At 41.1% G+C, this 288,358-nt stretch overlaps 4 protein-coding genes and 1 long non-coding RNA gene across 6 annotated transcripts; 2 read left to right on the top strand and 3 right to left on the bottom strand.

The window, feature by feature from the left end:
• Nucleotides 1-1,648: 1,648 nt before the first annotated feature.
• ATP10D (ATPase phospholipid transporting 10D (putative)) lies at nt 1,649-9,536 on the bottom strand. The gene is made up of 5 exons (XM_082482733.1): nt 9,476-9,536; nt 6,728-6,808; nt 6,377-6,481; nt 4,873-5,060; nt 1,649-2,291 (listed from the first exon to the last, which is right to left on the bottom strand). The coding sequence occupies exons 1-5, from the start codon at nt 9,515-9,517 to the stop codon at nt 2,006-2,008; spliced, it is 702 nt and encodes a 233-aa protein (XP_082338859.1). The 5' UTR covers nt 9,518-9,536; the 3' UTR covers nt 1,649-2,005.
• Nucleotides 9,537-17,071: 7,535 nt separating this feature from the next.
• Nucleotides 17,072-19,932, bottom strand: LOC309671042. Its single transcript, XR_014269099.1, has 3 exons — nt 19,620-19,932; nt 18,050-18,156; nt 17,072-17,143 (listed from the first exon to the last, which is right to left on the bottom strand). It is a non-coding gene; the product is annotated as an uncharacterized lncRNA (long non-coding RNA).
• Nucleotides 19,933-67,956: 48,024 nt separating this feature from the next.
• On the top strand, nt 67,957-74,954 carry COMMD8 (COMM domain containing 8; the record flags this gene model as incomplete). Of its 2 annotated transcripts, XM_082482191.1 has the most annotated exons (5): nt 67,957-68,021; nt 69,550-69,705; nt 70,715-70,867; nt 72,572-72,727; nt 74,399-74,954. In XM_082482191.1, exons 1-5 carry the CDS (start codon nt 67,977-67,979, stop codon nt 74,417-74,419), a joined length of 531 nt encoding a protein of 176 aa, XP_082338317.1. In that variant the 5' UTR covers nt 67,957-67,976. The 2 variants fall into 2 exon arrangements, with proteins under 2 accessions (XP_082338317.1, XP_082338316.1); XM_082482190.1 differs by lacking the exon at nt 74,399-74,954 and having other exon boundaries at nt 72,572-72,760.
• Nucleotides 74,955-84,783: 9,829 nt separating this feature from the next.
• GABRB1 (gamma-aminobutyric acid type A receptor subunit beta1) lies at nt 84,784-229,269 on the bottom strand (the record flags this gene model as incomplete). Its single annotated transcript, XM_082482575.1, has 9 exons — nt 84,784-85,131; nt 93,979-94,229; nt 95,570-95,722; nt 95,829-95,966; nt 119,326-119,408; nt 152,263-152,483; nt 228,842-228,909; nt 229,005-229,096; nt 229,178-229,269. The coding sequence occupies 9 exons, from the start codon at nt 229,267-229,269 to the stop codon at nt 84,784-84,786; spliced, it is 1,446 nt and encodes a 481-aa protein (XP_082338701.1).
• A 19,016-nt stretch (nt 229,270-248,285) lies between these two features.
• GABRA4 (gamma-aminobutyric acid type A receptor subunit alpha4) lies at nt 248,286-286,940 on the top strand (the record flags this gene model as incomplete). The annotated part of the gene is made up of 9 exons (XM_082482343.1): nt 248,286-248,368; nt 248,511-248,629; nt 258,014-258,081; nt 260,537-260,757; nt 260,861-260,943; nt 262,734-262,877; nt 264,261-264,413; nt 267,742-268,001; nt 286,407-286,940. The coding sequence occupies 9 exons, from the start codon at nt 248,286-248,288 to the stop codon at nt 286,938-286,940; spliced, it is 1,665 nt and encodes a 554-aa protein (XP_082338469.1).
• Between the last annotated feature and the right edge of the window lie 1,418 nt (nt 286,941-288,358).

The raw sequence follows: 288,358 nt of genomic DNA, 5'->3' as shown, positions 1-288,358 counted from the left end.
CCCCCTGCAGCAAGAAGGATGCTACAGACAAACATCAGAAAATCCTAACTGCAAACCAACATGTTCAATGTGATCTCTTAGAATTTGAACGTCTGCCATCACTTCAAAGGTCCCCACTAACCTCGTGTTATAACCGATCAAAAATATTTTGTCATATGTTGAACCAAATAAAAAAAAATATTTGCAGAAATGGCTGTCATCACTGGCTCCTTCCACTGTTTTTCTTCTACAGGCTAAACAAAAGGATATTTTTCTCCTCACTAACACTAGGGAAGGAGTCAGCCCTAATTACATTCTACCTTTCAAAAAACAGAACCATTTTAAACTTTTGGTAACATGTGGTGACCTGCGTTTGAATGAACTTAGCATGCCCTCAGTATCTGCCCAGCATAGCAGCAGCTGTCTTGGACCTCACAGCGTTTGTTTAAATTCTTTCAGAGATCTTAAAAGATGTGGAATATGTAATGTTGATCATTGACAAGGAAAGCTCGTGGTTCAATTAAAAAGCAGAGCCCTTACCCTAAACATGGTGCCTAAAAATAAACACACAAATCTTGGCAAGTTGAAAGCAGAAACAGAACCAAAAAAGGGGGTCAATACTAGTAATTCATTAGCAGCTACAGTTTGAGGAAACTTTATTTCAACAGGTGCTAGTGGACACAAACCATTTCCTAAGTTCCTCCGTAAATCGACCATGTAACTTTTTGGGGAGGGAAATAAAAAGGAAGCAATATTTTGCCAGTCTGGAATCCAGAGGTAGCCACATGCGCCTCAGCCAGCTTTTGTGCAGTGCACAGAGCAGTGGGAAATGGCAAAGGCAGGACATCTACAAGACAGAGGAGCAACAGAGCTCAGATTTGGGACATGCAGTGGGCTATGCCTTCTTTTGAGCAGCCTTCAGAGATACTTAAGCTATTTATACTAAAGTCTGGAGGAACGTAAAAACACTGGAGACTGAAGAAGAGCTAGAAGGTGCTATTTATAAGAGAAGACCTGAAGACAGACCGGAGCCACCCATGGCCACTGGCAGACAATTCTGCAGTGCAGGCATGAGGTAGAGTTCAGAGAAAAGTCAGGCAGCCAACATCCGAGTTGAGTGAGAAGGAAAAGAAGTCCAGATGCTGGCGAATTACATGAAACAGCACATGGAGACAAAAGGGAGGGATGTAGCAGGAGGATGAACTATCATGGAGAACAAAAGGCTGCACTAGGATTTGCTCTTTTTGTGGAAGATGCGGGAGACATGTGACACATGTCTCATCTGGGCCACTCTTCTGACAGTTAGAGTTGTGTCTGACCAGCACTGTGCTGGCCCATGCAATAGCCTGGGGAACCAACGGGACCACAACGGTTAAAACACTGACTGTATACACGTACCGGAGGAGTCTTGCAACAAGCCACCCAGTAACACTATGTCCCAGCCCTTCTGCTTACTTCATACTTCAGCAAGTGGTGAATCCCAGGGAACGCTAGGATTTTAGGACAGCCGTGCAAGGGAGCAGGTTGGCTTACCTGAACTGGATCCTGCAAATCTGTATTCATGCAATGTCCTGTCCGTAACACCACGAGGTATTATGCAATGTTGCATACAATAAATAAGCAGTATGCAAAGTGTGAAAAAACATAAAAAACAACCCAGCCATTTATATCTTGAACATCCTAATAAATTATTGAAAAGCTTTATAAACAAAAAAGCTTTTAAGAAAAGCTGAAGCTGAAAAAACCAAAACCACAACGCAGCATAAATCAGCAGTTATTACTCTTGGGTTTTAAACAGTTAGCATTCCAACTTTGTAAAATACATTAAAGCATTTTCTTCACACAAAACAGAATTCAAACCTGCTTCGTGTGCTAGAGAAACAGCACTGCTGCCCTCTTCAGAAGCACACACAGAGACTTTGGCACATGAGTTATTACTGCCAAATGTGTCTGAATTAGTTTCCTTTGACGAATTCAGAAATACGGTCTTTTCAGAGTTTGAGCTATTTGTATTCCCAGACTCATCCTAAATGTCTGGTAAGAAAGAGGTGTCCTCTACTAACCCATCTCTTGAACAGGCCTGAAAAGGTGTTTTAGTTGTTGGCAAAATGCTTTCTTCCTCTGATACAGCGCCTGTGGCTGAGCTGGAAGACCCAGAAGTAGCCTGGAACTCCGCTCTACCGTTTACAATGCAGTCATCTTTCCATCTCTTAATTGCTTCCCTCTGCTCCTCGGGGGTCAGTCTGTCAAGGTGCTTGGCTCTCAACACCGGAGATGGAAACAATGTTCCTTGGAGAACTCTCAGCAAGTATCTACAAAATAAACACAGTTTCAAATAAGCTGTTTAGAAGCAGACTCAAAACTGTTTCCAGCAACACTAAAGGAAACCAAACACCATTCAAGTAACCCTGAGGCTGCAGCAGCCTCTGAAACAGTTTTTGCAGGTGCTGTTTTGTGAACATAAAATTTAAGGCTAGCAACTGCACCACACGTGTTTAAAAACTGGCATTTTCACAGACAGATACTGATCTCAGGTGCTTCCATTTTTCTGTCCTGGACACGGCTCTCCTACAGACTAGTTACTGCAGCAACGTGCACTTGCAACTTCAGGGAAAGGCTGGGGTCCCAGCTATGCTGAAAGTGGAGCTTTCTGCATATAGCGTCAGGCCCCAGATAAAAAGGCATCAAAATCAGTTCACAGTTTAGTTTCCCTGGCACTTCAGTGCAGATCTAAGGAGTTAAGAGCTATTGTGAAAAAAAAAAAAAAAAAAAAATCAGGCCTAGAAAAATTCATGCTTCCAACTGAGAAGCTGTTTATCACTGCTGTTTTGCACTGATAACACAGCACTAATATAGCCCTGGAGAGCCAGGAAGAGTAGGCAGAGCATCCGTCTAAAACTCTTAACTTTTGCAGGACCCAGAAAATTCACCAGAAGCAAGAATGAACATGAAAGCAAAGGCCAAAGAAACGAAGCATCACATGCAGTAAGAGGCATATGGAGTACAAGTGATGTTCCAGAATGAAACTCTAGGAATAATTAATATTAGAGCTGACTTAACTGGTAACTTAGGTTGAGCAAAGATTTTAATTGTAGCTTTTTTCATTGAATTTCAGACAACAGGGCATCCAATATCTGTCCCTCTGTAGGCAAACTGCTCCTTAAAAACTTCGGTGAAAGCCCCAATTTCACTCCCTGAGGCTAGAAGGTGCAGAGCACCCTTTAACTTCACAGTCCCTGCTGAGTGGTGGCTTTTCAGCACCTTACAAAGGATTACATCAGAAATAAGCACGGAAAAAAACCTATGTGTGGCAGCAGCAGTTCCATAATAGGCATTTCTACTTCAAATCAATGAAGTAGAAAAGCTTGAATTAACCACAACAGCTATAAATCTTCTCAGGCATTGGCACAGGGAGAGTGCAAATGACTCAAAGAATTTCACCGGTAAGTCTAAATAATTTGCATTTAATTCACCATGAAAAACACTCTCTTCTTCAAAATTGAACACCTGTACACTGGAAGCAGTCACCAAGCTGAAAGCTTTCTCCTACCCAGGCTCTCTACAGCCTTACCAAAAGGTCATAGATCAGTATTTATCTATTTATTTGTCGCGTAAGGGAGATTTACTGCATGGGAAAGAAAAGCATCTGCTGTCACCACCTGGAGCCCATGGATGGGGAGGGAAGAGCATACATGTTTCTTGCACATCATGGTTTGTCCTTCTGCTGAACCAAGGCTATCAGTCTTGACCTCTGGTGAGTGTGGCAAAACCCTGGCTGACATGCTTAAGACACAGACTGGAACGGGTTCAAAGGGGACTCAAATACTTGGTGGCTACTGCAGGCACCTACAGCCACAGCTCTGCCAGCTTTCCTGCCGGTGGCGCTGACAACTCATGCAGCCTGTACTGCAGCACTTGATCCAGAAAGTGTGCTCAAGACTGTGCTTAATGATATAAAATGATGTCAGGAGAGGAGGAAACAGCAGTTATTCTCCCCAACACTTCTCTCAGTGCAATGCATTTTCAAGTCCCACTCTTTCTGAAATGATATGAAAGAGAAAGAAAGAGACATAACACAGAAGAATAAATAAATTAGCACTGGAGGCACTTCGCTAGAAGGCTGCAGACTTGACCTCATGTCCAGCCAGTGAAAGGAAGATGGCTGTAGCTACTCAATAGAACTAGACCAAGAGTTCGATGAAGTCCCTTTAACTGGTTTTCACACCAATTTTTTTTCCCCGTGAGCTTCCTCGGGTGTCTCCCTGCTCAGTGTGCTGGTGTCTGGGACCTCTACCCAATACTCCTTTCCAGGGTGAATGAGTTACCGAACTTGGAGCTACGACTTCTTCAGTGAGGCAAAACACTTACATTAGGCATGGCAAAAACACAAATCAGGACCCCCTGTGAATCTAGTCAGTGTGTCTCCACTCCACAAAGAAGCCTGTACATACATTTTTCATTCTAAATATTCTTTTATACAGTCACGACATAAATTTCAAGCAGAAAATGGTTTCACAAACACAGACTAAGCATAGTACTTCTATGTATAGTACATGTTCAACTTTGACCACTAATTTAACTGATTTGTATATAAATTATAAACTCTGTGGTTACAAAGATTACTGTTTTCCCTCCACAAACAATATTTAATAGAATATAAATAACTGAATACAATATAAATCACAAAGTAATTTTTTTATGTACTGAAATTTACTGAAAACATGTCACTGAAGAGCTGTCCTCACATGGCTTTGTCTGGTAGAATTATGAAATTTTCTTTACACTGGGGGAGCGGGGAAGACATCTAGCCAGAGAGATTTATAGCATCACTGACTGAAAAGAAAACTAATTTTGTTAAAAACAACAATCTGCAATTATAAACCAGAAACACACCTGGGTAGCAGAGCAACACAAGTAGTCAGGAGGCAAACTAAGTAAAATACTGGATCTGTCATGTGCTTTTCCATGATCCAGTAAGGATTTGATGGTGGGTTGTGGGTTTTGCAGGTTGCCCCAAAAGCCAGAGCGAAGACAAAGTAAAACAGGATGCTGCCAACTATAACTATTGTATGTATCCAAGTCTGAAATTCAGAAAAGGAAAGAAATCAGATTTAAGCTGTGAACAGAAAGACCTGTAACACCTGTATGTGTATACGCATGCGTGCATGCATGAACATGCACACGCTCTTCCTCCAAGGACAGCTGCTTAATGTAACAGAGGATACATCTGTTCAGATAACATTCCTCATTTTATACAAAACATTCCAGGAAAAATGGAGCCCTCTTCCTACAGTTCATAGGTAACTCAGACATATAATTTTTTTTTATTCTACTAAATGCATAGCTTTTGATTCCTTTGTGAAAAACATTTTTTGTGCCATTTGTCTTAGATGACCACCTCATCCACTGGCAGCAGAGAAAGACTTCTCAAGCGAGACACCACCCTTGTATAGCTTGCTTGAGACACTGATTAATTGCTTTACATTGGAGTTTCGTGTAATTTCATACCTAAATGGCTATAATAGTTACTATGGAAACAACACTGTCATTGGTCTGACACCTTACTGACATTCAAAAATGCCAAATAAAATTCATTTAAGTAATGTTTTCCTATTCAGAGTGTGGATACACTCATACTACCCATATATTCTCAATAAAGACATTTTTATCACCACTGCCATGTTCCCAAAAGAAAAATGAAGAGTCTGAACCACAACTTGAAATTTCATCCATTATGAAACAATCCTAAAAAATATTTTTCAAATAAACGACAGAGAAAAAATAAACCCCATCAATCTGTGTCCTGCTGTAAATATAACTGTATTTTCTTTAAAATTATAAGCCAAGTATTACCCTTGTAAGGGCTGTAAATTTACCCAAGCTAATGCAGATGCTTTAGCTTGAGCAGACTTAACTAACAACTGGAATAGCTATTCTGCAGCATATTGGTTCTCTAGTTCTGGCACCAAAATATACCTCCGAATTGTTTCTCCTGGCCACAGAGCAGGTCATCAGTTCCAAGCATTCAAAATCAACAGTTCACATTGTTGTCTTTGAGATGCAAGCTTTAGGAACCGATGAAGGCTCAGTAGATCACTGGTTGTTTTTACCATTTGCAAAACTAAACTGGCATCCCCCAAACCACCATATCCTAACGAGGCAGGATCCTTTCACTATTTACAATTTTGTTAATTTTAGTCACATGAGTAATTCTATTGGCTCCAGTGACAGGTGCATTAGGAGAGCTCATATGGTCACATAAAAAAAATATTTAGGTTTTTCCCCTTTTATACTTATTCTGGTTTGCATATGAAGCTCCTTCTTCCATTTAATTTTACTGAAAGCTTTATGCACACGCTCCACTGGGAATATACTGTTTTGGAAACAAAGTACTCACCACAGACTTGCACTCAATGAGAAGATGAAACAGTATTATGAAGAGCGCTGCTGTATTTATAGGGTTTCCGAAAGAAAAAATGTCTATGTCTGAGCCAAAGTAAGTCTGTAAAGGAAGACAGTGGTCAGTGTAATATATTCTTTACTTATTGTCCTAATACACAAAGTGGCATGAATAGTTTCGATACCACACATAGTTGCATGCATGCAGTTCAGCTCAGTTCCAATGATGATCCTGTTAGTACACATTTATATATGAGGAAGTAAAATCAAACACTTAATTTTATTCTCTAATTTGCCTCGGTTTTTAGTATGCCAAAATGTATAAAAGTATTTCATATCCAGCACTTACAAAGTAAGGCACAAAAAAGCAAACGAGACTTTGGTAAAAAGCATCCAGCAAGGTTATCCAGAAAGTTGAAGGCAAGTAAGCCTGTAAAACAAAAAAAAGATAACGGCATTGAAACAAATTGCACAAATTGCTGCATCCTTAATTAGCATTAATTTGGATTTGGGCAAAGATTATCTGCAGAAGTAATTCCAGTTAGTTTCCCAATGAAGAGACATCTTTTGTGTTATGATAATAAGAATAAAGAGCTCACTCCACACACATAGGTAACTGTTAGTATTTAAATCAGCAGCCAGATCTGGGAACTCTGATCTTACAGCTGTTTCTGCCAGAACACAAGTACCAGGGCCTTACCTAACTGAGCACTAAGGAAGGCAGAGGGCTAGGGGACAGTGAATTACCCTAGCAGCTTACCATTACTGAATGCCAAGTCCTGCTTTCTTCTCCCTCCACCCCCTTCTTTTTGGTACATGTGCTTCTGCCTCTGAATTTGTGCTTGTTCACTGCTCTGTGCAGACCGGACTTCTCTGTGAGCTAACTTAACTCACTAGTATGTGAGAAATCAATTCACTTTGCTGGAATAACACGTTGCTGTTTTAGTGAGTTAAATCAGCTCCTGGAAGGATCTGAGGATCCAAGTCGCATAAAGAAGGCAGTTTAACTACATGGGTGAAAACAGGGAACAGGAAGAAAAGGGAGAAGAGGAGAAGGAATGAGCCTTCCTCACTCAGTTGCAGCAAACTGCCATGACAGCTCAACCGCTTGTGAAACGGTAGCTGCATGTGCCCTGGCTCAGATACATCCCATTCCTGCAGGCACTAAATTGAGACACACAGGTGAGCAGTCTAGTCACCCACAGGACTTCCTCTACAATTAGTGAAGTGAGATGGGTTTCTCCAGAAAGCTATTCAGCCCTGTCAAGAACTGAACTTCTCTCTGAAGATGGTAAGGGAAATTTATCTTTTTATTTGCCTGTCAGGGAAGTGCTTTAAATTACTGACAATGAATGCAAGTTACTGTCCGTTTTTATAGCTTGTACAGAGCTGTGCACTTGTGATGTCATGGTGCAATATTGTGACACTACACCTTTTAAAGCATTTCTCTTTCTTCTATACTGCACTTAATTTGAAGCAATTATTTCACTGTGCTTCCATACAAGACAGGAAATGATATACTACTGAACAACTCCAACCACAGAGCAAGGTAATGCTGTGCTGGACAAAAGAGAAAAACTATTGTGTAACGCAGTAATTCTAATTATGTTGCCTCAAAACCTTCATCTCAGCTCAGATCACCATACATATCCTGAAGATCAAAACAAGGGGTCAAATCTTGAGGCCTTAGAACATTTACTTAGTCAAAACTCTCTGTGACTGATGAAGCACAGCCACTCTACAGAGGTTTGGATTGGTACCAAAAGAGTACTTAGTTTTGCAAAAGTATCATAAACCAAGCAACATAAAATATTTAAGGGTATGTAAAAAGAAATGTAAAAGTCCACAAACAAACAAAACAAATTCCCTTTGCCCTGGTTTGAGGAAAAACCAGACCTAGACTTCCGCCAGGTTATACAGATGAGACTGCACAACTAGTACACAACATGTTGCAGCTCATTTTTTAATAGTATTTGAGAGAAGAGGAGGAGAAAGAGGAGAAGAGAAGAGATTTAAGTTGGAAGGGACCTACAATGATCATCTAGTCCAACTGTGACCACTTCCGGGCTGACCAAAAGCTAAAGCCTATAATTAAAGGCATTGTCCAAATGTCTCTTGAACACTGAGAGACTTGGGGCATCAACCACCTCCTAGGAAGCCTGTTCCAGTGTTTGGCCACCCTCTTGGTAAAGAAAGGCTTCCTTATGTCAAGTCTGTTATTGAAGGACTATGGTCATAAAGAAAATGGTGAGTTTTAAGTAACTCATATGCTCAATGTTTCCTCTCTCTGTACTAGTATATATTTGGTCTCTGCCTTCAATTTTTATAAAAATGTTTTTTTAATTAAATGTTAAATTAAAAAAAAAAAAGAGAAAACTAAAATTATGCTAGAATTTATGCTAAGGAAAGCAGAAGCCAGCAAAAGCATACTGATTTATATAATTTTGATTTAGAAACTATCCCCTGCTCCCTGCAGTTTTCTGTGCTAAATGTTTGGACAGAATTTACTTATCAAGCAGATATGATGTATAGTGTTTTCAGATGGGAGAAAAGTACCACCAGCAAATTCCAGAACATACCCATAAGGGGAAAAGAACCCCGAATGACAGAATTTTCCTGAGGATTATTTGAAAAAAATCTGCTCTGGTTCTTATCCATTCCTCATTACTTTGGGAGTTGAGACCCTTATACGACAGTGAAAAACCAGCATCTAGTGCTCTTATCTTAAACTAAGCCCAGATGCTCAAAAAAACCCCATTTTGAGGAAGCATGTTAACAGCTGAGGCAGCGAATGAGGTGAACATGCTGGTTAACAGTGTTTATCTAGTACATTGCTTCACCTGAAGTCCTTAATTTCTCTTATCATCCAAACAACTGACAAGATTGGGTGTATGGCTGAAAAGAGTCTACAAAAAACTTTTGAAAAAAAAAAGCTTTTATTTGTGCACATATTGCACAGGCATAGATGCTTTTCTAATAGAGAAAGGGGTTTTAAACTTCGTGTATGCCTGATGTGAACCATGAAGCAAAGGAAGACAGAAATGGCTCAAATGCTTACAATTTCTATATGCTTCAGGCCAAGCATTCTTTAACCTACCACAGATTTCTGGCTCATCATGTACAGCTGTGGGACCTGCATGAGTATCTCCGCAGACACATCTTTGTCCAAGACACCATAAATGATGGGTGGCACCGATGTAAAAAGGAGATTGAAAAGAATCAAGATCCAGTAGTCAGTCATTGATGTGCCTGAAAACCCACAGAAGAACTGGTACCAGAACAGGAGATTCACATAGGCCTGAAAAGTCAAAGATGACATGATAAAATGTTACCTGTAGACAAGTGACTTAAAAGTCAGCAGGAAAACAGGCGGATCTAGGGTCTGGTTACAGTAATCTGTGGAAAATAAGTATAAATGATGTGGAGTTCATGCCAAACCCACACTTTGAAATTATATTTGACTAGCACACAGCTTTATATTTCAAAACTGGACATGTCTTATTTAAATAGTCATGCTGCCACCACATTAGTAATGCCTGTTACCCATTGTTTAATCAATGGCTTTGAGTGGGAAATTCAGTCCAAGGAATAAGAGTCTCTGGTCTCTGCAGACATAAGTGGGAAACTGAATTGTCTGACATATGCTTTTTGTGTCTTTTTGAACCCATTCACAATAGCAACTAAAAAAGAATTTAAAGCCCCACTAAACCCTTCAGCACTCTCAAATACACACACTGTGATTTCCCTGGAATGGGACAGCTACATACCACATTCTTGTAGAAGAAGTAAAGCACCATGTTGGTAAGTCTAGTATAACACCAGTGACCATGGACAAGCAGCAGCTTCCTGAGGTGTCTAAACTGAGAGATTGCAAAGTCACTTGCCATCACAGCCTGCAACGCACATGAGGGAAAGGACATGTTATATCCAAACTGTTAAAGTTTCAGGCACTGCCAAGTCAGCAACTTACCTACTTTTGGAAATTCTTATGTAAGAGTTTTTTTATACATAGTGCTTATGGTCTTATCCTCACTCAGATCTGAGCCCCTCCATACCACATTTTACACTAACACACACAGCTCAGCCCAACACAACATAGGCAGGAACATGGCTGTCTTTACTATCACCACACGAACTGCCCAGAAATCACTGATGCTCAGGCTGTTTGTTTCCTGGCAGGACAGGAGTAACAGGGAGTTCGGTGACAGGCAGCAAGCTCTGTTGTTTGGAATTTGAACCCCTGCAGCATTCAGCTTCTGAGTGTTCCTGGAAGAGTGCTGAGGCCTGGCTTAGGCTGCAAAGTCTTGCCCGTGTACGGTAACGGACTATGGAGCCTCCAGGGTAAACTCTGAACCAATTTAAAATGGAATCTGATGTCATTTGCAGCCGTCTTTGTATACACTACCTGCATGCCTTCTTGGCCTGATATTCCCACACCAGTATCAGCCACCTGGATCATGCTGACATCATTGGCACCATCACCTACACAAAAAAGAAAAGAGGAAAAATCAAAACTAACCTCTCTTATTTGGAATGCAGCCTGGAGGCAGCTTTGCTGGCTATCACATTGCCACAAAGGTGGCAAGAAAAGACAAATATACAAGAACACCAGACACTTCAGAGAAAAACATTTTTATGGCCAACAGTGCAGCCTATGGAAAACCCTACGGAGAGCAGGATTAGTAAGCAGAAGGCCTGACCGAACTGAGCTATATTCTCCAAGTGGATATTAGCTGTTCCTTTTGTCAGAATGTAGTTGGTATGCTGGAACAGAAAATATGGGTGTTTTAAATCATAGCCAGTCATCTCCCCTCTCCCTCCCTATTTTGAGGGTCTGTGATGGAGAATGACAAGGAAAACCCCCTTACTTGCTCCTTTGGATCATCTTACTTAACACTGTGCATGACTGCTGCTGTTCTTGTTGCTTTAGATGACCATGAGTAAGTTTAAGGACTAAATCTGCTAGCTCAGAGGACCAACATCAACTTATGTCAGAGACAACTACGATTCAAAGGATTATCTTCCTTGTAAAGTAAATTTTGTGACAGACATTAACAAAAATACAGGAAAGAAGAAACTGGCTGCTGCTTCTTTTCCGAAGATAACCACAGGACTCACCTACAGCTAATGTCATTGCCTTTAGCTTATTTCGCACCAGTCTGACCAGGACACTCTTCTGCAGTGGTGTGGCTTGGCAGCAGACTACAGCCCGACATTTTTCTGTGAGTTCCAAGAAAATATTCTGTAGGCTGTCATGAAGGACATGCTCTAAAGTCCTTCCATCAATAACCAGGCCTGCACTGAACCCTGGAGCTTGGGCAGAGGGACTTGCAGAGACATTCCCAAATTTCTGACTGTTTTTTTTTTTTGCAGAAGTATTCTTCTGGATGCCTTCTAAAATTTTGCTCATCACCAAGGCACAGGCATCCTAATTAAAGACAAGAGAAAGGCAACTTATTAAATACTGTTCATGTTCTGGCTCCCTTCTCAACTTACAAAATACATACTGAGAAAAGATCAAATGCTGCCCTTGTGTAGCATTTCACTTGAATCCAGAAAGGCTCAGGCATGAGGTTGAACAACCCTTTAAAATCACAAAAGATGCAGTCTGTTGTTAATAAAAGGGCCTGTGATTTAACTTTGCTTAAGTAGATTGGCTTGAGTATTGTACTAGGAGAAGGGAAAAAACTGAAGGAAATCAAGAAACGTTCATAGACTAGCAGAGAAAACAACCATTAAGGATTCTGTAACATAAATACAGCTTTGATAGAAGACTTTTGCTCTCTACCTTTCTTTTTATCTGGCATGCAAAGCCAAAAGTGCATTCCAAATCAGATTATAGGTGAGCTGCAATGAATTACTGAAGAACCGGCCTTGTGGAATTTTTTACCTTGTCAGAATCAATGTAAAATGAAAAAAAAAAAAAAAAGACTCTTGATATCAATATACATAATGCATGCTATATAGAAGAAAATATTTATTCATCAATATGCTCATTATTTTACTTTGAAATGCAAGAGTATCAAATCCTGTCTACTTTTTATTTCAAAGCCCAGTTAGAGGGAAGATGAGCACTTATACAAAAGGGCTTGGTTCTCACTGTTAAGTAAGACACTCGTTCCCAAGTTGGAAAAAAGGAAGAAAAAGTGTTAGCAAAAATCAAACCCCAAGCTTTCCTCAAACACAACTGGACTGAAAATCCTTTCTTTTTCACTTTATTTTCCCCACAGTTACCACTTGCCACACAATTTCTAAAGTAACATATAAACAGAGAAAAAAAGAAAACCAGAAGGTCTTAGAAAAATTCCCCAGTCACAGAATCACAGAATGGTCATGGTTGGAAGGGACCTCTGGAGATCATCTAGTCCAGCCCCCCCGCCAGAGCAGGGTCACCTACAGCAGTTGCACAGGACAGCATCCAGGCGGGTTTTGAATGTCTCCAGAGTGGGACACTCCACCACCTCTCTGGGCAGCCTGTGCCAGTGCTCTGCCACCCTCAAAGGAAAGAAGTTCCTCCTTGTGTTAAGACGGAACTTCCTCTGTTCAAGTTTGTGCCCGTTACCTCTTCTCCTGTCACTGGGCACCACTGAAAAAAGACTGTTCCCATCCCCCTGGCACTCTCCCTGTAAGTATTTGTAAGCATTAATAAGATCCCCCCTCAATCTTCTTTACTCTAGACTAAAAAGACCCAAGTCCCTCAGCCTTTCCTCATAGGAGAGATGTTCCAATCCCCTAATCATCTTTGTAGCCCCTGTAACCCAGTCCTTTAGAGAAGTCTTAGATTTCATGTCTTTGCTCTGAGGAGAGACATTTTATATGTCGGCTTTACCAGTTATAGTTAGAAATTTCGCTCTTAAGAAACCCAAAATTGTTAAAAATCAAGATTTGAAAAACAGCTGGTTATAAGCATCCACAAGAGGACACAATGATCAAGTAGGATTAAACTTGCCATGCAAAACAGCAGCTTTTTTAACCACTCTTTACCACATGACTCAATTACTGGGTGGTAGGGAGAAGGTGGCTTTTTCTCTGATAAAATTGTTGGCAGATTAGTTTTCTTGAATAGTGTGCAATGTATTTTAATGAGACAATTCTTTGTACATTTATGCAAGACAAGCAGGGCTGAGTGAATATATTACACAAAGCAGCACAAAACTTAATTCAATAGAATTTGCATGACAATAATTCTTACATTGCTAATATGCTGTAAGTCACAGCCATTTGAAATCTCTAATAACATGTGAAGCATGTCAACTCTCTAACCTACCACAAAGAGAAATTAAGCAGTCTATTCAATTAAAATAATCTTTATTTAGGGACTGTATATAAAGAAAGATGTTACATACATTTAATTTATTTATGGATTTAATATTTTACCGACAAGGAGGCAAACTGTCAGTTTTCTAGTATTTTCATCTTCCAAGAAATTATGCTGTCTTTGGTCGGCTGGGAGAGCAGAGAACATCTTATTTTTCCATACTGCTCTGTGATATAGCCTGACTGAATTTTTCAGCAGAGAAAAATAAAAAACACTTGAAGAAAAGTGTAATTTCCACTCACCCTACTCTGTGATTTGAGAGTGAAGATTCTGTCATCTGGTTCCAGCAGTTTACAAGCATAGGCAATGTTAACAGCTGTCTCTCTCTTGTCACCTGTTAGCATCCATATTTTTATTCCGGCTTTCCGTAATGCCTGTATTGTGTCTGGAACACCCTCCTGCAGGCGATCTTCAATGCCAGTGGCACCTTAATTTAGACAAGTAGAAGGATTAGTGCTGCTGTATTTCAAAAACCCAGACCCTGCAAGCGTGACAGGACAAGATGGTCCTCTGTGTGTATCCACATCACAAAACAGTCACTCTACTGGGACATACTTGGGAATTCCTCCCTTCCACATCTTTCTGTCCCAGAGCCCATCACATGTGAGATGGTTGACACATACAGCTTCCGGGGCCTCTAACTCTTCACAAGACCCTTTTAAGCCAACTATTCTCATTCTCGTGGTTATTTCACCCCATAGTGGCTGTGGGACACAAACTCCCAGGCTTCTCATGACAAATACACTCCATTATTCCCACTCCCTCCTACCTCGGACTACCCCAAACCTTCTTTAATGTATCACCTCGATCCTTCCTATCTCAAGGCCCATTTCTCTTCCTGATTCTCAACTCTGCTCTAGGCTGAATTCTCTGTACTTCCCGTACCAAGCCCTCATCTTTTCCACACCAAAATCCCCTCTTCTGCTATCATATTTTGGAACAGTGCTGCAAAGACCTGCCATTCACCATCAGGTTTCTCAATTACTCATTGCTGCAGTACCTCCTGCCCCAGGTCCTTTCAATTCATAGCACTCAACTCTTTTTGCCCTTCCTCCTGCCCATACTGCCAACCTTGACATACTCCCCCTACAGGGAGGAAATACCTGCTCTAACATACACCCCTTAGTGGTTATAGAAAGACTTTCAACAAAAAAATAGAGACCTCTTTTCTGGTGTGCACAACACGCAGACCTGTGCTCCTAAAACCAGCTTACAAAATCTCTGCTAACAATGACGTAACACAACATCAGCATAAAGCAGAACCATCTCTGAAAAGCTGCAGTGCCAATGATTTACTACAGTACAGGACATTTTCATTTTTTTTACAATACAAATGGTATTAAATCATAACCAGGAGACATGGTTTGGTTTGCAGGATTCTCAGGCTAAGAGTTTCTCAGAAAGAAACTTCAGCCAGTTGCAGCTAGGTTCATTCTTAAAGACAAACAATACAAAAATTCAAAGCAAAGTTTTCCCTCCTAGCATGTTTCTAGTGTGGGATTCTAGCCAGCAATTTGTACATAAAGCACTGACTGTCATATGGGGATGGATAAGAGCCAAAAGGGCAGGCAATTTTCTGACGCTACAGCAATTTCTTCAGTAAGTAGCTGCCAATAGGGCACAGAGCTTACGGTCCCTGGTCGCCGGGAAGACAAAAACCTCCAGGCCCTTGCTCTGCACTCTGCCTGCATTTTCATGCAAAATAACAAAAAAGGCAGGAAGGAAGATGCTTGGTTCTGTTTGATGAAAGCTTCTTTGATAGACACTGACAGGCATCAAGGGAAGACAGAAAAATGTTGCTTCTACTTGGGCACTCTATAAACTTAACACTCCCCTTCTGAAATACTTGATCACTTCATAACTCAACAGAAGCCAGTTTCAATATATATACTGCTGAGATCAAGATCTGTGCTTAGTTAAGTACTGCACATTAGGGCTATTCTTTCCAGAAATAGATTTCCATTCAAATAAAGGCCTTAGGCTTTATATATAGCCATATGGATTTCATACCTGCCTACACAGTGGACTACAAACCACTGCTGTCCTCCACGATCCTGGCAATACTGAGATGATTTGAATTTCTGCTTGTTGTTCTTTGAGGATAAAGTCTTTGTTTCTCAGTCCTAAGAGGACAGTCAGAGTTACAGATGCAGCTACAGTAGGTAATGTTTATTAAGAAAGCAAAGGAAGGCTCAGAGAGGCAGAACGAGAAGCGCTGTAAGTAGTTCTACTCTGCAGATCACAACGTACACATGCCCCAGACAGGGGTAACTAAGCTAGCATAGGTACTGAAAGCAAGCACCTTGGCAGTATGAAGCCATTTACCCTTCTTATTCTCACTCCCATTTAATGTTAGGGCCAATGCATATTGTTTACTGTCCTACCAGAGACATGAGACAAAAAATTGCCTTGGCCTGCAGGACAGAAGGTCACCACAGCAACTAGACATCCCTCTGCTGACTCTAGTGCAAAAGGCTACCTGAATAGCACATCATCCCTTAAAACTACAGCAGCTGGCAGCACTGCTCTGGCTTCTCTCCAGAAACTGCTGCCAGTAATCCCAGAATTCCTTTTAGTAACAAGGTTTATGGCATTTGCCCTGAGCAGATGTGGCACAAAATGAGGGAAGTAACACCTTTCCATACAATGGATCTGTCTCTCTTCAGCTTCTAGCAGAAGCCATCTTTACCACCACAATCAGATCTTTGCACTTTGTTTTCCAAATGTTATTTGCTGGGCAGTTCTCTAGAGCTATTTCCCCAGACTGCCTGCAGTTTACCTTTTACAAATCTACACCAAATGTTTTTCATTTTGTTTTGGCCTCCCTGTTTCTGTACCACTACAGGAACGGTTCCTGCAGAAGCATGCCTGACTTCTTATCTCCATGTTATTACAGGAGGACCCAGCACTAGCATACCTGCTGTGCCACAAATGCAACAGTGACGGAAAACATGCCCAGAAGTGGGATCCTTATGAATGTTTGCCTAGGCAGGCCCGTGATCTGTTATTATCATTTCATGTACTTATTATGATGACTCTTAAAAACTCCAGTGAGTACAAAAAAGAAACCCAAGAAAAAAAATAAATCAGTAAAACTTTACCCCTTCCAAAACCAGAAGAGTACTAGTTGTCTTCAGTGTGTTTTACAGGTAGTGCAAACTTAACAGCATGATTTATGAAAATTCAGGAGTGACAATAAATTCTAGGTCTGTAGAAAGCTATGCGTTACACAAATTGAGGTTAGCACAGCTCTCTGCGGGTAAATTCCAATTATGAACGTCATAAGCAGTTTCTTGGGAGTTACCGCATTTTCTACCTACCGAGCAAAGTTAGTTCGGTCTCAAGCCTAATGGCAGATTCAAGCAGGAGCTCCTCCCTATTGTCAATACTGGTTTCCGCTAAAAAATGATGATTTAACCACTCTGCATATTCTGCATCACTCATCACCTACAGAGGGCGAGAAAACATATGGCATGTATCTGTACTGTGCTTTCAAAGGCGCCTCAAAAGTGTCCTCACAGTTACTTCTGCTGTCCACATACTGAAACTAGATGCACAGCCCCTGGCAGTGCATTACTTACATGTCCCAACAGGTCCACAGATTTAGTATGATGTTCACAGTGTTAGATTACTTTGCCAGGCTTCACAAGCCAGGTTACTCACCAGCACCCTGCAGGTTCCTCGAGCTGCCTGACAGATTTCCATCTAGACAGAAGGTAGGCAGGCCAATGAGCGTAGTATACTCCCCCTACTGCTCTTTAATTGCAGCATTGACACAGCCACAGAATCACTGCACAGCTGTGTAAAGCTTGATGACTGTACAGCTACACAGCCTGTACTTTCACTTTGCACAAGGCTTTGTAAAGAGGTTTCTTGCCTGTTTCAGTCCCTATGGAATTTTACTTCTGAGCAGCTTTGAATTTAAACTGGAATCTCAAAACATCATTTAAGTTTTGCATCCAGAGCTTGTAACACTGCAAACTGTTCGTTAAACCCAATAAAACAGGTCTGACCTCATTTGTTTTCTGTGTCTGGAATTCCAACCAGGGTGAGTTTCACACAAGGAGACCTGCTCAGGACTTTTGAAGAAAAATCAGGCTGACGACCCCTGTTTTAGAATTAGGCTATTTAAGCTGCTTGGCATCCTAAACTGTCAATGACTACGGCAATCTAACTGAAGTCAGGAATTGATTTGGGTCAACTTACAAATTCTGCCTGAAAGAACATAAGGATAAACAAAACATGGCAACAGAAGCATCCATTTAGAAGCAGTGATGTCTGCTCCATTGGCAATACCACTCAAGTTGGTCATAAACTGTAAACATTCTTAAAAACAGGTATTAAAAGGAGTACCCTCTTAGCAATACACAGAGTGCGCAGTCCTCTTCTGGCATAGTCATCCAAATGCTTCTGAGTTCTCTCTTTAATCTTTTGTTCCATTTCTGAATTGTTAGTACCTACTATCACACAAAAAACCAAAGAAAGCAAATTAAATATGCATTCTTAGGCTAAACTTAGTGGAAAATTTTGAAGGTCTAAATATACGTTTTAAAAATATTAAAATGTTAACAGGTTTTATTTTAATTATGAATGCATCTTCATGTTTTCACTATGTACTGTGGCTGTATCTATAGTGAGCATACAGTACACCAGTCTGCCCAAGCAGTGAGGGGTAACTCATCTGGTATTGATAGATCTTTGAATGCCACTAGTATATCAAAATGTTATTTCTGAAAGAAAATGATTTTTTGAAATGAACTGAACCACAGATACCCAAGAAGCTTTACTGCCACTCGTCTAGTGGGACAGAGATAAAAGGGCAGTCACCGAAAAGCTTTTTAAAAAATTAGTGTTAAGGGGCAGACTATTCTGACAGGCATGTCCTAACATGTCCTCACCTAACTTTGGACACGTAGAAGTTAGGTACCAAGTTTACCTTGAGAATCAAAGTAAGGAGAGGCACCTCCAGACATGAAAGTACCCCCCCTAGTAAGACAACAGATTTTGGAGGTCCTGTTTCTGCCCCATGGCCTACAGAGGCTTTTTGTCTAGACTTTAGATGGCTAATGTTGGGTGAGTTAAAATTCCCCCCTGTAAGTGGAATTCTTCCTCGCTGAGATCAGCCATCCATGGAACATACAAACCAAACTCCCTTTTGCAGAAAGCAAGCCTTTACAAATCATTCCTTTATATTACTCTCCAAACCGTTAAAGAAAACCCTTGGGACATCTTCTGAACTTAAATATACCTAGGTATTTATTTCTACCATACACAGATAATACTTTCTCTATACTGCCTTCAGTTAAAAAACAATGACTGTTTGCTACTGTGTATGAATAAATCAGTTAGTGCTTGAACAACATGATGTATCCCTCCTGTGGCAGATTCAAAAAATGTCTACCCCTGAACAACAGGCCCAGCAGAAGGCACCAAACAACTTTACAGATACTATTATTATTACACCTAGAAACACAGAAATAGTCAGTAGTCAAGGGAAAAAAACTCGAAAAGCACCAATAGGTGACATCTGCTACTGATACCTCTCTCCAACAGCTCAGAAACACGAACATAGGTAAAGGCTAGAAAGTATCGCATTCTAATAAACACCTCTCACTGTGTAGCAGAAGCCACCTATTCAAGCAGATGACCTTACTCTATAACTGGAAATAGTTCAGTTGGCTCCAAGAGGTCTGCTTAGACACCGCTAAATCCTTTGAATAACAGCTGCTTCTCTCTTCTCAGTTTCCATACCAGCACCCAGGACAGGTGTATCTAGGTGACAAGCAATACTACCTCTTTGGGTTTCCTACAAGGAACTATTCATGGATAATAGTTCTGCTGGGTTACTTATGAATCTGGCGATCTGTTCAACTCTACTGAAGAATGACAAAGGCGAGCAAAGAATGAGAAGTTCTATAGATACCTTCAGATGCAGTTCTCAACAAATCCATCATGACTGAGTCTGCACCTTTTGTGTACACCACCACTTTGTTGGAGACTGGATGCCGAACCACCACTGACATCCTTTTCCGCACTGAATCAAAAGGCAGGATATGCAAAAGCTGAAATGTTAAAGATCCCAGACCTGCGAAGTCCACAGTTACCTGATCTGGAGTCCTAGACTGTAAAATACATTTATAAGCCCTAGCAGCATGAACCAAGGCAGCTTCATCTGGACTCTCAGCTTCATAACATAGTTTAGGTAAGGAAGACAGTTCAATATATGACGCAGCACTGTTGTGTTCACAGCCAGCAGTTACATTCACCATATCTAGTTCTTGAGGCACTTCGGAACTTTCTGGGCTTTCAGTGCTGTGAGGCTCAGCAGCCTTTTGAGCAGCTCCATCCAAAGCAGGTGAAGCCAGTTTCATTCTGAAAATAGACAGTTTGCTCACAAAACTATTGGGGCTTTCAGATGGTGATTCTTTTACGCTTGGAAGTGGGGAGGAACTTAGTCTCCGGACTGACAATCTCTGGAACATCTGCCTGATTTCCTCAAGTGATTTAATAGGCATCCTACCCAGCGAAGAGACTCGCATCTGGAACAGAGAAAGCATTTACGTTAAATTCTTCGTATTTTGCTACATTAAAGAAAGACAGATTACCAACGATGTATGTTTCTTAATGAATATAGTATTTTAAAATTTACCAGGAGTTTGATTTCTTGCATTAAAGATAGCCAGTTCAACTAAACATACAACTACACAGCTTCTGTAAGAGCTTCATTATTCCTACCAAAAGAATTGTAAAAAATACTTCAGATCTGAAAATTGTACGCATTCCAAGTTTGATTCATGACTCCATGTAATACTTCTCTTTAGAACTGTTTCAGTAATAAGGTTAGTATGACATTATAACTTTTAAAAGCTGTGGCAAATGGAACTAAACACTTAAATTCTTGTTCTGAATTAGCAAGACACTTGTGAAGAATAAAACAACTCCATACCCCTCACAGTAACTAGCTACAAGTACTGTTAAAAATACAGTGCCTTATCAATACTTTTTTAACTTCTGAATTTAAAACAAAAGATGGTTCCCACCTCATCAATGTTACAAAATAATTGGCTTGTTGTTACTCAGAACAGTTAGGCAGCTAATATCTTACAAACAAGGAACAAGGCATGCAAGACTAAATTTCATTTCTCATTACTGGTGAAGAGTTAAGAATGACTCATCACCATGAAGTATGAGAACATACTTTGTCACTGAAAAGCATGAAGTAAGGACAGACTGGCTTCAATTCTACTGCAACTGCATGCAAATTGTACTCTATCTCCACTCAGCATCATGGAAATAAAGACTAGTAACATCCTTTCATCGCCTCTCCCTACGGTAACACTGAAACCTTCCATTGCCTTGAGCTCTTTCATGTCATTCCCTAATCGTGAACTCAGAAACCTCATGCCACTTGCCCCTCCCAACCTACCTACTAGTGACCTGGAGATCTTCTCCCTTGCTAACAAGTCATCCAGAAATATTCTCAAAAAAACAAGAATCTCACCTGTATATTTTTCTGCATCACCTTTAAGGGATGGGTGATTAGGAACTACGAACAGAGCTGTGCCATCCACACATGGGCCTGTAGGCTGCCTACTACGCTTTCTGGGAATGCCTGGGAGCACACTAAAATACCAGGCTTATTTATACATAGGAGGTATTTCATATACCACAGAATACCTTTCGGGAATGTCTCCAGCCATGGTTGTAGGTTCACTGCCTAGACAGACACCAAAATCTAGTCCTGCACATATTATAAACATTTTTTTCAAAAGACAAAGTCAACAAATAGAAAACACCAGGGGATCGGGGGAAGGAAGTCAAAGCTGAACTTGGAAATTATTCTGCAACACAGTCAAAATTGGTAAAAGATGGTTTTATGAAAATCCCACCCTGAAAAAAAAAAAAAGACTTGAAAAAGATAGTACTATCTTTAAAAAAAAGTTAGGTTCAGGTGGTCTCAGGAAGACTTAAACACACTCCAGACCATTAAACCAGGACAGTTTAGCAAATGCACTGTATATTCAAGGTGAGATCATTTTATGTCATCCTGCAAAGCATGTTGTCTTCAGATTATTACACATATGAAACTTGATCTTCCATACTTTTGCTGAAATTCTGTTTGAATAGTCAGGGAACAGGTAAGAGCATTCTCAGTTCCCATATTCTGCGAGTCTGCTGAGATTATTCTTAACTTTCAGCCAACAATAACTTATTTGTAAAGGTAACCTGAGTGCTAGGGTACCCTTAAAGGAAGCTATGCATCTATGTGGAAAAACATAACTAGCATATAGAAAAAAATCACAATTTAATCTCAGAATGTGTCCTGTAAAAGTTACAAACAGTATATACAGAGAACCAAATATACTGAAGCCAACTTTTTCTGTACTGGAAAAATGTTACCAGCATTATATACATATTAACTCATTGCACTCTGTGGGTTTACAGTTATTCCCTTCTTTCTAACAGGACAAACCAACAGAGAAGAAAAGGATCATTTTTAAAATGTCAGTTAATTGTTTTTTCCTTCTGTAATCAAACCAAAAGGAGCTCATTTATTTATGAATACGGTCAAATAGCCAAAAAGAAGGCCTTCCTACCTTCTGACGTGGCTGATTGGGGACTGAAACTACAACAGTATTACAGATTGCCAGAGCAAGAAAGAAGTCAGTGATGTACATTGTCTCCAAAGATGACTTGCTGCTAGCTTCTTCTGATTGTTGATAGGAATGAGAAGAAATTTGACTGAACTTCTCCAGCAGTTGCGTGTCTGGTACAACATCTGTTTCCTATTGATGAAATCAACAAAACTGTCCATTAGGATATAAGATTAATCTCAGTCTCTGGAGGCTAAATCACTTACAGATGAATGAAGTGCAGAAGCTTATACAACTTTCCTCCTGTCAGATGCTGAGTGGTTATACTAGGAGACAGAGGAACACTGGTGTCTTCACTGCCTTGTGCTAGCCCATTGAAAATGGCAAATTTCATGCCCAGACAGATAAACTTTAGAGCCTTAGTTCATAGACACTTCAACAGAGATTAATTACAATGAGTGCTATTTAGACACCTTCAGGTACAGAAGCAGAGTATTTACCTCTCATAACCTCCAATAAATATTGGTCACCTAGATATTTTCTATTAAAAAAAAACCAAAAGAAAATGCTAGAAATGTCTTAAAACAAAAAAAACAGTTATTAAGATGAAGCTGGTCATTTTAGCTGGAGTGATCATGGACTCACAGCAGCAAGAACCAAAGCACACACCTTTGTGACCCAATAAAGATCTGCAATGTCAGCTGCAAACAGGACACAGACTGTTTGGGAAGCTCTGGTTTTGACGGAAGAGAGAAAAGATTCCTTAAGTGACAAGCCCTCTGATCAAATGGGGGTAAAAAGACAACTCCTTCGTGAGTTACTTCATGAGAAGAGAAAGCTCTGGGGAGACCTTATTGCAGCCTTTCAGTATGTAAAGGAGGCCTACAGGAAAAATGGGCATAAACTTTTTAGCAGGGCCTCTTGTGATGGACAAAGGGTAATGGCTTTAAACTAAAAGAGGGAAGATTTAGACTAGATAGAAGGAAGAAATTTTTACACCAAGGGTGGTGAAACACTGGAACAGGTTGCCCAGAGAGGTGGTAGATGTCCCATCCCTGGAAATATTCAAGGTCAGGTTGGATGGGGCCCTAAGCAACCTGATCTAGTTGAAGATGTCCCTGCTCACTGCAGGGGAGGTTGGACTAGATGACCTTTAAAGGTCACTTCAAACACAAACTATTGTGTGACTCTGCTTCAGAAATTTAGCATCAAAGCCAAGAGCTTTTACTTACAATGGGGCTGCTGAAAGCAAAGTGTCCTGAGTGGGGAACATCACCTGCTCCGTCTTCCCTTCCTAATGCAGGGTAACTTCCAGACAACTGAATCAAAGACTTTCTCTTCAAAGGTTCATTCACAGCTCTGCAGTTGTGCCCCTGACATTTTGACATATGGGTCGAAGAGCCACACTGACAATCAGCTGAATCCTCATCCTCTGAATCCACCTCTTGATAGGATTCCAACCTCTTTGCTACAGAAAGGGAAACAAAATTATTGTTCCATGAGCAAAAAGAAACTTGTCTAAAACACTACCTGGAGGTTCAGGAAACAAAATTTTAAAGTAAAGCATTTAGTATATAGTTAAGAATAATCCACTATTTATGAAAAATAAAACCCATAACAAGCCATCACACTGACTTCCTGTTTGGGACACTGCACTTCAAGAGCAACACTCTACTGGACTGAACGCAGAAGAGGGAGCAAGAACGATCAGGGTTCTAGACAGCATGAGCCGCATCAAATCAGTAAAATGAGTTAGCCTCTAGAAGGGCACATTGATGGAAGCCAAATAGTAGTCTTCAAGTACATGAGGGGTATTTGCATAGACAAAGGAAATAGCCTGATTTCTACGCACACTGTGGACAATAGAAGACACAATGGTCCTATATTGTGGCAAGACAGATTGGCTAAGTATCAGAAAAACTCGTCAGAGAAGATCTGACATTCTAGAACAGAATGGCTGAGAAAGCAGTGAATTGAACATCACTGGAGGTCCAGAAGAAACAAACAAAAAAATATTCATAAAGAATTATAGCAACAACTCTGCCTTAAGTCAGAGAAAATGGGACCAGATTACCTCCTGATATGTTTTCTAGCCTAATTATTTTATGATGGATCAGAATTGTATGTCAGTGGTTTGACAAGTACAGCTTCTAGCAGGAACTCATTCTAACTGCGTTTATCATTTCTGTATCGGACATCCCCCCCTACACATAGGCATCTTCTGAGTACTTAACTGAAAAGCAGGTTTCAACAATAAAACTCTGTATCAACGCGTCTAACAGCTTTGCACCAAAGGTATAAATGCAGTTCTGTGCCCCACAAATCTAGCTAGGAAGATCAGTGGTGTAAAGAACCTCTGTAGCAAATGGCAACATGCCTACACTGTCATGTGCTTGTTAAGAACATACCCAAGTGTTTGCACTGGAACTCTGGGACAGTGTTTCACCACATGCAAGAGGTTGCAATCTCAACCCAGACAGCACTGGAGCCCTGCACACTATTTAGCTTTCAAGTTTTTACCTGCCACTGTGAAAATAGCATGCAATGAGCATACACTAGCAGTTCAATGTCTGCATCCACAGACAGCAAGGAAAACTGTTCTGAGAACTGTGCATTGCCAATTTATTTCATTAAAGTGTGAGTACAAACAATGGCATCCTAGGAAAAAAACAATGCTAACATACAGACATCTTCTGCAACACCACTAATTCCCTATTTTTTTCTTATTTGAAGTAGCAGCTACTGTACAGGAAAGAAGTGAAAAGTGGGGTATTATTCTGTTTTATGTGAACAGGAAATGTATCTACAGTTCAGAGTCCCCAGCTCCTGTGCTCAAAATGAGACAGAAATAAGTTTATTATGTCACTTGAGAGTCCTTTTCCTCCTCGCCAAAGCACAAGAGCTAGCTATGTTCAGGAAATGTGCTGCTGGATTTGCTAGCCTGTTAAATTCTCCTCGTTTCCTGTTGTCTTCTCTTTTGGAACATAAACGAAAGCCTCCTGTCGCTCACCCTGCCATTCTGATGAGTCCGAGGAAAGCAGGGAGAACAGAGCTTACGCCTCCCTTGGCAGGCTGTCTCCCTGATGTTAACATAAATGTAATAAAATCATTCTTTTTAAAAAAAAAAGATAGGTGCGAACATAACTGTGGCTCTCCACAACTACCAAATATAATATCCAACACGTGGTATTGATACATTTTACCAGAAAGCAGCAACAGTGACTGAATATGTGTTTGTAGAGGCAGGTTTGGACAACACATGCCCATTCTGCTATGCTTCCAGGCTGTTGAGAAGAAATAGATGCTTTGTCTGAATAACGTATGTGGCACGTCTTAAAACACCACACTGTTCTCCCACCATGGTTCAAGAGGCACACATTGCTTTAGACAGAACACTGCATGGGGGCACCTGTATGAAGGATTATACTGAATCACAGTCATTGCTGCTGTGCACTTCCCTTATGTGCATCCCTGGGCAATACAGATATAAACACAGAACTATATGTACAGACTAGATGGCTTGTATGCAAAAGACTGTACTGTCTTGCACTGCAACTCTTACCATATATAGCAGGAGCCTTGCAAATAGCAGCTCTATGCAACTGAACAAACGTAAAACAGGACCAACACACAGGACCTCCAACGTTTTTCAAACTGATGTTCAGGCCTCACATAATTTCTGTATTTGTTAGGAAGAAGCACATGCTTACCCTCCAGGTAAAAGACAGGGCACAGCAGAAAATAATTATGAACGTAATTAACACATTAATATTTTGGGAAGATAACTCTAAGTGAACTACTAGCAGAAGTACGTGGTAGACACACTTTCCCTGGCACAATGAGACCCAAATCAGCCACAGCTACATCATTCACGCTACTCTTTGGTTTATCTCTTCTGAAATACTTTTCCTTCCTTTAGGAAATACTCTGAAAATATATTCTAATTTTTATCGAAGTTGTTCATTCACCAAGTTTGAAACTTAAAAATCTTTCTTCTCACTTTGCTGTTGTCATCCTTCCCAGTATAATTATGCAAAGTCAAAGAAGCACCCGCACACCCACACCATAAAATCTTCAAAGTATGTGCAGAAATTACTGTAAAAGTTGTGTGTAACCATCTGTTCCTGGGACACAACAAAAAGAATGGCTGAACTGACTCATCGCTGTGGCCAGTAGGGTGTGCCTTTTGCTCACAGTTGTGAGCAATTCTATCTGGCAGCAAAACCACCAAAACCCCAAAGGGGGGTTTAATACAGAGCTGTGCTTCACATGTCCGCCTGTCAGCACCTCACCTTTGATCTCATATGGAATAGCTGCATTGCCCACCAGCAAAAGAGCAAATGTTTGCAGCCACTAGTACTTACATACAGTAACAGTAATAAAAATTTTATGGTTTTAATTAAGAAAATAGCTAATTGAATCAAAGACTTCATGTCACTCTGAATAATTTTCTCTTGTGTCTGGAGTTGTACCTTCTCCTGGTTCCCAGAAGGCTTCAAGTAGGCTATGATGAAATGTATACTGAAAGATGCTACACTATTTGACAATGAGGCAGCAACTATCCAGTAATGCTGCTTGTTGACTTTCTAACAATAGACAGGTATGTAAGGATACAACAGTCATTATTTTTGATGGAGGTGCTTTATCATTGCAGCCTTAACACACACAGGTGCACACATCTGCTTGAATTGTACCTTAACATTACTATTAAAGCTCAGACTTCAGCATGTATTTTATTTGGCTTACTGTACCCTCAAGGGCAACAGTATGTCGAATTGGAGCCTTAAGATATACTTAAGATATACTACATACTACATGCTATGGCAGTCAACACAATGTTTGAACCCCAAAATGCCAGGTTAGCTTTGGCACTCTAGTTGGAAAAAAAGAAACAAACCAAAAGCGGAAAAACTAGATGGGCAATTTTCCAGTGTTCTGGGTTCTGAATACTGCAAGGAGAGAAGTAAAGCACAGCAGGCATGACTACTTCCAGAGCGAGTAAAGAATGTTTTGTTTGTGGTATCAAATACATTTGAACTTAACTAGCTGCAAAGCAGCACCTTACATACAGTCTTTAAGTCTCTTAACACATCAGGTATGAAGGGATCCAAACAATGGGGAAAGATGCACGGCTGTTAGTAGGATCAGTCTGAGTTTACACCTTCCGTGAGTGTGTATTGTCACATAAACCTCATGAACTCCACCAGACCCCTATCAAAACTTTCAGCTTCTCTGGGAAGAGAAAAACAACCCATTGTGAACACAGGTTTAGTGTCTTACCATTTTCCTCATGGCAATACTCCTGTCCTGCAATGCTGCATCTCCGAAAAACCATCTTATTTTCAGTGAGGGTTCCAGTCTTGTCAGAGAAGATATACTGAATCTGGCCAAGGTCTTCAGCGATGTTCAGTGCGCGACACTGAATTGTTGAGTCTGTTTTCTCATGGTAAAAATCAATGTCATTCTGTATTAAATAAATTTGTCCCAATTTGACAATTTCAATTGAAACATAGAGAGAAATTGGGATCAAGACCTATCAAAAAACAACACGGAGATTAAATAAAACCAAACTCTTTGGCCAGTTACAAATATGAAGTAGCTCTACTGAAGCCAAAGAGTTACTTCAAGGATATAAATGAAATCAGAATATGACCCATGTTCAAAGCAGACCAAAGTTACCTGTAATAAAATGATCATCGTCCAGAACATATTGAACCCTGCTAATGTTGGAGGAATCGACTTCCCATCTGGCTCAGGGATATTAAAAAAAGGTATTTCTGAATACCTACGTAACCAAATTCCATGGCCTTGAAAACAAGAACAAGACAGAATGAGTCATTTGTATGTAAACTGCATCACAGTTCAGGGTCATAGTGTTAGCTGTCATACTCAGCAGTTCTTTCTAAGCTTTTAAACCACCATTTTCTATCTTGAGTTTTTCCTCAACAGGAACCCCATTAAAACTAATTAATAATCAATGCACACATGAATAAATACCTTACACACATTTATATCAACAGGACGTCTATACAACATATCTCAGAATTAACTAAACTACATTTGATAAACACTTTCCCCCTGCCCAGAAAAACCTCTGGCAATTAATTGTATTATCCTTGCTTGTCCAGGTTTTAGTCAACCTGTGAACACCAAGTCATCATTATTAAGTGCAGTCTGAAGAATAGAATCATAGAATCATAGAATTGCTGAGGTTGGAAGGGACCTTTAAGATCATCAAGTCCAACCGTTAACCTACCCTGACAAAAACCACTTCTAAACCATGTCCCTAAGTACCACATCTACCCTTTTTTTAAACACCTCCAGGGATGGTGAATCCACCACCTCCCTGGGCAGCCTATTCCAATGTTTAATAACCCTTTCAGTGAAAAAGTGTTTCCTAATATTCAATCTAAACCTCCCCTGATACAACTTAAACCCATTTCCTTTAGGCCTATCACTTGTCACCAGGGAGAAAAGGTCAGCCCCCACCTCTCTACAACCTCCTTTCAGGTACTTGTAGAGGGTAATAAGGTCCTCAGCCTCCTCTTCTCCAGGCTAAACAACCCCAGTTCCCTCAGTCGTTCCTCATAAGATTTGTCCTCCAGACCCCTCACCAGCTTTGTAGCCCTTCTCTGGACATGCTCCAACACCTCAATGTCCTTCTTGTAGGACAAAACTGAACGCAATACTCGAGGTGGGGCCTCACTAGTGTACAGGGGGATGATCACTTCCCTAGTCCTGCTTACCACACCATCCCTGATACAGGCCAGGATGCTTTTAGCACCTTTTTGATTTGTCATAAAAATTAGTCTGTTTAGATTTACTCAAGATCACTATTTAATCAAACCCTAGAATAGCAAGTCCTTACAACTCTAGTCACACCAGGCCCCTCTCCACAACGCCGTACATGCACCCCATGTTACCTCAAAAATCCTAAGAGAAAGTAGGAGTTTTGCAGAGCAATTAGTGAGAGAAAAGATAAATGAATCGGAGAAAAAGGTTCCAGACGTAAGAACTCACACCATAAACATACTTTTTGACCGCGCTCCAGACTAAACACGATAACATGAGCTAAAACCTGGCAGCATCCCCAACTGCTAGGGAATTGTGCATGGAAAAAGGCAGTTTCCGAGATGAGCCCCAAATAAATAAATCAGCCCCAAAATAAAACACTAAGCATTGCAGACTGAGGGAGGAAAATAGCAGGAGTCTGATGATTCTCACTTACCTATTGCACCTGTTAAACACATCAAAATTAGAAGAAGAACACACCAAACAATATCAGTGTTCACTTTTCTTTCCAATTTACTGCGCTTGTAATGAGGGCCGCTGTTATTCAGCATGGCTTTGGTTTCATGACCTGTAACCACAACACAGGTTGAAATTCTCTAGTAGCAGGTATCAGAACCACAACTGCTTATTTCTAAAGTTCGAGGAAACAGGATGTTTCTGTTAACTAATATTTGAACAGAGATTATAAATATGAGCAAACTAACTGCTCCTACAATGTATGAATTCTGTCCTAAAGAAAACTGAACAAGCTAACCCAAAATCTGTCATGTACACATTAACTTTTAGACTGTCAATAATGTTCCTTCCTATAGAAACAATCTCATTCTTCACGTTTCCTGTATTATTTCTAATATTTTCTACAAAATCCTGCACACGTACTGCTACTATTGGGCTGGATACATCAAACTGATCAGGTTTAAAAACCTCTGCCCTTTGATATAGAACACTGAAGAACAACACTAGCTTCAGTTTTGGACCAGAAAAAAATCCTAAGCAAGCCACGCATCTCCATGTCCCTTTCAAAACCTGGGTTTACCATCAAACTAACAGTTAAGGACAAGGACCTGTTCACACAAAGAGCTGGCCTCCCATGAATAATCAGACATATCAGTTCACATTGCTAAAAGAGAAACAAACTTAATCCAGCCATACATTCTTAACATTTCTAACTTGTCCTGGTTTAAGCGACACAGGATTAATTTCTCTGTCAGTAATTTTTCAGTAAGGTCTCTTCTAATGCTTGGGAAAACTGCATTTAATAGAAGACTCTAGTGTCTGAATTTGTGCAAATATTTACTTTATAGCCACCTATATTATGCAGGTTTCGAGGTCAGTTTTTGAGCTTGCCAGGTGCAGGGATGAGGAGGAGCGAGACCCAGGCATTTGACACAAGCTGGCCAACAGGGTTATTTCATACCATGAATGTCACATTCAATATAAATTAGAAAATTTGCTGTGAAGTTCTCTCTCTCCCTTGACGGTTGCCATCCTGAGAACTTCTTGCCCCAGTGCTGGACCCCTGAAGCCTTCCCTTCCTCCCAAAGCCGTAGTGCTTACAGTGTCCAGCATCTGCTGTCCACTGCTGGGAGTGCACAGCTTCCTACTGATAGAATTCGTTGAGTATAATCCTTGTATATTTTATACTGATATTGGGATCTATAGTGATTCTTTAGTATTGTTAACTATTTAGTATTATTCTATTAAATCTGTTTTTATTTCAACTCTCAGCTTTCCTTGTTTTTCTCGATTCGCTGCTTTACCAGATGGGGAGGGGATCATCGGGTGACAGAATAAATTGTTGTGGGTTCTTCAAACCATAACACTAGCTACAGCTGCATTCTGCTGAATTCAAGCTTTTACTCTCCTAATTTCCCTTTCTATGATACTGTTTCTTAGGGCACATAACTTGTGAAAGCCAGGGTGGTTCACTAACCTGCATATACCACTATGCCTACAACAGCTTCTGTGTTTCTTACTGTGCATCCTCGGAGCAGTAAGTTTTCCTTGCTGAGGCCCACTCGATCCTTGTTTGAATGCTCACTGGAAAAAAAGCACATTACTTCAGCTGTAGCACTCCAGCAATTACCAGTCAGGCTTTGGAAAACCATTAGGGAGTAGATTTCCTAAAGAAGCTACTAGTCACTGACTGCCATTCTGATATTTCCAATCAGACTTTTCAAAAGAACGGGGTAACATGCATGCAGATCACCTTTGAAAATACAGGCATGTAGGCACAGTATTAAAATTTTTTTGTGTTTACAAGCCTACCATTTGCCAGCTGGCATATGAGAAGTAAGCAACACTACAGAAAAGAGCTCAAGACAAACACTGGAAGTGAAAGCCTACAACTTCTACTTGGATTGCCAACATCAGAAAAAACTCGAACAAAATATAAAATCCCATTTTAAATATACTGTGGGCATTATTACTCCTGTGGCATACTTTCAGTGCAGTTAGGCCCACTGTTTGTGAAGGTGTTTCCTCAGACACTAGGATTTATACATTTTTTTTTTTTCATATTTCTAATATGTCAGTGCCCACAGGAAAGAATATAGACATTACATTATAACTCTTAAAAACTGAAAATCAGTCACCCCATGAAACAGTGTAAGAACCCGTAAGAAGAAAAGACACAGACAGGCACATTTGTCAAAAGGAGTTAGATCAAGTCACTGATAGTGACACAAAACAAATCAGAGTAGGAGAGGAAGCCAGTCCTTCCCATTTCCAATTCTGAGCAATGCAGCTTGTCCAATCAGGCCATGGTTCAGACCAAATACTGTAGATATCACGTGTTATTAAGAGCAGACTTGAAACAGCTATTTAGCATATGCAATACACAATTGCAAACCAGCCTGAACTAAGATGCTGAAAATATTCAATACACAATAAGAAGCACTAGTGAGCTTTCCCAGTTCACAATCTGCTGCTCAGAAAGCCCTTCTGGAAGTCTATCTGTTGAGCTGCACTCAGAAATGTAGAGGTGCAAACTGACTTCTATACATATTGTCATTATTTTTTAAAGCTCTCTGAAAATTAGTAAGAGCACCAAAGCAAATGGCAATAGTTTGAACAGCCACCAAGCCTACTTACACAAAGCCTCGGAAGTGACTGAGGTCGTTGTTAGGACTTTCACACTCTATTCTACTGGAAAATTTTTCTGGATCAATTTCAGAGACCTAAAGCCACAGAAAAAACAAACCCAGAGATCTCAGACAAAATGTGATGGAACTTAAAATCATCATGAATTCCTAAGTTCAAATATCACCATCTAACAACTTAGCCTCAAAACTGTAAGTTGCTGGTGGTGTTGATGATCTGCTACCCAGCGCAAATCAGACTTACACAGCATGGAAGGACTTCCTAGTAAATATCAAACCCTGGCAAATATCAATTGAATCGCTGATATTTTGAGAACACTGGAGAGGAGCAAATGGGTGGAAGAGTGAGAAAGAAGAAAAAAAACACAATAAGAACATCTGAAAAGCAGAGATTTCCCATAGTTTTTTTTTAAGAGGCACTGTCGTCTCTGCAAGCAGAATTTCTTCCAAACAGCCATTGTTTCCAATACCATCACCAGGATGCTATTGGTGCTAGTGCAAAGTAAGCAGGTAGAACTTTTAAATTATGTTTGAGCCTTACCAGTACCAAAGAAAAGGCTGTTATGAAAGACTAGAAGTACATGTTGCAAATAAAGAACAAGTGAGCTCTTCACTGAAGAGAAAAGCCAAGTGAAACAAATATACTTTATTAATAAAAGAATGAAACCTGAAAAGAAGTAAGATAAAAACCAAAAGGCCTTATCTTTGGAAATACCCGCAATTGCATTTGCAATTTAATTTCAATTAATGGCATATGAGTTTACCTCTAGTGTAACAGAAGCTAGCCTCTGGTATAACAGAGACATTTCCAAGCTGAGTACCTCCCACTAACTCTTTGGAAAATCATTTGTTCTGCTCTTTAGAAAAAAAGAATGACCGATTTAAAGTTTCAAACTCCAAGGATAAATCTGTAATTCACAGCTGTAATCGAATACATCTCCTACATAATTACAGGTCTCTCAGAAGGCTGCAACCCCATAATTGGTGACTTCACACTGTCAGAATAGCAACTGTGAGGTTAAACACACTCCTGTAAGTAGAATTTGGAACTCAGAAGACATACTATTAACATATACTTTGTTGGCTTGATTAAAACAAAAGTTTTTGCTATGTTTTCCTGTATTGATTTGTTGCACTGTATTAACTGAAGTCAATATGAACACAGTCTTAGACAGACCTTCAGTCTCTTTGTAAATTTAATTAACTATGAAAGACCCCTCTCTCCAATGACCTGTCTCATGTTTATTTGTATAGGAAGTACAACATTTCAGTAAAATGTTAGACAGTATAGTTGATTGACCCTTTTCAAGCTTTTCACATTGTACAATGATTACACAAAAGACAGCACAAAGAGAATAAGAACTAACCCCAAAAGGAAGTAAAATAGCCAAAGCAGTTTGATTCTTTTCTTCTACAGTCTGGAAACTGCCTCCAGATATGTATTTCTGGTACAAGCATCTTATTTTTGATGGACAACTAAACCATTTGACTTGGTCAAACAATTTGTAATAGCAGTGAAGGTGATAATAGGAACTTCTTTCAATATACCTTGAAATAGCAACCACAGAAACTCTGGGTGTAACCTATAGTGGGCGCCAAAGTTACATCTACACTCTGCCAGTATAAAACAGAGGTGAAAAAAAGCATGTCCAAAAGCACCTATCTCAATATGGGCACTCAGAACTTCCTGGACTATAAGTTTATGGTCTACATTTATTCATTACAATCCTAACTTTGACAAAGAAAATACTGAGAGTAGAAGATTTTGCACCTTATTTCTTGAGATGCTTTCCTGTGTTTCCTGGCACAAAAAGAGAAGATTTTCTACAGCAGAATTAAAATTGCTTGGATTTTGAATAAAGAAGGGGGACAATAAAGATGGGAACTGAGTAAGGCTGCTGGGAGTGACAGGCCCTGCATCAGACTCTCTCACTGGAATGGGGAGAGAAGCAGCTTCCCACGGCCATGCCTGCTTCTTTGTCCATGCTGTGTTTCTGACAAACTATATGGTTTGATAACATGGCATGGAATAGAGTGGGTGCATGGTCAAGGTGGAAGAGGAGAGCTGGCTAATCCTTTCATCAACTTGGCTTCTTAGGCTGCCTGGAAGAAAGGGACAGCACTTTCCTCTCCACTAGGTTTGAGAATGCTATGGCTAGGACTGGATGCAGTCATTGACCACGTATCATAAAATCATAGAAAATCATAGAATACCAGGTTGGAAAGGATGTCAAGGATCATCTGTTCCAACCTTTCTTGGCAAAAGCACAGTCTAGAAAAGACGGCCCAGCACCCTGTTCAGCTGAATCTTAAAAGCGTCCAGTGTTGGAGAAAATGTAGACTGAGAAGGAACTTACCAGTGCAGTCCTGGGGCCTCTCATAATGTAATAAGAAATATTCACCACTCACAGTGATTTAGTGCTAAAGGCATATTAGCTTCTCCACCCCAGTAAAGCTGTGCTTGGTTCAGCTACCCATATGAGGGGTGGAAGGAAAAGGAGATTAATCCCTTCTTAATGGGAAGCAACATTTGAGTATCTTGAAAACAGCAATGTCAGTTTGTTCACTAAATAGCTCATTATCTTCTGGAAGCCGGTCCTCAGCTGTTTTGTGTATTTCTCTATGAATGCCAAGATGGTTGGAGACACTGTTCTGTGCCTTGTTACCTGCTGTTACCTAAGAAGCCTTGAGTTACTTTCCCAATTTCTTTTTTTTTTTTTTTATAATGCTTAAATGACAACAGGAAAAAGATGCTACTCCTACTCTAAGTTGCCAAAAAAAAAATTTGACTACGAGAGTTTCAGCTCCTATTTCATGCTTTAATTTTGCCTTGCCTTCTCTTAAAGGAATCCCAAGTGCAAGAACAGGTGGCCCACTCATAACCTTTTTCATTGCGTTTCTACTTGCTCAGTCACAAAGAAGTAGGACATAACACACTTGCAAATAGGTCTTTTTAGTCATTTTCTTCAGGTGTTCTTTAATTTGATGTAGTTTATTCCTATTCTTCTGACCTTAAGACATGGAGAGGTCAGGCAGTCAGCCTCTTACACAGCACTGCAAGTCTTATTCAGCCTGATTTTAAGGACAAAGCCTCTGGCTGAAACTCAGCTGGTGGGGCACTAGAGGTCTGTGAAGCTGACCATGGCTCTACATTAAGAAACCATGCAGTCCTGACAAGAAGACTCTACAATGACTTTTTTTTTTTTTTTTTCGTATTTGAGGACAAATATGAATGGTCTTGAACGCTGAAAGAATTGTCATTCTTCCTAGCATTTTGGTGCAAGTTTTCCGGAAACGGAGAAAAGTCTCTTTCTTGAGTGAGACTGAAACAGACCTTGGTAGCAGGAGCTGGTATGAGATCAGGGCCACCTCAGTATGATGTAAACCTGTAGAACCTTTTGAATATTGCCTTTTGTAATGATATGTATGTACAGAAATATCAAACAGCCCTTTCTACCTTATTGTTTTCAGATGAAATCAAGAAAGAAAAAAAAAAAAGCAGCCTGCCACTCACTGTAAAGGGGCTAAGAAACAGCTTTGTTCATGGATATCACATCATGGCTTTGTTATTACAATATTTGCTAAGTAACAGGGGAGTCAATGCACAACAAGGTACTCCTCCTCACTGTCTCACCACTGCTGATAATTCAGAGGTAGTTCAGGTAATTTTATCTCCAGAGGACTAAACAGCCTGTTATTATGGACTGCACCAAGTCTCCCTGCTGTTGTTTTCAGCATGGTCTTTCAGCAGCAGAACTCAGTACCAGATATGTTGAAGATCGCAGAAATGCCAGGATTCTTTGTTCTTTTGATATCATCTTCTTTGTGCCAGCCTCCAGGATTTTCAGGATTTTGTCTGCTAGGTATAATACCACGTATTGTGCACAGGTAAAAAGACATTTGCAATATAAAAAAAAAAAAGTGAAATAGAAAAGATAGTATCTGCTCCTCTCTCTACGTCTTTATGCAGCACAGAATTCCCTTCTAAAAAATTGCAATTTCTCACCCATGACATGATATGCACCACAAATGACTTCTTGACATTTACCTGAAGAGTTATTTTTACTGGCTTGCATTACTTGAAATAGATGTCTCTTTCTCTGGGTTAAGTGAACACATAAAGATTTGCTCCAAAATAATTCAAGCAACAAATTAGAACTGTGTTGCCTAGTTATTACATTTTTGGACAGGGATTACTGAGCTATCAAGAATTAGGCAATTTAGAGGATGGGTTGTTTGGTTTCTTTTGTTAACCTTCTGTCATGTCAACTTTCTTACACCACTAGAAATGCACAATTATCACCTGCTCTGAATATCCTCTCACCACCTGCCTCTGCTTTAGATTGGTTTCACCATCAAGGCCTGCCGTTTCAACATAACAGATCCCATCCAGGTCACTAGAATATAACAGCACCATGTCAGCAGGAATGATTTCATTACGTGAAAGCCGGATGAAGTCCCCAACATTGACATTTTTCCAGCATTCATCTATGTATTTCTTCTCCTTCCTGAAACACAGATAAAAACAGTAATTTTTTTACAAACACAAACTGAAAGCTCAGAGAAACACCCTGTAAATAGAAAATTAGTCTAATAGTTAATTTATGCTTCCAAGTCATTAAAAAAACTTCTGATGACATAGTCTATTAGCTCAAGGTGGATATAATTACAAAGAACCAACTCTGGGGTCCAAGCCCTGTTTTTCTGGGAATTACATTCCAAGCAACCTCCCAGAATTATTTTAGCTCTATTTAAAGTTCAGCCCACTTGCTTCCTGCATTTTCATTATTCCAAGAAAGCACACAGTGTTTTCAGGATTTCTCTTTGGGTCACCGCTTTTTCTTGCAATTACGCAACCAAGAACAGCAAATCTTTCTTCCTTATGATAGGGCCTTTCAAAAATGTCTGTCTCCCAAGGTGATGAACATCTACCAGTACGCAGAGAATATTCAGCAACCACTTCACTGATGCTCTGAATATAAATACTTGTATTTACAGGGTTTTAAAATATCTTTTGCATTAATTTTGAATATAAGGTACCAAGACTCTATAATATTCAGGGAAGTCTACAAAAGCTCAGGCCCATCAGCATTGAGTTGAAATTGCTTACTAAGATGAAATATCCAGGCAAGATGTACGTAAGCTTGAACTGTTTTCAACTTTCCATTTACAGCTGCTGTTCTGTCCTCAACTGAGATGAAGAATCTTCCTTTTATGCAATCACAGCAGTTGATTGCAAACACAATCAGGTACCGAGTGGTGAACAGGATGCAAGGTAACAAGCAACAAGGAGTGCTTGATGAGCTAGCCGGAGGCATGCAGTAGTAGGCTACTGCAATACGGATGATGAAACACACCTACAGTTGCTGTTACCAACACTGAACAGGTCTGGATGCAGTACTTTTTTGTCCAAACTATTACTGCCCTCGGTGACTGCCTGGTTTACCTGCCTTGCACAGACTAACCCGTAGAGTTATGTTTTAAGAGAGGAGCATGTACTCTCCACAGTCTTCGTTTCTCAGCCATCCAGACTGGGGTATAGTCCGGGCTGTGCTAGCTAGGGCTGTCTTCCACATTGTGCTTCCTTCCCTGATCTCACTGTAAGCTGGCCAAGAAGCTCACTTGCACCGCGGAGTTGGAAAGCGTGCCTAGCTTCTACAGTGCAGACGTAAGCTAACAAGCTTCGCAACCTGGCCATTGTGTGTAGACTGGCACTTCTCTACTAGCTTTAATCAAAGTGCTATGTAAAATTCTTCTGAAAATAGTGAAATAGAAAGACATGTCTAATGACAAAGAAAATATCAGAAAAATATTCCCTGTATCAAGCTTCGCACCCATTGCTTTCAGAGCTGCATTATCTGAGAGTACCTTTTTGAAAATTCTTGTCAATGAACAGAAGGCACAAAGCCCACACAATTAATCAGTGTACTGATGACAATTTCTCCAGTGAAGATAAGGTGGAAGTGGTTATACTGCTTTCAAAGTGCAAACAAAGCAAAACCAGGAAACAACAAGAGCTGACATAAAATTAAACCAATATAAGCCACATTAATTTTCTTCTGAACATGATCATCACTAGTTTTCTACACAGATGGAAAACCAGCCCAATAGAAAGCATGTAAAACTTAAAGGTACAGCCATCTCTGTCACAACATGGATGGATTCAAGCTGCACTGCAGGAATTAACTTTTCATACCAGTACATTTCCTTGAAAATAAAAGAAGATGAAAAACAAAGCTGAAGGAAAAAAATCCATAGTAAATTAAGAAAAAACAACCTAAAATAGAGGTGAGCAGGAAAAGAGAAGATTTGCAGAAACAGGATGTGACTCTCAGTTACTGAAAGCATGACTTAAGCGTTGATAGCTGCAAAGGTGCTGACAAAGTAAATCTATTCAGGAGACTGAGTGAGCTGAAAACTAGTGATCTTTTTTCTTTTGTTTAGAACTACCTCTCAGGTACTGAAAACTACATCAGCATAACGTTTTGCATAGGCCAATTTACCCCGCTATGAAGGCCAAGTGAATCCAATGAGAGTACAAAAACCAATTGGAGCAGAATGCCCTAGTTACTCCACGACAGCACCCTTTTACCTCCCCCTCCAAAAAGGATGGAAAGGACCTGAGAACCCAGGAGGGTGGTGGGAGAAAATTACTTCCACGGCCAGCTTGTATCTAGAAGAGTTAGAGAAAGGATGGAAACAGAAAGGTAAGCAAGAGAAAATAAGCTCATAAACAAAGAAACTAATTATGTCATCACTAATGCAGCAAGATAAAAAGATCAGGTGAAAAGCTGTCAATTTCTGCAGCTGACTTCTACAGGATTTTTTCAAAGTGAACTGGAATTTGCAAAACCACAAAAATATTTGGAAATTAAAGATTTTGTGACAAAGCAACCTTTTGATTTATCCTTGAAGCAGTTATTTACTAGAGATTAAAAAAAAAAAAAAAAAAAAAGAGAAAAACGCTGGTACTCTCCCATCTCTATTTTTTCTAACTACCATGTATTTCACCAAAAACTACAAAAACCTATGTCTGTGCTGTCAGTGTCATGATTATTCCTCAGAAGATGGCAAATATTACTCTTTTAAATCTCTATCACTTTAATAAACATGACACAGAAAGTATATGATGCTTCCTTTACTTGAAAAAGTAAAGTAGCTGGAAAAGTCCCACTTCCCTGTTGACATGCTGGAGTCTCGGAAAGAAAAGCTAAAGGTAAGGAAGAATCTTGTAGAAAGGAATGTTCTTTCCAGATCTCAATTCCATAAAGAAAAACTGGATATGAAATTATATCTGGATTTCAAATATGTACAGTGATTTGCATAAACATGCATTTGTAAAGAACAGTAATTATAACACATCTACATGCAAGGCTTGCAATGAAACTGAAATATATTTGAGAAGAAAAAAAAAATCAGCCAAAGTTATCCATCCTGCTGCTGATGCAGCAGATGGATCACATGCATATTCTTTATCCATTTCAGCACCAAATCAGACAAAAAATTTAACCATCTTTAGTAGTGGGTCAGTAGGGGAATAAATGGATTTTCCCATCATAATCACCTCACCACAGTTCTACTGAAATGACACAAACTACATGATTTTAACAGATGCTCAGACATAAGTGCCTTATACTTTGGGATTCATGGTTATTTATAAAAGATACTATTACTTTAAAATGATAACTTGACTCAAAAAGCTCAAGAACTTGATAACTAAGTATTTAACATCATAGTATCAATTATAAACTAAATTAAAGTGCACACTAGCATATTTTATTGTTTATTGATATGTTTTATTACTCCACAAGGGAAAGATGAGACATAAAAAGAAATCCACCAAAACATTTTAAGCAACATTATCTTATCACATTTTCAAGACAGAAATAAGCTTTCCTGGAAAAATCAGCTTCAGGCTCTGTATATTTAATGCCAAATACAATAATTCTGATCTATGAAATGGATAAATTCCAGAACTCCAAGAAGTAGCAGGTTAAAAACTCTGAAACTCTAAAAAAAAAAAAAAAGCAAATAAGGTTGTGTGTGTCAGATATTTGTCAAAAAAACACAGAAACTAGCATCTAGTTGCTCAGATAGATTTATCAAGGCACTGCGACTGGCACGTTTTGTCATGGACAACAGAGCACACTGAAACTAGTTTCTGTTACAAACACTAAACTTTGGACAAATGCAAGCCTCACAAGAGTTCAAGACGCAAGGATCAGTAGTCTTGCTGAAAATGCTTCATGCAAATTATCTTCAGATACAAACAGGTGGCCTACCAGCTTTCAAGCATGACAACTATTGCTTAGTTATGTTGAGACAGCAAGAGCCATTATACTGGGCACTTGTCTAAGCAGCCATGCAGATATCAGCATCTAATGTGAAGTAAAATTATACAGACAGCATGTACAATGTATACAACTTCTCCAGATGAACAAAGGCACAGTAAGAAAATAACTGGAAACTGTATTTAATATTAACTATTTCTTCATCGTGTTTACAATTGATATGACTGTTCTTGATTAAATGCACACACTGGAAGAGTCATTACAATTTCTAAGGGATTCTTGTCAAACAAGTTAAGAAATTCTGAATCTTAATGCGAGATTAATGGAAGTTTAAGATAAATCAGCTCACACACAGTGAACAATCATTTTTGTACCAATAAAATTTAATTCTCCTGAACCATGCCTCCAAGCTTATTTTTAAAACCAGATTATACTATATAAAATAATTAATGATAAAGAAACTAAGGAGAAAAAAAAGTTACAAAAACTAAATACTTATAGGCACAAGAAGGAATTTTATACAGATGACTAATACGGCCACTGATTATTACACATTTTTGGTGACAGGGAAGGAATCAAGCCAGAAAAGATGATCAGAAATTAATGCTGCTTCATTGACATTGGTATGAGATTGCAAGTAACACAGAGTTTTCAGGAATATGGATACTGAATGCTTCAGCTTTCTGGCAATGAATTTTTTCAGGGTACATGACAATTTATAGCAGAAATAATCCAGCTTCTCCCTTAAGCCTTCTCTGCAGACATGAAAAAGAAAGAAAATGTTTATCTTCCCAAATCACCTAATTACTTGTTTCAAGCTCAATTTTTTCTAGGTTGAATAGAACATTTCTGGGAAAGCTGCTATACATATATTCCTGTTTGCAGAAGAAAAAGCTGTTTGTTTTTACTCTGATGACATAAGATGATAGCCCAGACTTTTTCTGTGGTTATGAGATAGCTCTTAAAATACCAATAGAGTATGGCAAATGCCAGAAAGCTGGAGATTCCACCTTCTGAGTAATATCACAATATATTTAATGATTATGGGGTACCAGAGTGCAAACCTGCTGCATGGGCTGATTAAGGTCATGTCTACAATAAAGAGTTGAGAGTTTGGCACAACCAGCTAGCACCTTAAGATTTTAGCAAAGTTTATTTTCACTGTATTGCCTTCACTAGGAAAAGGCGTGTCTTTAATGAAAAGAGGGAGCTTGAAATGTGGTTTGGCACTACAGCAACTATTATATGCTACTGCTCGGACCTTACTGAATTTGTTTAAGTGCCTAACTGCCTACCAGTCCTCTCCTACAGGTGCTATTTGTGATGGCTACTACAAGTCAGGAGAAGAGATGTTTTTCAAAACACTTGTTTCCCTGCATGACCATACAGCATGCAAGCAAAGATAGAAAGTATAGTGGACCCTTTTTCTTGTATTTTACAGGCTTTGAATGAGTCTCAGAATATCTTTTAATGACAGGTATAAAAGAAAAACAACGATGTGGGCAGCACTGATGTGCACTAAAAGAAGATTTTTGCCAGCTAATTCAGAATATGATCGGTTTGTGTTCCTGTCTTTTTATCATCCATACATAATAACCACCTGCCAGCAAACCCCTTACCACTAGCATGCTCCACTCCTGACCTGCACCTACAGTCTGTAACACTGCAGTCCTGCACTGTGGAACAGATGATAACATTTGTACCAAACTACGTGATGCACTCAAACAGAAAATGATTTCATTCTGTTTGGGGAAGTGTTATTACATTATGAGTAAATCCCAATACCATTAATGAGCTTTACCAATATAGTGATAAATTAGCAACCTTTGAATTTCCATTATACTTACAGCGATTTTAGAGGAATTAAAAATACACCTTTCAAAACAAATGTTAATGTACAACAACACTTAACTAGTCAAACTACCTTGCTTAATACAGTACAAACTCCTGCATGAACACTCTTGCCTCAACCAAAGAACATTTTTTTTCAGCAAAATTTACACTAATTTGATATGCATTTAGCAAAACTGGTGATCAGGACTCAACTAGACTAGTCCCTGAGCAACCTGACCCAATTAGACCTGTGTTGAGCAGGGGGCTGGACTAGATGACCTCCTGAGACCCCTTCCAACTTTAATTATTTTATGATTCTCTAAGTATCCAGAAAGTAAACCAAAAGATTTATCAGCAACTTTTTCACATATCCTCATAATCAAATAATAACAATAAACCAGGAAGACGGTTGTCTCTTACCTGCTATATACTTTGGTTAGTAAGTTGTTTATCTGTTTATCCATTTTGTACTTTGAGTAATCTTCCAGACCATCTTTCACTGCAATGATTGTCAGAACCGCTATTAGAGGTAGCATTGTAATTTCTTTTTGGAAGGCTTCCACCAGAGGAATCCAATTTAGGACAACTAGAAATAGGAAATACAAATTGGCAACTCTGAAACAAAGAGAAAACACAGGAGTTAGCTGTGCTAGCAGACAGTCCCACTCCGCTCCATGCTGTATAGACACTTAAGTTAGCAGTAATTTATCTTTTATTCACCTCAACTGCAATTTAAGAACTAAGTATCCACAACTCTGTTTTCACTCTCCAGTCAGCAGATTACATAGCTGCAGAGTTGCTTAATATGCATGAGCAGAAGATGCAGAAACCAAGAATTTTCCTGTATTTTCAAACCCATCCTCCAAGTTTGGACCTGTCTTCAAGCGAGGCTTTGGTGAACTTGCACTCTCTCAAATTTCAGGTCTTTTAAACTTAATTTTATCATTTCTTGGGGGATATGACATGTTTTTAAAAGGGAGCCATCCTACAACCTCCCTGCATAGCTTTACAAATCAGCAGTCCCCCAAGCAGAAGAAGGATGGAAAAAATTGGCAACAGAGAAAGGCATGAGGGAAGGGGAGAAACATTTGCAGGAAATGAGCTGAAAATCATACTACAGTTTGCTGTGTGGCAGTGCTCCAAGAATAAGGAATATTTCAATAATGTGAAGAACTGAATGAGTGGAAATTACATGAACTATGGAGAAAAGGATAAGCCCAATACTGATTATACTCAAGAGACTTTGGCCAAACAACACAGATCTTTTCAGAAATGATATGCAGGTTGGGAGGAATAATAATTTTCAAATACCCGAATATATAGTAACACACATATTTAAATAAAAGGATTCCACTTCAGAAGAATTATCACAATCAAAAGGAGTTTATTACCTGTGAAATTGTTCAAATAAATTCCGTGGTAAAAAATTCAATAAAGTATACTTAGTAGTCCGTATTTTATTGTTCATGTACAGTTTTGATACTTTTTCATACTCTTCCTTAAAATGTCCCAAACAGGGTATCACTATCCTGTGTTTGCCAATAGTTTTTGATGATTGATAGCATTTGGTACTTGAATTGCTGCTGCTGCTACCTTCTCCGCCCTCTGTAGATATCAGTCGCTGCCAACGGTATCTGGCCCAGCGGATGGGATCTGCCATTGCGCCTGAAATGCTTTATAATCCAAGGAGTGTCCTCTATCTAGAAACATGTTAAAATACAGCAAGTTAAGTAATAATTTTGTAGAGGTATTCCAACTAAAAAGTCACGGTTACAGTTTTGAATAAGCGTAGGAAAAAAAGTAATGTCTGTATTTTGATTAAAAAGAACCAGACAGTTATTAGGTTATGAGAGGTCAGGAACCTCTGCTTCAATGGTTGAATTTATCTCAACTTCATCCACCCTTTCATGAACCTAAAGTTTGATTAGTCTGTTTGAAACGCATGGTATTTTTGTAATAGCACCTCATGTAAGCGGCGCGCCCACCAGTTTCTTGTGCTGTAGTATGGTGAAAAAGCAGACTAGCTGCTAATTCTGCAGAGAACAGCATTTTGAAAGGAATCCTTATCTCAGACATTGCAGTCCTTGACAACAATTAACAACCTTTATTAAACTCTGGAATCAATAAAATAGCAATAGGCATCTGAATATAGCCTTAGACCCAAAGTGAGGAATTGCCAGTGAAAGGCACTAAGTACCTATCACGAACAAAAACCCTCTTCCCATTGAATTAGAAACAGGTTTGAGAATTTTTACCAGCTGATAGAGGATGAATAAACTTCATGACAATGCTTCTCTATTCACCTTAGCTAAGCTCTAGCAATCTACCCAGGAATTTGTTTTCCTAAAGAAAGCTGAAGTTCATAGGTATAGGTGATACTCAGTTTATCAAACCACCCAATGCAGTCAGAAAGGAATGTTTACACACACAAACCATGCTTTATTAGAAGCCTAAAGCTTCTGGTTTTTACAATGAATTTTTGCACAATTTACGAGTTAATATTTGCTACATTTCTGGTACCACTTCTACAGAAGAGCTCATCCTATATTTGTTTAAAACTGTAACTTGTGAGAGCCCCAAATCATCAATATAGCTACTTCTCACTGCAGACTACTTTCCTTCCATCTGGTGTCTTACTATCTGCATACATTATAGCAAAATTTTTTACTAAATCCTCTTCCTAAATTCCCACACAAAAGCTGCCTCTAAAACTTGCTGGGTCTTTCTAAATTAATTCTCTTTACTACAGACTACCTTTCAGGATCACACTAGTCCTGATTTTGGCTTCAGTCAACTCAGATGTCTATTTGTCTACTGATGTGGTATCTCACTTTCTGACATTGACAAATGCCACTCTGTGCTGCTCAGATTCCTCCAAACTGTTACTGTAAAAAGTAATTTTCCAAACTATTGATTTGACACCATCATATCTTCTCCTACATATCTTCCTTGACTTTTCCTTTCTTCTATTACAGTTGCAGAAATCTTGAAACATGGGCACAGTGTCTTCAGCAGGTCCTCTAGCAACAAGGTAGTGATAATATATCTACATCAACCCATTCTGTTCTTAAAAAGAAGAACTTTTGCAAACTTTCTAAAAAGCCTGGTCCACTGCGTCACTACCCTTTGGTTAGAAAGCTTTCCCCTAATGTCTAACTAGTCTCTTCCTCTTATTAAAAGATGGTATGTTTTTGTCCTATCATCATTAGATGTGGATAGTTATTGACTGTTAGAATCTTAAAATCTTGGAAGACTGTTACCACACACATGAAACTAATGTTTCTCTTTAGAAACCATGATTCGCATATGAAGGAAGGAAAGGAACAAGGCGAGAAAAACAAACCTCTATATAGCATCTCTCAGCATCCCCTGGCAGTTCCCACGTGAATTACTGTTCTCCAGAGGCCCTTCTGCAGTGCTTCCCCAGGCAATGTAAGGGACCAGTCTGAGAAAAAGGGACTTTCATTTTTTCTCAGTGCTAAACCTTGTGGTCCCAGTAACCATCAGACTACCAGAGGCAAGCAACTGCTGCACAGGAAAACAGCTTTGCCTGGGACTTCTCAGAGAAACAAGAAGGAGGTTCTGAAGATTTTCCAAAATCCTCTTATTTTCACAGAACGTAGCATCTTCCCATTCTTGCTCCCTCTAATCCTGCTGCCCAGGGCACAGTCCTCAGAGGGAATGCCCTCTGCATGCAAGCTACTATCCCATTTTAGTCGTAGTCTTTCCTCCAGAGATGAAAACTGTTACATCTAGAAGCAGCTACTTCACATCAATTAACTACTTTTAAGGTATGGCTACCATATAATCAGACATATGAATACTGATCCGTACACACATGAAAGAGATGCTTCAACTCATTTGCACTGAGTCTGAGAACAACTCTAAAGCTTGGAAGGTAGCCAGGTCTTCAAAAATGTTTAGGCACAAGAATGTGCTGCTAGTAGAGTCCATACTTTCTATGCAGAGCTCTTCAATACACCTGGAGCTCCTAAAAAACAAATTATCATCTATATCTACGTGAGTCAGGAATGCTAGTGGAGTCCATACTTGGCTATGCAGAGCTCTTCAATACACCTATAGCTCCTAAAAATCAAACGAACACTGACCCTTCTACATGAGTCAGGACTCAAGGAAAGACGAAAGTATTGAAAACTACAGCATTTAAAAGGCTGACTGGCTGAAAAGAGGTACTTTGTTCTTTTGCAGTCACAATTTTCAGCAGTTCAGCTCTTAAAAAAAACCCCAAATTTCAAGATTTTGAACAGCATTCTTAAGGCTTAGCCATTTTGAGGAAACAACACTCCTCCTTAACTGTCACTGCTGTGACAAATCAGTAATTTCACAAACAGATCTTATGCAATGAGAAGTCTTTTTAAAGAAATGCTTGCTTTAATTAACAACGTGCTGGATTATCGAGGAGAGTTTTAACATGATTTCTCCTCATCTGTCTCTTTCAAGCTTCCACCTTTAGCATGAATCATACAGGGCGAGTCAATTAACCATACTTCTGCTTGAAACAACAATTCTTTGCCCGAGTGTAGTAATCTGACATATCTCTACACACTGTTACAATGCGCAATATCCTCGTAGAAAACTTAACTAAGTAAACACCACAAAATTTTTCAAGATGCCATATGAGCCAGTTAATTGACAGCAAGTTAGATTTGTAGAGAAAATCATGTTTTTTTCGTAAGACCATCAAACAAACATCTGATACTGGTGACTTCTGTGACCAGAGGCAGCAGAAAAAGTAAAGTAACACTCTCAAAGCAAACTCCCAGGGATAATGGGAATGCAAAGGCTTTAAATGGCAGATCCGGATCACTCAGTGAAAATTATATAGGCAAAGTAACCTATAGAGCTAAATCAACTTTAAAAGTTTAAGAATTACATTATCAGTAACATGCAAATAAAGATGGGAAGACAGAGTTGAGAATCAGGAAAAAACAAAAGAGAAAACCTGACAAATTTCAAAACCTCCTAAGTTCTAACTCATTTTGGTTTTCATAATTTATTACCTTCTGTAGCATTTGATCACTGTGATCACTGTTTAAAAAAAAAAAAAAAAAGAGGGGGGGAGAAAGAGTACTGGACATTTTAACATGACAGAATTCCTCACCACTGGATCTGGAGCCAAAGGTTTAAACTGTACATGCAGCGTTGCTGAAGAGCAGTCACCCCTTACCGCATACGCATCCTCGACTTCTGACACAGCTCCAAAACCTCTGCCCCACCCTTCCTCATCCTCCTTCAGAGAAGTAAAGCTTAAAAACGAACAGGAAACCTCAGATTCAGTTGTGTGCACTGCGTATTTCTGCCAGTATCCCCAGCATTTTATTGTAACAACTTTTAAGAAAATTGAAGAAAATTGTATGGACAAGAAATAACTAACACAAAACCACTGCAACCACACCGCATTGGAAACACTGTATGAGAGGTAACAAGCCTAATTGTCTGATTCGCCTTTTGGCCATAGGAGATTGCATCTTGGGTAAAAAGTACCTGGATCTCATACTCTGCCACAACGCCCTCTGACTCACCTGGGATTTGACTGAGCTACTATTTGCAAATGATTTTTTTTTTTAAATCATTTGCATTTCCATTTTAAAATAGGATTTATGAGGTTTCAAACTTCAGAAATGACTCTGGCACTTTTTTTCCTCTTTTCAATATTTTTCTTTTTCTTCCTCATTAAATTAGAATCAGAAAGTAATGCGCACCTTTTTTTTTGGCTAGCTAGGAGGTCAAAAGGAGAATTAGCAACCTCATGTTAGATATTTTAAAGGATGAAGTTGCCAAAAATCAAATAAAAGCTGTTTTAAACAATTTTTCTAAGAAATCCCTTCTCTTGAAACATTATTCAACCCTCTTGTCATGTCATTTTTCATAGTAAACTCTAGAGTTCTCCAGTTAATGTGAATTCGAGGTAGTAATACAAAACAGCAGATGTTTCTTTAATCACTGGCAAAAGACCCACAAGATGAGTTAGTCTGAAGCAGTATTTTAAAGGTTTGTTTTTAAAAAATTAGTTTATGCTTTAAAAAACCCAAGAATAATGTTCATGTATTTTAAAACAGGAAGCCTAAATGATCATACTTTAAAGTCTTGAGGACAGCGTCACACAAGCTAGACTCCATTCTCATTTTCTCGCTATACGCTCAAGGGAACACTACTTGATCTTGCTAAATGGCAACAGCTGATAGAGAGATAATCAAGATATGTCTCACATGCAAAAAGGCAAGTTTTTGTAGCGAGGTCACTAAAGTCACACGATCATGATGAAACGTGGAAGGGAATTATCTCACACTGGACATATTACTTGCTTTCTCTCTACCTCAGTTCCCTCATATACTCTGATTCCTTCCTCTTTGTAAAACTCTGTCCTCTTCATAAACTCTGTCAGCTTCCAATTCTGTGAAGTATCACCTTCATATCCACATGCAAGCCTTCGCTCCTAGCTTTCCTGCAGGGGAAAGAACCTGAGCCTAAAAATTTCTTAGTTCTAGTTATATTATTCAGTAGCCTTTGGCAAATCACTTGGCAATCACTAACCTCTCCCATACCAGACTCTTTCTCAAGACTGTCTACAGATGTGTAGACAATTTAGCCAATGTTTATACTGCTCTGGAACTGCACCTTACTATTATGCTGTGGTCATTTGTTTGAATGTCATGTGAAGTGCCCTACCATTTACCCCGGCTTCTGTTGACCACTTCCTCCCTTCTGACATCCTTCTCTTTTGCTATGATTCCAAATAGCTAGTCCTCGTTCTCCTTTCAGAAAATTCTTTGTTAAATACACTTGGCAAATGACATATTCTCCTAGAAGGAGAGGCTGAAAGAGTTGGGGCTGTTCAGCCTGGAAAAGAGAAGGCTCCGGGGAGATCTTATTGGGGCCTTCCAGTACCTAAAGGGGGCCTACAGGAGAGCTGGAGAAGGACTTTTTACTAGGGCATGTAGTGATAGGACAAGGGGGAATGGCTTTAAACTGGAAGAGGGCAGGTTTAGATTAAACATTAGGAAGAAATTTTTCACTTTGAGGGTAGTAAGGCACCGGAACAGGTTGCCGAGGCCCCATCCCTGGAGGTGTTCAAGGCCAGGCTGGATGGGGCCTTGGGCAACCTGGTCTAGTGGGAGGTGTCCCTGCCTATGGCAGGGGGTTGGAACTCGATGATCTTCAAGGTCCTTTCCAACCTAAACCTTTCTATAATTCTATGATTCTGTATTTCACAGGAATGCTCCTCAGACCTTTGGCACATGCATGTGTATGGTGTGTGTTTCTACCCTGTTCCTGCTCAGACACAGTCTTTGGACATAATGTGCAGGAGGCCCTCTGTGTCATTTGGCCCTGTTTCCACTAGGAAGCAACCAATCAATTCTTGGCAAACATAACTGCAATCAATAAAATTGCATTATCCTACCCCAAAAAAGTCTACAGCACCTAAAAAAGAAGCAATTCAGACAATACATCTCTTCAGCAACACCATTTTTCTTAGCTCCCTACCTGACTATTTCAGGATGTTCTGCAGGTCTGAGGTTCTGGTGTGACCAGGGAAGAAAAAAAATGCTAACCCAGATGGAGGTCACACTACACAAAGCTATGCAAGAGTGGATCACCCATGATCCACACAAAGTCCCACTTAATCCTCTTAGTGTTACTTGCACGGGTTCACTAGCACCTATGTTGCTACACTACAACTGCAGTACACTATCAGAACTATACAAGCTAAATGTTAAAAATGCTTCCTAATCATCTTTGAAAACTCAGAAGCTATTAGACAACAGGGAAGGTTAAGGAAACCATGGCCTAAAGATTAATTTACACTCTGAAGAACAAATACTTCTTTCCTCCTAAGGTTTGCTATTTTCTCTGTAACATGCAATTTCACAAGTTTGTAATGTGTCTTTGCAAGCCAATATGAAATCTGCAGAGACACCCAAATATGCTGCATAGATGTGGATAAGAGACTTGTGATGCCAATTTGTGCAACAAACAGCCAAAAACCTGCAGGAATCAAAACTTAAATTCTGAGAAAAATATGTGGTTATTTGCAACCACACATTCTGAGTTATATTCATAAAGGGGATGCTAAGACCTCTTGGATTAAGAGTGGAAGGCAGATGTTACTATGAAAAGTGAAATGCTATGGCAATATTTTACCATGCACTCCTACCTACAAAGTCTGATTTAGCATGGGCAACACTGAAAACCTGCAAGCCTTGAAATGCCTTACCTTAGAAAGGAAATTTCTTAGTTGTGAGTACATTAAGCCAGCTATCGGCAGCTCTTCAGAACTAAAAAACAATCAGCAGGATGAATTAAAACACAGGAAGTGCCGAGGCCGTGACACAAGGTCAATGGCAAGGTAATTTAATAGTAAACCATACATGCAGGAGTGCTGATTAATGTGCTACAGCATGGGAGCAGTACATAAAAGCAGAAAACCTCCTCCACCTTGGGTAAAGTTATTTAGGATGCCAATCAGACTTGCAGCTACAGACAACTGAACCATACAATACCAAATTTCTGGTTTAAAACTCAGATGAATCATGCATTTCTGCTACAGGTAACCAGTTTCAAAATAAAACTGAAGACTGCTGGAGAACTATGATTTGCACAAACACTTTCCATCCTCTTCTCCATTCAACAGAAAAGTTCTGCTTTATGCCCTGTTTTCACATGCCACATTGTCTCTCAAAACTTTAAAACAATACCTTCCAGGCTAAGTCTTACTCTTTTATGACTGTCTTTTCTTACAAGTATATCTTTAGCTTATGGTCATGCAGCATTTAATCACTGCAAATGCTTTGATATGTGTGAAATTCACTTTAATTTCATAGTAAGACTTAAGGTGTGGGCCATGTAAAAAAAATTACACTGGTGTTCATATGATGCAAAAGGATGTGATTTTTTTTGCATTGAGTGTACGCTTCCTAAGTTACAGTAAACAGTTTTAAATGAAATTGATCCACATTGGCACTTTTGCTGGTTTTTAACTATGCTGACTTCTTTAAACGGCCAAAACTGTTGTGTAGACAAGGTCTAGGTTACTCACTGAAATTTATATTGAAAGTATCTGTTACAGCAAGAAACTGTACTTGAGTTCCCAAAATCCTAGGTTAGGTCTCTGAATAGTCCTATTCTTCTGGTTTTCTATGACACCTATATTATCAGCTCTTCAAGAGTTCCAGAAACTCCCAAGGCATCCAAGATAGGCTTTCAGGTTTAATGCTCTAGGGTTCTTCAAAGGATCTGGGAAAGGACGTTATACATATGCTTACAAAAAGAGCACAACTCCAAACCCAAAAAATCCTCCACAACTCTCTTTAAATTAATATACTAGATTTTATTTTATCTTAAAGACCTTCTGGTTTTAAACAGAATTCTCTGCCAACACTGGAAGCCAGAAATGTGGATGCTACATGTGTGGGCAAAACCTGAGCTACTTAGTACCTAGATAACAGCAGGTAAGCCACAAAAGTACAGATTTCCACGAAGGTCTTCAAGTACTGTGCAGACTTAGATGGATCATGTGAAGGCCTATAGCAGTGCAGCTTCACTGTTTTTTAGTCAAACAGACTAAAGCTACCTTAAGCATACTGCAATCATACCTACCAAAAAGCATATCTTAAATATGAACCATTTACATACAGCTTCCTGATTTTTAAGAAGCTGAAACAACAGCTACCACAGACATGAGATACCTGCATATTTCAAAGGGATGGTAATGCTACAGCTGACAGCACCTTAATTGTCAGTGCTGTTTTGCTGATCCAGTGTATTTGTGTTGCAGGTTCAGCAACAACTGCTGCGCGTAAGCACAGCTCCTATTTTCTACCAGTAAAGCATCTTCCTCGCATGCAGTCCAGCTACAAATGACAGTGCTGTTTTAGAATATAAGCTGTGCATTGCTTTTTTTCCTTGGCGTTTTAAGATTTTCAGTGGGAGAACCCTCAGGAGAGGCAGTTTTGAGGGTCAGACTCAGACTATGCAGGTATGTAGTTTTCGTTTCAGCCTCATGAAATCCTTTGTGGATTATCTTTTTACTTCTCCTCCAGCAGTGTTTATTATATGCAGGTCTAAAATTAGACTCAGATCTTGCAGACTTCACTTAATATTTCATGACAATGATTTCAACTATTAGCTGTCCAACACAGGAGCTGTGCATTGTCCCTATACCTGGAACACATAAATGTATTTTCATTTCATTAATATGACAGCAGAAATCATGCCAGTATTTATATCCAATTTCTGGCTTTATATGGACAAGACAGGGTTTTTAAAAGTCATTACAGAAACCACAATTAGGTGTGATACAGGTCATCATCAGCCACAACACACTTCAGAATTCAAGGCAGCAGTGAATATAATTTTCCAACACTATAGTGAATTTCTGACAAAACTGACTCCTCTATAACCTTGGAAATACAATCAGATATTCGTCATGGAGCAATAAAGCCTGTCTACTGCTTGGGGATATTTTGACAGGAATAACCTGTGAATCTGCTTTAACCACTAGAGAATTTCTGCAATACTACAGAACATGCCTCTTGAGAAGATATTTCAGGCCTGAAAGAGAAGTGTCCTACAGCAATGCAAGGCTCAACTACAAATATGCATCTTTATAAGTTTTATTATTAAAAATGAAGCCAAAAGACACAGGAGCATAGAAAGTAAGGCAGGGGGTTAAGAACGCTCAAATTCTGATCCTAGTAACCTCAAAACTATTTAAGACACTAAAGCAGCAGTGCCCTGAGTAGCTGAACTGATTTAAAAGCTAACACTGAAAGGAGTTGCTTTTGCTTCGCCTACCTCCTGCTCCTGGCTTTGTCCCCTCCTTCATAAACATCCTGGCACTTACTGAACCTGGTTTAACTCACTGATCTGCAAGACCTTTTACTAACTCAAAGATAATAACATTATTGGATTTCCTGATCCAGCTTACAGCTGTGAAAGTACTCATGTTGGCACTGGGAGGTGGGACAGGAATCTCAGAGTGTCTTTGAGTACTTGTGTACAGCACTCAGTCCTGATTTTTGTCTAGTTTTTATTAGAAATGTGTATCAGATCTGGCTATAATCCAGATAATCCACAGTAGCAGCAATTAATAAAAGAAAGTGATCATTGTCTGTCAGTCCTAGCTTTTGCTCCTGTAAATAGTATTTGCCCATGGAATAACTGTACAGATTCAGTCTAAAATGATGGCTTCAGACCAGCTTTCAGGGCATGCAAAGGAGTTAAGAGAATTAAATTTCACTCTGATCTTGGGGAAACCATTTAGTGCCTCTCTGCTGCAATCCATCACTTATGAAAACTGGGATAATGACAATTCTGTTATCTTTTGGTGATGATATGAAGATAACTATGTTTTTAAATAAGAGGCCTCTCAATACTATGCTCATCGGTGAGACATGAATACCCTGTAAGTATTATTTCAGTATGAAAATAATAGTGATGTCGATATTAAAAGTAGATTTTTCTTCAATACCTGTACTTCTGACAGAACAATAATTTCCTTTTAAGAACTGTGATTTTTCTTTCCCATTCTTGTGAACATCTTTTTTTTTCATGACTAAGACCAGTATTTATTAATGTGGCCTAATCCTGTAACCGATCGCGTGCACTACGCACCCCTCCGTACTTTCCTGAACCTTCAGGGATTTCCCTGGGACTTACATGCACCTAAGGCCACTTCCTTGCCATAAATCTGTAAAGTACCTAAAAGCTTACACCCTTTCCTTCTATCACCGCCATGAACTACTTAAAACAAAGCCTTTTGTTTCTGGAGTCAAGGTCTTGATTACCTTCTCTTTCTGGTCTGCTTCCAGAGCAGCTCGGTCGATGAGATTAACACAGGGAGGGGTGGCCTCATGGCCCAGGGGACGTTTGAAAACATAATATCACAAACCACCCTTTTCCACTGCCCACGACGGCCGCGCTACCACAGGAGCTTCAGCCGCCGCCGGGTTTTGGGGTGGGGGGGGGGTGGGGGGGCGGGGCGGTTCGGCTTCCTCAGCACTTGCCCGGAGCAGACCCCCGTCGCCTTCGAAATGTCGCCCGCGGTCAGGAGGAGGGGACCGCCCTCCACATCCCAGTCCGACGGGGGGCGGGGGGGGGGGGGGGGGGGGGGAGAAGAGTGAAAACGGACCGGTCGGGTGTGACGACTTCGCCTTTTCACGCCGAGAACTGACCGCCTCACCGTCCCTCCCCTCAGGCAGAGGGGCAGCACCTGCCCGGGAAAAACTTGCCCCGGCCGCCCCAGCCCCGTTTCCCCTGCCCCGGCTCGTTTGTCCCCACGGCCGTCGGTAGCTCCGCCACGCACGGCCTCCTCGCGAATTAAGAGCGGGTTCCTCCCACGACCGCTGACTTCCACCTTTCCTTCTCCTCAGGTCTCGGCCCAGGAGAGCGGCACCAGTGTCCTCCCGCCCCGCCAGCCGCGCACCCGGCCCCGCAGGCTGCCTGACTGACTGACTTACCGGTAGCACCCTGCACATCCCAGCGTAATGGCCGCAACCCCCCCCGGGCCGCTCTGGCTCCCTCCCGGCGGCCGCCCCGCCCCACCGGTGCTGCCCGGCCCCTCTGCCGCCCTGGCCCGCCTCCGCCCCCCTCTTTCACCGCCCTCCGCTCCTCGCTCTGCCCTTATCGCCCATTTCCTCTCGCCTCTTTCCCGCTCTGGGCTTTCTACTATGCACCAGTATGGGGGGGGGGGGGGCCTGCTGGGAAGTGGTTCCGAGGAGAAGGATCTGGGGGTCCTGATAGACAGTAAATTATCCATGGCCTAGCAATGTGCCCTTGTCGCCAAAAAGGCCAATGGAATCCTGGGCTGCATAGGGAAGAGTGTGGCCAGTAGGTCGAGGGAGGTCATTCTCCCCCTCTACTCTACACTGGTGAAGCCACAACTGGAATAGTGTCCAGTTCTGGGCTCCCCAGTTCAAGAGGGACAGGGAACTGCTGGAGCGAGTCCCGTGAAGGGCAACTAAGATGATTAAGGGCTTGGAGCATCTGCCTTATGAGGAAAGGCTGAGAGAGCTGGGACTCTTTAGCCTGGAGAAGAGAAGGCTGAGGGGAGACCTTATTATGGCGTACAAGTATCTAAAGGGTGGGTTGAAGGAGGATGAAGCCAGGCTCTTTTCAATGGTTCCCAGTGACAGGACGAGGGGCAATGGGCACAAGTTAGAACACAGGGAGTTCCGTTCAAATACACGGAAAAACTTCTTTACGGTTCAGGTGACAGAGCACTGGCACAGGCTGCCCAGGGAGGCTGTGGAGTCCCCTTCTCTGGAGATTTTCAAGCCCCACCTGGATGCAGTCCTGAGTAATGTGCTCTGGGCAATCCTGCTTTAGCAGGGGAGTTGGACTGGGTGATCTCTAGAGGTCCCTTCCAACTCTGAAAACTTCGTGATTCCATGATTCTGCCCCGGGGCGTCACTGAGGGAGGACCTCCCAGCCGGGCTGTGGTGGGGGGTAGGGAGGGTGTCTCGAAAAGCAGCCCCACTGCACACCCACAACCTCAGGTGAGGGGTTGCTCATTGCTGTGGAGGCCCAGGCCTTTGGTTGCCACTTGGGGATGCGAGGGGAGGTACGGCCAAGATAGCCCTTTCCCCCAATGGGGTCAAACCCAGCAGGATGGGCTGCGGGCAGGCAAAGGGCTGTGGTGTCCAGGCCACAGCGGTTGTGCACCCATTTTTCCTGCCGCCATGCTCAGGAGCAGAGTTTTCAAGGAGAAAAATTAACAGAGCTGCTTTTACGGTCTCTGTCGACCGCAGTGCTTGCCCATCCAAAGGTTAGTTATCGTTTAAAGGCTTCTTTTTTTTTTTTTTTCTTTTATTTCCCTTGAGGCCTCAGGAGGTGGAGGCCATGGCAGGAGCGCGGCTGCAACAGAACCCGACGCCCTTGACAGCTTGTCAGGGAAACTGGTGTTCTTGGTCTTTTGCCAGGGCAGCCTGGCGCTGAAGGCAGCTCGGCCTGTCTAAACATCGAGATTTCTAGCCATTGAGCTAATCAAGGTTAGCAAACGCTCTCGCGTGTTTTCTAGGAAGTAAGCCTCTGGCTATTGAGAAACTGCCCGAATTATGTTAAACAAATCACTGCCATCAGGAACCTTGGTGAGTTGTTTTGCCAATAGCCCTTGTTGAAGCGGCACACGTTTTGCTCTTACTGCCTTCCAGAGCACTCTTGTAGGCTGCCCCTTAAAACAACATCACACGGCCTTTTACACACAAGTGAGAAGGTTCCTCCTCCAAAACCATCTTCTGCTGAAAAAGGAAGAAAAAAAAACAGAAAAAAAGTTATTTTCAGGCCCCTTGGTCCCTACTGAAATGGACTGGAGTTACCAGTACTTGTCCAGTATCAACAATGAATTCCTAACAGAGCGCTGTGCTTAGCAGTGGTAGTTGGTTGTGCTCTCCTTCCCATGTGCGTGGCATCATTTTCCTCTGTTGTCCTGCATTTTGGCACATCCCGCATGCCTGGCCACAGACTGAAAACACTTTGGTTATGTTTCAGTGAACGGCAGCTGATGGTCTGTTCTTTGCAGTGCCCATATGGCTAGCAGGAATTTCAAAATGTATTGGCGTGTCAGATGATAGAATAAAAATACATCTATGTGAAGGAAGTCCATAACTGCTGCCAGAAACTATGCAGGTTTGTTCTTCTGGACAGAAAAAAAGATGGAGTTCTGTTTCCTTGGCAGGATCCACCACCTTTTCTGGCTCAGATGCTGTAGGTCAGAGGATGCTACTCTGAGGAGGGCAGAGTGAGCTGCTACAAGACACAATGTGGTAGTAGGCCTGCAGTTACTTTAATGTTCTTTAATTGGTTAACATATTAATTTATTGGAACTTTCAGGTTAGCATAGGTGTTTGAGAAAGAAGGGAACATCACAAAGCTTTTAACAAAATGGCCCTCTCTTCTGTAATCACATCAGAGCTGTAAATAATTAATATGCCGAGGCCCACATTTCCCATTCATATTTTTTCACGCATGTCAGTCCATTCTGTAAGCTTACGACTACAAAAGTCATCATTTTGTTTCCTTTGTTCCCCCACCAATAACGATTGCCTCAATTGGCCTGCACATCAGTGCACTGCAAATACCTGACCAAACCATCAATGGGCTAGCTGGGCTGCCAGAAGGAGCATATCTGCCTTAGTGCAGCACTCTGTGCAGTTTAATTAGATGTGTTAAAGCAGGGTGTGTGAGCTGTTCAGAGAGGTAGGTCTGATTGGGTGGGTGGGAGCCTTTACTGGGACCTGACTTGGCCATTACACGTACATGTTTTCATTTTTATCCTTTTGTACTACTGTCCAGTAGTACAAATGGTCTAGATCCCAAGCATGCAAAGCAACCATCCAGCATGTCTGAAGTGCAATTAAACTATCTTCTCCCAAGTATCCTATGGAAGAGTAACTACAAAGATAGTCACCAGAGATACTGCTCGATTAAGAAATCTCACTGATAGCTTTTCTGTGTGGAGATAATAACAGTGAATGTCATCCACACAGATATATCCCTTTTTTCCAGAGAGGTCTGCAGGTGTCTTTCATATTAACTCCTGAATAGCCACATGAAAAGGGAAAACTATGGGCACATGAGAGCCATTGATGACTCTGGCACAGTTGGAGAACTCTTTGGTCTTCTGTGTTCTTCAAATCCTCTGTTCCTGGCTGCAGTTAACTCTGCAAATACAAGCATGAACAGCTCATCCAGCTGTGCTCATATTGGCACTGGTTGGGGCATGTGAAAGAGAGGAACTTACATTAGGGAACTGTCAACTAAACATACTGGCAGACTGAAAACTTTCCCATGAAGACCTGGAAGGAAGAGGGAAATTTGTCATAGCATGCCATCAAACATTTCCTGGAGCACCTCAAGTTAATGAAATGCTAAGGACCTGGGTATGATTTCCCAGACATTCCAGTGCCAAATCCACATAAGTAGCAGTGCTGGTGGGGATTTGGGTTTGTAGTCATAGATGGTTATCGTTACTGCAGCGTGGATGCTCCTGGACCAGCTTAGCTAGTACAAGGTGCATTCATATCAGGTCAGTGGATGTACTGGAGAGATCTGTTGTGTATTTACAGTATAAATAGTGACATACTATGATATACACTCTGCTTTAAATATCTTTGAAGATGTGGTAGCATATTAATCACAATATATAGCCGGAAAGGAACTTGATTATCACCCAGTAATTTGATCACCTTTTTCCTGCTTAGCTCTGCAGTAAACCCAAATAATTCAACTGCAGCGGAGATTTCACCAAAAAAATGTAAATTTTAAATTACATTGAATTATTGTTTACGAGTTCATTTGCTAAATGATGTATTTAGAGTCCTAACCAATGTTATATGTGAAAACTCAGTATTTTGCCAGTGCTAATTTGCTGTCTGTTGTGGATATGCACTAAGGTAATCTATTACAACAAGATCCTCAGATATATTTGCTGACAGGACCCCAGTCTGCCTCGGTTTACAGGGTGATGAATGTACAGTGAATGAGACTACTGTTTGTCTGTTCTAGTCTGTATGTTGCTATAACCTTTATTTACCGTACACCGTTTAAATCTGTATGGGTTTATTGATTTCCTCATGAGGAGATTGTGTTCATCACTAGAGTGAGCATTTTATAAATATTCATTAATTTTCCTTCACAGCTCCCTGTGAGACAAGAAGGTATTGCTACTTTCAAGTTACAAATAAAAAATTGAAACAAAGGAGAATAAACGCCACAATGTGAAAGTGTTTGATGGTGATTCTGCGACTACATGCTCAGTTTGAAATATCTAAAATTTGGTTTTATATTTTTTATATTTTTACAGTGCAAGATATATTCTGTGTATATTATGTACGTTTTGCAAGTCTTGAGAGAGGTAGAGCAGGTATGTAAATATTTTCATGGGAGCTTTCCTGAAAGGCACCTTCTGGGTCACTGAATCTATTCCCTTGTTATTGCAAGCATGCCACGTAATCTGGTTTATAAACTGTCTGAGCTTTCTCTTACGAGTAATTAGGTGTTTTTTCTCATATTACTGTATTAGAAAATTGTTCCACAGTATAGTTGCTGTGAGGGTTAAGAATTATCTTCTAAACTCAGTCTCATACCCATATGCTCTTATACTAGCAGTGACCACTGTTTTAATGGTGTAAATAGTTCTTTTTTTTTCCTGATGTTTATCCATCGACCTTTGTTTTGCTAAAGTAAACCAGATAAGAATGAATTATATGGAACCAAATGAAGGCTAACTAAATTCTGAATGTAAGTGTCCAGCCAAAGGTGTAATGCTGTTTAACAAATCCATTCAGACCTTAGTTAATGTTGGATAAACTGCCGTGACTTAGCTTGTGTAGACAAGTTTTAAGGGAGTAACTGACTGTAGTATTCACTCATGCAATCCTCATGCTTTGCCTGTGGCTTATACCATTATGTTTAGGCAATTGCAGAATGCCAGGAATCAGGAAGCTTGCATTACATCCCAGTTCTGGAGGGCAGTTTATTAGCAGTCAGTAGCAGTTATTATTATTGACGTAGCATTTACTGATATACCACTCACTGTGGTTTGGCCATCAGGTATATTAGGAACTTTCATCCTGAAAGTCACTAAGATGACGGGATGTTTTGTTCTAGGGATTTTCATTCTGTGGCCCATTCTGCAGAGAGTAACTGTCAACTGGAATTTAACAAGAAATCTGAAAAAAGAGTCTTTAACTTTTAAGGGGCTCTGAATTACCAGACGAGCAGAAAATCATCTTAAATGAGATATCATCATCTTACTGCAGCTTCTAATGCAGCAGGAGATTACCTCTTATCTTGGCATTAGTACTTTCTACAATAGGGTAGCAGAATTGGTAATCTATAGGGAAATTCCAGCTTCTAACAATCCAGGTTCACTACCCTGCTGAACTAACACAGGCCCAGTGAATAAGAAAACACAAAACTATAACTTAAGAAAAGGAACACCATCTAATGCTGCTACTTCTTCTAGGCTGGTGGGAAAATGTGTATGGTTGGAAAGTAGTACTAGCTAACTGGAATTTCACATAGGCAGCTTTGATGCACTGGGATAAATTGCATTATCCCTTCTTTTTCTGTTTACTGTGGTGTGGCAATTTCCCATGGCTAATCTTCAGCCTTATCTTATCTACAGCTGTAAACTTGTTATTAGCTTGTTTACACTGCTACAGTTTTATTGTGCATTAGAATGCGTTTGATATGCACTTATGTACTTATGTGCCTTCCTTTCATTGTATATATAAGCAAGTTAAATAACTTGCTGATTTTATCTGGTCCACAAAATAGCCTTAATTCTGCATCTTCTTTTTATTAAAACACTCTATCAGCTAATAAAATTATCTGAGTCAGTGATATCAAATGAACTATTTAGTAAATGTTGCTTTTTTTCTCTCTCTGTTTGTAGAAATTTATTGTCTGGGTTGTCATTTTTCCTCAAGCTTTTTTTTTCTATTCACTTTTTTTTTTACCATTTTTCTAACACACAATTTCTACTGAACAGATGGTTCCAACTTGTTAAACAAAATTTGTCAGTATTTTAACAGTTACTTATGTCACAACTACTATATCCATTTCTTGAACAAATAAAAAGAATCCAGCAGATGGATATGAAGATGCCACTTGGACTTTTGATTCTCTCAGGTATTTTCCACAAGGGAAAACCCAAGGCTGTTTTTTCGAAGATGGTGAATTTAGTTTTAGGAAACCTAGTATCAGATCAAAAGTGTCCACAAGACACCATACTGATAAGAACTAATTTTTATGGTTCATGTGTATTTAAACACTTTTGAAGGTAAAACTGTGTCTCAGCAGACTTTATATATATGATCATTTCACCTAGATCCAGTGTAAACCAAGATGAAGATAACGTATAGACCAAGACAAAGCACAAGTATGGCTTTAGCTAACTTGGAAGAAATGTTAACACATGCGTGTTTCTGATCCACTTGGGTAGCCCAGGTCCAAGATTAATTAATGAAAAGGGATGGCCATAGTAAAGAAAAGAGAGATTTATTCTTTCACAGGTATTGTAGGTCAAGTTAATCTTAGAATAAAGTCTGGGGTTTACTTTTAACTAGTACTATATGTGACAAAATTAGAACAACTGTTCTTTGCTAGGATTTTATGTCATATAATGCATTGTAATTAACACCTGGAAAAAAAACATATCCTGTCTTTAAATGAACAATTTGTATTTTCTTCTTATTTTCCTCCTATAGGTAGAGAAACTATGTAAGAAAAACTAGGAAAGTCAGCATAATTGTAAATTTTCTATTTGAAATCACTCAGGATTTCTTCTGAATTATTCTCTAAACTGCAAAAGAAAAATTTCTTGCTACATTCCTTACAGTGTCTTGTGGAAGTGCAAAGAGAAATTATCTGAAGAGCTCTTCTTCAGAATTTGCTCCAGAGTAACTCTAAATAAAAGCAAATGTCATCTTCACTGAAAATTAGGAGTATTTCTACTGATGCAATAACATTAAACCACTGCAAATCTGGTAAGAGCAAAATACTAATCAAAGCTATTGTCACCTGTATAATGAGATTCATTATTTCACTATAGCAAACCATATTTATAAATACATGCATTTTCCTACCTTATAGAAGTTTTACAATTGTGCATGAGCCAGGGGGGTTTCAAACTTTTTCAGATGGCTGGTAATGCTTTTAAGTAAATTAGAACATTTTTTTTTGTACCTAGAGAGATTATACATAAGCAAGCTGGAATACAATGACTTTATTAGCATGACTCTCTTACTCATCACTGACTAAACTATGAGAAAATTGTTTGCCATTGCAAAGAAGTACACAGTGTGCCTCTCTTCTTCTTGTATCTTCATTAATTTGAGACACTCTCATGCTGAAGAAAAAGGGGAATTGCAGTAGTATGACTCAAAACCGAATCTGAGGAGTCATGGAGGTCATGGGTCATGGAGGTTATACAACTGCAGCAAGAGTGCGACAGCTAGCAAGGTTCGAAAAGTTGGTAACTATAAAGAAGTTGTCCAAGATTCTTACAACTGCAGTTCAAAATCTACTTTACAAATTGATACATGAATATTTAGTTAGCTTTGCAAGAAGATGTCACTTTCAAATTTTTTTTTTTCTGGCCTCGTTCTCCTTTGCAATGTATTTCTTTGTATACCCGATAAGCACTATATTCGCTGTGTTTGATACACTGCCGCTTGTATCCTAAGAAAAAAGAATTTCTATCATTCTGGACACACACCTGGCTTCCTGACATGGTCATACTTTTCCCAAAATACAGAAGAACTGCTTGCTCTTATCAGATATTATTTAAAGTTAATAAACATGATGGTGTAAAGCCTCAAACTTAATGGATTCCTACACCACCTGTAGGAACAGTCAGATATTACTTAATATTAATTCTGCAGGTGGGGAAGCTCAGATGCAAAAAGATGAAGTGGATAGGAAATAATATAGTGTCAGGGCTGGATTTTTTTCTTTATCCTAGTTCTGTTTGAAGTGTGGTAGTCACACAGTCTGTCTCAGAAAAGAAAAAATGGGACCAGATGTTAAATATCCTTCAAGGAAAGTTATGTGTGTAAAGTGTACTGGCTCCACTTTCCTGAGCTTGGATACAGGCATGGGTAGATGGGATTTGTTCTTTAATAGGAGTCTAGGAACATCTTCAGTGATGTCTATTCAATTGTTATTTCCCATGGAAAAGAGAAAGGCAAAAATAGGAGGTAGCTGTGAAAAGCTGCCCCTTATATATTATTTAGAGACCTGAAAGAAGTCCAGGCAGTCTGGCCAGCATGATGTGCTGTCAAACTGGACACAGACTGATAAGACTGAGAAATCTTGTAAATCCTAAGGCTGTATGCCCTGGGAGCAAGTTGGCTGTATATAACCTGGAAGGGATTTAGTGGTAAAAAAAGCTGTACTGGCAAAAGCACTCTTAACATGCATGTAGCTGTATCAACAAACTGTGCTTTTTCTGAGTCTGTTAAAATTACCTTCTCTTTAATACGCCCTTGGTTGAAACAACCTCTGTCAGCAGAACCAGAGTTTTGCCAGTATTTGACCAACAGCTGTTTTCATTACCTTAAATTATGTGATAAAAATGAAAACTATAGTGGCTTGTGTAGTAGCACTCAACTTGGGGTCATATAATAAATCTAGTCCATGAATTCCTTGTGTGGATGAGGGGAGATGTACCTAGTAGTGTGTTTATTATTTTAGGAATACTTTCTCCCCACTACTATTATGACGTGTTGGTGCAACTTGCTATGCAGCATATTCCAGTGTCTACTAATTGTTGTTTACTAATAAGGCTAAGAGTCGCCATAATCTACCCACAGGGCATTTTCTTCTATCTTTTATGATGTCCAAAGAATTTTGAAAAGCACCAACATACTTTTGCCATTCATATTATTTATCATAATATTAAAATCTTAAGGTTGGGCTTAGAGAAGGGGAGGAATATTTGGCTTGTGGTTTTACTGCATCTGCCCTAAAAGGGATTATTAATTTTCTGTTGTTGTCTTTTTGCATTCCAGCCATTACAATCATTAGACCTGCACATGGTGAGTAAAATTCTAGTCCTGATGCGTACCTGGTATTCAATTTGCCTAGAACACTTAAGCATGAAAAAAGGGAGGTAGAAGAATAGAAATGGTAACAATAGATTTTTCATTATAAAATAGTAGCGATAGATCAGACGAAAATAAAATCTCTGCACGTTCCCTGAGCACAGGATAAGAAATAATGGGCCCGAATTATAGGAAAGGAGAGTGAGGAGAATATTCGTAGAGACTCCAAAGACGACTCCTTCTCCTGTCAAAGAAGCTTATGCAAAGAAGTGTGTCTTGGGGACAGGAGAGGAAAGACAGAATAAGTCTGTGCCTGCCCAGCTGTAGACAGAAGATGGTGACCAGAAGATCCACCAGATGGATCACTGGAAGATGGTGGCTTGTGAGCATATGGTCCCAGTTACTGACTCCAGTTTGTCTTGAGTTATGAGCTGTTACCTTAGTGGGTGTATGTCTCAAGCCAACTACAGGCTCCTTGGCCTATACAGTAGGTCACTCTTCTGGTCTAAGCTATTCCCCTGCTTCTGTCCTGCTGGGTGTGATATCAGCTCCTGGCCCTTCCACTACCTCAGCCAGGCAGGTGTCAAGATGTATACAGTACAGATATTTAAAAAAAATGTGATATTAACTTGTTTGATTCAGAATAATATGTACAAGGTTTTTCCCATCTGGTACCTCAAAGTATGCTTGGAGAGTCTCCAGCAATAGCAGTTCCTCTCTGAAAATCTTGCAGTGTAGCAGAGCTGTTTTGAATGATCTCTTTAGTGTGTTCTTGTCTGTGAAAGACAGTACAGAGGTCGGTATATAAGTCGTGTATCTCTAAGGTGATGGTGAACTACGAGAATGTCCCTCACAGCCATTGCTAGATCTTCAGTACAGTCGGTTGGAAGGACAGAACTGCTACAGAAACTAAACAAGAGGATTTTGAAATTTCAGAGTGAGAAGTGAAATCAAGAACATTGTTACATCTCTTTACTGGAAAGAGGTAGGGAAGATAGAAACAAGTATACAGCTGTGGACATAGACTGTATCCACTATGTATGGCACATGGTACTCTTCATGTCTCATCGAGTGAATACACGAGTGTTGTATTTACAGAATGGCACAGGGGGCAAGAGAACCAAAACTTGTCATGGTTTTATCTGCTTAAATTTTACAAGTAAAATTATGTAAGAAACCAATTTCTCATTCAGGAGGAATTGTGATTATAGATGATGAAGAGCAAATAGCTGATAAAGTATGTTCTGCATGTCAGTGTCATGTTGTTCATCCAACCTCACTTACTATGAACTTCACTGGCTGGTCAGAGTGTAAAAATTAGAGATACATTATTTTCAATCTCCTTCAGCTGTAGCATATCACTGTAAGCATGTTTATGTGTAAGCTTCTACAAAAGCTTTCAAGATTCCTGGTTTAATAATTAAAGTGGTTCATTGATTGATATTCATGTGTCAAGCTGTAGTTTCAGAACCAATTTCTCCTGATCTAAGATCTGGGCTGCCAGAAGGAGTAGTTTTGTCTTCCCCCTTGGTTCCAACCACTGAGGTCTCTTCTGTCAGAAGGGGTGCTCTGTTCCAACCTGGCTGAAATCTAACTGGTGGAAAAAATATATCAGTGCAAAAATAACAATTAGTTTTCAGCCATTATCAGTTGCAGTTTCATGCACAGGCAGCCTAATGCTTGAGGGGGCATGAGGGGACAGGGAGAGGAAGCAGAGGTGGCAACAGGGCTAGGGGACCATTGGGAGCTCCCTTTTCCATGGCAACCTGCATTTAGCTCAGCATAATCTGAACTGCAACCTCGTGTTTCCTCTGCATTTCAAAAACCCATTTACTGCCCCCTCTGTGTTGGTAAAATACAGAGCTATCTATTTATTTATACTGACATACCAACTTAGTAGTTCCTTGTGGGACAGAGTTATACTGGTGCTCAGATGCTCTCCCCGGCTGGATATAGTTAGAGGAATGTAAAACACCTTTATGTTACTATAATATTAAAAATGTCTGATTATTAAATTATTTCCCAATGTTTTAATTATTGCCATTCTTCCAAAACCAAGGGCAACAAAAGGATTCATTTTTGAATAGGTTTAATTACTGCAGTTTAGCTTGTGGGTTATCTCTACATGCAAACAAAACCCTCTATAAGTCAGCAGCAATGTGTATAATATAATGCGAAGTTCACATTTTTCTCTTATAAAGCTGCTGCTTTTCTTGCTGTCCTGGAGTCTGTTGTCTGCCTACTTACTGTTCTACAAGTTTCCTTCCCCGTCTCTGCTTTTGTGGTTATTTGACAGCTTACCTTCAGAGGGGTGGGGTGGGTTATTGCTGCTGTGGTATATCAGCATGAAAAGCAGGTATTTTTAAGGCCTAAGACCTAATGGCAGATCCAAATAATGCAAGTCCAAACAAGCTCCAAACTGCCAAAGGCCAGTTTTGTACGCCCTGCCACTTTGTAGTTGTAGATGGGCTCCCAAACGTGGATTTAGCTAACCCGGGGGTGGTTTCCTTGCGCGGTCTGACTTAGCACCTCCTATGTCAGTGGGCTGAATCCAAAATATTATTTTAAACAACACATCTGTGAAAACTGAAACTCTTTATTCTTAGACCTGCAAAAAAATAAGCTGCTTTGAGAGCGTTCGCTGTGATTGTGTCAGGCAGAACGGTGGTTCCCGGTCCTCTTTCACGTGCTCCTGTCTTGCATGTGTTACTTCTTTGCTCTCTTGCATTTGGCACTTGTTTGATCCCTTTCAACTGAGTGGGACACTCACTACCTTTCTCCTTACTCCCTCTAATTTCTTTCTTTCCAAGTCTGGATCGCTTTTGTGTTTCTCTAGTGATGTCTCTGGGCCTGTTTTGTTTGGAGCAGAAGCTCCCCCTGCTGCTCTATTTTGTAGTGTGCAACATTGTACACTCGAAAGAAACTGGATAGGTTCCACTTACCTAACAAAGCACAGTCTAGGAGAATAAAGGAAATTATTATTGAAAATTGTATCAAATAATTTTTATTTGCAATTTCAGCTATTCCTGAATTTAACAGCAGTTTCAAGTAATTTCTCCATAATAAAATTGAATACATTTTCCAGAAGCCTTTATTAAAAATCCAGTCTCCTAGCAGTAGCAAACTTGGGTGGATGTGAAAGCTTATAGTCAGCAAAACATCAAATCGGTTCTTCCCCATCTGTTTCTTCTCCCAAACTCCCACGCGCCACACTGTTCCTACAGGGCCACATACCCATCTTTGGAGAAGCCGTGCTGCAAACTGACTTAACCAGCCTGGGCTTTTCCACAGACCTGATATCCACCAGTATGGACCTGTAGCTGCTTTCATATTCTTACGACCCAGTGTTATATTTACATATGCCTAATTGTTCGCCTGTGAATTAGCCCAGTGATTTCAGTGAAACAAGGTCTGCCTATGGGTATTTCAATTTCTGTGCAGGTTTTTTTTTTTTTTTTGTCTTGCTGTGACTTGAGTTCGTACTGTTTTTCTTGTACAAGTGATCGGGGCATTTTTGCTTCTTCACATTCAACTGAAGGTGCAGAAAGGTCAGGTTTTAAACATGTTCTGTAAACCTCCTCCACGGCCCAGTTAGCACTTTGGCAAAGCAGAAACAAGATGTGAGTTGTTCCTGGTAAATGCTGTATGGGAAGCATGGACTTCTGTAGTTAGTAATTCCCCTAACATCCTCAATTTCATTTAATATCAGAGACATGGCGCATTTTGTAAGCCTGGAGCATCCTTCCCTGCCACCAGTTGGAAGGTTAGCCTGTTAAGGGTGAAAAGCAAAGCTGCAAACTAGGCAGAATGTAAAAATAGTTTAAGTGTTTTTGCACATAAAAGCTCGTGAAACTTTGGGAGTTTCGGCTTCTTTCGCTGCCTGTCTGAAGGTCGCGCAGAGCAACAGTTTGCTCTTCATCCCCCCCCCCCACAGCAGCGGAACTGGGACTCGAACCCTCGACCTATCTCGGGAGAGGGCGGGTCTTTTCCCTTGCGCATGCGCACCGCCGCCGAAGGGGAGGGGGGAGGTGGCGTGCTCGCGTGCCGCCCGGGCGGTCACGTGCCCAGCGGGGGGGCGGAGCGGCGGGAGAGACCGGGAAATGCTGCGGCTGCTGGAGAAGCTCCCGCCCGGACGGGCACTCGAGGTGGGCTCCCCGCGGCACCGGGCGGGCGGCAGCGGGGTCCCGGCGCCTCTGAGGTAGGCGGAGCTGTGGCAGCAGCCCGCCCGCCCTCCCTCCTGCCTTCCTTCCTTCCCCGCCCGTATAGGGCGGCTGCCTTCCGTTAAGCTGAGGCCTCCGGGCCGCTGCTGCCGTGAAGCGAACCGGGGCTGGGGGCGCGGCGCGGCGGGAGCAGGCGGGCGCCTTCACCCCCCCCCCCCCCGGTGGTGTCCGGTGCCGGTCCTCCGGGCTGGGGAGGACGGTGCTCGCTGAGGGGAGGCCGAGGCGCCGCTCTCCGGTACGTGTGAGGAAGGTCGGGCCCGTCGTCCGCCGGGCCGCGGAGCGGTGCTGTTCCCCTCCGCTTCTCTCCCCTCCTCTCGGGACTGCTCGCCGCGCTGCCCTCCCGCCCCGGCCTCTCCGGGCCTCCCCAAAACGAAAGGGGAAAGTAGGGGTCCGCGCTGTGAGGCGGCCCTGAGGAGGGGGGCGGCCTACCCAGAGAGGCTCCAGCGCTTTGCAGTCAGTCGGTGAAGAGTCGGACTGGATGGATTTGCCTCGCTGTGGTGCTCAAAAGAAAAATTGCTACATGAGGGCAAGAAGCCAGGCGTATGGAAGAGCCTCAGTGCTAGAGGACAGTGGTTTGATAGACTGGAGGGATCCACAGGCTTGGAAATCAGCGCTTTGGGATGTGCTTTTGCATCCAGGCGATCCCAGTGTGGAGATGCCCTTTGGTGTGACAGCTGTGCCACTCGGCGGTACCTTATAGCTGTGCACAAAGCAGTTAGGTCCAAATGTAAGTCTAAGGTGAAGCTGGATCACCTCGTGACTTCTGTGGCCAAACCCTGTGAACTGACTTTTGGGGAGAGGTGAGGACAGTTCATATTCAGGGACTACTTCTCTATGAGAAGGGCTACAAAGCTGGTGAGGGGTCTGGAGGACAAATCTTATGAGGAATGACTGAGGGAACTGGGGTTGTTTAGCCTGGAGAAGAGGAGGCTGAGGGGAGACCTTATCACCCTCTACAACTACCTGGAAGGAGGTTGTAGAGAGGTGAGGTCTGACCTTTTCTACCTGGTGACAAGTGATAGGACGAGAGGAAATGGGTTCAAGTTATGTCAGGGGAGGTTTAGATTGAATGTTAGGAAACACTTTTTCACTGAAAGGGTTATTAAACATTGGAATAGGCTGCCCAAGGGAGGTGGTGGATTCACCATCCCTGGAGGTGTTTAAAAAAAAAAAAAAAAGGGTAGATGTGGTACTTAGGGACATGGTTTAGAAGTGGTTTTTGTCAGGGTAGGTTAATGGTTGGACTGGATGATCTTAAAGGTCCCTTCCAACCTCAGCAATTCTATGATTCTATCACTTTTCAGAATGGTGCATGGGTTGCCTTCAGAGGAGGCATTGAGACAGTACCCAGTGAAGATAGAGGTGATAACTGAATTGCCTGATCAGTATCATGTCTGATGTAGGTTAACAGTGATAGAATCATGTTCTTGAATTATGCATCACATTCTTTCAGTTCCTTCATAAAATAGTTGATGGCATATGTGGCCGTGCGTATCCTCGATACCAGGATTATGGCAGTATTTGGAGCTTGTCGGAGTGGATGGAGGTTTTAGAAGAAACAATGACGTATTTCAAAACTGCAGTTGGCAAAAACATATCTGATGAAGAGGTAAGGGCTCATCACCGATTGGGCTTGACTTTGAGAAATCATACTGGAGTGATTAATCTTGTAGTTTATTTAGTGCTAAAGTATTTTTATAGTGTAGCATTTGAATAGTAGCAGGCAGCCCAAATAGGTAGAAGGTTAGCAGCATTTAGAGATACATTGTGAAGACTTTTAAAAGAAAAAGTTAAATTGGACACTGATTTGTTATTTTTTAAATAGAATTGGATAATACTTGTTAAAATACTGTTTTGGTCATTTAAATATTTTAAGTATCACCAAGTTAAATCTGTTTTCCTTAAAATACATAACCTGTCATTACTGTTCATTAGCAATAAAAGCAATTCATGCTCTGTTTTTCTTTCATCATTACTACTGTATTGAAGTGTTTTAAAATATTGACTATATATAAATAAAAAAAAAATAGACTGTGAATGGAGGACCATGTGGGACAGGAACTATAATTCAGGCCATTCCAATATGTCTAAAATTTGCAAAAACTTGTTCTGTTGTCAGAAATCTTAATTCTCATCTTTTTGCGCATTGCTCGTATTTTGATTACCTGCTAGTAGCTGGATCAAAGAAAGATACTTGTGTAGCCATAGGAAAACTCATACACCAGTATGTCCTTTTTAGCTAAGCTAGTGTATTTTGTCTCCACTCTGATGTTCAGAAACTTTCAGAGCTAAACCTGTGGTGTTTGTGTGTGATTCTTTTATTTTGATTTTAGGGTGGCGTCTAGGAAGGTCAATAAAACCTCCATTCTCTGGTCTCTTTTAGTTTTAATTACAAGATATATTTTTTTAATAGCTTACTGTGGTAAATACTGACTCAAACTATCAAACGCAGAGCAGCTACTAAGAGCAGTATAAGAAAGATGAGACTGTGGAGTCTAGTATAACAGCTGTCTGGGTAGAAGCTTGGATATCTACAGGGCACAGCTATTACAGATGGTACATGTTATTTCTGTGGTTCAGAGTTTAAGCAATCACATTTTTTATTTTTATTTTTGTAGGCTGCTCAGCAGATAAATGAGTTAAATTCAGACTCTCGAGAAGCAATCACAAAATGTCTAAAAGGCAGAAAGGAAGAAATCAGGAATGCACTAGTGGAAAGAGTAAATGCAATCTCTTCTGCCCAGCTGCAGGATTTTGACTGGCAGTTAAAGGTGAGAGTGTTGCCTTAATGTTGTTTGAAAGAAGTGTTCCACAACACAGAAGTAACTATTGGTAGAATCCTGTAGGCCTGCTCATTCTGGAGCATGCTTCAATTTGTACAAGTATCAGAAAAGCACATTAATGATAACACATCAAAGACTTGTCAGAAATCTATATAAACCATAAAAGTAGTTGTCTTTTTTTCCTCCTCCTTTCTTTTAAAGCTGCAATACCTATCTCTTTCCTAAAAGAAGATTGAATGTTATTCAGGAACACCTGAAAGCTGTTATCATTTTGAGGCCTGAACAGACAGTATTTTTACTCAAAGGAAGAAGAAATATTTGCTTAATTTAAAGAGTTGTACTCTGATTCAGGATGTGTTTCTGTGACTTTTTTCAAATTCTTAGATTCCTTCCATAAACAATTATTTAATAATAAGTTTGAAATAATTTATCTTTAGACTTGTTTTGATAATAAACCAATGGTAACTGTTGCCTAAAGTTGGCTGGAGCTGTGGGCTTACAAAGACACAGCTGCTTTAAATTAAGCTCTGTCAGAGACTTAAAATATAAATGGTGTAAGTAATGTTGTTTAATTAGTCTATGGGAGCTGTTAAATAGTTTTCTGTTTCAATGAGTGTTAAATAATTTGTGCAGCAAACAGCTTTGGAAATCAAAGAGGAATGCCCACAATAGAAAAGATTTTTGCAAGAGCAGATATGGTATCATAATGTTCTTCAGATGAACTGTTACAGGAATTGATCTGTCACTAACTGCATTTACTGCTGACAAAAATATAAACTAGACTTACATGAGCTCTTGCTTTTTGCTTGTGGTTTCTTTTAACTTTTTATTCTGGAGGATTTTTTGAGTTTCTGTTTTGTGATACAGATTTCTGGTACGTGTCTGAAGTATTGTATTTGTTTGCTTTAAACCACTGTGGTTTTTTTTTTTTTCCCTTGAGCGGTTGTGATTTTTTTTTTTTTTTTTTTTTGCTTACCATAGTTGAATCATACCAAGGATACATGTATCCTCTGCTGTACCACATTCTGCTCTCTAAATAAATAAGATAGGTGTGTACAATACTGACCTACATTATTATCAACTGATCTTTGATTTTTATATATTTAAAAGCCTTATTTATACTAGACTGAGTATAATAGTATACAAAACAAAAAGCACAATTGGTATGTAATCCTCTTTATCAGTGATTGTCAAATAGGATATCTGACTAACAGTGTTTGATCAGCTGTAGAGTTGATAAATGCACAATGGTGTCCTCTTTCTCCCAACTGACCCCTTCTATGAGACCCTTGTTGATTACCAGATATTTGAATACTGTGACTTCAGAGTTCATATACTTCATTTTTAAAAAGCCATGATCAAATGTAACCTTTCTTTTCACCTAGAATATGAAAATGTGGAAGCCCAGTGACTTTAATGCATTGTTTTGACAAATGTATTGCTATGAAGAGGGGTTTTAGTATTTCAGTATATTGTTGGTGTTAACAAACAAAAATAAATCCCAACAGTAGTAGGCGGGGGGGACCAAACCCCAGAACTACAGAGATGACTTGTGAGAGGTTAGTTTTGTCATGTTGGTGTTTGTTCTGGTAGTACACGTTCAATATAAAGTGCAGATGTGATGTTGTGAAAGACTAAAAAGCTAATGGCTCCACCTTACATTTTGTTGTTGTTTTTTATCAATCTGCATAGCTTGCTCTGTCCAGTGATAAGATCTCCATGCTGCAAATGCCACTTCTCAATCTTGATTTGGATGTGAGAGAAAATGGTGAAATTAAACCAGTTTCTATAGAGATGAATAAGGAAGAGTTGCAGAACCTAATAAATGCGCTGGAAGCCGCCAATAAGGTAGCTTTTACTGATATCATCCTTTGTTCCTGACTTCTCATTTACTGAGTATATTTTAACTGAAATTGTTTGTTTTGTGTATCTTGCTGAAAATCCAAAGTAAATCATTTGTTGGCAAAATGACTATAGAGTTACAGAAAGCCTTACATGAGGCAGACTCTCTTGGATAGCTACAGGGGTGTACAGCACAGTGGGTAGCACACTTTAGTGTAGAATTTTTAAAAAATGTAATTAGAATCCTGATAAGCATAATAGTCTGTTCAGAGCACCATTAAAAAAATATTGTGAGAATAGGAGGAGAAGTGAATGAAATCACAAAGTGTCAGATGAGAGTTGACCTTGAAAGGTTGGAGAGAAGTCCAGTGTTCCCCCAGCTTCACAAAATGTCAGTGGCTGGGAATGCATACAGGAGAGTTGTTTGGTTCAAATTGAGTGCTTTAATTTCCATGGTGTAGTAAATTGGGAAGAAAGTTACAGCGATTACAGAAACCCAAGAAGAAAAAATTTCAAGTGAAACTTTGCTTGGACCGTCTCAGATTTGTTAATAGAAAAGGCTTAAGGGAAGTGAGGATTTTAAGAAAAATTGTTAGGGTAAGAAGCATCATCTGACTTGCACCCTGGTGATAACTGCAGACCCTCCTTGTTCAGTTACCTTTCAGGGTTGATTCTGGCTCTGTTCTAAAGAAAAGTGGTTCTTTTGATTTCTTTTTTGAAATCTGAAAATGTCTTCAAATACTTGTCTGTTGTCAGAGAATTCTGTCTCCCAGATATCTTGTGGGATGGATGTGAAAGTGTTGTATCAAGATGTTTTAGGTGTTAGCAGCTTCTAGTTGCTTCCTAACAGTTAACAAATAAGGGGTTTCTTTAGATGTTTAATGTTATGATGCTATAGCTGGAATCTGTATAGCTGGAATCTGTAGACCCAACATCTAGAAGAAATCTTTGTTACTATATAATAACTGAAAAGAACAGTTTTGCAGCTCATAACTTAGTATTTGACTCTGTAATAGTGCTATTAATATTTTGAATTGCAAAAGACACAAAGAGTGTGTCTATGAGGTGCTGTAATGAGGCTGGTGTGAGACCTCTGAATAACTATGCAGTTCCCAGTAGGATAAATGCATTAGTCCAGATACAGGTGATGTTCTTGTGAAATGAGAGAACAGCTTGCTTTCCCCTGGATTCTTTCCTCCAAAACTAAAAAATAGTAGCTTGTTATAAACTCTACACTATGCATATGAGGATTTTTCTGGGACAGACTTCAGTTTCTTTTGTTCTGCTTGAAGGTCTATGTGGAAGCTGTGGGATGGTGTCATCTCTTTCCTTAGTTTTATGTGCACACAAGGAGGAATTCACTTTAAAAATGGTCCCTCTGTTATCCTTTGTGTGGAAGGAATCTCACTGGACCTGGAAATTACAATTCTGCTTTTTGATTACTGGGCGCAGAGGAGTGGTTTGCATGCAGTACATGCTGAAGAAAATTAGTGGAAGCGATAGTTGTGTGAGGTCGTAAAAGAGAGCTGAGAGAGGAATGGTGTATCTTCCAGAGGGAAGACATGTTTATACAGTTGTGTGTTATACTGTAACAGAAAGCAAAACACTGTATTTCCTAGACTGCTTAGGTTTTGGTCTCATCCACCTTTAATCTCATTCATTCTCTTCTTTTTAAAGGTTGTCTTGCAACTGAAATGATGAAATTCAGATCATCGACAGTATCTGCTGGCGATGGCTCCCCAATTGACTTGGAGGAAAAAAAAAAAAAACCACAAGAAAAGAACAAAGTTCTCTGCAAGGCCAAAAGCTGTTGATGCTATAAAATACTGAAGTGAGAAGGCCGTTATGACTTGTGACCAAATAAACTACTAATCCTTTGATAAAAATAATAAAATCCTGTATCTGTTTGACCAAAAATGTAAAAATTCAATGTACAGTTGCTTTTAGTACTAAAGATTTATAGAACTATGGAACAGTATCACCTATGACGTGTGCCATATTTGTTTTGGTTAAACTTTGGCGGTGACTGCACAGGTGCCTAGTAAAACTAAGGCGTCTTACTTGCATAGTAAGTTATCCTTATCTAAGGTGCCATGATAATGAAGAACATGACAAGAGTACTTGTAGCATTAATGTATTTATACTTGTAAATAGTAAATAAACACTTGATTTTGTGTGTGAGTAATTGCAGTACATTTTTTCTTGACTTATCACTAAACTAAATCTTTTTAGATGCTGGGAAAAATCAGCTTTACAAACAAAAGCGGTATGGAATCGCAGAATAGGTGAGGTTGGAAGGGACCTCTGGAGGTCATCTTGTCCAGCTCCCCTGCTCAAGCAGGGTCATGTAGAGCAGGCTGCTCAGGACCATGTCCAGATGGCTTTTGAATATCTCCCAAGGATGGAGACACCACAACCTCTTTAGGCAACCCGTTCAGTGCCCAGAAGTTGAGGAAGAAATATTGGGGCTTTACTTGGAGTAAAGTTTGGGGTTTTAGCTTTGGTTTTGTATCTTGGTTGATGGCTTTTCACTTAACTATATTAATGTTTTCAAAAGGGGGTGCAGTGCTGGAGAGGAGCTGACCTACATAGACTGTGAAAAGAATAATCTCAGCCCAATTAATACAGCAGATAACTGGTAAATCCTAGTGTAAACCTTTCTGAAATCAGATTGGGTTTTGACTGTAGTATGAGAAAAGTTAGAAGCTGTAATACTACAGAAGAGTGCACCAGTAATCTTATAGTTTCTACTATTTGTTAAATCATTCTTTCATGTGTAAAGAGCAAGTCATTTGTAATGCCTACATAAATACTAATGTGTACTTCTCAACATGCATGTGTTTTACTCATGTTTTGTGTGTATAAAAAAGCAAAGTATTGATGACTTCTTCATAGTTGCAAAATCTGGGTCTTGAGTTTCTTCTATATTTTGTGCTGTAGGTTTTCATATAAGCAATAATAATTTATAATTACTCTAAGGATATGTGGTGTTGTTTCATCTTTACTATCATCCTGTATTTGTCTTGTCCTTTACTGCAGAACTGAACAAGAAAGGCTGAAGAATCATTTTTCAATGATTTTTTGCTTTAAAAAAAAAGAAGACAAGACAATTCTGGTATGTGACAGCAATATATGTGCAATGAGCTGCTTTTTCATGGGGGTTAAACTTTCTGTTGAAAGTCTGAGTATTTTTTATATAACCATCAAAATGATGTTTTTAACAGGGGACATAACACCACTGTGTGAATGGCTAGAGAGGGAGAGGAGCACCTGCTGATGAGCAGTTAAACCATAATTGTCATGGAACTGCATTTGAAACATGCCTTCTGACCTTACATCTGATGAACCATCCTCATAAGGCTCGTAGCAGCCTCCAGTAGATGGAAAAGAAAAGGACCCCACAGAATGGAGAAGAAAGCTTGCTGCTCTGTGCTTTGTAGCATCTGTCAGAAAGTGGTTTCGTTCTGCCTCTGCTCTGAGAATTAGGTACTTCTGGAGTAAGCAAGGTCTCCACTTGTGACAAAGAAGGCATTTGGGGAGGCTGGACCAGGCCAAATTGACGCAAAAAGCTAGAGATTCCACAAAACCTATTATACTGGTGTCAGCTCCAGCATCCACTTTGGTGAATGCAGGTAGACATGAAAAGGTAGCGAATAGGAAAAACGTATGCTTGATGGAAACATCTAAAACAAGCTCATGTGGTCTGGAACCTGTCTGTCACGTATGCCCAGCTGTGCTCTCCTCTGGGCTGAAGAACGGGAAGTTAGGTGAGGAAGCTGGCGCTACGTTTCCACACTGAGGTTTTCATACAGCGCAGAGCACTGCAGGGAGGTCACAGCCCCTGTCAGGAATGGTGTGCTGGGACCAGAGTGAAATACAAGAACTGCAGCGGTAACAGAAGCTGTGGAGGGGCTCTGATGTGGGGAGCGTTACTCACGAAGTCACTTGAGTCCATGGCTAAGGTGGAATCAGGGAAATTGTAGGAATTGGACCGAAGGTGTTGAAGTTTAAAGAGACTCCATTAACATTAAATTACTTTTGTCTTTGCCTATTTGCTTACTTTGCCCATATCTGTATTTTTCTGTGTTCTTCCAGGCCTGAGCTCTTTCCAATTAGCTGGTTATGGTAAGTAGAATGGCTTTGATGTTTGCGCAGCCCACCACGCTACCTTATAACTGTAGTTCCCAGGTGGTGCTCCCTCTTTTGTCCTGTTTCAGGGACATGCGTTTGTATTCTCCTAGTGTTTGCCCCTGCAGAGCAGCTCACTTCTGGGTCCCACGGTTGCGTAGGCAAAAAAAAAAAAAGGAAAACAACCATCATAAAATACACTGGTGAAACCTCTGTGGTTTTGCAGGTGCTATGTTATGTACACACCTCTTAAGCATGTAATTAAGACCAGAAACAAAATTTTGTACACTAGGCTCTTTGAACCAGAAGTCCTAACGGAAAAAGTACATATAATGGACACACTGTATGAAGTTTTAATTTCAACATGTAAAAAGCACCTACAGAAATTCACATTGCATAAACAGACTTGCAATTTGAATCAGAAAATGCAGCATATCTTGATACAAAATATAAAAGTGGATTATAAAAATCATGTTACTTGCCCTCCGTTGGCATTCATTACGCTTCTCTCCATTTCATAGAAATCTTCCCCTGATTTCAGAAAAAAACATGTTTTTATTGATCAACTGTTTCAGCTTTGATCTTGGCACACTAAAGTGAATCAGATTTGGATCTGACCAGCAAACTGTCAGTATGGAAGTGACTACTTCAATAAAACTGCTTTTGCAACAAAGCAATCGTGTATGTCAAGAAGCCGTGTTTTTAAAAGATCTGTATAAGTCTGTAGAACATTTCTGAGTTTTGGAGCAAGCCTTTCTCATAAGAAACATGCTGAAACACAATTATGCTTTTATCTGAAGGGTGGTTTTAAGAACCAGTAACACCTTGTCCTGAAGTATGCGCACTTTAATATCACTTTGAGTTATGAATTAATAATTATAATGAAGTTGTGGAAATAAAGGGTTTTTTATTCTTCTGGTACCAGAGAATGCTTTCATAAGTGCATGAAGATAGTCTATAAAGTTTTTTACTTCTTTAAATCCACCTTAATTACATGTGGCAGTATACTATGCTTCCCTCTGTAAATTTATAGTTTATACTTCAGGACCTCTCCAGAAAGACCAAAAAGTCCACTACCAAAGTGTAGAAAAGAAGGCAAATCTCACAAAGATTCATCCTTTGGACTTTTAAAAACCTGTGTGGTTCGCATCATCAGGCTGCTCTGTGGAGAGGTCATCGCAGAAGCAAAACCTCGTGCTTTAAGCTGGTTTGCGGAGGACATACTGCATGTTCAACTCTTCACATTGTCTATGGCTGGCAATTTTACTCCAAGATACCCTTCATATGTGCTGGCACCAGCGAGAGTCCTACACAGAGAAGGCTGTGGCTGTTTTATAGCATCAGATTAGTCAGCTAATGTAGCTAATACAATAATGAAAGGCACTGGAAAGTGTGCAGACTTTAACTGGAGACTACTGCAGGTGCACAGGTACTGCTTTGGTGGTGGACTGTCTGGGGGGAAGGATTCCTAGCATCATATAGATTGAATAACTTTTTTTTTTGATGGCCACAGTAAAAGAAGGAATTTTGTTTCTTGGGAATACAGAGGTTTCAGATCTCCCATATTTCTTTTAATATTGATGGATGATCTGATGAGAACTGCTATGAACTGCCTTTGTAAAACCAAATCCTGAATCCTTTACCTATGCCAAAGTGTCATTCAGCTCTTTCTTGAAATGATGATTTGCCACCTTTGTTTTGTAAAGCTACTGTTTTCTGCAGCACACAATATTCAAAGTTATTTGCCTCTGAAAAATCTAAAAAAATCAGGTAATATGTTGCCAGCTAGATCAAAACAGCAAATGATGTTTCAGAGATGGGAACAAGGAAACTGATATATTTACGGATGTAACCGAGGTTGCTGATGGCCTCACTGATATGTATAATCTGCCAAAGCTAACTATCTTTATGAACATTTTTGGTGATGTGATTGATATTTTATACTTTCCTCTAGGACTGCATATATACAGATAGGGAGTGATGAGTTAAAAGACATTCTTGATCAGAGACCGTCTCTCAAGAGATGACATGGTTCTGCTGCCATGTAATTATCTTAGCTCCTTATTGGTAATGATACTCAATGGATTTTGCCAAGAATAAAAGTGTAGAAGAATGACTACCATGCCATTTCTTAGACTGGCACCAGCAGAATACAAAAGGTGATGTTTTTATAATACTTGGAGATTCAAAATTACTTGTAAAGTAATAGAGAAACAAGCACGCCAAGGAGCAGACAACATAATTAGAGTTCACTCTGCACTCCAAGATGGTAAAGAGACCAAAATCGCCTGGTCTTCCTTCAAAAAATGCCAGATTTATCACTTGTCTCTGAATTCTTTCACCCTGTGCATATACATTCTGGTATCATCACATGCTGAAATTCAATATTCTTCTGTGATCTCCTGCCTTCTTTGGGCCGCAGGGTGGATGTCTGTGTGGTTAGAAGAAACGTACTTGTACAATCACAGATGTGTTTTGATGCTTTTCAACGCAGAAACCATTTAAAAACATTTTTGTATGCAACAGGGACAACATAGCCCTTTTTGATGAATACTCTCAAGGCAATGTTAGCAATGCATCCTCAGTATGTGGGAATTCATGGGAAGGGACAGAGGTTCATCGGTGATGGGAAACAGAAGCAGCCAGTGGAACATGGCCCCCAGCTCTGGGTGACTTTCCTCATGATTTATCTTAAGAAATCCTCCACTTGCAGTACAAGGGGGTGGAACATTTTCTATCAGGGTGAACAAGGTGAACCAGCAGGTAACTCTGAAACAGCAACTTCTGTTCAGTGGTAGCATAAAGCGCAGGAATGTTGTCATAAATATTCCCATGATATTGAAAATGTGTTGGTTTTTTTTTGTGGTGTTTTAAGACCTTTTCTACCACTATTGCTATTCCTCCTTAATTATTTTGAATTGTGTGGGAATATAAATGAAGTGGAAGGATTTTGATTTATCCTTTGTAGTGACTGCAGCTGACTCTTATACGCTGTTTCGGGCTGATCCCATCTCTCATGCGTGCCATTGCAATGACAAAGCTCTTCTAAACCAGTGGTTTTGCTCATCCAAGGAGGGTTCAGAGTTTGGCTACCTCGCTGGGTTGGTCTTAAAGAGATGAGCAAAATCACTGCAGTGATTTACTCTGCTCTCAGAGAAATACAGGCTCCAAACATGTTGCTGATTTAGCTGCCGACCGCTTCATTCGTAATTAGGTGGGACACTGCTGATGAGAAGTAAAATTAGAATGAGATTAAAGGATCATTATAAGTGTGAAATAATTTCAAGAGTATGAAAACCGATGAACCTTGTTTTCCCTGTGGATCTGGGTATTGAATTGCTCTCCTGTGTGGATTCTCTGATGACTAATAAGGTTCGGTTCACCAAGTCCCTTTCTCCCAGAGAAGAAGGATGCTTTAACAGGAGCTTTAGCCTCTGCTCAGCTACCTGCTTTGTTGATACTCGTAAGAATGTGTTATCTCACAGATCCTTACTGTTCTGTTACCTTTTGATTGAAATTGCCAGTGGATTCAAATATTACCGGGACGCTCTCAGATAAACACATGCTCAGGGACAGTAGAAGCTCCTATCTTTGGGAAACCTAGCTAAAAAGGACTCCCAGTGCAAGTTTCTTAAATAACCTATTCAAACTCACAAGTTGCGTGAAACAGTGGCACAAATTGTAAGGGGGTTTACCTGAAACCTAATTAGCAAGAGGAACTTATCTCTGCTGAGCTTGAAGTCTGGTTCCTATGGGCAGGCAAACTAACTACCAAAATGCAAGAGTGACGGAGCTTGGCATTACAGCGTTATTCACCTTTATCGCTTAAAGGCAGCCAAATGACTCCAACCTACTGGCGGGAAGAGGTTGTGTTGCTTTTGTGCTCACTAATTCCTTGGTCCAGATGGCAATGTACATGGGGAACCCATAAATAACCACGTATCCTCTGTGCCTCTAATAACCACTGCCTTTTCCTTGCTGCCAAGCTATTGCTCTCAAGTGAGAGATGTTTTCTTCTGCTTTTTTTCCCTGAAAGTTGTGGAAAGAGGGAAAACGTGATAGTTATGTTTATACACCCTGTTATCAAGTTTTGGTTTTAATCCTCTTTTAAGGCTTTGAAAGAGGTTTTAGTTTAAATCCAATGTGCCTTGCATGCTCGTATGCCAAATTCTGTTTTCTTTACTGGAGTTAGTGGTTAAATGTGCGGCTAGGAGCCCAGTGGGAGGCAGGAGATGCTGGCTCTGGGCTGAGATGCTGCCAAGCTGCAGTAAGCGGCTCTTGCCTCTGTATGTGGCGGGGTTATTAGCCCCCCCTGGAAAACGTCGTGCCAAGAGCTGGCAGCTGTTCCTTGCTCAAGATTGCGGCTTCCAGCTCTGGAAGCAGCCGGGCCGTGGTGCATGCTGTTCAAAACTGGCAGCAGGGCTGGGCTTTGTGGCGGTGGCATGTATACGGGGTTGGACCCTGCTATTTTGGAACACGCTGTTCTGAAGGAGTTTTGCATTTGCACTTCTCTTGGTTTGTTAATGGCCTTCCCTCTGCTCCGTATCCTTTTTTTTTTTTTTCTTTTTTTTTTTGCTTGGAACTGTACGATGTAACTGCTTTTAGCCTATGTGCCTAACATCTGTGCATGAACTAGCTGGATGATCCATAAACTAGAAAGTCTGTGTTTGCAGATGTTAGGAGTCTACAAGAAAAACTCCTGAAGACCAGTACAGCTGACCTTTGCACTTGTAATACAAGGCAAGGGATCCTTCTCTATTACCCGAAGTCTCATTTCAGTATCATGTTGGATGTTGGCTCTTCCTAAATATCCACCGTAGCTGTGAGGACGGGTTGTAACATCTCCGCACCCCTGGAACAGGTGGGTTAAATTACTGACCTGTGGTGAATATCTTTGGGAGATGAGGTAATGCAAAAACACGGGTCACTGATGGCTGTTTTTCACAGAGCATTTTACACTACAAATCTGCAGGGCATATTGCTGGTTTTGAATTTATTTCTGTGTATAACCACAAAGCTGGGAAGTTCACTGACTCATGGACTTATTCTCGCTGTTTGTAAAGTTTGGTGCCAGTTCACTGGACTCAAAACCGATTAATGGGGCATGTGTTTGGAATGGGCATCACATAGAGCGCTACTGCTGTCTCCCTCCTGGGCCTATTTTTTGCAGTTATGGAAAGTTCAGTTTGCTTAGTGTGCAAGGCTTCCATATGTTCTGTGTATTGTTTATTTTACGATACCAAAATATTATTAATTGCCACTAAAATCATAGAATCATAGAATCATAGAATGGTTTAGGTTGGAAAGGACCTTGAAGATCATCGAGTTCCAACCCCCCTGCCATAGGCAGGGACACCTCTCCCTAGACCAGGTTGCCCAAGGCCACGTCCAGCCTGGCCTTGAACACCTCCAGGGATGGGGCCTCAACAACCTCTCTGGGCAACCTGGGCCAGTGCCTCACCACCCTCAAAGTGAAAAACTTCTTCCTAATGTTCAATCTGAACCTTCTCTCTTCTAGTTTAAAGCCATTCCCCGCCGAGCCTGTATTTGTGCTTGGGATTGCCCCAACCCCGATGTAGGACCTTGCACTTGGCCTTGTTGAACTGCATGAGGTTGGCTTGGGCCCACCTCTCCAGCCTGTCCAGGTCCCTCTGGGTGGCATCCCTCCCCTCCAGTGTGTCTACCTCACCAAACAGCTTGGTATCATCGGCAAACTTGCTGAGGGTGCACTCGACCCCACTGTCCATGTTGCCAACAAAAATGTTGAATAGTACAGGCCCCAGTACCGTGATCAAATCCATGATTTAGATCAAATATTCTTTATAGAAATATTGTTTAAATTTGACTAAAAAAAATAGTCAAAATGCCATGTGTGGGATGATGTGTGGCGGTTCTTATTTTGGTTGCCGATATGGTGCAAATATTGAAAAATTATTTGGAGTTGGTTTAGGGTGGGGATAGGCATACAAATTGTAGCCTATTCAGAAGAGCCATATGACTGAATTAATATTTATCCTGAATCATCTCAAATTGTACCTTGTGGCTGATTAATCTGGGAAAATTGTGCAACCCTTCAACAGACTGGAGGTTGAAGGTTGTAGCAGAGAAGAGACAGCTGAGAAGATCACCTTTGTGCTCCATTGAACTTGGGATGATACTGGGACTTTGGAGCCCACAGAAAAACTGCTAGTCTCAAGGACCCTCCCTAGATTAGCAATGTCAAATGCCTGCATTTCAGCCATTTATTTTTCGTAATGAGTAAATTAAACCTAGTCACTTTCTTGTTTGGTGATTTATCATTCCAGACTGTTTCTGCAGAAACCTGCTGCACAAATAAAGGGAAGGGGCAGCAGGTCCTGATCTGTTAGGAGGTCCAGGTCTTGCAGGATGCGACAAACATGAAGAAGTGTTTCATTTATTATTACATTCTGATTAAAAAGTTGTACTGTCAGCTGGCGATAAGGTCATCAGTTGACCTTACTGCTGGACAATGAGGAACTGGTGAAGAAGCTTTCCACATCGCTCATGTGTATTCCCTACTAACTCCAAATGGCGCGTATTGCTGCCTACTGCCCCGATCAATGTTTCCTTCTCTACCAGCTGGCATTGATAACAGTCACCTCGGTATCTACAAATACTCTGTTGGCTTGTCTATCTTGACTTTCCTAAAAGTATGAAACACTTTCAATGCAAAATAAAATTTAACAGATAATAGTTCTGTTTCAATAAAATGCTATGTTAGGCAACGCAGTAGAAAGACTGTTGGGAAAAAAACTGGCAATAGAGAAAGGTAATGGATTTGATACAGATAAGAGATGACTGACCTATTGCTCCTCAGTTGGGTGTAGCTTGCTAGCACTTTGCCTGCAGCTCCTTGGCTGTGGTTGTGTCAGGAGATAAGCAGCTGGGTAGGGAGAGGCAACAAGAGAGCAGTGTATCCAACATCACCAGGGTGCCGTAAGGCTCAGCTCTATCTCCTGTTCCTCAGCAGAGTAAGGAAATCTGTAGGAAACCATGTGCAGAACTCTCCTCAGATCCATTCCCTGATATCTGCCAAATTTTGGGAGAATGTCTTACAATTACCAGCCACAGGAAAGCTGGGGGTCAAGCTCCCAAGCCCCTCTTGGGCTGGGGTATCCGTCGGTAGTTGCTTCCAGGAATGAACACGTGTTTGTTTTCTACTTTTTAATACAAAATCACAGATGGCACAATTGTTCTCATCAATTTCAAATTTGCTACTTCATGGAAATAACAAAATTTCAGTTAGATCAAATCAGCTGATTCCTTAGTTGGAAACTCAGTGAGATTTGTCTCTGCTGCCCTTTCTTTTGAAGAAAAAAGCCTCTCTGAATATGTGAATTGACTTACATCTCCTTGAGCGATACTTCTCACAGACACTATGGAAATATTTCCTGGTATAACTATTAACTTTGAAATGATGTGTGATGTAATAGTTATAATCCTTCAAACAGTTATTTCTTCAAATTTCTCTGCACTCTAAATGCTGAAAGACTGTGACATAACTATTACTTTGAGTTGTTTTACTGTTTTGTTTGGAAGCCTTCTGCTGTGGGCTGCCAATATGAGGTAAGAAACACAGTAGGACTAATTTTTATTCCACTTAAAAAAAGACAAAAGCGGGTACAGAAGGGTCATGGGTGATGCACAAACTCTTTGTAAAAATCAAGGTATAGCGCTTTTGCTGAAGATGCTCTTTAAGAGCAGATCTGTACTATTCTGATCTGAATGTGGTGAGGCTGGATTTGGGTTGTTTTGGGGTTGTTTTTGAAAGCTCAAATCTAGGATTCAATGGCTGGGTGTCTTACCTTGAACATGTAACATTATGGTTACTGCAGTTCTTCAGAGTTAAGAAAAATGAGAAGGAAAAAAAACAAGTCTATTTATGTTAGTCTATGGTAACATTATTGCATAAATTAGTGGACATAATACAGCCAGTAAACAACATTGAAAAGAATAAATGTGATGGGAAAGACCATTCTGGACCACTTGTCTATTGAGTTAACATCAGTCAAATCAGGGATTTTGACTTTGATCTGGGATGCCCTTCTTCGTAAGCGTCCTTTTTTATGAAGCCTGTGCCTGTCCAGAGCGCTCCTACTGTAGAGGTCTCTGCTGGAAGTGGCTCTTCTGTACTGCAGGTTGGCACTGTCATACGTGTACGTGGTGGCTCGGGGGTCACGGAGGCTCGTGAACACGTCTGAGTTGCTGACGTCATTTCGTATTTCAAGCGAGCTAAGCAGCATGTTCCCGTGGGAATCAACCTGTGTCAAGGAAGGAATATGAATTAGACAAGTTCCTCGGCCAGCCAAAGGTGGTTCCCAGATGGACGGGTACCTTCTGGCTCTACTGCTGAGGCACTCCTGGGGCTGCAGTGACAGTCGTATCTTGTACGGTGTTGACAACAGTAAAAAGATACTGAATACACTGTCCTGACTAGTGTGAAATTAGCTGTTAAGCATCTAAGTACCTTCCATCCTGACCTGGCTTCTTGGTCTGGGACCTTTTAATTCAGTTAGGTATCTCAGCCCCTGTAAAGTAAGGCTTTTCTAATTTTATCTCTAACTTAGATCATGGTCTTCATGAAATAGTGATTTTTAATGTCTGGTGACCTAATACCTGAAGCTTTCATGTACTCAAGATGAAAATAAAATGTTGCTGTCTTTGCCCATTTTATGCAGTTTTAGTGCTGTAGGTTAGTTTCAAAAACAGTTTTGTAACAATGAGTTCATCATATAAAGAGCACGTAGGTGCAAGTGCATTTTATCAGTTACTGTAAAATGCTTGTGAAGAGAATTCATTTTGGAGAATCACTATATTGCAGAGATGGAAATCCCTACTCCCCACAGCATACCATTAACTTGCTCGGGTGCAGATAGAATAATCTGGTTTACTCAATGAAACCTCGCATGCAGTTGCATTTTTGTATGTCGGTACCAGCAGCAGTTGTTTCAAATATGTTTATCACTTACTCTATTTGTGCTGTTAGTCAGGGCACTGTTTTAAGTACCTAAGCAAGGAACTGAAAATTGCAACTGGTATGTATATGTCTGGTGCAAACAATTTATATATATATATATAAAATATTTTAATATCATTGCCTTTTTTATGTATGAATGTAATTAACCATGAGAGGCTGCATTACTACAAAGTGTTTACCTTTTCGCTTATCTTTAGTTTTCTACATATTTGTAGTAAAACCTCTTTCATGACAAGTTTTTTGGTGTTTCCAGGATGCCTCCTGACTTCTCCATAAAGACTTCCTAGATGTTTCAAATTCCCAGATATTTAAACATCCACTGTAGCTCATATGGGGGAAATACACATCAGGACACAAACCTCTTAAGTGAAACTTTGAAGACTTTGCCTTAAGGCTTGAGTATTAAAATTGTTTTTTGTAAACTGTGGTGTTGGACCTACCCCAAATATATTACAAGCTATACCATGGCTGTCTGGGGATGCCTTTATACCAAGGAAAAAAAATTAGTTAGTTATTGACACTATCTAGTCTTGTGAAGCACCAGTGATATGCAATGCTTTGTTCACACGCTGAGCTTTACATTTTTAGCAAGACATAGCAGAGCTAGGAAATGGTATCATAATCTACGGCAGGTCTGAAGTATGTTCCAGGAAAAACTCCAAGCAGAGCACATGGGGAAACCCCATCTCTAGGGATTGCCGCAGAGGAAAGCTGGAAGCCAGAGAAAGCCGTGGGTCCGCCTGGCAGTGTGGAAGGTGTTCCTTTCCATCGCCAGAAGGAGAAAACGTTGTGTGATGACGGCTGGCGTACCCAACCCTGTGCCAGATTAAGCACTTACTAACTGAAAACAAAGAAGTGAAGGGGCTATTTGTAAAAAAGCCACCCAGGAGAGCTGTGAAAAAAGTCTAAATAGAGTCACCACAGATAGATAGAAAATGCTCTAATCAGGTTTAGTAACTGATTCTGTGTGCTGAAATGAGTATTCAGTGGGAACACCCCAGTTCCCACCACTGTTTTGGTGGGAAAAGCTCACGTATTCTGTGTTAAAGAGGCCAGGTGGTCACAAACCAGCATGGTGTTTGCAATCTTTACCTGAGATGGGCCACCCAGTTTATATGTTTTTCAGTCACGTCTTCAAATTTAAGCAGAGTCTCCTACTCTCCAGAGGATTGCCATAACTATGGGACTATTCATTACTCCTAAGTTATAACATTTTCTGTGGAAAAAGCAGCGATCTCAGAGTTGTCTCTGTGGATAACGAGATTTTTTTTTAATTCTCAGAAGTTTTAATAGGTCAACATTTTCTTTCCAGTTTTACGAAACAGCTCTTTGAGCTGTCTTTGATTACATAATCTAAGGTTTAAGCTAATTGACTTTACTGTTATAACAACAGTAATGGTAGCACAAGCATCATTAAGCAGTTATTACAGCTTCTCTTTTGTGAAGACAACTCATAACTGCCTATGATCTAAAGTGATTCATAGGGATGTTTCTTAAACTAATATGCCCTGACAGTTTATTATAAGCCAAGCAGCATATGAATTCCCGCTTTAAGCGTTATGAATGAACCTGTTCTACTTTAAAATGAGTTTTATTTAAATCATTTTAGGCGGGATGATTTGTATACATCATGAAGCAATTCAATCTCTGAATTGCAGTCTTTGCAATTCAGAGCAAAGGACCTTACAGTAATCTTGAATAAATTAGCTCAGAGGAGTAAAAGAGCTCTTCTTGAAATAGCTGGGTCAAATTTGCCGCTTGTGCAACATGAAGCTGGACTAATAGTTAACGTCCCACATGTTACGGTTTAAGAAACCCACAACAATTTATTGTCGTTTAGACAATTATTCTCTCACCTGATGACCTTGCCCCACCCCAGAAGGGGAATCGGGGAAAAACAAGGAAATCCAGGGGTTGAGATATAAACAGATTTAATAGAATAAGACTAGATGATTAACATTAATAACACTAAAGAACCAATATTGATCCCAATACCAATACAAAATATGCAAATATTAGACAACTATATCAGTAGGAAGCTGTGCACTCCCAGCAGTGGACAGCAGATGCTGGACACTGTGAGCGCTACGGCTTTGGGAGGAAGGGAAGGGCTCAGGGGTCCAGCACTGGAGCAAGAAGTTCTCAGGATGGCAGCCATCACAGAAGAGGAGAAAACTCCTCAGCAAACTTTCTAATTTATATTGAATGTGACGTTCATGGTATGAAATGACCCTGTTGGCCAGCTTGTGTCAAATGCCTGGGTCTCACTCCTCCTCATCCCTGCACCTGGGTAGCTCGAAAACATTGAGACAGAGTCACAGAATCACAGAATGGTCATGGTTGGAAGGGACCTCTGGAGATCATCCAGTCCAACCCCCCCGCCAGAGCAGGGTCACCTACAGCAGTTGCACAGGACAGCATCCAGGCGGGTTTTGAATGTCTCCAGAGTGGGAGACTCCACCACCTCTCTGGGCAGCCTGTGCCAGTGCTCTGCCACCCTCAAAGGAAAGAAGTTCCTCCTTGTGTTAAGATGGAACTTCCTCTGTTCAAGTTTGTGCCTGTTACTCTTGTCCTATCACTGGGCACCACTGAAAAAAGACTGTTCCCATCCCCCTGGCACTCTCCCTGTAAGTATTTGTAAGCATTAATAAGATCTCCCCTCAGTTGTCTTTTCTCTAGACTAAAAAGACCCAAGTCCCTCAGTCTTTCTTCATAAGAGAGATGTTCCAATCCCTTAATCATCTTTGTAGCCCTTTGCTGGACCTTCTCCAGCAGATCCCTGTCTTTCTTGAACTGGGGAGCCCAGAACTGGACACAATACTCCAGATGCGGCCTCACCAGGGCAGAGTAGAGGGGGAGGATGACCTCCCTTGACCTGCTGGCCGCACTCTTCTTGATGCACCCCAGGATGCCTTTGGCCTTCTTGGCCACCAGGGCACATTGCTGGCTCATGGTCATCCTATTGCCCGCCAGGACTCCACAGAACTGCTCTCTAGGAGGTCAGCCCCCAACCTGTACTGATGCATGGGGTTATTCCTCCCCAGGTGCAGCACCCTACACTTGCCCTTGTTGCATTTCATAAGGTTTCTCTCTGCCCAACTCTCCAGCCTGTCCAGGTCACGCTGTAAGGCAGTGCAGTCTTCTGGCATGTCAGCCACTCCTCCCAGTTTTGTGTCACCAGCAAACTTGCTGATGGTACGCTCTATCCCTTCATCCAGATCACTGATGAATATATTGAACAGGACTGGACCCAGTACTGACTCCTGAGGGACACCACTCACTACTGGCCTCCAAAACCAGACCTCCAGACCTTGAAACCTGCATACCATAGCTGCCTATAAAGTAAATATTTTCACAAATTCGGACACCAGTCTCTTTTAAAAGCAGTCTTCCCAAGTATTTGAAGAGAAATTAGTCCTGTGTTCCTCAAACCAAGACACCACATCAGTAAAAACCCTTTCAGAATTTATTGAAGTTCACTCCAAAATATCCTTAAAGCTTGCGCAGCTGAGGTTTTGTTACTGACGCAGAGGAATTCTACAAAATGCCATAGGAATCTGGAAAAAATACAAATTGTTAAGGGATCCCCAAAAGAGACTTGTTATTAGTTTTGTTTATGTTAATGCTATGCACACAGTAAAAGCTGTAAATTTTCTGTCTTAAAATCTTTTCTCCCTTACTTGATATGAGCTTACCTGGGGCTTGCTGTTGGTCCTGTGCTGGAGGAAGCCTGTGCCTCAGCAGCAGCCAGCAGGCTTTAGCTCATGCCACCCCATGCCTCAGTGATGAGGCTGTTTCCCCACAACAGTTGTACTGCATCATCACTGCAGTTGTACACAGTCTTTGGCACGTTTGCATTGGATGGCATGACAAAAAATGGGGACGGAAGAGACAAGCCTCTGCCCACTCAGTTTTCTGGCCCGCTAGCTGTCCGCCTGCTTAGGAGTAGAGTATCTCAGTCCCTTCCTTAGGTAGGAAAGATGAGCCATATCAAATCCAGAGTAGTTGTTCCTTGCTTGGATGTAACTCATTAGTCTTTCAAATACCATTTTGTTGTTCTCTAACTGGAATGCCCTAAATTTTATTGCATAAACTGAGGCTTGCTCAGCTGAAAACAGGTTTTCTTGCTTTCTGCACCTATATTCTACACCTAAATGTGTGTGTGCATGAACATGTACATTTTGCCTCATTTGTACAATGAATAAATTTTGCCTAAAGTTGTAGAAAGCTGAAGAATTCATATTTTTTTTTGTCTTTTGAACATATCATGAAGAATATGTCAGGAGGATGTCAAAGCACCTAAAGCTGATGTTGTGTTAATCATCTGGTATAATTATCAAAGTTTAAATATTCTTCAGATGCATGTATGTGGTGGTGCTTCTTGTAATGACATTGTATCTATATTGTGTGTGTATATCTATATTGAGTTTATAGATTTTTAATTCTTCATTTTCACTGGCACTACCTAAAGCCTAAATGAGCACAGGTACATATATATGAATTTTAATCAGCGATGGAAAAGCTTTGGTGTGTGCTCAGGAAATGTCATAAAAAGAGATAATAATCAGGCTTGTATGTTTACTTAGAAAATGAGTTTCCTGCTTAGGAGCATCAAATGTATTCTAACTGTAAAATAGTGAAAGTAATAAAAATACCCAGGACTCCTGTGTTGACCACATAAAAAGCAGTCAGTCAGCTCTAGGGGAAGAGCATGTTGTCATTCCTTGACAGAAGAAGAGTCTCAGGTGCTTAGTGCTGGCTGGAATGGCTTTTTACCTACCTACTTTTTTTAATGTTAACTGTTGGGAGATAAAAGGTAAGAACTGCTGTTCTGTCTCAATACAAAAACATCTTTTCTTTCGCTTAAGATGAAAGATTCAGGGCCATATTACTCATGCAAGCTGTCTTGTCGGAACAAATGCAGCAGTGTTATCACAATCTGATCTGCAAAGACGCAGGTTATCTCAGCAAGGATATACTTATTCAGGTGTGGATTTACTTGAAGGTTGAGCTGGTTGGGTGGTTATGTGCTCCCTCCTTTTTCTCCTCCCAGTAGCCACTGTACTGGAAAAAGTATGTTATCCTTGGAGCCTGTGGCTGGTCTCTGGCGTTCCGTCCCAGGTGTTTTGTGGTGCACAGAAGGTTTGAAAGGAAGGTGTGATGCTTTGCAAAACTGGGGAGCAAGAGACCATCTATCGCTTGCCTTGTGTTGCCATTTATGAACCCCTTGATGGCTCAGCCCCTTTCCCACTCGCATTATGATTGCATCCTACCTCTTTCTCATGCTTAAGAGACATCTTCTGTGTAATGATTATTCACACTATAATTATCTGGGGAAACAGAAGCAGTTGCATGCATGGACTATCTAAATATTTTCTTGCTGGGCGCTTTTTCCTATTTATCCATAATTATGGTGGTTTCCTCAGTAATGTCTAGCTTTGACAAACAGACAAGGAAATACAATCAGTCTTTATGTTTTATTTAGAGAAACAGAAAGATTGTTTACTACAAATTAATAGTCTTTTGCATATTAAAAATTAAAATAGCATAAATCGTTAAACTGGAGAGGCTTTATTTCCACCTTCTTCAGTTTGTAGAGCAAAGAACAGCCACACATGAAACAACAGTATGGTTTCATTGTCCATCTGGTCTTCTCTATACTGTGTTAATATCGTGGTCAGTTTGCTGAGTGTTGCTCATATGTCTAATGCTTTTGTTATCTGGTGAACGAATTTGAACTCTTTTAGTCGTGAAAGTTGTATGTCAGAAGGGAATGAGCAATAACTTCACCTGGCACAAAGAGAGGAAGCACTGTTACATACCTTCTATTGATTATAGGTCCCTGTATGGACCCTGTATGGGTCAAGAGTAAAAGGGAAAAAAAAATCCTATAGCTGTATATACTTACAGCTGTACTCCTTTTGTGCTCCAAAAAAACTTTCCCCTGCTCCGGTACAGGCATAATACCAGTGAAAAATCTCAAAACGTGATGGAGAGGGGCTGGGAGCTGTCTTCACTAGAGACCACATAACCTTCCTGTGTCCCACTGCTCCGGTCACGTGCATTCTTCCTGCTGAAGACAGAAATATGGCTGTTGGACATCAGCATTTCCATGCTGAGTAAAAAGAATGCTCACAAGGTGCCAGATCAGTATACGTCCGCTGGGATAACGAGATCCATCGATATCCATTCACGCACGTGTGTCGATGTGTATGTGTGTATATATATACACACGTATCTAAAATCACAAACCTGCGTGGTGCAGGCGGAAAGCAGTCTGTTCGCTCCAAGCATTCTCAGTCTCAGAGTGGAATTGCAGGCGTGACAAGCGTGAACACTTGCAAATCCTGGTACAGAGCACGTACGCCTTCCGTTTTCTGTCAGAAAAATGCTGGTGTATGCCTGTGGTGCCCTGAAAAGTTTAAGTGTGGTTGTAAACACTTTCCATCCCATTTTGAGTACTGGTCTGAGCATAATCTTTGCTGGCGTAACATTTAGACAAAAGCTGTTAGTCATGAGTTAGGGCTTTTTGTTAGTTAAGCAAACTCTCCAAATATGTTGGAAAAAGAGCTTACCTGCGCTCTTATCCTTTACACTTTCTCATCCTTTACTCGGTTCAGGGCACTGGGGCCCATGTAGCCAAGGCTGACCTCTGAAGAAGTGTTGCTTCCCTCTTCGTCACGAACCCTTGCTGTCCTTCTCACCTAGGCTGGGTTATCTCAGGAGCTGTTGAGGTGGCTGGTCAGAGTTTGTGGGTTTTGTTGGTTTTTTTTTCTCTTCTTTATCTTCCGTAGAAATGGGTAGACAGTGTCTGCACACCACAATTTGTAACAGGGTGGCTTATCTCCTCTGCTCTGTGGGAGACAATACTTTGTGGGACCTTGGAGACTGCTGCAAGCCTGAACTGAATTTGTGAACCCATTGTAATAAAGCATCTCCTACACCGTGGGACAGGAGGCGAATGCAGGTAAGGATTTTTATTGGGCTCGTGTGTTCACTGAAACTGAGGACATGACGACTCTGTTAATGATGCTCAGCTGTAGCGGTGCGGCTGCTGGGACACAGGACACACAGCTCTAGAAGTAATAAAATATCACAGTTTCTGAAATGCACTTCATGACATGTATGAGAAATTGCAGCCATCCATCAAGCTGAATTCTTACCTGTTAAGAGTTTTATGTGTCAGTCTCATTCTTCAAGCTGAACAGAGGGCTCAAGTACGGTTTTGTCCAAATGTTATCACCTCAGGGCACAACAGTATAGAAGTTTATAAGACAGCCTGGGTAAGATCTCATTTGTGCTTGGATGTAATATATTGTAAGAAAAGCAGAGAACAGAAGAAAATTTTTTGCTCATTAGGGTATATATTTTCTTCTGAGTCAGACTGGGCTAAATACACTTAAGGGAAGTGTTTATTTCTGAAAAACTGGGAAAAAATGGAATAGATTTATAGAAGTTTGTAAGTACTCAGTGACGTACTGCTAAATTAAACTTTTCCCTATTAAAAAAAATGCCCATACTATTATTTCCTGGAGTTTGTCTGGCTTGTTTTTTAAGAAGGGATACCCGTTTTTTAAGAAGGGATACCTGTGGTCTGCTTGAATTTAGCCTGAGGGAAAAATCCTGACATCTGTGAGGGCTGTTATAACCTATAACGCATCCTCCTTGCGTTCCTGGAAGCTCAGTGCTGTGGGCTTTATTTAAGACTCACTGAGGCAACAGTGTCTGTCTTTGCGTTCCGTTTTTGCTGAAGTTTCTGTGCATAAAGAGGAACTATATAAAAAATATTTCTTCTATACCACCTTCTATAGCAAAGAAATATACAGTTGAAATGGTAAATATTTAACTTCCTTGTACCCCTTGTGTTCCTTCTGTGCTGCAAAGAAATGCTTGTTCTGAATATTCATTTGCATTTTCTGTAGTTTCTTACTGTTTTCGGTTGAAGATGAAACAAAACATATGTTGTTCTAATCCCCTTAAAATACAATTTTTCTCTAGACGATCTTAAACTCTTTTACATATGTGTTCAAACTGCATTTATGTCTATCACCATATACATCAACGTATATGGTATACATATACATTGCCACGGCAGAAATATCACTTGAAAAAGTTAGCTTGAACATTTTACCTGGACTCTATTTGTTTCCAGTCTGCTCTTCTCGCCCGCAGCATGTCCTGCCCTGCCTGCCGCCTTTTTTTGTCGTTGGGGTCCTTTCCCAAAGAATATGTAGTTTACAAAGGCGTATTCCAGCAAGGCCAGGAACACAAACACAAAGCATCCCATCAGGTAAATATCTATTGCCTTGACGTAGGGGATTTTCGGCAAGGTCTCCCTGAGGTGGGTGCTGATGGTGGTCATGGTCAGCACAGTTGTGATTCCTGCAAAAGGAAGAAAAAGGCATTGACTAACAAGACAGGGAAGGAGGTTTCGGTGTGAAAGGCGTAATGGCAGCGTTGCCCAGCTACCATGCACTTCTCGTGCAGATGGCTTAATTATGTGATCAGATTCTTAACAGCCAAGGGAATGCGTTTTGCGGGACTGGAAAGGAAGACATCCGTGCAGGCCTTCTGATAGCACCTTCCTTGGCTTTCCATGCAATGGAAGGTGAACAAAGTAGCTTTCAAAAGCCCAGGCTGTCTTGATACATCTTGCCTTAATTTTTCTAACAACTCTGCTAGGGAACACGGTGTTAGCTGACCTGGATAGCAAAGAGTTGATCACTGTTCTTTCTATGTGAGGAAATGCTTCTCTATTTATGGCTGTAGCCCTGCTTGACCCCATAGGGTGGCTTGCATTGCTCTGGGGAACTGGAATAAGTGTCTAGCTTTTGACCGAAAACAGAGGACTGAAAGGAGAACGGGAAGCTTTATGACAAAATGATGGTCTTTGCTGAAGAGAAAGTGATATATCTGCTTGTACCAAAACACCTTTTCCTGTTAAAGGGGTGCTTGCAAGTAAAGCACTTCCATCTCCTTGTGTTATCCATCACTGCACGAGTCTTTCTTTTTTGTGTGTGCGCGTGCTTTGTTTTAGCTGGACGAAATTAGTTTTTAGTCTGCTTTAATCACAGGTCCTTAATGCATCTAGATAATAGCTCTAGGCACAGGTGTAATGAGTCGAATTTACAGAGAGGGGACACACAACAGAGGTGGGACAAAATGGCTTTCTGGCGTTAGCATTTGAAAAGCGTATCTGCCTTAAAGCGAAGGTGGTGGCAAAAGATCTTAGTTCTTATGGGAAGTTGTAGGAAGGAAGATGGTATGGAAAATAACCAACTATGTAGGTAAAACAGGCTCATTCGCTGTAAGCTGGTTTATCTCCACTTGATGTCAGTAGGATCTTGTGTATTCATTCCAGCCACACATCTGGCCTGAGAGGACGCTTTTTAACATCAATGAAATGTTGATGCAGCACGGTGTAGATACCCTTAGATACCTGAATTAGACTTTTACGCTTCAGCTTGGAAGCAAGATACTTTTGGCCTGACCCAGCCACCATTACGGCAACTGGAAGTCAGTCAGGATCCCAACCTAACTGCAGAGCAAGAACTTCAGATGCAGGCAAGGTGACACCTGTCTGCCTTCCTGACAACGAAGACCCTACGCCACGTGTGTAAGATCACAATTAATGCTGCTGTAATCAGCTGTGTGGATTCGGTGCTACTGCATTCAAAGGCAAGAAGTACCTATGTAGTTCAGTGAGTTTGAAAAGAAATTACCTAGAGCAACTCTGGCTGCAGAGGCATCATAATTGATCCAAAAAGATACCCACGACAGAATTGTGATCAGCGTCGAAGGCATGTAGGTTTGCAAAATGAAGTATCCAATATTTCTTTTAAGCCGGAAGCTAAGTGATAATCGAGGGTATGCTCCTGAAAGAAAGAAGTCATGTAATGACTAATGCCTAACAGAGGTTAGACACTGATATTTCTGGGTTGGGGATAAGGGGGGAGGTTTTTTTAATTAGCCAGTGCTTACCTGTTGTAAATTCCACTCTCTTTGATACCATCTTGTAATCAACGATAGAAAACTGTGGGAGCTCGATGTTATTAACTCCCGTTACTGCCGACTCTCCTCCGTTCCAGTAAAATTCAATATCATCAGTAGTGTATCCATCTGAAACAGAGGCACAATTTGATTATTGATTTTTCTTTTTGTTTTATTACTTGACTTAAATAGTTGCGGTTAAAGTGGAAGAAGCTGCCGTTAATCAGGAATTCAGCCTTCTGTTGTGTGACATTTCTGTTCTACAGAAGCCACGTAGCCTCCTCTGTACCCAGGGGAAGCTTCTAGATGTGGAAAGGGAGAAGGCAGAAAACAAGGACAGAATTAAAGATTAAAGATCAATTTTTATCTAGCTCTAATACTACTACTTTTCGTTCAGGCTTGAGTTGCTCAGTTTGCCAACAGACTAATATAACATTAGCCAAACTTTTAAACTTTCGAGGAGGAGCTCTGGCAGTAAAACCAGGTTCAGATCCCAGCTTTGCATTTGATTGCCTATGCAGGCTGTGACAACATACGGAGTTCGGAGCCAGTGGCGGAAAAGATGATTCTAGAAGAATTCAGGTGCCTGTACTATCACCTGACAATGTCTGTCGGAGCTGTAGGTTTTCCTTTCATATTCATGCAGCATTTTATATTTTAATTAGATCATGCCATCTTTGATCTTCTGTTATCACAGAACTATTTCCTATCAACTTCAAAACTAGCATGTTCCTTCTGTTTCCTTTTAACAGCAATGTTGATTATTTATCATTTAATTAAAAATTAATTTGCCATTCTACAACTGGGAATGTTAACATTGTTGTTACCATTTTCAAAACCATCTTGATTAAACTCAAAAGTGACTGAGTTTCAAAAAAAAATCTCACAGTTGATGACATTTTTGAGCTAATATTTAAACTGTTTCCAATTTATTGCATTTTACTGCTTTCTCCAGATATCTACCAAAGGAGAGAACAAGATCTCATATCTTTTTAGATTTTTTCCTTCAGGTGTTAGATTTAGTCAGGTTTAAATTGTGTAACACAGATCAAATAACAACATGTGTCTGAACTGAAAGCTTTAGAAAACTTGACAGTAGTTTTTCCGGCTGAGCCAACTGTAGCGTCCGAAGCCTCTACGGAGTTAGGAACTTATCCTTTCGCAATGCAATTTCTAGCTAGGGAAATCAGTCTTGAGATGTCTTTTCCTATGAAAAGGTTATAGCCTCATCTCCGGAAGGTTGACCACATGCAGAACGGGTCTGTAGTTCCCCTGGTGACAATCAGAGAAGCTCTCACAACTTGCTGCCGGGCTCAAGGGACTGCTTGGCGAGTCTGCAGTTATTGAACAGCTGCCCTTCGATGCCAACACACAGTGACGGGCTGAACAAGGTGAAGTCTTCGCACATCTTGGTTGCCAACTGCTCAGTGCCACGGTTTGCTAACCATCCGAATCGCTCCCGAAACCGTACGAGCCTGTGTAATATGGATTGCTGCTGTTTGCTTAAAACCGTGCTTCCCATTCATTATGCTATTTTATTTTGGGAATGAACAATCCCAGGGCTGTCACGCCGGGCCCTCTGCGTGGCTGGTTTTCATTCCTTCCAGGTAGAAGGCGAAAGGTTTGCGCTGCAAAAGGTCAAGGCAGCTGCTTGGTAGTGGGGCTTCGGTAGCTGCTTTAAAGGCATCGCACACAACCACGCGTGAGCCACACGTAGGGTGACATAAAGGATGATTGAAGGAGGGAACGAAGACTGCTAAGTCTGTTTAAAAGGCCAAGAATAAGATTGTCGGGGAAGTGTTAACTTTGTTTACTCGTGTCCTGGCTCCGGCAGGGATGGGGTTAACCCCCCCAGGAGCCGGCAGGGGAGGAGGGCGTTCCCTCCCACGTGACCCATGCCCGGCTATAAGAGGCGCGAGCCGGGGCGGGGTGGTCAGTCGCCACCCGGGGGCGGGCTGCGGCGGGGCGGATGCGGTCGGCGCGCTGCGGTACTGTAATCGCGTCCTTATACTCCTTTATCGGTGTTATTGTTTGTCTTTCTTCTTCCCTTTGGCTGTTCTGTTAAATTACACTGTTTCAACCCACGAGTTTTGCCCTTTTCTGCCCATTTTTCCCACGGCGGTGGGAGTTGAGCGAGTGGCTGCGTGGCTCTTTGTTGCTGGCTGAGGCCAAACCACGGCAACTTACAAATCTGCATTATAAAAAAAAGTCTTTTGAATGTTTTCCCTTTTTAAAAAAAACCCCATACTTGCAGCAAAATAGAAGAAATGGTAAATTCTTGTCTCATACTGAAAGGGTATTGATTATGTGTAGACCCGCCACCACACAGACCTCCTCTACATGAGGTAGCAGTCATAGCTATTTCTTTGTCCTTAGGGGCCAGAATTAGAAAGAAGAAAGGTGCAGCACTACCCAGAAGTTTCACCTGTACGTGCTTTGAAGTCCTAGGTGAAGGTTTAGATGGGAGAATCCTCGAGTCTGCTTCAGGGCTTGGAAGAAAACGGTGAACCTGATTCTTCTGTTCTGTGCCATTGTCACCTGGGGCCCTTTTCACACCCCCTCTCTCCAGTTCTGCTTCAATTGTGCCGCTTCCTCGGTTGGTGCGTGCTGGGACCTGGGGCAGAGAGAGGAGCCATCTCCAGTGCTCAGCAAGTCCTGACTATATTTGCTGTCTCCTTGGGCAGCCTCTGCCAACCCCTCTGCAGTGCCTCTGCCTTTGCGGCAAAAGAGGGGATAGTTTTGTTGTTAAAACCACAATAGTCCCAAATAAACACCTGGGATATCACAGGGCAGATTTGGAAAAAGAGAACAGGCACACCTTCCTACAGAAAGATTGCACTGTGTTATTGGTGCAGCGCGTGGTGATGCTGGACCTTTGCAAAAACAGATTACGGGAGTTCTGTAACGTAGGCAAATGTGCTTGTCACTGGTCTTGGGAAGGTTTCTATGACTTTGGCTGCTAAATAAAAAGCAGAGCTACAAAGTTATAAAGTCAATTGACCAAAAGCAAGAACCTTGCTTGGAAGATTTCAGTGATGACAAGCCATCACTGCTGGCAGGCCATGTCTTTTAGCCTTTACAAACTTAAAGATTTCCAAATACTACAAAAAATGGATCTAATGTGAGGTGCTGCTGTTTCTAATATGCTGATTTGTTCCTTGATTTTACTCTAGTTAAAGCTGGGGGAAATGATGAGAAAAGGATAGTGATGGTTTTCAATCAGGAGCGTTCACATTTGTTAGCTCTCTGTTTAGAAGAGTAATTGAGCAGGAACATCTTCGTGTGGTTTTGTATAGAGAGAACATCAGTACAATCATGATTTCCTTGACAGTTGTTGTAATAACTCTGCCAGACACCAACATGGTGTAAACTGTCCCCAGGCAGTCCATTCCCTGATGTGATATGATTTTTATTGCGTGATGCCCTTCATTATGTGCTTCACATGTTGTGGGAGAGGCATTGCTTTCATGGCTGACGATGACTCACAGCTGCAGGACTTGGAGACCTTCATGTTCCACAGGTGTTGACATTGCTTTTTGCTTAGCAAACTCGAGAAGAACACAGTTGTCTGCAGTTTAAAGACTGGAACTGATCTCAGCTCTGACAGTCAGCAGAGGACAGATCACTCCTTTTTGAAGTGGTTAGTGCCTTCAAGTGAAGAGCCGTAGTGATGTAAATTAAGACACATTCAGTGTGGAGCATCGCTAGCTGCTGGCTAGCAGGCAATGATAAACCCTCAGTTCTGGCAGCATGTGCCTTTAACATTTACAATGGAAGAAAAGCTATTTCAATGGCAGAAAAAGTGGGTTTAGTTTGTGCAGTGGCCAGCTCTAACATGCTGATTCATTCACTGAACTTATCTGTACTGCCCAGGTATTCCCTCGGCAGCTTTTTTTTCTGTGTGATCCTTTTCCTTCTGCATATGTATCCATGTCACTGCTTTAAAGGGATGCCTCTGCTTCTGTGACAGAGAGAGCAGTACTTACAACTGGACAGTGACGTCTGGACACAAATTTCATAGAAGTCAAATATTGGCAACCTGAAATATTTCAATTGTGTTTGTAATAGCTGTGAAGAGTGGTTGTAATGTTAACTGCATGTCATGGTTTCAGCTGGGATAGAGTTGACTTTCTTTTTAGCAGCTGGTGTTTGGGATGAGAATAGTGTTGGTAGTGCACTTAAGGTTTTGGTTGTTACAAAGCTCTCAAGGCCTTTTCTGCTCCTCACACCGCCCCGCCAGTGAGCAGGCTGGGAGGGCACAAAAAGATGGGAGGGGACACAACCAGGACAGCTGACCCCAACTGACCCAAGGGCTATTCCATGCCATGTGACATCATGCTCAGTATATAAAGCCGGGGGAAGAAGGAAGGGAGGGATGTTTGGAGTTATGGCGCTTTGTCTTCTCAATTAACCATTACGTGGTATGGAGCCCTGCTGTCCTGGAGATGGCCTGCCCATGGGAAGCAGAGAATGAATTCCTTGTTCTGCTTTGCTTGCGTGTGCGGCTTTTGTTTTACTTATTAAACTGTCTTTATCTTAACCCACGATTTTTTTCTCACTTATGCTTTTCCAATTCTCTCTCCCATCCCAGTTGGGTGGAGCGAGCGAGCGGCTGGTGGGTCCTAGCTGCTGGCTGGGGTTAAACCACGACACTGCAAAAATCTAGAATTATTTCCCTAAGTATAAAAGAGCGTGAAATAAACGACATTTAGCTGATTTAATAACGCGAGTTGACCTCATTCCATTTATGCCCGCTCCCTAAAAACCAGAACCGTCTTCGCGTGGCCAAGCTCTGTTCCCCCGTCCGTCTCCCCCCCCGGCACTCGCCCGGTGGCCACCGGGTGGCGCCCGCACTCCGCGGCGGGGCAGGTCCCCAGCGCCGCTGCCGGGCCGCCGCCCGCGGCCGGTCCGGCCCGGAGCAACCGGCCCGGCCCCTGTCGCCGCTTTTGGCCGGGACAGCAATTAGAACGCGTTAGAGGAGCGCCGGGTCTCGGGAGGGATGGTGATGTGCTGCATGTCAGGACTTTGGCACAGGGGGTGCCCTGGGATTGAAGCACCTTTGCTCCATGTTTCCCGAGCAAACGCGTCCCGGTTCCTGAGCTGGCATCCCTAGCAGTCCAGCCCACTTAATCAAACAAATTCCCTAGGATTTTTGTGTGTGCTTCTTTTGACCTAAATAATAAGTGGTTACTAAGATTTTTTTTTTTTATTATTAATAAAGCTCCCATGAAAATTGAGCTATTTAAGCCTTTGTTTGCTTGCTAGATTCTTTCCCAGCTTCAATTCAAACCCATTAAAATCTGTTTAATTGCCCCTCAAGATATTAAACCTTTTGCTTCCTAGAAAATAATGTCTAGAAATTATAATACAGTCCTTGATGTGCCAACACTTTTTTTTTTTTTTTTTTAACTTCTAGACCAGCAGCTGAGAGTTTAAGTGAGAACATTTAGGCAGAAATACCACAGATCTAAAAAGTAACTAGATTCAAGCACGGCAAGAAATAGGTCATGTATAAATCTTGCTGTTCACAGAAAAAAATATTTTGGAAATGTTGCTGACGTTGTGCTATAGCCGAGGTTAACAGTGTATTAGATGTTAATGTCACCAGGCTGTTTTTTTTCCCACCGCAGCACTTACCATCTCAAATACCTCTGGGATGAACAAAGATCTATATTACATTACCTCAACAAATAAAAGTCATGGTTCTACTATTATTACCAATTCCACAGAGAAGTCCACATAGAGCACCATTTTCCTTCTGATTCTCCAGGGTAGGCAGCTCCAAAACACCCAGCGACAGGGTCTCTGCCTTGGGGTTTTGAGTCTAAGTTGCACATTTCAAAATAATATTTCCAGTCCATGTGCCCCAAATCATTTGGTCTTGTGTAAGGATATGAGGCTGGAACCCAACGCTCTTCCATCACTACCGGATCATCACTTTCTTAACAACTTGGTCTTTGTTGCTCAATGTATTCTTACAATATCATTTTTCTTGTTTCACGTGGTTGTCATTCCTATGACTGTATTAAAACAGGAAGATAAAACATTTCTTCCACACATCACCAAGGTGGTCGGTACAGTAGTAGATTTATTGTACTATTTCAACTTAAACCCAACATGAGAACGGGGCACCACAGACCTGAAGATGTGTTTTGGAAAGCAATATTGCTAGGTAACTAGTTAAGGCAATAGAATTGCTTGAAAAGGCTCCCTGACACCTGTGTTTGAGTGGGTGTTTGTATCTATAAGTGACTTTGTTTTCACTGAGAAATACTTTCTATAGGCAGATGGCAGATTGCAACTGGGGATGCGATTCAGAATTTAGCCTAAGCAATACTGACCCAAATGAAAACTTGGTTAGAGTGCTGGAGTACTACAAATTGTCAGTTACTTAAGAAGGTTTCTCAAATAAAAATAAATTTAACATATGGGGCAATCTGTTCCATCCCTGTTGGAGACATCACTTCCTATCCATTAGAAGCAGAAAATAAATGTTATTACAGCATAAAGTCACTCTTGAAACATCCTAATCTAGTTCAGAGAGTGAATTATAACCTTGCCTTACTGTGCAAACACCTTTGATATTGTTTTATTATTTGTTATCATTTTTTGCCCCTCTAACTTTATAAATCTCATTTGCCAGTGAAACTTGATACAAGGTTGAAAATCCTTTGGGAGAGGAATTGTTTGGTTTTGCTTAATAACTCTTTAATGGCTAACACAGCAGGACTTCTCAGTATCACTGTAGTCTCAATAGATGGAAACATTGAAGGTTTCTGGATAAGTAGTCAGTCTTGTACCGAAAATGCCCAACTGGTTTATTTGTTTCCTTCTACTGGATTATGCCAGTGATGTCAAAGGACCTACTGAGCTTAAAACAAATATAATGCAGTGCACAATCAGAAATACACATAATTATGTTTTACATAGTATTGCTTTCATGTGCAAGAGTACCTCTTATAAGGCATACTGGTATTTGTATTTTTTTCCTGTTCGCTAGTAAGAGTTTAATTCTCATTAGCTATAAAAAAGCGAACCAAGGAATTATTAGGAAAGGAAAGCAAATGCAAAATTCTTTGTTTGCATTTTCATATGCTTTCCAATTCATGTTGTGCTATTTCTTGACTATTATGCAGTTTTCTTTCTTTCCCCAAAATAGCTGTGCTAAGTTGGCTAAAAAGAAGGGCCATGGAGATGATGAAAGACAGACTTGCTTCCATCGCAGGAAGGACTGACTGATTCTTCAGCCTGCAGGTAAGGTGGCTGAGGGTAAGTTATGACAGAAGTCTGTAAGATCCTAAGTTAGCATGGTGAGCTTGAACAGGACATGATTATTCACAATCCCTCACGCTTCCAGACCAAGAAAGCAACACGTCGTATGTCTAGTGGCTAGTTTGGAAGACATGAAGGGAAATACAACGTGCAGATAAACTGCAGAACCCATTGCACAAGGTGAAGCGGGTGTCAGAAGTTTGCCCTTGTTCAGAAGCTATCATATATTCACAGAGTAAAAATCTATCCAGGTTATTAAACACAATTATACCATTTCTGATTTCAGGTAGCCAAGGGCAGAACACTTACTAGAGGAGTTTATGGGGGAAATATCAGCATGTATATCCTATGCTGTGTTTTAGCTTCATAGACGTGTGGTGCTGGCCACCGTCAGAGGCAAGATGATGGGTGAGACAGACGCTCTGTCTGAGACAGTACAGCAGTTAAGGGTCTGACATGTTCCACTGCAGCCTGATCTGTCTGTCTCATGGCTTTCACCTTTACAACTCGTATTTTTACTTCATCACTGGAGCGATGATTTTTGGCCTGATGTTGAGTGCCTCTGACTTTACACATCTTTATGTAATTAATGTAAATGAAATTGTGATTAGAAAAACCTGTTCATGCCCACACATTTTGTATAGTAATAAGTAACCTGCCCGTAGTAACTCAGTGGCCAAAATGTCACTAAAAACTCGGTGGTCTCTTACACGCAAATGTTTAGCGAGCAGTACTAGTGATTTAACTTTGGACTTCAGACATTTTGATGACCTGTTGCCTCAAAAATAGCAGCAGTGATATTACTTTTTAAATTTTTTCCCAACAAAGTAAGTGTGCAGTATGTGCTCCTGACTAGTGTCTTCTTGTGTAAACTAGATCCTTGCGTAATTGTACATGTAACGTGCAGATGGACAACTGCTATTAACTGATCAGCCCTGAGAAGTACAGCCATCATGCATCAGTTTCTACAGACCTTTAGTTTATAGTCTAGTTTGAATGGCTCTAAAGCATGAAGTTTTAAAATGGTGCTTTAGTAGTTGCAACTGTTGAGGATCTGTTTGTTCAGCTGCTTCCACGTTTCTCGCTTCTTAGCCTGAATCTTCTCCTGTGGTGTTGAAACCAGCAAAGTTCTGAAGTCACACCATCGTGTTCTTGTCTAAAGGCCAGTCAACAGTGATCAGGGCAGAAGCTATGCATGAGGAGATTAACCCCAATAGTTTCCTTGCCTTGCATCCAGGTTCACTTGCTGTTGGTACCAGACTGTCCTTGAGAGTTCGGATCTGGGAAGAGAGGTGTTGTTTCTTGTCAGAAATCCCCGTCGTCTTCTCTTGCTTACGTTCTGAGATGCCTTTTCCCTGGATCTGTTTTTAGCTTTCTCCTTGCCCCTTTCTTCCTCGTTTGAATGGACACTTATACTGGATACCAGCTGTGTCTCAATCCACTCAAAGTTGAACTAAAGCTCCTGACTTCTGGTGAGGTTTGTTTGGGTTTTTTTCCCCTCTTTCTTTTATCTTCTACCCTTCATTCCCCCCTGGTTTGATGAGGAGGGAAAAAAAATCCATCATCAGGAGCACTAAAATGTGGAGCACTAAAATGTAGACCACAAATTGCGTCTGCTCCGATTCTGGCTGTGCAGGCTGGGAGTGCCTGACTTGGGGTGAGAGACCTTGGTGTGTTGAGAGAGGCCTCACCTCTCTTGGATGCCCAGTGGTGCAGTCCCTCAACTCTTTCTGACTCGGAGGACTTCCACGCCTTCATGAACCGGACTAAGGTAACCTGCTTGCAACGCTGTCAGGAGCACATTTTATGTAGAGTTTGCAAATCACCCTTTTCATCCTTTGGTTCCCTCCTCCTTCTTTCCCGTCTAGAAGTGCCGTACAATAGACATGCTAGACCGTATCCCAGTCTGAGCCGTAACCCTGCAAGTTTTTTCTGACTTGAGTTGCTTTACAAAGTTAAAAAGAGAACAGCACTATTTATAAGTCCATTATGTAAACATTAGCAACAGAGGTCCAGCTGCTTGGCATTCAATTAATTTAGTTCAGTCAATATTGCATGGTACATAGTTTTGTTTGCTCGTATTGTAAACACATCTTGCCCTTGAGCACTTACTTCATTTGGCTAATTAAGATCTACTTCTAAGTGCTCCCATTTGGTTGCCAGGCAGGCTCCCTCAATTTTAGATACAGCTGTTGTACTCGGTAAAAAAAGACATTTAGAAATCCAGGTCCGTCTGGTCTGTGCTCCATCGTGTCAGGCCAAAACCTGCTCTTGGTTAAGGCCGTGAGGCCTCTGCTTTCAACGGGGCTCGGACCGCAGATGAAAGAGGACGTGTTGTGTTCCTCACTTCTGCCAGCGTGGCTTATGCAAGTACACCTTATATTCCTACGCAATATTGTGTTCCTCTATCCGAGATAGTAAAAACCCTTTTAAAATTTTAATTACTTAATTCAGGTGCTTAAATTTTTCAGAGGGGTAAATACTGGGGTAAGTACAAGGCCAAGGTACTTGGGCGTTTTAGATAAACGATGAGAATGAGGTTTTCATGGTGGTCTCAGTCGCTTTTCTGACTGCGTAAGTAGATGAATTTTCAATTCATGAACAATTGTAGAAAGATTTAAAGTTATACTGAGCTACCTGAAAATTTTTGTTCAGACAAAATTGAGTGAAAAAAGTACTTTTCTAAACAAAATTATTTTCAAATAAAAATAACAACTATTTTGACTCTTGAAAGTGAAATATTGACTCTTTTTAGAAAATATATTTTGCAATGCACATGTATTGTACATGTATTACATTTTTTCTGCATGCATGTTTTGCCAAAATTGTTGCTCATTACTGAATTGATACACTTCACTGGGGAAAAAGCCTTGCCTGAAAAATACCATGTTATTCTTTTTGACATTGTTACAAGACCATGAAAGGAATTTTAGATTTGACTTTTGTTTTAAAACTTTGTCACCTATCCGCTTTACTTCTGTAACCATAGGTAAATACTAAATTCTGTACTGCCAAGAAATAGGAGCAAGAAAGTCCTACAAAGAACAAAAAATTAGGGAAAAGTACATCCAGATCTATACTTGGTAACAGATTTATAGCTGTAACGAGGGAGGAAAAAAAAAAAGGAGCTTCAGATTGAATTCTGGTCTTGGTTGCACAGAAATGACTCCCATTGCTTATGAAGCTGGGATGGCATTGGCTTCTCTGAGGAAGTTTACCTCCACTAAGGCACTGAGATAAGCCACCATCATTTTAAACACCTTGACACGTACCGCAGTTCACAGCTGGGCTAAGCAGTGAAAGCTATCGGCATTTTTTGGGCTGCCTGTCTTGGTGAGACTGATTTTGTGCTAGCAATGCTTAAGAACAAAATAGCAAAACAACGGTAGAAAATAGCAAAATTTTGTTACTACTAAGAAATTATACACCACTTTTCATCTATAGACTTTAGTGCCGTACAAAATCAATCCATCTCCATTTTGTAGGGAAATGTGAAGTGCATAAAGGGGAAGTATAGAAGGAATATATCGCATTTTACTAACACGTTGCATTATTAATTTCGAATCAATGGCAACCCAAAGACAGGTGTATGTAGAGAAATGTTAGGCCTTACTAGTCTGGTATGACTGTACAGCCCTGGCCAATAATTAGAATTAAAAATTTGCGTGTTTCCTTGGGCAATGATCAGGCTGGGTTCAGGGGTGGAGTGGAATCCCGAAGAGAGGAGATGACTGGCTTCTCGGACACCGAGGTGTCCGTGATACTGCTATGGCTGCTGTTTTTCTTTAAGCACTAAAGAACGAGCAGGGGATTTCTGTGGCTAAAAGCATAGACTAACGTCAAGGAACAGGGTTTTTAGGTCATTGATGTACAAAGTCTGCTTAGTGTCTGCAGCTTTGTGTGGAGGCCGGCATGCGGCACACGCTCATTAGTGGACTAATACAAGGTGTTAATGGAAGGGCAGGTGCTCCATAGAGAGAGAAGGTCCAAGATCTTAAAATCAGCGGATTCTGAGTAATTTTCTGTGTGCCTAATCCTGTTGATACAAACTCCTTCCCATAGTAAGTGTGTGAAATATTTGAATTACAGGTTCTGTTGCTTTGACCCGAAACGTGAATTCAAATAAGGCGGTCATGGTCTCTGTGGTTTGGATTAGAAATGTTAATATGTTAAATAACTGTGTGTTTTCTCAGGAAGAACTCTCCGCGGGTAATTTAGTGTACATAGGCACTTACAGAATATAAATGAATGAGAATGGAGATAGATTGCTGAGCAGGTTAGCCATATATTCTGACTTAAAAGCAAGTCATTGAGGGTATTAGCCAAAATTGCACCTCACCGGCAGGAACAGATATACTGGATAGTGTTCTAGCAGCCTTTAGGTGCTGCTTCGTTAGCTCGGATCAGTTACTGTGCAACCTTTCCATTTTCCCTGGCCATCAGCACTGTGCCTATGCAGCCCTGATCCTGGCTGGCGTCCAGTGCCTCGTCTCAAACGAATCTTTGTCTAACTCAGTCTCCATCAGCATGCTGAGGGACTGTTGTCCCTTGTACGAACCAGGCTCGCACTCCAATGGCAACAGGTATTTGAAAGACTTGAGGGAGACAAACACGCACCTCTCTGCACAGCTGGTTCTGCCTGGCCAGGGACATCTGGGCTGGCAGTGTGGGAAACCTGGTGCTGCAATTTCCGTGGAAGCCTGATGAATTGGGCCCCTCACCACGAGAAGGACATTGAGGCGCTGGAGCATGTGCAAGGAAGGGCAACAAAGCTGGTGAGGGGTCTGGAGCACATATCTTATGAGGAGCAGCTGAGGGAACTGGGGTTGTTTAGCCTGGAGAAGAGGAGGCTGAGGGGAGACCTTATCGCTCTCTACAACTACCTGAAAGGAGTTTGCAGAGAGATGGGAGTCGACCTGTTCTGTCAAGTAACAGCTGATAGAACAAGAGGAAATGGCTTCAAGTTGCTCCAAGGGAAGTTTAGATTGGGTATCAGGAATAATTTCTTTACTGAAAGGTTCATCAGGCATTGGAATGCTTTACCCAGGGCAGTGGTAGAGTCCCCATCCCTGGAGGTATTGTGTAGATATAGTGCTCAGCGACATGGCTTAGTGGTGGGCTTGTCAGTGTTAGGTTGATGATTGGACTAGATGATCTTACAGGTCTTTTCCAGTCTCGGAGATTCTGTGTGATTCTGTGATTGAGGGCTGCCAATCACCAGAAAAGTTAAACCCAGTGAAAAAATCATATTGGTATGAATGAACCCTGCAAACACAACTGAAATAAATGCTCTTGAATTTTCTAACAGACTATGGTTTGCTCATAACGGTAGTTTCCTTGTACAGGCTACTCCTACACTTAATGTTTGTTGTTCTAAGTTAATGAGGATAATGAATAAATAAATAAAGCTGTTAGAAATAGTAGCAGAAAGCCAATGGAGGAAGCATTAAGAATTTTATCAGAAGGACGCCATTCTGTTCTCAGTTCTGCAGAGTAGATTCCTGAGGGCTGGAGGTCTTGTATGTAAGTATACTGCCACTTAATAAAACTACTTCACGCTAGTGTTGTGCCAGGTCAGGTAAGCGGTCTTTCCACAGAGAGACTCGAGGCATTGTTTTTTGTTTATTTGTATTATTGTGGTGCCAAGGAGCTGAAGGTATAGATCAAGACACAGAGTTCATAAGCACTGAAAAGAAAATTTCTCAAGATTTAGAATACCAGTAAACTCGGATGCATTTGGGGCAAGGCTTCATTCTCACAAATTGAAATGAATCCATGAGTACCAGAATCTTCCAGTTTGTTCTGGGTTTTGTTTGTTTTATACGGCAATTCACACCTTGGCAGAAGACAAGTAAATACATAAGCTGTACTTATGGCTGTAACATCCTAGGACAATTGCATTACCTCAAAGCACAATATGCCAGTTCTTCCAAAAATGTGATATGATTATTTTCCCTGCTGCTCTGGCTGCAGAAATACAGACTTATTTAAGAGCACAGCTCTTTCCTGAGAAACCTTCTCTAAATGGACCCTTATTTTTGAAAAGCAAGCCCCGTTTTTGCTTTTGCCGTTCCCCTGGCTGGGGGCTGTCAAAGGCTGAAGGCTGAGACCTGGTGAGGCTGTGCTGGGAAGCGACTCAGCCCCGGCTTTCCTGTCCACTGTGGTCACCAGGGGACAACCTGGGCCCTGTATCGGTACCTCTGAGGCTGCTCAGATGGCAATAAAAGGAGAAGAGCAGTCGGTGAGAATAACTCTATGTTCCTCTGTGTGCAACAGAAGAGTGCTTAAGATATACCAGATCGGTGACTCGGCTAATTTTGTGCGCTCACACACTGAAATGATCGAGTGTCAAGTATTTGCTATTAAAATCTAGGCATCCTTATAGAGACAAGCTATCCATCTTTTTGAAAATAAAAAGGGAAAGTCATATAGACTATACTATCAGCATCTGAGTAACTTCTAAATTTGTGTGCAGTGTAAAAAATGCATTGCGAAAGTAAAGTAAATGGTTTATAGTCCTCTGGGGAAAGAAATCTTTCCAAAGTGTGGAAACAGAGAAGTCACTGTGGCTTAACACTAGTGTAGTGTGAAGAATGAATTATTTTAGCTTAGTGACTGACTTAAAAGATGAGCAGTAAGGAATGACTGAGCCAAAAATATATTTTAAATTTTGAAGTGAAAAAAAAAAAAAAAAGAAACATACAGTCCTATTTGGCTAATTTCTCAGTTTCCATATCGACAAGCTATTTGTGAATCTGCCTCTCGGAGTATCTGAAAAACAACTTGCTCAGCTCCACAGCGCTGTGCTAGTCTTTCTGTCCCCGTGATGTTTAAACCTGCTGCTGTGGCTGCTCATGCCGTCATTTTAAAACCACTCCTGTTTTGCTGCCAGCGTGTTCTCTGCAGCTCAGAAGGAAGTTACTGTGGATCTACAGATTGCTGTGTGCGTGCAGAGTCTCTCTCCGTGGGTGATCCTTCTGAGAGTGAATTTGCACTGATACCAGCTCAGTGTGTGTATTCTGCAGAGGGTAGGGGCAGTGAGCTAGGGTGTCTTATCTGAATGTCTTTAGAAATGATTAAAGTGTGTTTCAAATTGCAAAATGTGTTGCCCAGAGAGCAGTCGCTTTGCTGTCCCAATGGGCAGTATATGGGATCACACCAGCAGCCTGCGTGTGCTGAGCTCCATTCCTGCTCTTGCTGGGGTATCTCCTATGGTACCGTCTTGCTTGTTTTATGAGTGCGAGGGGATAAAGTATGCTTTTCTGTTTTTCTGGTGTTAACTGTTCTTTTGCTAGGAGAAAAAAAAGGATTCTTTTTGTGGGTGGGAGCTGGTTGCCTGAATATGACCTTTGATCCATGGCAGAGCCCTTGTGAAAGAAGTCATTCTGTGCATGTCATAGAGCAGGCAGCAACGGGAGTACAGAAGAAGGCATGGATGGAGACCCACCTGCACACCGGTGAGTTGTGAATGCTGTGCATCGGGTGAAATGCTAAGAACCTCCTATCACTTATGGCTGGCAGATTAAATCAAGATGGGCAGGCGGGAACTCTTCTGCCTTTTGCATTCAGATAGTTAATCTCAGAAAGATCCCACTGTTTGTGTGATATGCGTTTTGGAACAGATACCTCGCTCTCCCTCTTCATAGTCCACCAAGTTTGAAAGAAATTTAAGGCTGAGTATGTATTTTAGAGCAGTTAAAGGAATTGGCCAGAAGCAGAAGAGAGCTCTTAGCCCCAGGGCTACACCGCAATAACCAGGGACAAGTCAAAGCGGAAAAAATGATATCTTTTTTTCCCCTCCCAGGATTTGCAGGGCCTGTGGGAAGTGACACATGACAGGACATGGGTTTATGTCTGACACGTCTCATGGGGGAGCAGGGGGAGGCTGACAGGCGGGTGAGTGGGAGAAACTCTTCATTTACAGATGTGGCAGAACTTAAGCAACTGTGAGGGTGGGAGCTGCCCTCATTAGAAACATCAGAAAGATGGAATCTCTTAAAAAAGGCATTGAATTGAGTGTCCTCCCAGACTTCTTTTTTTAACAGGGAAGGGGCCTTGCAACTGGTTTTTAGAATACTCTGAGCAATGAGCTCCTTTGGGAGGGAAGAAATTATGCCTTCTGTGGAAGCAATTTGATATGGTTGGTGAGAAGAAGCAGGATGAGACCAGATGCCCTTTTAGTGGTTTCGGATACTTTAGGGAAAAGACGTGAGTGGATCCAGCTCAAAGCTCCTGCTGCCTCAGGTACCAGCACAGTCATATTCATTAGTGAATTTTTATTGCCAGGCATGAATAAATTGCTGGATATCTGGTGCCTGCAGACAGGCAAAGGAAAAGCTGGCTGGGAAAGCTTGGATTTAAGACAGGTTTTTCATCTCTAATAAAAATAGCCCTTTTTTGTTTGAGGTGTAGGTTCTTACATCCTTGGTAGTTCAAATGCAATCATACCCTGGATCAATGTAATCCTGTCTCAAGCAGGGAGCTGTGATAAATCTGTTCAAATCTCATTCTGTCAGACCACTCTGTGCCAACAGAGGTGATAATGAATGTTTAGGTATGAACACGGTTACTTTTCCTGGCAACAAACTATGTAGAGGTTCAGATGGAGTATTTTTATTGATTGACTGCAATATCACTTTAAGTTGGTTGCGCTTTCATCAAAGCATTACATATATTTAGTGTTAGGTCTATTTCTATGTGAAGCAGGGACAGCCATAAAAACAACGGAGTCAAGGCAGAATTGCCATTTTCTATCCTGTAGCCAACTAAATAAATCTTCCTCTTTTCCTAACTTGCTCTGTTCAGGTTTCTGTGGGCTTGTTCAGCTCTCCCACACAAGTGAAGTGGTTTCTAAGAGTGCTGCTGACAAGGCTAACGCCTGGTTCAGTGTTGCAGTGTCAATCCCCGAATCACGCTGCAGCATCACAGTTGTCATAGAGACACAGATTTTTGAGACCAAAGGGACAGTTCCGATAATCTGCTCAGACCAGTTGTAAAACACATAGTAGCTTGCCAATAAGTAAATAACTTTGCTAAATTGGAGCGCAGCCTGGCTCTCCCTCTCCTGTGACAGTGAAACACATTTCACTTAAGTTTGGGGGCTGCTGGAAGAGAAACCCCAAATCGGGAAAAAAATTGTTGTCAGAGCGGTGCTGTTGGCACATCGATTTTTTTCTGCTGAGTGAAAGCCAGGTGCAAGCTTAGGCCACAAGGTCACACCGTGATTGTGATACTGGTGACTTCAAAGGGACAAAGAGTATTGGAGCAATAACAGTACCCCGTCTTATCGTCTAGGTGGTGCGGTGAGGTGATTGCAGTGATGCAGTGAGGGATGCTGCAGTGGGGCAGCTGTCTGCAGTCAGAAGTCTCTGACAGACGGGTGCTGGGTGATTTAGCTCCAGCAGTTTGATGCTACTGCCCCTGCTTGTTTGCCTTCTCGTTCTTTCCTCCCCCTTGTCAGCTGAGATGTGTGTCTGCATCTCACCCATGCCGGTCCAGAGCCTGCTGCAGCTGCTGCCAGGGACCGTGGGTTTATGCCAAGGCACCGGCTTGTGAACTGCCATAGCGGTCGTAGCCCTTGCCAGAGGCTACCTGGTACAGCAGAACTAACAGCTGGGGGATTTAACATCTTAAATTGCCAAGCTGACGTCCGTCAGAGCTCACGTGAGTGTGCCAAGCAGCCCGGGTAACCTCCAGCCAAGTATTAAGTCTCCTCTGTCCCGGTATATGCTAATCTGTGAGAAATGGATTGTTAGAGATCCCAGCTCCGCTGATGAAGCAGCTCCAGTTACAAAATCCCTTGATTTTATACACAGAAGTTTCCAGTGGCCATCGTGGTATTAGACACCGAAACAGGTGCAAAGCCTCTGATACGGTCTCCCCATCTGCCGCCGCAGAATTTGGAATAAGGTGAACTGCTTGAGCAAAGCCATGAAAATGTGTGTGAAGGAACATGTGCAACCAAAATGCTCTCCTCCTCCTGAATGTGTACATTTCTCTGGTTGTCAGCTGTGCAGACATAGCTTCTGCAGTCCTGTCAGATAGCTTCGGGAAAGCTGGAAATGTAATTTTTTAATGAAAATAATCTGCTGGCTCGATATAAGCACGTATTATCCCCGCATTGACTGCTCTGCTGGAGGGGTTTGCTCATAGGGCAGCGCTTGATTCTTTGTGCTCTTTTCCCATTCCTGTGTAGCACGGTTGTTTTGCTGCTATTTGCAGTGCCTTAAATTGCTCGCTTGTAAGTATTATTAAGGAACAACTCTTAGTGCTTTAGATTTTCAGGGCTTGTCATTGGCTAATTTCCACAGCATCCCTGTGAGGTGTAATGACTCGCTGCCTTTCTGCTCACGAATAGTGCTGTGTTCCTCTGTTCTTTGAGTAGCTTAAGAGCAGTTCATCTGTGGGACTGCTTGGTTCCTCTGGAGCGTGCTCCTTCTGCAGGAGGAGTAAGTGTCCCTTAAAAGCGCGAGGGAACTCAAGAGAGGGCCAGGCGGTGTGCGCGACAGAGCCGGTGTGCTCTGGCACTGCTACAGAGCTGCGCAGATGTTGTGGATGCTCCGGGGAGCGCTGAGCTTGTGGAGGGCCAAATGTGCATCCAGCTCGCTGGGTTTAGAGGGGAGGAAGCACCTCAGGACAGGGAGAGGACCCGCTCGGGTGCCACCTTCCTACCACCCTTTAGGGATGAAGGAGATCCTGCAGCTCTCATGTTGAGGGGGAGCGGGGAAGGAGGGGGGGGATGGTTTGCAGCCACTTTCTGACCTCACATCCGTGCAGGGTCTAGCTACAATCTGACCCTGGATGAGTAAATGAGACTGAATTAAGGAAACAGAGAGGACTTCAAACACAGGGAGATGGGATGGTGCCACGTGCAATGCTTATGAATCTGAGCGTAAAACCTGTTAACCAACACGCTTTCCAAAGGATGCTGTTCAGGGAACCACAGGGCAGCCCTGGTGTCCCTGTACATGGAATTAGAACAGGTAATGATCCTGATTTGCTCATAAAGTTCAGAGTTTTTTTAAGGGGTATTTGACAATGGTGTGAGGAACACACGGTCCATCTTGGCCATGGTCTAGTGTCTCAGCATTGGTTTGTCTGTTCGGCTTTTGCTTGCTCTTTCTCTTGCACAGTCACACTGCTTGCGATTGCACCTGCAGGTATGCGCCTCCCCGCGAGCCGTGAATTTACATCTGCAGGGGACTGCAGATCAGCTTAATAAACTTAATTTAAATTCCACTTAAATTTGAGAAAAAACTACTTCTCAGTGAGGGTGACAGAGCACTGGAACAGGCTGCCCAGGGAGGTTGTGGAGTCTCCTTCTCTGGAGACATTCAAAACTCGCCTGGACGCCTTCCTGTGCAACCTCATCTAGGTGTTCCTGCTCCGACAGGGGGATTGGACTAGATGATCTTTTGAGGTCCCTTCCAATCCCTAGCATACTGTGATACTGTAATAACTACTCCTGTTTAAATGCACAGTAGATGTTTTACATGCCCATACAGACTTTTGACTTGGTTTATTATTCAGCCTTTCTATTTTTGCTTAAATTCCTAATTGTTGCGTGCGTTTTCTACAGGCGTTACACTCTCCTCATAAACATTTATCTTCATTTCTGAGTTAATTTACAGTGTTTCTGCTGATCAGATATAATTGAGCGGGTGGGGCTGAGGAAAGGGCCATCCGCTTGGAACAAAACATTTGAAACAATTAATGAAAAAACAGACAGGGAAGATTCTCAGTGTGAGTTGTGGTGGTTCAATTGACAAAAATGGAGCCATGCCAGTTTTCACCAGCTGAAGATCAGACATGTTACTCCTGTGTCAGATTATGTGCTGCTGAGAGCTACTAGATTTAGGGATATTAGTATTGCATATATTTACACATCCATGCAGGTCTTTTTACTGTCTATGTGTCCAGTTTAGTTTATTGTATTCTTTCTGCATGCATCAAGCTTGCGTGATTACTGGCAGCACCAACGATAAAAATGCTGTTAAGAACAGAGGTTAGGATTAAAAGAAGGTTGATGTTATTGTTATTACATTCCTGCTGAAGCCAACAAGGCTGTAGGTAGCAGAAGAAGAAAGTCGTGGCAATGGCAAATTAGAGCTCATCTCCTCAAAGCAGATTATCACTCAGTGCTGGTTTCCATGAACCATACTGCTGTGGAAGCTGGTGCTACAGGGGTTAAACCATATTATAAACGTACACAGTATAAAAACAAACAAAACCTCTTTCCAGTGCTTTGAAAATGGTGTGACATAGTGCAGAGTACCTGCCTAGCGGTCAGAGATGCTGCTTGCTGTTACATGGGCAGTTCCAGGATTGCTTAGTGATTACAGCACCACCTTCCCCGGTCCTTTTATGTAAGAAACAGTTCTGCCCCAGGGGTTTACTTAATTCCTGTCTCTCCCATAATTGAGGTGGATAAGCCTTCCTTTCAAAGGCATTTTTTTTTTTTAACCAAGAAAATGTTAACAATTTGATTTTAATCCCGGCTCTGTGAAGGTGTGTGTACTGGCACAACAGAAAGCTGAATAGCTGATGTGCGATGCAGAAGCTGGAAGGAGAGGTTGAGGGTGGGAATCTCATACAGTGGTTCTGTCATGGAAGAAAACATCACGTGCCTAATGCATGTGGCACTGGCAGTGGTCACAGTTATCACCTCTTTATTCACCCTCTCCGCTCTGCCCCTGGTAGCTTTCAAGGGGATTAATGGGTACGACTAAGTGCTGAGTCCTCAGGACAACTGGCTAACTTGTACTCAAGTGCCTAAGAGAGAAGTAGGCAGCCTGCTCTTCAGGACTATGTTCTTCTGCCAGGTACATGAACAATAACTTTCAAGGGTTTTAGACACGCAGAGGAGAAAAGCTGTGTTGCATTAGAAGGTATATTTTAGGTGAAGAATTGTCAAAGATGCCAGTGCTCCTGACACATCTACTACCTGTGGGGTTTTGGTAGCAGGTAAGCCGGTTTGTGCTTTTGGGAAGTCCCACAGTTCTTAGGAGAACTGATCTAAATACTCATGAAATGTAATGCACTCTGCCAATTTTGGCCTGTTTGCAAATTGTGGATAAAGACTTTGTTGATTTCTTTGGATCAGCTCACCAAGTATTAACATATCAACATACATATCTTTGGAGACATGAATTATTTGTAGCAAGTGTTCAAAAGGTCTGAAAAGCAATTTTCTTTTGGGGGTGTGTGACTGGCCACAAGTGGCATGATATTCTCTCATCCCTGATTGTGTTAGCATTTTAATTGCTTGTTCCATCTAATGCTAATTTTGATTCTTGATGAGGTCTCAATGGTAGTATCTAAGTGCATTCTCACTAAGCATTCATTCCTACAAAGCTTCGTTTATGTGAAAGCTTGGGAATAAAGAGGTATGAGCCAGCCAAGTGTCAGTCTGGTATCATTATTTGGGCTGCTAGCTGACAAACGCTTGTGTACTTTGATCAGCTTTAGTCACGGTTGGGCCGGAGACTTCAAATCGACTATCTCCCAGCAAATAAATTCTGGTATGAATTCGGTATGAAGGCAACTTCAGTATGAAGTCACCCATTTTGATTGTTGTGGTACTGTATATATATATATATGTATCCATTTCTTCTGCTGATCAGGTAGAGAAGTTACTGAAGAGATGTGTTTTTCACTTTATTTTGAAAATTAAAAGATGGCATTCATTTTGTGCCCTGTTAAGTTTAAGCTGGAAGATGAGGAAAGAAGCAGCAAGCAACATCAAGAAAACTGTTCTGTGCCAAAAAAAGACAGGGAACTGCAAAGCCCAAGGATGTGTATGACAACTACACAGCTTAATGAGCAGCTCTGTAGGTCCGGTAAGGTGGTGGACTATGAGACTTGGCCAGAGTTTGCACCAGCAGTAGTAAGTATCTGGGGAGATCATTAGGGTGATGGGCAGCACTGGAAAGGGAGGTTACAATTGCCTACTGCCTCCGCTTCTCGGGAATGAGAAGAAAATGGCTGTATACGTGTTCGTACACAGGGGTGTGGGTTTGCGGGGCTAACTGAAAGCAGGCATACAGGGCAGGTTAATGCATATTGGTCTAACACAAGTATTCATTACGTGCACATGGACTTGGCCCAGCTTGCCACGCTACTGCGCCTCTTGTGGGGTGTTTACTGTGGTGCGTAACCAGTTATGACCTTCCAGAGTCTTGTACGTGTTGAATGGCGAACAGAGAATAAGCTGTTGTGGTGATGGCAGCTATTGGGGTGCCTCACGGGGAACCTTAACAGCAGTGTCTCCCTGCTTCTCTTTCTGAGGTGTCTGCCCGCAGTGCCAAAACACTAGGATCTTAAAAATAATAAACGCCATTTTTCAATCGCTGAAGAAATAAATGAGCAGGTTCTGTTCAGACAATGCTCTCTAGTAAAAATATTTTTCATTAAGCCTACTATGAGTGTTTACTTGATGGGAATCATTTGCTGGTGAAATAAAAGCTTTGCTGTTCTCCACCTGGGAGAGAATTTCTAAAATCACTATAGAATGACATTCCAGGAAAAGGAGCAAAAGCAAATAATTCCTGGGGAAACATTTCAAGATTCTTACCACACAGTTTAAAATCTAAATGAGAAGCTGCACCTCCATCGACTTATATTAAGGCCAATATTGATTACGCACTTACAAAGAAACAAAATACTTCATGATGGAGAGTAATTTTGAAAGTGTGTGCCCATTTCAATGCTTTAAATAAGGCACATTTCTGATGCCATCAAGTAAAAATTATAAACAAGTATAAACATTGTGCTGAGAGTCCATCCTGTCTCTCAGCAGTGCTGTAGACTGACTGTATGCTTTTTTCAGTGCATGACAATCACCATCTCACAGATATGTTGAGCTATATTACATTTACGTGTACACAACTGATGAAGAGTTCAGAATAAACTGAAATCTTTCTCAGCATCATTTTCTAAGGCTCAAAATGATTTTGTCTTCTTTGGTTTAGTTATTTATTTTATATTTGTGTTGCAATACTATTAAACGTTTCATATGTGAATATTCCACTGTTTTGACATTGTGAAAATGCTTTTATTTGTCAAATCTGAGCAACTGATGACTAATGGAATCCTTTTGAAAACTGATGCTGTGAGGTTTTGGGGAATTTAATGTCTTTTCGGTCCACAGGAAAATCTTACGAGTTTCTGCAGAATGAACACTGTACTTACTGAACTTCTGAGAACTTTTAGTTCCTTGAACGGGATGTGCTACAAACAATGAAAACATCGCTTTTGTTGATGACATAGGTATTAGGAAATTATTTTGGTTAATCCTGGATTGGCTTGATTCTCTGTTTATTTAACACTTCAAACTATCCATCAAAGCAGAGGTTCAAATGCTAAAATTGTTCTTTCTCTGCAGTAAACTTGACTGAATGTGGGGAAAACTGTTAATCCTTTCTAGAACCTCATACTTTAGAGAGAATTATTATTACAAAAAAGATCACTTATCTCTAACAGTGCAACTGTTGTAATGTGAAAAATGGTAATTCTTAGAAAATTGCTGCATTATTTCGCCTTGGACTCTATGTAGTCTTAACCAGTTTGTTTAGATAGACTGCGCTGTGGTCAGTGGCAGCAGCTGGTTTGACCAATGACAGAATAAAAATTCTTTTCAAAAACCTTAATTGCCATTTCTCTAAAGGCTAGCATCATAAAAGATATAGACTATGTTAATGACAAAAATTGCAAGTGCACGTCTTGATCTTGTGCTCATGGAAGACAGTAGCAAAGCTGTCATTAACCTTGTTGCTGAAGGATAAAGTCGTTTCCTTTTATAACCTACAAGTGTTTTGGTAAGAGTAACTGATCAATCCTCCCGCCACCGTGTGGGGCAGATGTTAATCTTGATGTTAGAGATGTGCACTGAGGTAAAGCAGTTAGTTCAGGTTCTGCGGTGATTAGGTGCTGCAGATGGACAGTGCTCGGTTGCTGTCCTCTGGTCTAATCATCAAGAGACACCCTTCTCCCTTCCTCGACAACAGATTTTGAAAGACTTCTGATGAGCTTGGATCAACCAATACTGTGAATTAAACATATTTTGGCTTATGCATTGTAGAGAGATATTGGGTATGTTCGGTGTGCAAGCTCACTGAGCACACAGTATTTGAACAACTTGAACAGGTTTTACCTAACCTGTGAACGTCTTTCAATCCACAGCTGTCATTTGGCCAACCCTCTCCCTCCAGTAACTTACAACTTTCAATTTCTAGTGTGCAATTTTGTTCATCCAGAGGGTATCTGCGTAGATCCATCATGCAAGCAGCTGTTGTTGTGATCCTGTAAGAGGAAGGTGAAAAAAAATAATGAGATTTGAAACCACATTTTACTTTTTTGAGAAGGCAAGATTTTCTGTAGTGGTTTTCCTGTTTGCTTAAGTACAGAATGGTTATGCACATGGATTCCTGGTATACAGGCTTTACATAGCTTGTAAAGCACGATTAAATAATTTATACTGCACAATATACTGGTTACAGTTTAAAGCATCAGAGCATACGCTGAATATCATAGAGCAGGATTTTGACCGAAAACTTAATGTGCAAAAGCGTACAGTGTTCTGAAGAACATTTAGTGAAATTTCTACTTGGATATCTTATTTTTAATGTTCTTAATTCAGACATCTTCAAACTGTTTTGCAAACTGTTTTATTTTTAACTCATACTGCTGATAGCTTCTTTTGTTCATTTTGTTGTCACCTACTGCTGCTTTAATTTTGTCTGATAGGGGTGCTCATTTTCATCCATGCTGTGGAAATATTGGTAATATCTGATTCATTATTTTTATGGCTTCGTAATCAGTTGATCATTAACTCTGGTAATTGAAAATCACTTCTTAAAAATGGCATGATGCAATCAAACACTTGTGAAATACAATATCGCACGGTGGTTACTTAATGAACATTGAGACTGGCTATGATGTAGGCTGGATCTTTCAGATCCTTGCTCCTTCTAGAGGGCATGCGAGCTGATATGTGGTCCCTGAAGGTATTCACCATAGCCTAAGCCTTTTTGCAAGGCAGTTCCTCTCCTTTCGTTGGACCGTAAATCATGGAGTGTCTAAGCAAATGTTTGCTGATAAGCCTGTGACACTTGGGAGGAAGGTTAAATGACTGCGTGAGGATAGGGGTCAAATTATAGCTTCTTTTAAAGATCCCTTTAAGAAAGACACTTGTAGTGGTGCTTTCAAACTCACAAAAGTGAGTTATCACCTTCATTTGTCTCTCTCTTTTTTTTTTTTATACATGGATTCTTAAATGCTTATAAAACTTCTGAAGTTGTGAATGGGCAAACGGCTTGTAATTTTATTGGTCTCTCTCTCCCTCTCAAACAATTCCTACCTGAGAAAGGCAGATAACCTCTTTTCTTGTTCCGTATTTGACCCTAATGTTCCCGTTCCATGTTAATTAATGTCACAGGAACACATCTGGAGATTTTACTTTTGATGTGCTGGAAGTCAAGCACACTTACCTGCTGTATTGGGGTGATAATTCTTGCTGTCACAGAACTGACAATTAAAAGCAAAAAAGTGCCACGTGCTTCCTTGCTGTGACATGCTTCAAGTTATCCTAAGTCTACAAAATCCATCTGCCTACCTGTGTGTAAGGACCGTCTAGCAAATGGTGTTGTGAGAACTAGTCCATGTAACTACTCTAGAATACTGTGGAAATGGTATATTTATGCTTTTCCTCAGGCTCATTTTTGTCACATTAAATAGAATTGCATGTGTCTTAATGGGTTTTGCATCTGTCATAGAAAACGTTGAGGGCTTCAGCAGTGGTAGGACCTCGTTTAGTTTAGCTGTGTACCAAATATACTTTACTGAGAGGCATTGAGAAGACATGCAGTAATCAGTCAGCAAATGCCTACTTAATAATGCTGAAGATCATACATAACAATATACTAACATTACTCACAGTTAAATGATTTTAAATGAAGGTTTCATAGGGTAATGTTTTGTTCCCAATCAATAAATCTGCCTTTATGGTAATTTAGTTCACCTATATCAACCAGATTTATTTAAGTGTGTATAGGAGTAGAAGTTGACAGAGTGTTTCCTAGACCGCAGAGTTACAGTGCCCAGCTATTTCCTAGTGGCCAGCGGATCTGCACTGCTGACTTCTGCAGTTTTGCATATCCTACATAAGCTACATAAACGGTAGCAATTTGTTATTCCCTATAACATCAGTACAAATGAATTGTGCAGTATAATAAATAATGCAATTGTTGTATACCTGAGATTTAAATATTCCACAGACTTATTTTTGTGCAGTTTTTGTTGCACCGGTTGGTTTGGTGTGTCTGATCACTGCTATAATCCAAGATCAAAAATGAATATTTGTGTACAAAGACACTGAACTGCTAATTGCAGGTGGAGTCTGGAAGTAAATACTTGGATTATGCAGAAGAAAGATAATAAACCCTTAGTATTGGTTTCTGGCAGCAGTAAGAGATCCAAATCATAGAATCATAGAATGGTTTGGGTTGGAAGGGACCTTGAAGATCGTCTAGTTGCAACCCCCCTGCCATGGGCAGGGACACCTCCCACCAGCCCAGGTTGCTCAGAACCCCATCCAGCCTGGCCTTGAACACCTATGGGATGGGGCATCCACAGCTTCTCTGGGCAACCTGTGCCAGTGCCTCACCACCCTCAGAGTGAACAATCTAACTTCCTGCTATCTAATCTAAATCTACGCTTTTCCAGTTTGAAACCATTACCCCTCATTCTATCAATCTGCCCGGCCTGTGTATCGGTAATTTCTCATCCTTCATCCTTGTTAAATCACACCTTGTCTCTATGCTACAAGGAAAGGCAAAACAGAAGCACTTAATCCATGTTCTCTGCTTCCCTCAGCTCTGTTTTGCATTCCCTACAGGGCATGTAAGGCAGTCTCCGTATATTGGGGTCAGTCTCCATACTCTGGGGAAAGTCAAAGGTGGTGGTGGGGAGCAGCTCGCCCCCTCCTGACTCTTTTAACCTCTCAGCAGCAGCGCTGAAGGCTACTGTGGCTCTCCAGTTCAATAGTGAGCAGTTGCTTCCAGGGAAGAGGGGATTGACAGGATTTTAGCGGAAGCTTGCAGAGATTGAGAGCTGCACAACATGAGACGAGAAGGACAACTGGAGATTATTGTCAAGCAGGTAGTGGAGGGCGGCTGTCAAGAAGCTTGAAGCTCATGGTTTTACAGCAACAGAAAAAAGGACACCGCTTCACCTCTAGTCCCACAGCTTTGGAAGTGGTACAGAGCCCTGGGCAGGGGGGATGGAGAGCATTATCTGCCCAAGGATTTGTCAGAGCCAGCTGAGCCTGAGCTGCGTGCCAGTGCGAACGGGGAAAGGCAGGTGGTACCTGCTGGAGGCTGCTCCCTGAGGAGGAGGGAGGCACCAACCCGCCAGCACAATGTGATGCCTCCTAAAGCTGGAGGTGCTTAAACTGTATTGGGAATCTTAGGCTTCCTTGAAAACAGCCACCTGTAATTACTGCAGGAGTGCTTCAGGATCCAGCAGCAGTCATTACCTCTAGTTCATAAATCTACCTTTCAAGCATTGCTTTCTCCCTCCTGATAGACCTCAGCTGTGTAAAATTTTTAATGGCGTTATGCTCTGGATAACCACAAAACTTGTTTAAGGAGATAAATTAAACCCAGATGCAGTCATGGTAATTGCTATCTCGATTATAAAACAATAAAATCTTTTATTATAAATAGAGTAAAATCCCAAACCTGTTACTGGCTGCACTCTCTTAGTGGAGAGGGTAACCGGTGGCTTGCACATGCACCAGAAGCTTGAAAATGAAGACATTCAAATGCGGAATACAAGGGTGTAATGGCAGGAAGGGGAATGCAATAGTCTGAAGATAGGGCAGAGCTGCAACAAATCTGTGTTCAAGAGGGTTAGTCCTGAAAATCCCTGGGCACAAGCAGTTTGTGGCAGTGGTGGAATGTCATGAGGCTCTGTAAAAGTTTAAGTGGAGGACTAATCCTACACTTGAAGCAGAGCTATTTATATCTCAGAGTAAGATATGTTACTTCTAGGCTTTCCTTTTTTAAAATATGTTTTAAGTTATGGATTTTTCTGGTGTTGGGGCTAATATTTTTTTGTTGTTGTTTGTACAGTGTCTTTTGCCCAACTATCCTTACATTCTTTAGATTTTTTTGAATACAAATAATAAAACTGAAATTATGCCAAGAAGACAAGCAGTTAGGCAGACATATACCATTATGCTACTTTATTTCATTCATGTCAGTATTCAGACATTCGCAGATGAAGTGAAGTCTGACTGCTATCAGGAAAGATAAATAACATTTACAAAAAAGTAAAAAATTAAGTGATTTTGTTTTCTTAATTGTGGCTTGGGGTTCAAGTTATCTGATCCCCTTCTTAGCTTTTATTTGGATGTCTGACTGTCTGAATATCATATTCTTACTATATAATCAATTTGGTTTTTGGCATAAATAAAATATATACGAAAGAAGCTATTGATGTCCAGTATTTGCAGAACTGACTTCCTTAATTAACGCTGTCAGAGGATTCCCTGCAGGGCAGCAGGTCTTGTAGGAACAAATAGTAAAGCTTAACATTTTGGATTAAGTCATCAGTGAGCGGTTAAAATAAGTTCAGAACGAGTGCGGGAAATGGAGTTATGGTTCAGTACTTAAAATATTTTGTCAAAATACTGTCAAAAAGCTGTTCCTCAATTCTCGAAGAAGAAATAGAAGCAATATTTAAGACAGCAATGACAACTAAATGTGGAGATGATCAGAGCTAAACAATGCAAATTCTGTCGTGAAATGTTTCCTCCTGCAGGACAGGTATCAAATTTTAATATGTTTGTTCTTTTTCTCTCACTCAACAGAGCATAAATTATAAATGTATATGAAGATATGAACTGGGATGGGCTCATTTTTTTTTTCCTTAAAAGCAAAATAAAATCTTCAAATAAAATAATGAATAACCATGCTTCTTTTACCCACTGCAGAGCTGGAGCTCTAGCACACACTCTAAGTAGACTTTCATATCCCAGGTAAAAAATTGCTTTTATTAAATCAGTGTTAATTTAACTTCAGTGGTGTCAGGGAACTTAATCCCATAGCAACTGTTTGACATCAGAACTCAGTCCCATATCCCTGCTTTAACTGGCCCAATTTTTCCGGAACTTGGAAGAATCTTGATGTTTAACATGTAATGAGATGCTTCGTAGGGAGACTTATTGAAGGAATAGAGGAAGGCAGAAAGAATGTACATTCGAAGGCAGAAAAATGTACATTAAATCTGTGATTTTTTTTCTCTATCCATGTAAAACCTTGTCCATGTACATTGTTTACAGTTGTCATGCCTGCTGACATTGTAAACTTCCAAATAAAGCCTGAGTGCTTGACCCTGGGAGAAAATGTCAGCTCTGAACCTGCAAACATGCCCAACTTCTAGCGCTTGGAAGAGCCTACTTACAGGAGGTACATTTGAGCATTAGCATTATTTGAGTTGGTATCATATATTTTATATAATTTAGTGCGTACTTGGGAAATCTGTGTTCAACAGTCTGTGCCGTCCTTGTCTGGTCAAATTCTATTAAAAGAGAAGTTACGCGTATTAGTAAAATTGGGAAGGGCCAGTTCTCTATTAAAAGAGAAGTTACACATATTAGTAAAATTGGGAAGGGCCAAGGATTAAATAATGGTACTTTCACAGATCTCGTTAGAGATTGAGAGAAAATTGGAATCTTGGGTTGTGAACCAGAGGCAGTAAAAGATTCAGATATTTAGTTTTACATATGAGTACATTAGCATGTGGAAACCAATTTTTTTTATGTTGGAAAATAATTATAATTTGGCTAATTTTTTTTTCCTTTTTTTCCCTCCGCAAAATCAGTAGGAAATATATCTTTGATGCTAGGGAGACAGGCTGTCAACTGCTAGGTCACTGCGGTAGACCACACACTTTGAGATAACACTCAAGTTTATAAGGAAAGGTTTTGTATGGATTTAGGTTAGCAAGTGCAACACATATTTCCTTTTAATCTTCCTCAGAGAAAAAGCAGAGTTGCATAAACATGAAAAAAAAAAAAGCATCTTGAGGAAGGCGTCTAAAGAAAAACATACAGCTCAAAGAGTTAAGTTCTCAAAGCTGAGAACAGGGTCCACCATGAGAAGGGCTCAATAACCTTTCTTATACCAGGTAAAGTGACCTGTTCTACTTAAGTCACACAAAGATGAGGCCAGGAAAAATATGTCAGACTACGGGCTTTCTACTGTGTTTTATTGACACCCTGAACTGGTAAGTGTTTGCTTGATTTGCCTCTCTTTCATCTTTGGTTTTCATTGAGAAAAAAAAAAAATCAAAAATTGGATTACATTTCACAAAGAAGAAAAAAATGGTTTTTAAATGTGGAAATCCTGTGGTCTGCCTTTCTGAAAAAGGTTTATATTTATATATGCATGCCGCCACATTCCTTTCCTCCCAGTCTGCCCCTTTCATTGCCCACAGTGAATCTCAAATGAAATGCAACAGCTCAGCAGTAAGTTTGGTAACCTCAGGAATCAAAGTGATGAGCGACTGGGGCAATAGTATCTTAAGCTAGCATAGCTGCAGCCAGAAAGGGACATGGGGTCAAATTCTGCAATGCCTTTCAAGGGCTGAAACATTGTTTTTAAGATGAAAAGAACTGCAGTGGTCAGGAAAAAAAATACTACTGAAAAATCAGAAGAATTAACTATAATAGTACCGCTGGCTGGTGCTGTGGTACAGTAATGGACTGGGATTCATGCTGAGACCTGGAGGAGTCACTCTGAGTTCATTGTCTAGACATTCCTGCGTACCCAGTAACATTCCTGAGACTGAATACACTTGTCAAACGGAGAGGAGGAACATTCAGTTTTCTCTGAGGTATAAATACAAATGTCTGTTTCCAACAAAAGACAGGCATGAAAAGTTAATCTACAGGGTGTCAAATCAATCAACTGCATTGGCTTGAAATAAGAATGTTAAAAAACCCCAAACCCTTAATAAAAACGTTACTGTCCCTACAACTCTTTCCATTCATGTACGTTCTTCTCCCCAGAAGCTACTGAGCTGCCTGCTTGGGCTGCTGTGCTGTCCTGTAGCTCCCCTGAGACATTCCTCCTCAAACCAGGACACCCGTTCCTTTTTCTCCTCAGTCATATCAATTTACAGCTGGCCACCCAAATAAGGCAGAATTTGCCCGAGTTGATTTTTGTTGTCGTTAGGTTGGTTTAACATGGATCAGTTCATTGGTTGGGCTGACTTCTGCGCCCCTAAGGTGGTTAAAAGGCACTGTCTCTGTAAAGAGTATTGATGATGAAGAACTGATGAAGGCAGTGCTGGCACACAATCAATTTTGGCTATTCCATTTTCAGTGTTACGCACCAGCGAATTGCCAAGGTCATCCCATTGCTGGTAAGCTGCTCGAGCTTTGTCTTAGACAGAATTCCTGGAAGAGTCAAAACGCAATTCTTAAATAAAGTTTCCTGTCCATCTCAGCAGTAGAGCCTAATCCTGTGGGATAAATTCAATATGTTTCAGGCAGGGGCAAGCGACTGATTTTAATGCACAGTGTGACATCCATCTAAGAGGGAAAGAATGGTTTGTGAGTGTGTCTTTGTATGTCCTAATGGTTACCAGGTCTGATGCAGGAGATGTTGGTTTGCAGTAAACACGTGCCTAGTCTTGCTGTTTTGGTCATTTTAGTTTGCTCCAATTAATATTCTTTAACGTAACCCAGGCACTGGTTTCTTACATTGGTTTTATGCCTACAAAGCTGTGCAGTGAATGGTGTCTTTTTCACTTAATAAAAATCACGAGTTCTCTCTGAGAATACCTGGTAGCTTGGCGGTGAGGGCAAAGTAAAGCAAGAAATCAAAAATCATCTTAAGCTCTTCTCAAGACATCCGCTCTTAGTCAGTGCTGGGGACAAGATAGTGGGCTAGATGGACCTTTGGTCTGGCCTTTTTTTCATAATTTTTAATGTTCTTGCCTTTGACCAAGTTAACAACTAAAGAGGAGGTGTACTCATCACTGCTTTGTAGTCCATCTCAGGCTTGCTTTAATTCCCCAAATCCTCCCTTTCTGAGTCCAGCTTGCCCAGGATGTTTATATGGATGGTCTGCATGCACAAGGAATGAGTTTGGGGTAGTGCTTCTCAGGGAAGCAAGGGCTAACTTCCTTCACAGGATCCAACGCAGTCTAGAAGATGGGTGGAAATAGTCCAGTCTGCTACGGGAATTACAGTAGTACAAAGCAAGATTGATTAAAAAAGAAGAACATGTATCCATGATAGTTCACTCCTGTATGCCCCAGAAATGTTTTCTATTCCAAATATTTGATCCAGTCTCCTGCACCTGTGCACAAGTGGAGGCACTGCTTGGTGTTTAGGGATTTAGTTATATGAGTGGTCCTGCTCAGTTACTCATGTGACCTGAAATTTTTTCGGTCGAGATGGTTAGATCCACAGACTAAGGCAAGTAACAGCGGGTGCAGTGCATTGCAACATCATTAGTGTGTATGGCAATATATATTTTTTAAAGCCTGAATGATGAGATCATATAGGCAGGGAGATGAGATGTGGATATTGTCACAAAATATATTACAAAAAATCACAACTCCTTATTTTTGAGATATAAACAGTGGCAAGACCTGCAAAATTAGAAAGGAGAGCTCTTGGACTTGTGCACTGTAGATTCATTTCTGCCTTTGTGAGCAAGCCCATGATGCTGTCAAACTGCGTCACTGGCATTTTGTGCTAGGATTGAGCAGGTGTAAATAACTAACGCGTACTACAAAGCAGGCGCTGCAGGGCTGTATCTTTATCTCTGGCAATTCCAGCCATTCGGGGCGAGCAAAATATTAAAGACCACAGTGTGAGAATCAGCTTTGTGCTACCATCTATTCAAGTGCAAATACTCTTTAGGTAGACTGAACTGACTGTGAATTTGAAACCTATTATCCATCTGCTGTTTATTCTCTCTTTTTCCTCTTACAGGTTGTATTTACTTTCTTTGCTATTTTCTTTTTAAATGATGAAGGGCTTTTTGCTGGAAAGGTCGCTGCTGGTCTTCCTTTAAGGATCCCAGGTTTGGAAAATACTGGAAGCACTTTGAAGCTTATGGGTTTTCTGATGAGGGCTTGCAGCTGTACAGCCTTGCAAACATGGGGCTGTGGTCTATAGGACCTGTGTGCTGCCTAAGAGCTGCCTGTGACAAGCAGGTGACCTGGATACTTCACCACCAATGCCACCCTGAGCACTGGGCTGCTGCATGCTGGCCCCCGCACCGTGCTGGCAGCGGTGTCTGTTACCTGAACCACTGAGTTATTCAGGGCTAAATATCCACTTTTCCACAAGGAAATTTTATTTCTAACCCAGAAGAAGTCTCTTGGTCCTGTTCGCAGCATGTCTCTGCCAGCAGTCGTGCTGCAGAGTGGAAGGGGTGGTGTGCTGTGGGGAGTTGGGGGCCAGCCAGCGGCCACCTCCTGGCCAGCAGGATCTCCTTTAGCTGGCCCTGCTGCTGCCCTCCTCCTCCCCAGCTCAGGAACCTACAGTCTCGAGTACCATTCTCCCTTAAAAACAGAGCTCTTATTAAACTCTGTCAATCCAGAGAGAGAGCTGCTGGTTACTAACACGTGTGTGGGTGGGCCAGACTATGGCACGTCGGGTGTCGAGGTGAGAACCTGATGGGAAAGACTCATTACGTTCCTTCACTGCCTGCATCACGTCTTCAGGGTTATTCAGCCTTCCCCATTGAAATCTAGCACTGCCCTGTCAGGCTCAGCATATTTTAAAATTTGGTTTGGGCTAGCAGCTTGTTGATCTGAAGGCAAGTTTTGGAGTCAGTAAAAGCAAGGCCAGTATATTATAAACACCAGCTCGATGGTTGTTCACCCCTGGACTCATCCCCACAATGAACCAGGTCTTTGAATGTAGAGACCTGCAAAGTGCCTAACACTATGAAGCATGACCTAACCCAGTAACATCCACATGAGGAGGTTTTCAACCCTTTCAAGGTGTCTGATTTCCAAGAAGTAGTCAGGATTTCTTACACCATACTATGTATATGCATTCTGGCCCACTTTTTATGTTTTGTTCACATAGAGCATAGACTTCTACAGTCAGCACCAAGTACAAGTGTCTCAAAGGTTTAGGTAATCTTGGACTTGGGTGCTGTAGGCATTAAAATATTTTGGGGAAGGGGATATTACATTCTAGTTGTCCTGGGAGATTTACCTTGGCACTCAAAGTAATTGTTGGCAAATTAATCATCATTATTTTGCTTAAAGAATCCAACCCTTGCTGAACAGTGATTTTTTTAGCTGCCAGAACTCTGCTTTGGAGAAGTTACATAGTACTGCCACAAAGTGGGGATGGGGTGAGGAGATTACCCAAGATGGAGACAAATAGCCTTGCTGGTATCTGCCTTCCCCAGGAGGAGAGCCTGAAGCTCCAGGGCAGCGGTGGGAGGAGGAGGCAGTGGGGAAGGGACATCTCTGATGTGGAGGAGTTGGGGGGGGAGAGAGGTAGTGAGAGAAAAGGTCTGTAAGAAAATATTTTGCTTTGACTGAGTTAGAAGCTTCTAAAATCAAACCCTTAACCCAGATACGTACTTTTTACAGATAAAGATATTTTTCTGTTCAATACAGTGTATCAGAAATAATTGAGAGCAGAGTGAAGATGAATGACTTGCTTGTAAAGATCTAGAAAGAGAGAGAGAAAAAATCACTAAAATGTTACAATGTAACTTTTTAAATATTAGCAGAAAGCTCTTCCTTTGATGCTGGTAAGCCAAATTTCAGTGCAATGAGAATTTTTATTGCACAGCTATAAACCCATGAAAATAAATTTTATAATATAAATCCCAAGAGAACCATAACTATACCAGGGCAAACAAGATACTTCAATAAAATGTGCCTGAGAGTTGGCGCTGAAATTTACTGCAGAAAGTAATTTAATTTGACAGCGCAAGTATGTTGCAAGCCAAAAAGAAAAAGAGAGGGAGCCAGATGGGAAGTGCTTAGGATAAAGGAAGGTCCAAGAGGGAAGTAAAGTCAGATAACTGGCTTTCAATCTGGTTTTAATAAAAAAACCTCTTCCACACCCAGCCTGGTTTGTAATTGGAAGGCTTCACAACGTGCTTGGCCAAAATGACTGGTAAAAACCAGTTTGTTTGGGGGATCAGGCATACTCCTTATTGACCCATCACTATCTAACTTCCTTGTAACTAAGGAAGGTCTTCCTGGATTTTGGAAGCAGGGGTGAGTCTGGAAGAGAATGCTGTCATTTCCCTGTAGGTGCTGTGGGACACTTTAGGAACTGTGATGTCTCATGTAGCTTCTACACGTCAACGTTACTCATCTCAAACAGAAACCTGCAGTTGGGGGGGGAGAAATGTACAGAAGCAAGGATCAAAACAATTTCTTGCTTTTGTATTTCTTGCCTTCTTCTGATGCCTGGCCTGTTGGATTTTCCAAGATGGGGGACTCTGCTCCTTCTCCAGTATTTGTAGCTTTACTTATGCACTGGAAAAATGGGTGCAAACCAGTGGCTTCAATACTAAACAAACTTGGCTGAGAGGCACAGAGATCTAGTGGTTTTAAATGAAGAGAAACGAGGTGTTATCAGCTTTCATGAGTAGCACGGAAACTCCTTCATAGCTGAGAAGCTTCATCCTTTCTTGATTTTGAAAAACACATGGGAGAAACAGAATGGTTTTGCACGTGGCATGTCCTCTGACTCTCTGTTAGGCAGTTGCTATTACTAAAACCACAGGTTGGTGGCCCTTACCGTAGGTTCACAACACCTGTGTGGGCCAACAGAAAGGGCAGGGCTCTGAGAAGGTAACTGGGACCACCTGGGGAGGTACCTGCCTCTTTTTTTTAGTTGTGTCTGGCTCGATGCCTAGCTTCTGGAACCATGAAATGAGTGGGGAGCTGCCTTGGGAAGGGGGGAAAAAAAAAGGTAGAAAGTACAAGTAAGTGCTAAACTTCTGTTGTTTTTTTTTGTTTGTTTGGTTGTGTTTTTTTGTTTGTTTTGTTTTTGTGGAAATGGGTGCCTGACCAGGCTAAGTCTCTGTTCAAGATGTGACATGCTAGTTTTTTTGCTGATGGTAGGTGAGCTTTGATTCTTTCTTAGCTTTGAGGAAGAGGAAATTAGTAACTAATCAATTGCAGAGAAACTTGACTTCAGAGTTTTAGGACAGGCTGAGAGAGTTGGGGCTGTTCAGGTTGGAGAAGAGAAGGCTGCAGGGAAACTTTATTGCGGCCTTCCAATACCTAAAGAGGGCCTACAGGAGAGCTGGGGAGGGATTTTCTACGAGGGCATGTAGAGATAAGATAAGAGGTGATGGCTTCAAACTGGAAGAAGGTAGGTTTAGATTAGATATTAGGAAGAAATTTTTCACTGTGAGGGTGGTGAGGCACTGGCACAGGTTGCCCAGAGAAGTTGTGGCTGCCCCATCCCTGGAGGTGTTCAAGGCCAGGCTGGATGGGGCTCTGAGCAACCTGGTCTGGTGGGAGGTGTCCCTGCCCGTGGCAGGGGGGTTGGAACTGGATGACCTTCAAGGTCCCTTCCAACCTAAACCATTCCATGATTCTATGACTTCGTGGTCCTATATTGTTTGAAACTTCAGTCCCTGCTCCCAGGAGAGTGCAACAGTGAGGGAAGGCAGCATTTTCTATAGGGGTCCTGTGGAGAAAAGAAGGAAAGACAACAGGCAGGAGGAACCCTGATGCAACAGAAGAGAGGTTTCCATTTGAATTTATGGTTAGTTTTATGGCTGCCCTTCTTCATGATGAGCTCACCTATGAAATCTATTAATGACACGTATTGCCTAGGAGAGATTGCAATAGCAGCAGTAAATGGCTTCCTACAGCACGACACTGTACTGCTCTGTGCTTGTAACTAACTGCAAGATTTAATACTCACTAAAATATACTTTTACCACTTACAGAGAAGATCTTAAATTATCAAGCCTTTACAGACCACCTAAGTGATTCTTAGTATAATGAGTGATTGATTTCTGAAGGTTTTTCTCAGGTCTTTGGTATTCACTGTTTTCCCATGTTCTCCCACCCTGCCCAGGCATTAAGTACACCTCATTTGTTCCAGATAGGTAGCTCAATGTGAAAACTAATAATTCCAGTCAGCGAAGCTGGCAGCGTAATTATGTCTTGATACATATGTTGTGAGGAAACTGGAGTGCATCTGAAGAAGCTGAGCTGCTGCAGTTAATCTACCGTGCGTAGAGACTAATTTCACTGGAGAACTGAAAATGAAACGAAAACCTTGCGCTAGGACCTTAATGAGAGGATCTTTGTGTTTGCCAAAATATTGACCCCGCCAGCACTGTAAAGCGTGAACAAAGAAATTAGGTTGCCTTTTTGCACACCCCTGAATTGGGAGGACGTGATTTTTGTGTAGAACGCTGATTGATGATCGTGCACTGTCAATGGCTCTTAATTGGAAAACAAGATAAATTGGAGATGAAATGAATGTTTTCATTGTATGTGGCCCAAGATTGATTCTGTGACAGTGAATCGGTTTAAGGCATGTATAACTTCAAAGAGCTTTCTAGTTACAACAGCTTATTAATTCTCATAACTTTTTGAATGAGCATAAATTAATTATAACGTTGAAATAAACTTGGGACAGTAGGGGGTTTCTGTTATTCCAGTACAGATTTTCTGTAGTTCTTATGCCATATTTTTCTTTGTGAATTGTGCTGTTGAGTCAGTTAGAACAAATGTAGGAATAAAAATTGTACCCTGACATTAATTTTAATTAGAAAACAAGATTTGGGACACGGCACAAAGGGAAGGATCTTTGGGTTGTTGTTTGTACTACTGCAAGTGCCACTTCATGATATTTCTTTCATAACCTGATCAACATGTGTCTTAAAATACTTGGGAGTAGTAGGGCAAACTATTAAATAGGAAATTTTTTTTTGGAACCACGTTTTTCTGATAGTTAGCCCTCTAATTTGCAGCCTGAAGTGGTTTACGGCTGGTGTGTACCCCTTTGCCTTAAGGACAATATTGTCCTGTGTCTTACACAGCACTTTTCCCTAACGTTTTCCCCTTTCTGGACAACAAGCACATCTCCTCTCAGTACGTCTTTTGCTGGGTGAAACAAAATTCTCTGTCCTCGTTAAGCAGATGTATGTCCCTTCCCACCTGCAGCAGCACTAGATGAAGAGGTTACTGTCTCCTAATTTATCCCCCCTTCCCTGGAAATTAAAATCTATTATTATTTATCAGCAGAGCTACTGATGCGCAAACACCTTGAAGAGTCTTTGTGAATCTGCTTTTGCTGACTGGTAGTTAAATTGGGTGTGGTGGTAACTAGCTCATAGTGATTGAAATAGATTAGGAAGTGTTCACCAAAGCAACCTTAGTTAGCATCTGTAAGAGAGCTGTAATCTCTGGCAGAGAAATGGTGATGGGTAACTTGGAGTAGACTGGGAAAGACCTTTTTATACCAGCACAGTGTGGATTAGGAGGGAATCTGTGTGTACATATGCGGGCTCCTCTGTGCGAATGTTTTATCTCGGCTTGCCCTTTTCACCCAGTTCTTCAGCTGGGCTTGCATAAGATAGAGCAGGTTAACAAGCCCCAGAGAGTGAGTGGCTTAGTTATACTTAGAGCATTTAGTTTCTCCTGACTGCCAACACTGATGAGTCATATGCAGATTTTGTCTGAGTGGGTCACATCTGTGAAAAGAAAATTGGGTTTATGTCAATGAGATATTTTTATCCTAAAGGATCTGTTAACTAAACCCAATATTGGTAACTTTGAACTGGTAGGGAGTGGATGTGTATACCAAAAATGTTATGTATACCAAAAATGTTGTGTATACTGAAACTGTAAAAAAAATTATAAGCAGTTCTATAGCAGAATATATTTGTTTATTTATTTGACTGTGTTTATATTTTAATAGGGGTGAGAACAACTTGCTCCATTGTTAAAGCTTTGTCTTGGCTTATATGGTTTTAGACTTCCTTTATATTAAAAATGTAATTTCTTCTTCCTTTTAGACAATGATACTCTTAGTGCTCTCTTATAGTCACAGAATGCTGCGTGCACCGGTGATCTAGCAGACTGACACATCGTTGTGTAGCATCTTGAATGCACAACATCTGTCACTGCTCATCTGTAAACTGAACATCCCTCATAAACAAGAGCACACAGGCTTGTTATAAACAGTGCTATTTCAGGAATTAATTATCTATTTCATAATTTAAAGAAGCAAGTACTTCCTATAGATGACATACTTGTATAGATGCTTTCCTCATGATATCTTGGAAGACCTTATTTTGTTTGTTTGCTTTTTTTTCCATTTTTTTTTTATTTTATTCCAAAACATACACATTACTTTCTAAAGTTTCGTAAAAAGATTGCCTGCTCATCCAAGTTAGGTACTTAAAATCCATTAGCTATTCTAATTCTTCCTTGGCACTTTTCAAATGGATGAAGTACAGGACAGCCAGAGAGGTGGATCTGTTCAAGTAGGAGAGTAAAAGGTCCAACTAAGTACTTAAGGTTCAGGTGGTCCGCTCCGTGCCCCATTATTCAGTATAGACATATTTTTTGATATTTAGCATTTTATGGGGCTGGCAGGTTGTAATTCAAACTGTGCCAATTTGTATCTGAAATCCACGAGGAGGTTTGAACGGAATCAATCTCACAGTACCTTTATACATATTCCTTTTGCCTGTAGAGCTGCCTTTCGGGTACTCGCGTGGAAAGGCTGGCTAGAGAACGTTTGATTTTTCGCTAAAATCAGGAAGGTTAACTATGTTCTGAATGGTGGTGTGAATACATTTGTCAGGATGGGACGCGCTTGTGAAACGTGAGGAAGCTGGATGTTTCGTCAATGTGGGGGTGTATCAGCTATTGGCTCTTCCAGCCAAGACAATCAAAGCTGTGGTGAAAGAAACAAAATGAGCGTGTTTTACAAACCAAAGCCATGAGCTGAATGAGGGCAAGACTTGTCTTCCTCAGCTCCTTAAACATCAGGACAGATAATATGCATGTACTTTTGAGAGTTTCCTGGCTCAGGCTCTGGTGTTGCCCTCTGTCAGGCTGCCTTGTCCCTTTTTCCTCCTGCCTTGAGTAAGCTTTAATGTTTTGCAAGCTTGGACTCCACAAGGCTTTTGTTTTCTCTTAGCGACACATCTGCATTTGACTTCTACACATGGTCGAGATATAATTCCTCACAGTCAGTATCTATTGCGATGCCTGTTTCTTCCATCTTCAGCTTTAAGAGCACATTATGATAGACTCTGTTTAATGCTACTGTGCCTTTATTCAAGCAATGTTCACAAGGACAGAAGAGGCAAAAATCTTCTTAGATGATAGAGATGTTCTTGGCCATAATGTTAAAATACTGAATTAAGATTGAAGCTTATATAAACAGATTAATTCTTTTCAGCTCAATTTGTCTGACCCAATACTGAGAATTTTCAGATACGTTTGGGTTGTTTATGGTGTTTAATTCTCACTTTGTGTTGTTTTGTCACAACCTTGCTGTGTTGTGTGGGTTCTTGGAGCCCCAAGAGGTTGTTGGATAATTTTACTTGGTTCTTTTTCCTGGGATAAGAGAGAAATACTGTAAGACACTGCTGCTTGACTATTGTATTTTCTTCTGGATTTCATAGTGCAGCGGTTCTTCCCTGAAATGTTTTAAATCCATAACAAATTACATGGGTATTATTTCATCAAGGTAGCTTATGAAAATGTAGGAAAGTATGAAAGACAACACGCCAAACTGTATTGTTTGAAATTCTCATTCTTCTGTTTTCCATCCTGCATAATTTTTTTGCTATTATTTTCATGTTTAGCAGCTAAATATCTTGTTATTGCTAAGACTCACTCTTCAGGTAAGCCTAAAGAAAAGGTGCTCTAATAATCTACAGCCTTGATGACTGCTCAGTGGATTATCATGAACTCTAGATTTTCAAAGAGCAAGACGGCTTACTTCAGAGATAAGAAAACAGACACTTCCTCTCTTACCCCCAGCAGTTCAAGATGCAAAAGGAAGATGTAATTTATAGGGAACAATCTACACTCTGGGTTTAGCGCCTATTTTGCTATTTCAAAATTATCAGAGAGAGCACAAGTACTTCTGGTGAACAGGCTTAATGTTGCTTGACATTTATTTTTTTTTCCTTCTCTTATGAGCTGCAAATAGCTTGCTATCAGTGTAATAGAAGCTATTACACTGTGCTCAAATTCCATACCAGTCACCCCATGGTTTCACAGATTGATTTCTTTCCCTTGAATGGACACCTTATTTCTATATTGAAGGAAGGAGTTGGGAACCTTTCCAGGAGAGGGGTCTAAAACTGGGTTTGGAAATGTTGTATTTTAAACTTTATTTATTGAAGTGTCTACTAGTTTAATACATTCTTCCTGGGTCTAATTTAAGGCTTCTTTGGAACGAGGAATATTTACATGTAAATTTTACTTCTTGTTACATTTACACAAAATAAGTGCATGCCTGGCATAGTGGGAAGAGCTATGGTAAGGGTTTTTTTTTTTCCTTTAAACATTTAACTCCTTTTGCTATGGCCAGGGCTATCTCTTTGAGTATGCTAATAGCTCTTCGATTTGGCAAATAACACCTCACTTATACTGATAAAATTTCCTACAGGTGACTGGGTATGGCAGAAGCTTGAGTTATTCCGTGTGTGACTGAAAATTCACGGACAGTGCTGTGCAGCATTCAGGCAGCTTTACTTATAATCTTGTGGGCATACAGGCCTTTGAATTTTTTTTCAAGAAAATGCTTTGATATTTTCACTGGCATCTTAAAAATAAGCCTGACACTTTGCCATTAAGAAATAATAGAAAAAAAAGGAATTAGAAATGGAATAAAAGATCACTAGTGAATGAAAGCTCATATACATATCAAACAGCCATCAGCTCATCGCTCATAAAAGACAGAAGCGCCCATTGCCATCGAGAAAACATTTCCAGTGAAGCAGGCACTCCACCATTGACGTCTCGATCTTGAGCTTATAGGGAGACCTACGAAACATCCTCAAAGATTGATCTGGAAACTGAGCTTTATGACCGTACCATACAAAATACTGTATGTACTGTACAAAATACTTGTGGAAAAAGCTGCTGCTTACAACCCCGGGTGGTTTAATTGCACAGCCCCCTGAGCTGCTGTACTTGGTGGAACGGAGGAGGTAGAAACTGCGGTGTGGGTTGAAATATTTCGTATGAGTTTTGACAGGAAAGAAAATACTGCCAGACCTCTGAGTTCAGAGCAATTGTTCTAACCTGTACTTAACCTGAAATTTCTTGCTTTGGTTTGACCTGAAGAGGAACTTGTGTGCCTGAAAACTTTCCTGAAAGCTTGTCTGTTTTTACTGCAGTTAAATCAGGTGGTACAATAAGAATACTATTCTTCCATAAAAGACAAAGATGAATTTTGGCGTTTTTCTTTTCCTCCAGTCCTAAAAGTGTTTTAGCAGGGTTTGTTTGTTTGGGTTTTTTTTGTTTTGTTTTGTTCTGTCTGGGCTGTTGCTGCTTGGTTTTTTTTTGTTTTGTTTTGGGTTTTTTTTTGTTCGTTTGGGTGTGGGTTTTTTTGTTTTGTTTTGTTAATGGAACTGAATAAACATAATTCTGTTTATGGCATCTTTAATGATAGCCACACAGATCATCCGCCAGTTTGGATCCTTAATATCTAGCACACAGGCTGTCCATTTGAACCTTCATGTGTTTCCCAGAATTGGGAATATTTTTAAATATTTTAAGTATTTAGCTAATACTGACCAAATGCATTTGTTATGTAGAGAAAAAATTATTTATTTTTCTCCTGTGTAGTGATTCGCTTATGAGAAATTAAGCATTCAGTGACTCTAAGGTTGATAATATACCATATGTAGAGTAATTAAATATTACTGAAACATCTGTGATATACCCTCAAAACAAAACTCTTCTCTTTGCTTGTTTTCTAAAGGCAGAGTCCCAGCAGGGGGCCCCCGGGTAACACTGAGAAATCTTTAGTAGTCTTAATGCACACTAGTTGCCCATGCTTGGATGATAACTGTGTATTTTGAATCTTCCTAAAATTTGAGTTAAATTATTATTTAGAGTCCTTTTTTTTTTTTGAGCATTTATCTTAAGGAAGGTTTTGGTTGTTAAACTTTTTTGGCTCATCATAAAGTGTTTCAGTGGAAACTGCTGTTCATTGGATACAAAAGGTAGATGGTGAAAAGCTGAAATTTTTGCCTCAGATCTTTTAAAAATCTGGCTGATAGAGGTCTTGGGCCAATTTAGGCTTAACACCTTCTAGCTTCTCAGAGAGAGATTAGAATTCTTATACATTTCGATAATTTTCTGCAAACAGGTTAAGTGTATACCCTATATCAAGAAGAGGCAGCATTAATAATATTAAGAGCACAATTATAAGTCACTGGGGTCAATGGAATAATTCTTAGGAAATAACTTGACAATTTTTTCTTCCGTCCCCTTCCCCCACTTGCAAAATGTCTGCCTAGAGTTGTCAAAAGTATTTCTTCAGAAACATTTCTTCAGGTATTGAAATATCTCTTGTAGAACAGTTTGTGAGCCAGTAAAACACACAGTGAGGTGAGGTTTTTGATTGGACTCCAAAGGTGTGTTCCGCAAATCTTTTCTGATAGAAGAAGATAATGGGAAATGGGTTAAGACGTTATTTGAACTAAATCTTCCCCAGTAACAGAAATCCATACAAAGTTTTTCCTTCTGTCCTTTGATCAGTTAGGACATACTAAAACTAATCAATACAGCACTGGGGACATATAGGTGATTTACTTGGATAACCGTTAGGCCTTTTAAAAAGTCTTAAATAATATCTCCCATTTTACCAAAAAATACATGGCCTTAAGAGATATGGTCTTTCTTTTATAAAAAAGTTTATCACGAAACCTGAGAACAAGTTTAAGACATCCCACATCAGCAAATAAACCCAAGAATATTAAGATTTCCACACCAGATTTACTTTCCAGGTTCTTCGTTTACGCAAACATATTGGGAACAGGACTGGGAGTAGATTGATGCTTCCAATATAACCACTTGATCACACTGTCTTACGGAGTTTACAAATCCATCTGTCTAAAGATTATGAAAAATGCTGCATCTGCAGTCTCTTGTGAGGTGGCTAGAGTGGCTCCGCTAAAAGAGACCTCAGCAGCACCCATCGGAGCATCAGATAGTTAAATTTCCCAGGTCTGAGAAGTGCCAAGGGGTTGAAACTTCCCCCAAATTCTTCTGCCTGTGCCATGATGCATGGGAGATGTCAGCTTACCCTTTGTACGTAACTTATCTTCTTAGATAATAAACTTTTCTGTCTGATCTATAGAAATGATGGTAATATAAGAGGGTGTATATATCTCTCTCTGGAAGATGATTGGTGTCCTGTTGGTCCAGGCCTATTTTTTGCACCTGGTGTTAAAAAACTGGTCTTTGGCATTTTTTTTCATGAACTAGATGCTTTTCACATGTAGAAAATACACAGTTTTGCAAAAAGTAAGCACAAATAATTTGTACTTGTTTTGATTTGTTTTTAGCTGCTCTTTCTGAAGAGGCGCTAAGTGGCCTGACTCTAGGAAGGGCCTGCCTGTGGTTTGGTTTGGTTTTGTTTGTTTGTGCGTATGTGTTTTGTTTGGGTGTTTCAGGGTTGGGTTTTTTTTTTGGTGTGTGTTGGGTTTTGCGGGGGTGGGGGTGGAGGGAATGTTGTTGTAGTTGTTTTGGGGAGGTTTTATTTGTTTGTTTTTTAAATGGGATTTCAGGACTCGAAGCCAGTGCCTCCGTGGGTGTGACATGTTGTTGTCGTTAGTGAGGTTGGAGGCTGTGACTGCTGTGTTACTCCGACTGCTGAGCAGGTACCTCAGCTAAGGTGAAACCAGCCCCGTTGGGTGTAGCCAACACCGTACCTGCGCTGGGGGAGCTGAGGCTGATGTTGCTGCCTGATGGCTTAGCCACAGATCGAGATGTAGTTTGCAGTCAGCTCAGGCTCTCGTGTAGGTCACTCCCACGTACGTCCACCCACTGTAGGTTTAACTGCTGACTGAGTTTCAAGTTGCTTTGTCCACGCTTTCGACTCTTGCTTTAGGCTCCGAGTAGCCGCGGTACGTCTGACAGGTCTAGATGCTTCCCTGAAAGATTATGTCTAATTGCATTTGTAATGCAATCAAATATGTCGTCCAAAACTACACGAATGAATTGCATTTGAAGTACCTGCCTCCTGGTGTCTGCTCAGGCTGACTTCTCAGCCTAACAAAAAGGGGTCAGACTTGCAGTTTAAGGTGGGATTGGATTTATTACCAATGCTATGGCAATACTTGGTAATCTCACCTTATTAATGGCTTCATAAATTAAAAAATTCTAGTTGTCACACATTTTGCCTCCTAAAATGAGGACGTTTTGGCCTGGCAGTTACGAGACCGTGTATGTTGATATTATAGCAAAAATGTCAAATGGAGGAATGTATTACTACATTTCACTGAGTAATTCATTTTACATTTTATTGTGTTCAAGGGCTCGGCTATTTTCTAGACTGTAAATTCTCTTGCAGCTGCTTCTAAATTAGGCCAATGATATTTGAGAAGAAAGGCTAATCCTCTTTTTCTTTTAAGTGGAGATATTTGTAAAAGAGTGAAGGAGAAAATACATTGCCTGAAAACATTTATTTACTTCTTAATGCGTGATTATTTGCATCTTCGCATTGTACTCAAAACCCAGTTCTTAACCTGTGTTAAAATTACTTAAACCCGCTGTGTCTGATGGCCTTAGCAAATTAATTGGGGCGGGGTTGCCCTTGATGCTGACACCCTTAAACACTTGGTATGGCGCAAGCCGACCTTCCGCGTGGCGCAGCGGAGAGCGGGCACAGCCCCACGGCTGTGAGCTTTGTGAGCAAAAGGGGTGTCTCTGGGAAGCAGCAGCCCCCGCCACCTGGCGCCTTTTATTAATTTGCCATTTTCACTTCGTGTGTCGTTAGTGAATGGGCTGTCCCAGCATTTGCTTGGGATTTCAGCAGCTTTAGGATGGTGTTCGTTAGGACAGCTCTTGTCTCTTAGAGAGAATACCTAAATTAAGACCCCTCGCTGCATTCATCAATCTGGTGCAGGTCTGGTAAGATCTTTGCTGCCTTCCCTAGCACCTTAATTTACCCGCCTGATACTTTTATTGCATAGAAAAGGTACGGATTTACTCCTCACCCCCCCGCCCCGCTGATTGTGGTTAAACTGGCACTTCGCTGATCAACACCAATATACATGAAATGAGAGTGAGGTTGGTTTTAAGTGGCCAAGAACTTAGGTTTTCTCCCTCAATAATAATTGTTCTCCACGTGCTGAAAATTAATAGCATGCAAATTGGAAATCTGCAGCAAAGTACAACTCTACTGTCCCTTTTTTATTATTAGAGGGAAATGGATTTGCTTTTTATTAAATGTCTTTTTAATGAACTTCAAGACATGGAAAACACTTACTGTGGTATGTATCAAACGTATGCTTATATGAAATGTATTACTTAAAGTACGTTAGCATATTAGGAGTCAGCACAGATCTCTATCGTTACGTACCTACATATAGCATTATATAAAATCATATAGTAAAAAATCTGTACTGCTAACAATACATACCAGCTCTATAAGTTAAATTGCAGGGGATTTTAGAAAAGCTACTTCCGTTTTTCTTTTAAAAAATACAAGTAAGTGGTGTAACTGTATATGTCTATTTGGTCTTGCAAAGTATCAGCAGCAAGAAATCTATTCAAAATCTAGTATTCCAGGGAAAAAGCAAATATTATGAAGTTATGCAAACTTAAGCACTAACTTCTGGAGTATGAAGATGAAATATGTGCTACCGCAGGGGTATGCATGCAGCTGGTCACACTGATACAGTAGGAGTTACATAGCTCACTTGTGAAAAGCTTGTGGGGATTTTCTTTCTGGTTGCTCAGTCATACAATGTCTGTGCCCCTAACAGGATATAAGGCATGAGCTTTCAGGGTTTGTGAGAGGAGAAAGCTGAGATGGTAAATATACAAAAGCTCCTTTCTCATCTGATACCTACCCCCTAAAAGCAAGTGAAGAAAGAAATACTCATTAAAAAATTGCCTATGCTGTTATTGGATGAAATGATTCTTAAAGTGTATATAAATTTGTTTGAAATTCTTCTTGATCAAAGGTACCTCAGTGTTAATCTCTGCTATTAAATTTATTTTTACTTAATTTCTGTTTGAGACAACTATAAATAATAGCATTATTTACAGACATTAAAGAAGAGCTTTGGTGTAAATGGAGTTCTTTTAAAAATAAATAAATAGAAAAAAAAGTAAATAAAGGTCATTATATTTAGAAGTGCAATTTTGATGGAGATTGGGTTGGCAGTGGCAGAGTAATAATTCCAAAACATTGGAAAACGTTTGTGCTTCTGATATGAGAGAAAGGGGGAACTTGCTCAGGTTTAGTAGGCAGAACGTAGTCTGTAAAATAGAGGATAAGAACATCATCCAAAACCAATTTATGCAAAGACAGCAATAGATGATGTGCTGCATAGAAAATGTGTTATCCGTACTCGCAGTGCCCTTCAGCTTTAAAATTAAATATTTGTTAAATGTTGTCTAATTATTTTTTTAATTGCTCTTTGGATAGTATTAATGTGGTTAAATAATATCTTAACAGTATTAATATATTTAAATAGGTGACAATTTCAGCAATCTGAGTTTGATCTAGAATCTGCTTGAATTAAGTGGTCTTTGAATAAGCCTGGTGGGCTTTGCTCTACAAAATGCTTATGAGTCAGTTCTTCAAAGTGCTGTACTTGATGGCCACAATCAATTACAGCATCTAAAGCTTGCGTTTAAATTCAAGGCTGTGAAGCCAGTTGTTGTAACTCCACCAGGCTGCTCATGTGCTGAACTACTGATTATAAGAGCCACCACTCGCATAGTTAATACTGAGTCCGTGTTAAGTATTTGTGGTTTGTTGTGTGTTTTTGTTCTTTTTTTTTTTAACATGCTCTCTATAGGACTTATTCCATCTGAAGTGTTCCCCCCCTTCCCCTGGTTATTTTCACATTAAAAATTGCTGCATGAAAATGGAATAAAAATTAAGTGGGCTGAAATTGTTCCGAGTCAAATGCAGGCAGTTATTAGGCAGTTCACTGGGGGTTTATGAACAGTTCCTCCCCACAGAGCTGCGTGGTTTTGCCACATCTGCTGTTTACTGGGGATAAGAGAGGGGTGAGATTGGCCTTGCCTGCTGCTGGGGGGGGTTCAGTCTGTGTGCTCTCGGTGGTGAAAGGTTTTGGGATTGGTGTGACCGGTGGCTTCCTCCTTGCTGTTTGTGAGGCCGTTTGTGCCAAAGGACGAGAGCGGGGCTGTCTCTCGGTTACGCCTGGCACTTCTTACCCTGCCTGGGAGCCTCGCTTGCCTCCTTTTTCTTACAGCTTTCCGTCTTCCATTCCCATTTGTGCTATTTATTAACTACCAATTTACTACTTAATTTTATCAAGCCTGCGGGCTCCATTTTGTGCCTGACGCTGGATAAAACCTCGGTGTTTCAGAAGCAGTATTTTTGGTTTGCACACAGAAGCCCATAAGCAGTTACAGGTTTTCTGGTTTACTTGCAGTAGTAAAGGTTTACATAAATCACGCCTTGTAAGTTTTAAGGGCTGTACTCACTTTTGCCTTAAATTTCATCAGTTTGGGCTGTGCGCTTTCAGTTATAAATTATTACAGAGATCTTGGGTATTCTTCATCAAATGGTGTTAAAAAAAAACGATAAAACCCTGTGTTGATTGGTGTGTTACATTACGCGCAACAAATGTGTGAGTAAAGTAGTAGTGAGATTGCATTTCACTGCATATATAGCATTACGTGGATGTAGCATAAAAGTTACAAATCCAAACCCTCCGGAGCGAGGAGGTGCCTGAACTGAGGTTGTCTCTTTGATTTCCAGCCCGTGGTGTTAAGCAGTGAAGAACACAGCAGCCTCCGGGGATGGGTATAGAGCAACGTGGTACATGGTTTCCCACCAGTGCCCAACTAAATACTGGAGAAGTAAAACAACGATGAATAGAGCTTCAAGCAGTGAATGGACTAAATGTGCTGGTCCCCCACTGATTTATCATCCTTACCATCCTGTAGCACTCTGTCCTTTCCAATCTTTGTACATTAAGTAGGGGAATAAGAAACCGCAGGCTGGGCGTGAAGAGTACTGGGAGCAGTTGGAGGAGGCAGGTTTGGGGAGAAGCGCTCAACCCCGGAGAGGAGAGCGCAGTTAAGCTGGCGAGGAGTGTAAATGCGGGTTTCAACATCTAAGCTGGAGAAAAGTATGGCTGGGCCTGAAAAAAACGTTTCTGAAACGCAGTAGGCCCAGTGGGGAAGTAGAGATTTGTGCTGCTCCTGCGGTGTGTCCTGCTACGAGCAAGTGAGGTGGCTGCAGGGGACACCCAGCCTGGGGAGGAGACAACCGTTTAAAAAGAATAAAATCAAAAAGTACTTTTTATTTGAACTAGAGTAATACGGTGGTTGTTTGTGGGGCTAGGTTACAGTTACTTTATTCTTGCTTTTTTCTTTTTTGTTCGGTGTCTGAATATAATTACATCTCGTTTTGCATCTTAAAAACAAAGCGAGCAAATACAATTCCTGCAGGATTCTTTTGTTCCGTTCCACATTTTTTTCCCCTCAACTAGAACATATAACTGTTCTTTGGTTAGATTTGCTCACTAAAAATGAGCGATGCTGAGTGTCTCGCTCCCTGGCGCTCCTTCACCATTCTCGCATAGAGCCATGAGACAGACTACACCTGTACTGCCTCCGCGTGCTTTCAGCAGTATTTAGACAAGCACATCCCTCACCTTCTGCATGAAAAATATGCTATGTCTTGGTACGCCAGTGCCTGCTTGAGTGCTACTGTGCTTCATGCAGTAAATTGCAGGCTGTAGCTGTATTGAAATGATAAAAAATAGACATATATATTTTTTTTTTCTCAGAAGGTATTATACAAACCAGTTTGCAATTTCTATCAAATTAACTGCCGTGTGTGGGAAGTGACCCAGGACAGACTGTGTCAAATTAACCAGTTTTGCACATGGTAAGAAAAATCCTGAAAATGCATTTTTAGCTTATGGCCATACCACATATTGAGGGTGCTGCTGCTCCCAGGCAAATACAGATGTTCTCTGTTATGACTTTATAAACACACAGGCTGGAGGGGTCCCTGCCTAAGCATGAGAGAGCATAAGTGAACTTTGGTGCTTTTTTTCCCCTCTGGTCACCGCCAAGGGTAAGGAGTAGCTCTTGTGCTTTTTTCCCCGCCGGTCACCACCAAGGGTAAGGAGTAGCTCTTTCTCTTACAGCTACTGAGCCCGGTTGATAAATGCAGCTGTATTTTGGCCACGCGTGCTCTCTTCCGTGCAGAGACTGTTGGTGCCAACTGCTTTCTCCCATGGGTTTGGGTACTGGTCTTTGCTCACCCATCTCCTTGCACCAGCCACGCCATGCCCAAGGCCTGGGTTACGGACTAGGAAGAGGAGGTAACAGTTGGTTTGATAGAGGAGCACAGACAATTCAAACAGTCTGCAAGCAGCAGGAGGGACAAAGAGGAAAACCCATCTGCCTTAGGATCGATCTGCTGTGTCCTCTTCCTCCCCTTTTTTCCTTCCGAGTTAAACAAATGCTTCTAGCAGTGCACCTCCTGTGATCAGGGCCCATGCCGGCTGCCCATCAGGCACGTTTGTTTGTTTAAGCATAGTCTGTTAGAAGAAAGTTTGCAGCAGGTCCGGTGTGACCTGTGGCAGCTTGAACTGGAGTCCACAACGCACACATGAACTGCCCCCATCACCCCTACCTCTTCCACATAGCTGTATGCTGAGGAATATATTCATTTGCCCGCGAATCCTGAGAACTGACCCTCAGAGACAGAAAAGTTTTGGGAGGTGGAAGAAATGACAAATATTTGATTGACTTAATTTTGCAAAGTTCTTATATATCTTCAGGTTTCAAAAATATAAAGGAAGGCGCAATCAGTTCTTGTGAGCCTTAATACCAGGTAAACACTTCGTAGGAGAAAGTAAAGTTTCCTGTGTCAGCTGTGATCTAATGTTTTGCTCTTCCTTGGATTCTCTACTCCACAGCCTAACACTTTTTTTTTTTTTTTTTTAAAAGATGCCTGTTGCTAAATCTTTTGGCATTGATACATGGAAGAAATAGCTTTTTGTATCATTTTCAAAACTACTCTGTCACCTGATAAAAGAATGCTTTATAAGCTGTTATGTATTTTTCTGTAGAGTGAAATAAAAAGTAGTTTTTTATTTCAGCTAGATGACATCAGTTTTTATCATTTGGAATGGCTGCAGTCTCTTTTTTGATTGGAGCTGTTTAGTAACACAGGTGAAGACAATCTATTGAGTACCAGCGTAAGTTAGGCTGCTTGTTGCTATGATAGGATGTCCTCAAAAGGATCCAACAACTGACTCTTTAATAAAATCCATGAGGGTGTGGAGGAAAACCAAAACTCCACAGCCCCAAATCATGGCAATACAATACCAATCCACAAAAGCACTGAAATTTCACTGCACTAAAAGATGAAAGCTCCTGGCTAGCAAGTTGCTTTAGCAACACTCAACACTCTTCAGCCCGGAGAAGAGAAGGCTCTGGGTAGACCTCATTGTGGCCTTCTAGTACCTAAAGGGGGCCTACAGGAGAGCTGGGGAAAGGACGTTTTACTAGGGCATGTAGTGATAGGACGAGGGGGAATGGTTTCAAATTGGAAGAAGGTCGATTTAGAATAGATATTAGGAAGAAATTTTTCACTGTGAGGGTGGTGAGGCCCTGGCGCAGGTTGCCCAGGGAAGTTGTGGAAGCTCCATCCCTGGAGGTGTTCAAGGCCAGGCTGGATGGGGCTTTGGGCAACCTGGTCTAGTGGGAGGTGTCCCTGCCCATGGCAGGGGGGTTGGAACTGGATGATCTTTAAGGTCCCTTCCAACCTAAACCATTGTATGATTCCATATATCAGCAAAATAGAAACAGTCAAAAAGGGAAGTTTACACTCAAATGTACTTTTAAGATTATATTTAAAAACAAAATGCTCTGTATTTAAATAGAGCTTTTCTTGTATTCTACTTTTAGGATATGCTCGATGGGCTTCCATGGATATTGCATGAATAAGTCATTAGTAAATCCAACGTTACATGGGTCAATTCACATTTGTGAATTTGTTGGAGGTAGATGGATGTGTCTGATAGTGATTATGCCACAAAAGACTTTATTTGCGTAAGAAGCGGTGAAATACCTCCTTAGGTTGAAGGCAAAGATCATCCTTCTGCCCTGTCCCCCTGCAGTTGTAGCAGTGTCTAGCAAAGTGGTCTCTTCTGCTGCAGTTGTATAAAAATGCATGGTCTCACTAAAACTAAAAATTGCTGGTGTTTCACCTACTTGTTGCGATACTCTCAGTCCCTCTGCCTTGAAATAAATAAAGACCTGCTCTAATGAAAGATGGGTTTGCATCTGAACATCATCGAGTATAACAAACATGAGGAGGAACTTCTTTACCTTGAGGATGGTAGAGCACTGGCACAGGCTGCCCAGGGAGGTGGTGGAGTCTCCATCTCTGGAGACATTCAAATCCCGCCTGGACACATTCCTGTGCAACCTGCTCTAAGGTGGCCCTGCTCTGGCAGGCGGGTTGGACTAGATGATCTCCAGAGGTCCCTTCCAACCCTATGATTCTATGATCAGAAGGGAGGGAAATCTGTGTAAAGGTATCACCGAAGGTATATTGTGCTTCTTAACAACTAATACTTCTGAAGGATATGCTTCTTCCACCACACCAGAAGAAATTCTGCTGGTGCTTATTTTGAGGCAACGTCACGATAAGAGAACAGATGTCTTGGAAGCAATAAGATGTCGTTGTTCTGCTAGTGAAATCCTGAGAAGAATTAAGAGGTGACATAAAAATACTAGGACGGGATGATTTAAATCAGAGCTTCCATTCTTGCCATCATGACATAAGAATTTCAATATGGAATTCAGTACTGTAAATTACTAATGTTTCCTTAAATGCCTTAAAGACAGATTACACCTCTAGCATCTTACCCAGGAAAGGGGAAGAAAGGGCAAGCAAAAGAAACACCAGCATGTGTGGGTTTGAAAATCTAGAGCTCTGGGAGAGATTTCTAGAGAATTTTGCCTGAAAAGGCAATAAAAAGAATGAGCGATGCTGCTAATGCCAAAATTGGGATCTGATGACTTATTGAAAATGGGGGGATAGGGGGAAGGGGGAAGAATCCAGTATTTTACCCGCTGTACTAGGACCAGGCTAGAGCCGTCTCAGACACAAGCCTCGCAGTGCGCCAGGTTTGCACATTGACTTAAAGCGATTTTTTTTTTTTTTTATTTTTTTTTTTCCTTAGGAAGCAGGTGGCTGCACCACAGAAAATAATAATAGCTGCTGGTGGGAGTGCTTGATAGAAACTGAAGAATCACGCACTTCAGGTACATAATACTGAACAGTGACATTCAGCGTCCCTGGCATATTTGAAATGGAATTCAGTGGAAATGTTAACGTGAAATTAAATATGTTTATGCGTGTTTAGTTGCTTGGGCAATAGGATGAAAGAGTTATTTGGTTAGTAATATTACACGTTATTCACTACTGTGAGTAATTAACAGAAGTGGCATTTGCAGTAAGAGATGTAAGAGCAATGCACAGTTTTAGAGGGCAGAAGGTTAGGAGTATTCTGCGTGTGTACGATTTTATATGCACATAATCTTTAAACTGTGGGGATACAGCAGCTGAAAGTTACTGCAAAAAATAGCTGAAGGGACTGTTTGTTTCATCATAGAAATAATACTATAATGGAGACATACTGAAGTGATAATCCTTTGCTATATGATCTAAAACCAGTCCGGTGCATTCAGTGCGTATTTCCTTTGTTTATTCATCTATAAAGCCAGGCGATTAGCCTTGTTTTATTTTTCCGCAACTCTGCTGAGACTGAACATTGCATCAACGCCAAACCGCCGAGTACGTGGATGCAAGAAAAGCAGGTTATTTAGAGCTCTTGTGATTGTTCCAATTCCTGTTTGGAGAAGCCAGTAAAATTTCATATCTAAGCCTGCAAAGAAACATTTAACTCTGGACTGAAAATAGGAAATTTGTGTGGGGAATAGGAGGCACGGGGGAAAGTAAGTGTTTAAATCATCCTTGAGAGATGGTTTAATGCCCTGCCTAATTTGCTAGGAACTCAGACTCTGGTCTGCAGCATAATTGGTGTTTTCTGTCTTGTTCAAGTCATGCCAGGCCAATGCTCCATCTTCAGTAATGGGAGTGAAACTCCCAGGTCACAGCTCCTCCGTGAGAGCTTTGGTGATACTGTTTTCACGTGCTCCACTGCATAGAAGCTAAATGCAAGATAATACGTCGCAAAGTTTCTTCTCTATCTGTGAGACTAAGATTGGAGCTGTGCTCAATTTTCTAACGGGCAATGTTGAATTTTACCTAAGAATATCTTCTGCAGTGTTTTCTCCTGTTTTATTTCTTCTGAGGTATGTATGCCATCTGGTATATGAAGAAATTGCTGTTTGTATGATCTAAAGGTAATCTATAGGCTGACAGAAGCGTATTATTACCGTGAGAAAACTGACTGCTAATAGATGCAAACATGGCAGTAATTGCCATCTGTTGGATGAAACCTGCGTCTCTGAGCTTCGTTCTTTCTTCTGCTCATTTGTTATCTTTGTCTTGGATCAGATCTTTCTTGTGGGACGGGGACATTACATGTGTTTTCACTGGCAGCTGGCAGACCCGCGTCTGCTCACCGCACGTGTCTAAATAGCTGCCTCCTCCTTGGAGGAAACACGGCACATCACCTTGAGCTGTGAAAAAGACCTGACGGCTGAGCATCTCGTGCTGCACGTGGCTGGTGATGACAACGCTGGCGGTGGATGTGGGCACATCAGGCAATACCCGGCCCCCGCTGCACCCTGAGCCCATGCTGCCTTCTCTGGGGTGAGGAGGTGGGGAAGCCCAGAAACCTGGGAGAGCCCCAGGTTACACCCGTACCAGCATGCGTTAAGGGCACGAGGCAGGGGGGCGAGCGAGGAGAAGGTAATCACCCAGTACTAGGCTGCGAGTCTGTGGAATATAGGTTGCCCTTTATATTAATGTGGCTTTTCTCTGGTTGGTTTTTGGTTTTGTTTGGGTTTCCTACCAAGAGCAGCGAGAACAGGGTATCAAGTTGTGGAGCTGCAGCTGCTGCAGAGTTGCAGAGCTTAACTGTTGAAACCTGGGTGGTTATTTAATCATATGAGCTAGCAACCTCGTTATGTGAAGGTGACCATCTTTGCTTTTGCGCTGGAGGTTTGCCTGAGCACCTGAGAGAGGGACAGCACACGTATTATGCCCAGGCCAGGCCACAGCGTCTCAGCCAGGCTGGTGCTTTGTGGATGAAGCACGCGAGAGGACTTGCAGCAGGTTCACCAGATGTCACGGCTTCTTTTGCTATTTCTGCAGAAGACGGTTATTGCTATCAGATGTATGGCCTGTGTGTGGAAGTTCGTGCATGGCATACATTTCTCAGGGTAGTTTATATTGTATACAACTGCTTGTGAGGGACTGCTTGGCTCCAATGCCTGTTCTTGTCGCTGTGCAAATCCTGGAATGTAAATAAATTTGGTTCCTGGCCTTAAAAATAAAAAAGAAACATTTTGAAAAGTTGTCAGGCAAAAAATTCCTCTAACGATAACTGCCCCGCTAAGCTGATTTTCAGGAGTCATTTCGATTGAAAGGAACTGTAGGAGGTCTGAAGGCAAGGGGAAAGACGTATTTTTCAAATGCTCTGTTTAGCAGACAGTAATGACAGCCTGTAGTCTATCAGCTATTTCCTCATGGGTTCCTTGTTTTCTTTTTCACAACTGGAGTAGCAGTTTTTCTGTACCAGAACAGATCGGGCTGTATCAAAGTGCCTGTGTGGTCGTTGGTAGCAACTGATGCACTGCCTGGGAATCTGAGAAGTTCAAAAGAAGACTATGATGAACTAAAATAACAATTTTAAATTTGTTTGTTTGTTTGTTTCTTGTGAAGGATGAATTGATAGGTTGGAAGGCTTTCTCTGAGTGCCTGAGTGGTTTAAAAGGTTAAATTTTTATAGGCTAAGAGGTCGTTTCCCCAAATATTATTTTCATTTTGAATTGCTTGCAGAAGTTTGTTTTTTTTCCAGTCCTATCTTAGGTACAATTTTGAGGTATTTCAGCTAGGTTTTATGCTTTATGACTTTTTTTCTGACTAACTGAAGTATATGTTCTCCGGACATTATTTTCACTGTTGAATGGTAACAGCGATCAAAGGTTGTTTCAAGCAGGCAATGTTGTGTGGGTTTTTTTTTTTTTTGTTTTGTTTTGTTTTTTTTCCCAAAGCAAAGCTACCTTAACTTAAAAAAAAAATAACGTAAAGCCTATTCAAGCTCTGCAGCAATCTCAACATAACAAATAACTTGGTTTAGTTTTAATTTTTCATGTGTGCCTTATCATTAGACTGCACCTGTTCAGATTTTAGAATTTATTTTTATCTACAAGGGTGAATATAGGTTGAACTGAAGGAAGAAGCAGTTGTGGTGTAAAGACGCAGTGATAAACCAAGACAGAAAACCTGTACTGAGATGTACAGATAATCCTTAAATAATTCACATAAATTTACAAGTGTCCTCTTTTTATTCCCTACCAAATACTGGTTGCATTTCTTCAGATTACTCCAACTTTATATTTTACATTGTTCTAAAGAACTGCTGGAGGACCTTCAGAAGGAAGGACATGTTTATCTAAGCTGTGATTGATTATCAGGTGAGAACCATAATAAGAACTCATCAGTAGTGTTAATATGCTCGGATGAGCTGAAAGATACAGAGGCATTAGGCTTTGTTAGTTATGGCTATAGCTTTTAAGGTAGTTTTGATGCCCTGCAGAAAATTCTTGGCTGTATTGTGGTGGTCTAGATGGAGTATGTGCTGATTCATAAAGCTGCACTGAGAAATCAAGAAAAGGGAGAGAGCAGCATTGGTACTACCTTCACTTACCAATCACGATTTGCATCCTGCCAGGACAGCCATATATCCAATTAAAAAACCCAACGTACCGTAGGCCATAAAGGACCGTCCCATCTGGATGGAGTCGAATCATTCGGTTTTTCACTGTCACCCCATGGACAAATGACTTCTTGTCATTTTGGAAATACGTGTCTGGCACCCAAAGCTGGTCAGCCACCCTGTTGTCCAGTGTTAGGTTCAAAGGTATTCCGGAGTAAGAGAGCCTTTTATCCCTCCAGGACTGCTGGAAGTACATGGTCAGGGTGTAGTCCTAGGGAAGAAATAAGAAGGCCTTTTTGTATTTTACATACTGATTAAGCTAACAGAAGTTTATTTTTAGTAACTACCAGTAACTGAATATCAATAGCAATAGGAAGTTTAAGGATTGTTAAGATATTTTCATGAACCTTGATCACAAGTCTTGGCCTGTTTGACATTAACACAAAGTTCACACTACTCACTAGTGGCAGTGACCGCTCCCGGCCATGGGCTTTCAAAACTTCCTAGGAATACATACTACATTTGGGTCTCCATCCTGTGGACCGCACTTGAGTGTCTTTTGATAGGTTTTCTTTAATGTGAAAAGAGCAGGGTTTAGCTGACCTCAGCCAAATAGCATTGCATGCCATTGGGGACACTCTTTTGATTTTCCCTGTCTTTGTCCCAAAAGATTATTCCCCCCACAATCCAGAAAGGGCAGCAGTCCCTAGACCTCCTGAGAAAGAGCAAATATGACCCCAGAACATATAATGGCCAACTTCCCTTCCTGCACCTGCTGAAGTTTCCAGATGTAATGACCTTAGACGGCTGGGCACATCTCGGCTCAGCCTGGGGAATGCAGTCTTTTCTGTCCTTGGCAATCAAATATTACCGCATAGAAAATGAACATCGTCTCTTGACTGTCACGTTGTAGCTTAGTTGAAATACCATTTATGCCGTCCTTCAGCTTTCACTTAGTCTGAAAAGAAATTGCTCTAAAAGGCTTCTGGTCTGATTTACTCTCTCGTGTCTGTCTTTCTGGGAATTTGGTCATTTTAAAGGTAGTCAGATTTTTACAGTGGAAAAGCCCACGTACTTTGTACCTGATGGAGTTCTTAAAAGATGACTGGAACGACAGTATGTGAACTATTAGTTTTCTCTTCCTCATCTCCTCCCCCAGCCCTTTTTTCAAGTGGCAGGTCATTTTGTCACACATTTTTACAGCAGAAGTGCAGCAGAATTAAAGATATTATTGAAAAAATCAGTCAGGGGTAAGATTTTCTTTCATGTGAGGGAAAGCCTTACCCCTGTCAGACTCACAGATCCTACCCTGGACTGTAATTTTTGAAGAAACAGAGAGCATAAAAGCTGTCTGATGTGATATGCTCACTTCATCTTCAGTGGCTTCTTAAGACTGTACCATTGCCATGAAATCAAAGCAAAGTTGTTACCTTTCAAAAAGACTTTCTGCCTGAAACATTGTGTCTTGCAGAGCTATACACCATAGACTTAGCATCAGTAAAAGAAATTAATGAAAATACTGTTTTTGCTTGCCCTGGGCCTGTAGCGGTTGTTTTGTATGGAGGAAATGTATGAGTTGGAGATCAGTGGTTGTGTACTGTAAGGCAATTACATCCATTCTGAGTACCGATTTGCAAGTGTTTCTTAGATATGTTCTTTTCCAGACCTGCAAGATGATGGTTACCCATGACAGAGCCAAAAGGTGACATGCCGAAGGTATAAATTATTTTTCCTGGCCCAGGTAACTAGGAGGAGGTCAGGACAGCTTCCTTTGTTTTTCAGACCGCGTTAGTCAAGCCTGGAACTACAGAGTTATGCAGTGGGGTATATGCTGTGCTCTGCTGATTAGGTGATTTATAATTTAAATAGCGGTATGGAGAAGCATGAACTCCAAGGAGGCAAGTTTTTGAATGTATGATTTGAATAATGTTGGATTAGAAGCAGACACTTGAAAGTTGAATTCCTGGCTTTGGTTCCTCTTGTGCGTACACAGACCCAGAGACCAGATGGGAATTGGATGAGAAAAAAATATATAAAAAAATAAATCACTGTTCTGGTGCAGTTTTCATATGTTATATCTGCTTCCCAGACCGTCTTATTTCAGGCAACTTTAGGTAGAAAAAATTTCATAAATGGCTCATACAAGTGAAATCTCAGTGCACGGTGCTTGACTTGGTATCCTTTATGTCTTCTGCCTGATTCAGCAGTGCCTATGCAGCCTGCAGCACAGATGGAATAGAAATTCCAGTTGTATGTAATTATGTTTTTTCCTTTCCTGCTTTCCTTTATATTTCCACTAGGTCTTAAAGTGCTTTTGTTAGAACTGTCATGCCATCCTGGAAAAAAGCTAACAGTTGAGAGTGGTGCCTATGTGATGGTTCTCAAAGCTCAACCAAGAGAGAAAAATAGCCAAGATAAACTACAAGAGATCTTAAAGGATGTGATAAGTGGGGGAAAAAAAAGAAATTCTGTTTCTTGGCTATGGCCACTAAGTGAAAATAAGTTGCTATTTTTAGCATCATAGTATGCTTTAGAAATTTTATTTCATCCAGCTGTGCTATATACAGAATACTGCTGTTGGTAACACTACAGTAGAGAGAGTGATCCTCTGCCCTGCAGTTGTGCTATTCTATGTAGAGGTACGTGGCAAGCCAAGGAGTGTTAATGGGGAGAAAAAAATCTGAGCTTCATCCTAAAGGAATCTCAGTGTTTCTTAACTCAGAAAGAATTAGCTCTTTTTTTCCATTACTCAGAATGTAGGGGTATTACTTATTCAATATTTTAATGGAGAAAATGAAGAGTCGTACGTCGTGACTGTGAGAGTCCCTGTTGCTGTAAGTTCTAACTTTAAAATAATCTTGAATTATGCTTTTTAATGAAAAGCAAATTATCTGAGCTATAATAAACCAAATTATATAGTTATACATTTTCTAATTTTTTAATGGAATACAGCCTTACTGTTCTCATATTTCATCAGTGAAGATAAAATGCTGGCAAACTATATGGCTAGCCACATCTTGGAGGTTTTTGTGTTATTTTACATAATTTTACAGTGGTGTGACTGAAGTGAGAATTTAATGACTACTTGCCTTCTACACTGTAAAATTGCTGGGGATTTTGTGGTTTCAAGCTCTAAAGTGTATGAAGAATTTCTGAATCTTTCATATCTATAGTGGTAATTGGCTGCAGATTTTTTTTTAACTTTTTATGACAGCTTCCCAAGACCTCAAGCATCAGTCTAGATATGAAAATGAGACTATGTTTAACTTTGTATTTAAGATTTTCTAATCAGTAGTTAAAAAAAACAGGGCCCAATGTAAAATTAAAAAAAGAGAATCTGTTTCTGCAGATAACTGTTCTTTTAAATGATTTATTTTAAAAAATCATAGAATTATAGAAATGTTTAGGTTGGAAAGGACCTTGAAGATCATAGAGTTCCAACCCCCCTGCCATAGGCAGGGACACCTCCTACTAGACCAGGTTGCCCAAGGCCACGTCCAGCCTGGCCTTGAACACCTCCAGGCATGGGGCCTCAACAACCTCTCTGGGCAACCTGTTCCAGTGCCTCACCACCCTCAAAGCGAAAAACCTCTTCCTAATGTTCAATCTGAACCTGCCCTCTTCCAGTTTAAAGCCATTCCCCCTCGTCCTATCACTACACGCCCTAGTAAAAAGTCCTTCCCCAGCTCTCCTGTAGGCCCCCTTTAGGTACTGGAAGGCCGCAATAAAATCTCCCCAGAGCCTTGTCTTCTCCAGGCTGAACAGCCCCAACTCTTTCAGCCTCTCCTCATAGGAGAGGTGCTCCAGCCCTCAGATCATCCTCGTGGCTCTCCTCTGGACACGCTCCAGCAGGTCCATGTCCTTCTTATGTTGGGGACTCCAGAGCTGGATGCAGTACTCCAGGTGGGGTCTAATTTCACTCTTTATATTTCACTCTTTTTTTTTTTAGAAACACACTGAATATTTTTTGCCTAACTGTACTTCCTATAATAAAAGAAAAAGCTGTAATGCTGCTGAAAAATCATGATATTTCAGTAGATTTAATTGAGCTCTCTATGCTTTCCACAAGTGCCTTCCTGCTTTTCCAGGGCACAGTCAACCTTCCTAATGGTAAATGTCTGAGCACCAATGATAAAGTTCTGTTGATGTGTATTGATGTTTTTTTTTTTTTTTTTACTTTTTTTTAATGTGATGAATTCCGATTTGTTAGAATGAGATGGATTTTTTTTTCCTTTCTTAGTAACTGTGTAAATTTCTTATTTCTTTGTATCAAACTGGAAATGAGTGAGAGTGTATAGATGTGTACCATAACATGTACGTCAATCTGTGTGTCAAACAGTGTTTTAATAAGGTGCATCAGGTTACTAAGACAAATACTTACATGCTTGTCCAAAGTAAAAGAGATTCTGTGAAAATGTGAGTAAAAGAAACTGTTTTACTCAAAATGGCAAATTATTTCTTAATCTGAATTCGAGCAGCCTCATAAATAAATATTGGCACCAAGCTTCACAGTTTGCTTGGGTAGTATAAATTTCTTGTAGTAAAAAAAATGAATGGACCACTGATGCATATTGTACTTGAAGTTAGAAGAACAGTTTATAGTTCCAGTCAGTAATAGACTGGAGAGTTTTCATACAATACTAAATTTTCTTTTCATTTCTGTTTTTTTTGGTTCCCTAATCTTTTTTTTTTTTGTGCAATGTGCATAGATGATGGAAGGTCAGTAATGGATTTTTTTTTCTTTCCTGATAAACCTCTGTAGCTCCCTAAAACCAGTAGAGACGCATTAAAATAGTGAGGTTATTTGGACTTGCTGGTAATTTCCACGGTGTGGTTTACCAGTTCAGCACAGCAGAATATAATGTGGAATACATTGTTATATTATAATCTAACCTTCTGGGAGACACAGAACTGGTACTTCACCATGCTTAGCAGTTGAATTATGGACTCTGGTGGGAAAAAAGATTAGTTTACGTCTGCTGTATTGACAGTTGCTTCATCTTTCATAAATTCCAAACATGCATATTTTAAGGGGAAAATAGGGAATCTTTTAACCTGCAGTGTTCAGCTTTCTGATCTAAAAGACCTTTTGTGTTTTTTCTCTTTCCAAGGTGGCCTCAATCTAAGTTCTGTTATTGTTTCATGTCTTGAAAAACAGCTTAGCACATTGTGATATATTTAAGAAATAACCAAATATCAAAGCACACTCCAAAAGTTTTACCAGCTAAAAATTAACAGTATGGATGCAATTCTTAGCAAAATTTAGTGAACAGAAGAATATTTTGTGAATATTTAGTTGTTCTAGGTCAATTCAATATCAAATGTTGAACTCTAGATGAGTTTGCACATGAAGGCACTGTGCAGCAAAACAAATACATGAAACACATCTATGTCATAGTTTTAATAGGTAACAGTGTATATTGGTAGTTGTGGGATGCATACAGTGCACTCAATCTTAAATTTAAATTATATCCTCAGGAACCATCCAATAATTAAATATCTGGCAGCGTCAAAGAAAATGAGATGTAATGCAATTGCAATATACTATAACTTAATCAACACAAACATAACTGAAATTGCAATTCAAAATTAAATATGGTGTGGTGAGCAGAATACTAATATTGACTGCAATAAGACCATAAATGTAGAATAGCGATATGTGTAAATCCTGCTGTGACTGCAAGCTGTTATTAATTGGAGAAGATTATTTTCTGTGTTTATCTGATACCAACAAGAATGGGAAGGGCAGAGCTTTGAGACAATGGTAAGTGTTTAATTTGAGAATTGGAAAAAAAGCATAATCATTCACATGTTGTAAACATGCTAATGCATCAGAAGAAGCTGTTTGCGTTTGTTTAGCAACAGTTAGCAGCCCTGTCTTGGAACTCCTGGGGAAGACCTACACACTCACCTGCAAAAGAACTATTTTAAGATAAGGGAATGCAAATGGTGATGTGGATTTTTTTGGGTGTGGGGCTGTTTTCTGGTGTGAGGATTTTTGTCGTTTTTTTGTTTTGTTTTTAAGACTTGGGTAATTTCCCATATACCCTTGGTGCACACTTCCGGATACAGCACAGAAATTAGGGGAAAACATTTTAACGCAAATTATGGAGGAAGAAAATACTGGTTCTACTAATGCTCTTCTCTAAAAAAATGTCAGGGCAGCTCTGTCTCTTTATGAAGTCTGTGGTCCAGCCAAGCAAGGAAGCCGGGGAGTTAGGGATACACACGCCAGTGGATCAATTGTATTTGCCTTCCTTTCTAAGGACATAGTTCAGTGTTCCTTTTGTTTTTGTTTTCAATGAGGACTGAGGCAGCATGTGTTATCCAGTTCCTTTCTTCTGTCCAAGGCAGCAGGAGGAGGGGGAAGCAGCATGTACTCAAATCAGTGCACTGGCCTGGTTCACAGGAGGCTGTGGTGCTTCTGAACTTGACTTCTGTCGGGGGAAACAAGATAGGAAGCCCCGTTGGCTCCAGGACAATAAATAAAACCCTTCTGTTTTCCTGAGAGAAGCTGTTTGATTTTTTTTTTTGTTTGTTTGTTTTTTTACAGGATCAGAATTTTGCCACAGGAGCTTCAGTTTTGCAGAAAGCATGTTTTCTGTCAGAAAATTGCAAATAGTTTGTAGATGTGAGATTGCTGTAGGAGGAAAAAGTCATGCAAGGTATTGTTATTTTGTCAGCTGTAGTTGTTAGTGAAGTGCCTTGCATTTTTGTTTTTCAAATGTGCTGATAATTATCCAGAGGAATGTTTCATAAACCTTGTTGGCATTTATAACTTCACAATTAAATTAAGTATGTGGCATCACAGTTGTGTCTTACAGAGAGAAGCAGAGATCTGGCAGGAGTCCGCATAGCTGTAATAATGATGCTCTTTATTGCTCAAAGCACAGCCAGGAACAAGATTAGACTCATTATAAGAGTAGCATGTTGGAAATGAAGGCACTCATCATCACTGTATTGGGATCCAATATTACTCTTTGCAGTCAAGGCGGAAGTCCCCTTAACAGCAACGGGATTGGAATTACATCCCATTTCGTCAATCATTACTCTAAAAGCAAACCAAAAGGCAAAACGTTTCTCACTGTGGTGGGTTAACCTGCCTGGACTTCAGATGCCCACCAAAGCCACTCGATCGCTGCCCCTCCTCGGCTGGACAGGGGAAAGAAAATATAATGAAAGTCTCGTGGGTCGAGATAAGGACAGGGAGATCACTCAGCAAATACCATCGTAGGCAAAACAGACTCAACTCAGGGAAATTAATTTAATTTATTGCCAATTAGAAGTCAGGGTAATGAGAAATAAAAACTAAATCTTAAAACACCTCCCCCTACCTCTCCCTTCTTCCTGGGTTCAGCTTCACTCCTGATTTTTCTCTACTTCCTCCCCCCAAGCGGTGCAGGGGGACAGGGAATGGGGGTTGTGGTCAGTTCATCACATGTTGTCTCTGCCAATCCTTCCTCCTCAGGGGGAGGACTCCTCACACTCTTCCCCTGCTCCAGCAGGGGGTCCCTCCCACAGGAGACAGTTCTCCATGAACTTCTCCATCATGAGCCCTTCCACGGGGTGCAGTCCTTCAGGAGCAGACTGCTCCACTGTGGGTTCCCCAAACCTGCTTCAGCATGGACTCCTCTCTCCACAGGTCCTGCCAGGAGCCTGTTCCAGCACAGGCTCTCCACAGGGTCAAAGCCTCCTTTGTGCATCCACCTGCTCTGGCATAGGGTTCTCCATGGGCTGTAGGTGGATGTTTGCTCCACTGTGGACCTCTGTATGCTGCAGGGGGACAGCTTATCTCACCATGGTCTTCACCATGGGCTGCAGGGGAATCTCTGCTCTGGCACCTGGAGCATCTCCTCCCCTCTTTCTTCACTGACCTGAGTGTCTGCAGAGTTGTTGCTATTGCTCCCCTCTCCTGGTTATTGTCACACAGGTTTTTCCCCCTTTTTTTAATGATATTATCCCAGAGGAGCTACCACTGTCACTGATGGGCTCAGCCTTGGCCAGTGGCAGGTCCACCTTAGGTGGTATTGGCTCTATCAGACATGGGGTAATCTTCTAGCAGCTTCTCACAGAAGCCACTCCTGTAGCCCTCCTGCTACCAAAACCTTGCCATGCAAACCCAATACACTCCGTTACAACAGCAGACACTGTATTTTGTTGCATTTTTTTTCAGTGTTTTAGTAATAATGCTTAGCAGAAGTATTTATTACTGCTTCTGGCATTTAAATGGGTTGTTATGATAGCTGAGTTCCATTGGCTTGGCGTTATTTAATATAGTGGAGGGTAAAGTCCCAGTTTTACCTTGTGTGTTCTATTTGCCTCTGGGGGAGAAGAAGAACAAGGACTTCCGTACTTTGGGTCAATATCCCATTGCTTTGTCCTCTGCTGCTTTTCTCTTATTTGTGCTTTGCTAACCTGGAAGGCCTGAACGTACCACTTGTTCTTTGTATAGGAAGAAAAGAGATGACGTACTAAATACTAATATGTTTTGCTCAGGAGTGGACTTGGCTAATCTTAACAGGAAAGTAAGGTAGCAGGTAAGGTAGGCTTACAGATACATGGCCAGCAGGTCGAGGGAGGTGGTGGTGATTCTGCCCCTCTACTCTGCTCTTGTGAGACCCCACCTGGAGTACTGTGTCCAGCTCCAGCTCTGCAGCCCTCAGCACAGGAAAGACATGGACCTGTTGAATTGGGTTCAGAGGATGGCCACAAAAATGATCAGAGGGATGGAGCACCTCTCATATGAGGACAGGCTGAGAGTTGGGGTTTTCTGCCTTGAGAAGCTACTTTCAATACTTAAAGCCTTTCAATACTTAAAGGGAGCTTATAAGAAAGATGGTGACAGACTTTTTAGCAGGGCCTGTTGCGATAGGACAAGGGGTAATGGTTTAAAACCAAAAGAGGGTAGATTCAGACTAGATATAAGGAAGATGTTTTTTTAAGATGAGGATGGTGAAACACTGGAACAGGTTACCCGGAGAGGTGGTAGATGCATCGTCCCTGGAAACATTCAAGGCCAGGCTGGATGGGGCTCTGAGCAACCTGATCTGGTTGAAGATGTCCCTGCTCGTTGCAAGGGAGTTGGACTAGATGACCTTTAAAGGTCAAACTATTCTACGATTCTATATGCAGTTGTTGTTATCCTTGCAGCATGCTAGAAGCTCCTTTAAGAAAGCTTGAAAACTACTATAGCATCCCCAGCTGCACTTTAAACTTCCAGCCACTAAACCACTGCCTCGGGCAGCAACGAGGTACACCAGTACAACATTGCTCACAGTGCAAATTAATACTATGTCTGTCTTAAGTGGCTATGCTGATTGCCAACATAAGAATCAGAACCTGTCCATGGTATTATTCGTATTCCCAGAAAGATCAATGAACTGCTTTTAGTACCTGTAGGAAACAAGTAATGATATATATTCCCACACTATTCTGTTTTTCTTTTGAAGCTGGTGATCTTGTCTATATAGAGGGTAATACTGCCATAAAAATGCTTGAGGGGAGGGGTGGAGAACAGGAAAAATATGGCACAGGAGAGATATGTGCTTAAGAAAGATGGTATTGTATTGAATGCTGAGTAAACAAATACAAGTGTACGGGCATATAGAGTAACTATATTCTATGCGTGCCCATATTTTTACAGGCAGCAAATAAGCGTCCTTTATAGTTTGGCTCCAGCGAATGCACCTGAAGTTGAATAAAGAACAACTGAAGGGAAAACAAAGGAACAGAAAAGCTTCTGACTGGCAGATAGCCCACAGACCAACCTATGTTATCCAGGTCTAGATATATCTTGTTAGAGCAAACGTAGGTAGCAATGAGACAAACATGTTTTAAGCAATTCTCTCTGCAAGTCAGCTGAAAGTAAGTTTTTGCCAAAAAAACCCAACCGAACCAAACTTGTCCAAGTGGTCTATACCTGTCTCTGTATCTGAGGACTCTGGTTAGTGTTCAAGTCCAGCTATTAGCAACTACAGTGCAAAGATGTTCTGGGTATTACATGCTGCTTTGTGCTGAAGTCGAGGATGTTCTAGGATTCTTCTGTGAGTTGTGCAAAAACTTGTCTGTTCCTACAGAGGTATGAAGGGGAATGGTGGGATGACATTTGAGGACTGTGCCATTGTGCTCAGGTAGCGTTGTCCTCATTCTCTCCGCAAAGCAGGTGGAGCGAGCACTCCAAGGAAAAGACGTTTCAAGCTTCAACTTATGTTCCAAAACATTTCAGCCAGCTTGGGCTGGAAGTACCAATACAGAAGTGACGCTGGGTGTTTGGGAGGAAACTGTACTTCCCAGGTTCTTGTGTGGACTATGTAGAGATGGCTCCTTACTGACTGAATCCTAATGGGGTGGGCATAGATCAGCTCTGAGGGTCTACAACATGGAATGTGGTGTGAGGAGTAAAGCAAACTAAGAAAAGATGTGTTGGAAGGATGCAGCATTTTAAAGTTCCTATAAAGGCAAAACATTGTGGAAGAGTGGAGAATTAATTAAACCACACTTCCCTTGTCACCTATAAGCAAGATAATTGGAAAGCAGACTTTTTCTGACAATAGTTGTTTCTGAAGCACTTGATTTTTTTTTCTTCGTGATTTCCAGCTAGTGCAGCAGGGTTGGACCCATGAGACCATTGTGAAGTGCACTGAATGTGTAAAGAGGATGACACAGTGCTAAGAGCTCAGAAGTATTCCTAGTGGTTTCAGCGCACAGCGCTGCAGGCGAAATTGAACCGATTGCTAGCTTAGGAGCAGATGGAAGAGGTTTGCTGAATTTTGTCTTGGACGTGATCGTGTAAGCGATAACGGTACCAGAAATCGTATGAGCACTGGACAGAAAGTTGAAGAGAGCACAAGCATAAGAATGTCAGCTGTCAAAGATGAATTGGAGTCACAGGATGAGTCAGTTGAGTATGTACAGTAAAAGAAAAAACCCCCACAACCTCTAATTCTGCATTGTGCAGGGACTTATGTTAAGCAGAGCTTATGAGTTAGAAATTGGTAGTGAAGACAGCAAACCACAGCCAGAGTCCTTAGCTCAAGAAGATCACAGACTCACACAGAATCTCCTAGACTGGAAAAGACCTGTAAGATCATCAAGTCCAATCATCAACCTAACACTGACAAGCCCACCGCTAAGCCATGCCCTTGAGCACTGTATCTACACGACTCTTAAATACCTCCAGGGATGGGGACTCCACCACTGCCCTGGGTAATGTGTTCCAATGCCTGATGCTGAATAACATAGGAGGGAAGTTACACGTATCTTAATATGAGGTTGGGCTACCTTTTGTAACAACAGCTACAGATTTTCTATTTTATTTTTTTTAATGCCTTAACATACATATATATGTAATATATTTTTTACCGATTTACTTCTATACTGATTAGTTAGGAGTTATTTCTATTTCTGTGGGTCGGTGATTGAAATGTATTTGATTCTTCCTTCCTGGTTCTCAGTTGTCATTCTACTGTATCAATTTTCTTTAGTTTCAAGAGAAGCAGATGGAGGTTGAAGTGACATGAAGTGAGTCAGTGGCTCTACCTGGAATAGAAACAGTAATCATTAGCTTCCAGACCTTTAGACTTGTATATATATTACTGTGTTTTTTTTTTTTTTTTTTGGTGTTTTTCTTGTTTTCTTTGGTTGTTTTTTTGCTTTGTATGTAAATATTGTTTCAGGTTTGGGTTTTTTTTTTGTTGGTTGGCTGGTTGGAAGTTTTGTTTTTTTTTTTTTTGTTCTGAATTGCTTGGGACTGCTTTGTTTCATTGTTCATGATGCTTATGCTTGAATTGCATTGTGTAAAATGGTGGTGATAATGAAGACTGTTATGTGGCTGGAGAGACTTTTTTTCTGTATGTTGTTGGCATCCTGACCGCTTTACAGAATTCGAACCCATAAATCATAAGGTCAGGCTGTCTCCCTGGTACATTCAAATGAAGGATCATAACATTTTGTACTGTCTCTGGAAACCAGGGATAGAAGAGCATCATGACATTTCTGCTTTATAGGGTTTCTCAAAGTGAAGGTATTTTGCACTTGGACTTGATACCACTAAGGGTATTAGTGACTGACAGCTACTGACGTGCTGGTTGGAAGGTCCTCTGGGAGATTTTAATCCAACCTCCTGTTTGAAGCAGGACTGTCACCAACCTTGTCTTGGGTCAGACATCACTTTCCCTAGCAAACCTTGAAGACCCTCAAGGATGGGAATTCCACAGCCCCTCTGGGCAGCCTCCTTCAGTGTTGTTCTGCCTTTCTGGTGAAAAAGTCTTTCCTGACATCCACCCTGAACCTCCCAAGGTGCAATTAGTTGCTGTTGCCTTTCATTATATCATCTGCCCCTACTGGGAGTGGTTTGACTGTCATCTTCCCTTCAGGCAGGAGTGGGCTGCAATGAAATATTCCCCTGGCTCTTCTCTCTGCCAGACTAAGCAAGCCCAGCTCCCCTGTCTCTCCTGATAAGTTATGTGCTCTAGTCCTGGACTATCTTGATAGCCCTCCACTGGACCCTTTCCAGTTTCTCACAGTCCCTGAGGGGAGGGAAGATACAGGACACACTGTTTTAAGTGCAGCTTTACCGTTACAGAATATAGGAAGGTGATGACTTCTCCCTGTGCTGGCTGTACCCCTGCCAGCGTAGCTCAGTATGCAGTTTACAGGTGAGAGTGCACTTGGTGGCTTGCATTCATTGCCGCTCAACCAGTTGGTTTCCAGCCTGCTCCAGGGGCTGACATCTGTATTTCTTGCTGAACTCCGAGTTTCCCATTAGCCCAATCCTCTAGTTTATTAAGGTCACTTGAAACAGCCCATTTGTCCAGCATATTGTTCCTCAGCTTCCAAATACAAATGCTGTGGGAGAGAATGTCAAAAACCTGACTAAAATCAAGTTATATTGCATCCATTCCTCTCCTTTCATCTGCATAGACAGCCTCTATATTGTGAAGGACAGTCAGATTGATCAAGTGTGATTTGCCTGTGGTAGATCTGTGTTGACTACTTTAATTACCACCCTGTCATTCGCGTGCTTTGAAATGGATTCCAGGAAGATATGCTTCCATGATTTTTCTAGGCACCAAGGTGAGGCTTACAGCTCCCTGGGGCCTCCTTCTTGCCTTTCTTATGGATGGGCATAACATTTGTCCTCTTTCTTGTCACTAGAAACCTCCCCGGTCTCCCATGTTTTTCATAAATGTAGGCAGCAGGCTTGAAATTATATCAGTCAACTCTTAAGTACCTTTTGGTCCACATTGTCCCCCACCTTCTTTTTGCAATTAACATACCTATAAAAGCCTTTCTTGTTACTCTGTGTCTTTTTACTTTCAGGTCTGGCTGGGCTTTAAAAGAGTGTTTTTAGGTTGGAAGGATTTGTCTCAGACATGAAAGTCAGAGGCAGCCTTAGGCGCTCTCCTGAAATCCAGGGGTGAATTCCACCATCTTACAGTCACTGCAACTAAGGCTGCCTCTGACTTTCATGTAGTGGTCAAGTTCTTCCTCACTTGTAACTATGAAATCCAGCAGAGCACCTTTTCTTGTTGGCTTCCCAGTTGCCTGTGCTAGGAAGTTGTCACTAATGTGTTCAAGAAGTCTCCCAGATTACCTAAACCCTGCTGATATCTAGCAGATATGAGGGTGGTTAAAGTCTGCCATAAGGACCTGGACCCATGGACATGAAAGTTCTTCCAGTTGGTGTAAGAAGGCCTCATCTACATCTTCCTGGTCAGGAGGTCTGTAGGAGCTAACAGCACCCATGTTGGTCTGCCGGCTAATCTTGATCCATAAACCCTTGGCTGACTCCTGACCCATCCCGAGGCAGAGCTCCATGCATCCAGCTGCTTTCTCATGCTGAGGGCAACTCCCCCTCCTCACCTTCCCAGCCTGTTCAACAACAAATAATTCTTTACTGTTGGTTTTCTTGCCAGTTCTGTTGCCTTGCTTCCATCTCCTGTACACTCCCTTCTGTGTTTTAGTTCATTGAGAAGCTCCTGTCTTAGTCCTCTGCTGAAATTCTGGCCTTCTGGTGTGATGGGGTTGATTGTTCCTGCTTTTCTTTAAAAATCAGCCTCCACCCTTCCCATTTGGTGACTGCTTGCTGGGGAATTTTACTTAGCAATTACCCAAACAAGCCAAATTCCACTGTCCTAAAGCCCAGGGTCCTCCCTCTGCTGGTCTTGAGGTCCATCGTGTGGTCACTGCAAACCAAGTGTGCTGTAAATATTTGTTTTGCATCTGGGAGGTTTCTACAAAAGGCAGCTTGAGAAAAAGCTTCCCCTTGTGATTTGTCATGACCTGCATAATTATTAATTGCTTACATGATGATCTAACATCACAGTTGATGAGTTTACAACGCTGGTGCAAATTTTCTGCGGAAAACTTGCTTTTGGCTTATGCAGGGAATCAGTTTGCCTTTAGATAGATGTATCACTAACACTAAATCCTCAGAGCAGAATCCAGGGTATTTTTAGAGTGTTGATAATAAAGGACTCTGTTTTATTTTTATCTTACTAATAGCATAAACAATTGGATAACTAATTTACTTGGCCAATTTAGTGTGATTAATCTGATTAAAACCCTACAAATCCAGTTTTGTGGTAATCCACATTTCAAAACATTTTATAGTATGTGTAGGCATTTTAGGAGAGAGGAAAAAAAAAAGCCAGAGGAAATAATAACTCATCAATCAGTTTGAAGGCATGTGAATAATACTCCTGAGTACTGACTGGGATATGGAAGTGCAGGCTCTCTTTCCTGCAAAATAAGTAACTAGGGAGAACATAGAAATAGTAATTGTACGGAGAACTGAGTAACTCAGTGAAGAAAGTTGGGATTGGTGCCAGTATACTGAAAATTTGGGAAAGTGTGTTCTTGCAAATTACATTATGAATAAAGCAAAACCAAAAATCAGTTTTCTTTAATGCTTGTGGCAGTAAAACCTCTCTGTGAGATCAAAGTTTCAGAAGGCTTTCACTTCACTGAAGCCCAAGACAACCACTATTCCCAACCCTTCTCTTGGGTCAGCACATATTTGAATAGCTAGTTAGGAAGCGGATCCAGTTTAGAAATGAACTTTGTCATTGCTGTTCTGGTGTGGTGGTTTTTTTTGTTGTTTTTTTTTTTTTTTTTTTTTACTTATATAAATTCTCTGATCCTGTCCCCACTACGGCTCCCCAAGCACTAACGCTGGGGCAGGAAAGGACAGCTAGGAGCAAAGGAGAAAGGCGAGTAGCTCCTTTGCAGAGCGGCTGAGAGCAGTTGTGAAACTACACTTCTGGAGTGGGTTTTCCAGCCTCAAAAATGAGGCAAGAAAAACTCAGGGACTTGTGAAAGACCATAGAGCACACCTACCACTGCTCTCAGCCAAGGCAAATGCCTTTGAATTTTTCATGTTTCCTAGTCAGAGGAGGCCGGGAGGAACCAGGATGAGTTAGCAGGGTGGTGTCATGCATGGGGCTACAGCAGAGGCCAGGTTTATTGGCTGTGGAAAGCTGTTCTACAGCTTCAGGTCAGAGGGACAGAAGAAGCTCAGGTCTACTGCCAGGCCTGCACCGACACCAGTCAAATGATTCGGGCACCCAAGGTCTGTGCATTGGCATCTGGTGGCCTGCGTACTATCTTACATTGTCTATGTAAGTTTATTAGCGTTTTCACATCTTAAAAATACCATAGGAGCTGAGCAGCCAGTTGGCTGTTTTGGTATTATCTTGACTTTTTTTTGCTGTTATTTATTAGGAAGGAAAAAAAAAAAAGTAAATTGGCATCCAAACTATTTGCCAAAGCAAGGAAAGCCAGGCTGATCCTTCAGCTTTTCCTTGCTTGGTAGAGCCTATTGATGAATGTCAAGGCACTGTTCCAAAGCTTGTCTTACATGGCGACCTCTGAGAGGTGCAGACTGGAAGCCTTACTGAGAGAAAAGTGGTGTTTGTTTGCTTTATTTATTTATTTATTTATTTATTTCTCTCCCTGCCGCCCCCCCCCCCCCCAATATTCATTTTCTTGGTCCATCCTGACAATGTCAGCAGAAGAACGTGTAGCAGTGCTCTTGCACACAGCTTTGCTTCCCTTAGTGCTTTAAAGGGACAACTGTGTCACAGTATGAAGGGTGAAGTTTAAAAATCTCACAGGGACTTAAATGTGATGATCACTGACACAGAAGGCATAGATTTCGTGTGTTCTTAATTTATTGCACTTGACGTTATAAAGGCCAGAGGCACTATTGAGGGCTGAGGGATCATAAGGCCATGGGTTGTTGGCCAGGCAATACTTACTTCTGGGGTTTTAATTTCTGGAGTCGTTGCAGTGCCTTAACCATGTCAACTAAAAGTCCTCGTGATTTTTTTTTTTTTCCATTTCAAAACTAGAAAACAGCTGCTTGTTACCAGTAAGTTTTCATTGCTTTGCAAATTAGACAATTACCGTCCCGTAGAGGAATGGAAATCCAGTGTGTTTTCAGGATTGAAACATGCATTTCAAATTGTGCTTATGCTTTTATCCTTTCTTCTGCAAATATGGCTGCTTGGCTGCTTTGCTGTTTCTTTTCTGTAATGCTTCCACTAAGCAGGAAGACTCATTTACCACTAAAATCCACTTGTTTTCAGCCATGAAAGTTCTACATGCAGATGGCCAAGCTGTGAGAAACCTATTTTAAATCTGGAATGTAATATTTTCCCAACTATGGCTTTTTGTAGGACTGGCTTAACTTATTACAGACCCAGTCAAAGGTGCTGGTGTCAGAGATGTATGAGATGTAGAGGTCCAGAAGGCCTGGCTTTTCCAAAGGTAATGCTGATAAACGGCGTGTTCGTGGGCATGAATGGAAACCAACGTCAGCGAAGCAGCCTGGCTACAGAGGAGTAAGTTATGGGACAGCTGTAGCTCTGCTCCTGCACCTATGGAGCTGATCTGTGGCCAGGAGGGAGATGATAGTAAGAAACTGAAGCTGGGGCAGGAGAACCAGCTGTTTGGCAGTTTTGGTGTATGGCAGAGGTGACTAAGTCATGCCATTGTCCATGACATGAGCAACGACAGAGATGATGGGGAGTTTTTCCTTCTTTGTAGTAGTGGTGGTGAGTCTCACTATCCTTCAGTATGACAAAACGGCTCTGCCTGCTGACTTCTAGTCAGAGACAAAGGTGGTCAGGTAAGTGATGCTCCAGCACGAAGTAGGACACAGCACTATGCCATGCGGCAACAAAAGCTTTGAAGAAATATGGCAAATGGCTTCAGTTAAGGTTCCTGATTATGTAGTGTAGATATAGTCAAGTATGGCTTTAGTGGAATGAACCTTTTCCATACATCGCCTGTTATTTGCCTTACCCCACTGCATAAAACTTGCTTGAACACTTACAGAATTGGTGGATTTGCACCAGTAGACACTGAATGCTTAGAGAGAAACATTCTGGGTAGTCACAGGACTTTTCAGATGGATCTGTGTTGTCTGGGTGGATGTTCCGTTTTCCGTTTATTTATAGCAGGAATGGCTTTTGTATCTGCTAGAGTACAATAATAAATTTACTGAACTCCCAAATAATATATTTTCCTGCTTGCTTTCAGCTGATTACACATCCCTACATCTGTTCCCTGGAGATTGACTCTTCACAGACAACAGTTATAAAGCTAATGAATGGAGTAGAGAATGGTGTTTAGGAGACAGCTCTGCCTCTCCTTGCTGGCTCTCACCCTACTATTTTATTCCTATCACCAGATTGGCTTTCTGAAACACCTTACAGCAAACCTGCCATATGTAATAGTCCGTTTTCTTCAGAGCAGGAGAGAAAATCAGATAGTGACTCTGGGACTCTAACAGCTTGCTCTAACAATTTATGTCAGCAGATCATCGGAAAGGGATGGTCCTGCCTCCTTTCCCACCCACTCTGAACACTAGAGCACAAGACCAGAAGCAGGTCTTGCTCCAGCACTCACCAGTGTTCTCAGGGAGAGACTTTCTCCCATAATTTCTCATAATTTAAGATGAGTGAAATAGATTACTTTCCTGGTATGCTTCTCAGTTTGCTATTTTTAATGATAGAATTGAATCTGACACCTAATTTGCACTCATTAAAACAGGCTTAGGAAAACCTGTCGTAAATAAATCTTGGGATGAGTATAAATTAACGTGGTTCGGGGTAAAATTACTTCCCCGTTGTGGGTTAGAATGAAAATAACTCCGTGGGGAGATAATTCTAATTTGACGTGCTGGAGGATTCTTGTATCTTTTTATGCACTATTTGATGTTGGTCATTGCTGGAGATAGGACTTTTAAATGGACCTCAGGTCTCAGGCAGCACGACAGCCCTGTTGTTCTAAGGCAGCCAGATGAATGTTAACTCTTGGGTTTCTCCTGGATTACAGATGGGATAAAACAGGCAAACAAGTGTCTGTGTATCAAGCAGTGAATTAGCTTCAGATGAGAGCGAGCTCTGTAGCTTCTGTAAGAAAAATGGATATGGTTAATTCAGCATATGTAATCTTACTGAGACTGTACAGGGGACAGGATGGGAGAATAGCTTCATTTTGGCTGTAGCAAAATGAAATTCGGTATGCTTAGTAAAGTATTGTATGGTAGCTGCTGCAGTTTTGTGACATGGATAATACTCTTTTGACATGTCTCGTCCCAGGGGGCAGATAAAAAAGCGTAGTCGCTGCCCAGCACTTGGTTTTTTATCATATACTGTCTCCTATATCACCAACATGATGTTTGGGAAAAGCTTTTCTGTGATGGGGAATCTGTTAGGTGGAAGATAAGTGCTCTGTGTGGGAACAGTGTTTTTATTTCTCCCTTTTTTTAAATGTATTTACAGGAACAATTCCAGTTCTTTAATCCTGTTTTTAGGCAGTTTTTAACTGTACTTTTTCAGATTCTGTATGCAAAGATTGCTTATCATAAATACACTTATTTTCTATAGCAGCAACGTAGGTTCAGCAGTAGGTGTCAGTTCAATATTGGATTAACTGTTTACATGTTTCTCCAAATCTTCTCCTTCTCCATTTCATGGCAAGTCAAAGTCTAGCAACTGAAAGGAAATCACTATGGTTACAGCACCCAGTTCTAGCAATAAGTGCAAGATTTAAGTCTTACGGCTTGTAGCAAAATATATATATTTGAGCTACCCGCAGACATTTGGTATTGCGTTCGCAAGTGCTAAACCAGATATTGACAGTTTTAGATAATTCCATTGCAACGCTTCGCTTGCAAGACAGTGGTCTGCTATTAGAAATGGATTGCTTACATAAGAAGTGAAAGAATACACAGTAGGTCAAAACACAGCTCGAAGCAGTGTTGAGTCTTTGAAGCCAGAAACCTAAGATTTAATCACCACCTAGTTAGCAGTCTGTGTCAACACTGTCAGCCAAAAAAAAAAGATTGAAACTTGGTTCCTTCCCAGCTGTATTTTATACATATACAAATATTACCAAGACATCACCGTGGGCCATTTTTAGGCATTATGAGAGCAATGAATGTTATGAAGCACCAGAGTTTCAGAAACCTACAGCAGATGACTTTCTGGCCCGGGTGGTTGGTATTTCATATGTTGAGGTCTCTCACCCCAATTAGTAACTAATTTCAATCCAATTGCTTACAGAAGGTGGAAAATCACTGACCTGCTGCTGCTCTCTCTAGTAGACAGGTATCCATCCATAAGCAAATTAACAACTCAAGACCAGGATCACATAGGGCGATTGCACACTTGAAGTTATGCCAAATTGACTTCAACGGGGTGGCTTGTGCGTGCAAAGTCAGATTTGGGGTTAAGTTTCTCACGGAACTGAAACTGGAACACAGATCTGTGCTTGATAATCAGTTGTTTTAATTTGTCGAACTTCTGCAGGGCTGCAAATTATGTTGACTTGTACTGGTGCTCCCGTGATTGGTAATTCACTCAATCTTGTGCCTGACTTCAAGCACGCAGTGTCCCCGCTGAAATGGAAGCTGCTTAGAGGAATGTAGGTGCCTGAGCGCTGTCAGAGCAATACTGGTGGCTCTGCTCAGGGCCAAGCCTAATGGAAGAATCTGAAAAAATAATGCTTTTATGGTGGCAAGTGTCTCTTCTGCCCGTGGCTCAGGCATCGGAGTCAATCTGGATGGGGAACGTCTAATCTGGACCATTCTGTTCTGCAGGTCAATAAATGATTGTACAGGGCTGTCTTTATGCTTAATGGAAGGGAAAGGAAGGCTTAGAGTTACCCAAGAACTGAATTTCATACAGGAGTACAGTAACTAGTGTAGATCAAGTGACTCTATATCATAAAATGTGACAATGTGGTTTTTTTAGAGCATTCTCACAAAGACTCTAATTTGTAATCTTGAAGGGCTCATTATCCTATAATATCTATTCTCTGGATATTTTTTTTCTTAATGAAGTGGAGAGCTAATTAGAATCTTTAAGCAAATCCCATATATAACGTTTTTCTACATTACAGTTGTCAATAGCACACCCCATTTCTCCACTTGATATATGATTTTTTTTTTTTTTTTTTACTTTATGATATTAATGTTTTGAGTCTTTGAGGACATTGATTATATAATGTTTTACTGTAAGTAATCGCTTCCATTTAGTGACTCACCATAATTGTGTTGGTTTTTTTTTTTTTTCCTGAATCTATTAAGTATAATATTGGATGTAGAATTTTCTCCAGACAACAAGTCTTTGAACTTTATAACTGTCAACTGTATCTCAAGCAGCTAGTACGTATTTACCATGGGATTAGGTTTTTTTGTTTGTTTGTTTGTTTGTTTGTTTTTTAGTTTTGGTATGTGAATTAGGAGGCAGCTGCTGCTGCTATCCCTTGACTTTTTAGATTGAGGATGTTCGAAAGGATGCTTTATTTCGAATTAAGCTTCATTTATATCTGAGGCCTGAGATGAGTAATTGATAACTCTTTTTGCCCTGGAGTTTTTTAGTTTTGTTTTGCTCAGAGGAACCTTAAGAATTATGTTAATTCTTTTTTTTTTAAACCACAAGGGACAAAAGTGGAAACAGCTGGTGATGGAATAAAATGCAATGCGTGCTCAGCAATTGTAGATCAAGTCACTTTTTGTTTATTCTCTGATAACTGGCTTCCTACATAAAAGAAATGTGGTAGATATCAACTATCTGATGTTCAGTAAAACATTTTTGATTGTCTGATTTAGACTGGAGAAGATGGGAATCAGTACAAGAACAGTGGAATAGTTAAGATACTGGATAAAAGGGGACGTGTCAGTAACGTGTGCTGAACATAGAAGAAACATGCCAAGGGATATTGCAGGTGGAAATGCTCAAAGATGAGATTTGGCAATAATTATTTTCTTTTATATTTTTTTCTGGTTCAAAAAATCAAAATCAATGAAATTTGCAGCCGATATTAAAGTAAGTAGTCACTGTCAACATCACAGAATATCAGAATATCACAACGATCATCTTGAATGTTGGGGTAGTAAAGTGGGATTATGTTCAATACTGAAAAGTCATAGATTAGGAGACTAATGTTAAGGATTTATTTTATAAGGTGAGACCTTGTTGGGGAATGGGATGAAAAAAAGGAGAGATGGATATTTATCAACCTGATGTGACACCCTGATGCAGATGGTATAGAAGGAACAGGATCCTACTGTCTACTAAGTGATGTATGCCAGATAAGTCAGGGACAAGCTAACCGTGCTGTACATGAGCAAACGGGGCTGGGAATGCTGAGCATCATCCCCATCACCCACAGAAGAACCAGTTAATTACTGAGGAGATTAATTCAGGCTTGGGCAGTCACAGAGAAGGGCTGTGGCAGTGGTCAGGTGAATAGAGAGTGGAGTCTTGAACTCCATGACAGCAGCAGGCTTGGCGAGCTGGAGTTTGACAAATATGTGTGCTCCATACGGGGATCCTGACTCTCTCTTACTTGAGCTGCGTGTTCTGCCAGGTTGCGGTGGGCCGTCAAACCTGGACTGACTGTCACGCAGGCAGTCAGAGCGTACCTCCGAGACACCCGGTGGGCCTGCGCCTGTCAGTCTGCCATCACTAGCTGGGACTCAGCTGAAAAACTCTCTGAAAGGTGTGGGAAATGCACAGCACCAGCAGCGGCTTTTAAAGGGTGAGACAGACGTGCGCAACGGAGCACTTTTTCAAAGAAAGTCTGGCAGGGCTACCTCCTGCAACCTTCAGCATGGCGGCTTTGCTTAACACACTGGTGGGAACTGACTGTCAAAAATACACTTGTGACAAATACTCTGCGTGGCTGACAGCATTGAAACTACAGCGGGTAATGCTGGATCCGCCTCTCCTAAAGCTGCAGGTGTTCCCTCACTTGGTGCTGCGATTAGGAGAGCAATTCCTCCCTCCCCCAGCTTCAACATTATCCTGGTAACACCAAGGTTGCCTACAAGCTCTAGCAAGGCTGGGCTGGTGTATGCTACTCCCTACAGGCAGGAGAAGACAACTTAGGAGAAGACAATTTAAGTTGCATGGTAAAGATCTGGGTGTGGGGTAAGGTGTCAACAGTAGGGTTGTCTGTAGCTGTTTGATTGAAATTGTCATTGTTGGATTGAAATTGTCATATAGATCTTTGTTAGGGTTTTCTGGGGAGTGCGATGGCTGAAAAATAGAATAAAGGCGGGAAGGTGAACATGGAGAAGAGATGGAGGGAACGTGAAGTGCTGGGGTGGGAAAGAGCAGTCAGTGAGGGATCAGGCAATGGCTAGCTCTTCAGACATTGGAAAAGTGACCTGGAGGGAGCAGAAGACAATTCAGGAAATCAATTTTCTGAATAATAATTTAAGTGAAGCCAGGGAAATGCATTTCCTTCCACAAAGCTTTCACTTCTAAGGGACGGGAAAAATAAAAATGCAATATAAGGAGTTTAAGCAGCAAGATGCAGGGGGAGCCTGGGAAGGGAAAGAGGCAAACTTACGCACTTGTCCATCAGGAAATAGTAGCATCAAAAGGAAGAATAGGGTGTTTATGGTTTGTTGTGTTTTGTTGGTTTTGGTTGTTTTTGTTTTCAGGTCAGCAGAAAAATGGAAAAAGAAAATAAAAATAATTTTGGATCACCCAAAACTAAAAATTTCCACTTTCTTGCCAAAATGAAAATGCCTCTAAAAATCCCCCACCAAATGTTGCTCAAAAACGTTTTAATCACCTTTATCATAAATAATTAAGTATAAATGAATAGCCTATAAAAATATAATCTCAAAAATCAATATATCAGGCAGTTGACACGGTACTTTTATGCTAGAGATGTTGAAAGTCTTCAGGAAAGGTAAGAAGAATACACGAACAGTTCCATCTCTGAGGATGGAAACTCCACAACCTCCCTGGGCAACCTCTTCTGGTGTTTCATGACCCTCGTGGTGAAAACTTTATCCTTATGTTCAGTCAGAATTTCTCACATTCCAACTTGTGCCGCTTGTCTCATCCTATCTCTACGATACGTGTAAGTTAAATACAAAGAAGCTCATGCTCAAGATTTGTTTAGAGCAGACTGTTAAAGATATTACATGATAATATTGACTTTTAATTTCTTCTTATATATTCATGCATGATGTTTTAATATTCTTTTTTGAACAGCAAATTTCTCAGCCTTTAAATCACATTAAGGTAGAAGTCTATGTGACAAAGGCAACCTATGGTTAAAAGCTTCAAGTGTCTTGTAATTATTTTTAAAATATCTTTTGTTCCACTGAGTTTATATTTGAAATTTGGGCTGCAATGCTTAGTTTTAAATATGTGGACCAGAAAATCAAGTAGATAAAAGTGCTTTTTGTAATTTCCTAAATCTTGACCTACAGGTGAAGCAGAAGTTCTCACAGAGATGGATTCAGTCAATAATTTTAAACCCTCAGCTGGTGGGGAACATCTGTATCTCATTTATGTGAAGGTAACCCAGAAAATTATTTTCATCCACATAAGGTATTTTTCTGAGATAATCTCTTGCATTATTTTTACCCTGTAATGTTGTAGCAATAGCACGTGTGTGTTTCTATGATATTTTACTTTTCTAATTAAAATGTGTCAGGAAATAATACTGAGGATGAATTTTTTTAACCATGAAATGTTGTTATGTCTCAGCAGAAGAATGACAGAAACAGAGCTCACAAAGAATTAATCTTGAACATTTTACTGGGTTTGAGTTCTTATTAGTAAGGAAGAAGAAAATTATAGTGAAAGGTTTGAGTCACTGTAAGTAACAGCTATTAAAAGTCAGGTGTGTTTTCATTTGTTTTAGATTCTTGTCATATTCCCAAATGTGAAGAAAACTCAGGAAAAAAGGGAAGAAAAGCATCCTTTGCTAGTATGCTTCTAGCAAAGAAATGTTGGGAATCAAGTTTTGTAGCTGCTTGCTTATAGAGACGCACAGGTGCTTCGAGAACCTATTCAGCATTTTCTTTAGCTGGTGTTTGCAAATAATATTTCTTTCTGGCCAATGTACTTTGATGTTTAGGTATCTACCATAGAAATGAGAGTGTAGCTCAAGTAATAAGTCTGTAGGAATGCCTCGGTGTGTATCCTGGCGTAAGAATTGGCTCCCAGCTAATCTTTTCACAAGCATCTGCAAGCTTAGATGGTGGAAGGTCTGACATTGGATTTTAGAATACTAGCTCATTTCCCTTTCTTATCTCTGTCTAATGTATATCATGTTTCTTTAAAAAAGACGACACATTTCCCTAATAGAAGACGCTCTGATATTACAACAAAGAGGCATAACAAAAACTGCAGGGGCTAAGCTAGTGCTTGCATTATGTTCTCATAGAATCACAGAACTGTCTAGGTTGGAGGGGTCCTTTAAGGTCGTCGAGTCCAACCATTGACCTAACACTGCCAACACCACCACTAAACCATGTCCCTCAGCACCACATCTACCCGTCTTTTAAATACCTCCAGGGATGGTGACTTCACCACTTCCCTGGGCAGCCTGTTCCAATGCTTGACAATCCTTTCCGTGAAGAAATTTTTCCTAATATCCAATCTAACACACACACACCCCCCCCCGGCGCAACCTGAGGCCATTTCCTCTTCTCCTATCACTTGTTACTTGGGAGAAGAGACCAACCCCCACCTCACTACAACCTCCTTTCAGGTAGCTGTAGGAGAGCGATAAGGTCTCCCCTCAGCCTCCTCCTCTCCAGGCTAAACAACCCCAATTCCCTCACCCGCTCCTCATAAGACTTGTGCTCCAGACCCCTTACCAGCTTCATACCTCCTATTCAAGCTGGGTTGTTCCTGGCTCTCTTCATCTCCTAAGAGTATGCTGTGAAGCCACTGAAGGAATCCGAGTAAAACTGGAGCCTGTGCAAGTTCTGAAGGCAGTGCATCCTGCCCCTTGAATTTGTCTACAAACACCGCTTTGGTTAGGTCAACAGCAGCCTGGCTTTTGCACAGGCTTGCAGAGCTTCTACAGTTAGATTGCAAAGGCTACAGAAGAGCTTGCTGGCTAAGGCAATACAACATTTGTATGGGGACAAAGAGAGAAAAATCAAATTACATTAGATGTAAAATTGCCAGTGGGGATGCTGGGAAAGAGGAAGATGATATTGCAGAAAAAAAAAAATAAAAAGGAAGATATTTCAGTCCTGGTAAAAACTGGAAGAAGAAATTAAAGGAAAGACATCAGAAGATTTATTGTAGATTCAGGAAGGTGTCACTGTCTTACAAGAATAGTTTCTGAGCCTCTAAATTTTTATACATTGTTAGTCTAAAATGCTGAATTGCTCTATTAGAGCTTCACAAGTCCTAATAGACACTTCAGGGCTGTTCACATGAACACATCATTTGATCTACTGAACTTTGACACTAGTTTTTTCAGGTGCTTTCTGTAACTTTTTCTTTTCTGTTACACTCCTGTCAGGAGCAATATGCAGCCTTGATGTAAACCAAAGCTTTTGTCTGCTGCCACTCAAACATAAGCCACTGAGGAAACTGTTTCCTTGTTTCCTTAACTGAATTTAGAGGCAATGGGACCTGGGTCCAGGCCCTTTTCTTGCCAGGAGTTACTATTTCTGATGGGCGAGTAACTACACATCTTCATGAACTTTGTCATGCCCAGCAGAATTGGGCCAGAGAGCTCTATCTTACCCACTCTATGATGGTTTGTAAACATCTGAAATACAGTGGCAAGATGTATGTAATATAGCCAGAAGCAAAACCAGAAGAAAATTATTATTGTTATTGTTATTATTATTAACTTAACACGGGATTCACAGAGCTCCTTAAGCAATGAAAAGTAGACCAGCTTTCCAAAGAAAAATTGGTAAGGGCAGGTGGTGACTGCCTCTGGAAATCAATGCTCTTTTCTGACAGATGCATTAATTTGCAATGGCTGGCAGTGTCAGCTGTAGGCAGCCTCCTTGATCTAATAAAGACAACTCTAGATTTTGGCATCTGTGAAATGTAAAATTTGGCTTTTGATGCCAGACTGGATCAATGTTTTAATTAAGGGAACCTATAATCCTTCCTTTATCTGCCACTTTCCACTGCTCGTGGCAACGTGTAGCTTTTTGTCCGACAGTGAAGACATAATTTCCAAAATGCTTGCTGAAAAAGAGGAATAAATATACTTTTTAGGATATTGTTGGAGAGTCCAACACTGAATCCTGTGTTTATGCATGCTAGTCACTTGATCTTTGTTGTGAGGTTTCCTTTTGTGCTTCTGTATCTCTAGCAAGTTAAGTAATTACTATTTTTATTTGCTATTCCTGTTTGTACACATTCAATTCTGAGAACTTTCAAAACCCTACTTTGCAGTTGAAGCAAAGTTAATTAGCCCACCCTAGACCTAGAGTTCAAATACTTTCATTAGTAGGAGCAGTCCTGGTTTGCTACTTACCAAGGATTACTGAATAAGGATCACATCAAGGAAATTACAATTTGCATGTAGAGACTATGCAAAGTGAAAGAAGCAGAATTTGCTGAATGTTTTGTTCACAAGAAATTACGTGTTAAGTAAGCACAGACTTAAGCCTGACAAAAGAAATAGGAGAATCATCAAATTCAGAGATATGCTCTTGATGTCTGTTTTGCTCGATTTCTGGTAAATTAAAGGTCTGTGAATAGTGCTTCGACTATGCTAACCTGAATTTTGAAGCAGTTGGCCTGAATTTCTGGGATTGTTTCCGTTTTTGTTACTTGCTTATTGTGTACCATGTAAGTGGGTTTTGTTTCTTCATAATACTGCTGCCTTCTGTGTAACGAAGTCCACTTATGAACTGACTAGTTTTGAACAGAAGAGAAGGATCTGCCATTATCTTCCAAAGGAAAACGTCAGATTACTTTCCATCATGGGAACGTGTTTACAAAAGCAGTATTTAGAGGGGCTTTGGTTTGGAGTAATACAGTATTCCCCCCACTGCCAATAACCCACCTTATTAGTTCCACTATGGTATAGTATTTTATCCTAAAGCATGCTTCAAATACTAAAAATGTCCCTCTTTAAGAGTGCCTCACACATGAAGAAAATGAGAATTCTTAACATTTTCTCAATACATTAAATATGTACTTGCCACAGATATTTCTGCAATGAGGAGCAGCAGGATTACTACCAAGATAAGGATTCTTTATCCTTTTTGATCCTAAGAATTTTATTTCTTCTGAATTCCTTCTTTCTTTCACTTTAATTTTTTTTCCAAATTCCTCTCTTATAGGATAGTCCGATTCTTCCATTTTCAGTCTTTTACTGTGTTAATATAAAAATATTCCTTTATCATAGGCAGTGCTGTCTACTGACTACAGAAATGACTGGCATGAAACTCCAGGCTGTGACAAGCTCATTTATATAATTTGTTTTGTAACAGACTTGATAAAAGCTGTTTTAGATGATGAAGGAAGAAGTAACACTACAGAGGAGTGATGGGTCAAAGTTAATGTCATTTAAAATGAATCCATAAGGAACATTATTTCTTTCTGTAGAGCAGAAAAGCAAGTTTTTTGCTGCTGAACTTCAGTGATGAAGGCTTTAGTGATCCTAAAAAGTTCTCGATTGGCTTGCCAAAGGATTTCTCTTTCCCATCAACGACATATGGCTGGATCTTTAAAGCATGAGGATTACTTCAACATATTGTTTTAGCTTTCTTAATGCACATTATGATATATTCCTCATGTGAAATTCCAGGACTTAAATTGTGAAAATAAATATTATGATTAGATAAAAAAGGGTAAGATTTTTTTTTTAAACCTGGATTTATTTCTATCCTGTGTGCAAATTTTCATTGAGAGATACTAATTCAGAAATCTTCCTATGCTTTTCAGCTCATTCTAGCTAGCGCTCGTGTCTTTTTTTTTTTTTTTTTTTTTTTTTTTTTTTCCTCTTCTCTACAGGAAAAGCCTAAAGCCCACAGTCTGTTAGATATACGCTTTAAAGTGTAGCTTGCTTGTAAGAGCCTCATACTTTTCATAGAATTTGGAAGATGCTGCATGGAAAGGGTGCCTGTAGCAGTTATTTTCCTCTTGTGCAAGGAACAGCCTATGGAATTCAAGGAAATGAGGTTTCCATTGTATGTTCTGAACTCGCTTTCCGACATACATTTTGCAGTCAGTTTTAGAAAATAGTTACATTTCCACCAGTTTTGCCTTAAGTCTAATTTATATGAAGCTAGTTCTTTTTCCTGCTTATGTCCTCCTAATTTAATTCCACTGTCATCTTAATGAGAACTATTATTATGGGTACATACAATGGAATCATAGAATCATAGAATTGTCTAGGTTGGAAGAGACCCTTGGGATCATCGAGTCCAACCATCTACCCTACTCTACAAAGTTCTCCCCTACACCATATCCCCCAACACCACATCTAAATGTCTCTTAAACACGTCCAGGGATGGTGACTCAACCACCTCCCTGGGCAGTCTATTCCAATGCCCGACCACCCTTTCTGTGAAAAATTCTTTCCTAATGTTCAGTCTAAACCTACCCTGTTGGAGCTTGAGGCCATTCCCTCTTGTTCTGTCATTAATTACCTGTGAGAAGAGGTAGCACCAGCCTCTCTACAGTGTCCTTTCAAATAGTTGTAGAAAGCGATGAGGTCTCCCCTCAGCCTCCTCCTCCTCAAACTAAACAGTCCCAGCTCCTTCAACCGCTCTTCATATGATTTGTCTGCTAGGCCCTTCACCAGTTTCGTTGCCCTCCTCTGCACTGGCTCCAGCACCTCGGTATCTCTCTTGTATTGAGGTGCCCAAAACTGGACACAATACTCGAGGTGTGAGTCCACACCCAGTGTCCTGGCTCACAGTGGACTTCTGGGTGAAATTGAAGGAACAAATACTGATGTCTAGAGCTCCAGGCAGGGACCTGAAATTTTGCCTTCTTGCACCATGTTGTCACTGGCTGAATCTACACAGAGCAGGTGTGCTCTGCTGTACTCCCATTAGTCCTGGCCTGCTGGTCATCCCAGTTGGAGGATCTATTGAAACAGCCAGTGGCTTTCATTTACCCACATCTATAAGTTTCTTTGGGAGGATCCCAGATGAGCTGGAGAAATGCAGGGTCAGCACGATCCTCTTGCAGCATGAGCAGGTGGCAAAGGCCATTTGTGGCCTGGAAAGCATGGTGAGCAACAGGGTGCCCGTGCCCCTCAGGCAGGTCTGTGGAGCTCTGCTGATGACAGTGGATACACTGGCACATCTGTGATCTATTGGAGAATGTGTTATAGGAAGGGTTACTCTGTGAAAGGTTCTTGGTACAGTGACATCAGCCCAGCCTGTTTTGCCAGCCTTCTAGCACACCATGAAGTATGTCTCCTCTTAGTCATGTTGAGGGCAGCGGCTTCGGGTATGGAGTTCATCTTTCTGAGTAGTCTTGAGTGTTTTTGTATGTTTTGACCAGCAGAGGATGGGCAAACATATCTATATTTGATGAATGCCATAAATAATGGAAGCAGATTATTTGAACTGAACAGCTTTGTGGTCTTCTGGAGGAAGTGAGTCATTGCTTTCACGTTTTTTAGGTCCTCATGGCATTTGGGGAGTCCCAATCACATGTTTGTTTTGTAATATTTCAGAGCTTTTGGTGAGGGTTCTACTGTTCTTTGACAACACACAAATTACTTTGTGGGTGAAATTTTCTTTTAGCTTATGACTGGACTTTTTCTTAAATAATAATGATGTTTTTTTAAAAAAAAAAGTTGAATTTTTTTCCTCTCCTGTTGTGCTTTTGCATCTGCCACACTTATTCTTCCTCTATTGTTTCTAGCTAGACACGATTAATAAATCCATGCCCAAGTTATCTATCTCTGTACCATGTTTCTTCCAGCTGGTCTTGCTGTGTTTATACCAAGTTATTTCTTGGTGTGTTCATTCAGGCACTTCTCAGTTGGCTGTCTGGGAGCCACAAGAGTGCTATGGGAATTGCTCTTTCCCTTTGTTCGATCCTAATGAATACTGGGGTGGTGCTGGGTGAGAAATGTTTTCTGAGGCTCAGGGACAGGAATACACACTTTTTCTAGAAGTTTAGAACACAACACAACCATCTTGTGTTGATACTGATCATTATGGAATTAGACGTAATTTAATTTTTTTTTATATTAAAGTCTAAGAGTATAATAAGGCTTACCATGGTGAACTTTCATGAAAGTTCATGAAAGAACCATGGTTCTTTCATTTGTGTTCAGTACATACCAGCTTGATTTATTGTCCTTAGTTTGCATTTAATTAACATCAGCTGCTGATGTTGGTAGGACAGATTGCCTCTTCAACTATGTGGCATGGGAGTTCCGTGTTTTCACGTTTTCCTGTCTTATGTATATTTTCAACAACCCACCAACGGAAAGACCAGTTTTGCTCACTCGCTTGTCCACAGTAAGTAGACCATAAACAGCCTGGTTAAAATCCTGTATCTATGTAGACAGGGGAAGCAGACCTGACATAGCAGAGCGTTATGAAGCCATTTGAGATGAGGCGTGCCTGTAAGAAACAGCTGCACCTCAGACAAATGTAGAAGCCCTGACTCTTACTGAGTTCCTGTGAGAATGGAGTTTACCACTACATCTGTATGAAACTCAGCCCATTAGCCCTACATGTTGGTTCTGGTCTAAGGACTGGTATGGAAGGAGACAGAACCTTATTGTCTCTCTAAGTTTCCTTACAACTCCAGGAGAACTGGGAGAAATGATTGTTAATCTACCTTAACAAAATGATTATTAATCAAAAAAGATTGTTAATGGGTGCAATGTTTCCCCTTTTCCAGTCCCTGGGGACTTCACCCGACTGCCATGAATTTTCAAATATCATGGAGAGTGGCTTGGCAACTACATCAGTCAATTCCCTCAGGACTCTGGATGCATCTCGTCAGGTCCCATAGATTTCTGTATGTTCAGGTTCCTCAGGCAGTCATAAACCTGGTCTTCTCTTACAGTGGGAGGGGCTTTGCTCCCCCAGTCCCTGCGGTCCCTCCACTTGAGAGGTGTGGGGAGAGAGGTTGTCAGTGAAGATTGAGGCCAAAATGTTGAGTACCTCAGCCTTCTCCTCATCCATTGTCAGCAGTTTGCCAGTCTTGCTCATCAGGAGGGGTATGATTTCTTTGACCTTCCTTTTCTGGCTGACATACCTGTAGAAGCTCTTATTATTCTTTGCGTCCCTTGCCATGTTCAGCTCCAGCTGTGCCTTGGACATCCTGACCCTGTCACTACACAGCTGGGCAGCATCCCTATACTCTTCCCAGAACACCTGTCCCTGCTTCCACTGCCTGTGCATTTCCTTCTTGCCCTTTAGTTTGAGCAGCAGGTCTTGACTCAGCCATGCTGATCTCTTGTGCTCCTTTCCTGACTTCTTACACCTGAGGCTCGAGAGCTCTTGCACTCTTTGGGGAGTGTCCTTAAAGATCTGCCAGCTCTGTTCTGCTCCCTTGTCCCTGAGGGCAGTTTCCCAGAAGGTCCTATTGACTAACTGTGTGAAGAGCTGGAATTTTGCTTTCCTAAAATTCAGGGTCCTGACTTTACTCTTTGCCTGACCCATATCCCTCAGGTCTGCGAACTCCACCAATGCATGAGCTCTGCAGCCCAGGCTGCCTCCAATCTTGATGTCACCAATTAGCTCACTTGCATTGGTGACTATCTGGTCCAGTATATCACCCCTCCTCTGATGGGGCTGTCTATTACCTGGCTTAAGAAGTTATCCTCAATGCACTCCAGGAGTCTCCTGGATTGCATATAGCTTGCCGTACTACTTTTCAAGCAGATGTTGGTGTGATTGAAGTCCCCCCAGCAGGACGAGAGCCTGTGAGCGCAATACCTCCTGTAGCTGGAGCAAGAAAGCTTAATCAGTAGCCTCCCTTTGATTGGGTGGCTTGTAGTAGACACCAACCACAAGGCTCCCTTTGTTGCCTCGGCCTCTTATTCTTACCCATAGGCTTTCATGAACACATGCCTCCTGGAAAGAAAACTAGACTTGCCAAGTATCTCATTACTGAGGTCTCAATGAGTCTTAACTGATTTAGGGGATGTTTCTCTTAACTAAGTCTTGGGTTTGTACTTCTCATGCTGGTCAAACTACCAGTAGTTTCATTGAAAGTATGAACTTCAACCCTTGAATGAAGAAGCACACAAAAATGACAGAGTTCAGAAAGGACTATCTATAGAACCAGATGACAAAGTCTAAAGGATTATATGGCACTGCAAGACTTTTACAACAGCCTTATGTAAATAGGTCATCTGCCCTGCTGAGTGGTGGCAGATGTTAAAACAACTGTTTTGTAACTCAACTCTGCTCTGTGCTAAGAGCTGTCTACAGAGATTTGAGTCAAATCCCTGTGATAAACATCTTTGGAGTGGGCTCATAAACATTGGGCCAAGCAAATGGGAAGGAATTTTCAGAAAAATAGGAAATTAAAAAGACACACAAAAATCAAATTGGCACGCATGTGAACGAACACTATTAATTTGGCTGTTTTGCAGAGTATGATGTTACTAATGCTGTGATTAGCATATGACTGAGACAGGCATTTTTAGTTTAGGTTGTCAGCCCAGTTATACTAAGACTGTTATTTCTTTCTCCAAGGGACAGTTTTCTGAACAAAACTCTCTGGGCAATCACATCAGGAATCTGACACATGATACCAACAGTCTCTTTTGGGATAAACTCTCTAAGGCTTCCATGGTTTGGAAAGGGAAAGTAGAAAAATAATCCCTGAAAAATGTCCTGATAGAGATTTGTTTTCTTTAAATGTCTTGGTTTTTTTACATACTATGGAGCTTCATGTAGACTTTTACCATGGTGTCACGGAATCACAGAATGGTCAGGGTTGGAAGAGACCTCTGGAGATCATCTAGTCCAGCCCCCCGGCCAGAGCAGGGTCACCTACAGCAGTTGCACAAGATGGCGTCCAGGTGGGTTTGGAATGTCTCCAGAGTGGGAGACTCCACCACCTCTCTGGGCAGCCTGTGCCAGTGCTCTGCCACCCTCAAAGGAAAGAAGTCCTTTCTCATGTTTAGATGGAACTTCCTATGTTCAAGTTTGTGCCCATTACCTCTTCTCCTGTCACTGGGCACCACTGAAAAAAGACTGTTCCCATCCCCCTGGCACCCTCCCTTTAAGTACTTGTAAGCATTGATAAGATCCCCCCTCAGTCGTCTTTTCTCTAGACTAAAAAGACCCAAGTGCCTCAGCCTTTCCATAGGAGAGATGTTCCAATCCCCTAATCATCTTTGTAGCCTTTATAATGTCAACGATTTTTGCCTTAACTTACTGGACCATTAACAGGTATTCTGCAATTACACCCAGGACTTTGAGTCAGACACAAACCCCACATATATGCCAGATGTTGAAACAGTCCCAAAGAGTAGATTTGTGGGTTCTAGCACTTAAATAAAAAATCAGGCCACCTAGTTTGAGATTTAACTAAGAAGAACTTGGAAACAAGGAAAGAGACTGTGTGAAGGGAGAGATGCCTTTTATTTCTAACTTTTTCTATCGTTTGAGACTTGTTGAAAGTCTCCAGCTGTAGTCACGCTGTCCCTCCCAAACATACTTGTATGTTTCTCTCGGGTGATAATGAGAGATGGTAGGCAGCTGGCGACACCGCGCTGCGCACACGCAGCAGGGACTTGTGTCAGATGTCATTTGAGTCAAGTTGCAGGTGACAGATTCCCCAACATTTGTGAGCTGGGCTGGAAGGGTGGTGATGAGTCTCCCTGTTTGTAGGTGGATTAAAACTATGAGAGAGCTGTTACAGCCAACAGAAAACCTGTCTGGTTGTGCTTTGGTAAATCAGGAAGAGAAAGGCCGATCTCTCATCTCAGTTGGCCTGAAGATGAACTAAATGTGAGAGTTAATGGATAGGGATAATAGACAAGAGAAGAGCAAGGATGCAGTGTCTAGATTGGGGAGACTGCGTATCTGTTTCTAGAGAGAACATAATGAAACTGAATTTTATCATTCGTATGTTTTATGTTAAAAACTGACTTCTTATATATGACTATGGTGCCACGGTATTAGGGAAACAGCAATAATTATTGTAAGAATTTAAATCAGACTTGACTAGCATGGACTACATTAATAAAGCAAGCAAGGAAGAAAGTGAAACATAAGCTTGGTTTTACTTTCTGACTAAACATAAAAATAGTTAGAAAAGGCAAAAAGACAATCAGCCAGACAGCAGAAGGTAAGATTCTTGAGCTGTTCTCCCAGGAGTTGTTAGAAGAGATGAATGAAAGTGCTCGTAGATGACTAGATCGCTGGTTGAAAGGAAGAGAGAAGAAAGGCTACCAGGGCTACTGGTTGCCATTTAGAGCAAGAGGCTACCGATTCCAGAATCTAAGTCAAAACTCAGAAGTCCAATTTTTAGGCTACAGAGACCCCTTTTGAACCAGAACACAGCCTTGCCCATACATGAGGACAGACCGTGTATCCTGTGTTGTTGATGCTAAAATCACTGCGAAGAGATCACTATGTTGTGATGTGTTTACACAGTGCTTCACTGAGGGTGCTAAGAGCTACCTCATCATAATGAAATATAATTCTAAATTATTTTCACGTTATTTGTTATCACATTAAGCCCCTCACAGGTGTTAGCAGTAGGTTTATCCTTGTAATGCTCGCTGGGGTAGGGAAGTTTCTCTGGAAACATTGGTTGTCATATAGACCCGATAGTGACAGAATATGTGAGAATCTGAAATAGTTTCATTGTGCTTTTAAAAATTCTATTGAATTTTTAGTAATAAATATGTTTCCATTTAAGCTCCCTTCTTTTATTTTAAATAATCACTGCACATAATTTAATTTTGGAATTGGCCCAAAAAAGGGTGACTCAGTCACAGAAATTGTTAGGTGTGCTGAGAGCAGTCAGTGTTGTCTTGTGTCAGAACAGGCAGCAAGGTTTATCCAGGAAGACAAGCTCTCTAAACAGTCTCTTCAGGTGACCCACTGCTGCCTGGACACTTTGGTTTCATAGAATCATAGGATGGTTTAGGTTGGAAGGGACCTTAAAGATCACCCAGTTCCAACCCCACATCCACAGCTTCTCTGGGCAACCCATTCCAGTGCCTCACCGCCCTCACAGTGAAGAATTTCTTCCTAATATCTAATCTAAATCTACCCTTTTTACCCTTTATGCTATCACTACACTCCCTGATCAAGAGTCCCTCCCTATCCTTCCCATAGGACCACTTTAGGTACTGAACGGCCACTATAAGGTGTCCCCAGAGCCTTCTCTTCTCCAGGCTCAACAACCCCAACTCTCTCAGCCTGTCCTCATAGGAGGGATGCTCCTCTGAGGAGCGCCTCTGACCATCTTGGTGGCCCTCCTCTGGACTCGCTCCAGCAGGTCCATGACCTTCTTATGTTGGGGGCCCCAGAGCTGGACATAGTACTCCAGATGTGGTCTCACCAGAGCAGCACAGAGGGGCAGAATCCCCTCCCTCGCCCTGCTGGCCACACTGCTTTTGATGCAGCCCAGGATGCGGTTGGCTTTCTGGGCTGCAGGTGCGCATTGCTGGTTCATGTTGAGCTTCTCATCAACCAATACCCCCAAGTCCTCTCCTCAAGGCTCCTCTCAATCCATTCTCCGCCCAGCCTGTATTTGTGCTTGGGACTGCCCTGACCCACATGCAAGACCTTGCACTTGTCCTTGTTGAACTTCATGAGGTTTGCATGGGCCCATCTCTCAAACCTGTCAAGGTCCCTGTGGATGGCATCCCTTCACTCCCGTGTGTCAACCACTCCACACAGTTTGATGTCATCTGCAACCTTGCTGATGGTACACTCAATCCCACTGCCCATGTTGCCAACAAAGATGCTGAACAGTACTAGTCCCAATACTGACCCCTGAGGAATGCCACTCATCACTGGTCACCGCTTGGACACCAAGCCATTGACTGCAACTCTTTGAGTTGATCACTTAGCCATTTACTTATCAACTGAGTGGTCCATTGGTCAAATCCACATCTCTCCAATTTAGAGCCAAGGATGTTGTGTGGGAAAGTGTCAAATGCCTTGCACAAGTGCAGGTAGATGACATCTGTTGCTCTCCCCTTATCTGCCAATGCTGTAACGCCATCGTAGAAGGCCACCAAATTTGTCATGCACGATTTGCCCTTAGTGAAGCCGTCACTGATTACCTCTTTATTTTCCATGTGCCTTAGCATAGTTTTTATAATCTTAGTATTATAGCTCCCTAGCACAGAGGCTGAGCTCTGTTAAGAATAAGGAGTGTGTGGTGTAATGGAGAACTGGATTGGAGAATTGGATTGGACTAGATGATCTTTTGAGGTCCCTTCCAATCCCTAGCATACTGTGAACTGGGGAGACAATATTTAATGAGCTAGCGGAGAGCCTGTAGATGGACCTCCTCTGTACCTTCTTATTAATTTACCTTATTATGTCCTTTGAGGTCAATGAGAGTGATGATGGAGGCCTCTGGATCAGGAGCTGTGGATCTGGTAGCTATCTCCCCATTGCTGTACTGAGCTAGCCTTGAAGATAAATTGCCTGCCCGTTCCACCTTACCTGTTGGCCAGCCCTTAGAGGCTGTCTCTGGAACAACCTGCTTATCATTTTTCGGGATGGGCACAGGCCTTTAGTTTGCGCACAAGCACACACACGCCTGCTGATGGTCATTTCATATACTAAAGGCTTGATTCAGTCTCCTGCTTTTAAGCTGTCAGAGAGGTTTGGTGTGACATATGCCACCTGAACTTTCAAACTGATGGGGGACATCTTGTGTGTGAGTTCTCTGAAGGACCACAGGCATTAGATGACAACCAATGAGGCACCTGACAGCCTAATGATAACACGTGAACTGTAGCAAAATTTTGCGCACTTGCTAATTAATATATTGGTACCTATTGGCTCATTTAAGGAAAGTTCTTGAATTAGTCAGCTGAAAGCAGGCTACTTGTTATATTTCCCTGAAATGTCATGGTTTTGGTAATTTATTGATTTTCTCAAAACTACTTTTTCCTTGCTCTAGTTGGGTGTCTTTGCACTGGCCCCACAGTATTTTGAAAGTTTTTATTGCTTACCCTGATTTTTAAGAAGTTAATATACACTGAGTCTTCCTAACAGGTTGAAGCATTGTGTATGAGAGGATTAGTTCAGAGAGAGGTTGAAATAAGTGACCAGTGTTTCCTGCCACTGGTCTTCGGGGAATGAGTCATTTCTCTGATAGTGATCTGTTGTACCTACTGTCAATGTGACATGTTGAAAATACTTATTCTTCATTTTGAGTGTAATGGCTTAATTCTTACAGTACTTGTAAACCTCCTCCTTTATTGGTCAGTTCATGTATTTTTGCGCAACACGGTGAGCGCTTCTTCCTCTCAACTCCGATATTTTTCTGCTGTTAAGGCTTACTCATTCTCTGCCTGAGTTGACTTGGTAAGACAGACTGGAGGCGTTGGCACAGGTGATTACTTGTTTCCAAACTATGGGCTGTCTGTTGAAAAATTCAGCGAGCCCCTTAGAAAATGAGCTGTCAAATAGTTCATCTGGAGACAGTCTGAGATGCAGCAGCAGAGCAACACTGTGATAAATGTGAAACTTGACAAGTGAGGGCTACTTAAGTTGGTGGCCTTTGAACTCAGTGATAGTGGTCCTGGACTCGTGAGTTGAAGCTGCAGACTGTGTAAAATAAATGGGATCTGTGGTCACCACCTTCATTAAAATCCAACCTTGTTTTCATGCTTCCTGTATTACGCTGTTGCCAAGTAATAAAAATTCAGTCCCTTGTGACATGAAAATCATCCTAGTCCTAAAATGCTGTTGGAATTTTAAAAAATATGGGTTATTGGCAGCTGCATCCACCATGCCGTGCTTTACTGTTCTACTTTATATGTGCTATTTAGCCATACCAGGGTTTTCTTTACTATTTTACTTATTTATGACATAATGACTCATTTCATGCTTTCAGTGGCTTGTTTTGCAAGACATAGTCAGGCTAGCCTTAGTATAGATTTACTGCTGCTAAAAGATGTCACGAGAATAATCGGATTAACCGTACAGGTGACAGGTAAGGCTGATTAATCTATCATCCTCCACCATAAGCAGTTTCAGAAATTCATTGTTTTTATTTTCTGAATGACCTTCATAAGCCATTGGCATCTGAAGGCTGGTGTCTTCAGATACTGAAAATCCAGACCTTCAAGCTATATGCTAAACACCAGAGGGAGGGGAAAAGAAGGGGGGGGGCAGATTTTAACAGGCTCTTCAAAACCAGTCAAAAACAATTAACAAACAATTTTCAATGTCTTCTTGCAATTAATAAGCTGTTGAAGCAAGTAGTGGAAACTTACGGTATCTGTGCAAGAGTGATTGTGGTGAGCATACGAAGTATTTCTTATGTTTCTTGTTGGTCCTAACTGCTCTATGCCTCAGTTCACTCACCTGTAAAATAATAAATCTTGGCTATTTCACAGAGCTGTACTGAGGCTTAATTAATTTCGCACTTTAAAGAACTATGGTTATTATATTGTGATATATAAAATGTCACACTGTAATTGGTGTAAGAAATGAAATGTCCAAATAGCTATAAGTGAAGGGAAGGGATATGTCTCTTGAAGGCGCTTTTACCTTTCTTTGCAGCAGTAACTTGAGAAGGAGAAAAGAATGGAAATGAAACAATAAATCTGTGCTGCTAATTTTGCAAGACTTGTTTGAAGACTTGTTTAGCCTGGAGAAGAGGAGGCTGAGGGGAGACCTTATCACCCTCTACAACTACCTGAAAGGAGGTTGTAGAGAAGTGGGGGCTGACCTCTTCTCCCTGGTGACAAGTGATAGGACGAGAGGAAATGGGTTCAAGTTATGTCAGATGAGGTTTAGACTGAATATTAGGAAACACTTTTTCACTGAAAGGATTATTAAACATTGGAATAGGCTGCCCAGGGAGGTGGTGGATTCACCATCCCTGGAGGTGTTTAAAAAAAGGGTAGATGTGGTACTTGGGGACATGGTTTAGAAGTGGTTTTTGTCAGGGTAGGTTAATGGTTGGACTTGATGATCTTAAAGGTCCCTTCCAACCTCAGCAATTCTATGATTCTATGAAAGCGGGAATGTGTAGACTTTGGAAACCAGAGACAAAACAAAAGACTGTACAGCGTCCTCAGCCTCGAAATGAGGGACTGGAACTCAAATATTGAAGGAATCCTGCTAATCTACCACCTACTATGATACACCAGCTGAATCCTGTAGAAACTATAACTAGAAATGGTGTCTTTGTTGTATCTTTTCTGAGACCTTTTTTACCTTTAGAACCAAGGCAAAGTCTATTTGTCATTGCCTGGGGAACTGCAAGCACATGGCTTCTCAGAAGGCTCACAGAGTTTTAGCACATTTCTGCTTGGATTTTTGGTAGACTTGCAATCCCAAGCGAATTTTGGATTGCTTAGGAAGGAAACTGCCTTTTCATCCTTTAAAGTAGTTTGGATATAGCAGCTACTCTCAACTCAATTAGAATATATTACTTAAAACACTCCCTCCAGCTACCCTAGAGTAGACAATTAACATTTGGTTAAGAAATTTGCAATTCCTTGATGCAAACCACAGAGGGAAATATATATATACACACACATATATATACACAAACGTGCATATATAAAAAGAGTTGATTTTGATACCTCACACTGACACCCTTTGGTTTAAATTGAATGCCCCTATAGAAGGAGGAAGTGTTGGAAAAAGTCTGAAAAAGTCTGGGTGCTCATTGTTCCATGGGAAAAACAGGAACAAGGTGCCAGGAATCCTAATAATGCATATGTACCATATTGGACTATAGCAAAATGAAAATATAGACCAGGATGCTGGAAGATTGCGGTCATGTAGGCCCCCCAGGTGATGACTACAACATTATTGATGTGATCTCTGTTCAGCTATGCTATAGCTGAGGCGGATAGTCTATGCTTTGCCCTCAGATTGGCATAGAAGGAATCGGAAACATGGAGAATAAACACAAGGGGAGAGCAGTGGATATTGCCTACCTGGACTTCAGTAAGACTTTTGACACTCTTCCTTAAGATCCTCATAGAGAAGGTGATGAAACGGGGGCTGGATGGGCAGACAGTGAGGTGAACTGAAAACTGTCTGAACAGTCAGGCCCAGAGGGTGGTGATCATTGGCACAACGTCTACTTGGAGGCTTGTAACTACCAGTGTACCCCAGGGGTCAGTACTGGATCCAGTCCTATTCAGCTTCATCATTAATGACCTGGATGATGGGGCAGAGTGTACCTTCAGCAACTTTGCTGATGAAAACAAAATGGGAGGAGTGGCTGATATGCCAGAGGGTCGTGCTGCCATCCAGAGCGACTTTGGCAGGCTGGAGAACCTCACAAACTTGAACAAGGAGAATTGCAAAGTCCTCCACCTGGGAAGGAACAACCCCTGCACCAGTATATGCTGGGGGCCACCCAGCTGGAAAGCAGCTTGGCAGAACAGGACCTGGGGGTCCTGGTGGACACCAAGTTGAACGCAAGGCAGCAATGTGCCTGTGTGGCAAAGAAGGTGAATAGTATCTTGTGCTGCGTTAGATAAAGTATTGCCGGCAGGTTGGGGGAGGTGATTCTTCCCATCTACTTAGCGCTGGTGAGGACAGACCTGGAGAACTGTGTCATTTTCTGGTCTCCCCAGTACAAGAGAGACCTAGGCATACTGGAGAGAGCCCAGCAAAGGGCCACAACGATGGGGAAGGGAGTGGAGCATCTCTCCTATGAAGAAAGGCTGAGAGAGCTGGGACTGTTCAGCCCAGAGGAGGGAAGGCTCAGGGGGGTCTTAATGTACATAAAAGCCTGAAGGGCAGGTGCAAAGAGGATGGAGCCAAGCTATGTCCAGTGGTGCCCAGTGACAAGACCAGAGGCAACGAGCACAAACTGAAACACAAGAGGCTCTGTCTGAACATCAGGAAACACGTTTTTACTGTGAGGGTGACTGAGCACTGGCACAGATTGCCAAGAGAGGTCACGGAGCAGAGGGGTTGGATCAGATGACTTCTGGAGGTGCCTTCCAACCTCAACGATTCTGTGAGTTTTATCACTGTATAGTCTATTAGAAGTTTGCAGTTTTAAAGTGGTTTAAATCCTGGACGTTTGTGCAGCCACAATGTCTGCTGAGGAGAATTTGGCCTTTCTGACTTACATAATCACCCTTCACCGATACGTGTTTATGCAATAGATAGAACTGTTTACTGAGATCACCCAAAAGGTGAATTAGGTTTGAATGAGTTTATCTAAGCTGTAATGCTTCGCACATTCTGCTAGCGCATCGCATGCTGCATTAGCTGCTTTCTGCCTTATTACCCTATAAAGCTCTAAATGTTTTGGGACTTCGTTATTGCGGAGAATTGGCTTTCCACATCTGATACCTCTGCTGCTGCAATTAGTGTTAATGTGTGAACTAACAACCAGTTTTAAAAGAGAGGGATAAAGCAGAAAAGCCTCATGAACTGTAATAATCCGTATACCTTTTCCCTTCATAACACAGCAAGCTGGGAAGTGAGAAACGCAGGCAAATGAACAACAATGGGACCTGCTCTGGGGACTTTGAGCTGACACATGGCATTAAGAGGTGTCTATTATAAGCAAGGGAAATCTCCAGGCACGCATTCTTTAGAAAGAACTGGAAAATCTTGAAACCTTATTTTGCAAGTGTTTTTGTTCGTTTAACTGCTGAGAAAAATTTCTGGGTACATGACTTGTCTCCTTCCCCCCACTTTTGCACTTTGTGAAGACTCTAGCTCAAAAGTTTAGTGGAGGAGACGCACACTGGAGGAGTACACTGGGCATGAGGTGAGCTTAACTAGCCAAAACAGTTCCTAGAGTTCCAGACAACTTGCATTGACCTCTATAATATAATTTCTGTGGTTTGGGTAGAATGATGGCAATCTGCATAGTCATTTTATTTCTGGTATTGGTGTCTACTGAAAATGATGCTAGCTCTGTTCTTGTGCCCTATAACACAGGCTGTTAAAACCAAGTATCCATCTATGTGTTTAGGAAGCCTTTAGGTAATCCATAGAACCATAGAATTGTCCAGGTTGGAAGGGACCTTTAAGATCATCAAGTCTGACCATCAACCTAACGCTGACGAAACCACCACTAAACCATGTCCCTAAAATCCATTCTGAAGTGGGCTTGATACGGAGACGAACAGCTCCGAACACTAGTATGAAACGGACTAAACTCACTCCTCATACTGAAAGGGAGCTTAATTAGACCTTTCCATTTACTTTAAAATGGTAGGCATCACACTTATTTCAAACCAGTTTAAAAACAATGCAATGAGTGGAATTTTTTTCCTGTGGAATATGTTAATGCACAAGGCAGACGATTTATATTCTGAAGTGTTGGGTTTGGGGTGCTTTCTAGCAAGGTTAATGGGTAAAGAACTACTGTCAGAGTAGTCTGACGTTGAAATAAGGAAGAAGAAATCTAGTGCTAATCAGGTAAGACATATCAAAATGATGTTCCTTAATCACCTGTGGTGGTGTTATGAGGAAAGTCTGGAGAAGCTACTAGTGGTCACTGAAGAGGACTTTAAAGTGTAACATTTAGTCAACAGGAGGAAATTTGGGAATTTTGTTTTAGGATTTGAAATTTCTGAAAAATTGTTTTCAAAAGAGAAATGGGGAATTGCACAGTACAGCGTGCAGTTGTGTTAAGTGAAATCTCAGGTTACACACAGGTTATTTCAAGACTTGTGTCTCAAATAGCTCACAGCTGAACCTAACCCAAGAGCGGCAGCTGATGAGAGACCATGTGACAATAATGAAATAAGAGCATAATGGCAGCAGTGAGAATCAGAGGAAATCTACAGCTGTGATGGATATAAGAGAAGTCTGTTCTCTTTGACCTCTTCCTTTTGTCTCTGATATCACCTCTGAAAAAGCTTCAGATGAAAAAATCCATTCAGAGTATTTTTTTCAGTTACAACAGTAGCCTTTGTAGTTAGAAGGAACAGATCCACACACCCCCTCCCAAAGAGGACAGGAGATTTCGAAATCATGTAACAACAGCCTTTAAACAATACTGGAATTCCTCTAGGAGGAAAAGGTGTGGTTGGTGTGCAAATGCTTTTTTCACTCTGAGGGTGGTGAGGCACTGGCACAGGTTTCCCAGGGAAGTTGTGGATGGCCCATCCCCGGAGGTGTTCAAGGCCAGGCTGGATGGGGCTTGGAGCAACCTGGTCTAGTGGGAGGTGTCCCTGCCCATGGCAGGGGGGTTGGACCTGGATGATCTTTAAGGTCCCTTCCAACCTAAACCATTCTGTGATTCTGTGACAGCTGACATGGGTATTGGGCAGTGGAATGGGGGAATGTGCCTGTGCAGGTTCGTGGTGGCACAATAATGCAGCAAAGGAACAGCCCAGTATGTCCTGAAGGACTCTGACTGGGTGCTACTGGTTATAAAGATGTGACAGCCAAGGAAGCTACATTTGGTAAGCTGAAAACTGAGGTGTACTTTGAAGAACTGGAAAGATCCCACGGCAAAGAGTGTATTTACGAAAGTCTGTGTGTGTTGGGAAAGATGCTGAAATTAACGTACTCAAAAGGGAATTTGCAGGGGGGAAGGGGATAGTCAGTCTCTGAATCCATTCCATGCCTGAAAGAAGTTGAACTTAACAAAAATTTCAAGGAAATATTATGGTTTTGCAGTGGCCGGATGCACCGTTGCCTTTTACTTCATTTACTATGTGCCTCTGTTAGGAAGAAATTTTAATAAACCAGGTTCCAAAGGGCAAACACCAGCGGCAGTAGGATGTGATGAATTACTGGAGCAGGACAATCCCGGCGGAGTTGCGAGGCTCTGCCGTGGGAGGTGCAGGGACAGCGTGTCCTGGGTGGAAGAGGGCTTCTGTGAAGTGCTTACTGTGCAGCCGGGCCTGAAATCACCGCACCTAATGTCTGTGAAGCTTTTATCTTGGTGGAAAGCAGGTCTCTGCTGCCTACTTGGAAAGAGTGTCTGTAACACAAGTGAAGGAGGTTTCAGACGCGCTGGAATTGTGGCATTTGTTGCAAAGGGCGTAAGGTAACCTTGAAAACCCTTGGTCGCCTTTAGAGAGTCTTTTACGTGGAGCCATTACTTCTAGATAGTACGAAGAATGCTTACGGCAATACACTGGAAAAAATAAGAAAACCAGCAGAAAATTATGATGGTAACTTCCAAAGAGCTATGTTTTTGAGAATATTTGGCTTCTAGCTGAACAGGATTTATTAAGCTAATAACTCTTCTCCTGGCTGGAACTGAGCAGACCTGGTACAAGCAGGACACTGACACCAGTGTCGGGCAGTTTGGGATCACTCTAAGTATCAACCAGAGTTACAGTTTTGTTTCCCACTATAACGGATCTGAGCGAAGATACGTGGCCTGGAAAAGCTCTTGGCACAGTAAGGTGTGCCTATTTCTTTTCCTCTGGCTCTTGCAGCATGGCTTTTGCCCGCCCTGCTGGGAAATAAAGCATCACAGTCAACAGATGGGGCAGATGAGCTGTTCCTTCAAAGACCTTGTGTCCACCTCGGACAGGAGGTCTCTGGGAGCTGCTGTACCAGCTCACTCCTGAGAGGGCGACTTTTTAGCCTTGAAATTCTAACTCGGGAAGACAATGATCTGTAATGTATTGCTTACTCTACCCTTAAAAACAACAGGAAGGACAAAATGCCACAGGGAAATGAAGCAAGGGAATGGGTAAGCCATGTTAACGTGCCTGGAAAAAAATAAAGCCCAAGAAAAGCCATTGTCAGTGCCAGTTCCTCGGCTGTCATAATCAATCCTACAAATCCCAGTGATGTTATGTCTGTAGCAGATATTTTTTTATTATTTATGACGGGCTGTGGGGAATTTGCCTTTTAATTGGACTTGTTTTGGTGTTACCATCTTTTTTCCCCTAGGCTGTTTCAGGTCTTCTGAGAGCCCTGTTGCAGAGTGAGTCTTCTCTCACATGGTCCATAACCTTCAAAGTCACTTTCCTGTATCTGCTGCCATAATGCTTATTTCGATCAGGAGCTGACACCAGGCTGAATGTATACATTGAATGCAATATCGTATGTCATGTTTTCTCTTAATGAAGCTGGGCAGGGAGTGTAGGGCAGTGTGGATGGGGGGAGAAATTTCCTTATTGGTCTTCCAGAAAGAGTGGGCATTCAGAAACAGGCTGTGATTTCACAGAAATGCGAAGAGCTGTGTTTGGTGTAAGAGACAGACTCGGCAGACGATTAGAAAGTTGGCAAAGGAAACATTCTGTAAATTAGAGAGATCAGCTCAGATCTGTTTTTATTCAAAAATCTGTACGCACAGAACTTTGGAGCAAGTACATCGGGCTGCAGCGTTGCATCATGAGAACAGATCATCACCGCTCAGCAGTTGCGAGGACAAGACACTGTTACCTAGCAACTTCTCAGAGCTGTCTTTTGTAAATCCATCCTGTCATGGATGTCACGTATATGCCACAGTTGGGTCTTTACAAATTTTGCAGTGGGTAGCACTGCAAAATACATCTTCTGAGCAGTGGTGCCCTTCACAGGTATTAAATCATGCCAGCCCAGGTTGTTGTTGCCCTACCTGCCTGCGCAGCAAGGCAAGGGCTGTGGATTCGTTCTTTGTGTGAGTTACCAACCCGCTTGGACTCGGAGACGGAGCAGTGTCTGTGGGAGCTGTTTCTCAACTTCCCTCCTTCTTTCTTGTACAGATCGAGAAGGAATGGACAATGATGCATGTTGATTCCCGTGCCCATAAGTTGCTCCCCGTCCTTTGTTGCAAGAGGTGATTATGAGCTGTGACTTTGCCTTCTTGGGGCGAAGAACCCTTACTCTGGCTTAGTATTAAAATCTGAAATTACTAAGTAGAGATACGCTGGATTTTGGCCAAGTGCTGCCTTCCTCTACCTCTTTAAAGTTCTCAGACACAGAGGATTTGATTTTTTTCAGAATTCTGCTTGTAATAGGAACAGTGATGACTGTAAGGGCGGGAAAGATACTATTAATGTATTTTGCAGGCTGCCCATTGACTGGGACGCTTTGTGTCTCAAGCAGCTCAAGCTATGGAAGCCAGAAAAGGGTTTGCAAACCTATTTTGAAAAGTAAATGTTTTTTTGTTTGTTTTTTTTTCTCACAATTTAACCAATGGGATTATTCAGTGTATATTGGCTTTGAGTACAGGTGTTTCTGTTCTATTTGAGTAGAAAATGGGTGGGTAAGTACCCTGTCAATGCAATGTCCAAAGTACCTCACTTCAAGGAAAGTGATTTCTGCTCTGTCTTCTTCCTTTAGCTGTCTTGTCTTTGTGTCAAGATCTTGATAAACTCAAGAAACAGTCTGAAAAAGTGGGATGTGATTCAGCTAAGGGTGCGTTCAAATGCCTGTCTACACCCAACAGGAATATAGAATGTGCAAATACTGGACAGGGAATAGATAACAGCTCTGAACAAAAGGATCTGTGGCTCATAAGATGAAATGTGGACTAATGTCAAGCTGTTGCAGAAAGAAAGAAAAAAGGCATATGCTGTAGTGGGATGTGTAAAGAGAAAGAGAACCTGCACCATCTTGTATTTAACATAGAGAAGACACAGAGGGGCTGTGGTATCGGTCTTCAAATACGTGAAAGGTCACTGCTGACTTCAGTGGCTAAGTCAAGACACGATGGGCTTAAAATGCAGCAAGGTCGATTTCTGTTAGTAAGGGGAAAACTTCTTAATACCGAGGATACATTTTGCATCAGTTGCCTCAGGGTATTACAGGGAATCACTCACTGGCAGTTTCTAAGTACATATTAGCCAAATGTGTGGTATGAGTACCCTAACTAACCCTGCCTTGGAGCATCCAAAGAAATGGACTGTGTGACCTTCTTAGACTTCTCTGGGATTATGCCAAAAACCAGCAAACAAATAACAGCATTACCTCATTATCAGGATAGTACTTGATAAAGAGGTGAGAAGAAAGGTAAGAGACTTTTGGAGTACGTTTATTTTGTTTTACAATTACCCAAATATCTGTTCATGCTAATTCTGATCATTCTGGTATTAAAAGCTTACAGTAACATCTAAAGAAAGTGTCCTAAATACACACAGAGTGATTTCCATGATACAGATCAGCCTCTGCTACCAGAGCTGCAGGGCCATCCTCAGCTGAAGTCTTGTTTTTGAGGTTCCCTCAACACTTTTATTCCCTATTACCATTTCTAACTGTGGAAAACTTCCTACAGACAATTCCTTCAGCCCCCTTTACCATGACACAGTTAGCCTTTCAATCTGGCCACAGCAGGTGGTAAGCTATCATCAGGACCACTCGTTCTACATGGTGTACCCAGGACGATGGCGACTGGACAGAAAAAAAATTGCTTTTTAATTCAAGCTAGATTCCTAGGCAATTTTCTTTTGGCTCACTTGTTTCTTTTATCCAAACGTTTAAGTCTTGTGATTTAGGTTAGGAGTCAAGAGCTTCCACCTGCTGTTTGATGAATGTCTTGCACGTGTTTTTTTCCTCTGTGCAAAGATGGCTGTGGTCTCTTTTTGGTACTTTCTCCCTTGCCCTTCACCTGCTCGGAGTGCCCGACAGTGGATCAGCTTAGTAATCAGAACGATTTCAGGTCAAGTACTTGGCAAGAAATGTGAGTACAGCACTCATTCTGGAAACAGCCCTAAACAGCAGAGCTTAATTAATTGATTAATGTCTTATTTCCAGTTAAACATTTAATAAATCGTATCTTTTATGCTATGTTATGCACAATACGTGCCATATGAAAGCGGCCAGCTGGTTAAGATACACACTGTGCTGCTCAGCACATTGGCCGGCCAGTGTGCAAATGAAGCAAGTTGCCAAGCTGTCCGTGAGGATGGGACATCACAGGGAGCTGGGAAAAAAAAAAAACAACGAGGATATGGTAGAAAAAGAAGGCAGAGGGGGACTAGAGATGATGGAAGAGAAAGGAAGTGTTTCAGGAGCCAGGGGAGGGGGCTGTATTGCTTATCAGGGGAAGCTTTTAAATACTGAACCCACTTGTTTCCAGTTGATTACTTCTGGTTTACCACCTGATTTTGTTTAGTGTGTCATATATATTAGCTGTTGTTGCTCCACATGAAGACAGAGGCTGCAGCCAAGATAAAGCAATTTTGCTCACCAGTTACTTGCTGGGCAAAGCGAACTGAGCGCTAGCGAAGGGTTAGATCACAGCATATGATCATCTTGGGGAAGCTGCTCTCATCCACAGTAGAGGTTTAATTAATTAGAAATGCTTCTTTTGGCCCAGTGAACTATACTGGAAAACAGCAAAAATTTTAGAAAGTGATTCAGAAACACTAGTCATTGAGCAACCAGAGGATCTGGACAGGAAAACGGGTGAGACCTGTCAGAGGTACAGACCTAAAGAAGATTCTTGAAACATTAGTCCTAGTAAAATTCATTATGAAATTCTTAGTAACATAGAAGAAAAACTCAGAGCAAATGGTATGTTTCTTACATGGAACTTTTATTATTGTTCTCTCTAGTAACTGCTTCATTCATTGACCAAACTATTTTAAAGAAATCCCTTGTGATAACACATACCCACACAGTCCATTCAGTCCAACCAGCAACTGGACTCGGAGAATCTGGCTTTTTCAAGCGGAAATGCACGTAACTGTTTTGGAACTTTATCAACAAAAATGAAGTGCTGCCACTTGCACTCTTAACACTTAAGTATAGAGAGCAGCAAGGTGCAGCATTGTTCCTGTTAAATCTAACCACTAATATAGTCCTTTTTTATATTTTTGTGTTTGCTTGACATAAGCATTTTTTTTTTTTTCGGAAAGTTGTAGCTTCTGCCTTTTTGTAATTGGTATGTTGGGATGGGTCTCTTAACTACCACCCTTCCTTCCAATTTCAGCCCCATAAGCCTTGACTGATGAAGTTTTCCTCAGCTGAAAGTAATTTTAATTTGAAAGGCACACAGGAAAACAGTACCTTTTTTTGTCCTTTTTTTTTTTTTTTTTTAAACTCAGCAGTGCAAGTTTGACAGCGCCAGGTGCCCCTAAGACCTAGTGCTTCTATGACTTAATTACACAAATAAAGTCTACAAATTAAGCATGACAACATCTGAAATGAGCGGAATTTGTTCTGGCTTCCCTTGACTCTGTTTCCATGCTCAGGAAATGCAGTGGATGGGCCGGGAGAAGCTGCGCTGTGCTGCTGTTCCTCCCCTGGTCGCAGTGATGGGGTGCAGGGGCTCGAGGCCATGGTATGGAATGCCCTCTCCCACCACGGGGATGCGGCTGGCTGGGCACACCGGGGCTGGGGCTGCGAGAAGGGGTGTGAGGGACGGGTGTAAATAGGAGACGCAGGGAATAAAGATGCTAGTAATGAACAGGAAAATTTAAAATGGCTGGGGAGTTTGGATGCAGTGTTTATGCATTGTTCTGCCCTCCTCTCTCTCTATACGTACCTTTTGGAAAGCGCTGTTCGCCGAAATCCTAATTAGGCTGCACGATGTTGTAATGGATTGATGTCTGTTGAAAATGATGTGGAAACAACTCTTCTATGCTCGTTGCAGTAACACTAATAAGAATTATTTCATTGGCCTTTACGGGGATGGTGCGAGCACTTCACATAGCTAGCATCAGCACACGAGAAAAACCCCTGAAGGTCATAGGTCTCCCCTCTTTGTACCACCTATGTTCTTACAGCAGTACTTCTACAGTTCACATTGTCTGTTTTAATTATATTCAGATTAACGTTTCAAACTCCACAAGAAAGATGGCTTTAGTGATGCTTTATTGATGTGCACAAGGAGGCATGAAATTAGCTGCAATATATAACACTGTTCCTTTCCAAGAGGCTTTAATTGTTTTATACTCTCACGTAACTGGGACCCCTCTGTGTTTGGGGGTGTATTTAAAATGCCCATCGGTATGTTTCTGTCACGCCATTTCCAGACGACAAATAGGGAATTGGAGAGGATCTCCAAACAGCCTTTGCTACAGCCACTCGCGTTGCTTTTAATTGGGATTGGGGAAAAATGTCACATAACATTTGAGACTGATTCAATTACCCTGGCTTGTTGAAATATTTTATTGTTGATTCTTGGTTTCATTTTCTTTCCCTTGCTCGTTATCTCATGTAAAATCCCCCTCTCCCCCTGCTTTACTAAATCACTTTTTATTTTATGTGAACTGTCATTTCACTTACAGCAGAAGAACCTTTCATCACAACTTTGACAGACACCTTACACATCTTACAATGGGGATGAGCTGATCAATAACCTTGGGGATGAATCGATCGATAACCTGCTGGGCAGACACGTCTTCCTCTGATGACAGTACAAATGAGCTTAGATGATTGATTTGGACCAGATTCCTAACACCTAGGGGGCTGTGCTTTGGCCTGAAAATTTCCACCTTGGTAGAACACAAATAAGGCTCACAGTAGGTGAGTGGTTTAGTTTATACATCTTGGGCCTTCATAATTTCCCTTCAATAATCTGAAAGGGTTTTGTAGGTTTTATATATATGAACTTATTTTAAATCATAAATAGCTGCGGGAAATTCTCTTTTTGAAACCAAGCCTAACCCTGTAGGGAGATGCTGCTTTCCTGGGATCGCAGACAGTGGGATCAGTTCAGGCTCTTGGTTCCCTTGCAACCTTCTCTTTGGGAGACTGAAGTGATTCTTCAAGGACGGGTTTGAGAGTATTTGTACAGGCTTCTTGTTCCTTCAGGGCTAACCCTTATACCAGTCAAAAACAGTGAATGAGAAGACCTCCGGAGTTAGAGGGTGGGTTATAGGGAATTTTAAGCATAGGAAATTTAAGCATATTCGATACCTAACTGCTCCTTGGTCCTTATGGATTCAGCACAGCAAAGTCACATCTTGTTAATTATGGAGGACACGTTCCATGATAGCAAACAGATTCTCCTTGTGGCAAAGCATGCTGTGTCAAGATCTGTAGCCTTCTGCTGTGAAAAGCACATGGAAGATACATCATGAGCTGTTTTGCATCTGCCCACATATTGAGTTGGCTGCAGGTTCCGTATCAGTGCAAACACAACTAAAGATTACTGCCTTGAGGATGAAGATGAAATGACTCAGTCATTTTGACAAAATTCACTTTCGCAGCCACACGAGAGTGGCTCTGTCAGGCACCGTCTACCTACGTGGGCTGGGAGCAAAGGCTGAATGAGCTCCCTGTCCTGACGCTTGTGTCTGTTTGTGTACTTGGTTATCTCTAAAGCTGCTGTTTCCCCTGCTGATACTCAGCTCGCGTGCCCTGTTGTCTGGAGGAAGGTGAGGAGAAGGTGGCCAGCTGCTTCTCCCTCCCACCATGCTGCCCACCAAGGCAGCTTTACCCGTGCAGCCTCCTCCTTCAGCGTCAGCCCTGGCGAGCAGAGCACGGAGCCAGGTGTGCCTCGCAAAAGGCACTGGCATTCAAGAGGCACGTGGGGAGAGGGCACTTGAACGAGCTGCTCCTGCGAGACAGCCTGAACCTGGAGTAGAGCTGGGGTCACTGCCCTGAGACCTACAGGACCTCCCTCCGGGGCTTACCCCTACACATTTGCTGCGTCCAGGCACTCGCTTTGTTTAGGTAACTGCTTATTTTGTTTGTGCCTTCCCCATCCCTGACTTGAAACCTGATTTAACCTGTACTATCTGGGAACTGCAAGCCAGCAGGGAATAACTGCTGTGCGCCCACACGCTGCACTGGCAGATGGGAATGATTTGGTGAGGCGGTCCCTAAGGAATCCCGACCTGGTAGGAGCTACCGATTTCCTGCTTTCCACCCTTTTCTAACACCTGCAGCCACAAAAGAGAAAGATGCTGCATACGCTCCAGCCTGTAATTCCCAGTACAGCCAGCTCATGCAGAGTTGCCATGTGTATTTCAGTAAGAATTACAGATGCTGTGTATTTTGATGATGAATCTGCTACAAGACTGGAGAAAGGCAACAAATTAGTTATCGCCAGAGACATTCGTGTTTACAATCCTTGAGGCTACTGCTGTATTGCTGTTAGATTTTAGCACTTCTGTTTGAGAAGAAAGGACACCATATTAAGAAATTTGTTGTCTGAAAAACAGTGGTCTGTGCACATTTAGTACAGAGGGATTTCAGCTGTCCAAACAATCTTCTAAGCAGGCTTCTCTTCTCTTTCTAGGGAGGTTTTACAACTTCACTGTAGAGATTCCTGAGGAATAACATATTACTTCTCTTAAAAAAAAATAATCCTTATTACTTAGCTTCTTTGTTATTCTTACCTCTGCTGAAAATGTGGCCATGTAAATGCTGTGTACTGAAAATTAGTGATACAGGTTCTAGCATAGACCTACATATGACTTCTAGTTAGGGTAAGAAGCCTCAGCCCAGTCCTTGCTCCTTGCTGAGGCAAAGAAAGAACTTTTTAATTATGAATTTTCATACACTCCTATTTCGTAACTTTGCTGGATTTCTGCTTAACTCCTAGGGAAAGAGAATTCCCACTAGAGCTGTGGAAGCAAACATTTTTTGTCCGAAATTAGCATGTATTTAGTATTAGGCATTTACTTGGGTGGGGCTGGACCTCAGATATGTTTCCTCTCACAGTTTCTTACTCAAAAACATGCAACGGCTTCTACAGGAATAACTTACCCCCGCACCAGGATAACTTTATTCAGACCGTTCCTCAAGGGGTGTGAAATTGGTTACTTGAGAACAGGGAAATTGTATTTTGCATGACTGCTCAAACCCATAGGCAGCCAAGTGAAAGAGAAACTGTACTGCAACTCCCCCTTCTGCGAAAAACATCTGGCTTGGATGCCTACGCTGTGAGCATTCAGAGTTAGGAAAACAACTTCCATCTGGCTAGGTTAGGCTGATCTCTTCTCAGTGAGCTGACGTCACACTTTGATTTGGTGCATGTGTGTTGTCTGCTGCAGGTCTCGGTACAGGCAACTGCTCTTGCTGCTTCTTACCCATGTCTGTTCTGAAACAGAAATGGTGGAGCTGTATTTGTGGATGCCAAGTCCAAGTTAATCACCTCTGCTGAGTCTGGACTAATTATTTTGGACTTAGTGCTGCAAGATCTTGCTTCCCTGCTTCCAGACTCAAACTGGTATCTTCATGTTATCCTGCATGATGTGAAAATACAAGCCTTGAAAGGTATTGGCTTGATGATTACCTTGTATTCCATCACAGGATGAGCCATTGTCTTGGACAGCTTTCATTCTCCATGTATGGTGTAGAGCACGTAATTCAGGAGTGCAGGTGCCATTCACCTACTTAAATACACCATTGCAAATTAGACACAAAGCCTTGCTATCCAGATTTGGCCTCATGAAATAGCGTGGAAAGAGTGGAGAACGAGGCTCTAAATTTAGTCTGTTTAGAATGACACACCACTGACTATTCCTGTCTATTTTCAAAGATGCAATAAACCAGCATGGCAATACTAGTAAATGTCATTAGCTCTTTGAATTATTAGAATTACTGTTGGCAGCCAATGGTAATAGATTAGAGCAATTCTCATCTACTACATTAGAGTAATTCTTGGCAGTGTGAACACAATGAATCTGAGGAGTTTACAATACAACCATCCAACTAAAACCTGGAACATAAATTCTCAGCCTGTAATCACTTCCTTTTTTGCCTCTTTTCTCTTTATTCAAGGCACTGTGATTTTTTTTCTTTCAGTGTCATACAATTTCTGTTTAAAGTTTTTACTGGTTTTCAAAGATGCAGTTGATTGGTTAATGTGATTTAAAAAAGAATCCTTCTCTTTTTAACACAGGAGATTTTCAAGCTTTAAGAAATTTACTTGAAATCACATTTTTTTTAGGCAGACAGGTTATAAATTTTCATTACACAAATATTAAAGTACTGATCCTGTTTTGTAGCTTCTGCAGTAAAAGAAAAACTGTGTCCCAAGCTTATCAAGTGTGTAGTTTATTCATTTTTCCCAGTGTTTAATAGCTGTATTGATAAAAGCAGCATCATCACAATAACATCAACACTAGGAACTCAAAATGCTACAATCAGTATACTGGCTCGAAAGCTAGTATTTTGTCACTGTAGTTCTTAAGCCTGATACCCATTTCTCTGCTGTTGGTACAACCCCCTGGTATAAGCGGAGTTTTTGTTGATTTTTGTGGAAGAATTAAGTCCTGTTGAGGTTGTTACCACTGGAATGGGATTAGGAATGGCATTACGGTTCGTTCTGTTTGTGAACTGGTCTTTGCTGTCTGGGCTACAGTCCAAACACTACACGAGTGACAGACCTAAATCTGAAGAGATTCAGAGACTCTGAACTGGTTGAGAAAACAGTGTGCTTCACCTGTTTATGCTAAATTTTGGATCATTTTTAAATAGCCGTACTGAAGAGAGAGAAAGCAGCTCCTTCTACTTGCCCCCAAAGAGATGCTGGTAAGACAGTGAGCAAACGCTCCCTGCCACCGTTTAACAAACGAGTTCAATTGCTGAAGAGGACCGTTGCCACCTTTTAATAATCACATCTTTGGTTATCAAAGGCATGGAAAGATGCTGATGGCTCTAATGTAGACCAGCACCTACGTGTTGCTTACCAGAAGAATTGATGTATGTGGGTTACAGGTTATCAGAAGATCTGTACAGATGCTAAAAAACATGCTCTGTGCTCTTTCCCCAATGGCAGATTTATGGACAGCTAGCAGTTTCCTCAGATTCGAACACAAAGCACATTTTGAACCTAATGGCTGGAATGATTACTGACAGATTATATCCTGCACAGTAAAGGAGAATCACCACACAGGCGAACATGCCTGAGACCATGATGCGTGTGGAGAACCTGACAGTTGGATGCTTCAACAGACTGGTGAAACTCAGGCTTTTTTATGGAAAGTTGAATCTCTCCATATAATCTTAAAAACATACATCCCATAGGCTGGGCACCATTTTTTTTATTATTTATTTTATTTTTCTTGCTGAGCTATGTATGTTTGTTTGTGTAATACTTCACATGATGGCCATCACTAAAGGTATGCTCCCAAAGAACTGAAGTTAGAGCAGTGTTTATGCATTTAGAGGACTACTGAAGTTAAACATTCCTTCTGTTTCTTCTTTACAACTAACCTGCCAATACCACTGTAATGAAGAAGCACAGTTTTTTGTAAGCTGAGCAAAAGGAGTGGATGAACCTTTCTCCACTGTTTGACTGAGAACAAGGTAAAAGGGAAAGGAAAAAAAAAAGATGTAGACCAATGTGGAGATAGGGAAGCCCGGTGTTTCTGAAATGACCAAAATTATGCAAATGATGACCAATTCTGAATCTCTTTCATACCCTTCCCTCCAGTTTTCATTATACTATTTTCTGTATTTTCTGCTATTCTGAAGCAACCAAACAGTAGTCTACACAGGCAGAACTTGCTAGGGAAAACGGCCTCCCAAAAGTAAATGCAAGACAACACTGTGACCAAGTGCTGTACCAACAGATCTTGCACTCCTCTGTGTACATTGGCCAGCCTTCCCTTGGTTTAATTCAGGTAGGATTTTGGCTTTGTTATTGCTTCCAGTTGTTTTCAGTCCAGAATGGATATTGAATGGAAAAGAAAGTAAAAAACAGTTACATCTCTGCAGTCCACCATAAAAGCAAATTTTAACATTGGTTTGATAAATGTGCCAGACTCACTCAGTAAAAAAAAAATAACCTTATTTTTTTCTTGCTGTTCTGTAATCGGTTTACAGATTCCAGAAAGTTATAGAAAAGACAAAACATTCAGAGACTTGGGACGCTCCATAAAAATAACATCTTTTTTTTTCTGATGGGTGTAAATCCAGTAAATATTGTTAATTTAATTCTCTTAGGCTTACAATCAATAGGACAGAAGAAAATTTGTATGGAAAAATGCATCTTTGTAGGCATTTTCTTTCATAAAATAATCTTCTTAACCAATTTTTTTTTCCCAATTGTTTGAGCAAAAATGAATTCTCAAGTGATTACTAACTTGAATTATGAGCATTCAAAGAAACTCCTCCGTGATCTGAAAATGTTGGAAGCAAATCATAGTCATCTAACAAAACATAAAAATACACAGTGGCAGAAACATATCACACAGAGAAATAAATCATTCTTTGTGACTCTAACTCTTATGCTGTGAAATTTATTTAGATAACTCTACTTTTAAAATTAAACTAGAGCTATCATAAAATATCATAGTGAATTAATAATCCAGAATTTTAATAATAAATCTGATGAATGTTGTCATAACTGGTCATGTTGGAAAGCTCACATCTTCAGCAAAAGGAAATAACATAGCTAGATAAAATATAACTGCAACTGTACAGCTGACTTTGGAATTGAACTAGACTATCTAGAGCCTTAGCCAAAAAACAGCTTTCCTTTCTAATCCCGGTTCAGGAACAACAATACTGACTTTTATAAGATCCCTAACAACCTCACTCTTGATCGATGTCCCCATGCAGTTTCTTATTCTCACCTAACATTTCTCTGTCTGACTCATCATTTTGTCTAAGCAAATGTTTAAATAACTGCGGCCAGCCATCCTTATCCCTTTTAGGAGTGATTTTTTTTTTCAAAGACCTATTTTTTAAAGGTTGTGTTGCTCGGGAAGCTCTGTGCAATACACACACAGTTCTGCCACTGATCAACTGTTGTATTCTTACAGTTACAAATAGGAGCTGTGGAAGGCAAGAGAGAGATTCTCGGGTTCTGGAGTACGTTTTGCAATGGATTTTTGTACACTGACAATTCGTCAGAAGGAAACGCCAAGTGAAGAAAGCTCCAGAGGATTCTAGAAGAGAACCAATAACACCCATTTCAAAACATGGGATGCCAGGCTAAAGAAACAATGGCTGCTACAGGTACAGGAAGAGCGGTTTATAAAACCTACAGGATAAAACTTGGGTATCTGCACTGCATTATGATTAATTTACGATTTAGTCCACAGTGGGAAGCCATTGCTTTTTGCAATGGAACACTGCAAAGGGAGACAGAAACTGAGTCATAGTATTTTGATCAGATAGAAACTGAATCACAGTATTTTGATTACAGTCACTCTTATATTTTTTAAATCTTGTATCTGTATGTAGAAATAGTAGCAAAGAAAGAGTAAATTTCATAACACTCCGCTTAATATCATGCTCTGCTGTTGGTACTGCCTGGTTTACAAAACAAGAAGTTGGCACTGTCTGTTTACAAAACATTTTCTAGAACAAGGCAGCTCTAGAGTAGTGTTGTAAATTTGTTTCAGTTCCAAAGCTGTGAACCTTCTGTTCACAATCATGGTGGAACACTACAGTTTTGATTTTGATCTTTGGGAAGATTTCTGCAAATTTTGCTTTTGCCGTATTTATTTAGCAACGGAGTAAAGTGAGGCTTTAGATTACCCCATTCCACTCTCTGATGCTAATGCCAAGTCTCCAGCATAACCTCAGTCTTTTGTTGACCTTTATTTTAATGCTACTCACTAAATAAAGGAATTTATGAAGCGTTTTTCAGGATGGTGTTTTCCCCATCATACTTCTGCCAAAATCCTCCTGCTCAAACTTCTAACTATGCAGCTACCTGAGCTGAAGACCTCAGCACTAGTTTTTGAAACACAGGTTCTGGTTTTTTATCATTCGCTGACACAGCAAGGGATGGGAGTGAGAATTGGGAGCCATGGGACGGCCAAGTGCAGAGAGCTCTATTTTGAAGGGAAACTTTCTTGGCCATCCTTTTGCATTCAGCTAAACATAGATGGTAAAACATTTCATAAAGTAAAAACAACTTGAAGCGAGGAAAGAAAACCAATTTAAATTAGTGTTTTTTTTTTTTTAACAGAAGACGAATCCTACTTTTCGTATGTCTCTAGATTATATTGTGCTTACAGATGTCCAGATAATAGGGACTGAATCTGTTAAGAGAGATGGATGAAAAAGCAATTGTTTGTATTTAGTTTTAAACAGATCTTCTAAGAGATTTCTTTTCTCAGAAACCATCTTTCACTTTAATGAAAAAGGTAGTTCGTTTTTAAAAATTTTATTATACTATGACAGATTGTATACAATACACTGTCTAGTATTTGTATTCTGTTCTGGCATGCTCTAGGTACATTATTATATTATTCAATATTATTCACATGTTTTCTGTTGATCATTTCTGAAATACATTTCACTGATCCTCTGATATGCTTTTACCATTTGACTCTGTGAATGCAATTGTCAGTAAGACTGTCTGACTGTATCAAGACTACAAAGAAACTGAGAAATTCCCCGTGTCTGCTATCAAGGTATTATATCACCCCTTGCACAGGTGGGAAGCATATCTGTGCTTGATGCTTATAATCCATTTCAGAGAAATACAGCTCCCATCCTCACAAAACTCAGAAACATGCTGGAGAGAAGACTTTTTTTTTTTTGGTTGTTTGTTTGGATTTTTTTAAGCACTGTTGTTGATCTGGGTCTAAGCTACGCCTCGCTGTCTGAACTGAAAGCTCACTCACCATTTGCTTTCCTTACTTCCAGTGCCATTTTAAAATGTCATAATTTTCTCCCTGGAACTAGATAAAAACCATCAAATGCCATCCAAAGTGACTCTCAAAGTGCAGGCCAATTTCAGCAAGTCCGTAACTAAACTCCAGCTGGGTATCTTCCTACTCTCTGCCATAAGTCTCCCTTCTCATCTGCCATGCAGGTGTTTGATTTGCTCACCTCCATGACAATGAATCTGACACCCTGTGAGCCCCCAGCTTGCTTCCCCATCGTGCATATCTCATGTGTCAAAAGATATTGAATCTGGAAAAAAAACCTATTTGGTGATTGCCTACTGCTGCATATTCCAATGGAAACCCCATACCTGAGAAAATGAGCTGGACTGCTGACATTAGAAAATGTGCATTTATTTATCTTCTTGTAACATATTTTCACTCAGCCTTGCATGAAAATTCATTTGTGGCACTGATGTGGAAAGCAATATAGAAGTCGCCTATCTGCTAGAAGTCATACTGTGGAAAATGTACTGCCTCTCCAGGAATTTGTTTGTTTCAGATCTGTAATAATGCCCAGGCTGAGTGGTCAAAGCATTTTACCTCCAGCTTTGTCTCAGAGACATTGGTTCAAAATTTGCCTCAGACAGAGTACCTGGGAACTTGATGAGAAATAATTTATGCCAGCAAAGCATCTTGTGTGATAAAGCATCTTTAACCTGTTTACTCCTGGCTCTTTTCACAGAGGAATTTAGTGTAAATCATTTACTGTTCTTCCCTTAGCTCAGTGTTGTTCAACAGCTATTTACAGCCCAACTTTGCAAGGTGTTGAGTATCCTTGGGAGGGATTGCAAGGCTCAGTTATTGATGGAATGTACAAATGTTTCCACAAGTGACCTCTGTGAGAAGGCTTATTTGATGTGGACCGAACTGTGGGATGACAGAACCAGAAAGTTGAGTGAATGCAGGAAGACATGTATTAAACCAAACAGGATGCAGGTACATTTAGGTAAGATTGCTTAGATGTAAAAACAGGCAAGACAACAGAATTAATAAAAGATAATTCATAGTATAAAAACCAGCAGGGTTGTGCTGAACAAAAAATACAGGGAAATGAGATTTGGGAATAATACTCTGAATTGCAATTAGTTTCCATCCAACATTTGAAAGATGCTTTGTTCTGGAATTACTATCTATGTAGAAGTTGGCTTATGAAAATACGCTATGTCTGCTTGCCCTCTTTCTTTCATCTGTATCTGACTCACTGATTTCAGACTGGTTACTGCCAATTTATAAATGCAGGTGAGCGGGAGTTCTGATCCAACATCAATGTGTAGTGAAAAGTAGGACTCCAAATTGGACTATTCACATTACAAAGTATGACCTTACTCATCAGTTGTTAAGTTTTCTTAGCGATGTGTGAAAATACACCTAGGAAGCAGCAAGGTAGCCAAGCATGCATTTCCAGACTGCATAAGGTGGATCCTCACACAGGCTGGTACTTTGAATGACATATGACATGCTGTTTCGTTAACTTGAAAATAAGTAAAATGGCCATTGAGTTTAAGGGTATCATGTAAGAGAAAAACTTGAGGAAAAAAAGGATTTTGGGATATAAAACAAAGGGGACAAAATGACTTACCCTTATGTGAAAGGAGCAGGTATTGGGAAATGTGAAATAAAAGTCATAAAGTGAATATATGAGAGAAATGTCCTGGAGACAAGAGGACATTGCTGAGGAGCAATTTTATTCACCAAACCACATCTAATATCCATACAGGTTTTAGGTGGCTCTAAATTACTTTGTGCAACTGGTCTGGTAATGCTTGAATCATGAGGTGAAGGACTGCTAGGGGAAAAAGTGCTCCTTGTTTTGAATTTAAGGAGTAAGAGATTACAAAGCAAGAAAAAAAATATCTTTGTCAAGGTCTTCATACTGCCTAACTTTATCTTCCTAACCTTGGAGAAATGTCTGCATAGACTTTATATGATAGCATTAATGATTAATGGAGAGAGAGAGAGAGAGATGACAATCCTTCAACCAAGTTACTTAGAGGAGAGAGGGAAACTTTCCTCTTTGGCATTTCCCTGGTGAGTAGACTGATACCAACTGAAGATATCTGGCACTACCATGTTCAGCTCTCATTACAGCACATTGGTGGCAATGTTTTTGGAATTGAAGTACTTGACCCGCTCATCTACCCAGGAACTAAAGCTGAGTATCCACCTTCTTGTGTCCCCCAGGGATGGCTGACTTTAAAAGCATTGGTCCCAGTGTAAGATAACCTACTCAAGAGGCCAAAGGGCTGAAACTGCTAAAACTGCAATGCAGCTACTATGGTCTTTTTATTTTTTTTTTCTTTTCTTAAAGAGAACACTGGGCATGGCACTGACAGAGAACCCAGTGAAGTAAGTGTCCATTCTAGAAATGCGAATGGCAGGTCTGGGAAGACTTCTTCTACTTACAATCTGCACACTTTGCATGAAGGCTATGGTTTGTTTGGGTGCACTAAAACTCTTCTGCAAATACCTAAATAAAAAAAATCTTTTCCACAGAAGGGAATTTCTGCTCATGCTAACTGCCCTGGTAAATATGTGAGACAAAAAATGGAATTTGTGTCAGTCTCTATTGCTTCTTCGTCCCCAGAGGAGTTCCTCCCTCGCAATTTCTTGCAAGAGAAAATGACACCATGGAGGGATACATATGAAAATTTGCCCATCTCTTTAATGATCAGCAGGGCTTTCTGCTGTCGCATGTTGTTGTCATGTTCCAAAACCTGGGCAAATAATGATCTGAAATTTAATGAAATTAAATAGCCTATTTCCAGAATAGTCACGTGTGTTGCTTACCTGTTCTGTTACTCACAAGAAACAGGCATTTAGTAGCATCAAAGAGTAAAGAGAAAAAGAAAGTTTTGTATTTTGACATGCCTGATTATTCTGATAAATTAGTATCACTGTCTTGTCCTGTGAATCCATTCCGCAAACAATGTTCTTAAATATTAAAGTGAATATGTAAGATAAATAAATAATGAATACATGAAGTTTTCCCAAGCTAGCCCAGAACCGTGTGTTTTGAAAGCTAATGCTGACAGAGGATGCATGATGCTGTGAGGTATTCAGTAACTTCCCTTTATTCTTACATTCGTGCTATGTTCATCTGGAAACCTACTGTACTGGGCAAAGTCTACTGTGCTGACTCAAGTTAAATTCACAGTTGCCTCTTGATATATCACAATATGTCATTCAGTAATCCCACTGAGGAAAGCGTAATTACCATGCAACATCTTGTGCTGTCTTGGGATTTCTCACTAGGTAAGTAAGAAATAAATTCCTGTCAGTACTGCAGGAATACTGTTGTAGAGATGTAGGAACAGACCAGCTGGGTCATAAGCCATGACGCTGTGTTGAAATTACTGGTCACAGGGGATATATTCTTTTTTAGCTGCAGGCCGTATGCCTTTTCTTTCCATCTAAGTGTGCAGAAAAAAAGCTGCCCACTGTCCAAACGAACACTCATACAATGCGTTTAATTCTCATAATATCCCTGTGAGGTAGGAGTCATAACAGAGGATGAACTGAGGGCCAGACGAACTGCTGTATGTACAGACTCGTGCAAAAAAAAATATCCATGTAAGGAACAGAAAATGACCCTATGATTCTATCTGGAACCTCACCCTTGAGACTGTTGTCTTTTCTTCTATAATGCAACAATATATAACCACTGTAGGCACTGACCTCCTACTGAACACACTGAAATCTAAGGCTTCTGCACTGGCGTCCAAAACCCCTTCTGAGCCTGTCCCAAGCCAGCTGAATCGCTGCTTTCTCCTTTGGAATTGGGACCTCCCCTCACAGCTTTGTTCTGCTGCTACAGTGACTGTCATGATCGCCAGGAGGAAGAAGGATACTTCCCAAGTATCAGCACAAAATTCAAAGCTCCTATTGTGGACCTATTCTGATTTCTTAATTTAAAGACAAATATTTAAATAAAATCAAAGTAGTTGATCACTCGTACCTACAGACAACAGAACAGATTCTCGCTTGTGACTTTTAAAGCTTGTATGTCATTCTGATAATGTAGTTGCGGGTGTGAATAATAAAAAAGAAGATGCATAGGTAGCTGTTCACATTCATTTTGTTTCCACTGGAGCTGGCTCAGTGTAGACTAAGAAGCCTGAGATATCAGATTACTGTCAGAAAGACTGATAGCTTCTTATACCAACATTTAAACGTTAGGTTAGGATGGATGAATAAAGCAGCAGGAAAACTGTAAAAAAGCTGCAACGAAAACCAAGTTGTCTACAAGCCAAGACTCTGAAATGACAGAGGATATATTCCTGGGAGGATAACGGGCTTCTTGTTTTTTTTTCTCACTTGCTCATTTTCATTTGTTTGCATTTTGCTATTGAGATCATCTCAGAAGCTTTAGCATAGAAATTAAGCATTTTCAAAAGTTTTTCCTCGATGCCTGTGTGCATTCAGGACAGTTCAGACTGTCTTGAGTTTACAAATGTTACAGGCAGCATTTCTGCAAGAAAATGTAATTATTGCAGGAAAGTATAATCAGCTTGAATAAGGTTAGTCTGATTCATTACTGATGCATCCTCACTGATTTCGGTGGAACCTAACCAAAGGACAATGTGGGCTGAGCACTTCTGTGCTCCATGTGAGAGGTCCATGCTCCAGGAGAGCCCTTTGGAGCTGATACTCAGTGGAAGAACAGCTAATAAATGGGAGTAACTTTTTCCCTATCTAGATTTCAAATATATATGTTTTTTTTTAAAACAGAATTTTTATGAAAGATGACTCAAGATCAGATGGATATAGCTAAACGTTAGCTAATTAAAGTATTTCAACCAAGTGTATTGGTTACAAATTGGGTTTGGCTTACTATTGCCTAAACTTTTCCAGGTTCCTGCTTCACAGTTCTTTAATACTGCAATGTGTTATGGTAATCACTTCTGTAACTGGAAGGCATGGGAAATACTGACTTTCCATTTGCTCACATGAATATGTGAAAAATTAGGCATCCTTATGAGTTTATTGGATTCATAACGTTTTAAGTACAGCGCTCTGTATTTTTTTAATCCCTTTCCACAATACTGTGCTGAACTCTCTCCATCATTGTAGTCATTTGGATAAGAAAAAAACCCACAACAATTACGGAATGTAGAACTACCTGCTTTAGTTCAAGTTCCCTTCTAGCCCCACAAACATCCTTGGAAATATAGCAAACCTGAAACATAAAAAATGTGGACTGCATTGCAAGAGGTTTTCTGCAGTCCTATAAAAACTAATCTAAACCACAGTATTCCTGTTTTAAATACAGCAAAATGACTTAGCCATCTGTCATGACAGCAGCTTGACCTGGTGGGCCCTGCAGAGCAGCAGCGAGATCAGCGGGGTCCCTGCTGAGCCAGCAGTCCTCTCCTGCAGAGTCAGGTGCTGATGTTGTTCCCGGGAACAACAGGTTGCCGTCAGCAGGTCCTCTTGCGCTTGTTCTCCATGATCTGGAGTGCCTGGATTTCCGAATACAAGCTGTGCAAAAGTCATTGAAACCATCAGGTCCTGCAATAAACCCATGTAATAAGCTTGCCTGAATAATACATGTCTGAATCATCTGCAGATTAATATTTAATCTTTTTTTTAAAAAAAGTATTTGTTTCCAATAAAATAGTAGCTTAATAGCTACCCTGCTGTGGGAGAAAGGTAGGTATAAGCAGAAGTATTACCTCAAGAGAAAAAGTCACTTGTAAAACATTTTTTTTTTAAAAAGAAGTCAATTTTCTCTTTCCTTTTGAGAAAGAAAAACAACTTTTAAATTGGACAACTTAATGAGCAGTGTTCCTGGCTGGTCCTTTGTTCTGTGTTACCCTCTGACAGAAGGAGGCAGTTCAGGAATTGACCTGTTATTTTAATTGCGTTTGGCTTCTGCAGAGGTGAAAAGCAAACACCTGACACTGAGGACACCGCTGGCTGCTCTGCTTCTCTTTGCCAGTGCTGCACTTGCTCTTAATGATGAGCTGAAGAATGAATATTAAAATCTCTTAAAAAGTAATTTATGGTATGTATTTAATGCCTGTTTTTTGACTAACTGGAGTGCTTACGGGTATTTTGAAGGCACTAAAATAAAATAAATTATAATCCATGGTGTTTCATAGTGGACAGTGGAACAATACTGTACCCAGGTCACATTGCAAAATATCCACAGACCAACAGTGACAGTACAGTATCATGTTATTCATGAGAATAGTCCTGACTCGTGCTGTTTGTGTCTCCTCTTGCCTATTCCTCTTCTGGGACCTAGAGCAGGAGCTAGAGCAGTATTGCTTACAAAGCATCCCTGTTCCAGCAAGAGACTGATATTAAGCCCAGAGAAGGACAATGGTTGCCCACGGTCCCCATTTCCCTATTTTGTCTCTGGCAGTGGTATTTCCCTGGTGCGATCTAAAGTGCAGAACAGTGTAAACTGCATTTAGGTTTATAGGGTTCTGGGAAAGGAACAGTGAAATATTTGTGTTATGTTATGTTTTCAGTATTGGCGTGATGAAATGTCCACTGAGATGAGACACTCAAGAATAAGGCAGAATTTTTAGCTTCATATTTGAAACTGTCTCACTGAATTGATCCAGTGCAAAATTTTCCTCAAAGAGCAACTTTCTCTGACAGACCATGTCATATCAGTGAGAAGAGCCAGGATGATTGCTGTTGAGTTCAATGTTTACTACTTTGTTATGTTTGTCTTTATATTTTCGTGAAGTATGTTAGCCCTTCTCATCACCTGCTTTGTGCTTACTCTGAGTTTCTACTAGGAAGAATTAAAAGGAAAGAATGTGTTATCTGGGATATTAATATAATACCTTAACATCTCAGAAATTCATACCACTAGCGTGCCTCTGGAAAACAATCTCATTTCTCTTGACAGTGGAAACTGAAAAGATCTATATTCAGGATTCATTTCCAATTGACACCACAATGACACTGCATTTGCTCTCTATTAGTTTAGGAATCCATGGAGCATTTAATGAGCTGTGAAGCCTGTCACTGTAGATTTGATTCCCATCATGTTATTGATGTTTTGCAGATTACTTTATTTCTCCCTAGTTGGTCCTGGCATGGTGGATAAAATAAACCCAGAATTTACAGGTGGCTGTTAAGCCCATGTTTTGTTTCCTTCATAGGAAGCCAGCGACAACGCTGCACTGCCTGTGAAACGCGATGTATGTATGAAGCCTCTGAACCTCATCCATTTCTCTCCTTGACCAGCGTATTGGTATTCAGCGTGAATGGCTTACAAACCAGCTGGTTAAAGAAAGGATAAATCATCATGGAAGAACACAGTGTGGGAGGGTATCATTCAAGGCTTGGTTATTCTCTCACGTTGAAGAGTAATGACACAGAAAATTACAGAGAAACAAAGGTTTAAAACTGATGTAAATCGTAGAGCTGGACTGCTCCTGCAAACTGCTGAGCAAACTGTTGAGCTGGTAAAGCTAATATGCACTTAATTTTACTGGTGTGAGAAATTTTATCCATGAGCATACTCATTGAAACCAATGGGACTCTCAGCATCTAGTCTTCTTGGATGGCACGAGAGTCTTCAGTGCTTTGTGGGAATTAGTACTGCCAAGAAGTTCCTGAGATACACAAACATGAACATAGCCACCTGCAGCAGACTGCTACTCATTTTACTGCAGCTACACTTAAAAGAGTCTCTTCAGGTTAAAAATATGCTGGGGAATTAATTTCACTCCTCTTTTAATATGATTAGGATCCTGAACAATATTTAGACACCATGTATCTGTTTCAACAGACTTAACTTTGCTATCTCTTCAGTTCTTTCTATAGGCAATTAAAAAAGACATGACTGAAATTTTTCCATCTCAGGCAAACGGATTGATGAATTTTAATGGAGAACATTTATTCCAACCTTTAATTAAGTTTGGCAGTCTGAAATCATTAGTCTTTGCCTTGAAACTATGTGTTCTATTGTGAGCATTTAAAATCTTACAACTCAGTCTTGCTACAGGGTGGATATCTGTGTGATAATGCAGCTTTCTAGAAGCTGCCTTTGTGCCTCTTAAATTACCTTTCCTTTGTTCATGACATAACACAAACCATCAAGGATTTGCCCCAGCAGAGGATGAAGCAAACCTCAGCGTGACACTGCTTTGGCCAAAAGCAACCTTTTAATCTTGAAAGGACAATGTAAAGCTTGATAGGCAAGAAATCTAACCTACCTTCTCCAGCCCACACAAATCTTAATACAGAGCTATAGCTTAAAGAAAGAATGGAACAAACTGCGTTATCTGGTGTTATTCTGCTAGATTATTCAGTGACTGCTACTACTGATTTCCTTGTGAACATATTTGCAGTAGTTTAGCCTTCAGGGTGGAAATAATTTCATTTTAATATGCTTTTTGGCGCACTGACAGAGTTACAGGTGGTATTGTATGTGAGGGAAGAGGAATTCTACAAGCATGAAGGGCATGCCTTGAGATCCAGAATTCTTTTTCTAGAAAAAAAAAAAAGAAGTCTCGAAGAGCATTAAAGTATAAAATCTTTCTGCCAGACATCTTGGACTCTTCCATCACCCACAAGAAGCCCTTATAGATAGCTCTTTTTTCAAGCTTCACCGATGCTTTAAAATACAGCACACTTGGATGGGAGATGAGACACCCCAGAGAACTCTTCCTGGCAGTTGCTGTTTGGAATACAGTGATTAACAAAACACATCAGGTGGGGATACTCCTGAACGATGGCAATCTCTGGGATTGATTTAACAGTTTCAGCTGTTGTCCCAGGGTACTTGGCACCCTGTGAACAGGAACACATCCTTCTGGTGCTAGCTTTGGAGCTTGTTACTGTTCCTCCCCTGAGGCTAGGACCTTTTTCCACCTCAGGGCAAATTGTGACTGTTCCCTCTCTTGGTTGTACAGCTCCAAGTCTGTACTGAACTGCAGTTAGAAGAGAACAGAACAGCCTAGAGAAGTTAAGGAATACTTTTAAGGCAATAGAGTACAAAGTAAAGCTGATTAAAAAAAAATCATTAAGTTTTGCAGATACTTGAAATGTATCCCCTGAATCTCCTTATGAAGAAAAATGCTTAGTTTGGAAGATTCTGATATTCTCTCCTTTCCAGAATCAGAAGTACAAAAGCAATGCAATTGGGGAAAATGAAAACACAAGCTGCTGCACTGTCCTGCACACACACAAGAAAAGAAACATCTTTCAGGTTCCTGGAAGAACATAACATTGAATTTTATGGATTTATTTTTCTCTTTTTAGAAAGTGGTTAATTTTGGGAAATGGGTTTTTTGTGTGAATCATTGACTGTTCCACTACTAAAGAATCATTTGGGACCCTGAATGTTTCAAAAGGTGTGTGCCACTGAACTGTGGGGTTTGTGCATGCTAACAGACCACAAGCTGGAAGTTTCCAGTGGTTACAGCACAGCTGTGTTGTTCAATGCAGGTGCACAAAAGAGGCAGTGCTGGGGAAAACCTTGGATTTTCTCATCTGCATAACTGAAAGGTGTATCTTGCTGCAGGTATACACCTTATTTAGTGAAATCCTAGACACCACGAACTGGGTGCTAAAGCTTCCTCTAAACAGGGGGAGGGTGTCACTCCTCCCGTTTCATATACACCACTGTGATACCTGTAGATTTCAGGGACCAGACCTGGCTGGAGAAGTGTTTTAGGGCAGGATTAAGATAACGTGTGGTCCTTTCCTTTGCAGGTGGTCACCTGCTCACTCCAATGGAAGAGATTTTTGACAGTTCACCACAGTAACACCATCATATTTCAGACTTGCAGTTGTTTTGAGGGGTTTTTTGACTCCATGCTCAGGAGAAACAAGAAGGTAAGAAGCAGCTTAACCAAAAAATTAACGTTAAAAATTCAACTGTCTCTAGTAATTTTCTGTCCTTTGTGCGATTTCGTTGCATTCCTAAAATATGTTTTAAACAAATGGAAGCATGACCACTTTATTTCTTGTCTTCAGAAACGTGAACTCTGCACAGCTTATATTACCTGGCAGGACTACAGATGTGTCAGATGCCCTGTGGTGTCAGGTGTAAAATCTGGGCTAAAAGATGAAGTACACAGGTCAGAACTGAGCTTATCAGCTCTTGAGAAAAGCTGGAAAGTGAGTGAAAGCCACCTGCAGTGGCTAGAAAGAGAAGCAATTGAGGGAGTCGGGAGAGCTGCCCTTGTGCGAAACCGTAAGTTTAACATTAGATAAAAGAATCACATCTTTTCTATGAAGGGCGTTCATATCTAGTTTATTTAAACCTTAGTATTAGGGGGGATATTATGCCTGTCAGGCTAATAAGAAAATTTGGAATACAGCTTGTATCAACCCTGAAGCTGGTCTCAGGTTAGTTTAACTTTTGAAAAATTAAGATATATCCACTTTCTGTATTATATAAAACAAGATTTAAGTTCTTGCTTTATCTTTTTTGCCTACTTGTTAATTTTGTTGAAGAACCGCTGTCCTGGTTTGAGGACAACTGCTTTTTCATGTAGTCAAATGAAAAATAACCAAACAAAACATTCAATAATGGTGACCCAGCCGTTTGACCTCAAGCTGCCTATTTCTACATTCATTCCGTGTTTCACTCTTTAATATAATTACTTCTGTTTGGAATAGACAGTGATGAAATGATCTGACCTTTATGTATTTCTACTTGATTAGTTTTTCCATATTTGCTGGAAAGAAATAAAATCAGTTGCTGAACATTCTTTTTAATATTAATTTCAAGTGATTTTGCATGTCCTTCATACTCTTCAAGACAGTTGCCATACAACAGAAAAGTACCTCTCCTTTCTTCTTCTGCACTACAGCTAAGCAAATTTTCATTACTAATTATTGAGTTGTATGTCTTTTTTAAAAATCAGTTTAATCTGAGCGAACATCTTCAGGCAAATATAGTTAGACCAAGGACCTGCATTTATTATCATTGTGACTACCCTGATCTCTTCTGTTGCCTCACTGACTGAGCTGAAGGAGTTTGACTTTTTAGTTTTCCGGGAACCGGACTTAAGATTACAAAACATGAGACTTGGCTGCTGTGATGCAAAGAGCGACGGAGCTGGGGTTCATAATGCGGATTTGGTTCCCTGGTGTAGAGTTTGCTTCCGAGATTGAGATTCACAACAGCCACCACACTAAATTCTCAGATACTTAATCCAGACAGCGAAAAGGGACAAGATGATGTGTGAAACTCTGGCTATGTCTATAGCTTAAGACTCCCTCAGCCTGAAAAAAGTGCCTTAAGATAACCTGCAGCCATACATCAAAGTCTCTCTACCATTCCTAAAACTGGGGTCCAGTGCATGAGCACTGGCTTGACAGGATTAATGGGCAAACTTTCAGTGTCTTGGTTCTAAGCCTTACCCACCCTGAGTGTTTAAACCCACAGATTTAGCTTCTCTTGACTAAACGCCTACCAGCATAGGATGCCACAGCCACCTGGTCTGGCATCAGCACTAAAGTAAGGGGAAGCCCTTCTCTTCTTCTAGGCCCTGGAGCCATCTGTATCCTTGCCTTGGATTAATAGGCAAATTTGAAAATTTGTAGGTATATGTATATTTTGTCAAGTTCATCTTGTGTGTGATCATCCCAGACCTCTTGAAATTAGGCACAGCTGACTTATTGGTGAATGTCTGTTAATGTTAAGGGGAGTTTTGCCTCCTGAATGTGTTAACCAATTATTATTTTATAAAATAGAATAATTCAGCTATGAAGTTAGACCAGGTTGCTAAGGGCTTGATCCAGTCACGTCTTGCGGACCACCAAGGATGGAGACTGTACAACCTAACCTCCCTGGGCAACCTGCTTCTCTCCTGGAGTGTCCTCAAAAGGGGAAAAAAACCACTTTTGCTTACGTCTAATCTGAACCTCTTTTGTTTCCCTTTGTGTGTGTCATCTCTTGTCCTCCCACCATGTTCATCTTTGAAGAGCTTGACTCCATTTTCTCCCTAACCTTTTCACAGATCCTGGGAAGCTGCCTTTGAAGCCATCTCTTTCAAGGCTGAACAAGCACTGGTCTCAGAGCCTCTCCTCACAGAGTAAGTGCTCCCGCCATAATCAGCTTGTTGGTTCGCCATTGAACTTGCTTCTCTTCAACACCTTTCTTGTACTGGCTGGGGGGGAAAGCCAAAACAGGATGCAGTAATTACATGGGGTCTAGCGTGTCCTAAGTAGAGATAATCAGTTCCCTCAACCTACTGTCTGTGCTCCTGTTCATGCAGCTCTGGACGCAGATGTCCTTCTTTACTGCTGTTTACACAACTGACAAGAATCTAATCCTCTGTTTCAACCTGCAGAGTGGTATTTGCTCAGACAAAGACTGCTTATTTATTTGGCTTGGTTCTGATGTTCAGACTGTCTGGAACATATTCTGTTGATTTCTGTCATTTTTTGAAGGAAATGAAGCAATTAGACTGGTCATAAACAGCAAACACAGCAAACCTGTGCAGATCCCAAAAGAAGTAAAATACATAAACACTGTTATGTGGGAAATGACTCTGTGAAAGTTCAAACAGAAAAAGCATGAAATATCCCAGAAAGACACACTCTGAAGACCAAGAATATTCTTTCTAGAGATCACATGGGGAAAGACACACGTTTGTTCTTCATTTTTCCCCAGTTGCAGAACCGTTCACTACCCAAACTGAACAAAAAGTAAGATGCTCTGAACTAACTAATATAGTCTAGCCTTCAGACAGAGAACTGTTTATAAGCCTCTAAAGTAACGTATCTGTAAACTTCTGGTACATCAGAAAATGCATTTATCTTGGATTCAATTTCTAATGTATGCCAGTGTGTCACCAGTAGGCCTGGGAGCAGCCCTAAAGCAAGAAAAAAAGATAAATACTATATTGCTTCCAGGGAAAGCTAAATATGTGTAGTAGAAAAAGGATGTCTGACAACATGGGCAGTACAGCTTTAAGTACTGTGGGAGACACTTCATTCTCCAAACCAGTGATAATCTGCAGTCATGACAGAGTGAGGGATCAAACATGACATGCAGGTCTACTCAGTGCCACAAACACATGACTTCATCATTCAGCATAAACCATGGTGTCAAAAATGCACCACAAGACAATGGCTATCTCTATGTCTAATTTCTTATGTATAATCATACCAGCTAGAAGGATTGAGATGAAATATGAGAGGGCGGTATCACGTGAAATGGATGTAAGCTGGCTTATTTAATTATCAGTTTTCCCAAAAGTACATAAAAAGTGAGTGGTTTAAGCTAAATTAAATTATTTCTGGGACAAAAAGATGTTATCCAACAGCTTGGGATGTTGACAGCATAAAAGACAGAGTACTTAAGCAGAAATCTTGAGAACCAGGTAGGGACTTTTGAGCAGTAGGCCACAGATAGAACCTGCTTCTCTGCAAGATTTGTGGCTTATTTTGGAGATCAGATAAATATAAGGGCCTTGAGTAAAAGTGACTTTGGATGTAGAGAAGCTAAAGAATTATATTTCTCCTGTCAAAGAATGATGAAACATTCTTTCCATGTTTTCTTTACCCTCTTTTTGCTGGGACACAAAAACTTCAGTCTGGTATCATACAAACCAAATCTTCATCATCAGTGTAAAATCAGTATGGTAGGTTAGGAACAGTGTTCCCAATACAAAATAACAGGCTTTATTTTTTTTTTCTTTTTGGGGTCTTTTAAGTGGTCTATAAAGATTTCTTTATCATGTGCACTGGTTTTCAAAACTTTAGAACATATACAGCTATCTTTTCCCTATTATAAAAGTTTGACCACCTGCTCAGTTGGCGTGTGTTGTATTAGAGAAAATTAGGTCATGTACTGCATGTGAATTTTTTTTTACAGAGTCCAGCTACTTCTTCACTGTAGATATAATGGTATGCTATTTGTTTGCTTGCCCTGAAGCTTGAAAGTAGCTACCATGAATCATGCTATCCACATTTATTCTTGATGTACAAGCAGCACCTTCTGTTAACCATGTTAAAGGTATCAGAGCAGACCAGACAATTCACATCACAGCAGCTTAACAGATTTAGTCGTAGCATGGTTCTTAATGAACTCTTTATATTCATGTAAACGTCTGATATACTTCTACAGGAACACTGTCATGGATGAAAGCTAGCTGAACAGTCACTAACTGAGACAAAGCAAAGGGTCACCTTGTACCTTTGGAAGGGAATGCTTGCAGTTACTGTAGCAGGGATGTGAAAATCTGATGGAAAAGGATTAAGATTTATCTCATCACACATTAGGGAGAAAGTATGGTTAGAACCAGGCAACAATCATTAGGACTTTTTATGTTCTACTTCTCCTGCTTGTTCGATGTATGACAAGCTCTTCAGCTTATTACCTGCAAAAATCAATATGACAACATATCTGATGCCAAATGGGAGAGTCATGAGAATGAGTGCTTCAATTAATCCTTCTGTAAAAGTTGCTATGGCAGCTCACTACAGTATTATTGAACTACCAAGCAGCTATAAAACAGTGCAGTTTAAAGAGCTGAACAGATGAGAACTGATTTCTCAGGGGAAATAACAGAAAGGTTGAATTCAAGGCTGTGCAAGTCTCAATTCATTAACTGAGTAAAGTATTTCACAATAGTTTAGTATACCTGAAGAAGCCACTACAACTAGACAAGCTGCTTTAGCAGACAGTTATTGCTGATGGTATTCACAGAATTCACAATAGTTCTGTTGTCTATATTTCAACTTTTTACTTGAGGAATGGATTTACTTGGAGGTACAGATCAGCCTGTTGACTTGGCAGACAGCCTACAGCCATTCTCAGCTAATGCACCAAAGGGGTACACCTCTTTCATAGCTGAGATATATATATGTATTTTTTTAAAAATCCTTGCTTTTATTTAAGCATTGAGACTGGAATAGAAAATTTAACTCTGCCTGTGGGTTCCAGGATTAGCTGCCTCTATAATTCTAGAAACAAGGTTTCGTGTGCCTGAGGAGAGCCAAGGAATGAGAAAACTCCCTCCACTACTGCCAGGGTGAGACTGACTGAGCAGGGCTCTGGTGGAGTCCAGACTCTTTTGCCAGGAGGAGCTCACACAATGAGGGTGTTGTGCTCTCTGCTGACATTACCACTTTCCTTCAGCAACAAAACTGCCCTATAGACAACACAAGCTATAAACTAGCATCTTCTGGTAAACATTTCTGGCTCTGAAGACACAAAATGGTAGCTCTCACAAAACAAAGAAAAAAATAATCTACAAGACAACAGTTTAAAAGGAAAGGAGAGAAGGTGAATGATTCACAGGTTGATACAACATAAAGCATTCCAAGGCTGTGATTCTCAGAAAAAGTACTAGAATAAAGCTTTATTTTACTAGGTAGAGATATTTTTTCTTCAGCTGAAACATCAATCCCCTCATTTTTGCAATGATGGATGAGATTATTGATCATTGTTCAAAAGACTATATAACAGTCTCTAGCAACACAGTAAAGACCTTGCAACAAAGAACACTCTAGACATGGGTATGTACAGGTAAGCACTTGTGATATGGGAAAACCCCTTTCAGATGGATCCAGAATGGTGGCTGTTTTTTCCATATTTTGCCTTAAGGAATGGGTTATAACTGGAAATGGTTGCTTCCTTCCACTGAGAGAGGTGTGATTTTATGAAATGAAAACTTTTTACTTTTTTGACCAGTCTTAGTCAAGATGCCTCCCCTAGTACATGGAGATTACTTTAGGAATCCATCCAGCATGTAACCTTCTTTGATTAAAACCCAGAAAGTTCAAATTATAGTTTCCCAGGGGCTGCACAAGCATTGGAACCGAGGAGGAAGTTGCATAGGATCATCTAGGTTGGAAGGGACCTTTAAGATCATTGAGTCCACCCATTAACCTAACACTGCCAAAACCACCACTAAACTATGTCCCTCAGCACCACATCTACCTGTCTTAAATACCTCCAGGGATGGTGATTCAACCACTTCCCTGGGTAGTCTGTTCCAATGCTTGACAACCCTTTCCATGAAGAATTTTTTCCTAATATCCAATCTAAACCTCCCCTGGCACAACTTGAGGCCATTTCCTCTTGTCCTATCACTTGTTACTTGGCAGAAGAGACCGACCCCCTCCTCACTACAACCTCCTTTCAGGTAGCTGTAGAGAGCGATCTTGGATCCACCACAGCTAAGTAAAAATGCTGTGAGCTGGTGCAATGCAATTAACGCCCTGTTGACATTGCCACTGGAAACCATCACATCCACTCCCCTCCAAATTAACAGTATTTCAGGTGTTAAGACCGTACAAGATAAGTTCTGGACCTTTCAGAGCAGGTATTTTGGAAATGGTGTTTACTGTGTTTGGCTTTCGCAATGTACCACTTTGTAGAAGCAGCAATTCCATTACAGGGTGGCAGAAACAGTTTGGAGTTGGAACAGATCTGTTCTTTGACTATTTTGATAAGGTCTATGTTCTGTTTTCCTTGCCTCATCTACGCAGTCCCTACCATGTTCCTCCCTGAAAGTACAGTACAGCAACAGGAACTCCAGGAGCTGAAACTTGCTAAATATTGTCCTTGTGTGGCACTGGTGCTCTGCAGAGCCCGATATGCTACACACAATGTGACAAATTTCCTTTCCTCCCCATTCTGCCAAGCATTTCATAAGCAAATGTAACAGTTACACACAAACAGGAACTGTGTATATATAACAAACAACAGAAAAAAACTAAATATGAAAGTGAAAACAATCTCTGAAGAGACTGTTTTAAATGCCAACTATTAACTAATATAGCAAGGAAAAAATCCCCACTCTTGGGTAAATTACTTTAGTTGGGCAAATACCACCTTTTTTGAGTGAAATAATGTGCTGATTAGGATGGAAATGCAAGGTTTCTAGCTTCTTTTAACTAAACAGGTGTTCCCCTATGGAAAGAAAGCATCTTAGATTTTCACATGAAACCAAACATAAGAGAAGAGAGTGAGAGCAAACTGCCCACGGTGCATACTAATCCAACATGGTTTTGTAAAATGTTCAAATTTGTAAATGATTTTCATTTTCTTTTGGGAAAAGGCTGTCAAATGAGGCGAGCACTGTACAGACATGTTATTGCTCTTTAAGCCTGCATGTATATAAGCATTCCTTCCAGCAGCAGAACCGAAATCAAACGCAGCACGTTTCAACACCTGTAGCTAGGAGACTTCGGTGATTATAATCGCTGGATAGGCAACATCCTTATGTACTCGACCTGCAGTGCCGGGGGTTGGGGTTTTTTTTTGGTTCTAGAAGTACAAGAGTGTTTTCTAGAAGCTCCATTTTCTTTCTGCACCTTTTGCTCCACGTCCCTAGCTAGCGAAGCGGAGCCTCTTCACCCTTTAAACCATTTAATGCGAGAGGACGCGCGCCTGCCGCTGCAGCTCAAGGAACTCTTCTCTGCCATTTCTGACGGCAGATGCCGACTAGGCGCAAAGGGCACACCAGGGCAAGCAAGAACCCAGACCCTCAAACCTGTACCCCAGGTAATTCGACGGCGGCAGGGAGCACGCCTGGACTGCCAATTCCGGCATGCGAACGCTATGGCAACAAGGGCCAACAACTTTTCTTCGCGCTCGCCATGCGCTTGGCCACTTCATCGCATCCGCTCTCGCCCGGCAGGCAGCCCTCCCCTCACCCCCCCTCCCCGTAGGTGACATACAGCCCGGCCCCGCGGGGCTTGTGCCGCCGGTGGGGACGAGCTCTCCCCGCCGGGCCACTCGCGGGGCCGACGCCACGGCGCTGGGATAGGGGGGGTGGCGGCAGGGGCGGGGGGCGTCCCCCGTTCCAACCGGGGTCGGCGGGGAGCCGGCGAGTAGCGCCCTCCGGCCCGGCCCGTCCATCCCCGCGGGTCACTCACCATGTTGACTTCCGACACCACGTCGATGCTGGCGATCTCGATCCGCATGCCCACGTCCACGGGTGGACCTGCGGGTTGGAGGGGGAGCGGGAAGGCGGCGTTAAGCCGGCGGTGAGGCGCCGTGAGGCGTTGGGGGGGTGGTGGTGTCGGGGGGATGCCTCACCTCCGAAGTCGGGCCGGAGACGGATGTCGTAGCCCTGCAGCAGCCTGTCCACCGTCTCCTTCACGTAGGACATGTTGCTGGGACCGTCGGCGCTGCAAGAAAGGAGCACAGGCGGGTTAAGGAGGAGGGGGTGGTGGTGGTGGCTGGGGGTGGTGGTCCCGGGCGGCGCTCACCTGCGCGCCGCGCACGCCACGGCCAGCACCAGCGGCAGCGACAGGGCCCGCGGGCCGTCCCGCCTGGCCGCCGCCGCCACCGCCCGCCCCATCCCAGCCCCCGGCCGCGCCGCCGCCTGGCCAGCGAAGAGCCGCGGACTGCAACTTGGCGCCCGAGCGGAGCAACAATTCCCCTCACAACGCCGCGCATGCGCGGAGCGGGGCGCCGCGGCCCGCGGGGGGCACCTCTGCCTGTTACGGTGCGCCTGTGGCGGTCCGCATCGCACCGCACCGCTCTGGACCTGACCGGATCGGACCGGACCCCGGCCGCCGCCGAAGGGCTGAGGGAGACGGCGGGGTAACAGGTGCCGGCGGCGGGGCCAAGCGGCTGGCTGGGAGCGGGACCCAGAGCCCCCAGGGCTGCCGTGAGGGGCCGCCACTGCCGGGCGTGGGCACCGCCGCCGCTGGGGCGCGAACTTCCCCTCAAGAGAAAATAAATAATTGCTGAGGGCACTTCTGGGTTAAAATTCACGCTGATGGACTGGGATGTTACTGGTGGCTTGAGAAGGGAATTGGCAAATCGGAAAGAAATGGCATGTTTTGGGTGCAAATAGTACTTTGTCCGGCAGTGGAGTCTTGAGGCTGCAGTAGGCCGCCATCCACCGCGCTGCTCTGTGGGCAGGTGTGTCGCTGTCCCACAGGTGTGCCCGCTGTGGGAATGTATTTCTAGTTGCTACTTTTCAACTAAAGTAATTGATCTTGCGTTTAGAACAGGGTTTTTAGCAAAGAGTCTTTGAATTGATGCTCTAACGTGGCATCTTCTATGGCTCTTCTATGACCAATCATAGAAACATAGAATGGTTTAGGTTGGAAGGGACCTTGAAGATCACAGAGTTCCAACCCCCCTGCCATGGGCAGGGACACCTCCCACTAGACCAGGTTGCCCAAGGCCCCATCCAGCCTGGCCTTGAACACCTCCAGGCATGGGGCAGCCACAGCTTCTCTGGGCAACCTGTTCCAGTGTCTCACCACCCTCACAGTGAAAAATTTCTTCCTAATACCTAATCTAAATCTCCCTTCTTCCAGCTTGAAACCATTACCCCTCATCCTGTCACTACATACCCATGTAAAAAGTCCTTCCCCATCTTTCCTGTAGGCCCCCTTTAAGTACTGGAAGGCCACTATAAGGTCTCCCCAGAGCCTTATCTTCTCCAGGCTGAACAACCCCAACTCCTTCAGCCTGTCCTCATAGGAGAGGTGTGCCAGCACTCTGAGGGCTCCAGCCCTCAGCCCCAGTATTACACCCTGATTCATGCAAGCCCTGTGAAAAACTTATGACTTGCTGGTGCCGCTCTGTTGCCCTACACAGTACCTCAGCAGAGATAACATTTATCCCTTTGACATCCAGCCCCCTCATCTGTGCGCTATGCAGTCCTGCGCGCGGTCACCTTGAGATACGTATTTGATGTTTTTGAGGCTCCTACAGTGTCGTGCAGACTTATTTCTGAGAAAAGCCAGGCTTTTGGTGATGTTTTTGGGGGATGAAATATGCTATAATATTTGAAAAGGGCAGGAAAATTGAAATACATAGTTTGTGACACAAATTGTAATGATAATTTTGAATGTCTTAACACTGTATATTTCTATGCAAATCTGTCACTCTTGGAGAAGGAGCACAACACACTTCGTGAGAGATTACAAGAGCCTCTCGTCCTCACAGCTGCTTCTTGTAACCTTGACAATAGAAGTTTATGAAAGTTATTATTTTATTAGTAGTTTGTTACAGTATTATAAATATTTTCAGTTGGCTTTGAGGACCTATACATTGAACATATCTTTATTTTCCTCTTATTTTAGTCCTTCCTTTCTGAAAAATGTGATATCCCAGCTCAACTCAACTTTAGCATTGCTATTTGGAAAAAGTTTTTAAAATGTACTAATCGTGAATAATATATTTTAGTAGTGTTCAATTATAATTGGTGCTGCTTGGGTATAGCACTTTTAAAAAGAAATCTTACTCACAGAAGTCTACCAAAAGGTATCTTTTTGTTCAGAGTTGTAGCAAACATACCCATAATCAAGTTACCTGGTTCCTCTGGAGCACTGGATTAGGATTTTTCATGGGACTATAGGGTCCCATTTTACCCCTCTTAGAGGGTTAATCCCCTTTAGAGTTCCAGAATTATATCCTGTAGATAATTTTAGCTTTGTCATAAGCCATGTGAAAGTCAGATATGCCTGTATGAGACGACTGCTGTATCTGGCTATGTGGGCATTCACCTTTGCTGATTGAAATGCTTTAGGTGCGTTGCTGGAGCTTATCATCTGTTTGGAAAAGGCGTGAGCTAAGCCTGCACTGCAGGTCTCTTCTGCCATTAGGAATGCCTCAGCCCAACAAGCGTACTTCAGGGAGGGTGAGGATGTCCTCTTCAGCAAGCCGGTTCCTCTGTGGGCTCTCCCAGCTGAGCTGTCCTGGCTTCTGCAGACCAACATTGACCTTCCTCCACTGAGCATCCCAAAAATAAGATTGCTGTGCCATGGAGTGTTTCCCAAAGGTGGCACACTATGGAAATTCAACTCCCATTTTCTGCAGTTTGAACACTGGGGACATCTGAGCTCTAAACCGGGACTTGAAGCAACTGCAAATATCCCACTGTGTGTAGACAATACTGAAAAGATCCCTCAGTAGTTGGGTCTTGGGAACAGAGAGGTTTATACGGTACTCTTAATAACCATACAAGGGAGGAGCTGTATGGCATGACACTGCCACAGCCGGGGTGGTAAGAATAATTTTTTTTTACCCAGTGGGCTGGATGATGGGAACATGACTGGGACCTGTCTTCCATTGTTTCCATGACTGAAAAAAGATAAAATAGCAGCAGGACTTCCACTCTCCCACATGTTACCAACTGAAGTGCTCAACAGTTTTATCTGAAGTTTAAGGCCTACTGAAGTTCTGCTTTCTTTGCAGAAAATCTGTTTCTAGGAAAATAATAGCATACTTTTCCAGGCTACCAGTGTGACATAATTCTTGTTTTCGGCAGCTGTTTAACAATGCCTTTTACAAAGAACAGGTGACATCCAAAATGAGTGACCATGGCAAAGAGGCTAACTTTTAAAGCCCGGATATCATCACTATTGCTCATGAACATTTTCTAAAAGCTTTTACAGGTGTCAAGACATCTGGTGGTCTGATTTACAAGTGTGGTTTACAAACCGCAGCTTCTTCTGCAGTCAATAAACTTGATTCATCAAGTACAATGATGTGTCTTTCCATCCACTCCAGTGGGGTTTGCTCACTCACCCAGGCTGAGTGAAACCGGATGGGTCCCCAACATGGCTTTTAGGCATCTTGGAATTTGCTGAGCGCCCCAGAATTTAGTCACATAAGTAGGTGCGCTGCTTTGCACTTTTGGAAATCAGGGTGCTTAGTGCCTAAACCCCTAGGACTTTAATCTGGAGACTTTTGCCACTAGTTTGCAATGTTTTCAAAGAAAAACAGACTTCTGCGGTGGTTTCAATTTCTGCAATAATGGCCTTTTCTTATGGTTATTTGCTTATTTTTGTTGTTCAATAATCTCTTTTCTTTAAACCATTGCTAATGGTAATACCAAATTCCTTTCTTACTCATTTCTACACTGGGTTTAGTATTTAGAGCATCTATGCAATAGAAGTACATCTTGTAAATAAGATTTTTAAAAAACATTTTCTAGGCTATATTAATGAAGGCAGACCTTTTGGGTGGGGAATAGTTTCATCTTGATTAAGCACATATAAACACTAGTAAACTAAAGCAATTGAAATCCACTAGATCTAACGTAGTAGCCATTTTTTCATATTCTGAGGCATGTTGAATGCTTACTAGAAGCAAGAAAAATAATATAATCACAAAGCATGATTCATAAAACCATTCTTGAGTACTGTGTTCAGTTTTGGGCCCTTCGCTACAAGAAAAACATTGAGGTGCTGGAGTGCGTCCAGAGAAGGGCAATGAGACTGGTGAGGGCTCTGGAGCACAAATCTTATGAGGAGCGGCTGGGGGAACTGGGGTTGTTTAGTCTGGAGAAAAGGAGGCTCAGGGGAGACCTTATCACTCTCTACAACTACCTGAAAGGAGGTTGTAGTGAGGTGGGGGTTGTTCTCTTCTCCCAAGTAACAAGTGATAGGACAAGAGGAAATTGCCTCAAGTTGCACCAGGGGAGTTTTAGATTGGATATTAGGAAAATTTTCTTTACAGAAAGGGTTGTCAAGCTTTGGAACAGGCTGCCCAGGGAAGTGGTTGAATCACCATCGCTGGAGATATTTAAAAGATGTGTAAACGCGGTGCTTGGAGACATGGTTTAGTGGTGGTTTTGGCAGTGTTAGGCTGATGGTTGGACTTGAAAACCTTAAAGGTCTTTTCCGACCTAAATGATTCTATGACTATGCTGGGCCAATTGCATGTTCATTTTTCACCTTTGTTATGCATAAACTTTCAGGACGGAACCTTTTTCCTTACACAAATGTTTCCGGTTTATTGAAGATTTTTTTTGCAATGCTCATTTTCGTTTAGAATCAGAAAGGGCACACAATATGAAGTCCTGCTTAGACAGCATTGGCTACTTAAAAATAATGCAGTATCACTGAAAAAAAATTCTTCCTGTTTCCCACTGGATAAGATCTGTAGGAAGGAAGACCACAACTTTTAATGAAACTAGGGGAAAAAAATTGCAAAAGCGGTGACTATTCATCTCTCGCTAGTGATACTTCGTGCTTTCTTAAATGTTGAATGAGGGAAGACACGTCTTTGTGATTCTGCTCAAAACAGAGCAAAGGAGCTGTGTGCCTCACACTGTGCACTTTGTACGTGGAAATGATGACTGAAAATGCTAATATTTCTAACACCCACTGGTTTGAGTAATTGGAAATAGGGACTTGCAGACTCAGAATACTTGTAATCTAAGTGTCCAATTGGACTTGCGTTTTTCCAATCAGTGGAGAGCACTATTGTGGGAACAGGTACACTGGCCCTAGGCCAGAAGCAGGACTGGTGTTAAGTGTGAAAGCAGCATCATTAATTAGCAAAATTGCATTAGAGTGTGCCCAGAAAACAGAATGGGAAACTGAGCTCAGTATCTTTGAATTATTCATTGTCAGACATCTGTGCCCTACTGGTTGCTTGGCTGTGTGGCTTGTGAGACTGCATACACCCCAGGTAAAAGAAAAATGACAATTAGGATGGATATAAATTTTTTTTCTTACTTGGTGCTGAGCAGGTGACATTTTGCAGTAACTATAGTGATAAGGTATATTCAAAATTTTAGATGAAATTTTTGAATTTGTAAAAATTAAGCTAAATGGTTGGGATTGAAAACTATGAAATGAAACCTAGGAACTCTGAAATGACTACATTTGCAGGTACAAAACAAACCTTCTTAATATTTATACATAGAGCAAAGAGGCAGGTAACGAAATAGGTCACATATTTCATCTGCTTAGTGATAATGCTATTGTCATTTTATACCTACAGTAATCCCTTGAGTCAAATGCAGCTTGTGAACTGTCTTCTCAGATGGCAGAAAATGGCAAGCTGAAGATACTTTTATTGTGCTTTGGGGATTTCAGTGCAGCGGTAAAGCTGCGCAAGCAATCGAGAAGAGCTGCAGAGTGGCACACTGAACTTGCGCTTTATCCTGGGATCTGTAGATGGTGGGATGCTGCCCCACACTGAGGAGACCACCTCACCCAGCTCTTTCCCTTTCCTTCGGCTCTCTCAGTAAGCCTCCACACCCTTGTCCTTCCCTCAGGAAATAAAAAAGGTACAGGTCAAAACTCATGCTTTCTTTGTGCCCCATTTTTATCCCTCTTTTTATATGCTGTAAAGATCAATTCAGACCTTCTTACTGCAGGTTCTACTTGCTTTTAAGAGCCTGTAAAACACTTAGGACAGTGATTTTAAAGAATTAATAGTAAATATCAAAACTGTGAATTGAAGTTACTTACCATTAATAATCAGAGAAGAGAATATATAATAAAAGCTATAGGATTCTTTTTGTGCTATAATATCTACAGCCAGAATAATTTAGTGAGTCTTTAATCATGTCAGATAAACATCTGTAGCAGTCATTTGAAATCCCTTTTTAGATCTCCCAGCCTTGTGTCTACACCACTCATCCAACATTCTTTCTTAACATTACAGAATTTGCTTCCTCTCTAGTCCCGCACTGCATGCCTAATGACAGAACGCCCCCTGGCAGTACATTGTCTTTGTCCTGCTCCTCACTACCTGCAGGGAAGCAACTCTGCTGACCTTCCGAGTCCTTCATCCCAGGTGTGGGAGACTCACAAGCTCCTTCTCCTTATGATGCTAGCTGAAGAGAAGTAGTAGAGGCTGAAGGTTAAGGTCTTTGTGCCAGATGCTCTAGAGATTGTCAAAAAGACAATCCCAGCTCCAGAGAACAAACCATCCAGGATAAGTTAGAAAGACATTCAACAAGTGTTGAGACAGACATGAAGAAGGTGAAGGCACCAACTAGTCTGTATGCATTTGCATAGTTTAATGGCCTCAGCGGGGATATTGTCAACAAGTAGCCAGTAGTCTTAAGTGTCGCTGAAAAAAGGAAGGCAGTTGTAGACAGCACTGCAGAGAGTGGTTTTGAGCAGATATTTAAAAAACAGAGACATATGAAGTGTGATATTGTTATGATTCCTGTTAAAAGGTATTTCAGGTACTTCCTTTTATACAGTTCCTAACAGCTGAGGTTTGTCAGTGCTGGTGAGATGTCTGAAGCAGGACACAAAGAGTTAATACCTGATGTATTACTCTGTAGATATCGAGCACACACATACCTTTCCATTGCAAGCAGTTCACTTGATTTTTAACAGGCTGATGCAACCATGGCAAGTTTTATATGTATTTGTAGGATTGAGACCTTTGCTTCTATGTTTTTTAGGCCCGGTCCTGTCTTTATTTATGTGAGGATTATTTTGTTATAAGAAATGAAACACTGTTACTGAAATGACCCAGAAATTATTTTTCTGATAAATGGAGTTCATTTTCTCCAGCTTTGCCTTTTCATTGTTTTCTGAAGCAGCTCACTGCAAAATCCCATTTAAACCGTCAGGTTAAATAAGTCTTTTTAAAAGTAGTGAGTAGAGAAATACGAGTAGTATTCTCATACTCGGAAGTATTTTACCACACTGAGCCACTAGAATGCAATGTGCCTCTTTGTCCCATTTCAGTGATGTGATGCACTCGCTATGTATGCTTATGAATCTGTGAGTCACGTAAATAAGTGCCTATCTTGTTTGCTTCTAGCAATAGAGACAGAATGGCTGAATTCAGTCACACAAGGAACTTTTCTGGAGATATTTTCACATAAGTGTGTTGATCAAAGTATTTTATCAGGAAGAAGAAAAATAATAAAAATGAAATTTTCTTTGAGAAAAGATAGATTTCTGCATTATTTACTCTCAAGAAACTTAGAATTAAAAGATACTTCTTGCAAAGCCCTGGGCAACCTGATCTATCTTTGAGGCTAGTGCAGCTCAGAGCAGGAGCTGAATTTGGCTCTGGAGTTGAGCAGGAGGGAGGCTAGATAACTTCCCCTTCTAATTTTAAGTATGTTGTGATCTTATTATGCTAACGGGTGTTGACATCACTGTCTGCCTCTACTTATGGTTTGAAGCTCTTTCATGGAAACTGTAGTTCCAGTTCCTTTGTTATCTCCAGTAGCCCCTGCTCGCTTGCAGTGCTACATTGCTGGGGAGACTGAAGGTCCTAACTAGTTTTTCCTCAAAGCTAGTTTTACATTAAAGGTTTTGTTTTTTTTTAATTCAGTCTGATTGGGATGAAAACTAGGGCTGATTACTGGCCTTTTCCATTGACTGGTCCTTCCAGTTTTAAAATTATATCTACCTGAAAATGTCCATTAGTACATTGGAGACCCAGCCTCCAAATTACATACTCCTCAAACAGCCAACTTCAGTAAGAAAATAAACAAGACATTTTGGTTGAGATTGTATAATACTTGTTTTTTTAAGAGGTTGTGCTTGTATATAGGAAGACCCTAAAGAGTAAGAGCTAGAACAGTGCCAAGACCAGTCACTGCAAATAGAGACTGTTCTCTATCCGGGTGCCGTTGCACCCGCCTCACAAAAGATTGGCATTTCGTATTGCTACGCATTATCAAGGTTGTCTGCTGCCTCCAAGGACAAAGGTGACAAGAATGAAAATTTGCATTATATTTCAAGAATATGTTTACAAAATATTTCACCTCTCACATTTAAAAGTGACTACTAGAAAAACAGTAAAATGAAACAATAAAAGCTGCCAGACCGAAAACTTACAGGCTGATCTAGGAAGGCATTCTTTACTGTGAGGGCGGTGAGACACTGGCCCAGGTTATCCAGAGAAGTTGTGGAAGCTCCATCCCTGGAGGTGTTCAAGGCTGGGTTGGATGGGGCTTTGAGTAACCTGATCTAGTGGGAGGTGTCCCTGCCCATGGCAGGGGGGTTGGAACTACATGATCTTTAAGATCCTTTCCAACCTAAACCATTCTATGATTTTTTTTGCTGATGGCAAATTCCTCTGAAATTCTGTTGAGTAGATTTACAGCCATGAAAATGACAGCATTAGATATGTATTGGCCTGTATAGTCATACCTACTCTGGGAGAAAACAAAGTGGGCATGATTTTAACAAATGCAATAGTCCTACACAACAGCTGCTTGCACTCTCCTTTCTTGTCTCAGGAGCACGTTTGATGAGTGATGCTTCTTTCTTGCTGAAATAAAGAGCACGTGTGAATCTCTTCAGCTGGGAGTCACTTTGTCAACATGGAGGTGTAAGACAACAAGTAATTTTACTTATCTCTTTAACTGATGCAGGGGTGCAGGTCTAAAATCCATTATTTCTATATGTCGTGTGGGCTGGCAGCAGTCACTGGAAGTGGTCCATAAACTGAGAAATAGATTACGCCCTGTCATTTGTGCTGTTTTTAGCTAGTTGAAAAAGAATCCTAAAATAAAGGCTACAAGAAGTGCAAAGATAAGAATTGGAAGAAAAAAAGAAACTGAACAAAAAGAAAGAAAACTGGCAAAGACGTGAGATAGAGGTTCCTCAGCCAGACCACAAAACTGGGGTGTTATTAGTTGTGCAGCCCCTGTTGAGATCTCTCCCCACGGCAGTGTTGGGCACAGGGGCACAGAGGACCTCGCAGGGGTACCCGCTCTGAGAAGAGGACAGCAGGAGGGATGGTTCAACAGCAGGGGTTATTGGTTTATTCAGTGTTCATGCATTTTGGAAAAGACCAGACTGTTTGTGGCTGCCTTCAAACCCACCTCAGAGGGCAAAACCATCCCGACTCCTCTTTTAGGGCAATCAGCAGAACTTGAATGCTGAGGAAGCAGTAAAGGGTGACTTAAGGGGTGGGGGAGCATCCCCTTGCTCCCCTGAGCAGTGGCAGGCATTTGTGTGATGTCAACAGCATTCACTACAGATATTTTCTAATATCATCTCTGGACAGAAGTGAAAGAGGTTGAAAGAAAGCTTAGTTTCATGGGCAGAAGAGGCCAAAAGAAAAAATGTCAAGAATATACTCAATTTTATAATTTGGAAGTGCATCCCTCTAATCTCTTCCTACTGTAAGGGACGATTTTTGGATCCTTCCCATGAATTAACTTCTCATATTCTTAACCTCTCTGTTGTGTCTTCCTTTGTCTTGCCAAGTGTCTCCTTAAGTGACTTGTTCCTTGGTTCAGAGAGTTTCTCTCCCTTCACCTAGCACATTAAGCACATTTTACCTCAGCTTCTGGATATTATCAAGGTTTTCATTTCAGAAAATCTGCAATATGTGTTTCAGTATTGTCTTTGTGTTAGACCAGTCTGAGGGGCCGGCCACAGGAGTGGCAGCCAAATTCCTGTCAACCTCACTTTGGTGAAGGAGAAATATCGCCTGCCTGTCTGTCAGATGGGGCACTGAGGAATTAGAACATTTGTATAATAGGATTAAAAACAATAACAATGAGGCTATAAGAAAACAAAGTATTATAAATATAGAGAAAAACCCAACACCACAGTAAATCAGGAACTCAGAGTGAAAAATGCTTTCTGGTTCTGATCCAGAATCCCCAGGGTGAGTGGCAAGTTTTTGGTTTACTTCAGTGAGTTTTGGAACAGGACCTAAATGACCCTGGTGTCTAAATCATACATAAGTCAGCGTAGATTTGTACTTCATCTTTTTGGGCTGTGAGCTGAACCGTGCAGCAGGGAAAAGAGCATGTATTGCTCTGGAGTAATAAGACAGGGAAGACACAGATGGTTTTCCATGAGATAAGAAAGAGTGCTCATGAGTGCAGACCTCATCCATCCTGTTAAAACCATTCATCTTGTGAATTCTGCCTCCTGCAATTGTGTATTTGTCTCTGTAAAATATTCCGCTTCCTTTTTGTCCCCTGGGTTTTCCACCCACTCATATTCCCCATCAGCAGTGGAAATCTTTTGTTTCTCATGTCTAAGTGGGCTTAGAGGTCGGGGAAGTGACTGCGGAGGCCTGTTCATGTAGACAGTGTATTGGCTTAAGGTGTGTTTATTTCTCAGATAGTGTTAATCATCTTATCTACTGTGGTGCTTGTGTCCAGCAGAGAGACATTTAGAAAGCCGATTATGTATAAAACATCCAAAATGAGACACAAAGTTGACAAAATGTCTAAACCAACAGCGACATGAATATTGGTTAAATACTGACCTATTTGATAGTAATACTTCTTATTTATATACTTTACATTTTTAAGCAACTGTGCGCATTTGAGCTAATTAATACTTCAAATATTCCTGCAACATATGTAGGTCTCCTCCACAATTTACGTAACAGGAAATTCACACATGAAGGTCTGGGGATCAAAATTTTAAATGCAGATTTGGGTATTTGGTCTCCACAAGATCTGGGTCACTCTTACTTATAAAAGCTTTCATACACGTTTATGCACTTAATATTAGCTACTCCGGTTGGGAAGACTTGGCCTAAATGACTAATCCAAGGGCACAGAAATCAGTGGCCGAGCTGGGGAAGGAACTGAAGAGTCCATCTTCTTTAAACATAAAAGCAACTGAGCCATAAAACTATTTCTAAGTGTATTAGGCTTTGTGAATTTTATAATTGTAATAATGAATTGATTTTACTTGATTTCATGCAATTCTTGAAAATTGAATCTAGTGCATAAGATAGGAGATGCTGCAGCTACCTAGGATCAGCCCCATGGTGCATCCAGACTAGCACCCTATGTGGCTGTGCCCAAGAGGCTGTATTGCTGCTGTTGCAAAATACTTAGAGTGGACTTGTCTACTTAGAGTACTTTCTTCCTAGGCTATCTCAATTATCTGTTGTTCCACACGCTTAGGTAAAAGGAAAAGGGTATTGTACTTCATTAACAATTACTGTACTGCTTTTACTCAGTATAAGAGCAGACTATTCTTCCTTCATAAGAAATACTCCAGGAACAGTCAAAAGGGTAAGGACCTCCTCAGAGGCCCTGAGCTACCTGGTCTAATTTTGAGGCTAACTGCCGTGAGCAGGAGAGTGGACCAATGACTTCCAAAAATCCCTTCTGAGCTGAATTACCCTGCACAGTTTCCCTTTGGTGAAACCACTGGGAGGAAAGGGGAAGAGACTGCACAGCAGCGAGCATGGACTGTGCCAGAAGATACTTAGCTCCCCATGTGGCTGTAGAATGGGGTTATCTTCCTCTTGCTTACCACAGAGGACGTAGGGCCCCTGCTAGGGTACTGCTCATAAGGTATCTCTCTGGATAAGTAGTGAAGGACATCTGGGAGCTCATTATTAAAAGTGGTTAAAAAGATACCTTATCTTGCAAAATGGTCTCAGCTGCCATTGCTGTCAGTGGGAGGGAACAGTGCACTATGCTTCCCAAGCAGTTCTCAGCTCCTTGCAAATGATATCCAGGTATGCTTTAAATTACTTGATGAAATGCTGAAGTACCACCAGATGCTTCTTAATTTTCTCTTTTCCACCTGCTCATTTTGTCACTGTTTTCTGGGCCTGATGGCCCTGTATCGATGCCTGTAAGACCAAACCAGCCCCCTGGTGCTGCTCACTGCTGCTGCAGCGCCCTTTCCTTTCGGGTGGTGATATGAAAATTCCCCTCAGTAACTTTTTGAGATGTGAGTAATGCCACTCCATGCAACAACCACCAGATGGTAATGAAGAGCAGACTGGTTATGTGTCTTCTGTGGATTAAGTGTATTACCACAACGGCAAGTTTTGCCTTTGCAAGCAGAGCTTACAAGTGCAGCTCTAAATGCCAATTTACTCAGCTGTTCATGGTCCCCTGGGCCACTGCAAAAGTCTGTTTGGCAGCTCGATTTGCATAAAAAAAAATCATTCTGTTTGTTTTCATACTAAAACATTTTAAAGGGAATATTTTCTAAGTAACACATGAATGCTGATATTATTATTTAGTACAGAGATGTTGTCATTATAAGGAAGGTTTTGACTATATTTGGTGCACAACTATGCAAGCTATCCCTTGTAAGAAGGTAGATGCAGAGCACCTTTAGGTAACTGTATACCTTGCTCCTTCTGGAGTCATAATATTTCTTAAAATGTCATGACATAAAGGATGTGTCTCTTCCAAGGCAGAAAAGAAGGTCTTTCTGTTAATGTGTGTGCTTGACATCAGCAAAGAGAGCAGCGGTGGGAAGTGAACTGAACCAAAGCAAAGCGTCTCTTCTTTACTGAACATCATTGCCAGTGCAGAGGTGGTGCTGAGCACGGCTCGCCCACCCCCCAGCATGGCAACATGAGGGAAGAGCAGCAGAAACAGAGCCTCAGCAGTACTGCTAGCATCAGACTTGAGAATCAGAAGTCAGCCCCACAGGGGTCGTGAGATTCAGAAGTCTCAGTTTTACTCATCTGCCTGCAGGATTTTTGGGGTTTTTATGCAGTACCTTATAAAACACCTAGGTCAAATTTTCAGGTTTTTCTCCCGCATTGTACAATCCAGACTTTGCAATTCTCATGCTCCCTCTTTTTAAAGAAAAATAAGTCTCTCCTGCCTTTGAGGGACCCAGGCAAGCCAAGCACTGTGAAGGCAGGGAGAAAATCACTAGAGCTGACGCCAACGGCTTCAGCGTGAATCAGGAGCCAGACCTGTGGCTCCCATGGCATTCTTTAACTCATTTTTCCAGGGATCTGCCCATAACTCATATACTTCTGGGATTAATAGATGTATAATGACTGGGAACATGAAGCCTTCCAGGGAGGCAGTTTATTGGTGCTTCTGATCTCTCGTTCCCCCCGGGAGCAGGGACCAGCAGCAGGATGCAGCTATCTTAAAACAAGGTAGTATAGTGTGGAAGCTCTGCCTGAAAGCAGGACCTGAAGAGGACCGCAAGTGGGAACGCCCAGCCTTCCTTTCCCCTCTCCTTCTGAGCCTTGGCAGCCCCCTGTGAGCTGCCCCTGCCTCAGCCCCCTGCCCCTCTCCACCTTGCCTGCCGCCTTGGAAAGCTGCAGAAGGTTTGCTACTGTTGCTCGGGGCAACGAAAAATTTTGACGCATTTTGCATTAAATTTGGAAGCCCTGACAGGGAAAGGCAGGACACAGGGCAGTAGTTTCCCAGATTCCTCCCCACAACCCTGGCTGCTGTGTCCTGCACCTGGATGAAACAGCCAGCCTTGTACTTTTTTATTTTAGAAAAATCTCTATTCTCCCCACGTGAAGAGATCTTCTTATCATATTTTCTGGGGTGCCCATTTTAGATACAGAAATCAGGAGATCTGCTTTTTCTCCACTCTGCCACTTGAGGAGGTGACAGTGACCTGCCCCGGTGGCCCCTGCACCTCTTGGCTCTGCTGCAGATAGGGCATGGGTCAGTGACGTGCCTGGTTATGAGTACGTGTGGTGGGAAACAGTAGTGTTAGACAAGAAATGAGAGACAGAGGCATAGGAATTCTCTAATACTTTCTTGCTAAGAACATTGTTTGCTCCAAATTGGCAGTTCCTGCAGTGAGCGCTTCTACAAACCCGTTTGCATTGCGGTGTGTAGAGTAGAGGCCCCCTTAAATACGAAGCTGACAGCTTACCTCTTTAAACATCCATGTGTCAATCACTAGAAGAATCCACATAAATCAGTAACAGCAATATATGTGTGTGTGTGTATATATATATTTGGTACTCAAAGGATTTTCTTACCTTATTCCAAGCAATCAAGGACATGTGTGTTAAAATAACCATGGTACTGTAGAACAGTCTGGTAAATACCATATGTCAGAGGAAAAAATACACGGCTAAATGCATGTCGGCATCAGTTCCTGCAGTTTCGTAGGAGTTCTGGCCATGGAAGTGAAGCAAAGATGGGCCAGCTGAAGGTTCAGTTTTACACAGAGCTTATGCTGTGCTTTGAAAGGACAGCTGAGGTGGTGATTAGAGAACTGACCTGGGACACAGCAGACTGGAATTAAGCTCCTGTTCTGCTGCAGATTCCTTACATGGTGTTACGGTTTTGGCTTACAACTTAGGCTTTTTGCATCTCATTTCCCAGGAAAACAAATAATAGTACTTTATTGTTTCCAATCCTTGGTCAGTTGTACCTATCCAGACTGTAAGTTCTTGAGTGAAGGAACTGCATCTGGTAATGTGTTTGCTACAATAAATGCAAGGGGAGCCTTTTGAAACTGGAGGTAACAACTCTGTCATCAGATGTTGAAATAAGAAGCTGGAAAGAAAACTACCAGGGAGGGAAAGCTGGACAGAAGAGCAGGAAAAAGCTTAATCATCTGTCTTACTGCTTCCAGAGCAGAACTTAAATTGCAGTCAATAGACCCAAAATCCAGACTGCTTAAACATACCCACCGAGCAAGGGGTGCAATGAAGGCCCACAGTAGGCTGGTGTCCCTACTGATGGAAAACTCTTCCCTGAACAGGTAGTTCAGGCCTCTCCTGAGCTCCAGATCAAAGTTCTGATAAAGCCAAGGCCAGGTGTGTTTTTTTGTAGGTCCCCATGATCTCTTTAATGTGTGTGCCTGCGGGAGAAGAGGGGAGCGAAAGACCCTCTAGTTAGCTGTAAGGAAAAACTATCAATGTCTTTTCTTGGTCATCTACCAAAAATGGTATTGGGGTATACATTTTCCAAAGAACTGATATTTGACCCCTGACCTTTAAAAAGGATGTATGTGAGGACAAGCCATTTGATCAAGACTGTAAGAAACTATTGATATGGGCAGAAACTGTGAAAAGTCCAAGAAATCAATGACTTAGCTATTCAGATAAAGAAACATTTAGGTGCTTGGCAACGACCCCAGTTTTATCTCCTAAGTGTTAGAGGCTTTTAACTATGCAATGCATAGTTAGGCATTAAAGATTTTCCCAGTCTTTTCTGTATAAGCTTGGCTGTCTGCATGGATTTAATGCCAGGACTAAATCAGATTAAAATCAGCTGAATAATAAAATCTGCTGGGGAAAAGAATGTAACCTATAATTTACCTATATAACCTGTAATGTTGGTGGAGTCCATAGATTACAAAAAAAAAAACTGGAAAGGCTAGATAATGCCTTCCACAAGAAAAGTACTGACTTTCTTTTTCTTTCCACTTAATCTGATGGTGAAGTAGAAATGGGAAGAGTGATGAAAACCTTTTTTTCTTCTCTGTGTGTTGTGATAAATAAAAAATGATCAAGCTATACTTGAAGATCCATAGCTTTGGATAAAACTACTTTTGAGGCATGGCCAGAATGTCTGGTTCATCAAAAATCATTAGGAGGATACATCAGCATAGGGACAGAGAAGAAAAAAAAAAGGTCTATTTAAAATATTCAAGTGCTTTCTGAGCATATGGAGCTGGGCAAAAATAGTCCCTTTCTTACAATAGTCCACGATGGGTGAGATTTCTTCGGAGAAATCTTGGATGAATTGGTGGTAAAAGCTGGAGAAGCTGAGAAAATGCCAAATTCAGCATTTTTAGGGACCATAAATCCAGCCTGTGACCACTAAATCCTTCTAGGAATCATCAGGTTCTTTTAGAATGTTGATATAACCCAGAAATTCTTTGAAGTGATCAAACACCATTTGAAGCAGTATTTTTAAAATCAGCATACATCTGCTGGTGACAAAGAAGCACCCTGGGAGTTTCTGTATGTGTCTGTGCTACAAATATGTTACAAAAGAATCTAGAATGTATCTTATGATGTAATTTCAAAAACGATTAAATTAACCAGGGCAATGCATTTATCAAAATGTATAAGCACGTACTCAGAAGTGATTTATCTGGCTTACAGGACTGTTTACTGTTATTCTGAACTGTTTTATGTTCCCTTCAAGCCTAGTTTTATGAAAGGTGCAGCAATATACAAATGATACAGTTGTTCAGATATCAAGGACAGCAGTCTCTGTTTTCTGTATTAATCTTAATTCTTTACAATCAGCACTGGATCTAAGGGCGATATTAACCATTGATAAATTTGAAAAGTATTTGAACTTATTTTCTAGCTTTAGAGAAAGTGATTTCTCATTTAGTTTTAGCACTTGGAGGGAGTAAATGCACTCAAGTGGCACCTGGATTCTACACCAATACAACCTGCGACAGAGAGGGTGTGACAGAAGGGCACTATGTCTACCTTTTCTTAGAAAAAACCAGCATGAACATCTTCTTAGAAGCCATGAGTACTTCTTGCCTGGCGCCCTGGCATGGCATGTCCACAAACCTTTCAACCTGATGTTACCTTTACTGAAGTATCTTTCCTGAAGAGACAAAAAATACCACTAACATTATTCTTTGTTCTAAAGAACCTGGGAATCATGCAAAGACCAGCTCAGTTCCTAAAATTGCTGGAAGGGGGATAACTGAGTGTGTTTCTTTGATTTCTACCTGCTGCAGAACTACTGGGCCTGTGGCATCCATGTTCCCTGTGGCTCCAGGCATGGATCTGAGAGGGGGCTGAGTGATAACGTGTCTCAGGACATTCATGTGGGGAGATCATTACATGTCTCAGGACTTTCATGTGGGGAGATCATTACTGGCATTACTGGTGAATACCACTTAGCTTTTCTGTTTCAGCTCATGCAGGTGTCTGTACACATGCTGAAGGTAATAAAACAATCTAAACCCAAGGGTGCCCCTGGTTCTGCCAGGGCGTTATTGGCTTTCTTCCACGGCAGCTGCTCGAAGTGGCAGTGCTGTAGAGCCGTGCTTTGCTCCGTGCCTATGACCAGCCAGCAGGATTCTTCCCGGTCCTCAATCACCATCTATTGCCCTTGCTTTAGTTTTGTGAATTTGTTGGCTGCTGCCAGCAAAATTTTTCTGAAGTATCCCTAGATTAGATAATCTCACTTAGAAATATTGTCAATGTTCTGCAACCAGGGATTACTTTTTCTTGCAAGGGATGGGAAAACTAGAGATAATCTTTACTGGAGGCCAGTCCTAAGTGTCCCCTTGGCATAGTCCATGCTATAGCAGGAGACTGGTCCAGAAAAACAAATTACATCACTTTACAGAAGATCAAAAGTGGCTGATTAACCCAGGCAAATTTATCTGATGTTGTGAAACTGGACTCCTGAAGAGCTGCTGATCCATCCTTCAGTTGTTTCCAATCAGATTGCTAATGGAGCCAGGGCAGTGGGCTCTCGCTGGCATGCTGGTTCTCACCTGTGCATGGAGTTAAACAGGCTGGTCCCAGAGTCTCATCACAGGAGCTTAGGCAGGCTGCCTGCTCTGGGAGGTTTGGGCAGAGCGTTCATCGCTCCAGTAAGGCACTCAGGAGATGAAGATCCTGTCAAGATCTCAGGAAGCAGACTAGTAATCTGCAGGGGCCTAAATAGAGCTTTTAAAATTGGAAGCAGAACTGACTGCCTGGACAGAGTTTTTTGAAAGATAAACAGCATTAGCAAGCTAAATGGATTTCAAGCACAGCTTTAATTGTTTTTCAAAGGAATCGGCAAAGGGCACCCTAGCTGGAACAAGCTCTGAAGTACAATCAGGAAGATTTCAAGTGTACAGTAGTTTTGAAGATAATCAGGCCTTTAAGTGCTGGGAGATACTGTAGTGAGTAATGAATAAAGCCTTTTTATGTCAGCATTGACAGTACTGTAGTCTTGGAGTCAATTACAATACCTGCTCTGTGTCCTCCTGCACCATGAACTTCACCATCCTCATTAAAATTGACATGCACACGGATTTCCAAATGCAAACAATTGTCCCTGCAGCACACTTGATCAGAAAACAAGTTATTGCCAATACCTATTGTGTGGGGGACATCCCCCCTGCCTTTTCTCTTCTTTTCCCCCTCACTTCCCCTCTCCGCCCAACCATCCCAACAGCCTGTGACAGACCAGCAACACTTCTGAGTGGATTTTTCTGTAATTGCTGCAGAATCCCTTGGACCTTGTATAATGGAAATTATTTGGGTCACCAAATAATGTTTCCTAATTATAGGAATGAAAAGGGAAAAAAAAAAAAGAAAAAAAGGAAGATATAACATGAAACCATTTGTTCATTCTGGCATTTTGGCTTTTAGAAACCCAGCATAACCCACTCACTCCCATCCGTTTTGGGATGCGCTCCCTTTTAACCTTGAAGTCGGAGCTTCCTCTCCTCTCCTCTCCGCCCCCCCGCCCCCCCCCCCCCCCCCCCCCCCAGCTCCTCTTACACCGGAGCCGAGGGACCCTGCTGCTCCCAAACCCTGGGGAACTAATCGTGTCGTCCCCCCACTCCTTGGGGACCAGAGGTGCTTGGGACGAAGGGGGGGACTTCGCCGCGCTCACAACCGGGACCCCCCCCCATCCCCATCCCCATCCCCATCCCCCCTTCTCGCACCGGCACCGGCACCGGGGCGGAGCGCGGGGCCGCGGGCGGGGCGGGGCGGGGGGAGCGGCGGGGACCGGCGCCTGTTGCCCCGAGAGAGTTAACGGCGCGGAGAAACTCGCCTCTCCTCCGCCCGTACCGGGCGCTTGGCAACCGGGGCCCCGCGCATGTAGGGCCGCCGGGGGCTGCCGCCGCCACCGCGGTCTCCTTCCCCGTCCCCCCGCCCCCCCCCCCCCCCCCTTCCTCCCGGCGCCGGTCCCCGCGTCCCCCTCCCCTCCCCTTCCCGCCCCGGACAAGGCGTTTAACGTGGCCAGGCGTGAAAGTATGGCATGCAAAGATGGTTTCTGCCAAGGAGCCAGCCATCGCCATGTCCTCGGGTCTCTCCATCGCCCTCCTGCACTGCCTGTGCCTGGCGACGTGGTGAGTACCCCCGGCGGCGGCGGGAGGCGGGGGTGGGGGGAGATGGGGGGGCTGAGGGGTACCGGGGCGGCCGGTCCCGGTGTCCGCTGCCCCCCGCGGGCTGCCGGCGGCTCCGCTCACCCCTTCCTTCTTTGCCTCGTAGTCTCACCGGGCCGCCAGGGCAGAGCAAAAAAGAGGAGAAATTGTGGCCGGAGAATTTCACCAGCATCCTGAACAGCCTCCTGGATGGCTATGACAACCGGCTGCGACCGGGATTCGGGGGTACGGGGGCGGCGGGGGCGGGCGGGGGGCGCAGCGCTCGCCGACCCGTTACCGACCGAAAACGTGTGTGTGTGTGTGTGTCCCGTCCCTTCGCCGTCCCGGGGTCCAGGGAGGGAAGGGGCTGGCAGAGAGGTAGCGCCTGGCCCCGAAAGCCCCCGGGGGGTGTGTGTGGGGGTGTTGGGATAAGCGACCCCCGCCGTGGGGACCCCGCTGGGGCCGCCCCGGGCTCAGCCCCCGCTTCGCTGCTCTGCCCACACCCGGGGCTCGGGCTGATGCTGCTTTTGCGCTGCGGATGGGGCGGTTGGGGAGAGAACCCCCCCCAAAAAAGTGCCCTGAAGCTGGTGTGCCGTTGGGTTGATGAGGATGCAGAGACCTGCCTGACATCCAGATTCTTCTGGGTCTTGGTAGTTTTTGATGCCTAAATGCAACGGATCGGGTCCTAACAGAAACAAGTGTACTTTTGCCAGCCTAAGGGGTCAGGTCTTTGCTGGGTTCTGTTCCACTAGTTAGGGAAAACCAGAGCTCAGGTGCCTGAGCACAGCAGTTCTTTGCCATGGTTGCTGGAATTCCGTCTTTGATTTAGAAATAGTAGACTTAATTGCTGTATAGGAATTAGAAGTGGAGGAGTCTTGAATGTGCCTTCACCTGGGCTCTGCGTGTGGGGGGGTTATGCCCCTTTGTGCCCCAGGCTGTTAAGATGCAGTTTTGTGCTGCTGAAGAAGCAGCCAGACTTGCTGTTCTTTATTGGTTTTGATGTTACCGTGTGGGGACTTGGAACCAAAAATCATTAAGATCCAGATGAAATAGAAGGTTATTTTGTAATCTGGAATGAAGATATTAAAAATACAGATTTGAAAGTAAAATGGAAGATTTAAGAAGAAACGCTACAGTCCTTCTCCTGATGCACAAAGCTATATTGAGTGTTTTGTAGGCAGTTTCCTATACAGTGTTGAATGAGATCCTTGTGTAGGTTTATGTTGTGAAATACTTTCTTCCTCCTCTGAAAGTACCTTCTTCATACACGTGATCCATCTACACTGACATGTATGTCAACACGTTCCCCACATGCCATATACAGTGCTCACATGCGTGATTGTTAAAGGACAACACCTGGCATCGTGTGTCACTCCTTTATTATTTTGAGCGTATGGAATAAACGAGGCCTTCTGTAAGTTAGCTTACGCATTAAGTGAGAAGGACGCTAAATTTGTTAGTACCCGGAGGAATCATTGGGAACTGGTAGCCTTTTGCAATTTAGTCTCTGCGGAGAGGTTACAAACACTTCTGCACGCGTACAAGAGATGTTCTATGTTTGGCATCATTTTAGGTTGAATGCCAACTAATTAGTCATCTAGCAAAGATGCTTTATGAGCATTATCAGATTTCCAAAATTAAACGACGACTAAATATGTAATATGACATACAGTTTATGTTGATTTTTATTTTAATACAGTTGCCTTTGCAGGATATTTTGCAAGAGTAGATCTTTTTCCCCAATAAGTGTTGCAGACTTTCAGCAAAATGCTATCAAGGAGAACAAGTTCGTTGTATCTCCTTGAACTACCATAATGGCAATATCGAAGTAAATGATAGAGAGAGGAAAAAACCTCTCAGATTTCAGCCTGGGGAAAACACTTCTGGGTGAATACTTCACAAAATGGATATTATATTGCTTCTTGCTTCTTCCTTCCTTATAACATCTAAACCATTAATCTTTGAGTTTTGAACTTCTAAGTAACATGGGGCTGGGGGCAAGCTTTTTAAGCTTTTTTTTTTTTTTTTTTTTTTTTTTTTTTTTAAATGATGTCTGGCTCCCTAGCTCCTTACAGCAAAAGTTATCTTCACCTGATTTGACAAGAACAGCTTTCAAAAACAAAACAAGCCAAAACCAACCAAAGGAAGAAATGTTTGCAGTTGGGCAGATTTGACCTTTCGACATAACTCGGAGTAATAACTATGGATTAGTTATTAAAATATACACTATCCAAATGAAGTTTTCCCTATTTTTTTTTTTCCTGATAATTCTCTATGACAAATAGGACTTCATCTTCAAATGGGACTTCATCTTCAAACTCACTAGTTTGGGAGTATTTAGAGATGGAAAGTATAGTGTGTTTTGGTAGCATTAAAGCTACGTCACTTTCTGATGAAGAGTGGAATATTTATTTTTGTTTTATTCTTGAAGCTGATTCACCATCTAGTTTTCACGAGGCTCAAAATGAAATGAAGATTTTATTTTAAGAACAAAAGGCCGCACAGAGGTCTGACTGATGCTGATTTTAAACTTCAAATCAATGAAAACATTTCTAATTCTGGCGCAAATGATTTTTAAAATCAGATTTGGGGAGGTACCCAAATTCTGAATTTTGCTGGCATCTTCCAGAGTTGCCACAAATAACAATTCATGAAGATTTTTTTGCATGCAGAGCGAAGTAGAAAACATTGAATTTTGGAGATTTCCTAAAGCTGGATCCAAATTCTCCATGCTGTCATTAATTAGCACAATTTTTGGTAGTTACGGAAGAGAAGTTAAATTGCCTGAGCATGCTTGCAGATGTGGAAGTAGTCTCTCAGGTGGGTTTTGAACCTCAATGGAGTAAATGGAAGCTTCTCTTGGTACTTCTTATGCAGGAGCATGGCATATGTTGAGGGTTAATAGAAGAATTAAGTTCTCCGTGTCATTGGATTGACACCTTGCATTCCAAACTCACTTTATTATATGGATTTAAAAAAACCTAAAAAGCTGCTGTCACTTACTAAGCGCTGTGAGGTTTGGTATGTAATAAACAAAAGGGTTTATGAAAAAGGTTATTAAAGATCATTTGAGTGAAAATTCCCATTAAGTTCGGGGGGGGGGGGGGGGGAAGTCTAAAGAAGCAAGAGAGAAGCAAAGAGATTTCACCTAGAAATTGAATGAAACAAAGCAGAATGGGCAGTTTAGTGTAGGAAAGAAAAAAAAAAACAACCACACAAGTGCTGCCAGGAAGACTTTAAAAGAATCAGAGTTTTGAATTTCAGTAGAGGGAAGGTATATAGGGACTAATGAATAAAGTAATGCTGTATGATGTTTGAAAATAGTGGTGTGGAAGTGAAGACAGTTCCATTCCCGACGCTGTATGCTCCATTATATCATTATCCTGAATTTTGGAAGGCATTTTGTAATGCGTGTGGGTTTCCTGGTCAAAACCACTCTATAAGAACAGGGTGTTTACAGAAGGCACTTGTAGTGTTATTAACTAAAAGCATTATCTGCTGGAAAACTTCAAGAGCATTACCACAGTGCTGTTTTGATTCAGCTGTAAAACTTTGAAGCAAAAGCATTTCTGGTTATACCCCGACTCCAGTTTTCATCTGCTTTTAACAATTTTGTGTGTGACACTAAGGAAAAGAATAGAAAGTTGCAAAAGCTGGATTTTCTCTGAAAACCCCCTTCTTGCCTTTCTACTGGTGTTTAGTTTCAAAGTGAAAAGTCCAGAGACTTTTTAAAAGGAGCGTTATCTGCAGGCCTGGGTCTGATTTGCCATTTTAAACACTTGCATGGTTTCAGACTTTACTTGAGCAACTCTTGACATAAATAGGGACCTGTGAAGTCCGATCCAAACCTGGATTGGATTGTAACTTTAAAAAAATGTACCGGTGTCTTTGAAGCTCTCATGATACAGTAACTCTTAAGCCTTCACTTAGGGAAGTAAGAAAGAATGGAGGGACTCAAGCTGGTGAGGGCAGCGTCACTTGTGTGCTGCCACGTTTCTGCAAATTTCAATGAATTGTGCCTTTTGGAGACCATCTCATCTCTGGTGTCTTGCTTTTAATGGCCAGCTGTGTGGGGCCAGACCAAAGAAAGAAGGTGGTGTGTGACTTGCCTCCTGCCCAAGGCGCTTAGCTTGAGTGCGAAGCCCCCCGACGTTAGCTCTGAACAAGCTGACCGTATCGCCCACAGCACGTTACTGGCTCGTTGTGGCGTGGTTGCCCATCAGTCGGTGGAAAGTTGGAGCTCTCTGTCCTCTTGGGTTCGGTTTATTTGTGTGAGGTAGTCTGGCATGAGCTGCAAGTCTCACTATCAGCCAGCGAAATGGTGATCGCTCTGTGGCCTTCCGTTGGGAAGTTGGCACGTACACTGCCTCATGAGTAGAAGGAACAGGACTGTGTTCATTCATTTTCTTTTTTCTTTTCTTCCTCTCTTCATAGTCTTTCTCATGATCTCATACCTGTGAAAGTGCAGCGGAGTACTTGATGGAATTAAATATGTTGGCTATTGTCTCCCCTAAGAAGGGTAGGAGGGGGCTTCTCTGCCCTTTCTAGGCTGCGTGATGTTCAGCTGATGAACAGCATTTCTGAAGAGTTTCATTTCCTGTCCATGCAGAAATTACTTTCATCAGAAAATTAACACAGAATAAATTTGAAGAGCAAAGACCATTTTCTGTTTTTAGAGAAAAGAAAAATATCTATGTAATTATCTGCTCTTATTAGGCACTCAGGCATACCTTCAAGGTTCCATTGCTCAGCATAATAGATACTGTAATTTATTGGTATTTCTTTAGATTGCAAGTGGACTTGAAGCGAGCGTTGTAAAGTGAAGCTGATTGCTTTTTTTTCAGGCAGTTGTCCAGTCTTCCTCAGCTGATGAGAGTAGATGACTCAAAGGCTTAACAGGATATGGTGTTAGATACCTGTAGTTGACTGATTTGAATTTGGCCCAGGTTAGTAATGCTTGAAGTCATTACCATCTGTCTGTTGTTCAGTGACCTGTATAAAATTAGCTGATATTCTTAGTCCAGTTCTTAGTAGACAGGTGTCCACATCATGAAAACTGGCACCAGTATCAAGCTTGTTGGCTGTCTCAGCAGAGATTATCTGCTGACAAACAGGCAAAAAACCCAGTAATCTCCTCATTTCTGGAAGTATGTTTTTCCCTTTTCAGGGTTCAGACATACTGATGGATGAACATACGTAGAAGCAAAGGTTATTGTGTGCTGCTGCGTTTATTGTATTTGTCTTTTGGTCGAGAATGTAGCCCACGTGTTTGAATTCTACGTTAATTTTTTTAAAAATGCCCTACCTAGCTGTTCTGGCTATCTAACAGAAATCTTACATATAGCAGGTGTCCTCAGCTGTTCTTTCTGATAGGATGAAACAAGAGAACATGCTTCATATGGTGGCTTTTTTTTCTTTTTTTTTTTTTCTTCACTTAAAAGATATCAACCGTACTCAGGCAGCAAGAATTTGGAAAGAGAAATCACCAAATCTTTCACATGTAGTTATATTTAAAAAAAAAAAATCTGTAGCAACCCCTTTTTTTTTTTTAGATGTAGCTGTAGGAACTGATGTAATATAATTTCATGTAGTTTATGTAGCCTGGGACTGATCTCGTAATAGCAGCAATAACTGCACTTAGCATTTAAATTGTACTCTGTGTGTTGAAACCTTTGTGCAGACTTGTTTGCTAACGTTCCCGATTGGTTGCGTGACTCTTGACGGCAAAATTTGCAGTATACAGAAAGCCTGTGCCGGGTTTGACTGTTTACATACAGTGGAGGTCTCTGCAGTGACAGTTGCCTATGGAGACGCGGGGATAATGGAGCCCAAAGTCTTTCGCTGGGAGCCGTGCTGCAGTTCAACCCATATGTTGGCATAAAACGCATGGGAGAGCTGTCTTATGTTCCTCTTCGCGGGGTTAGGGCCTGGCATCGCTTCTTCAGCCCACATATAACATCTCTATCTAACACCGAACTATTCTGGCTCTTTTGCAGGGGTTGCGTTTAATCCTGCCTGAGCTTCTTTACAGTATATTATCTTGCAAGCAGTGATTCAGACTTAACTGTTCCCACTGCAGTGTGTAGGACTCTCCTCCTATTTCATTGACATAAAAATACACACCAGTATGTTATAAATAGTTCTTCAGTATTCCCGAAGATTTATGGTGGATAGATGCTTGCTGAACATCCATTGAGGGATAAGCCCAAATGGTCATATTTTAAAGTTAATTGGCCTTCTTATAACTCGCTGCATTTTATTGCCAGTAATAGTGTTAAGGATTCTAATAGGATCTTCTGCTTGCAGAGCCTTGAGTTGATTAAGTGGTGCAACATGTTCATTTAGGAGGGCTGCTTAAATCACCAGTAAAAGTAGGTTAGGTGACTACAGATCACCTCCTCGTTGTCAGGAATTCCCACGATTAATAATAGTTTAAAAAAAAAAAAAAAGTATGACTCATTATTTGTACCCCCGCTATTGTCACCAACTGGAGTTATGTTTTCTTCTAGAACAAGGAGAATAAGGGACAGGTTTTGGCGTCACCATAGATACTCCTGGGTTGGCATTAAGTACTGGGATGTGCTAGAAAATCCAAGATTTGGCCTTAACAGTTGTGAACTGACAATGTAGGTGGAAGACGTGGAGCACGACAGGGCTGCAATTGGAGGAAAAGCATTAGGGAGATAATCAGCTTCACCGTCCCTTGCTGCTGTCTTCACTCCTACCAACCATTTTAATGTTTGACCAGGGTTTTGGATGCAAAGCAAGGATTTGCACGTCAGTACTAGCTGGATAACTGTTATGATGCCTAAAATATTTCATTTCAGATTCATCTGCCATTTGCTAGTGGCTTAAAATGTGATTTTAACATTTGTTTTGTCACTGTACTGCCATCGTGTCAGGCGAGCAACCAAAAGTAAACTTCAATTTCAACCTTATTTTGTGGCTTCATTATTGTCTGAGAGTTCCTGTTTCCTTCTTTCTCATGGGTCCTACTAATAACTCCAGGTTTGAGAGCAGAATAGCAGTTACTGAAGAGTGAACTCAAGCATAATTTTAGTCCTATACTGCTGCTGCTATAGGATTTCTAATAGCATTAAATCGTAGGCTTGCTGATTTGGAGATTAGCGTCTAGGTCTTAACTCTCCCCTTTTTCTGAGCGACTCCAAAAAATAAGCTTGCAAAAAATCTCTGAACGCTTATTGCTGGTGAGGCTGTTATCATTTAGTAAAACAAAAGAAATCAATGCCTGAGGAGAAATAGCTCATGCCTGTGGGGAAAAATCTGTCCCTTTGCCTAATTTGATATGATTATAAAATTACAGTGTTCTGAGAGCTAAGGAAAAAAAGATATCGCCAGAGGAAAGTAGTTAAAGGTTTGCGGTGGTTTTTTTTTTTTGTTTGTTTGGGGTTTTTTTTTGAGGAATATTCCTATTTGGTTTCTTAGAACTAACAAATAAAGCTGTTCTTGAAAGGGATTCAGGAACTGAAAGGGATTCAGGAACTGACTGGAATATTCAGTTCACTCTTATTACTGTGTAACAGAGCCTAATTCCTACATTTTCTTATTAGAGTTTTGTGGGAAAATGCTTTCTTCATTTCTGTAGAACTTTGATTTCAGAAACAATTCAAGTTCAGGTGGAAGAAATATTTCTGTATTTAAACGAACCCTAGATAAACTATAGTCTTGTGATTATGGGAGGTCAGATACGATTGGATCTCTTCTATTTCTATGTACAATTATGCTTGTGCTGTTCTCCCCTATTTTCTAACGCTGCAGATGAATGTCTTCACTTCCAGTATCTTGACAGCTCTAGTAAGACTTTTCCAATCTCTTGGAGCTCCTCTGCTCTCCGGAAATACTTATATTCAAGAAATATCACAGAACTACGCTGTCAGAAAAACGAGTGGTCTAAGCACTCGTGGATTTCCCTGAACTAATGAACGCTTCGTTATTTGTGGAAAGGGGAGCAGCTTCCATTTGACATGTTTAGAGAACAACCCACTGCAAAACAAACAGCATGGTGTGAAAGTGTGTTATTTGGAACTTGGGAATTTCTTCTTAAGAACTTTTCAAGACAGACATGCCAAACTATCCAACTTTCCAGGGACTGCTGAGCTACCAAATGTTGTAGGGTGAATTTTATTTAGATTTTATCTTGAAAAAATGTCCTTCTGTGAAACTGTTAACTTCCAGCAAAGTCGTTTTTTTGACATTTAGCTGAAAAATTCTTAGCTGTTCTTCTCTACATAACTTGCAAACTGTTTAGTGAAATAATTTTGCATGGTTTTATTTTACTTTTTGTTCACAGTTTGACACTTATTCTAGGTGCAAGAAGTATAGGTTCCCTGTTTTCCAATTGCTTATTTCTTTTTTTCCTTTTAACATTTGAGTCAAAGTGACATCTGTGAACAGTGATTTTTTTTTTTTTTTTTTTAATTTTTTTTTTCCTTTACAAGAGGGGCATTTCTTTGCAGGACTGCTGCTAACAGTCTTAAGTCTTTCCTCCTTTCATTTTTAGATTGCAAATACTATGATAAAACCTGAATTAACAGATTCAAGCCCCTTATCCTCTTTAGAAATTTGAGTAGTAGGGGTTTAGAAACTATGGTTGTGAATTTGTAGATCACTTTTTTTTTTTTTTTTTTTTTCCAAATGATTCTGTTTGGTAAGACCATCAGTAGATTTAATTTTATTTTTTTTTTTTAGTTTGTGATGTGAGTTAATTACCTGAATTAAGCTGTTAGCTAGTGCTTTGATCACAGAATCATCATAGTAACCAGTAATGGTTAGCAGCTTTCAAGCCTTTTACATTGGGAACAGACCTAAATCCCAGGAAATTAGTTTAGTGCATGTGTTCTTTGGTTTAAGAGGAACTGTAGCGCGTACTGTAGAGTGAATGCCCATCTGAAATGTCAAGGTGCTTTGTCCTGTAGCAAAGGAAATGATATGCTAAACCGAAACTGCTTTCTCTGATGGTTGCCATGTGGTGCCCAGCTGTGAGAGCGCAAGACCTCCGCTCGGTGCACCGTTTTGAACAGTGTCCTAAGTATCACTAGTTCCTTCAAGACAGGCTTTGTAGTAGCATCTGGACCTAGGTTCAGCCCCTCAAAAACGTTTTGATATCCCACTTTTGATTTGACTGTTAGTATTAAAGCACTTACGTGCATCTCAGGATATGGATGCAGTTCTTGTTACTTGCAGTACTAAATTGCCCGGTGCATGGCATGCTGATATCTGTAGTCCAGTTATTACCGGTAGGACTGAATGTTAGTAATAGATGCCTTGGGGAACGTGGATTTCCTGAATTCAGTGCTTGTTGTTAATTAGCATGGTGTTTTCAGTGAGCCTTTTAATTTTTTGGCATCTGTTTTCTTATCCGTTGAGTCAACATTGGCTTTCTGAATGGGGATTTGCATGGAAATGCTGCTTTTGATTTACTTATGTGGTAAAGGTAATTGAGCAGTGCTTGTTATTAGTGACTTATCTGAAATGACCTGTGTTTGCATTTTGCTCTCGCTTGTCCACAGAACCCTCAAAGTGATAACTGTTCACACGCCAGGATCATTTATGGGAATTGTTGACCTGCAAAATTCAAATTTTCTTGCTCACTTCCTTTTCATACATTAGGTCCTGTTACTGAAGTCAAAACAGATATATATGTCACCAGTTTTGGACCTGTTTCTGATGTAGAAATGGTATGTATTTCTGGGATTAAAATGCCATTTCCTGGTTCTTAGAAACCATGAACTGCAGTAAGGAGTGGATGCTTCATCTGTGCTGTTCTGTCACTCATGCAAAGTAGACAAGATTAGTAACAGCTTCATTTGCAGGTTATAATTAGATACGTCAGGCCTGATTCTGGTCACACTTTCACTGTTTTTTTGCCTGGCTTAAGGAATTGGCTTCGTAGGATTTAAACCAGACTTTCATGGTATAGAGGCAGAATCAGGCCTTCTGGGGAGCATCTAAGTCAGTCTACTGTGGGGAAAACGGGTAATATCTTTGTATCTTTGAAATTGCCTTCTCTTTCTGAAACCTGTGTTATTCTCAGGTGAATAATAATGACATCATTTCACAAATACTTGTTGACGTTTTCATTTCAGATGAATGCCCTTTGCTGATCTTTGTGCCTCTTTTAGCATCACTTTCAGCAAATGTTTGACTGATAAGAGTTTTCATAAGTGTCTGCAGAAATTGAATGTCAAAGTGACGTGCATGAAATAGTCACAGAAGAGAAATGTTACATTTGCACGTACTGTTATTTGTGCCTGAATGGCATCTGCATTCATTTGAGGTCAAATCCAGCATAGCTCTCATCAACTTCTATAATCTAGTGGTATACCCTACCCTTAAATCACACAATAGTTTCTCTTTTTATAAAATATCCAAGAAATCCCATGGAAGTAACACAGCCATATATGCCGAACTGAACTTCTTTAAGGGAAAGGCAGTTTCAGGGCAGTAACGTTCTTCCCATACAGTGCTGTCGTGAACTTTGTGGTGCACCTAATATGGTTCTATCATGTGGAAAAGTACGTGACAGCAAGATATTTTTTCAAGGGCTATAGATTCATGACCGCAGTCTCATGTTGAAATGCATCTTACCCCTTCAATGGTTGTCGTGTACAGTGTGATGCTGTTCAGTGTGACAAGGGGTGCAAGAATCTGGTCCCAAGGAAATTTAGTAATGTGTGCCTCAAATCTAAAATGAGGGCTACATGGCATCTCTCAGGTTTCATTGAAGCATTTGACATGGTGCCACATGGGAAGTTATTAGTTATATCGGAGAAGGCAGGAGTGAGAACATGGACTGAAGATAGGTAAGGAACTGGCAAAAGTAGAGTTTATGGGAGATGTTTCCCCTGTCATCATTAGGGGTTAGGAGGTTATTCAGGGATCTAGGAATTGGTTTTGGAATGATTTTTAGTTAATATATCCATTAGTGACCCAATGTAATCTGAATGTGGCTGCTCATAAAACTCGCTGAAACAGCAAAGTGTGATATAGTCTCAGTACAGGGGATGATGAGAATGTCTTTTTAGGGCTGGCTTACTTTGGTACCCAGTGAAATCAAAACGGTTGAAATCTCATATTACAAAATCCGTCACATAGACGCTAATAACAGAAACCGTTAGTTAAGAGCTATGAAGTCACCAGCAAAAAATGACACTAGAACAGAGACTGTCCATAGATTACCTATAAACCACAGTGGAGGATGCAGCCATGGAAAAGAAGACAGAGTTCTAAGATGCGTTACACTAGTAGACATGCCTCCTTGCCCGTGCAAATAGCCATGGCCGTACAAGTAGTTTCAATGGTGACATTATCCCGAAGAGCTTGAAATAGTCAGAAAACATTGTTTGGCTTAACAACAAAATTACAACTGTAAATTAGAAAGGACTTAAAGCTTTCTGTGTTACCTTTTTCAATGGCCATGATGCTTTTTCTGTGAAATGTTTTAGCTTCTAGAGAGGAGAAGTACATTCCTTCGTCCATTCATTCACACGTGGTTTCTCATGACGTGCCTGTGTCTGCAGTTCTGCCATTGTTGTTTACATGTCTTTTGTGGAGCATCTGAATGGGTTTTCTGAGGAAATTAATGGGGTAGTTAACGTAGTTAAAACCAAACGTGTATATATGCACATTTATCCATGTTTTGTGGGCTTAGGAAAAGAAGTATTTAGCTTTCTTCATTTAACAAAAAAGCTTACTTTCCATCAGTTGAAATTAAGTTTTTTTTTCTGACTTTAAAGTGGAAGTAATCATTTGTCCTGGTATTTTTAATGTAGCCAGCAGCAGAAAATCCGTGGATATCTTTTCTTTAAAAATCTGTTGACACTTATTGTCAGAGATCATTTTGTTTCCAGTTATATGCTTGACTACAAATTCAATTGCCTGCTTCCTGCAACCTAATTGGATTAATTATTCCGTAATGATTAAATATGTGTAGCAATTTATTGATATGACTAATGTGAGAAATTAAGCTATTAAGAAGTACACAACACACTTTAATTGGTGGAAATATATTTGTGTAGTGGACTTAGCATTTTCTTTACTACAGATTTCTTTGCTCCTGAGGGATTTCTGTTTTTTACAGGAGATACTTATACATGCAAATGTGATCTTTGTTTTTTCTGCAATTTAATACAGGAGTATACAATGGATGTCTTCTTCCGTCAGACATGGGTAGACAAAAGATTAAAATATGATGGCCCTATTGAAATTTTAAGACTTAACAACTTGATGGTTTCGAAGGTGTGGACTCCTGACACTTTCTTCAGGAATGGGAAAAAGTCTGTTGCACATAATATGACAGCCCCAAATAAACTCTTCAGAATAATGAGAAATGGCACCATCCTGTACACAATGAGGTATCTAACTTGTTTGTTCAGCTTCTTACAATTACTGTATGCAAAAAGTTATACTGCCTAGACAAAATGGCAACCAGAGACTATTTAATTTGTTCCATTATAGGCTTACAATAAGTGCAGAGTGTCCCATGAGATTAGTGGATTTTCCCATGGATGGTCATGCTTGTCCTCTCAAATTTGGGAGTTGTAAGTTGCAATTATGAAATTTCTTGTAACTACAGAATTTAAATAGTAGAAGTAGATTTTGAACAATTACTGAACTTTCTGAATATTAATCTCGATACGCAATCCTTATGCAGACAAAACTCCTGTTAAGTCCTGGGAATTTTATTTAGGGCCTGAAAAATTAAACCCAGGCAGAGAATTGAAAAGCAAGCAGTGATTCAGCTGTTATGTTAAACCCCATTATTCTGGCTAACACAGTTGCTTGAGCTACTTAGTTTTTCTTGGTTCTTAGGGAGGAATTGGGTAGTCAGTGAAGTGAGAAATTCTCTGGAGAAGGCAAAGAGGGTGGGATCCATCTCACCTTCCAGGCAAAAAGCACCTTGGGAAGCAAGTTATCTGACTTTCTCTACAGTCAGTGGAGGCACATTGAAATCCTGTTAGATGTGTAGGTTATGAGTAAAGATTTGATCTTTCGTTGGATTTGTCTGTCTCCTAACTCCTGGCCTATAACGGGAGTCTGCATGGCAAGTTTAGCCTAGATAAATAATTTTTAGACTGGTGAGAAGAATCTTAGTGCTGGTGACTTTCCTTTTCGGCTTTGAAATCAGATGTAGATTTTTGGATAACCTCCAAACTTTGGCTAGAAGGAACATTCTGGGACATACTGCATAACGGCCAAGGGAGGTAGTTACGATTCCTGGGTTTGAATCCACAGCAGAGACCTCTGAGACCACCTGGGGATGATTGGTGCGCTCTGTTAACTATGTGATCACTTTTCTAAGCCCTCTCGGTCGCTGACTTCTCTGCTCTACACTCAGATGTAGTCAGTAGCTGGACATGAATCTGCTTTCCTTGACCCCAGAGCTCCAAAGTTAGAAATGGCTGGAAGCTACTCATAGTCTTTCCTTAGCATAAATTAGCTTATACGGCTGGGTAGTCAACCAAAAGGGCGATATTAAAGAGACTGCTTGGATAAGGGTTTTCATCCCTGTTGCAGTGAGACTGGAGACCAGGTGCTGCCAGAATTGGGTTTGGTATCAGCTGTACGTTAGGGGAGCTTCAATAGTGGGGGCTTCTCCACAGGCATATTTCTTCAGGCGGAATCACCAACCAGCAGAAATTACACTTCACACTAATCCGATGCCTTCCCCAGTGAAACTTGAAATAAGACCTGGCCATTTCAAATGCAAGACTGATTTAATTTAATTTTAACAGGAGTTTGGGCTGTGTAGGGATTGAATGCTAGCCCTAAGCTGTGTCTTTTGTATTAAATGTAAAGTGTTTCTTTGGTTGTGCTTATTTTTGGGCTATTGTGAATCTTTTACTGATCTGCGGTTACTGACAAATATTTTAAACATAAGTTTAAAATATTATAGATTTTAGTATAGTACAATTTTTAGTATAATCAATATTTTCTGTAAAGAAATGTGAGTCCAGTCTACAAAATGTGTCTTCCTTATACATGCTTTTTTATAGATTAGAATATTTTAATGATAAAAGTTTAGACAGAAATTGCTAGAACAATTTAAAGATAAACTTTACATGCCCAATAAGGGCTGATCCAGGAAGAACTCATGTTTAGACTTCACGTGCAAATGTGAAGTGAATTTGTGTGTGACACTTGACGTGTGACCTTAGCTGCTCTTTGTTCTCCTCCGGGGGTGGCTGTTGGGGGTAACTTAACATGAAGGATATCTTCTAAAAAGCCGTTAGCGTGAGTCTTGCCGTTTGATTTCAGTAGGTTTGGAGTGTGCTCTTAGTAGGGTATGAGAAGAAGTTTCCTATTTATGCAAACCGATGCTGTGTTGTAGATGCTTATCCAAAGAGTGAAATGATTTATACCTGGACAAAAGGACCTGAGAAGTCAGTGGAAGTTCCTGAGGAGTCTTCCAGTTTAGTTCAGTATGACCTGCTTGGGCATACGGTATCCACTGAAACCATTAAATCTATCACAGGTAGGAATCTCGTCAGTAAAAATCAACCTGAGGTAAAAGCAACCCTGTAACATTGCCCCGGGCTTTTTTCTTCCTTTCCTGTAAGGTGTTCTACTGAGTGTCGTAGGGTGTATATGAAGGGCTGAGAGCATACATCTGAATTGGGTTTCTCTCCTTCAGATTTACATTTGCAGATTCATTACAGTAGATTGCGACGGTCTTTCGGAAAGCTAGAATGAGATCATTACTCTGAGGGACAAAATGAGCATTTAATCACTGCTTAAAATGCAGTTTGAAGAGTCAAGAGGATGCCTGGGTGAGGAAGTAATTTCTCAGCACTGTATCCACATTATGTGCAAAAGACTTCCTTTGTTTGGCGGTGCAAACAGCTCGGGATAGAAGTACAGCATACAGAATGGGTTATTAAAGCCATAAAAACCCTCTAGTCAGATAAGGATAGGCACAAATGCATTAGTCACAATAGATACTTCTGCTGATTTGTGCTGTAAGAAATAAGGCAAATGGCAACTACAGGCATCCGAAACGAGTGAAGTATCACTGATGAGCAGCGTGGTGATAAACAAGCATATTCCCAAAATATTTTTAAAATTTGGAATCATTTTCTAAGCATCAGCAAGTTTGGGTGTTGCGAGATGGTCAAAATGAAACAGATAAAGCAGATATACTTGACGTATTCTGTGATTCTCAAAGATAAAGCAGCATTTTGCAATACACCAGAAATTTACATCTCAGCATATTGATTATTATGAGTTAACAACAGAATTTCCTTACTGTCCCCACAATGCTCATTCTGTAGTGCTCTATTTAGACAGTTTATTCAGTTTATAGTAAAAGGGCGATTTTGTTTAATATGAATGGTAATAGTTTAGCTAAACCTACAGCATTTTTAATTCTTGCCAATGATTTTTGCATTTGTTTCATTATCATAGTGATGCTGATGTATAAACCTAGTAAAAAGCTGAGATGCTTCCGTGTAATTTAATGTGCACTATTGTTGTTATTATTTGGCAGGTAGGTACCACAATGTTCTGGATACTATGGTAGGTAGATAGCTTGTGTCTTGGGAGTCTCTTCTTCAACAGATACCAAAAGAATTTTTAAAATTGTACTTATGCTGTAAAAAGTGATCCAGTATTAGCTGTACGTTTATAGTATTTTTGATAGCAACTTCTGAATGGCATTGTAAGGATGTACTACTGCCAGAATTTTTTGTTTAAAACTTTGTTTCATTCTTGTCTCTAAGGAACATACCTTTCTATACACATTAAGTGGTATGAATAGCATCATCTTAAACTATCCTAGTTGCTAATTTGAAACAGTTATTCTGCAACACAAAAATTTTATGCACAACCAGAAAATTATTTTCTTTTTTTCTTTTTTTAGGTGAATATATTGTTATGACAGTTTACTTCCACCTCAGACGGAAAATGGGTTATTTTATGATTCAGACCTATATCCCATGCATTATGACCGTGATCCTTTCTCAAGTTTCATTTTGGATAAATAAGGAGTCCGTTCCAGCTAGAACTGTGTTTGGTAATTATTTCTTCTTCGCTTTCTCTCATACTTCGTCTTTTAATGACTTTCACCAGAATAGACCTTTTTAGAGCTTGGGGTATACTGTGGCTGTGCTAGTGCAGAACAAGGGAATAAAGTGAATTCGGAGGAATTTTTGTTGTCAATGTGTGAAGAATGTATTATGTGAATCCTTGGAATCTGAAGAGAAACTTGGAATATTTAACCAGAAGGGTGACACGGTTGCCTGTGGCATGTGGTCGTACATCTGCGGGTATTCGACCTGCGTGGGGAACAAATTGGGAAGACCTGTCCCTGAGTAATCCAGTCAAGTCCTTAGCCTACATCCAGTGCAGTTTTATCCTCCAGTGGACAGTAGTGTAATTACTTGAACTCGCATCTTCTAAAATCCTTTTAAAATCATTTGATTGGGAGTGCATGAGATGTACAGATGTCTTCTTACAAGATATTTGTGTCATCAGTGGAAGTTTGGTATGAGTAAGGCTTAGATCCTGTTACTGTAATTTTGTGTTTAGTGTTCTTCTCTCCTTTCTGCTCTTGCCATTATGAAAATGAATTCAAAAAGCAAAATGATCGCAAGATATTAAAATTGCCCTCATCAAAATACAGCTTGAATGAGATGCTACAGTGAACTCTGAAAATAAAAAACAAAAAAGCTTCTATGGAAGACAAAGCATAAGAAATTAAATGGAAATATGATTCCTAAGAAAGAAGTTGGGTAAAAACGCTTTTAAAAGCAATTTTTATAGAGCAATGTCTTGACTTCATAATGTACTGTAGTCTAAAGCAGGACTAATCAGGAAGAGAATGTTCTACAAAAAGCCTTTCTATAGATAGAGAGATTCTGGCAAGAGTGATGGGAATTAATGTTTCTACGTGACGGCCCATTCAAACATGTAACTAGAGTCTGAACACCGGTTAGTACCGTGAATTAGACACGGTTAATGATTAGTTATAGGAAGACTAACCTGTAAACCTAATAGGAACCCCACTAGCTCTCAACTGAAGCATTACGTTAGGCAAACTAGTATATCACTGCACATGCCTTTGCGGTGATGTTGAATGATGGTACTTTTTTGAAGGGAGTATTGCCGTGAGCTGGAAAGGTAGAATTGGTATTTACGGGCAAAACGTGATCATTGAAAATGTGCAAATTATAGAGCATTACATATACATGTAATATGTGTCATTATAGCCATATATGAAACTGAAAACAAATAATAATAATAAAGTTTGGACATCCACTAAGTTACAGATAAGTCTCTAAAATGTCTTTGAAAGCAAGCAGCTTAAAGTACGGCTAAAAGTATCTCTCTACTTTTCTGACAAATTCCAAAGGGACCCCGTTTTCTAAAGGTTTTCTTAAAAGGAGGTAGAAACGTTGCAGGCAAGAGATAGGAATGAAGCCAGAATACCTGCTATGGTACCAGCTCTCTAGAGGAACTGTGAGAAGAGTGTAACCAAAAAATCTTTCCACTGGACACTGCACTATTAGGGAAAACTTGGCGGGTTGTGATTTCTGCAGTCGGAGCTTCAGACACCCGAATCTGGTTATTGTGGAAGATTAGTGTTTCTTAGAGGAAAGACAGCAGTAATTTCCAAACAGGTTTTTAAAATTATTTTTTATATTAACATGCTCTTAATATGTTTTTATATGGTTACACGCATTCCTAATCAGAAGCTTGCAAGTATTTAGCTCTGGATAATTACAGTTCATATGTATATATAATATTTTTTACCAGAACTTAGTTCCCTACCCTGTAAATCCCTATGGCACATATCCAAGGGCAGTTAGAGTGGTAACTGCAAGTCTCCCAGAAGAATTATTTAATAGGCGAAAAAACTACAAAGATTATGGCAGTAAACTATAATACTATCAAGGCCTCCCCTCTCCCCCTTGTATTTGGGGAATGTTTGGTCATTCAAGTCACTTCTCCCTATTCTTGTGTCTATTAAAAAATGTCTTTAAAAAGATAATTCTTACAAACAGACAGAAAGTGGACAAAGGTAGAATCAGGAGGGCTAGGGCAAATCAGGGATGGGTCTCTTTCAGGAAAAAATAACTTTCCATATTTTTTTTTCTCAGATTTTAAGATTTTCAGTGGTGTGTTTTTTCAACACCTTCCCACTGGAAAGGTTTTGTGAGCTCGCATCTGTGTTTTTATCCTGCTGAGTTTGCTCTGAGATATTCTTTTTGCTTTTTATGAACTGGTTGTTATCTTTTTTGTATTTGTTTGTTTTTTTTTTTTTTCTTTTTTCTTCTTTAATATGAGACTGGTTTCATTGTGTTCTGTTCTCTATATGGCAGCATCTAGGTGAAGCTTTTTCATATTAGATTACCCAGATAGGATAGCACCATTTAGGTAATAGGGGATGTGAAGATCCTGTTGAAAAATGCGCTTTTAATTATTTAGAATTCTTCTCAGCATATGCATCTCATCTTGAATTAAAATGGGTACAGTGTTCTTTACATGAGAGTAAAGACTCCTCCATTTGTAGTCAGTCTTCCTTGAGGTTATCATGGTAGATTTAAGCAGTATTCACTATATACTCAATATTTTAGATTTGTATAATATGGGATATTTTGGATGGAAAAAAAGAAAAAACCTCATACGTTGGGTTTATACAGCACGTATTTGCATTTGAAGTATTGCCATGAAGTGGTCATATTTTGAGCTCGGTGTTCATGCTTGTACACTTTAATTAAAAAGTTGTTCTTTGAGAAGATGAAATTCTAATTAAATTTCATTGGTCGACTAGTAGCAGAAGGGTTTAAAAGATAAGGTGATGGTTTACTAATTAATAGAGTTGTTAACATAATATTCTAGTTTTCCTTAGCACCAAAATAATTTGCCATGACTTAATGGCACCCGGATTATGAGTGGGATCAGAGAAACAGACACGGAGTACTAGGTGGGATTCTGAACCCATTACAGGAAAAATCATGTTTTTGCTGCAGTCTGAGGAGCACTCCCCTATTTAACAACTGAAATTATGTTCAAATGTTTAGAAAATAACTTGTTGTAAGAAATTATACTGAACTTGGACATGATAAAAATATGAAATGAAGGCTTCCACGTTTTCTTCATGTGAACTGTAGATGATCTGCTGAAGTTGTGGCTTCCATGCCTCCTTTAAAAACTGGTTAACTGTTTTGTGTGCATAGCTACTCATAGATACAGGATGGTTGCCACGACTTAAATCTAATGTGCTATTCACAAGCAGAAGAGAAAGACTCCTAAGTGGTTTAAAATTCTTTGAAGCTGCTTGCCTGTTCTCCCTTGGTTTTACTCGGATTCAGCGGTGCTTTTGCTTTATTTCTTTGAAGGAATAACCACAGTGTTGACAATGACGACGCTGAGCATCAGTGCAAGACATTCATTGCCAAAAGTATCCTATGCTACTGCCATGGACTGGTTCATAGCAGTCTGCTTTGCCTTTGTGTTCTCTGCTCTCATCGAGTTTGCTGCTGTCAACTATTTTACTAATATTCAAATGGAAAAAGCCAAAAGGAAGACAGTAAAATCCCTCCTTGAATTTCCAGTCGCTCCAGTACAGAGAGAAAGAAGTACAGAAGAGACACTTACGGTATGTTTTCAGCTTATAGAAATATTTTCCATCTTTCGGTGGTCTTTCTCAGTAAAAACAGGCCTGTAGCTTCCTCCCAGGTTCCCCCTGAGCTAACGATGCAGTGTTAAGTCAGTATAACGGAAGACTAATGCTACACTGTATTCAATGATAAAATCCTGTAAAACATTATTTAATTTTTACTTGCAGTATTGGATTAACTTGGGGAGAGGAGGAGGCTTGTGTCCATCCATACCTGCAGTCTCTTCTATATTTAGTTGTGTTTTGGTGAAGGTCGGTTAGGATGGGTACTTTTAGGAAACTCTTTCCCTTTGCATGTTGATTCTGATTGGACTGATTATACAGACCACGATATTACGGATTATAAGGGCAGCGTGTTATCTTATGTGGCTAATGTCTTTAATGAATTAAAATATGCAGTTGTACCTTGGAGCATTTCCCTGGACATCACAGTTCTCCTGTCATTGCATGTATCGCTGATCTAGAGTTCTATTTCTTCATCAGGAGCTTTTTAAGAATGTTGGATGAAACCTTTGTGTCCACCATAGATTTCATTTTTATGTAATTTAAGTATCTTTGCACAGGAGCTCACCTCAACTCCCGAACTGGTTTTGGGGCTCTGTTTAACAAAATGCTTTCAATCTTTCATAGTGCTTCAGATTTAGTGTGACTGGTGCGGTAGCCATCTTAGTGCGCGGACTGGTTAAGAAAGGCTCGGTCTCATTTCTAGTTGAGGTCACCAGTGATTCTCCTTTCCTCCCTTTCCCCATTCCTGTGTGCCTCCTCTCTGCTGCATCACTCCTATTCACGAGACCCCTGGCTAACACGGCCATTACAGCACTTGCACCGGCCATGCGGTAGGGCAGTAATTCCCAGCCACGGCTGACTCTTGGCAACACCACTCGAGAAGCAAGATGCTGACAGCAGCATTGTAATTTACTCTTCCTGTCGGGCTGACTTTGTAATTTCCTTTGGCTGAGACATGATTTAAGAACCGCCGTTTTAGACTAACTCTCGGTAATTTTGTCTTCTGTCTCTTTTCACATCTCGTTTGTCTCTTTCCCTATTCATCTGCTCTTTTTTTGCCTTCCCACCCCTTCCATTTGCTATTGCTGCTCAGCTACTGTCCACCCACTTCCATTTTTCTTCCTCTTCTTTGCTCTCCTACCGTAGATAGTTATTCTTTTCAATCTTCTGTTAGCTCCCATTTCTGCTTAAAAGGATAGATGTGCTCCTGAAGAGTTTGTTACTCGTCACTCCGTTGGCTGCTAGTAAGGGACAGGGACAGGAAACAGTTTGTTTTTAGTAGTGTGTAGTTCACCTGGTACATGGAGTACTTTAATTCATTCTAAGCTTCTTGATTGTACAGCATGCAGCTTAGTATCTCAGGCGCTCCTGAGGAGTGCTAATAAATACTGCTTTTGGTGATAGGTTTTACTTGGGTCCATAGGAAAATAATTTATGTAACAGTTTCATCCTAGGTTTATTTGTAACATTTGATTAAAACAAAAGGAAAAATAGCAGTTTTCTCAGGTAGCAATGATGGAGGCTTAACAAAACTGTTTTGATTTGTGGTCAAAATTGCTGTCAGTCAGCAACATTTACAGAGATGTTTTGAAGAAACTTTCCTTTCTCTTTTTTTTTCTGGGTTTTTTTTTTTTGGGTGGTGTTGGTTTTGGTTGGTGTTTTTTTTTTTTTTTTTTTTTTTTCTTTCTTTAACACAGCAACAACAGAACACACACAGCTTCAACCCAACTCAAAAGCTAGGTAAAGTGAGATGTGAACAGTTCAATTCCACTGCTTAATTAATACCTCTGTGATAAATGTGGTAGTGTTCTTACAGCTTTGGGGATCTTGAAAGCACTCAAGGGAGCAAGCTACTTTTTTTGACGGGTTGCATGTTAATGTTATGAGTATGTAAGTGAGTGATAATATTGATTGTACCTTGAACTGGTTTTGGTTCTTTTTTTTTTTTTTTTTTTTTATGCCTTTTTCTCCAATTATGCTTATGCTAAGACTTGAGTCTTTGCTCTTCCAGGGACAGGCGTACAGGGTGAGCCCACAGGTACTGTTATAAAGGCTTAGCTATCATGCAGTCCTTTCCAGGACTGGAGGATGACTTCTGTTGTGGTCTCCTGCAGTGCAGAGCAGAAGCTAATATGGCTGTTCTAATTTGTTAGACGCTAATATGGCTGTTATAGACTCTGCTTTCCAACCTGACATGTAATATAGTCCTCTCCTTAACATTTTTAGTTTTGCTTTTAAACAACTAATCTAGAATTTTCTTATTGCTTATTATGACTTTTTTTTTTCCTGCACATATACTGTCTAATCAGTGCTGATTTACCAGAGATAACAGAATCTCACCTTTCCTCTGAGTTTGTGGTGGACAAAGAATGCAGGACAATAGCCTGACTACAGTGTGTAATCTGTAAGCATTGTTTCTTAACATAAAGACTACACATTTTATCTCCATAGCTAAATGATAGGCTTTGATTTCTTAACCCTGTTAGTGTTTAAAAAAATCTGTATTACGTTGCCACTATTGTACTAGAAGTTCTGTTGTTAGCAATACAATTACCAGAGCTCAAGGAGAAGATTTATTTTAAACTTGAAACTTTTTTTCATCAGACTTTGCCTAATCTGGTAAATTTGCCAGTCTCCCAAAATTAAAAATTTTCACTTAGCCCGGGAAGGAAATGTGTGTAAATTCAGAAAGAAGATGCCCAAATACCTAAACTTACAGTTCTTTCTCATATGTATCTCACCATTTGCAGCCTGCTTTGGATTTTCTACTAATTGGAGGGGGAAGTCCCTCTCTTATGCCTGTTAGCCCTGTACTTTTGCCTGCCGTGAGGTGGCATACAGCTGGCTGTGCTGGCTTCTCATAGTTGAGGTCCCATCTATATAGGTTCCCTGAAAACAAGAAAAATACAGAGCAATTGAGGCTGTTAAGGAAAACAAACAAGGTGATATTATACTTTCAAATGAGGGTTTTATTATATGGGCTGTTGATTCTGCGTTATTCCCTGAATGGTTACATGCATTTGATTTTTTTAAATTCTTTTTTTTTTCTCCATTAATGTGGTGGGATTGTCCTGGGCAGGTTCTAGGAAGGGAGCAAATTGGCCTTTGAAACTGGATTCCCTGTAGAACGTGGGGATTTTACTATCTGATAGTACTAGAAATTAAGCATATTAATAGTAAAATTTGGTAAAGATAAATTGCACGTAATTAGAAGTCCTTTTTTTGACATATATGTGTTTGAGCAATTTCTGACCATAGAATTAAAGTGGGTTTTCTGTATTGAATCAGTTCATGTATTACTCACTCTAATTAGAATTCTTGGTGGTGGGTTGGTTTTTTTTATCTTTTCAGTCAAAAACACTTTTCCAGTTGTCTTGGATCAAAGGCAACTCCTATCATTATGATCAAATGATTTGGGACGTGTTAATTCTTATTATGTATTCCTTCACCACAACCAATACCTCTTTACTGTAGCAAATGTGGACTGTATGCTTTTCTAAGTTACTCTCTTGTGTAATTGTATTCCTTTTTTGGAGCCACGTAGTGAGCGTGACTGATCAATATATTGATTACAGTAAGCATTAAATTAATTTTGAAGGCTAGCCGAGTAATCTGGACTGTGTTAATTCCAACAAAAAAAATCACTGTGTCAAGCTAATTTCCTGGGCTGGGGATGGCAGGGGTGAGCGGACAACCTTTGTAGTGCCTGCAGATGTAGTGCGTGTTCCTCTATCACTCAGTTTCTTTTTAGCCATTGTATTATTCAACTTCTTTTTACCCTCCTCTCCTTCCCCACCCCATTTCAACTCTTTCTTCTTGTTGCCTGTAACTTTCTGGCACAAACTTCATGTGTTTCTGTAAGGAGGAGTGCAGTTCTGCAGTAGACATCCCACGAGTAGGACGCAAGCTTTGTTTGAGATCTGCCGTGATTTCTCAAGGGGCTTGGACAACCTCACTCATCCCTTCCGTTAGCCACAGCGAGATAGTACTGGAATCTGTCTAAGCCAAGACAGATGACTTACAGCATGGTCTCTTGTGATACCCTGGTCTTGGCAGCAAGTTAAAATGCTCTCAGGTTAGAATGAAGGAACCTGTCCCTAAATGTTCTGAACTCCTTTCTTCAGTAAAAGCAGAAGTGTTGTCGCAAGTCAGTATGTGGTGGAAATGAATGATTTATAGTTTGTTATTGGACTCCTGAGTCTATTTTTATGCTTCTGCACTATTTCCTTTTCACTGTATTCCTATGAAGTTTATTTTTAAAGACCTACCCAATTTTGGAGATGAAGAATGCTACTGAAAAATAGTCTTCAAAAAATAGGCTTCTAAACACTGTTAGCATGAGCTTCAACCTCAGCTGTTTGTTAAAGTGTGAAACTTGAAAAAACAGGTCAGGCTGAAACAAACCTTTTGAATGGAATAGTTTCTTCAAACTCGATCACAAGTAGGTGGTAACTCTCGAACTTTCTTCATCTTTTCTGAAGCCAGTTAAATGTCATATTGTCTTAAGCCCCGTAGCATCTAATGGAGGAAAACAAGGGTCAAACTCTTCAGTGCCACGTAGATGCATGCTTCCCTCCTCACCAGAAAGATCCATGCTGGGGTGATATGTGACTGATGTATACCTGACAAGTTTACGAGAAATGTTGGCTTGTGGACAACCTTCATACGTGCTTTCATGTGGCTAAGATGTATTGTCTCTGATGGGCAGTACTTGCCTTTGAGTCACATGGTGGACACAGCTCAAGTTACATGATAGGGGTGGGAAGAGAACAGGGATCCGTTGGCAGCATTTGGTGAACAAACATCTGGAGCAATTCATCTCTGTGCCCTGTCTCATGACTTGCAGAGCAAGGATTGGGCTGGATGAATTGTTCGGATGGGTTGGGTACAATCCAGAGGCTATAGGCTGGATACTTCCTTCTCTTTTTCTTCTTCTTTCTTTTTTTTTTTTTTTTTCTTTGTTGGTTGGTTGGTTTTTGTGTGTGTGTGTGTCTTGTGTCTAAGGCCTAGACTGTAAGTGCAGGTGTTTAATTTTAACCTTTGAACCAAAACTTCTCTTTGAATATGTAGACGTATTGTGTAATGAAGAGAGGTGCATTAAAATTTACCATCTCTAGAACAGCACTGGAAAGTACTGGGAAAAGCACTTACTGCTTAATTTCTTTGCTTCTTCCTCAGACTAGTAGAAAAATAGCTTCCCCTATCCCTGTAAACAGAGAAGTGGAGTTAAACCCTTTTTTTGCATCTGTGGAGGGAGTTACCTGAAGAGCAGACAGATCTTAATGGTGGTACTTGGACCACAAGGTGACAGTCTGTTGACTGAACTCCTTCTGTGGATGCATAGCCTACTTCCTCTGAGTGACTTGAATAGTCCTGCAGCTGGAACAGCATTTCAGTTTTTAAATATAATATTCATTTTTTGCTGCTTCACTACTTCTACACTGCCTAGGGTGTTACGGTTCATTTTTTTTTTTTTTTTAGGGCAGTGGCATTTAAAACTCAGATCCTAATGAAGGACTTTTAAGTCCTCAAGAACTCAAGAACCAGGTAGAGTTCATGCAAATGTAAGGACAGGACCGTACAAAGGGAGGTCGCTGTGCCACGTGAATAATTTCTTTGACATGTCAACAATTTTCTGTCACTCTGGTTTCATTCGTCAACATTTCTGCTGTCGATGATTTACAGTCATAATATGCTGGCATCATGTTCAAGTAGGATGAGAGTGGATGCAGGTCACAAACAGCTGACATATTTCGTACTGAACGCTATTTGAAAGGTAGGAGAGAATGACTACCTGGGGTGAGTCGGCAGTGATTTAGTGGGAACTTTGAATGTTTGGATAGCAGAAGATAGAATAGATTCAAAATGGTTCTTAAAATATTTTATTAGCTGTGACTCTCAAGTACAATGTTTTGTGGGTTCCTCCCACCTCCTTTTTTTTTTTGATTGCTTCTTTGGTCTTTTTCTTTTTTTTTTTTTTTTTCATTGCTGTTTTTCTTTGGTTTTGTGTTTTACTAGGTTCACTAGACTTAGATAGTCCTACACAGCAAATGGCACTACTTGCAATGTATGAAGCTAAATATTTGCTCAAATACGATTGGGGCGTAAATGTGGAAATGTGGGGTGTACAATTTAAATGGTTTTCTTAATATTTCACATAATATGTCTTTCTAAATAGCACAGATTAAAGTGCTGTATTAAAAAATTTGGTCTCTTTCCAAGAACCTGATATTGCTCTACCTTTAACATGGTTGAGTTATGGAATAAATTTACACTGGGAGCAGAAACATTTGTCTACTGCAAAGTGAGAAGAGTAATTACTGGAAGTACGCAACGTAGTATTAGGTTTGGGGCTGGATTCTGACCCAATTTAACTGTGATGTAAACTGCATTGAATTCCAGAATTCAGTTATAATGAAGGTAAAATGTAGCTGGGTGTTGATAAAATGAACAAAAGTGTTGGAATTCAAAGCTAGGGAATGGGTCTTTTACTTACTGATAATGGAAATGTTTTCTGTTTGAGTTTTATTGTTGTTAGTTTGTGGTGTGTTTTTTTTTTTTTTTTTTTTTAATATGCACCAATAAAGCAGGAGTTTAATTTCAACACCTGATTTATTTATAACTAAACAAAAAATCCTGCTGGAGTGCTATGTCCTCCAGCCCTTACTAGGAAATGTGGTAATTGCTCACTCTTCAATTTTCTATAAGTATTATAATGACCTACCACAATAGTAGGCAAGGGAGTAGGAAGGATATGCTTGGCTGTTATTCATCTGATGCTCAAATACCTGAGAGTGTTTACTGTATTTACTGGAAGACTTAATTTAAATGGTATTAGGATAAGGCTTCTGGTTTGGAAACAGAAGCATAGCTCAGTAATGTCAATCTTTCAAGTGGTTACTCTGGAAAATACTAAACCCCATTGTTTTTAATTCTAAAAATATGCTTAAATGCCTTTCTCTGTCATTGTTCTGATCTACTGGAAAACAAACCCACCATGCTCCATAAAAAAAATTCCTTATGGTTTTGTCATTAGAATGAACAATACATGTTCCTGTTTAATAATGCAAGTTATTATCATGCCAATATCCGTTGCAGGCATTAAAATAGGTCTTATATTGATCTAATTGCAATTTTATTCTTTTTTTTTTTTTTTTTTTTTTTGTAGAGGCAAATGTTAAGTACTCAAAAAAATATGTGGTAGCGTTTCAGAAACACCATGTCAGAACAAACCTGTATGGTGACAGGGGTAAGATATCCACATTGTTCGGCATCCCTTATAATGCAAATTGTCAGGGAGTTTATAGTTTTCCTTCTTATGATTAGTATGAAATGATGCCTTTGAACACAAGGCTCTTCACTGTTTTCTGCTTAAACCTTTTTCTATACTTATATTTAAATTTCACTTTTGTTTCCCCTCCACAAAGAGTTTTCAATACTGGTGAGCCCAATGACACCAAATTGCAATTGGGTTTCACGGCTGTGTGTGAGATTTCTAGCTGACTTCATTTTTACACTGGGAAAATTGGAGTCAGAAGAAATAAATGTTGGGAGGCTTGGGAAGATCTACGAGCAATGAGTGTTCAAGGCATTTTCAGCAAACTACTGAAGCAAATTTAACTACAGCTTTAAGGTCACAGAAAATTGAAAGATACAGAAAGTAATGAAGGGCTTTGGTCCCCAATCAGCTCTTCTTCTTCCTTTCATAGATGTTATACAGAGGACCTCCACAGTTGGTTAGCACATGACCCATCCTAATAGATTTATCCCCCCCCCCCAGTTATGTTTTCAGTTCTTTCATTTTTGTCATGATATAAATAAAATCTTTAAGAATTGTGCGTGCCAATGCTTAAGAACCATATACGTGCATACTAACATACACATGCATACATATGTGTATGGATGTGTACGGCTCTTAAGCACTATATAGGTGGATGGGTTTATTGGGCATGAATTTGTCATCCATTCTTTGAAAAAAGGTTCTTCTAATTTATGTCTCTTTAATAACCTTGAATTCACTTTTCTTCCACATTGTGCACTTTTAGGCCTTTCTAATGGTGGAATATAAGATGGAGTGCTCTTCTTACCTCTACTCCCTTCCCATCACATGATTTAGATTGCAAAATGAGCAGCATGACGACGGACTAGTTCTTATAGCTTATCTCCCCTCACTCCAGATAATCTGCGTTACTCTGCACTGCTGAAGCTATGGACTAGAATGAATTGTATTTTGTGGCAGGTGGAGCTTTTACTTGGTCGTATTCCAGGGCTCTGTAAGGCAAAACAAAATCTCTAGTACTATTCCAGTAAAATTTTGATTGACTGGCTCTACAACATAATAGTAAAACATGGTAGATTTCTCCTCCAAGTTGCGCATTTGCTAGCAGCACGGCAATATGGTGACTCAGTGGGATTTGGGACAAGCAGCATTATTTACACTGATGACAACATGCTACTTCCCTGGTAAATGTCAAATGGTGTGAATTTGGCAGGCTATATAATGTCCTCCCAGAAGAACAGACTGTTTTCTTAGGAAGGAATGGTAAGGATAAAAAACACTATCAGAGAGTTGAATGGGAAAATATTACTAAATTACCACACAAACAATTTTCATGTTGCAGCTAAACAGTAAGTAACACCAGACTTTTGGTTGCTTTAAGCCTTCCAATTTTTGCATAAGTTTTTGTTTGAATTAACTGAGATCTCCCAATTTGGGAAACCTGTGCTTTCATATAGCACATCGCTGACTTTCCTGTATATCAATTTCCCTGCGTCTTGCTGAAGGTTTAATAGTGCTGTGATGGAAGGCTCTAATCTTAGTCTTGCAAAATTAACAGTGAGGCATGAAGATGTTTATTTACTGTTCACTTTATTTCATTACAGTAGCGCCTCTTTGTTATATGCTTGATTATTCTAATAAACAATTAAAAATCTGTGTGATTTTAAAACCACTTTGGTTGTGCTACCTTTTTCAAGTTGGGTTTTTTTTTTTTCAGTTGGTTGGTTTTTGTGGTTGTGGTTTTTTTTTTTTTAGCTTAGGGAGAGAAAGTATCCAAAATGGTGATTAGGCACCTAAAAGGCTTAATTACTAAATGTCCCTGGGTAGGCATGTACAGAACTGACTTGCTGTTTCCAGTGTTTTCCATGCATCTTAGGTGGAAAAATACCTGCTCCGTTTCATCTGAATGGGCAGCGTGCTTCTTAGATACAGCCTCCCACAAACCCCACGTGGGGTTCTAAGCAGGTTGCAGTCCTGCCCCTTCTCTCTTGGAGGGTTGTATTAGTAACCAGACTGCTAGGTAGTCCACAGGATGTTAATTTCTTATTGAAGCTGCTCTTGTTGTGTTCAATAATTTATATGTGGCCAGGGAGAAGGAGAGGAATTGATTCTGGAGGCAGCTTGTCTTGGCGTGCACTTCAACAGGAGGGTGAGAGTGAAGTGTGCAGAATGCAACGTCTATAACAGGGAATGAGGACCACTTGTCCTAGAATATCCAGTGGCCTGGTGGGGAAGCGCTTGAGATGTGGGAAGCCTGTGTTGGTATCCCTGCGACAGTCAGGGCAGATTTGAGAAGAGGTCTCCTGTCACCAAACTTAGGTTCCCATCCTGGTCTCTGGGTTACTGTAGAGGAGGACAGAGTCTTTTTGTGTGGGTCTTTTCAGTGTGACTTTGCTATCTAGCTTCAGGAGAGAGCTAAGAGCGCTGGGTAGAGTTGGATGGCTGCTTCTGCAAAGGCGTGTTGTTTTGGCTCTGATCCTACCCAGGGCATTTCTCTCCAGCTTTGACAGCTGCTTGCTGGATGTTGAAGCGTTAGCTCTCTCCTGCTAGGACTGGTACCAGATGGTGGTGTTGTGACTTGTAAATTCTGCTGTGAATTTGTCCCCGAGAAAGTAGAAGCTACTGCTTTAAATATTGTACTGCCTCTGTCCTAGAGACAGATACCACTTAAGTGAAATCCTGTGTGAAATATCTGCTAAGGATCTAGAAAACGCATCGGCCTGCGGCAATGAACTCTCTGTTTCAGTAAACAAATGGCGCAGAGCAGCCCTGGGACTTTGCACAATGGTGCTGTGAAGGTCTGTGGTAGGATGAGGCTGATGCAGGTCTTCTGAAGTGTCAATATATGCAACCCCAGGACTGCTGAACTATTTTCAAGGAGTGCTGAGGTAGATTAGAAGAATAGCTCTGGATTGTATTGCAAATGCGTGGCTTTGGTTTGAATGTGCAGAACTCTGGTTCTCTGTTAGCTCAGGCAGTAGGAACTGCTTACGTTGGATTTAAATCCCAACAGAATGTATCCATCATACAAACTACGAAGCAATTTAAAATTGCAGAGGCTGAGTAGAAGCTGCTATGTAGAGCACTAACAGGCTATAGGAAGACGCTCTTGAGTTGTATGAAGGAGGTAACTCCGTACGGTGCTGTACCAACACAAGGCTTTCTCACAGCTCGCGGTGTTCTCGGTGCTTACGTTCTTAAATACAGTCCTAAGGATGAAGTTGCCTGATGCCCCGGTAATCACTTTTATCATTGCTGCATCCTCCCCAGTACACTTGGCATGTGACTTTTAAATAATGTTCTTATTTGTTTTACAGATTCTAGGATGGCCTTATCATAGGGAATACGCGCTGTGGTTGTTACCAGCTCTCTTTGTTCTGTAACAAGATGACTAAGTTTGTCAGTTCGGTATTGTATATTGCTGTGCTGATGATCCCCTTCCCATGAATCTCAGCTCAGCTGCTTCACGCTACTTCAGTTCATGCTAAATTTGCAATCTTGACTTCATTGAAGTGCAAAATTGGCTTGCTTGTCAAAAACTGGTAATACATACAAAACAATCCAGTACTTTATTTTTTTGGCTCGAGTCAAGGCTTATGTAGGCTCAGAGAAAGTTTCAGAATTTCCACATTGTGTGAGCAGCTGTTTACAGTGTGCAAACCTTGTTAAATATTGAAGAGGTTAGATTGACTCATATTTGTGCATCATTTTAGTGCGGTAGTAAACAGCAGTATCCATCAAAGTTGAGCTTAAATGGAAAAGCAAATGACGTGCAAATTGATTTTTTTGTGATAGATTTGGTTTTGGGTTGTTTTTGGTTTTATTTGTTTGTTTTATACATTCTGTGATATAAGCTGACCACCAAACTTGCTCCACAAATCTGCCACAGTGTTTAACAATAAATTGTATAGATTTATCCTGAAGTGTGCTGACAGCATCATTCATTGTATTATTCATGGTCAATTGCATGTGAATCCACTTGTCAGGGGAAGGATACAGCATTAATTACCACATTTTCCACACGCCTGCAAGGTTTCGTTATCCTATCTTCATGCCAAATGAAATGGACTTTCTCCTCTGGGACTAGCAAAAGGGTATCTTATATCAGGACTTTTTACATAGGAAGAATTTGTATTGAATGTATCTTTCCCCACTTCAGTTCTTTTAAAGATAAAAATTGTGCAAAATGGCATGTGATGGTTAAAATTATAGCAAGATCTCTATGCTTTTTAATACAGTAAATATTTCAAAAGCTTTTAGCATACTGCATGCTGTTTTATTGATCACGATAAAATAGTTTCCACTTTGATTCTCAAAGCTTCAGGGAACACAGCTATCCTCTATGGAATAGAAGGTTTAAGTTATTTTATTCCAGATCTGGTACCTTTCATGGAATCATGGAGTTTCAGAGTTGGAAGGGACCTCTAGAGATCATCTAGTCCAACTCCCCTGCTAAAGCAGGATTGCCCAGAGCACGTTACTCAGGACTGCATCCAGGCGGGTCTTGAAAATCTCCAGGGAAGGGGACTCCACAGCCTCCCTGGGCAGCCTGTGCCAGTGCTCTGTCACAGTTTTTCCATGTATTTGAATGGAACTTCCTATGTTCTAACTTGTGCCCATTGCCCCTCGTCCTGTCACTGGGAACCATTGAAAGGAGCCTGGCTCCATCCTCCTTCAACCCACCCTTTAGATACTTGTACGCCATAATAAGGTCTCCCCTCAGCCTTCTCTTCTCCAGGCTAAAGAGTCCCAGCTCTCTCAGCCTTTCCTCATAAGGCAGATGCTCCAAGCCCTTAATCATCTTAGTCGCCCTTCACTGGACTCGCTCCAGCAGTTCCTTGTCTGTCTTGAACTGGGGAGCCCAAAACTGGACACAGTATTCCAGTTGTGGCCTCACCAGTGCAGAGTAGAGGGGGAGAATGACCTCCTTCGACCTACTGGCCACTCTTCCCTATGCAGCCCAGGATTCCATTGGCCTTTTTGGCAACAAGGGCACATTGCTTGCTTTGTAAAGGGTTTAGTACCAAATTTGGAAGTCTATTATCACCTCACATAGATTAGAATCATAGAATCGTTTAGGTTGGAAAAGACCCTTATGATCCAACCTAATACTAAGTCCACCAATTAGAATACTTGTCTATTATTATTATTCAGGGTGGGCAGAACAACCAAACGCCAGAACTAAACCCGTTCTTAGCTGAAGTGCTAGGAATTACCAGCCACTTCTGTGACATGCTTTTGCACTGGTGTCTCAGAAGGCTACACCTTTGCAAAGATCTGATGTGCTCTGCTCTGAGCTGTAAATCATTGGGCTGCACCTCTTGATTGTAAACTGCAGTGAGGTTTTTGCTTATTTCTTTAGTTTTAGTAAACAAACTAGTTGCCTAAAGAACTTGGATGTTGTAGCACGTTGTCCACAGACCTGGTGGGATCTCAGTCCAACGTACACATGCAATGCCTGAGGAGACTCATGTCTGGAAGGGAGTGATGCTGAAACCTCAAATCCATAATGTTGAATCCCAGCCAGATGGAACACCGTGAGAGAGGGCTTGGGATGTGTAAGCTTGGCCTTCAGGAGCTGCTATTTACAGCCAACCTGCTCCAGCTGCTTTCAACAAATAGGGAGGCAGAGGAGTGTCCCATGCTTAATAACTGGAACACTTCTCCTGAAGGTGGGAGATGTGAACAGATTCAATAATTTCCCTGACTGACAGAATTTGCACCTCCTGTCTATCCTATGACCCCTCCATCTCTCCAGTAAAGTATCCTAATAAATAGGATGGAGCTCTCCAAGTCTCTTGTACTGAGCCCCCTTTTTCCCTTTTTTTCCCTTTTAATTTGTATGGACTAATGAAATATTCATTTGGACAGAAAGAAGGAGTGATTATCAATCTCTTCTGAAAAAGACAGGACCCTATGTCTGGTGAATTCCTTGGCTTTTTTTAGTGCAGTCGCCTATCTACCTTTGGCATGTTGTGCCTTTAAGTGTCCCTAAATCAAAGTCTTGGTGATAAATGTTTGAAGTCCCATGGAGGCTGAAACTTAGCTTTCAGTGTTGCCAATCTTGGCTGTTAAAAATCAAATAGGAGATCAGTGCTGTAGATTCTTGGCGTTAACGTATCTCAGCCAACCACAGAGCTTTATCTGATGAAGATATCCTACAGTTTTAACAATATATATTCTTAGATTATTATCAGAGCTCTCGAGAAACTTTGTCTAGGCATGGACAGGAATTGTGCTTTCAGATCAGCCAGGATTTTGAAACTTTCATCTGTAGCATTTCTGCCAGTTCAGGTTCAGAGGCTGAATTCTCTGGCAGTATCAATAGCAAGAAGGCTTCTTCTTGAAGGAGGATACAGCAAAGCAAACTACATAACAACTTCTGGTTTGGTGGTGGTTGTGGAGCGTGAAGTTGGTTGAACCACGTCAGAATGATAAGCTATTTCAAAGGAAGGGTGAGGTGACATTTAGCTAAGCAGGAAGTTGTTGTGTTTATAGAAAGGCAATCTCGATCAAATATATTAAGGCTGGGGTTGTGTGCTGTAATATACGGCATCTTATGGTAGCTTCCAGGCTCCCGCGTTTGGATTAATGTCCTGGTTTGACGTAAAACAGAACCAATTTTTTGTTCAGTAATTTTACTTTGCAGCTAAGCCTCTTCTAACTAACTCAACTCTCTGGTACCTCAAACCAGGACAGTTCCGGAGCTACACCATTTTAAATGTCTCCCAAAAAATATGACTGAAGTGTCTCCAGAAAATCAGATCCTATCTCAGTCTAGAGTGAGAATGTAAAAAATGTGGACTCAGTATTTCCTGTGGAGCCCCATCTGTAGCAGCACAGCGGTTCTCTGGTGGCTCAGGATAATTGAGTGATTTCCTGACTTGCCCTCAGAAAGGCAGCTTTACTCGGATAATACTTTCATTTCTTGGTTTGCATTTAATCTGGTTTTCATTTGATTTTCATATTTTATTTCTTGTGCCTCCCAACTGAAAGTTACCAATAGGTAGTAGGTTTGTGTTTCTTGCTGTTATTTGTAAAAAGACGAAGTAAAATAATTTGGGGAGGCAGCAAGGGCGTTACATATGTATGTAATTTTGTTGGTCAGATTCTGATTAGCACAATATCCTTTTATTAGGGGTATGCGCCATAGCTGAAACGTCTGTGGAATGTTTTACTTAGTACAAACCGAATGTGGCATTTTACTGTGTTTTGCAATGTAGTGGTTAACCTAACTTCTGCTGATGTCAATGGAATTTTGTTTGTTAAGGCTTGGCCGTGGAATCAGCCTTTTAAAATATTTTTATTAATGACCTTGGCACTAATCTTCAGGTGATGTAGAGTTGTGAGATATCATCAGTACAGAGAAGGAATAGACGAAGGTTGGAAGAAAGCAATTATGTTTATAACATTGAATAGAGGGATATATAGGAATCATATAACCAGATGATCCCTATATGTTGATATATAACCAGTAACAAGAATTTTTGGTAGAAACTTTTCAACTGCAGAAACCAAAAAGGAGAGACACCACTGTGCTTTGAAGGAGAAGAATGAGCTATTGTCACGATAAAGTCTTGAGTAAGGCAAATGCAAGAAAAGGATATTTGAGGGGAGGTGGTGGGTGCTTGCCACTCACAGTATGATGGAATCATAGAATCGTCTAGGTTGGACGGGACCTTTAAGATCATCGAGTCCAACCATCAGCCTAACACTGCCAAAACTGCCATTAAACCACATCTACCTGTGCACTGACCCAAGAGATTTTCTATGTCCAGTATTTAAGTTGCTGCCAGCACTGGTAGAGTATTAATGGTTAACGGGCCGCTCCAGCGGTGGCCAAAGCCCCTGCCTTTCTGTGTGTCATGTAACTTTTCTCTCCATGGAATATGCTTGTTTCAGTACATCTCAAGGACAGTGTTCAATTCAAGAACACAAATCCAAACTATTACAATGACATTATGCAAGAACAACCAGTTTTCAGCGATACGTTGTCTGTGGAGCACATTAGAAATACCATTTCTAAGTTCCCTGCTCTGAGCGCTTGGAAGGTGGTTTCTAGAGAATTAACAAAAAATGTATCCGTATTTTGGGGGCTTTTTATGCAGTGCTAGGCTGTGATGTCTTATGTTGTTATCTATTTGGGCTTTATATGTACATTGTAATACTTATGAGGAAACTGAATTTCTCTCTAAACTTAAGGTTCCTGAAGTATTGGAAGTTTTGTATATCAATGGCAAGAAAGAGAATGCCCAGTAGATTTTTAAACACTTACACGTTTTGACCATTTGAAATTAAATAATAGATAATATTATTCTAGAATAATCACTGTAATGGGACATGAGTAGTGGATTAAATAGCAACCTGTCTTATTTGGTCACTTAGATGACAGCCGAAGTGGGGGCAAGAGGAGGTATTATGCAAATGTATCGATAGGAACAAATACCCACAAAAGAAATGGAGATGACCGGAGTGTGAGAAGGAGCCTGGTTGTTACCTGCCTGTCTTACCAGTGTCTGTGGTCGATGATGCACAGAAGGGAAGGACAGTGAGGTGGCTATTGAAAACAGGTGACAGTACAAGTGAGCAGGAGGTTTAAACGGTACCTCTGTGAATTGCACTTAATTCTCGGTTCTGCTCTTGGGACCATTCTGTTATGGTTGCGCTTGGAGTGATTTAAGATGTGGTACTCCTGTTCTCCAGTAGCACCACCTCTAAGCTACTGGTCTAATGTAGGCAGAGAGCAGAAAGAAATCAAGATGGGTCTTAGTTCCACTGCAGATCTCCTTTGCAACCCCTGTCCCAGCCTGTGGGCTTTTGCTCCGCAGACACCACTTGAGAGCTTTATGATGGGGGAATCTTACTGAGGCAAAGCCAGGCTGTCCGAGGATCTGCACGTAGAAGGTAAAACTCACCTCCTCTCAGCGACTCATAGTGCCAGCTTCTCCACAGCACAGAGCTATTGTTTTGGACAGTGAACATCGATGACTTGCATCTGCTTAGCTTTGCAAGCCTTCGAGTGACATGGAGTACCCCATCAGGTATTACCACGTCTCTAGTAAATGGGCTCCTATCCTGATTGTATTTTATAGTTTCAATTTAGCAGTCTTGAAAGCTGCTTTACTATTCCTGGGTCATTAACAACCCTAGTGTGAAAGTATCCAAATTGCACACCTGTGTGTACTTCTGCACTTCCCAAAGAGTGACTCAGGCTTCTCTTTCGAACAGTAAAATTAGTGTTTCTTTCAGGAAATACCAGTTTCCTCTGGTGTTTATTCCAATCCTCTGCTTCTTTGGATTGCAGATGCAGAAGAAGAAATAAAAGGGATTGAATTGACATGCTTGTGTGCAGGAAGGAACACTGTGAAACCTAAGAGGAATTCTTTGATATATCAGCCATGAGCTGGCAAATACATCACCCATGAACTGGCATATATCTTGACAGCTTCAGATAAGTTCAAGCCAGCAGTATTGCCAGTGACTGATTTGTACTGCAATTAACAGGATCTGGGACCAGCATTCTGGCCATGATGGGAGTACTGGAGATGTCAAGTGATTTCATTTTTTAATTTTTTAAATTACTTTTATTTTATTATTATTTTTTTAATTTTTTTTTTTTTTTTTAATTATTTTTTCAGGGTTCTTTTTCAGCTTCCATTTCTCTGTTTCCTTGAGCAAAACAGCTAGGTACAACTGATGCGGCAAACAGGCATTGTTGTCACTCTTCTCACTACTTAAACTACTAGTTCCTTGCATAACACTTGAATTGTTCTCCATTACTGTGCTGGCACTCAACTGGAGAGAACTGCTGTTAGATGAAGGAGAGAAGAGGGATCGCTGCCCGCTTTCTCTCTCTTTCCCTTGTGCTGTCAGCTTTGGCAGGGTTCTCTGATAGGGATGAAGGGAAGAGGAGCCAAAGGCACAGTAGGTGTTGTGCAGGGCAGTGCTTGGGAACGGTATCGTCAAAGGTGCAAAACGTGATTTTTTGATATATAGGAAGTGATTGTTTGGTCCCACCTCTATTGAGACCTGTGTTGCTGCTGTTGAGTACATGTACCCTCATCTGCCATTAAATCTTTGTCTTTTGGAAAGCAGTGAGTCTTTGCACAAAATATATTCACATATTATATCTAAAATAGAATATGTTTTATATTATATTTTAGGTGCAGGACTGAAGGGTCAAAAGTCTGTTCTTCAGGTACCCTTCCAGAAGGAGGTTCAGGAGTCGTTAGGCTTCCTCTTAAATGCAGCGAAGAAAGACAGAGCCTGAGTCCCACTGCCAGAAGTCAGTAAAATATTAAACTCTGCTGGATTTCCCATCTGTACTTCCTTATCTGTATTTCAGTTTCTCATCCAGCCTAATAAGTACTATTTGGCTTAAGTATATCTTTCAGAAAGACATCCAGACTTGCCTGAAGACATCAAGTGATGGAGAATTCACCACTTTTCTCAGTTAATTAATGGAAAGGAGTAGTTGATGAAAGACTGATTTATTCACTGGTTCAGTTGCAGCTGGAGAATTTATTGCCTGTGGTTGATGTGAAAAAGCACTGCCTTTTATTTCTGAAAGAGCAGCAATGTGGTAACTCGGTTTGGTAAACACCTGCATTTTCATAACATCTACTCTAGAAGACAGACTAGAGTTCCTAATGTATGGCAGTTACTTTTCTGGAGATATAAAGCAGAAGTAAACTGTCATGGCTGGTAAGTTGCATCTACAATGTTTTTATATCATCAGAGAAATAGGTAAACATCAGAGAATGTTGTTTTGAGCCCGAGCCTGGAAAAAATCCCTGACTCTAACCCAAGAATCCTTAGCTTCATGGCATTAAGTTTGCATAGGTACCACATTACATGGAGTGTGATGCATCAGATGTGTTCACCCTGGTATTCCAGCCACAGGTAAAAGTAACTCTTGTTTATCACTTTATATGCTATTAAATCTATTTTCATGAGCGTGCGGTATCTTTGTGCTTCAGGATCAAGCTACTGGTGATATTTGTGGGTATTATTCTGATCGTGCTTGGTTATAAAGCTTCCGTTGCTTCCATCCACGTGCTTAGTTTAAGAGTAACTAAGTTTATTTTTTAACTTTGCAGAGTACAGATGCCAATTCAAACGTGAGGAAAAGAACGAATGCCACAGTACAGTCCGAAGCTGATGGTGGGAGCCGAATTGACACAAGGCACAGCTCCATCCAGCCTCCCTCTGTAGCTCAGGGGTCTTCTGACATTTCACCCCGCTCCCTTTCTGCATCAAGTCCCAACCCTTTCACACGCATCAATGCGTCGGAGACATTATCTTCTGCAAGAGCCACCCCTCCAGCTCCTCCTTCTACCCCAATTTTAACTGGATTTGTATCCCAGCATGCCACAGCTGGATCCCCTTCCATTCAGCACTTGCTTGGATCTAGACTGGAGCAGATTCAGACCACCACACCTAATACATTAGGAGCATCTGCAAAGCCATCTGCTGTCACACCACCTGCTCCCCCCGCCTCCCACTCTGGCACGAGTAAGATAGACAAATATGCACGCATTTTATTTCCTGTTACCTTCGGAGCATTTAACATGGTCTACTGGGTGGTGTATCTATCCAAGGATACCATGGAAAAATCGGAAAGTCTAATGTAGTTTTGCTGCTATGTAGTAGTTCCTAAATTATACTCACATTTGAATCAGAGTTTCTTCTTTTGAAACTATTTAAAAAGGTCAATTATTCTTATTTATAAAAGCTGTGTGCTACTTTCCCATTGTAAAGGCTGGAGTTATTGGGGATAATTAGTTCACTCCTAGCAGAGTAATGGGTAACAGATTTGTCTTCCTCCCCTCCAGCTAGCAGGGAACCGTCACTCTTCAGACAGACTATTCTGGCTACACAGAACTTGCCTTTGGGAGGAACACGGACCCCAAACGAATCAAAGGCAGAGGTGCACAGCTGTGCAGAGGGACACATCTTGACTGCTAGGAATACGCACGTTGATTATCACAAATCCCTGGGGCACCCGGCACTGCTGTCTGGACACAGCATTGCGTTCTCTGAGTGCAAGGCCCATGTCCTGAATATTTTGACAGTGCTCGCTAGGGAAGGACTTTCCCTGCTAGATTGAAATTGGCAGAATGGGGGGAAAAGAAATGAACTGTGGAAAAAGAAAAGAGAGTCCAGCCTGGGAGAGTGCAACTCCAGAAAAGTTATGCAAAGGAGTTGTAGAGCTCCATATATTTTTACTAAGCATTATTTTGTGTTGCAATCTGGGAAATTCTCACTCCAAAGTAAGAATGAGTGAACCCTGTAAAATCTGAAATCTGATGTATTTCTCAAAATTGGAGTTTTTTGTTTGGTAAGGTGATCTTAACTGTGGTTCTTCTTTGACCTTGCTGACCAGCTTGAGTGGATTTATTCCTAAATTATATCTGTTGCGGTGGAGGAGGACCAGGCCCACAATGTTCAACCTTTTATTTGAATTCTTTGTTCTTTCCTTTGGATGCTTTGAGTTTGTGTTCCCCTCCCCCTTTTTCAGTCACACTCCTCTGATTTCCTTTGAACACATATTCTCCCCCCCCCCCCCCCCCCCCCTTATATAATGTTTGAGTCAGGTTAAATTTTCAACACAGTCTTAAAAGTGGCTTCAAAGTTAAGCAAAACAAATTTTCTTGTGCTTTGATGAGTGTGGCTATGGCACATCTTTGAGTGAATGAGAAACATCCTTTTGTGAAGGAATGCCGTGACATAAATAAGAAAAGAAAGTTTCTAGGTGGAGCCTGGGGGAAACACGAGGTTTATTTATGGTCTGTTTGTTTCTCTTATACTATGGCGTAGATGATAGGTTCTTTTCTTAGGGATTCAATTTGCAATATGCAAACAGGCAACTTTGTTAAAGAATTGAGCAGTTTAAACCTGATAGAAATCTTGATCAGAAGTGTTCTTTTCACCAGCATAGGTGGAAGATATCCTGGCAATAAATCTAAATATGTTTGCACAGATCCATCTGGCTAGGGAAATGGTTAGCAGGTGACAAGTGAAATCAAAATGACAAGTAAAAATCAAAAGC

Source organism: Vanellus vanellus (assembly GCF_965231255.1).
Source record: "Vanellus vanellus genome assembly, chromosome: 4".
Lineage (NCBI taxonomy): Eukaryota > Metazoa > Chordata > Aves > Charadriiformes > Charadriidae > Vanellus > Vanellus vanellus.
The sequence above is the reverse complement of the archived record's forward strand: the minus strand, read 5'-3'. Positions and strand labels throughout refer to the sequence as shown.

Excerpts from the sequence above, each read along its gene's own strand:
- ATP10D (XM_082482733.1), bottom strand. The coding sequence starts at position 9,517 with ATGCAGGTCCCACAGCTGTACATGATGAGCCAGAAATCTGTG. Across the intron at positions 6,809-9,475 it reads TGATGAGCCAGAAATCTGTG|GCTTACTTGCCTTCAACTTT; the intron begins GTAGGTTAAAGA and ends TTTGTTTTACAG. Across the intron at positions 6,482-6,727 it reads GCTTTTTTGTGCCTTACTTT|ACTTACTTTGGCTCAGACAT; the intron begins GTAAGTGCTGGA and ends CTTCCTTTACAG.